The 288,358-nt window shown below is 46.1% G+C and overlaps 1 protein-coding gene and 1 pseudogene across 1 annotated transcript; one reads left to right on the top strand and one right to left on the bottom strand.

The window, feature by feature from the left end:
- Positions 1 to 57,349: 57,349 nt before the first annotated feature.
- On the bottom strand, positions 57,350 to 58,351 carry LOC115325319 (annotated as a pseudogene).
- Positions 58,352 to 117,333: 58,982 nt separating this feature from the next.
- LOC8029573 (phosphatidylinositol phosphatase PTPRQ) lies at positions 117,334 to 245,792 on the top strand. The gene is made up of 17 exons (XM_040217032.3): positions 117,334 to 117,340; positions 117,415 to 117,536; positions 180,272 to 180,455; positions 189,448 to 189,518; positions 195,709 to 195,934; positions 196,511 to 196,816; positions 222,387 to 222,683; positions 227,236 to 227,486; positions 228,314 to 228,386; positions 229,668 to 229,774; positions 231,260 to 231,464; positions 238,061 to 238,157; positions 238,781 to 239,030; positions 241,306 to 241,345; positions 241,421 to 241,529; positions 241,599 to 241,666; positions 245,567 to 245,792. The coding sequence occupies exons 1-17, from the start codon at positions 117,334 to 117,336 to the stop codon at positions 245,752 to 245,754; spliced, it is 2,601 nt and encodes an 866-aa protein (XP_040072966.1). The 3' UTR covers positions 245,755 to 245,792.
- Positions 245,793 to 288,358: the final 42,566 nt, after the last annotated feature.

Below are 288,358 nucleotides of genomic sequence, written 5' to 3'. Positions count from 1 at the left end.
TCAATCCCCAGCCCTGCCCGAAGAACACACTTCCAATGAAGTGAGTTCGGGGAGCACACTACGCTCGCTCCTGTAAACCGAGTGTGTAATCTCGATAGCAGTGTTCAAGGAGTAAAAATAATAGAAGAAATTAACGCTGCGTAAAATTAGTATTATTTTGATAGGAGTAATATTAGATGCGCACTTGTTTTCTGTTGGCAGGAAAGTAGTGCATTGTAGAAAAACAAGCGGCTAATCTAGTTCCCAGCCTTGGCCCCTGCGCGACGGCCAGCGACGACCAAGAGGCACCTGCGAAACTCCACCAGGAATCTGAAGGTGGCAGGAGAGACGCGAAAGGCTTGATTGAAATGGAGCTCGCCCAAATGGGGCAAGGTGTCTTCGAACCACCGTTCGTTCCCCTGGAAAGTGCACCGTTCTCGACTGATCACGGGTAGGTTGTCGGTCAAGAGAGCGGCTACGGTGAAGGCATTGGCCTGCAGCTGCTGATCGATGTCACTTGACAGTCATTCTTGCCTGTGCGTCGGCATCCAGGTCCAGCTGCCTCTCATCTGAAAGGCGTTGGGCTCTCCCGGAAAAAAGTGAACCAACCACGCGCTTCCACTGTCCAACATCGCGGATATCGCCCTCCATCTCGTCCTCCACACACTCCATGATGTTTCGTTGTGGCGAGTGGCCGCCGTGCGAGTGGCCAAGTGGGCTCGCGCACACCAGGTCGGAGCACGCGGAGCGAAAGCTCGCGCTGCAAAACCCAGGAATCCTGGGTTCCATCCCTACTTCTGCTCGTTTCGATCTATACTCCGTTTCACCTTATGTTGTACCGCAGACAAGGCTAGAAGCGCGAGCTCATAGCGTTGGGAGCTACTCTTAACGCACGAGAGCTTGTGCCGCGGAGATGTGCCCTGAGCAAGGAGCTCGCGCTTGTAGCCTTTCCTGCGGTACATTATAAGGTGAAACAGAGTATAGATGAGCATTGTACCGGCGTGCGGACGTGTATCACTAGCTTGTAATGGCTGATCGTAATGATCAAGTTGGATTTAAATTTGGATTAAAGCTCGTGACTTTGCGCAACAATGTGTGGTAACGTGTTTCTAATAAGACGACGAAGTTATTTATGAGAAAATGCGTATGCACTGTAATATTTTGCGTGCCCATTACTTACCCATCGTCATTGCCATCATTTTGGAGTGACACTAAGTTTTCCCGTGTAGCACCAACACACTTGAAGTGTGTTTCGGCGGGCTGAAGTGCACTCGCTTGTAGTGACACTAAACTAGCCCGTCTCACAGGGGTATTAGTGGCTCTAGCGCACACCAGCTCGGAGCACGTGGAGCGAAAGCTCGCGCTGCACAACCCAGGGGTCGTGGGTTCAATCCCCGCTCCTGCCCGTTTCGATCATGCTGGATGAGCATCGTACCGGCGTGCGGTCGTGTACTGCGTGATGAACGTTAAAGACCCCGGGCTAGCAGTCGTACTGTACTGGCTAAATTGCTTATCTACAGTGGGTAACAACGTCTCTATGTTCAGGCAGACTAACCTCCTGCTGCATATATAACTAACGACAAATTTTACTTTTTGACTATGTTTGACTGCGTTAGTGCAACTTCTCTCGTGCTGCACGAGAAAGAACAAAATGTTCCTTCGGGGGTTAAGTTTTCGGTGAGTAGGAAGCAAAAAAGAAGAAAAGAGAATATTTCACTCAAGTTGGGTACGTAGTAGAAGAGGGGGAAGAAGAAAATCAGTTGTTAGTCCCACGGTGTGTATGGTCTTTTCTTTATGTGTACGTTTATTCTAGTTCAGCTGGCCTGACCTGAAGTAGTTGCTTTAAAATAAAGCATATATATCTCTCTCTCTACCTGAAGTATGAACGAACTAGCTCAACTTAAGCCTGTTACCGTTGCTTGCTTGGCTCTTCGCTCAGCCAAATCGCTTATATGGGGTGCACTCAAATGAAAACACAATCGTGTTAATTCGTGTAAGAGTATTTAGAATATTTATCGATCACGCCGCTGAACTTGCATCGCTCGAAGAACTTCCTTTTTGTGAGCGCCTTCTCTGCTTGAGTTTGTTGGAAACACAGCCACTTCAATCCGAGGCAATCGATGATAGCGTTGGTGACATCACCAAGTACGTGACTCACAGAGTACTGGAGAACACCAATGTTTTCGTCGCTCCCAACGGTTCCCTAGAAGCCGCCAGCGGCGTAAAAGCGTAGAGCTGCGAGGACTTGTTGTTCGACCGTCAGCACACGGGGCCCTTCAAGGCAACGCTGGAGCTTTCCGCGAAGTTGTCACACAACCAGCGAGTCACCCCTTTGGTCAGTTGGTATTTGCCCACAAACCTCGCATCGCTCGTCTCGAAAGCATCCCGGTGATCTCTAAAACTCGATCCTCGATCGAACTGACAGTAGAGATGCATATGTTAGGGTCGCCATCTTTTGCGATGCAGATTGATCTCTGGCTTCGCCTGGACCACTCAGTTAACTGCAACGTCAAAGTGCATCGTGACGACATTTTGACGTCACCGCTAACTGCATCATTTTACGAGCATAGCTCGAACTGCATAGGGAAAAACTACATTTCACCGTCATGTCACGTGACCCGAGAGAAAAGCCAATCAGTGCCCGATGCAGTTTTCTACATCATGTAGTTGGCGTTCCAGCATAGACAGACTGAAGGCCAAATGAACGCAATTCAAGCGTTTTTTCTCAAATGCAGAAGTGCCCCCCGCCCCATCTTCCCTTTAATAAGGTTACAAGTAGAATATTTTTTGTCATTATTATTTATGGAAAAAACAAAATTTCTCGAGATTCAATGCTTATTTTATCGAAAAAGAAATGTTGGTTCTCTTTCTTTGTCTTTGTCTAACGTTCAAGCTGAGCTCCCTGTGATGTCAATGAGAATTCACATCGCAACACCAATTTCCGCGAAATCTGTTCGGCTCGGACATATTGCCGCTTCGCTGCACTACAGTTCAACAAATAAGGGGTGTTCCCAAATAACTTCGCAATTATAAGAACGGGTATTATTCTTTGTGAGATAAAAAAGAAGGACGTTTTGCGCAATTTTTAAGAGCAGCGCGGAAGTAGTTCTTACAAGATTTAATTGTCGAAAGAAGTAATTATTTGGGCTTTTGAAAGGCGCACGCTTGATAAAATAGCGTGAAGCCAATCTAAGATACTGCATCTTAATGAAACTTAGGAAGGGGAAAATAATTAACGTTCCGCGAGGAGCCGAACTTTTTTACAACGTTTTTTGGGGCGACTAGAGTATGGAATAATAGTGCTGAAAGTTTGTAGCCACGAGTGTTGGCCCTTTTACACCCTGAAGAGTGTAAACGAATTTAGTGTTGGCTGCCACGAATGAATGAAGGAAAATTAAACAGTTCGGCACTTCAGCAGACAGCCGCAATTTATTTACGGTCATGCACTTTCGCAACATCATAAACATAAATAATATACGTCGTGCTGTCAGTTATTTTATGTCTCCGTGCATCAGGGTGGAGATTATGATACCTCCCAGATGTGACGACAACCTAGCGCAGCTCAGAGCACGGTGCACATTCTGTGACTCTCGTCTTTATTGGATTAAAGTTTGGTTTGCACATTAGCGTTTCACTCTGACCGAGTGCGTTCTGATCTCTTGTAACCGCTTGGCACATTGGCACCGTTGTCAGTTAGACCTAAAACACTTCTGACCTGAGCATATATTCATATAATTTTGTACGCATCATTCTTTTACCTTGAACTAAATTCGACAATGTTATAGCTACCATTTCTCATAGATAGTGCGAAGAGTTGATTTGCAAATACGGAGGACATTCTGCCTAGTTATACACATGTTGGTAGTGTCCCAGTTCTTCCCGATAGATGGTGCCAATGTGTTAAGCGGTTATATGAGATCACAACGCAATAGATCACAGTCGAACCGTACAGATGTACTTTTTTTTTTCTTTGCAGGGTACATTGCAAAGAATCCTGTCGGACATCCAACTTTGATATTTTCGGGACCAATGAATATGATTTGGTAATTACTACACGCTTTTTATTTTTATGTTTGTATCTTTTGTATAACAGCGTCTGGTTGTTCCGTGTGTTTACTGTCTTGACCGTGTTAAGAAGAAAAAAACATACCAGAGAGCCATTTCTTATGTACAAAGTCAATAATTAGTTTAACCAATCTTTGATATAAAGTAAAATCTACACAACACTCTTTCTTGTTATGTTTTTTTTTTTAATTACTAAGAGGCTTCTGGCAATACCACCTAAAAAACAAGGCATGCGCGTTTCCTCCTCTAAACGTCATCACTAATGGATCCACCCAGCGCCCCTTAGGTAGCCCGGACGAGCGCCATCATCTGCTACATCGTCTGCTACTGTGGTTGTTGGAGCAGACAATGAACCAGACGCTCACGCCGAGTGTGTATGCTGTAGCAGACGATGAAGTTAGACGTTCACGTGGAGCGACGAATGCATAAGTGAAAATGCCTAGCCTGCTGTGCGAAGGGCTGCATAGCAAATGTGTTGTGTACGAACATAGCCTCCTCTATACAAACAAAGCCTGGCAGTTCGACGACGGAGCCATGGAGTGCCCGGTCGCAGATTTGGAGCGTGAGCATCTGGTAGCACAGAGCATTTCTCGGGGAACCTGGGCGTCAGCGCACAGCTTTTGCAGCGGCGAGGACCCGAAACATGGTTTTCAAACTCGACGAGAGAAGAAGCGGTAACGCGAGGAACGCGACGAGCACGAGCGGACGTTCCATCGCTCGGGAGAAGTGTGTTTCAGCGTCTCGCCGCTGCGGGGCGCCCGTCACGTGGCCCTCCTCTCATCCGTTGTCTGCCGATCTACCTTTTCAATTCCGGCGGTCGCTTCTCGTGGCGATCTGCCAGGCTTTGTCAGTATAGACGCTTTCAGGCAGCTGTGCATGGGCGCCGCCATAACCGACCTTCAATTTTTGTTTCCCCTTATTCCGTTCGCTCTGTATCATCATTACCTCAGCAGGACAGTTTATTGCCATTTTAAGTGTTACTGGGTCCTTCTCCCCAGCATAGGCCCTTCTGGAGACTCGTCAACGCCCGCTTCAGTGGCTCGGCATCTCGGTAAGACAAGAGAAGGTCGGCCTAGGCGGCTCAATCTGGCGCGCACTGAAAGCGTCTATAGACCTTTCCAGCGGCAGGCTTGGACAAAGCGATTTACAGCGCGCGTCCCTGGTTTTGAGAGGGTACGTCAGTTTTGTCCGACTGCGCTGGGCTGTGGGTTTTCTAGTCAGTGGGCTGTGGCAGCCTGCGTAGGCGCACTTCCGGACGTTGGTGGAGGCGAAATTGCTGCATTCTTTTTTATTTTGCGTTATATGGCGAATATAATTTCTCGGGGTTTTTAAGAATGCAGTGTATTATTTTTTGGGAACAAAAACAAAGGAATGAAAGCTGTTTTGGTGAGTCCGGGCGGGACAGAACAAATGCAACTATAATGTTTGTTTCAGATTACGTTGATCTTTTTCGCGGTACCATACACTCGGCCGAGTCAATCTACAAAGGTCTTAACCGTCGCAAATATTTGACCACACAGGATATCCGAAATGCATGGATATTCTCCGCCCACAACATGAAATTGAACGAGTCTCATCAATCGAACAACATATATTGTACGTACCCCACGGTGCCGCGTTATCGAACAGGTTTTGAGAAAGGTGTCAAATAACTCAGCATATCCGATATACAGTGTCGACGACAGTCATTTCACGACGGAGGTGCTCTATGTAGGGTGATTCCACGAGAGATCGAACCAGCAGGTCCACTCAACATTTTTATTCTTTCTGTTTTTTTATATGTGATGTGAACACAGATAAACCACACGAAACGGAACTTTTTGTCTCGAAACCGCGTTTTCACTACGAGAAAAAAAAAAGTTTCAATGTTGCGCGACGGCCCCGCTTCCACCACGGACTGCATTAGGTGCCAACTTTGCGGTCCTGTGGAAGGCAGGCGAAGAGCGATACTCCAATAATGTTTCTTGTTTCGTGTAAAATACCAAAGTTTAAGTCAACTGCATGCAAATATTGTGTGCTTTATAAATTAAAAAAAAATATATTAAAAAGTCTTAACTTTCTACCAGGTGCAACAAACGCACTAACTTTCAGGCCATCTACCTCAATCTGTATGGCATTAATGAGTTCGAAAGCTTCACATAATACAGGCCAGGGCATCTAAATTATTCGTGAAAAATATGAGCTTCCGATAAAAATATGAACATAACAAAACATTATTTTGAAAAAACACATTTTCAAAAAAATTAAAGCCGTTTACAGCTCCCCGTAACGCCGAATTAGAGCGCAGCTCTCGAGGAGGAGGAGGGAAGGGTACTGAGGTTGACGTGTTGTCGGGGGGGGGGGGGGGGGGGGCGGGGGTGGTCACGTAACCTGGGGTGCGGTCACGTGACCTTGGTGGGGTCACATGACCCCCTCCCAAGGTCACGTGACCTGGGGGTGTCACGTGACCTCGGGGGGTCACATGACCCCCCGGAGAAATTTTTCCGCTACATTTAGCGGGGAAAGTTTTTTCGCTAGATTTAGTGGGGAAACATTTTCCGCTAGATTTAGCGGGGACATTTTCCGCTAGATTTAGCGGGGAAATTTTTCCGCTAGCGTTGAAATTTTTCCGCTAGATTTAACGGGGAAATTTTCCCAATAGATTTAGCGGGGGAATTTTTCCGCTAAATTTAGCGGGGACATTTTCCCGCTAGATTTAGTGGGGGAATTTTTTCGCTAAATTTAGTGGGGAAGATTTTCCGCAAGATTTAGCGGAGAAAATTTTTCCGCTAGATGTAGTGGGGAAATTGTTTCGCTAGATTTAGCGGGGAAATTTTTCCGCTAGATATAATGGGGAAATTTTTCCGCTAGATTTAGCGTGGAAATTTACCCATAATGCACCGCGCGGTTACGCCGATAGCGACACCGACGCCGCTCAAGCCGGAAACGGGCGCCTAAGAGCTGCGCTGTAAAAATACCCATATTGAAAAAACAAAATAAAAAAAAAACCGGTCTCGATTTTATTAAAACTCTGGGATACAACGTACTCTCCTTAGGCCAGGCAAAATGAAAGTGCAAAAACATGTTGCATCATTTGCTTTGTACAAAAATTGTAACCGGTCAAAGTGGCGGTTGCAAAGCGTCTTGACTCCGGCGTTTTTCGTTTCTCCCCGCTGCTAACGTCACGTGACCTGGGGGGGTCACGTGACGATGCCGATGACGTCATCAGTGACGATGACGATACGAACTCCGATGTCGTCATCAGCGATGATGACGATGCGGATGTCGTTGACGTCATCAGTGACGTCTCTGATGACCTCACCGGCATCCGCATCGTCATCATCACTGATAACGTCATCAGTGACGTCACTGATGGCGTCACCGGCATCCGCATCGTCATCATCACGGATGACGTCATCAGTGACGTCACTGATGACGTCAACGACATCCGTATCGTCATCGTCATCATCGCTGATGACGACATCGGAGTTCGCATCGTCATCATCGCTGATGACGACATCGGAGTTCGCATCGTCATCGTCACTAATGACGTCATCAGTGACGTCATTGATGACATCATCGGCATCGTCACGTGACCCCCCACAGGTCACTTCACCCCCCCCCCCCCCCAGTACCCTTACCTCCTCCTCCACAAGAGCTGCACTCTAATTCGGTGTTACAGGGAGTCGTAAACGGCTTTCACTTTTTTTATGACGTTGCTATTAATTATTGTGATTACGATTCTTAGCTAATGTAAATTTGAATATTTTGTGTATAATTGCTTTTCTATGATCACACTGGTCCTGCACACCCTTGACTGCTGTAAGAAGGGGCTGATGGCCTCGTCAGAAGACTTTTTAAACCAAAAAAATAATTCGCCCCATTATGCCATATTCGGGAGTCATCGGCGGCGTGACCGAGCTATGTACCAAAAATGGCCGACGGCGCACAAAGCAAAATACGTAAAAAATTTTCTGACTGAGGTCAAATTTCTCAGGGAGGTTCCTGCAAACAAAAAAAATTGCGGTGGCTTAGCTCGGCTATGCCAGGATGTACGTAGCGTGAGCTTATGCGCACAAAATGAGAGGCGCTATGAAGCGGCTCCGGTGCAGCGTCAAACTTGGCTACTGCGCAACGGAGGCGCACAGCTGGGCACGCGGCGGCGCCAGTGCATCTGCCGCGGCTATGACGTCACTCCTCTGGAATGCGCAGACCGGCGAGGCGCGCTTTGCGGCTGCGGTGGAGCGCGCGGCGGCGGCGGCGGCTCCGGCGCGCCAGCTGTGCGCCGTATGACGTCACTGCTCCTCGCGCGTGCGCAGCACGGCTCTTTGGGAGCCACGCGAAACTGCCCAACCTCGGCCCATTGTAGCTCACGCTACAATAAATCAATGGCTTAAGTAACAAGGTGTAGAACTGCGCGAGTCGGTAAAGGTTTGACATGGTAGGTGTAACAGCCTGAAAAAACAAAGACGATAAAAGGAATATACACGACAGGACAACAGCTGTTGTCCTGTCGTGCCATGGTAAAGCCCCTTCATATTTCAAAATTAGCGCAAGGTGCACCGATGCACGGGGCACGTGCAACGTGCAGCCCTTGGGAAGATCACGGCAACACAGCGCAGCACTGAGCTAGATTTACGACGCCATGTTCTTCTCAGAAGTGGCGCGCGGCACGTGTCTCGAGCATTTTGACAAAAATAAATAGCGCCACTTTTCCCAGGATAGAGGGGCTTTAGGGCATGGTATACGGTCGCACACCCACGCGGCTAAAGAAGACCCATTGCTCCTAGACGAGAGTGAAAGCCATAGGGAAAACCGCTCTCTAGCCCCGTCATGGCAGGGCAGCCGTGAGCATCTCGCTTGATTTTATATCGCAACACTGGTTACGGGGACTCCCAAAAACGAAAGGGAAGCGCGAGGAAACTTCACGAGTCGTGATCCTGGACCGGCTTGCAAGAACAGCGTTTCAGCTGACACCGAGGGAAAGAGAGCACTGCAAAGGGTGAGGCACGCGTGTGTCTTGAGACGCGGCTTGAGTCCCGCTCAGCTCGTGCGCTGGCCTTGTGGGGTGCTTTCTTTACCCCAGTCTCAGCTGAGACGCTGTTTCTAGCAAGTCGGCCCTGGCTGCTTATCATTAGTTGCAAAGGGCTATACTTCGTTTCAGCTTCGGTCCGAGCGCGGCCGATGTTATGAGCCGAAGGGCCAATCAGACAGCGCAAAAAGCGCAGCGTCGTGGTGTGCTCTCTGCGCTTGATAGGACTAGCCGGCGGAGGGGCGCGCACAGAGAAACGGCGAATACCAGCTGGTCCTATCAACTGCAGAGAGCACGCAATGACGTTGTGCCTCTTTCGCTGTTTGATTGGCCCTTCGGCTCAAAACATCGGCCGCGCTCGGACCGAAGCTGAAACGAAGTATAGAGATCATAGTTGGTGTAAAGGCGCACAGTGGAAGCTTGAAGTCGTTTCATTATTAAACCAACACCATGAAAGTTGATCGTCTGACATTATTCTTATTTCAATAAATTAAATAAAAAGTAATTCAAAGAAAGACGACCTAGGGAGGGTTTCGCCATGTGCAACGCTTTTGATAGCGCATTTCATGGGGAAAGGGGTTTATTTGACCCTTTTCCTGAGCCTCAGATTTGAGCCACGATGACTATCTTTTTGTTGCCTTAACGTGAGGCCCAGTCACTACGGTTTAGACATAACACTCTCAGTAAGTTGTCTACGAGTAGAGTAACGTTAAACTGAAAATCTCAAACTCCTGCATAATGGCGAACAAAACAGAACCAGTACCGGCGCGGTTGGAAAACTGGATGCTTCAAAAAATGAATGTTCGTTTATGTTATAATGCCGAAAGGCGATGCAGGTCGCTATGTAAATAAATAAAGAAATAAAAAAAAAGTGATGGAAAAAAATTCTCCTACATTGTCGCTATCATATGTAGTTCAATATTTGCACCTTTCGTGGTGTGGGAACATGGCGGGCAGCAATGAATAGCTTACTTATAGGCAGTAGATGCCTTCGGGAACTTGCACGTGACCCTTGTGACGCGCTTCTCGTTTTTTTTCTTGCAAGATTAAATGTGAATAACTGCAAGAACGAGGAAGAAGCGCGAGGAAATATTTGAGACGAGAATCCTTTGCGTCAGGAACAGAATCAACGCCACTTTTCCTGAACTCTTTAACCTCGAATTTCGGCCACCTTTCAAAAGGTGGCGCAAGTGCGCGCCGTCTGCTACAACATAAGTCCTTTTCATTATTTAAGACAATTAGTATGCTTAAAAAAAATTACAATCATAGAAAGGGATTTTAATTAGAAAGTGAAAAGTTATAATTAAAGAAACGTTGCTTAAACAGCTGTCCCCTTTTTTGAAACCGGTTTTTTGCGCAGAGTCCAGCTTGAAAATTGTCCCACGATTTAAATTTTTTTTTAAACAAATCTGAGTATAAATACAACAAAACCAGCCTTACAGAGAACCAACCCAATTCCTCTAGCAAACAATAAAAAAAAAAAAATAGATCAGATGCCAGAACGCTATCTGAGAAAACCAATAACGCGTTAAGGAAATTCTTTGAAATTTTATCACATTCAAGGGGTGTTTACAGAAAAAAAAAAAAAACTACTGAAGTTGCACTTCTAATATTTTTTTGCTGAGTTCCTATGTTTAGCAGGAGCATTCCCTTAAGTGCTGTGGCTGCTTTATGACGTAACACTGAGTTACGACACTTCATAATAGCATAAAAAAAGGCTATTTTTTTAAGAAAAAATATTAAAGTGTGAGTGTGCTAATTAGGAAAAACACGCATTCACGAAACTAGACGAATCCTTTCTCTATTCAATAAAAAAATAGGAACTCGTTTTCTTGCACTTTTTGTTTTTCTATTGTACGTTAAGTTTTTAAAAATGCATATCCCATTTTACACTAAAAGAGTAATGATGAATTGTAAATTTATTTGCAGAAAGACCTAAATACGTGGCACACGCAGAGACGCGACATTTGCACCGCAAACAGCTAGAGCGTTAACACTGCTGCCACCGGTATTATGGCTGGGGCCGTGGGACCGTCGGGCACTAATGGCGCGTTCACACTGGAAGCGGATCCGCAAACGCGAAGCGGATCCGCACGTTCTCAACCGCAAAGCGGCTAGGATCGAGCGGTTGGAGCGCGTTTTCGCCAACCGCTTCGGGACCGATTTCTCCCAACCGCTTTCACGAACCGCAAAGCGCCAACCAATCACAACGCGACGCTGACGTGACGTCAATGACTTTCGAAACAAGATGGTACCTGTCGCTGGTGAGGCGTCCAAGGCGCTGTAGTCTTAGCTTTCGACAAATCAACGGAGAAACTTGATGTTCACGTCCGTCACTTGAATCCGGCGCGAAAAGAATTTACTCGTAATTTTCACGGGCTTCGCACCAGTGATTTGGTTCGGGTAAGAGTTTAAGTAAGGGTAAGAGGTGCCACAGCCCGAAGCTCGCCGACTTCTTAGTCTCTGCCCGTAGAACGTCAGAGCCCGCCCCTGATCGACCGAAACGTCAGCTTTCCTACCCACGATAGTCGCGTGAACTATTGAAAGCTTTTGACACCGTGAATGACCAAAACGAAGGCCAATAGAGACGTAGTGAGCCTGATTGTGTAGCCGACGCAGTACCACGGAGCAGGCAGGATACCTGGGCTAGCTCGACCTGTAACGTTTACTACTAACAAAAGAAATAAGGGGAATCTACTCAAGGAATAAAGTGTACGTACCAGACAATGCAGCGGTAATCCATACGGCGTTTATTTGAGCTTAATGTCAAACAAACAGTAGACTCGATCGACGAGCGAGTGAGGAGAGTCCGCCACCAACGAAGCCACGACATTCCCCCGCACCACGGTCCACCCCACCGCTCACAACTTCCAAAATGATAAGAGCGAACAACAACGAGGGGGGAAAACTGGCCCTCTATCCCGAAAACAAGGTCAGCTATTCATGCGGGAAGGGTCCAGTACGAAGAAAAGGTCGGGAGCATCCTGTTCTGAGTCAGCAAGGCGCGCCGAGCTGGGCTTTGCTTGTGGGCGAAGTCGAGGGAATCACAGGCGAGTTTGGCGGGTCCATGCTTCTTTTTTCGCTGCCTGAACTCGTGATGCGTGCGAACATCCCGGAGAAACATATTCCGAGTGCCAAAATATCAGATGTTTGGCTTCGGATCTTGAATTAAGATGGATTTTGGATTGCAAAACAGAAGAAATCATCGAAAAAATCGTAAGGGTGCAGGCGAGCTGGTGAATATTAACCATGTTGAAATAACCTGAGACTGGGGTAGAGAAGAAGCATCAAAGCGTAGAAGGGACAGAAAATAGACAGGACGACGTCTCAAACTCAGCTAACTTCATTTATTTTGTCCATCTCCTTATATAGTCCCAAACTGGAGATGACCTTGAGTTTGGGACTATATAAGGAGGTGGACAAAATAAATGAAGTTAGCTGAGTTTGAGACGTCGTCCTGTCTATTTTCTGTCCCTTCTACGCTTTGATGCTTCTTCTCTACCCCAGTCTCAGGTTAGTTCAACATGGTTAATATGCAAAACAGGGTTGTCAAACGCAAGTCTCAAAAGATCACGCGTGATCGCCATGAAACCGCCAACCGCCTCTCGGTGTGTCTGTACGGGGTCGTTCGCGAACCGCATCCACGACCGCTTCGCGAACGCGGATCCGCTTCCAGTGTGAATGCGCCATAAGTGTGGTTATACTGAATCCCGGACAAAAGCTCACCGGACAAAAGCTCACCGGACCGAAGCTCACCGGACAAAAGCTCACCCATTTTTTCACAGACCCGGACAAAAGCTCACCAGGAGAAAATTTCATGTTGGTCTTAACACGTGTGCAGACAACTTAGGTGCATGCGTACGACACTAAAATACAACGATAAATTAAATTAATCCCATGCATTCGTAATGAAGAGCCATTGTGCCCAATCTTTATGTGCGCGTTTAGGGTGACAAGCGCAATGAAAAAGCGAGGTCAAGAAAGGGTGACTTCGTTTCTCCGGTCACTCTTCGGGTTCAAAAACTTCGGTTCACGAAGTTTCTTGGGCGTGGCACACGGGTGCTCCGACATACCTTGAGGCAAGCAGATCTTATCAGCTCCATTCCGTTTCAGTGACCTAAATGTTGGTCCCAAATCGTTGCTTCTCTGCCTGTAATGGCTTATCTGTTGACACCTTTGCATAGGATGGGATGCCAGTTCTCATAAAAATGGTGGAATGTCCATCGCGTACATACTTTATCCCAGTCCGCGTTTCACCCGGGGTAGCAAAAAAAAAAATGAGGTGAGCTTTTGTCCGGGTCAGTGAAAAAACGGGTGAGCTTTTGTCCGGTGAGCTTTTGTCTGGTGAGCTTCTGTCCGGTGAGCTTTTGTCCGGTGAGCTTTTGTCCGGTTGCCGGTTATACCAGAGACGTACTGGACGCGATGACACAATGAAGCTGCTGCACGCAGGAAACAGGAATTGTGGCCATGAAGATGACAGCCTGTAGTCACCGGTGGTAGCAAGCCATCGACAAAAAAAATTGAAAAGCCGGTAAACAGCTGTGCTGCCTGCCAGGAGTCCAGACCGGTGCTCAAGAAGGCTCCCCTTCCAACGTGGGATTCTCCATTCAAGACCAGGGGCCCTACGTTGCGCTTTTTGGACTCCCATGGCGACTAGGGAGAAGGAAGTGACGTCAACAACGTATGCAGATTGGATGTTGATTGGTGAGAGTCGCCGTGGGAGTCCAAAAAGTCCAACATAGGGCCCCTGGGACATGATTCATCTGAACTTCGCGGGTCCCTTGGAAGGGCAGATGTACCTTGTCGTCGTAGACGCCTATACCAAGTGGATGGAATTGCGCTATATGACAACGGCCATGACCGCAGAAGTTACCAGAGAGCTGAGGGCTCTGTTTGCGACTTTCGAACTACCCCGAAAGATCGTGCCCGACAACGGAACAGTTTTTATTTCAAAGGAAATGATGGATTTTTATCACAACAATCAAATACATGCAGTAACCAGCGCACCATATCAGCCTGCGTCGATTGGCCAAGCCGAGCGGATGGGTATGAACTCAAGCAAGGGCTAGCGAAGGACAAGAAGGGACTTTTGTTGTTGCAAATAGCGAGGCTACTCTACGAACAACACTCGACAGTTTCTAACTCGACCGGGAAGACGCCCGCTTCCATGATGTTTGGCCGAGAACACTCTACCGACATCAGCCGACAGACGCCTTCACCAGAGAGTGAAAAGAAACAATTTAATGAAAAGATGCCTGCATCCAGAATCTTCAAGGAGAGACAACATGTGGTTGCCTTTAATATCAAAGGGTCTCCCAAGTGAATACACAACAGGTTGATAAAAAAAAAATGGCCGTCGCTCTTGGCTTGTTTAAACAGCTGGGGGAACCATCCGGCAACATCTAAACTACATACATAAGAAGGTGCTCGTCTTCATTGACTCCGACAGCACCATGATCAGTTGGTGGTCACGACTGCACACCGGTTCGTCCTACAGAAAAAGAACATACCGCCCCAAGGAGGCCACGACGAATGGAAATTCTGGCAATGGGGCTGTAGCACCTCGCATTGCCTACCCGCCGAGAACCAGACGTCCACCCGATCGTTACGGCGACTGGGTCTAAGGAGGGTGCCTCAATGTCCTTCTGTTTAGGGAGATGCCACCCTTTGTAGTACCCGATGCCGACAGCACGCACTCACGGGTAAAATACAAAGAAATCGACGAAAACAAAATGTCACCATAGCACAGTGAGCGTCACACACGCGTGCAGAGACACGCTCTTTCACGCGCTTTTGAACCAAAAAGAAGCATAAAAGTGTGGGACAAAATGGCCAGATGTCTCCACCCTAAGCAAAGCACACATGAAGGCACCCTAGGTCTAAGGAGGGAGGGATGTTGTGTACGAAGTGACCGGCGCATCGGCACGAGCAATGTGCGCGCGCCAGCCCCGAGTCAGAGCGTTCGAACACTGCTATCTTGGAGACATCCCAGTGAACCCACTGGCGCACAGGCTTCGTTTTTGTATCTATTAAATGAAGTATGTAACAAAGTGATAACAGGTCTTATAGCGCAATACCCGTTTTAGCCTTCCCGATGGATGAACCCCGAAGGCAGCAGTGGTTGCAAGCCGTTCCGACGGAGAGTGTTGTGTCCCAACACTCAAAGGTGCGCGTGAACATCGTGATGGTTATACGCATATTCCGCCGTAGTTTCGATAACTGCATCGCCCTGCGTTACGACCGCTTTCGTCGAGGTACAATAGCGACGGGTTACCGGGGCAATCGTGCTTCATGTGCCGCGTAGGGACCATGTCATGTAGTCGAGATACAACCGCGCATTACCATGACATCCGCGTTTCGAAGCGTTACAACCAGTTAGAGAAGTAGCTTGGCACGCGCAATAAGATTACAAAAACAGGTCTCAACATTCTTTTTAATTTTTTTAGACTTCTTATTGACTTTCCGCGATCCTACTGAATTCCATTATAAACGCACTTTGTTTTGATTGTCAAAAAACTTCCAAAAGAAAAAAAAAGGTATTGCATTTTTTTTGTAGACTTAATTTTTAAAAAAATTAAAAAGAAGTTGTAAACACGTTTTTCTGTAGGTTATTTTCTAAAGAAATTCAAAAGGAAAACCAATAGATTTTGTTTTGTAGACTGATTTATAAAAAAAAATTAAAAAGAAGTTGTAACGACGTTTTTGTAGGTTATTTTCTAAAAAATGAAAATAAAACTTATTGACACTATTTCTTTATATTATTTTATATAAAAGATAATTTTTTTTTTATTTTATTTGGTCTGCGGTCGTGTGCGGGGTCCGGCATGACGGACGTTTTTTTTTTTTATTGAAAATGTGTTGACTTCTTGTTCACTCTGATTACTTTCTTTTGACTGACTTTCTGTTGACATGGCCAACAGAAAGTTGGTTGATTTTGTGTTGAAACTTTTTTAATGATTTTTTTCTGCCAGAGTCAAAAGAAAAGCTATTGACTTTCTATTAACTCTACGTTGGATCTTTTTCTGTTGACTTCCTGTTGAAAGTGTTATCAGAAATACTGCAGACTTTCTGTTTACTTGGTGTTTAAATTATTCAGTTGACTCTCTGTAGCCAGTGTCAATAGTGAAGCTACAGACTTTCTGTTGACTTTTTATTGAGCATAATACATCTTGACTAAATGTCAAAAGTCGCGAAGTTTCTCAACAGTCTCTGACAAGTTGAGAACCGTAGGCAGGAGCTTCCGTTCTCCTGCCTCCAGCGCGAGCCTTCTATCCTTGACAACTCTTCACCGTCTCGCGCCCCTCGAGCTCGACCGCGCAGTCAAAGCACGACGGAAGGCATGGGGCGCGTGCTGGAGGCCAGGCGTTCGAAAAACACGCCCTGCCGTTCTCACTTTGTAAATGACTATCGTGGGATTATTGACCGTATTCGACTAGTAAAGAAGAGCAAAATAACTATTTTAAAGTGGAGCAACCGCCTTGACTGCCTTCGTCCTGAGTGGTGCTATGCAAAGAAGCGATACCATTTGTCCTATGAGCCGTTTTTGTGGACGTTGTTTTAGCGACTACACGGAATTATTATTAGTTGTACCAATGCTTTTTAGTAAGAGATAGAGTCCACGAACTTCGAAACACTGTCTTCCCTTTGACAGACTTTCGAGAAGGAGATCGGAGACTTGGAAACCTAGTAAGTGCTGAGGGGGTCACCGGCCAAATGATTACCTTCAATATGTAGGCTACATAGGGCTTTGGTGCTGTCAACATGACTGTGATTCTGGTGTTGAGTCCTTCATGGTCTTTGTGTTTGTTTACAATGCTTATTTGTGGGATGTGTATGTACCAAAAAGGACACTATTTCCTAACAAAATTCAAAAATATATTAAAAAATTGAGCGTTTTCTTAAACGTTAATCTACGGTTCCGTCAAAAGGAATTCAACAAAATTTATTTAAGAAGGAATTAAAAAAAATGTATGTAAGAAGGAATTAAAAAAATTGAAGTGGTCAATTTGAACTAGGAGTTAAATAAGTTGTCAAAACAAAGTCTAAAAACGTCAGAAAAGTTTAAAAAGAAATTCAAATACGATTTCAGAAAATTTTCAACAAAAATTCAAAAGAATTTAACTACAAATTTTTTCAAGGGGAAGCACAGATGTGCCGTCACAAGCGTAAAAGGACAGTGATGTGTGAACGGGCATAGTTCCTCGCCGGCGTATTTTTACGGAACATATTTAAACGCGACTGAGAAAATAGTCATCCCCACTATTCACTCTGGAGCATATGCGAGGCCTTTGCCTAGAGCCTTGTTGAAGATTTTACATTTGAACTTCAAAGCGAATAAAGAAAAACACCCGCCAGTGAATCGACACAGTTAACCGAACTCTTTTTTTTTTTCTTATTCAACACAGCTGGCAGAACACTCTGCAACTAAACGTGCAACGGGATTGAGGATTTCATTGTTGTTTTTAAAGAATCGAAGTGCAGTCGCCTCTGTCTCGTTTTGAGCGTCATTATTTTTTTTAACTTTCAGTTCTGAAAAAAGCCATTCGTACGAGATCTTAGCTTTGACCGGCGCTTGAGTCGCACAATATTTCTTTACATTGCATTTATAAGCAATGCAATCGAGACGTGCAGAAACGTGAAAAGCTTTGCAACATGAGTATTCAGGATATGTGAGTAGCACTTATTCGATTTTTGTTTAGCACATATCCTTCTTAAATCTACCTCCCCTGAACAGAACTATAGTCGGTTACAAGTCAAGAAGGTAGGAGAAGCTCCTCCCACAAGTGTGATGCGCCCGTTTCAAATCTCTCCGCAGTCGAAAGAAGAGTTCACTGGAAACGCTCCTTGTTCCGCTTCAATGGATTCCCACTTGTCTCCGATCCCACTTTTTAAGAAAGCGACCTTTGTATTCATCGGAGTTGGAACCGGGCCCCTGAAAGCAGCCTTTGTATCCATCGGGGGGGAAATTGGGTTGTGTGTGTGTTTATACAGCCTAGAACTTGGTCTGCCTCACAGGGGCGACGAGTCTCCCAGCTGTAGATGAGAAATTTAGCCAGTGCGGTACAACCGCTAGCCTGGGGTCTTTAACGTGCATCACGCAGTAGTGATACACGACCGCACGCCGGTACGATGCTCATCCAGATCGAAACGGGCAGGGGTGGGGCTCGAACCCAGGATCCCTGGGTTCTGCAGCGCGAGCTTTCGCTCCACGTGCTCCGAGCTGGTGTGCGCTAGACCACTCGGCCACCGATCCCCCCTCGGGGGGGAAGCTAATCCCCGAAAGTCGTATTTGTTTCCGTCGGTGGGGGAGAACTCTAATCTCCCTCTCGTGGCTTCCACAATGCTAAGTCAAAGTCGAAAGATAAAGCAAATATGTACAGAAAGGCAGGACCCTCCTCGCGCGCTGGCCGCGACGTCACGGAAACGGTGGGACGCTATTGGATGCGGAGGTGGCGGAGGGATATCCGATTCCCTTTGAGGAGCATTTGCCGCTACCTTCTTGACCTGTAACTGACTATAGCAGTGTAATGTCTGACTAGTAACGGCTCATTTGGCTTTGCCCAATATGATTAGATCAAATATATTTTTTAAAAGTTACCCAGGTAACTAAAGTAGCAATCACATGAAACAGTCAATCCGCTTTCCTTATTAGGTGTGTGAAGAGCAGTTTGAAGAGATATTCGTTGTCACATCAACAGAGTACACTGACAACAGAACGGGAACAGTCCTCCAGGCACCTCTTGGCAGACCAAGACTTTTGAAGCATGTTGTTCCAGCAGTTTTTGCTTGCAGCACCACCGGTCTTTCTTTGTTCAAAAAACTCTCGTAGTGCCTCTTGGGCATCATTGCGGGGCACAGTGCATTATAATATAAATCAGCATTCTCGCGGCACACCACTTCCGCTGGGAACCAGTAGAGCCACTCTGTATGGTGGCTCTAGGAACCACCACTGGCAGAACCACTGAAAAAGACGTTCAGAAAAGCCACCGATAAAGAGAAGCTGTTATACCAAGAACCCACAAACCAAACACGAGACACCAACATCTTTAAGTTCTGGAACCGTATTCAGAACAACAAATGTATGACATTCGTGAACATCGATCAAGTCCCCGACAGTGCACCGCAGCTGAAGTCCTTGATTAGTGTGACGCCCGACCTGACTCTGTCAGTGTATTGCTACAGAATAAAGGTAACAAAACTTCAGACGACTTTTTGAAACCGAGCACTGTGGAGAACGTGAAGATGGTGGTTGACCTGCTAAAAACTAGGGATGCCGCGAACTTTTTTCGAATCGAAGTTTCGACGATCGAATCAAGCGGTTCGAAAGGTTCGAAAGATTTCGATTTTTCGAATTGTCTATATCGTAAAATTCGACGGAGGTCGAATTTTCGAACTTGTTAAGCTAAGAAGTTCGACCCTTTTCGAACCGTCGAACTTATTACGCTAAAAAATTCGATCTTTTTCGAACTTTCGAACTTATTGCGCTGCAAGGTTCGATGCTTGTCGAACTTTCGAACTTGGCTGACCAAAAAATTCGATTAATTTCGAACTTTCGAACTTATTTATCAATCAAATTCAAAAAGTTTCGATCTTTCGAATTCTGAAAAGTCAGAAGTTCGACGAACTTCGAACTTTTAGGGTAAAAGTTCGACGTTCGTCGAACTTCGAAAGACCGGCGGACGGTTTCATTTGATTTCAAGTAGTGGGGTACATTCGTAATTTTTTTTTCTCGAACTTTTACACGCGGTGCTGCGTTTCTTACAAAAGACAATGTCATTTATTTCAATGTTCTGGCATGCTTAGGTTTAAAGAAAGAAATCCCCGAAGGGGCGAGGACGGACGACGGGTTTTTGACGATTATCGTTTGTGCCAGATTTGAAGCACGCTGCAGCCGGAGCTATTTATGGTAGATATGTTATAATTTTTTTAAGAATGATCTATGTATAGCCTAGGTAAGTGCCGTCTTAAGATGTGATTATTGTTATTCAACGTGAGTTTCGAAGAAATGTCAAAACATGTATCTGCATGCAATTATGACCTAAACTTGATATTTATTTTCGTCTAAGTTGTTTGAGGTATCGCATTTAAATTAACACCACAGACAGTACATATCATTGCCATCTGCAGAATACAAAATAATATATTTATTGTTTTTTCACGTTAAGGAATAAATAAACTCATTGCAGAAGATTTCTAGTAGTGTTCAAGTTCAGCACGTCATTAAAAGAAAACGTTTTTTTTTTTTTTTTTTCGCTTCACGTTCCTGGGACGTGTTTCTTTTAGCCTGTACACATTTTAATAAAAGAAACTTGTTTCGAAGTTCTGAACCTCTGAATATGCAAAAAAAAAAAAAAAAAAAACACTCCCGACGAATTCTTGGTAGTTTTTTTTTTCTCCTGCTTTTTATTCCCGCATTTATTCTTTTTTTTTTTTTTTTGTTACTATCGGCACAGGTGTTTAGGTCGAAAAGACATAGCTTTGAACTTCCGAACCACTAAGCATGTGACGAGCAGTGCCTTCTGACAACGAGTTTCTAACAGTGACCATCTATGCAACCTTTTATGCAGTGAAGAGCGACAGTAGCTATACATACGCATAAATAATTTCAGATTAAAATAAGCTCGACCACGCCCTCTTTCCCCGTATTGTTTTCTTTAACAGTCCGAAATACCTGCAAGGGGAAAAAAGAGGCTGAAGCCCCCCCCCCCCCCGCTACCCTCTTTCCCCCCGTTTTTCCTCTTCCGACGCCACTTGTATGGTAGAACGCTCCTCGACCTCGAGTTGTGTCGGCTTTTGTGCTTTTTGCGAGGCGATTCCTCCGTCCCAGAAAATAAACCTCCAGGACAATTATAAACTTCACCGGATCGGATTACTACCAGCGTGCAAGGGGTGGCGAGGTAGTTTGCCAGGTCGCTTCAAGGTTTTTCTGAGCCTCAACCTCCTGCTCGCCCCTGGCCGTTTCGAACTGGATGAGTCTCGTAAAACAGTGTGTTCGTGCAATCACTACTGCGTGATGCAGGTTAAAGACCCCCCCCCCGGGGCTGGCGGTCACAATTCTGCACTGGCAAATGTTCTAGCACGTCCGGGACACTCGTGTCTCATTTAATTGCCTGACCAACTTCGCAGAATCTAGATATCACATCCTAACTTTTCTAAACTTGATTTGGTGAAAACCAGTGAGTCGTGAAAACGTTATTTGAAACTGAAACTGTAGAAAAACTTGAAAATCGGACTTCAAACTTTGAAAACTTGGATTAGAAAAAAATTCAAAATCTTCGAAGTTTTTTTTTTTTTTTTTTGAATTTAGCGTTAAAAGAGAATCGAAACTTTCGAACTTTTCGAACTTTATGCCAAAAGAAATTCGAAATCTTCGAATCGTTCGAACTTTATGTCTATAAAAATTCGAAGCGTTCGAAGTTTTCGAATTTTTTTACAAAGAATTTCGAAATCTTCGAATTTATCGAACCTGAAGTAAAAAAATATTCGAAATATTCGAATTCGAAACTTTAGAAACCGTGAAAGCTTCGAAATTTTCGAATTCGAAACTCCGCTGTGGACAAAAGTTGCGAATTTTTCGAAATCGAACCTCGGTCGGTACGAAAATATCGAAATTTTTCGAAATCGAACCTCAGTTCGCTTCGCAAATATCGAAACCTTTCGAAATCGAACCTAGGGTGGTTCGCGACATCCCTACTAAAAACATCAGACATTTTACACATCACACACACACCCTCAGGCAGCGCCACTAAGGATACAGTTTTTGCTCTCATCATGGCCTTACTAGACGACCTAAGGAAAGGTAATGAGGTTCAGGACAACGCAGAGGCGCTGTCATTTTTATGGCAACAAGTGGATGTGCTGCTCAGAAAGAAACCAAAGTACACAACATATTATATAATGTTTGCAACGCATACACTTTCACCACATTCATACAAGTTTATAAGTACCTCACGCATCATGCTTCCACATCCTTCTACAATCAGAAGGCTGTGTTCCAACAAGAGCAAGACGATGAACAACTGCTTGCCTACATAAAAAAAAAAGAAGACACAAATAGAATTTTCAAGATTATGAAAAAAATGTCACTCTGATGTTGGATGGGGTACACTTGAAACTGTACTTGGTCAATACTTCAGCTTGGGCGAGTTGGTTAATCATACTAATACTTCGCAGCGCACAACAGACAACACACCATCAAAACAGATCCACACAAAGAAAAAACACAGGAGTCAAAGAAAGAATAAAAACACTTAGGGACAAGGACAGACAGCACAGTTCTTTCAAGTAGCAACACACATTTACTGGTGTCTTCTTCAATAGTGCTATCTCCTTCCTAACGTTTGAGACTAAAGAGGAAGATGCGGAAATTAATATATATACACCGAAAAAAAAAACACAAATTCACACCCAATACACTAGAAGATAAAGAATTCAGAAAGAAAAAAAAAAGAAAAACACTATTGACAAATTGAGATAGAGCGCCCTTTGGCTAATCCAGCTCTGATTTCAGGTAGTTGATCTAATTTCTGGACAAGGCGAGAGAAGGGGCAGCGATGTTGTGATCGTCATAGGCTATCTTGTATGCCTCAATGATCTCTCGGCCGAGCTTGTTCTCATGTCTGCCAATTGTGCGGGTATCCTGGAACCGGGCTTCACAGTTCGTACAGAGGCGTTGATGAACCACTATTGGGTGAAAAGTGTCGTCCGAAGAAAAAACACTCACGCAGCGCTGACCTCGGATATATTAAACATCATCTTCGTTATCTTTTACTCTTACGCACTAAAAAGAAGAAAATAAAATTCGGCCACGGAAGAACAGTGAAAGAAAAGGAAAAGGAGAGAAGATAAGGAAGAAAAAGGAGTCAAGAAATAAGATACAAAATAAAAAGAAAAAGAAAGAAATGCCATAGAATAAGATCAAGTCCTACTGCAGTAAAAGTTACTAAGGAGGTTTTGCTAAATAATCTAACTCTTTTTTTATTTTTATTTCGTATTTTATTTTCTTGACTCCTTTTTCTTCCTTATCTTCTCTCCTTTTCCTTTTTTTCCTTTTCTTTCTCTGTTCTTCCTTGGTTAACTTTTATTTTCTTCTTTTTAGAGCGTAAGAGTAAAAGATAACGAAGAGGATGTTTAATATATGCGAGAGTTGACAGTCAGCGCTGCGTGAGTGTTGTTTCTTTGTGTGGATCTGTTTTGATGGTGTGTTGTCTGTTGTGCGCTGTGAAGTATTAGCTTGAAACTGTGCATTGACTGCAAGGGAGGAAACATCCAAGGAGGCTCTGCCAACGCCTGCAAAGCGCCACCAGAGAGAGAGAATAAACTTTATTCAAATCGGCCCAGCAGTTTTGCTTTAGGGCGAGATGGGGGAGAATGGGATTACCCCCTGTCCCACCCTCCGTCGACGATGATGGAGGTGGTGGTGCCTCAGGTGACGGCTCGGAGTCCTTGGACCCGGGCGGCATCTTCGGCTTGCCGGACGGCCCAAAGCTGGTCGGCCAGGTCGTCGCTGGTGAGCGCCTCCTCCCAGCGGCGGCGACGCCGCCGGAGGGGACCCGCGTCGGCGGCGACGATTGAGCTCGAATTTTCTCCCTGGCTAACGTCCGCCGCAACGTGAGCAGTGGCCGTGATACTCTCTTTTCCGGCGCGAAGAGTTTTTTTTTTATTATTCAGAGCTTGCTCACATCGAACAAAGATGTAGTTCACAACCTGTTTTCAAGATGGACGCAAAGCAGCGGCACTGTTTCCTGAAGAAACTTATACTCAGACTAACAGGCTTAAGGTTTAGAATAATCGTCGTTATAACAGACAACAATACCGTCAAACGAAAAATGATGTGGCAGTTTGCTGACCCCGCTGAGCTCCAGAACGTTTATGGTCACTCAGCTGGCAAAGCCCGACCGCCCTTTTTCATTGTGGATCCCGTGCACCTGTTAAAATTCATCCGAAACAACTTGCTGAACCAAAATAATTTTGGAAATTGTTTCGCATTTTCAATCTTAAAAAGCGTGGCACCAGGAGCTGCTGTCGCACCACTGCAAGTACATAGCTTCGTTGAACGCCATGCGAAAACCACAGCTTCACAAGATTAGCCAACTGGCGAGGTTTGGATACGGACTAAGTTCCAAGGCATTACATCCGTTAAATCGTGAACGCCAAAACGTTAAATTGATTCTGAAAGTCTTCGATGACTAGGTTCAAGCCCTAAGAACACTCGGTGTGCATCTCGACACTCAGCACAGCCTGGAGACTGCAGACTTTGGCGAGCTGATTGCAAGGTGGTGGGATATAGACGATGGTCAAGACTCTGATGAAAAGAAGGAGACTGCGAGACCCAATGCAAGAGCCTATCACATCTAGAACAGACGCTAAACTGAAGTTCAATGACAACATATGGCTGACTGGCTTGATGCGTGGAAAGCACTTAGCACCGACACTGTGCGACTGAGCAACGAGACACATTCTGCGCTCAGGCTGACATGCTATGCTCTCATAAGGCATCCAAATACTGCTTCAGATAATTTTGCTTTAGTTAGGTTCTCCTTTGCAAGTCCCACATAAACTCAATGGAAGAAAGATTGGGGAAGTATAGCAGACTTGCTTGTAGCCAGCACAATATTTCCATCCCCCAAATATATGAGTCGGAAGCATAGCTGCGACATCAGAAAATGATATCATTAGTGTCTGCATGCGAGGTACTTGTCAGTTCACAGAAAGAAGTTGCAAAGGAAGAAAACAGTCCTGTTCAACATCACAATCTCTGCAAGCGACATCACGGCTAAACAATACCAGATGCCTACAATAATCAATTGCAGGATGCTGTGCTCACGTAGTGCTGAAAAAGTTTACCTGCAAAGCTTGCGGAAAAAAAAAATTTTTTTGGAAGACAGGGACATTAAACTAGAGGATACTAGGTTCATCGAGGGAATCTCCCGGGGAAGGCTGAAGTTCCCCCAAGCCCTAGTTGTGAACTCTGTGCTGTACACGACTCTAGTGTTGAATAAATTAACAGAAAAAGAAAACGTGATTCAGTTCTTGAAAGTCCGTAACCAGAAGGAATTGTCCTCCTGCCCGTCAAAGAAAAGATGTTGACCAAATACGACGATTTCTATATCTGTGACCACGGCCACAATCCTAAGCTGGGGATGGCGCACATTTAAGGTGTGTCAGCAAACACGTTTCTAGCTAACTACTGCCGGAATCAGAATGAATTAATTTATGAAGCAGGATTGTTCAAACGGAATGTGCGAAAACTGTAAACCCTAAACCATAGAAAGTAGAGCTACGAACAAGGATTCTATTGACATATTGCCAATTAGCAGTACGTGTTGTCTCTTTAGTGGTGGCATATTGCGAAAAAGAAAGGTATTTACGACAAAGAAATGTTAAAGAGTCAAGCACAAAAAGAACAAACTTATCACACATTGCGCGATTCCATTTCGCCCATCACCCTCGAGATTGTCGGTGCGCGCACGCAGGGATCTTTTGCGCACTGGCATTCTCGGCGGTCAAAATTCCCAACCTTGCTGAGCTGCAGCGGATCTGGCGATTAGTTTGTGAAACTAAAGCCTGAAACACATGTAATGTAATGTAATGTAATGTAATGTAATCTCTTTATTCGGTTCTGGAGAGCCGCGCCACTGCGGAAAGGCAACAGCCCGTACCATGGAGGCTCGCGCGGTGCCGCGTCTAATGAACATGATAATGCGATAAGTATACACATCCCAGACGCCGACGAGATGAATTGTTGCTATTTCGGAGGATGTCAGTCCAATTTGAAGATGTCCACATTTCGTTGAGGCGGGTCAGCAGCGGGTCAAGAAATCTGCAGCCTGCCATTCGATCGGTGCACGGTTGGACAAAGGAGCCCCAGGAGCATGATGGGGCTGTCGCTCGCTGGGGTCGAAGCATCAGACTCCAAGAGGGTAGCCCAGTCAAAGCAGAAAGCTGCCGCCTCCGAGGTACTGAGGCCCAGGGCTTAGACTGAGGCACCGCCGGCGCCCGGTGTGGCATCCTCTCAACATTGTCGACGTCGTCCACTGGGTCCGGACATTTCATCGAACGCCGTTTCATCGAATGCCGTTCCATCGAAGCCGTTTCATCGAACAACTTTTCATCGAACGCCGTTTCCTCGAAGGCTGTTTTATAGAAGCCGTTTCATCGAAAGCCTTTTCATCGAACAACGTTACAGTCTGTAATATTTTGGAATTTACTTTAATTTTGATACACAACTTCATCTAATTCTCTCCGTTTTTTTTGTGTTTTTTTTTGTTTCTGTTTTTATATCACTGGGTGCAGTGACGAGATAAGTTCCACCGTGAACATATCCTGCTTCGAGAAGAAAGCCTCCATGAAACAATGACCCCTCTCCATGTCACATGAAACAATTAAAAATGAGACAAAAACAGAAAGCACAGACACTTAAAAGTGTTTTAAGTGTCTGTCCCTTATTTGCAGTGTTGTGGTTTCAGTCATGTACATGAGTAAAGCTTTTCAGTAAGTCGCACACCCAATTTATTTTATTTATTTTTATGCCAATTGTTTTTATTTCTTTTTATGCCACTTGTTTTTATTTTTAGTAATTTGACACCACCTTCAAAACAATATCACAAGTGACTACCTTAGCCTTAACAAATGCAAAGTGGAACATCTATAAAGCACTGTTATGCCCCAAAACTCGGTACAGAGCCATAACAGAGAAATTCGATGAAACGGCCCTTAGCGATTCGATGAAACGGCGTTCGATGAAATGTCCGTTCATTCGATGAAACGGCGTTCGATGAAACGGCGTTCGACGAAATGTCCGCTATCCGTCGTCCACAAATGTGAGCAAAACACGCGTTGCATCGCACCGCTAGCAGCGTAACCATAGCAACCGTCGCTGACGGTATCAAGGGACGGTGGCGTTAGCGGTGCCTATGGTTACACCGCTTGGCGACGTGGCGCGACGCGATTCTTGCTCACATGTGTTTCACGCTTGACGCCTGGTTCAGACATTTGCGACGTTGCGTTCGCAGCAACTGGAACGACAGCAACCACGTAATAACCAGGAGAACAGTCTGTCGTACACAACGTGGCAAGCAATGCAAGTAGTATCTTCGACAAGCAATCGTACGCCACAGTTGTACCGGTGAATTTGTCGTCGTGGCCGTTTTGGTTGCTGTGGACGCAACCGACGTAAATGTCTGAACCAGGCATAACAATGCAAGCTGTAGCTTAGGGCGCTACGCTCGTACTTCAAACATTTTGACTGCAGGCGCCCACAAGCTGCATAAAACAGAACAATTATTGGTAAACGACGCCCAATTAGCGACAAGCAAAAACTCCATCAACTGCTGCGAAGTACTTGCCGGTCATGTTTCAGTACATTTCAGAACATGTCATGTCGCGTTCCTAGATTTCACTGGATGTACAGTACCTAGTCCTAGTATGCTATTTTAAGGATGGCATACTTCCAAATCATATCGGCTCAAAAAAAAAAAAACGGTACATACCGTGTTGTTGAACTGGTCACGGCGTGTCCGTCGGCCGCACTAACACGGGTGCGGCAAGCTTCTAATAGAATCGGTTGCTTCCAGAACATGTCATAGACATGATCAAGATCCCAGTCAGCCATTTTCCTACTAAATGTGCAGCCCATAATACATACCGCAGCAACTGTGGAGCGCAGAGAAAAACCAAGCGCAAAACGAAGAACAAACCAAGCCTGCCAGTTTCGTTTCTATCGCTGTGACGTACTTGTGACGTCGCTCTTGTCAAGCTTCGGGGTGCTTGTCGCTTGGGGCGGGTCGTGGATCCACTAATGATGACGTCATGCGCAGACCTTCTAGGTGATATTGCTTCTGGCTGCTGCCCTCGCACCTGCTGGTGCGTTTGGCGCGTGCGTTGCTCGTGTGCCAAAGCGAAGAACTTACTCGGTCCTGACGGGTTGCGAGTGAGTACGCACGCTGGGCTGTGACTCGGAGTCGAAATATCAAACCTGAAACGAAAGAATCATAATGTGTGGGTGTGTGTGGCATATTTTAATCCTTGCTGACCGTTAAATGAACAAACACCAGTGCAGCACGAAAACGCTGACGAAAAGAAGTCGCAAAGATGCCTCCTGAAAAACTTCAGAGAGGTAGCCGACGTTTCGATATAAAACGTATCTTGCGAAAGCTAACGGATTCTCTCTAGCTGGGACCATCACGGTGAGCGCTTGGAGGAGGTAGAGTAACTGTATATGCTCCGCGTGCGGAGCAGAGCATCGCAATGACGCTTCCAGGGCGGCCATGTTGGATCCAAGGCAGCACTGCAGGAAACGACCGTCGCTTCTGCAGGAAACCTGGAGGCGGGCATGGCGTGGCTGTGAGGTGGTGTGCTGCGGCGTGCGGAGCAGAGAGGGTGTAGTGCTGCGCCGTGCTGCGCGTGCGCCGTCTTCCTGTCATTTATCTCCTGTTTCTCTGTATGGTTTCGGAAGAACGTAGTATCCGACGAAAACGTCATCTTTTCGCAAGCCGTAGCAGCGGGTTGTTGTGTGGTGAGAGGTGCCCGATTGTGCCGATCGCGTATCACTCCGCGAGCGCAGCAGACGCGAGCAATCAATGCGATCGTCCCCCGTAACGAAATTAGTCAGTGCGCATGGCGAGCTGGTGGAAGTTTACCATGATGCTTTTTAACCCGAGACTGGAGCGGAAAGAGTAAAACAATTTTACTGTGCAAGCAAAAAGTAACATGAATAGACAACGTCTCTAACGCAGATGATAATTATATTCAACCACACTCCTTACATACAGAACTACAACCACCACAAAATCACCGACCACCCTTTTTTTCAAGGTCGCGACGCACGGCCCTTACTCATAATACAAAACACCCAAAACACCTTTCGGTTTAGACAAAACCTTCCATACTCCGTTCACCCCAAGGCTGAGACTGGAGTGGAAGCTACGTCCTCGCTGGACCAGTCATACGCCGCTTTCGCGACGTCATCACGCTCCCGGCCATACCCACGCGCAGAGAGCCGGGTCAGGTGATAAGCTAGGGAGCTGGCTGATTGATCCGGCGAGCACGTAGCTTTTACCGTAGTCTCAGCTTAAAGGGACGGTGACAGGATATTTATGCTCGCTAAGGATTTTATTTGTACATGACATATGAAGGCCCAAATACTCTGAAAAAGATTCGCAGCTCGAAAATAGTTTTCTTTCCGTCCGAAAACAGCCAATAGAGAACTGGCCAGTTTGAGTCACGCTCACTCTCTTCTCCGTGGTCACGTACCCTTTTCTATAGTTTCGACACACTACCAAATATAATCAAAGTAGTGGGTCATCGACGGCGCATACACAATATTAAAAATAGTAAAGTAATATGATACCCATTTTTGGGTGCCTCTAAAAAGCTGCAAATACGTTGACTGAAAAAAAAAAAAAAAAAGTTGCACAGCCATGTGATTGTCGCAGACTCTCCTACTCTATATTTTTTCTTCCTCCCCACTCCAGTTTCGGTTTCGGTTTCGAGCGGTCTTGTTTTCTGACTTTATTAAAACTGTATGTGACGCAGAAGCAAAATATTGATTGGCCAGTCTTCTTACACCATAATAAATCGCCTGGCAAACAAAAAAAAAATAAGTGGGGAGTGTTAGTGCTTCTCAGACTTTGAAAAGCCCTTTTAAATCATCGTTCACGTTATAAAACAACGCGCCTATATCGTACCCAGTGGCTGCACACAATGTTGAATGCTTAAAGGGATTGTCCGGTAAATTTTTGTATTCGAGAAAACAATGGAATATCATTGCTATTGCCTCGAGACTCATCGTACGTGCAATATCTGAATTTTATATGCCTTTCTGCATGAGTAATTGAATGAATACTTCTCCAATCGGACTCTAGCGTAAACGCTGTTTTCGGTGGCAACATTGGAGCTCTGACGTCACACAACACAAAGCGAGCATTTCTGTCTCGTCGTTTACCTGGAAGTGAACGGCTCAGTGTACTTCGTTTTTGTTGTTGTTGTGCTCGACTTGTTTCGTGGTTGGGTGAGATTTTTGTTGCGAGGTTGAGTGCAACAACCACCGGGCAGCGCATGCGAGCTCCCAAGACATGACGTTCCACACTTTTCCGCGAGACGTGCAGTGACGAGCAAAGTGGATCGTCGCCGTGCGTATGGACTGGGTTCCCGCCAAGATCGAGATCCCGCTTATGCAGCAATCATCTCACAGAAGGGAGCTACGAGCTGAGCTCTAAGCGGACAGTAGGCTCGTAAGCTGAGGTGTGATGCTGTGCCAACGATATTAAACTACGTCTATCCACTCCTCGCCCAAATCGGATCAATCAATTTGATTATGCAAAGAAAACCGAAACCAACAGCTATCGTCAGGCCTTCGACGCTATCGTCAAGACGCTATCGTCAGGCCTTCGTCTTTGAGGTGACCGGTATACCGACCGCGCGCTGCCGCCAGTGACTCCCGACGCAGAATCATCCTGATGCCGCGAACCTGTCTTCGAAATGCAAAGATTCCCTTTGAGGGGCATTTGCCGCTGCCTTCTTGACTTGTAACCGACTATAGTTCAGAACTTTCTGGCCGAACCGAACAGACCTTGATTATGCAGCAAAACCGAAACCAACAGTTAGGCCATCTCGAAATTATACCAGAAGTTGTATTTAGCACGCGTGCAGCCAAATTCTGTTTGTCTCGCATGTGAAAATAGAGCGTCGCTGCGATTCACCAAGCTCGTCCAAGTCAAGTGACGACGTGCATTTGAACGATTCGCCGTTTGCCTTCGACCCGCGGACAGCGCCTCTGAGGGAAGGGCCCGCAGCCTCATCACCGATCCAGTGGATCCGCCGAAATGTGTACCCAGATGCCGCTTCGTGTACCTAGTTGCAGCCTCAGAGGCGAAATCTTCATCCTTTGCTTTGCAAGTGCTCTATAGTTCGATCGGTGGCTGTCGCAGTTGTGTTTGCGCGAAACGGCACACGTTTGCTCGAAGCTTATAGCTGTTTTCGAGTAATATCCTGCTAAAGGCGTGACTTTTTTTTTTTTTTTGCACACGCTTGGGAGCTGCATTAAAAAAATCGTATTTCAGTAGCGTACAGCCTAGGAGACTATATATTTCGAAATAAAATACAAGACATCCATCGACCAACACTTAATATCCCGACTATCCGACAAACCTTTGCGTTTTGTGACGTCACGCAGCAGCTACGGATGTCAGCCATTGACACTGGCGAAATTTGGGGTGCAGTTTCGTACATACGCTCATGAAAGGTTTACTTAATAACGGGAGATCATACATCAAAATAAAAATGACGTTTGTCTACATGAAGGCTCCCTCGATGTAACGAGCGCAAAAACTTACGTACTTCCGGTTTCGACCGGACCTTGAAGGAACCCTCCTCCAATTTGTTCGATTTTAGTTGTTGCGACAGGCCTTGGTCAAGGCCACTCCCTTCCTGCACTTTACCCTTCTTTGTTCCCCGGCGAGGTTGAGCTGTTAAAGACCGACCCTCGAAAACTTTTTCCAGCGAGAAGAGAAATCCTCGCCACCCTTCCAATTTCCCCCTCTCCCACTCTGTTATCTCGACGACGGGGGACTTCTTTTGTTGCTGCATCTTAGGGTGGGAGAAGCCGGGATAAGCTCATTATCCGGGGTTCACAAGGGCAGCGGTAGCGGCGGCGGCGGGGTGGTTTGAGGAGGGGGTGGGGGGCGATTTTGTTTCTTCGTGGCCTCAAATAACGCGGGCGAATCTTTCCTTTTGTCGCATTTCCACTTCTCCGCTTCCGCAAATTATGAATGTGGTAGGGTGGTCGAGTGGCTTAGAGCTCGTTTAGGGGTTAAAGGGCAACTCCGGTCCATACTTTCGATTTTGGGATTATGGCTGTTTCTAATGCAGTTAGCGCCCCTGAATTGCAAGGTGTAATTTTTTTCTCGTTACTGTGCGTAGTTTTAAAGATATCGACGTCTCAAAGTTTTGTTTGGGGCGCGGCCGACAAAACCGAAACTAGCCGCTTGAGGTTCCGGCAACACTGGAAATCAGCAGCTATGTGGACGTGATGTCAAGATCGTTCTCGTTCAACGACTACGCAGGCCGATCAGCAGTATACCTTTGTTGCGCTAGCCGTCTAAAGATAAGAGGTAAGCTTATTTTGTTTTAATTCTGTATACGTGGTAGTTATCCAGCATATGTAGCAAGAGTTAGTACGTATACCCAAAAGCTAGCGACTGGAAAACCCGTCAACTCGTTCCGTGCCCTACACGGCGGCCGCCGCCGCGCGTGCGCTATGCCGTGCCGTACTCGTTGCTTGTATACCCAAAAGCTAGCGACTGGAAAACGAGTGAACTCGTTCGGTGCCGTACTCGGCAGCTGTCGGCGTGCGTGCGGTCTCCCGCACTCGTCGCTAGGCCTAAATTGTCATCGGGGCTCCGTGGATGAAGCGGCGTTGCTCTACGCCGCGCTGCCAGTAACGTACAGTACTGGGGGCCCTCTCGCTTTCGCGCTGCGGGTCAGTTCCAGACACGAAGCTTTGAGGCTCCCCGGCGCGGGCCGCGACGCCCGAACAGACGTGTGCTAAGCTGTAGACGTCTGTTTTTTCGTTATTTTTTCCTCAGGCGCGTAAAAGCCGAATTTGTAAGCTACGACACTGATTCACCACATAAGTTCGTCCAGGTAGTGAATCTTTGTACAAATAAAAAGAACAAAAAAACTTGCCGTACTAAAAAAAAAAAAAAGAAAAGTTTTTTGGGCAGTCATTTTCTTCTCAAGGCTAGCAAAGGTTTTTGTGGGTGATAAAGGAAAACAGAGAACGTTAGCAAGGTGAGAACACTTTCTTTCCCTTCCGCATTCCCACCCCCACCCACAACAATTTTTTTTTTATTGGAATACATAGAATTTTAAGTTTTCCATCGTAACTTTTTGACTAAGGCAGGTTTTTTTTTTATTTTTTTGCATTTTTAAATATTATATTTACCTCCAGCCGAACTCGGGTAAATTAGAGAGTTGTAACTTACAAATCCGAACTTTCGCGATTTCTTTAAAGTCCCTTGTGGTATTCACAAGCGCAATGTTAATTAATACTGCTGCGTTACGGGTTCGAACGATTGGGAGGCGAATGTTTATATCGCATGAGCTTCACGCGCCGGCTGTTTGCTAGTAGTCGTTACGGACCTGAATACTACGCACGAGATTGCGTAGTAAACAAGCAGTAACGCAAAGCAGAACATTGTTTTCCTTTTCATTACAAACTTCAGTGTTTGGAGCTAGTTAGTGGTTGTACTCTACATGCCCACCATTCTCCATTCAACAGACATTCAATGGAGCGTGAATGCTCAATCTTCAACACTGCACTTGACAATGACTGTTTTATTTATTGATCAGGATACTTTTATCATGTTTACCTTTTCTGTACTATCGGGGAAAAATGAAATGCGAACAGAGGAGCGCGTGGCTCGCGGTACAGGCTGCGCCGCCTGGAAGTGAGCCTAGGAGCGAGGGTGGCGAGGGTGCGTGGCCTACCTCGACGTGTTCACGCCTCTCCCTCTGCGCTCTCCAAGCTTCGGCAGTGCGCCTCTTAGTGCGCTGAAAGCTATCACCGCTATCTTTGCTGGCTCAGCGCGTGCGGTGCAAAGAAGCTCGCCGCACTCGCCGAGCAGGCAAAGATAGCGGTGACAGCTTTCAGCGCACTAAGAGGCGCACTGCCGAAGCTGGGGGAGCGCCAATCGAGGGGCGTGAACACATCGGAGTAGGCCACGCACCCTCGCCCCTATGTTCACTGCCAGGCGGCGCAGCATGTACCGCGAGCCACGCACTCCTCTGTTCGCATTTCATTTTTCCCCGATAGTGCATGTACGATGGGCAAAGAGTGACGGCACGGCATCCTTTTTGAGCTTCGACCCCTTCGCTGACAAGCCACAAGCAACCAACACCTGTAGGTTTCGTTCGTAACTCTCCGGCGAAAAATGATCGGAGCAGAGCTTCGATCTGGGGGTCGGCGTCCAAGGCTTTCCAAAGTCCACTCGTCGAACAGCGTTCACCCACACCTTCTCCAATTTCCGATCCGTTGGAAACTTGTGAAAAAGCACCTCCGGGTTGCGCAGCGGGTTGTTTGAGCAGCCCACAGCGCTTTAAGTTGTACTCGGCATCTTTCGAGGAACAGCTGGGCAGTCTTGGGCGCACCGAGTTGCTCGCTAAAACGAGTCTTGGAGTCCTCGCAAGCAAATAAACAAAAGGCTATACCGAAGCTACATGGGCTACAGGTAAAAGAAACGGCTAAACACGCAATCACAAGCCGAAATAGCGGCACAAAGAAGCGCGCGCGACGGCTGCGCCGTGCGCCCGTCCGGAACGGAGAAAAAAAAAGAGAACGATGTTGACATCACGGCCCAATGTTGCTTTAGCGATCGGCAACCCGCTGGCCGCCCGCTAAGGAGCAGCGGCTCGCGGTGGGTCGCATTTTTATTATCGGCATTAGTTGAGAATGCGGCGTCCCACGGACGTGAAATTTTGGCTGGGGTCGTATTTTGTGTCACTAAAGCGATACCAGTAATTTAATTAATTTTGAGTTTCGGCCGGAGTTGCCCTTTAAAAGCACTAAGAACGATGGACGAGTAGGAGAGACACACACCACAGAGCGCTCTGTGGTGTGTGTCTCTCCTACTCGTCCGTCGTTTTTAGTGTTTTTAACCCCTAAACATGTTCAACCAACTAGCTCAAATCCAAACCCTTCTGCTTAGAGCTCACTTTTCGAAAGAAACCGAAAAAAAAAAGGAGACCAGTACAAGCTGAACTATACAAGATGCTTGAAGAGAGCCTGTCCTAATGAAAATAAACTGCTCTAATGTGGTAAGTCGGGCCAGTCGGTTCATAATTTATAAGCCCCCTTTGAAAGCCTCCGAAAGAACAAAGAAACCAGGACAAACTGAGTGATGCAAGGCACCTCGTATTGTTCAGGTTTTCCCGTTTTTTTTTTTGTACTTCCGGCGCTCCTCAAAACGCACAGTGTTCGGTTTCTAAACGCTATTTTTATTTTTGCACAGAGATAAGACAAAAATACGTAATAATTTTCCACATCAGTGCAATGCAATAGAGACTTCTATTTCCAGCAAGCTGCTTTCCGCCATGCTTCCATGTCATCCTCCAGGCCGCGAACGTTTGTGCACAGTGATTAAACTATTTACATCTAAATTGACATGCACTATAAATCTCGTACTCTCTCTTTGAAGCAGCATGTTAGCACGCATGAATTCCCCTAGCGTCTTGCCTTCCATCGCGTAGAAGGAAAATGGAAATATCCCGGACATGATTTGTGCAGAAGGCTAGATTCAACGGTCGCCTATTATTTCTAGAAACTCCCTGTCAGATTCACTCATCTCTGTTACGTCACGGCGCGGTGGTGGCGCGTCGGTCGCACTTCCGGTCTGGGGCTGTGGGCGGAAGCCGCCATGGGGCACGTGCATTCCTGTGTTACTTCGGAAGAAACCGGACAAAACCTGCCTTCTCATAAAAACGCGGCGACTGGGGCTTTACCAAAAGAGTCGTGAAAGGTTTGACGGTCAGTTTTCACTCGTTTTCTGCCTGCTCGGTTCTTTCAAAAACGTAAACAAAAACCGTAAAAAAAAAAAAAAAAAAGAAACAGACGCCGTTGGATTACGATTGCTTGGGCGGAAAGCACTTTGGATTGAATTCACGGATATTTGTGGTCGTCAGATCTATTTGTTTTATTCCAACATGAACGCCGGAAAACCGTCAAGTTGCTCTGGCCACCTGCGGACTACGTTCAGTGCGTCATGACGTTCATACGGCTGCCTCATCGTTCGAGCTGTCGTCTGCTCTCTCAAACGTTTCTGCTTATATATCGTCTGCTCGTTCAAACGACAGCGGCCCGTAGACCAAACGTTGACTCGGTAATTGCGATAAGAAGTCCAGACCTCAAAAGACGTTTAAGTTTGAAGGTTGCTTCAAGTAAGTAGGCTCGGTGTAAACAGTAGATATAAGGAGATGTTTATAATTGTTACCAGTTGCCGTCACCGACTTGTTATGGCTGACTCACTCGGTCCGATTCTGCTTGCGATTTTCAGTATCGACATCGACATCTCAGCTACGGTTCAGGCTTTTGCACCCCGAGCGACGTCATGACTGAAAATACAGAGCAAAACCTCACCATGTGAATCATGCTTCAGCGCCAAGTTTTCCGGCGTAACGAGCCTCGTTAATTTCGCTGAGGCCGCTCAAGTAGTCAGGCATTACCAGGAAGATGTAGAGTCAACAATTCGAACGCGAAAAAGAGCGTGGGGACTTACACCGACGACGACAACATCCCATTCCAATGGTTTGTTCATGGGCGTCAGCGAGCTTCTTGTCTCCAATTCTCCACCGACCGAGCGGCCTCGGACCTGCAGCTCATGGAAAAAAGCGTTCGGTCGCGCTGAGTCTCGGGGATTGAGCGCGCCCGCGTCAACGAGGGAAGACACCTGGAAGTCTCAAGGTCGTTGTGGCGCTCGCAGCTAGCCGCTCATTTTGCTCATTTTGAGGATTATCCCTACAGGAAAAGCCGACACAAAAGAAGCCCCTGCCGTCACGTGACTTTTAGCAGAGGGTGAAAAGAGGAGGGGCGCTGAGCCAACACCACCTAGAGGAGAAGGCCAGCACACGCCTTAGCCCCGAGAGCGAACACAAGCGTCGCTGCGGTCGCCGCGCCCTGATTGGGTGAGGTGTACCGTGACGTCAGGGGGAGTACTCCGCTCCGCGATCTCGCATCGGCTCGCTTCCCAGCACCGGTTTCCTGGTTTGGCGTTGTGTGCCGCAAGCTCTTCGAGGAGCTGGACTTCGTTTATCCGGTGTACAAGACGTTGAGTTAGGCCGATATTGACGTGCTTCCGTACATTTTATAAGCCTGCTCGTCCCTTTTGCTTTTAAAATTGGATTACAAATCCCGAAAGCTATCGGAGGAGGCAATTCCGCCGATGAACCTTCCCGCCCGTCCACACGACACAAGGCAATCTTGCGAGGGGTCGGTGAAGCGGTGGCGCAAGTGTTTCAGACGCTGGAATTCTGTTCCTTGCCTGTTCATGATTTAGGACGATATTACATCCCGCTTTCAAGGCATTTGGAGTGGCGTTTATATCAAGGGCCTTTGGGTGGTCGGCAAATCAGCTCGCGACCCCGACCCTGCGCTTCCACTCTGCACGCGCTGGTTCGCAGATGTTTTAAAGACCCTGCATCTGATGATCTTGGAAGTACTCGTGGAACAGGGCTGTTTTACGTAAATGTAGCTTCTTCGTGAATTAATTATACTGTTTATACACGTAGTAGTTTATAGTTTATACACGTATGCAGGCATATTTCTTAGAAGAGGCACAATTACTGAAAATTAGTTTGTATGGCAGCAGCAAAAACGGCCGAATTGCCCCCAGTTGCCTGTATGATATGTATTGAACTGCCCAAAATATGCACAGCAATAGTGCTGTAATTTGGAATCTTTATACTTTTTCCTGACATTCTTTATTCCAGCCTTGGGTATTAAAAAATACACGGTTTAGTCTGAATTGTCATTTCCAATTAAAAGAGACTGCTACAGGTCCCCAAAAGCTTCCTCAGCCTTCAAACTCCCTGCAGCTGGACTCTCTGACAACAGAGCAAAACAGGAGTAAAAGCACGCATTCGAACGTCTGTCCAGCGGTAGATGCAGCACTAGTAGCAGAAAATGTGGAACCCGTGAAGGGCGACAGTCTGCGTGAGAAATGCTTCTGGTATTTTAGCTTCAGGACACTTCGATTTAAGTAAAATCTCAATTTTAGGGCTTAAGCGACTGATAACGAGCTAGACACCTTCGCTTACGTTTGTTATACATTACTTGAGGGTTGATATAAACAAGTCCACAAATATCACCCGTGTAGTCCTTTGAAATACTATTCGAATCCAGCAAAGGTTAAATGCGAGCAATATATATAATAAATGCTCCTTTGTTTTTTTTTTACTTTGCTCCTGCACTTGGGCTGTCTTACTTTTTCTCCCCATGGCCCAGAGTGTATTTAGCATGTTGCTCGAGGAGCATGCAGCTTTTCTCCTTCGGCGATCTTGTTTAAAACAGATACAAAAGAAAAATAGTATACATAGCCGGCCAATTTATTCAGACCATCGACAGCATTTATTGTGCGAGATGTAAATCTATAATGATGCTCCTGCAATTGTGGCCATATTTCTTTATTTTCATATACCAGCTGCGATTCATGCGTTGCCTGCCCTGTCAAGCATGCTTAAAATGTTGGTTGAAGTTTCGCCTGTAGCTACAGGCCATACCTAAATAAAGGCTCATATAAAAATTTACACTTCCTACGGAAAACACGCCTAAAAAAAAATGAAATAGAAACGAGCGCGCCGACAGCTAGCGTCGTCACAGCCTCCACAGGGCGAGCGGAGCGAGTCGGGGAAAAATTCTCTCCTCGCCGTGACGTCACCCCGGTTCGCCGTAAGGGGGCGCCACGCGAACTTCTCGGGGCTAATAGAGCTGAGCTGAAGGCTTCGCGCGTAGCTTTTACGTTGTAGAAACGCGGGTTTTCGCACTATTTATTTTTTTATGAGCTAACGTGAGAACTGTGAACGCCGAGTGATATAAAGAACCAATTTTAGAACGCAGGAAAATTCTTATAACCTACAATTATTGTAGTGAAATACAAGAAAGTGATATCTTGAGACAGATGTGTTATTTTTTTAAGCGATAAACTGGGTGGTGTAATTATCTCTGAACGACATGGGACGTGTAATAAAAAATAATCCCTATGAAATGACAATAATCGAAGTAGTAGGGCCAGATAAAACGAACTGAAGTAACAATTGGATAAATGATGCCGAGGCATTCATTTCATTTAATTTCATTCACCTCAAAGGCATCCAAAGACGCATTACATCAGGGGGAATTAAAAAAAAAGACAAAATAGTAATTCAACATAAAAGAGACACCAACAAAAAGAAAATGTCACACACACACACACATAAAACCGCTTATTAACATGTTATTGTTATGATGCAGTTCTACAAATCAAAGTTCAGTTACACAAATTGATGCACTTTTTCAATGAAATGGGATATCTCTCAGTTACAATATGGTCAGGTAGTTTGTTCTAGTCAGTGTTGCAAAGTACTAAGGAAGAAAAAAGGAAAGTGTAAGTATGGCACTGAAATGGTTCAATCATGGAGGAATTATCCAATATGGATGATATGAAATTGGCAGCCCAGCACTAAGTAAATTGAAAATTGGAATCTGAGTAATATACATCTTGAAAAAAAAACAACCCACAATCGGACTATTTTTCGTCTTCTTTCTTGATTAGGAAGATTTATGCTAGCTTTTAAAGCGGAGACACTAGTTTCGGATGAATAATCACTACATATAAATCTGTCTGCTTTGTACTGAAGATTCGAGCCTCTAGATTATAGGTAGGGCTCCGTGTTTTCGGACTTTATTTTTCGTCAAAATCGGACGGTGTTTTTCGGAGTTTATTTTTTGCCGAAGATTCGGAGTTTATCGGAGTTTACATTTGTTCGATTGCCAATCCTCCGAAATTCGGAGTTTAATTTCTCATTGTTTCCTATTGAAAATATATATGTAAATATTAACGGGATGTAAACGTATGCCAAATAAAAAATAAAACGCGCTTGTATCAATTAAATTGTCTCCAGTTGAATTTGACGTTCGTGTCATTGCCATTGGAACTATTAATTTGTGCCACGACAAAAGTCGCACACAAGTGTGCCTTCAATACACGTCGATGCCTTAAAATCGATAAACTTCCAGAGGTAGCCGCAAGGAAGCTCCTAGTCATCCCATCAATCTATCCCGCGGCCGCGCGAGGTGGAGTGGTTAAAGAGGGACCTGCAGAAATATTCTTCCGCCTGGCGGAAATTCCTCCTCGCCCTCTTTCTTTCTTGTATTGTAGCACCGAGAGGCGAGGGGAAAGGTTTCCTTTTGCGCCGGCGTCTTCTGAGAGGATAAGCCGAGAAAATCCCTTTTCTGAGCGACGGGCGATGGGTGCGGCAGCAGCGACCTCGTGACTTACAGGTATCTTCAGCTCCTATCGCGTAATCTGCCCTATTTTTTTGGCTCTCGCCAAGCCTAGCCCCCGGGGGTAGGTTTTACGGAGCTGCAAGGCTGCGCCCTCGTAGTCACCGAATTTGAGCTGTCGAAGTTCTTCGGTTTAGCCCGTGGCGAAGTAAACGCATACTTGGGAGCTGCGATGCATCCCCGCACACAATGAAGGAACGTTTCATAGATATTCTCGGTTGATCAAAGAGCTCAAAAGACATGCGCGAATTGTGGTGACTTGAATATGTAAGGATGACTTACATCTTCACAAAACATTCCATCTTTAAAAAAACGGCTGATTACGCTCAATCCTGCCTCAAATTGGGACTGATGGAAAAGAAAACGATGTACCAGGCGCGGGCATCTTGTCGAAGGTCTGTTTTCTAGCAGCGAGCACAAATTATTGTGTGCGTAACTCACACTATATGATGGCCAATGAATGTAGATGACATTTATATTTACGCATCCCAACAACCACATGAGGTGAGAAGGCAGCAATGTTGTGTGTTGATACTAAAAAGTTTTAGTGGATCGCTTTTAGCTCTTGAATAACCGTACCCTACAACAATATATAAGCTATAACTTTTCTGTGAGCATTCTTTATCGAGTGCGGCTATCGAAGCGTGTCCTGTTATAGTTCAACGTTGCTTAAATCGGTGCTATAGCACGTTAAAGTATTTTTAAAGCATTAAAAAAAAATCAAATGTAGCCGATTTTTTTAATATGAAACGCGTTTGTAATTTGTCATTGCAAACACATTTTAGGTATACTGCCACACAGTTAGCACAGACAAACTATTGCCGGTCTTTCTCATTTTCTTTTCTCACAAGTTAATAATGTTTAGAAAACTGTTATGCAACTATCCAACCTAAGTGGCAGAGCTCAGTGCTAGACAGTACATGTTGCTGGCAGAAATAGTAAAAAGCGCCGATGTCGCGTTCGGGCTAACAGTGCCACGTAATGCACGTATATCGTTAAAAAATCATCGCAATTATGCATAATATGGCAATGGATTTTTTACACAATTTGTTTTAATAGGTGAAAGGTTTCAAGAAATCGTCGCAGCGCCTTGATTATCACAGTTGACAACGAGTCACACTTATTAACGGCTTTGGCTTGCTTTATCAAGTCGTCAAAAGCAGTCATCTCCGTGGTTTCAGAAAAAGAGAGATTGAGGCTTGGTCGGAGATTGCTACGGTTACACTCGTACGCTTTTTCAGTTCTATCTCGCATATACACGCTTCTTGCTAAAAAAACAGGGGCATCTGACTTTTCGTTTGTCTTGGCCTTTAGCTTCAATCTCGTCTTGGAGATTGAAGCTAATGCAAGCACGCTGGGATTCCATTTCCCATGTATTATGTCAATAAAGGCAACGTGGGCGTTATTTTGTTTACATGCCACTACTAGAAGCTCGTTACATGGCGCGTAAACAGCACGTCGGTCAGGATCGTGGCCCGGGGGGGGGGGGGGGGGGGGGGCGCTCTACCTCCCCCGGATCTCGCCAGGGGGGGCACGAGCCCCGATGCCTTCCGTAGTCTACGCCTATAGCGTAGGGTACCTAAAAGTTTTTCACAATGTTAAATACAATTCTGTGTCACGTTAAAAAAAAGTGTCTGCTTTTGCTTTAGTTTCTTTGAGGCACCACAAATACTTCGAAGTGGCGGCCCGTGCTATGGTACCAATAAAAGCAACGTTGAACCATAACACGACACGCTAGACTCGCCAAAAAGGGGTTTAATATTGTCTTTTCCGCTCCATAGCCGTACTCGATAAAGAATGTAAACAGCGAGTCTAGCTTACATTTCGTTGCGGGGTAAGACCGTACGGTTATCGAAGTGGCTAAAAGCGACCCACTAAAACTTTCTAATATTGAATCCACCCTTGATGCCCTCTTACCTCAGGTGGTTCTTGGGAATCTGTAAATATGAATTTCATACATTTTGCTGGCCATTATGTTCTGCGAGTAAGGCACACAGCAGGGCATTTTAGTAAATCGTTTTCAAAGGCCGGCTGCCACTTCAGGCGCGCGCATTCAGAAAATGCATCGAAGTCGCAGCTCGAGCTCCCGCTAAATATAGCGTGGCCTGAAAACATAGTCTGCTAAAGTTCTTCAATGATTTGTGCTCGCTGCTAGAAAACAGAGACCTTCTACAAGATGCCCGCGCCTGGTACATCGTTTTCTTTTCCATCCAACCCAATATGAGGTAGGTTTGAACGCGATAAGTCGTTCTTTTTTTTTTTTTTTTTTGAAGATGGAATGTTTTGTGAACAGGTAAGTAATTCTTACATATTCAAGTTACCCCATCTCGCGCATGTCTTTTGAGCTCTTTGATCAACCGAGAATATCTATGAAACGTTCCTTCATTGTGTGCGGGGATGCATCGCAGCTCCCAAGTATGTGTTTACTTTGCCACGGGCTAAACCGAAAAACTTCGACAGCTCAAATTCGGTGACTGCGAGGGCGCAGCCTTGCAGCTCCCTAAAACCTACCCCCGGGGGGCTAGGGTTGGCGAGAGCCAAAAAAAAAAAAAAAATAGGGCAGAGTACGCGATACGAGCTGAAGATACCTGTAAGTCAGGAGGTCGCTGCTGCTTCCGCACCCATCGCCCGTCGCTCAGAAAGGGGATTTTCTCGGCTTATCCTCTCAGAAGAAGCCGGCGCAAAAGGGGACCTTTCCCCTCGCCTCCCGGTGCTACAATACAATACAAGAAAGAGGGCGAGGAGGACTTTCCGCCAGGCGGAAGAATATTTCTGCAGGTCCCTCTTTAAGGATGTAATAGATAGTTTCAACTGCCCCTCTTTTCTATTTTCTACAATCTCTATGGTCCACAGCTTTCATGTTACCCCCAAAAACATACCCTCTCCTTTCTCTAAATCATATGGCCCAAACTGGAAACCGAAAGAGTGGCTTTTGTCGTGACCCGAACGTACAATGACCTGTTGCCCTGAATGAACCTCGACAAGACAAGCGGCAAACCCCTCCTGACAACGGTCTGAGATTTGAAAGATAATTATGGTGCCATTTTCCCGGGACCATTCACTCCGTGCTAAACTAATTGTAGAAAAAAAATGTTCTTACTTTTTTTTCTTTTTTTGTTTGGTGTGGGGGGGGGGGGGGGGTGGCATTGGCACATAAACATTCGGAGTTCATCGGATAAATCTGAATTGACCAAAATTTCACCGGCGGGTGTTTTTCACCGGCGGGTATTTTTCGGTGTTTGCTCTTTAAAAAAAAACCCCAGTCTCAGGGTAAACGACGAAATGGTTGACTCCCAGCTAGCCTGTACTTTGACTCTTTTCTTGTTTTTCGGAGTTTTTCGGATTTATCCGAAAACACGGAGCCCTAAATATAGGTAACTTAGGTGTGGATTCCAAATTATGCTGGCATATTCTAATGGTGAGAGGATAAATGTTTTGTATGCCAGTAGTTTTTCTTTAATAAGAGCTAGATCCCTACTGAAAAATCTCATTTGTATGAGAAACTTCTGTGTCCAATAAACACGTATGAATCATACAAGATATATAAGGACATAAAAGAGTTCTATAAGAACTAGATTAGAATAATATAAGAAATTTGTAAGAAGTTTCTTATATATCTTATATAGTTCTTATATGGTTATTATATATCTCGCATGATTTCTGCATTTATTGAACACAATAATTTTCTCGTACAAATGACTTTTTCACAAATTAAGTGTTTTTAGTGCGCTATTTGTTATTTGCTCAATCCATGATAATGAGTCTGTGAAATACGCGCCCAAATACTTGTACGACAGTGAGTGTTCTAGTGGTTTGGAAAGTAACGAGTACTGGGTTAGTGTTTTAGTGGAGGACTTAATTATGGACATTTCTTTGCATTTATATGTGTTAATGTTCATCTGCCATAGGGAACACCATGATGATATAGAAGATGATATGATAGAAGATGAAGATGATAAATCGTCTTGTGATTAATATAGGTGTATTAATTTTCCGGTAAATAACTCATGCATTAGCAAACAGTCTAATTGTCGATTTAATTGATAATGGTAGGTCATTGATATATATATATATATTAGAAACAATAGAGGCCCGAGTACACTACCCTTAGGGACATCTGATGCAACAGCAACGGGGCCCAATTCGCCAGACAAGTATAAAAGTAATAACATTCTAAAATTGTGATGTGCTGGTTTGAAAAATGTATTGCACATAGTTTGAAAAATGTATTCCACATATTTCGACAAACTTTTCTTGGACCTGTGATCAACCTGCATAGGTTCAGCAATTCAAAGCACTCAGCCTTTTCAAATATAGTACTTGTTTTGCAGCAAGCAACCTATCTGGTTACTACATCAAAAAACACCTGTGACCTATTTCTTGGCAATGCCATAATGTGAAAACTTTATATTTGCAAAAAAAAGTGCCGTAATACCCGAGCGTTGCCCCATATGCAGATGTACTTCGACAGTACCGAGTCTGTGAAACGACACAGTTAGGGCAGCTAAAAACAAGTTTTGTACACGAACAGAAGTGGGCATGGGAGCTTCATATTCAAAGTTGCTTGCATTTACAATGCAGAAGAGTCATAAAGAAGAAATTGGTCACCTTTGAACACTGCGAAACGAGCCTCCTGGTATCCATAAGTTCTGAAAATATCCGTCTTGAAAAACATTTATACACATGCATCTTAGATGCTGTAGATTATGTGACACCGAGACACACAATATCTGTGCAGCATGTTGGCATTTACGTTGTAGCACCACAAGATACCCAGCAGACTGCTACAAGGACACCACTTATCTGCACACACACACGTACACACACAGATCGACCGACTTCAGGGAGCAGTTGCCTTTGCATGAGGATGAAGCGCAAGCATGTTGCTGGCCGGACACGAACTAATTTGTTTAGCCTTGACCTCTTAGCGTATCTTGCAACAAAGGTTTCTCAGTTGAAAGTTTTCACTGCAGTCCAACACATGCTTCAGCTCGAACTCACGATGGGTTCATCATCACAGGCGTCAGACATACTCTTCCTTGGTCCGAGTTCGCTTCTTGACATCCGTGACGGTTGGCAGCGTCTTTGATCGAGTTTCAGCTTTTCATTTCTTCTGTTTGGCATTCTTGGCATTAATGCAAACATTCATTTCGCTACAGCTTTTACACCAGCTCTGTCTTCCTGTGCGAGCAAACTGTAGCCAACTTGTTTCGTGCTGTCGATTCGGCCTGGCATTTTTCGCCCCTTAGGTTTTTCAAGGTGGTGTAGACCGCACAGCTGGCCACATAGACCAAGGCCGGGAGGCTGTGCCTTATTTTTTTGACAGCCCAGGGCCACATTGCAGGTATACCACGTTGCAGGTAGGGCGTCAAGTATCCGCTCGCTTGGGAAGATCTTTCTAGTTTCCATTGTTAGCGTTGACATTGTGCTCCACAGCAGTATTCTGTTTTCATCTTCGCAAATGTGCCTTGTAGACACGTGATATTAGAAGCAAGCCAGTTGCCTATGCATTCCGAAGTACTCTTCTAAGGTGTCAGTTTTCAGCTTGTCCCATGGAGGCCGTACAGTAGCCAGAGTTCGTCAAAGCAGTATCCGGGATGTGTGACCGCTTCTGCAGGAAATAGAACGAAAAAGGAGGAAATCATATTAACCTAAAGAAAGGTAATGCAATCAAAAATGGTTATAAAAAGAAAAAAAAAAGATGAAAGAATGCTCTTCTTTAAAGGGGTCATGAAACGCTTTTCCAACTTTTTCCTGTTTCGCTTTCCTCCTCAACTCATAAATCGCGCATTCCACCAAACAGTTCAAGAAGACGAAAAGAAGGGAGGCCCCTCTCGCTCGGAACCTGGTTTGTGTAATCCCCGGACACATCCATTCTCCCCCTAGAAGATTAGCCCGTCGCTCAAAACTCAGACAAAAGTTTCTTTCCCTAGCCCGTTCACCCCTAAGCTGACAGTGCTGTGGAAGCTACGTGCTCCTTGGGCTAACCACACTTTTGCCACGTAAGCGTGGCAAATGTGGCTGCAGAGAATGAAGTCAGGTGATGAAACGGAGGTGGCTGATTGGTCCGGCAAGCGCGTAGCTTCCACCACAATGTCAGCTTAGGGGTGAAGGTACTAAATGAGGTCCGGTTTTGTGTGACGTCAGTTTGGACCCGATGACACGCTTTTGGGACCGCGGATGTATCCCCGTGAAAAGGCAGAGCGGTTACGAAGGGGAGAAGGAACGAAATAGTCCGCTGTGTTTTCAAATTTTCGCACTGAATGTCAGGCTTTTGACTTTTTACCTTTTTTCTTTTGGCCCACTGAACGATGTTCTATTAGTAAAATCCCAATCTAAAATGATTTATCCCAACCCCAAAAATCGTTTCATGGGCCCTTTAAGCTGAAGTGGTTCCGCATTTGACAGAAAGCACTGGCAGTGTTTCGATCTGGTATTTTGGATCACAAACATCAAAATTATTCTTGAATTTGATGCGCCGAATGCGCTATAATAATAATAATAATAACAATGCTTATTGCACGAGCACATTGAACCAGGTAGAGAAAATAATAATAATTAATAGAGCTTCCTGGTGTGTGGTGCGATTCCTTGGGGAGCCTGAAGCGGCTCCAGCTAAATCGTTAGTATATGGCTCTGGTGTATGGATAAGTAAACTGATCAATGAATCATATTCCGGCTTGCGTGCACTCCAAACTACAGCTCAGAGACCCGCTGAAATATAGGTCTTACTAGTTAGCTGTAGCGGATCATTTCTGCGCTCCGATAAGGATACGCAGAAACGACACAATGTCCTTCTGTTGTTGTTGTTGTTTTTTAATTGATGTGCTGGTTGCAACCGCGATAACCTATCACTTGTGTAGCTTGCGAAAACATTCCAACCTGAACTCATAAATCCAGTCATTTTTATTTAATTCTGCACCTGCAAGTAGCGCCAGCATTTGAATATGTTGCTTCCAGGCCACAGCCAAATCACTCTCAAGAATGCATTCAGCGAAAAGTAAAAACAAAAAAAACGAAACCACGATCATAAAAATTAAAAAGTTCTCACCCTGCCATGCCGTCAAGGAGCGAGATCTTCCAATCGATTCGCTGCATAATCCACGCTTTCGTAGTCATCCTTGCAGAAACTCAAATATGGACACTTTTACATCCAGTTTTCCGTCAAAGCGCGGATAAACAACTTCTGTACCGAATGACAGCACCGGCAACCGAGAAGCAGCTTTCACGTCCACACACGAGCAACACCACCTAGAGGAGAAGGCCAGCACACGCCTCCTGTAACGTCACGGCAGCAGGCTGACGAGCGCCGCGCTATAGAGCTGAGCTGAAGGCTTCGCGCGTAGCTTTTACGTCGTAGAAACGCAGGTTTTCGCTGTATTTATTTTTTATGAACTAACATGAGAGCTGTGAACGCCGACTGATTTAAAGAACCAGTTTTAGAACGCAGGAAAATTATTATAACCTACAATTATTGTAGTGAAATACAAGAAAGTGATATCTTGAGACAGATGTGTTATTTTTTTAAGCGATAAACTGGGTGGTGTAATTATCTCTGAACGACATGGGACGTGTAATAAAAAATAATCCCTATGAAATGACAATAATCGAAGTAGTAGGACCAGATAAAATGACTTAAAGTAACAATTGGATAAATGATGCAGAGGCATTCATTTCATTTCATTTTATTCACCTCAGAGGCATCCAAAGACGCATTACATCAGGGGGGATTCAAAAATAAAAGACAAAAAGTAATTAAACGTAAAAAATAGACAGCAACAAAAAGAAAGTCACACACAAAAAAAAACGCTTATTAGCATATTATTGTTATGATGCAGTTTTACAAATCAAGGTTCAGTTACACACATTGGTACACTTCTTTTTAAACCAAATGGGATATCTCTCAGTTACAATATGGTCAGGTAGTTGGTTCTAGTCAGTGTTGCAAAGTACTAAGGAAGAAAAGAGGAAAGTGTAAGTATGGCACTGAAATGGTTCAATCTTGCAGGAATCATCTAATATGGATAATATGAAATTGGCAGCCCAGCACTAAGTAAATTGAAAATTGGAATCTGAGTAATATACATCTTGAAAAAAAAGCAAAAAAAAAAAAAAACACACACACAATTGGGCTATTTTTTGTCTTCTTTGTAGATTAGGAACATTTATGATAGCTTTTAAAGCGGGGACACTAGTTTCGGATGAATAACCACTGCATATAAATCTGGCTGCTTTGTTCTGAAGATTCGAGCCTCGAGATTAGGTAACTTATGTGTGGATTCCAAATTATGCTTGCATATTCTAATGTTGCGAGGATAAATGTTTTGTATGCGAGTAGTTTCGTCTTAATGTCTTAATCCTTACTGAAAAATCTCATTTGTATGAGAAATTTCTGTGTCCAATAAACACATGAATCATACAAGATATATAAAAACATACAAGAGCCCTATAAGAACCACATAAGAACTAGATTACAACTATATAAGAAGCTTGTAAGAAGTTTCTTATATATCTGATATAGTTCTCATATAGTTCGTATATGGTTATTATATATCTTGTACCATCCCTGTGTTCATTGAACACGAACATTTTCTCATACTAGTATGGCTTTTTCACAAATTGTTTTTAGTGCGCTATTTGTTATTTGCTCAATCCATGATAATGAGCGTGTAAAATGCATGCCCAAATACTTGTACGACAATGAGTGTTCAAGTGGTTGGGAAAGTAACGAGTACTGGGTTAGTGTTTTAGTGGAGGACTTAATTACGGACATCCCTTTGCATTTACATGTGTTAATGTTCATCTGCCATAGGGAACACCATTATGATATTGCATCTAAATCGTCTTGGACAATATTGTGATCACTATAGGTGAATTAATTTTCCGGTAAATAACTCAAGCATCAGTGAAAGTCTAATTGTCGATTTAATTGATGATGCTAGGCCATTGATATATATTAGAAACAATAAAGGCACGAGTACACTACCCTTAGGGACACCTGATGCAACAGCAACGAGACGCGAATCGCCAGACAAGTATAAAAGTAATAACATTTTAAAATTGTGATGTACTGGTTTGAAAAATGTATTGCACATAGTTTGAAAAATGTATTCCACATATTTCGACAAACTTTTCTTAGACCTGTGATCAACCTGCATAGGTTCAGCAATTCAAAGCACTCAGCCTGTTCAAATATAGTACTTGTTTTGCAGCAAGCAACCTATCTGCATGGTTACTACATCAAAAAACACCTGTGACCTATTTCTTGGCAATGTCATAATGTGAAAACTTTATATTTGCAAAAAAAAGTGCCGTAATACCCGAGCGTTGCCCCATATGCAGATGTACTTCGACAGTACCGAGTCTGTGAAACGACACAGTTAGGGCAGCTAAAAACAAGTTTTGTACACGAACAGAAGTGGGCATGGGAGCTTCATATTCAAAGTTGCTTGCATTTACAATGCAGAAGAGTCATAAAGAAGAAATTGGTCACCTTTGAACACTGCGAAACGAGCCTCCTGGTATCCATAAGTTCTGAAAATATCCGTCTTCAAAAACATTTATACACATGCATCTTAGATGCTGTAGATTATGTGACACCGAGACACACAATATCTGTGCAGCATGTTGGCATTTACGTTGTAGCACCACAAGATACCCAACAGACTGCTACAAGGACACCACTTATCTGCACACACACACATACACACACAGATCGACCGACTTCAGGGAGCAGTTGCCTTTGCATGAGGATGAAGCGCAACCATGTTGCTGGCCGGACAGGAACTAATTTGTTCAGCCTTGACCCCTTAGCTTTTTTTTTAGATGCTGCACTGGCACTTATAATATTGTTGTCATCTTGCAACAAAGGTTTCTCAGTTGAATGTTTTCACTGCAGTCCAACGCATGCTTCAGCTCGAACTCACGATGGGATCCCAGGCGTCAGACATACTCTTCCTTGGCCTGAGTTCGCTTCTTGACATCCGTGACGGTTGGCAGCGAGTGTCTTTGATTGCGGAGTTTCAGCTTTTCATTTATTTTGTTTGGCATTCTTGGTATTAATGCGAACATTCATTTTGCTGCAAACATGCGCAAGAAAATTCTTGTGCATTTTCTTGCGACAACAACACGTGTTTTAAAATGAGCTCACTCGTATGTTAATTTTCACAGTCGGAAGTCTTTTTTTTTGGCGAGTAGTTCCATTATGAGATATGTAACAAGTCGGCACTGGCTGGGCATCACCAATTGGTGAACAACATAGTTGTGTTCTACAGCATTTACACCAGCTCAGTCTTCCTGTGCAAGCAAACTGTAGCCAACTTGTTTCGTGCTGTCGATGCGGCCTTACATTTTTCGCCCCTTAGGCTTTTCAAGGTGGTGTAGACTGCACGGCTGGCCACATAGCCCAAGGCCGGGAGGCTGTGTCTTATTTTTTACAGCCCGGGGCCACATTGCAGGTATACCACGTTGCAGGTAGGGCGTAAAGTATCCGCTCCCTTGGGAAGATCTTTCTAGTTTCCATCCTTGCTAGCTGTAGTGACGGTTGACATTGTGCTCCACAGCAGTGTTTTGTTTTCATCTTCGTAAATATGTCTTGTAGACACGTGATATTAGAAGCGAGCCAGTTGCCTATACATTCCAAAGCACTCTTCTAATGTGTCAGTTTTCAGCTTGTCCCATGGAGGCCGTAAAGTAGCCCGAGTTCATCAAAGCATTATCCGGGATGTGTATTTGACCGCTTCTTTAGGAAATAGAACGAAAAAGGAGGAAATCATGTCAATCCAAAGAAAGGTAATGTAATAAAAATTTATTATAAAAAGAAAAAAAAATGCTTTTCTTTAAGCTGAAGTGGTTCCGTATTTGAGAAAAAAACACTGGCAGTGTTTCGATCTGGTATTTTGGATCACAACCATCAAAATTATTCTTGAATTTGATGTTCCGAATGCGCTATAATAATAATAATATTATTAACAATAATAATAATAATAATAATGCTTATTGCACGAGCACATAAAACCAGGTACAGAAAATCATAAATAATAATAATAACAATAATATGCTCCATAGAGCTTCCTGGTGTGTGGTGGGATTCCTTGGGGAGCCTGTAGGGGCTCCAGCTAAATTGTTTAGTATATGGCTCTGGTGTATGGATAAGTAAACTGATCAATGAACCATATTCCGGCTTGCGTGCACTCCAAACTACAGCTAAGAGACCCGCTAAAGTATAGATCGTACTAGTTAGTTGTAGGGGGATCATTTCTGCGCTCCGATAAGGATACGCAGAAACGAAACAGCGTACTTCTGTTTTTCTTTTTTTTAATTGATGTGTTGGTTGCAACCGCGATAACCTATCACTTGCATACCTTGCGAAAACATTCCAACGTGAACTCATAAATCAGGTCATTTCTATTTAGTTCTGCACCTACAAGTAGCGCCAGCATTTGAATATGTTGCTTCCAGGCCGCAACCAAATCACTCCCAAGCATGCATTCAGCGAAAAGTAAAAACAAGAAACGAAACCACGATCATAAAAATCAAAGGTTCTCACCCTGCCATGCCGTCATGGATCGAGATCTACCCATCGAATCGCTGTATAGTTTACGCTTTCGTAGTCATCGTTGCAGAAACTCAAATATGGACACTTTCACATCCAGCTTTTCGTCAAAGCGCGGATAACATCTGTACGGGACGACAGCTACGACAATAGAAAAGTTCACGTTCACCATGACGTACACACACGCGGCCGCGGTTGTGTTGTATTCCAAAATGTGCTCGATCTTACTCGAGAGTTGACCTTTCGACCCTCGGCGTCCAAAAACCTACTCGCTTCTAGAGTTGTTCTAGTTCATTCCTCCAGCCTTATTATCACGTGATCCAACTCGCAGGAGTAGCTAAAGAAGCCGTCGAAGAAAGGAACGCGACGAACAACCGTTAGAAAAAAAAAAAAAAACGCGACATTGTGGCGCCCTTTTGTTTGTTTGCGCCGCGTCAAGCGTAGAGAAAAAGGGAAAGTAAAGGAGAACGTGCATTGCAAAGAAGCCAACTGTCAGGGGGAGCCTTGTGGAGAGGCGCACTACCAGTTCAGCCTACTCACGTTGACTCACGCCGACACTCCTAGAAGGGAGAGAGGGAAGCGCTGCGGCTGCAAGAACGAAGGGCGAGGGTAAGAATGGCCGGGGAGGAGGAAGCAGACGGAACGCTAAAAAGAAAAGGAGGTTTTCCCCTTTCTTCTCCAGCGTTCCGTCTGCTCCCTCCTCCCCGGCCACGTCTTACCCTCGCCCTTCGTTCTTAGGTTGCTGGTGTTGGCTCAGCCGGACCCTTCTTTCTACGAAAAAATAGTCAGAGTGCAGGCGAGCTGGTGTAAGTTGAACATGATTTCAAACCTGAGACTGGGGCAGGAAGAGAACACAACAGAAGGTAGTAAAAGAGGAGGCAACGTCTCAAACTCAGCTGCAAAGTTTATTTCGAACACGCTTTATATACTGTAAAACCCTTAATGTTCGCGAGCCCTCAATTTTCGCGAATTGCTCAGGGGAGGAGTGGAGGCGGGGCCTGAACATGATTTGTTGGCAGCTCGGCCACCATTGGCTGCCAGCCGCGAGAGTACCGAAGAGCGACCCTATAAAAGGGGCAAACATGATTGTCGCATCTGTGCTCTCGGACGTTGTAAATACTTTGTACATATGTATTAAACAAAGTTTCGTTGCGAGAGACCCTCCCGTCTCGTCATATTCCTGGACGGGAGTCTGCCCGCTGCTCCTTTCCTGGCCTGGCCCTGCGTGACGCTACCCGGAGAACCCCCTCGGTCCCAACAGCGGCCGTTGAAATACGTGCAATCAAAATAGTCCAGCAGGTAGCGATGTCACCGGTAGACTTTTCCCTGGTGGTTAGTTCTTGTGGAACAAGCTGTGGTGGAAGGAGCCCGAGCCTATCTAAAATCCCGCACAATTTTTTAAATTGGTCATCTGTCTTGTACTTTTCCAAAAGGCCGAACTCCCGTTCTTTCGAAGTACTTAAAAAAAATCGCAACTCAATGGTGGATGAGGTACAAGTTCTCCTAAAAATGGTCCACTGTCCATTGCGTCCGCACTTTATTTCAGCCCGTGTTTCGCCCGGGTAGGAAAAAAAAACGAAATCGAGGTGAGCTTTTGCCCGGGTCTGTCAAAAAACGGGTGAGCTTTTGTCCGGGTCAGTCAAAACACGGGTGAGCTTTTGTCCGGTGAGCTTCTGTCCGGTGAGCTTTTGTCCGGTGAGCTTTTGTCCGGTTACCAGATTCACGGTCGTTAAAATTACTCCGAACAGATAAATCGGGGAGGTTTGGTATCCTCCCGATGAAAGAATTTCAAAACAAAGCTGAAAATGCCATGAGTGTATTGTTCAAGGACTGGAACGGAAAGTTGGCAAAGATGAGAAGGGACATATGCAGAGTGTTAAAGGGAGAAGATAAAGAGCAAGTTGTCAAAAGCTTATAATTATAATGCAATTAAATGCAAAGGTGCAAGCGAGCTGGACAAGAATGACGAAAGTAATCCCTGGAGAAGGGGAACAAGAGGGACAAAGGACAAACATAAATCTCCAAACACCGCTCACCAGTCACCTAGCTGTGTTTGGAGATTTATGTTTGTCCTTTGTCCCTCTTGTTCCCCTTCTCCAGGGATTACTTTCGTCAAAAGCTTAATGAGTCAATCCAAAATGTACCTATGTTTAAAATTTTTCCTAAAGGACCATAAAGTGGAGATGCCTCTCAGAGTGGTGGTAAACGAAAACGGAACGTGGCAAAAAGTTGAGTCTAAGTTTCTGCAGCATGGGTTAGGTCAGGTCAGTTTAGACAAATCCTTATCGCTGAGAAACACAGAAGAACTCATTCAGATCTTAGAACACAACCATGGGAGGAGGTGTTCGGTATTCTCCATGGATATAAAAGATTTGTATTATTCTCTGGAAAAGAAGAGGCTGATGAATGCCGTGAAGGAGGTGCTAGAGTTGAATCTGGTAAAGTTTCAATCAGGATCGGGCGTAACAGTGGAAAGCTTCCTTACCGTGTTAGATCTCTATTTAAAGTCAACAGTCCTCGAATATAATAATCGAAAATACATACAGAAAGAAGGTGTATGCATAGGCTCGTCGGTCGCTCCGTTGTTAGCTGAGATATACCTCAACAGTTTGGATAGAGTATTGTTTTACAGGATGAATGAGTTGTCACCTAACGTGGGCTTCATCAGAAGATATGTAGAAGATATTTTTGTCTGCAAATTTTGAAGAAGGAAAATCGGAGTATCTTGAAAAGCTCATTAGGTCAACGGCCCCGGAGTTGCATTTCACAGTAGAAAAACCAGAGGAGAACATGTTGCAGTTTTTTGACTTGCGCATTCAGGTAAAAAATGGTTTATGTTGGGAATATGGTAAGAAGATGGCTAAGCGGGTGCTCCCGAGACAAAGTTGTCACTCTAAAATTATTAAGGCGGGAGTTGCGAAATCATTAATTGGTAATGCGCTAAAAAGGTCATGTACCCATTTCATGAGTCAAGCTTTAAAAAGACAATGGGGTAGACTGGAGGACGCGGGGTATGATGAAACTTTTCTAAAACGGCAACTTTCTATTCAAATCAGAGACAAGCGGATTGAACCAACTGTTAGGAACCGACGAGTTGCTATACCGTATTTTCACGATATTTCCCATAACATAAAAGCGTCGGCGAAAAGGTTTGGCGTACAAACAGTGTTCACATCCGATTTTAAGTTATGCAAACTTACACCTTTTGAATCGAAACAGGAAGTTTGCCAGAAGGCACATCGCGAGAAGTCGGTACCGTGTGAGAATTCGGTGGTTTATGAGATTCCTTTGGAGTGTGGATTTAAATACGTAGGTCAGACGTCGAGATGTCTAAATGATAGACTGACGGAACACAAACGGAATGTGATAAACAACGCGTCCAATCCGAGTTGGCGAGGCACCTTTTAGAGTGTAATAATTGTAAAGCCAACTGGTCCGAAACGGAAGTAATTCACAAAGAACGCAATGATATGAAACGTGTAGTCCAAGAAATGATTCGTATAAAAACGTCTGGCAACTGTTTAAGTCAGGCGTCATTGCAGTTTGGGAACGAATGTAAACAATTTCTACGCTTGTAAAGCTTTGTTTTTTTTTGTTTTTTTTTGTAGCACTAGTGTTGTTTATATGTGTATCCTTGGACTTGTTCCAGAAAGTCGCTGTGTTATCCATTTGTGGTTCGTGGTAGGAGGGCAATGTCGTTCGCATTTTGGAGATGGCCCCAGTTCCGGCTGGTAGCAGTGTATAGTATTGTTTCTTTGGACTGAGTGATTTGTTAGAGGGAACGCACCTTTGAAGGTCAAACCCTTTCTTTGTTTTCAGTAGTGTTTTCACCTAAGTTCGCCGGGTAGCGGTGGTTATGCTAGAATGTGTCCCTCTGTGCGAGTGTCCCACAGCCAAGGTCAAGGGAGATAAGAGAAGGTTTACCGAAGTGTCATTGTCCTCTTGTCATGTTTTCTTTTTTTTTTTTTTGAAGACGGCGTTGGAGATGGGGTACTGTAAAACCCTTTATTTTCGCGGCCCCTATTTTTCCCGAATCGGTCACAGATGACATAATCGCGACCACTAAATTTCGCGAATTCCAGACGCCTGCATTGAAAATCTTAAGGACCGAAATTTTCGCGCGCCCTTAAATTTCGCGAATTCTTCAATTCGTGAAATTCGCGAAAATTGAGGGCTCGCGAACATGAAGGGTTATACAGTATATAAAGCGCGTTCGAAATAAACTTTGCAGCTGAGTTTGAGACGTTGCCTCCTCTTTTACTACCTTTTGTTGTGTTCTCTTCCTGCCCCAGTCTCAGGTTTGCAATCATGTTCCCTTCTTCCTGTCTGCGATTACGCTGGCCCGAAACGGGGTCAGGATAATCACTATCTCGGTCATCACCTCACGGGCTGACAGTGAACCCTTTGTTGTCGCCTCCTCGTCGCGGCTTTCGATGGCGAGAGTGTTTTTGCGCCGGAATGTAAAGTCCCGCCGCCACTGCAGTCTGTGCGGGTGTGCGTGCTCGGGGGGTGAGTGGAGGAGGGGCCTGGACATGACGTTTGTTGGCAGTTCGGCCACCATTGGCTGCCAACCGCTGGGGGTACCAACAGCGACCCTATAAAAGGAGTAAACAAGAGGTCGCAAGTGTGCTCTCGGACGATGTAGATGTTTGTCGTAAAAGACCCTCCCGTCTCGTGATGTTCCTGCCTGGAGTCGATTGGTCTGCGGTTCCTGTCCTGGCGTGGCCCTGTTTGAGGCTTTCTGGGGAACTCCTTGGTCCCAACATAGTGTACGGTGTATATTTCGCAAACGCAAAGCGAGGAACAATGCCCCGCTTAAAACTTGGGGACTGCAAGGTCGCTTTCTCGCATGATGGTTGGATCCAGATCGGCACACGTGACCGCTTCTCCGCCAATACGGCGTTGGCGGCGAAAGGAATACGAACGCGATACTCTGGCTCTGTGAACAGAACCTATACAATTACCCTATTAAAATAAAACAACTTTACGCCACTAGTTGCGTGCAGTACAGGCGAAGGCAACGCCAGGCGAGGGGTGAAGCGGCAAGCACCAGTAAGTGAGTGAAACATGTCTTTAATATGCAAAGGAGGATCGCCTGCCTTGGCCCAGAAGGTCTTAAGCAGGAGGGGTAGGGTTATTTGGGATGGGGGGAGGGGGGGGTTATGAAGATGAATACGGTGAGGTTATATGAGGTTATGTGTCCCCGAGTTTCTGAAGTAATCCATCAGGGAGTCGAGGAGCGCCTTGCGGTGTTGTGGCGAGCCTCTGGGTCTGGCCCACTCGTCTCCTCGGTCGGTCTTCCTCATGGAGGACTTCGAGGGCTTTTTGTCTGTGTCTATCTAGCTAGACCTTTGCAGTTCCAAAGAAGGTGTTGGAGTGTCGCCATGTTGTTCCCCGTGCAGGTCTTGCACTTTGCTTCTTCTGGTTCCAGCAAGCCAAAGCTCGCCAGTTTCGCTGGAGTGCACGCCGTCTTGGTTCTGATACGAAGGACCCGGACGGCAGCCCATAGGCTGTAGCCTGCTGGTATCTCGTCTTCCTGTGTCGGTAGGAGACCCCTGAGGTAGGCCTTCCTCGCCTGCCTGTCGAGTTCGGCCTGCTCCTCCGGATCTACCGTCTCGTGCCTGCCGGATGGAGAGGTCGGGCCAAGCGTGGAGCTATAATGTGCTGCCTCCACTGCGGCCCTGTGTGCCCTCTCGTTCCCGGCTATTCCGCTGTGTCCAGGAAGCCACGTTTTGTACAACTCGGTGCCCCTTTCTCGAAGCTCCGTCGCCATCTTTTTTTATCTTTTTAGTCGTGCGGGCTTTGGCCCTGCTGCATCTGGTCGCGATGATCCCCTCCTGAGAATCCGTAAAAATTCTGGGTTTACTGGGCGTTACTGAGATGCTCAGGATGTCTTCGATCGCCGCAAGAATCGCCCTGAGTTCGGCTTCTTTGACGGATGTGCCCTCCGGTAGCGCTTCGGCCCACCCCTTGTTCCTTCTTGGGTCGTGCCATGCTGCTGCTGAGGCTCCCTCGGTCCTTGCTGCGTCGGTATAGCGTATCTCGTCGCCCCCTCCATATTCCTCGCACCAAGCTGCATGTAGTCTAGCAGCCCTTGCCCTCTTCCCTCCGTTTAGGCCTTTAGGGAGTGGTCGATGGTCTGTGACTGGCTAATCTTGCCACGGTGGAGGGGCTTTTCAAGTGGGGACTTGTTCCTTATGTGCTACCCCAAATCCTCTAAAAGTCGACGACCTTGCCTGGTCAGCTCCAGTCGTTGAAATTGAGCGATGATCTGCCCTTCGGCTCTGTCCTCAATACGGCTCATCTTAGCTTCTTGCCTCAGCTCTTCGAGTGGCGTGAAGTTGGAAAGGCCTGTGATCACCCTCATGGATCGGTGATTCAATCTTTCTAGCTTTTTCCACTGCCCACGGGTGAGATTTAGCCAGTTGCAGCTATATAGAGCTCTCGACGTGAGCAGGGCTTCCGCCAGGATACGAAGAGCATTCTCGTCGGCGCCCCATGGCTTGTTGGTTGTTTCTCTAATGAGCTTGAAGCCCTGAACCCAGTTTTTCTCCATCTCTGGGAGCCATTTCGTACTTCTCGCCCTTTCCTCGGAGGTGACTCCGAGGATTTTGATCTGCTGTTTACTGTCAATCTCTTGCCGGTTTATCTCAAGTCGTATCGAGTTGGCGATTCCTTTCCGACGGTCTCGGGGCCTGGCTACTACCATGTATTGCGTCTTTACAGGGGACGTACGCTTCCATTCCGAACTCATTGAGATACTCCAGGACTTGTTCTATGCCGCGTTGCATCGTCCATTCCTGCTCACCTAAGGATCCGCCGCGGGTCCAGAGCGTCACGTCGTCAGCGTAGACGGTGAAACCTAGTCCTTCCATCGTACGAAGTCGGGTAGGAAGACCCGCCATCACCATGTTGAAGAAAACCGGCGATATCACCGCCCCCTGCGGTACTGCTCTGCAGTTCGGCGTCTGGGGACCTTTGGTGTCTCCAATTTTCACCTGGAGGTTTCTATTGCGTAGGAAGTCCTCTATGAAGTTCAGTGCCTTGCCTCGAATGCCGCATGCCTTGGCTCCTCTAGCGACAGCCCAATGAGGGACAGCGTCAAAAGGCTTTCGGATGTCGAGAGCAACGACAAGTCGCAGATCTTGCTTATTCTTTTCGGCCATAACCTCTTCATAGAAATGTTTGAGGCTGTCATGGGAACCCATTGCCTCTCGGAAGCCCGTCTGTCTGGGATCTAGGCACTCGTGCTTCTCCAAGTACCACTGAATCCTCCTGAGTACAATCTTCTTCATCGTCTTTCCGACGTTAGATGTCAGGGAAACCGGTCGCAGATTTTCAATTCGATCGAGTGGCTTGCCGGGCTTGGGTATTGTCATAATCGAACCAGACGCCATGCAAGTCCCAGTGCAGATGCGTGCAGCCCGCTCCGCAGCACGTCTACTTCTTCCTTCACAACAGGTATCGGAGTCACACAGGACAGCTTCCAATTCTCCGGCAGCCTCCCCAATTCCCAGACCTGATTGTATTTGTCCAGAACTCTTTTCTTGGCTTCTTCCGGAAGATTTCTGAGTGCTTGATGGGTGACCCCGTCTGGGCCGGGGACGCTGTTGGTCTTTGTTCTGAAGAGCGCGTCTATGAGTTCTCCCATGCCAAGCTGACCTTCCATCCCAGCTTCTAGTGGCATGTCCAAGTCCTTGGTCGTTGCTCTGGGGGTCGTCGGTCCTCCGTCCTGGGGAAAACAAAACTCACCGCCCTTGATTGCCAACTCCTCCTCGCTTATGTTTAGCTTAAGGGCGAGGTTCTGTGCCGCATTTCTTGTCCTGTGCTTCCTTCCGTCGAGGCCCCGGTAAGTTCGCCATGCCTTTCCAAGCCCGGTGCGCTGGTTGAAAGACTCGCAGTGAGTTCTCCATCTTGTGCGTCCCAGTTCCTTCGTGTACCTCTTGGCCTTCGCCGTCGCATGATTTAGCTTGATTTTGTTCCGTAGTGTTTTCTTTTTACCGTATCTCTGGAGCGCTTGTAGCCGGCTAGCCCAGAGATTGAGTATGTGGTTGTCAGGGGTGGGGCATCGGGCTTCACCAATATCTCCGTCTTGGCTTCTCGGAGTGCCTTGCGTATGCTCATCTCGACGTCTTGATCGTCTTCCGCTTCAAGAAGCTCTCTGAAACGGTCCCACTTTACTACCGGTCTGTCCCTTGGCCATGTCTGAGCTTCATTTCCAGGGGGAAGTGATCGCTGCCGAGGCTATCTCTCCATGGCGTCCATTCAAGGTCGAGACATCTCGAGGCCCAAGAGAGGTCCGGGGTAGAATCCTTTGCCTCCGCTGCTTGGCTAACTTAGTTGTGACGCCGGGTGCGTTGAGCAGCTCGAGGCCCACGGTATTCATGGCTTCAAGGATATCTTTGCCCCTCCTCGTGTGTGTCGTATATCCCCAATACCTGTGTGGTGAATTGAAATCTCATGCTACAATAATGGGATCCCTTCGGCTAGTTTGATGAGCCCTTTGATTCACTGCATCATCTCCCCGTCTACCGCTTTGGTTCCTGGTCTAAGATAGCCAGAGGCCACGGTGATTTTGGTTCGTCCACGCCTGATTCTCGCGGCGACAACTTCTCTGTCAGTTGAGCAGAGGGCTGTCGTATCCAGTTGGGCTTGCGGTATATGTCGTTGGATACCAACGGCTGCCTAGCCCCTCTTAGTTACAGGGCTCTTCTTCCGATACCTAGGGGCCGTCTCGATGGTAGGGTTCGTGTAGAAGTTGTAACACGGTAGTGTCATGATCGGGGTCCTTGTTTCTTGGAGTAGCGGCACATCGGGCGGGGGCTGCGTCTCAAATCGTAATTTGAGTTCTGCACTTCTGGCCATAAACGTACAACAATTCCATTAAATGATCTGAGTCAGTTCCGTGGCGATCCGCCTCGCGTTGGTTGCGGAGTTACTTGCCATGCTTCAGCTCGGCAATCTCCCTCCTGAGCTCCCCGATGACCTCGAAAAGTGCCTTGAAACCCATCTTCATTTTGGCTTGAAGCTTGTCGACCTCCCTCTCGGCGTTAAAAGTAGATGTTTGTGGCGTTTGTGGTGGTGTAGCATTGGCCCATTCCGGCATCCAGACAGGCAGGCTTGTCCTGCTTATCTCTCCAGCTGGTTTGGGTTCCTTTGTGCTCGCCAAGGCAGCTGCTGCGTAGCTGTCCCTGGGTTGCGCCTCCGGAGGCTTCAACGCGGGTTTTCTTTTTTCCGGAATTTTGCGCTTTGGGCAGACTATGCTGGTAGCAACGTGCTTTCCTTCACAGTTGTGGCATCTGGGTTCTCGGTGACAGTTCTCCATTTCCTCATCGTGCAGCTGGCCGCAGTGGCCGCACCTTTGCTCCTTCCGAGTGCAAACATCGGTCTTATGGCCAAGCCCATTGCATTTAAAGCACACGATGGGGCGTGGGAGGTACTCTTTCACGCCTAGAATTGTGATGGAAAAGGTTACTGTCTTACGGAGTTTGTTACTCTCAAACGTCACTAGTTACCACGTTTTTGCTTTTCCCGATCAGTCGTGCGCTGACTATGCGGGACGTCTTACATTTCATGTCTTGCATCAGCGTCTCTGGAGTCTCGTCGCGGTTGTCTCCTGGGAGGTAAATGATGCCTCTAATCTGATCTCTCCCGATGGCCTTGTACGGCCGAATCGCGTACTGACCGCCGCCTTTTTGCACCTCTGTAAGCTGAGGAAGCTTCTCTGCGGTCTTTTCATCTTTCGTAGTAAGTGCAATGGTGTTTGCCCTTGCTTGATACTGGATCAATCATTGTATTTTGTAACACCCGCCTTCTCAGCGGCGCTCACAATGTCTCGAGCCCTAAATGCCATAGCTTCTTGCTTGCACACAGGTTTGTGAACAATGGTCTGTGTCGTCTTCCTAATATCTCGTGCGTTTTCTTTTGGAGCAGCTGTGGCTTTGTTTACTTCTTTTTCGACCGATGTCAGCAATCGTTTACGCCGGCGTTTCGTCACCGTGCACCATCCGTTGTCTTCGGAATTTGTTGACGGAGGGTTGGTACCTGGAGGCGTGGCAATTCGTTCGCTCGAAAGAGAGCTCGACGAAATTTATGGCGGGGTCAGCGTTGGAAATTCCTGAGAAAATTTCGAGCTCACTACTTCGGTAGCGTTGTTCAGTCTGACTTTTTGCTGGCGTTCTTCTGCGAGCTGAGCCAAGAAGCACATGAAGAGCTTCTTAATTTCATCTCCTGGGATCCCAAGCAGGTCCAGTAGTCCAAGGTCAATCGGTAGGTTGACGGCCGGGTGGCCCGTCGATGAAACATTCATAGACACATTTCCGGACTTGGCACTCTGTGGCCCAGTAGTTAGGCCTAGCGACGTATATCCATCTCATCGGGTTCCGAAGACGTCGGTCGGAGGAGTGCGGAGGGTTCGCGGTACTTCATTGAACCTTCTTCGATAGTAAGAGACTGGTTCGGGAGCACGAGTACCCCCTGAACCTTGGAAAATACCTTAGAACTGGCAAATATTTGAGAGCTACGAAGAAACTGCAACTGGGTTCCAAGCACCAGGAAAGCTCGGGAGGAGGAAAGAAATTTCCTCTCTTTAATGTCCTAGTGCTCTCCCTCTTTCCCCTCTCGTCCTTCGCCCTCCATCGCCCTCCATCACCGTCCACCTTTTCTCTCTTCACATAGCGTTGCCTTCGCCTGCACTGCCCCTTAGCAAAAAGAGGCTGCACTCAAAACATAGCTTAAATATATTGAATATGCATATTCATTTTGTATTTAATCTGTATTAATTTATCCTCGTTCGGAATATGCGCGTAAGATTTTCAAAATATACCGTAAATATTATTCTTGAAAATATTTTAAATATAGCAAAAATATAATTCCTTCACCATCAAGATGCCATCTCTATATTAAAAAACCGGCTACACAATTTTTTACAAAATTTTTTTATTTAGGATTTTGTTAGTAAATGGTGTCCCTGTGGTATCTGAGGGTACTACTCATAACCCACAACTACACATTAGAAACGAACACAAACACAAACGGCATGAAGCACTGAACAACTGAACCACAGTCCCATTAACTGCTCCAGAGCCTTATATAGCCTACATATAGACCGACAGGCTGTTTACAAACAAGCCCGCGTTTGCCCACACCAGGTGTGGGCACTGCGCGTGCGCAGAAACCAGATTCGCGTGAGGCGAAGCAACTGCGCATGCGCTATGCCGACAGCAGCGCCACCGCAGAGGCGTGACGTCAGAGCCGCGTGTTGGTCTATAATCATTTGGTAATCATTTGGCCGGTGACCACCTCTGCACTTATTAAGGTTCCAAGTATTCGATCTTCTCGTCGGGAGTCTGTCGAAGGAAAAACAGTGCTTTGAAGTTCGTGGACGATATCTCTTACTAAAAAGCATTGGTACAACCAATAATAATTCGGCGCAGTCGCTAAGACAACATCCACAAAAACGGCTCCTAGAAAAATGTTATCGCTTCTCTGCATAGCACCACTCAGGACGAAGCGAGTCAAGGCAGTTTCTCCATATTAAAATAATTATTTTGCTTTTCTTTACTAGTTGACTGTTTAATATAGTCTTTAAAGTCACGAAGTCATTAAAGTCACTACTTACATCACGTGCAATGGTGAGTAGACACATTGAGTGAACTAATATTGTGCTAACACAACCACGCCAAACATATGTGCACACAGCACTTGCTGAAGATTTGCAGCATCAGCAAGTGTTGTGGTTTTAGTTCCCGAATCCCGTTTTTGATTGGTGTGCAAGAAACTCATCAGGTGCGTTCTTGATAGAAAAAAGAAAACAATAAGATAAACTGGGCTGATTTATCAGTGCGATGCTGCACAACTCAATTGACAAACTAGTCAAATGTTGTATTTAGGCACTTCATCGTACTCCACATCTGATTGAGGTGTACTTCTGATAGGCGAGCTTTCAATACTTTGGTAGTTTAAGTAACGTGATTTTGCGTGCGTGTAATTGCAGTCAAAAGATACTTAGAGTATAACATAACAGTATTGGCGATTTTAAGCATGTTTTAAGTCTATTCTGTACATATTTTTAATCGCTGCATTTTCATTAGGGTTGGATTAGATTTTCCATGAAATAAATTAATATTTGAAGAAATCTAAGTGAAAGGTATTTTTGGCCTACTAATTTAGTATTAACGTATTTCAGAATGCATAACGATTACTTCAAGTGTAACTTAAATAAAAGTAATTTGAAAAGATTTTCAGAAATATATTTGAGTACTAAGTAAAAAAATAGTATATTTTCGGTATATTTTTTGTGTGCTTATAAATATGAACTGTACTTGAAATACATTCATTATAGAATATGGTATATTTCAAATGTCTTAGTTTTCGCTAAGGGGTGACACGCAACTTAATCACGCGGAGTATAGGAGGAGGTATTCCGCTCATTGAGAGGACCCAGGGCCTGGCTGATTATCTTCGCGTATCTTGCTTCGTTCTACGTCATTCTTATCGGCTAATGCCGCTGGCCGCAGTCTCGATGGCTGCAGGAGGAAAGAATCGGCACTTGCCAATCCTACGTGCAGTCCGTGGGCACGCTCACCATCGGTGAATGAAACTATACACCAACAGGCGGCGCTGCTATCGTCAGGGTGCATGCGCAGACGGTCCCCTTTTTCTGCGCAAGCGCAGTGCCCACACCTCGTCAGGGCTCGTTAGGAAACAGCGCGTTGGCCTATAACTAGGGTTCGGAGTTTTCGGTTTAAACCGATAAAAACCGATAAAAGTACGCCGAATCCATTTTTGGAAATTCGGTTTTAACCGAAAAAGGTCGGTTTTCAGGTTCTGAATTTTCGGTTTAAACCGATAAAAACCGATAAAAGTACGTCGAATTAATTTCTAAAATTCAGTTTTAACCGGAAAAGGTCAATTTGACCTTCCAGACGTACCGCAGAGCCGTGGCAAAAAAAGTGGAACGACAGTGTCTATCGAAACGTGTCCGAATGTATGGGATACACGGATGCCATCACGACGTTTCGGTTTAATGGGCGCATCATCGATCGGAACGAGAAGTCCGAAATGCGTAATGACTTCGCCATGTACGAGCGTGTTTTCGAACTCATTGTAAGGAAGACTGACTTCGTGGAAGCTCTGCATATTGTGTTGCGCTTCAAAACGTCGCAGCGTGTCTCTTTTGGCGGTCACAATTGGTTGATTGACCGATTTTGGCTCAGGCAGTGCTTCATCTCATCAGCCTGCCAGTGTCCAGTGTTAGCGTTGAGTGGGCATTCTCAAAGCTCAGGGTCATACTAACAGAAAACAAGAGTCCGGATCAACGAGGAGAACCCGGAAAAGCTAAAGTACACGTGTGTGCAATATAATAAGATCACATAATCCTGATGCACAGAAGGTGAAGTTCCATGTTTGTTTTGACATAGGCTTTGTATCTGACTTGTTTGTACTTCTGAGTTGTTTTTTTTTTTTTTCTTGTTTCTTTTACAGTTGCACACATTTGCCAAATAAGGTGTGCATTTATTTTTCAGTGTATCGGTTCCGTTATTTTTTGAGTGATCACAAATATCAGAGCTAGAAGAACCATCTGATCCAGTGTCGGTTGGTGTTCCTTTTATATTCACCGAAAAAAGCCGATAACCTTTTGTGGGCATAAATATACGCCGAAAAAAACCGAAAATTCATTTTTAAAATAAACACCGAAAAAAGTACGCCGAATTTTGAAAAAATAGAAACCGAAAACGCGGAACCCTACCTATAACAGGAGCTGTCCGTGTTGTGATGGTCTTTGACGAGGAAGGCTTTTTATTTGTTTAAACCTCGGAAGAAAAAAGGTATTACTAGATTCCCTCCCGTGCTTCGCCTTGATCTGGATGAGTGTCGTACCGGTGTGCGGTCGTGTAATCTAAACTGCTAGAAGCAAGAGATGCAGGTCAAATTGCCCTTATACATCAAACTCGACTCAAGTTAACTTCGTGGTCTCTAAACTGCATCAAATTTGGCCTCATGTAGTCAAATGTCAGCACTCAGTCTGAGGCTGCATGACTTACTGTGAACCGTGTGCCCTCTCGCAGAGCTCCTCCGTGTGCAAGAGCGCCCTGCACGACTTCCGCATATCATCCTGGAACTCGTCTGCGCGGACGGTCGACGTCGTCTTCAGGTCTTTTGGGAAGACCCACTTTTCGGCGTCACTGCGGAATGGCATCCACTCCAAAAGGTGGGTTGATCTTGTTGTTCCGGGCGCATGCTCAGATAACACCTCCCAAATGGCAAGGCCGTAGTGCTGAATTTGCGGCGTCAACAACAAGAGGCGCACTCTAAAAAAAAGGGTGTCATGGGGTACACCCATAGGGGGTGGAAGTGCTTGTCTCATATACTACACCTTTTGGGGGAATATTTGTACACTCCAAATATAGGAGTTTGTGTACACCCGTTGGTGTGGTGCACATGTACACCTTTTCTACAGAAATCTCACTCGAACGGAACAAAGGTGCTTCAATGGTGTACGGCCACACCGCTTTCTACACCCAAGGAATTGAAAGGTAACACAGATCAGGCACGTAGCCAGGATTTTGTTTCGGGGGGGGGGGGGGCGCCTATTACAATATGCTATATGAGGGGGAGGGGGGAGAGGAGGCCCCAGCAAAATGGAAGATTTCGAGGGCGCCCAGGCCCCATGCCCCCCCCCCCCCCCCCCCTGGCTACGTGCCTGACACAGATGCACCCTATTCGAAGGTGTACCATTGCACCGCTTCATAAACCCGCCCGACTCAAAGGGAACACAGATGCACCCCGCCTCAATAGTTTACCATTACTCCCCTTTCTACACTATACTGCTCTCAAAGGAAACACAGGAGCACCCCGTTGAATAGTGTACTGTTACACCTCTTTCTACACCCACTGAATTCGAAGAGAACACAGATGCACCCGATTCAAAGGTGCATGGTCCCACAATTTTATGCACCCGCTTCATAACTAACTTCATAAACCTATTTAAGACATCACCCTACTAAAAAAAAAAAAAAAACATTTGGCACTTATATGAAAGAAACGGCTTCATACCGGTAACAGTTTGTCAAAAGGGTCGCTCGTATGGCTCAAAGGGGTCCCCATGAGCCATAACGGTCAGCTATTTGGGCAAACAGGTCACTCATTTGGCAAACGGGTCACTCGTCTGGGCAAATGGGCCACTCGTTTGGGCAAAGTTGTTGCACGTTTGCTCAAACCGGTGAACATGTTGCACAAGCGGGTGACCGGTGACCGTCAAACTGTACCGGTTTAATCAAACGGCTCTCCGGAGCCCGTTTGATACTGAACGTACAGAGTGGCGGCATAGGCACGCCTGTTTCAGCCGTGGCATCCTATGTTTCCAGAAGGCCGGGAGCGCCGGTTCATCGATTTCAAATCGTCCGCGTAATGCCAGTAATTACATTTATATTTTAATTGCGCTGATGTTCGCTTTAACCTCAACTGCAATAAACAATTTTTTTGGGCGATCCGATATTTTGGACAGAACTTCAAAACTTCGGCGTTTGTGTTGGCTCAATTTACTTATCCAGCTTGAATCTCTCGCAGAAGCCGCAACCGCGTGAAAGAATATATTTCTAGACTCCGTTTCGCCTCAATTCAAGACGCAGCGAAGGTAGCGCGCGAACACGTGGCTGCAAGAACATCGAGCATTGCGAGCACGCTCGCCATTGCAGCGGTGAAACTATAGACGATTGCAAGAAGGGTTATTGGCCGCCGCCATGACTCCGCCCGTGCGGAAAAGCCCGTGCAATTGAAAGCTTGCCAAAGCTATGTTCACGCGCAAGCTGCGCGTGCTTGCACGCGTGGGGCACCAGTCGGGCGCCATGCTTGCAAATGTCTATACGAGCTCGCGCTGAGTGCTCTCTTCGCTCGGGCGCGACCCGAGCGGCCGGCGCGATTTCCTGCGTTCGAGCGTGCTGAAATGCGCACGATTCGCTGCTTTCTGAGGCTCTGGGGAGAGGGTACGGGGCTGTCCCGGTGTCCTGCGCCTTCACCCGCGCCCCCCCCCCCCCCCCCCCCCCTCTCCTCTCTTGTCACCTCTGTCACGTGACCCACAGCAGCGCGCTAGCTACACGCTGATAAGCATCGAGATCCGGAAGGGTGCGCCTTGCAGCGGCTGTAGGACTATTCGTCGAAAGACAATTCGTAGCAGGGCAACTCGTAGCAGGGCAATTCGTCGCATAGGGCCATTCGTCATAGGGCAATTCGTCCACATGACAATTCGTCACTCTATTAAAAGCTTCTTATGGGTTTAATTTTCACAGTTTATCAAGTATATCGGTTAAAAATTATTAATTACGAACGAAGGTTTTTCCCCATTTGTCTTTTGATTTTTAGCATAATGTTTAAGTTTTGGGCTTAAATGCTATACTGTCGCAGTAGACACTGTCTACTTCTGTGGGTATACGCCACAGCCGAGTTAGAAATATGTTTCAGTAATTTTGATAGGACAACCACACAGGTGTCAGCTCACGTAAAGAGTTTTATTTGCATGGAGGTCTGGGGTAGAAGAGAGGCCCGGCGTACAGAAAGGATCGTGAACTATCCTAACAGGATACGACACAGCATGCATGTTTAGAAGAAAAGCTTCCGAGCTTTCCGAAACTCCAAAAGAACCCGGACAACGAGGCGGTGTCCAAACTCTTTTCTTGGAAGGCTTTTGGACTTTATATTTTATAAATACACGTTCCATCCCCCCCCTTTTTTTTTCTCAAATTCCTGTAAACTTAATTTATATATATATATATATATATATATATATATATATATATATATATATATATATATATATATATAAACTAGAAAAAGAAAACCCAGTTTTCGACTGGATGTCCTAGCGACGAATAGCCCTATGACGAATTGCCCTACGCGACCAATCGCCCTGCTACGAATTGCCCTCTTACGAATTGTCTTTCGACGAACGGCCCGTAGCCCCCTTGCAGCAGCTTTTTTCTTTGTCTGCTTGTTGTCAGTTTCACTTTGAACTTCGCTCGAGTCGTCCTATCTGTCGCCTAACCCTGCGGTCTTATTAAAATGTCTCTCGACATCGTATTCGATGTGCACCAAAGCTATCAGTGTTCGAAAAGTCCTACACGTAAATCGGCAACAAGCGATTCTTCAAAGAAGTCAGGAATTCTTACGGTTTGGTTTAGTTCGGCAAATGACAGCTTGAGGCCGCATCGTGTTGAAACTTAAAGGAGCCTTCCTTCTCGTATTGGTGTTTGTGTGGTTGTCCTGCTTTGACCGTGTCGACATATATATCGGACTACATCTTTCAAGTCTGCTATTATTATAATAAGTGCACTGCAACCTACTTGTTTACAACGATTGACCATTCTTCTACGCCTACTTTTCCAGATTATCTATAGAATTATGCAGCGTCGATTCTCGCGGCAGTCCGGAGAATAATTTTGCCGAAAGTCTACCATTATAGTCTATCCACCATTATAGTCTAGAATTACCTCGGTTCTTGTTTGCTTTGCAATCTTTTCAGTTGTATAAAAGCTTAGAGTGCCTCTTCACATTTCACAGACCGCTTGCACGTTCTACTTGTTTACGAAATAGGTTGTAATAAACTTCTAGGAGAATCGAAAAAAATATTTTGTGTCTGTTTTCCTGCCCATTTTCAAGCACCTTCGGAAGCACATTTTTTTCTGCGTGTTTCCTGCACGTTATAAATAGGTTTATGAGTTTCGGGACGTCTTAAATAAGTTTAAGGTAACCAACCTTCCAGACGATACCCATTTAGGGCCTATTCGAATGGCGCGTTGAAATGTGGGGTCACGTTCCAGGTCGACCGGTCTCCCGTATCAAACGAGCACCCGTATCAAATGGGCACCCGTATCAAATGGGTACTGTATCACACGGGTACCGTATCAAACGGGTACCCGTATCCCATTATCACGTTTGATCCGAACGGATCGATCAGTTTGCCACCCGTTTGATTCAAGCGGGTCGACCTGTTTGCCACCCCTTCGAATCTCAAATGTTTTTTGTTTTTTTTCAGTAGGGCAAGGAAACCCTTAAAAAATGTATACGCCCCGGTGATTGGAAAAAGGCAGGTAAACGGACACACGGAATTGTTTTCAAATCTCATAGAAGTTTATTAGACAGCCTATTCCGTAAACAAGTACAAACTTGCAAGCGAGCATGTGAAGAGGTACGAAGAAGCAGTTACACAACTGAGTAGATTACTAAGCAAACAAGAACTGGGGTGAGTCTTAGGTAGTGTCTATTCTCCCAGCCGCCGGCAGAATTATTGTCACCAAATTCCACCGGCAGTCGCGATTCATTCATCGAACGACGTTTCATCGACAGCTCGGATTAGCTTTCCTATATTAGCTTCTCTTTTTTTCTTGTAATGAGCCTCCCCAGAATGTATCCGCGAAGTGACATGTGCGGGTGGGACAGGTAGAATAATATTTTTCTAATAAGTCGCCGCAGACTGTCGCCACGAAGCTGCGTGAACGGGTGGACTGGGTCAGTGAGCACGCGCCTCAGAGATACACGCGCGACAAAATGTCCCTAAAGCGTGCATTTCGCGTAACGAGTGTCGATGAAACGTTAGTGTCAATCAAACGTGTCTACAAAACGTGTATCAAAGAAAACGTGTTTTTACAAAACGCCGGGAGAATAAGAAAGTCAGTATTCTACCTGCAGTTGTCACATGATTGTAGACAGCTAATGGCAGCCGACTGCCGATAAAATTTCGGGGAAATTATTCTCCCGGTTGCTAGAAAATAGACACTGCCTAATTCTAGAGGTAATCAAGAACGGAACGGTCAGTTGTTGCAAAGAAGTAGGTTGCAGTGCACTTACGTAGAAAATCATCGGACTTTAGATATGTAACCCGAGATATATGTCGACACACCGGCACTGCAGAACCACATAAACACAAAAATGAAAAGAAATGGGTCCGTGAAGATTCAACACGATGTGGCAGAAGCCGTAATTTGCCGACCTCATCACCACCATGGAGGAAGCTAAAGAAAGGGGCTGGCCGACGGCCACAGTCTTCCTAGACGTGAGTACTTCGATGCGCTCCCCCATGACACTATCTTCACGGCTCTCCAGAACCTCCGAATCACCGGCCCTATTGAAAATCGCTCTGAGGGGACTTCAGGAATTCTTTAAAGGGTGTGAAGGGGACTTCAGGAATTCTTGTGATGTTTGAGAGGTGTACCGATATTTCCTGGTGGGTTCGTTGGCCCCGTCAGAGGCTCTCCTGAAATGTCTGAAGTCCCCTTTACAATGCCTTGAAATGTCTGAGAGCCTGTCAAGGAGTTTTCTAATGGGGTCGGGAAAACTTTCAGGCTTCTTGAGATGTCTGTGGGGACACGGCCTAGGTGGAGAAAATACATGTCGCAGAATTAGAACATAGCTACGTATTGTTCACAAAGGGAAAGGAAATAATTATCTGGAGAATGTCGATCGTATGTGTGTACGGTCAGTTTTTTATTACTGCTCTTCTATCAAACACAACTGGACTCCTCGACCCGTCAGTCACTGGCCGGGTGTTCGGTCGCCAAGGGGGCTACGGGTTCGATCGCCCCATGTGGAGAATTGACAAGGCGCGGGCCGAGTGTTGTTGGCCAAGCGGCGTTTTGAGGCGAACAAGCTTTACTTGTTGCACTAATAATAATAAAAAAGGGCAAGCCGAGAGCAGCGCGTTTCCCGAATTCAGGGACGCTGCGCTGGGACCTCCCCAGCGCAGCGTCGCTGCCGCTTCGTCCGAGGGCGAAGCGGCAGCGACTCGTGCCGGGAACCGGTTTCCCCGCGGGGGACAGTCCCCAAAAAGGAAAAAAAAAAAAATAAATAAACAAAACTATTTTGCTTTCCACCAGAGTCGGAAGTCCTCTTTTTTTCGCCGTCGCCAAAAACACGAACAGGCAACTCAAATCCCCCCCCCCCCCCCCTTTTACAATGCCTACACACACACACTGCGCTTCTCCAATGGTCGGGAGAGGGTGCAATACCGCCAGTTCCGGACAGCACGCTTCTCCAATGGTCGGCGGGAGAGAGTGGTGTGAGGAAGCCGAAGAATTCAGGAGGCCGCTATAGCCATTTTCTTTCCGCTCGTGGGCGGTTTGTTCCTCACCGCCATGGAGATCTGGAACGCACCGTTTCCGACATCCAGAAAGGTAAGCGCTGCTTTGAGGGCTCGCCCCTTGGTCTGTTTTAATCCGTGCCGTTTCTTCCTTGGTTCCGCAGGTGAACCCCAGTTCGGCGTTGGCCGCCTTCAGCACCGCTCGAGCACCATCGTGTTCAGCGCATTCAAGGACATGGTGGCCGGTGTCGGCCTACTCGCAGCAAGCCTGGCAGTCGGGATCAGCGTCCCACCGCATGTAGTGCCTGCGCACCGGGATCATAGCACTGTGGGTCCTGGGACGATGGATGACGGCCGCTGTCCCGCCTTGTTCCTTGCGCATCTTCGTCCGACCGGCCTCAGGAAAATCCAGCGAGCGAAAAATACGCCGAAGACGCCGCCCCGACGACATCGTGGACGAAACCGTGACTGTGCTCGGAATTTCTCAACGGTGGGGATCTGCTAGCGAGTTCGTGGTTTTCGCTAAACGTGCTTACTGAGACTGTGTATGTGTACGTGAGGTGCGCCTGCTCCGTTTTATTAGCTGAACTACCGTAAATCAGGAATTTACCCAACGGCATTGTGAGTACTTTGAAATATATTTTTCGTTGTGATAAAGAAGTTAGTTGTTCCTATTTGATATGATCTCTTTCGTCGACAGCTGCTTGCGCCCAGGTTTGAACAAGCGTTGGTCTTTATCGTCTTATTGAGTTTTAATACACATGTACAACTCAATGTCCGCAATAAATTTTCAATAACGTTTTTAACTGAATTTTTGTCTATGGGTCACAGTCATTTGGGCGTCTAAAGGGTTGACGGGCTAAGGGGTTTGGGTTAAAGGGCTGTGGGGCTGGAGGGTTTTTTCTGAGGGGTATACCTGAAGGGTATTTTTGAAGGGTTTTGAAGGCCTGTGCGGTCCCATAATCCTTCAAGGCTGATGGGCCCTTTAGAATTATTTTCAATAGGGGGGCACCCCCTGTCATACTACATACGTGCATTTCTGACGGAGAGAACACTGCGTGTACGTGTCGGCAGCACCTACAGCACACCACGCGGGATAACAGCCGGTGTGCCTCAGGGAAGCGTGCTGAGCCCGCTGCTTTTCTCCATCGCGATCGCATCTCTCCCTTCGGCTGCCGGAGTAGGAGCTCGACCACAGTTTCTCGTGAACATGGCGGTATACGCAGACGACGTGGCACTTAGGGCCACCAGCCCACCAAAGCGCAGACAGGAAATGGTGAAAGAGTTGCAACGGGCACTGACCAACACGGAGCACAGACTACACGAACTGGGCCTCGGCATCTCGGCTGAGAAGACCACGGCTCTGTTCCAGGCTCCAATTCTGCGAAAATTTCGTCCAGTACTACACATCGAGGGAGCACCGATAAAATCAGAAAAGACCGCAACTTATCTAGGTTTGATGCTCGACACGCGCGTGTCCAGGAAGCCCGCTGTAGATGCAGTGCTCCAGAAAATGCGCACAAGAACAAATACCGTATACGGGCACTTGGAGGCACAACGTGGGGCACCTCGCAGGCCATGATGCTGGCAATGTACAAGGGCCTGGTCGTGTCCTGCCCGACCTACGCGCTGCCATTGGTGACGCTAAATAGCACACAAGAAAACCTAAAGAGGGCGCAGAGGGTGGCACTGAGAATTTGCCTTGGCACGCCCCGAAGTGCTTCATCACACAAGACACTCGTCGAGGCCGGCGTAGCCGCGATTTGTGCCACACTACAGAAGCGGGCTCTTGGGCACCTTATCCGAATGGAGAATGGGCGGTCGACGGGAAGCCTAATCATGAAGATTGCGCAGAGAACAGAGTCAAGACTTGGACGCGCGCTCTGTCAACTTGGAGACAGCGCGGGAACCGCTGCGGCCCTGGCCGACCTCCCACCACTGCAAGAACGTCCACAACGCATGGACGTTGATCTACACATATCCGGGTTCAGATCAAAGAGGACGGCAACAACAGTGACCCTCCGAACCCTTGCGCTGTCCCACATCGAGGACCAGTACCACGGCTGGGCTCAAGCGTTCACGGACGGCTCAGTACGTCCCACAGACGGGTCGTCAACAGCCGCGGCGGCCTTCGAGGCGACTGGCGTTGGGCTAAGCGCGCGACTTGCACACCATGCAACCAGCACCACCACAGAGCTGGCAGCGATCCTGCTCGCCCTCGAAGCCGTTTAGGAAGGTAGCACCAGGGGCGGCAAGTGGGTAATCTTGTGCGACTCACAAGCCGCGCTCTCCATGCTAGATAACTTGGAGAGGGCACCAACACTGGCGCGAAGCATCGCAGCAGAAGCGATGGCATTGGAGCAACTCGGACACCAGTTCAGGTTTCAGTGGCTGCCAAGCCACTGTGGCATCAAGGGAAACGAGATCGCCGACCAGATGGCCAACTTCGCCCACGAGGCCTCTACGCCCATATCCAAGGTGCCCCCGTCCGCGGACGCCAAGGTCCTTGTGGCGAGGGAGATCGCAAGTCAGCACCCAGACGCAAGGATGGCACAAGGCGACCACCCGGCCCGGCTCCCAGCACGCATAAACAGGGCAACGGCGGCTGTTTTTCACTGATTTCGGACGGGCAGCGCCCTCACCCCGCATGAATCAACAGGATGAGACTCTCTATGAGTCCAGACTGCAATACCTGTGGGACTCGCGCAGATGACGTCCACCTCATCCTACAATGCACCCTCTACGACACTGAGAGGAGGGCACTCCAGGAAGAGTACAGAAAACTCAACCTGCCGTACAGCTCTCTGGAGGATATCACCAGACCTCGAGGCACAAACTGCACCAAAACGAAGGCGCTGAAGGGACTGGAGAACTACCTGGACGAGACAGGATTAATCTCCCTCCTCTGACGAAAAAGGCAACAAAGAGAGAAATGGTGACAACAGCCTTTCCGACAGGCTGACTCATCAATACTACTCCCTGTGGTCGAACTAAATTAGGAAACTACCCTCTTTCGCCTACATCGGACTTCCCCAATCACCATCTAGGCGACTGGAACCTATTCAAACTAGCCTTGCCGATGGCTATGACCATCACAGACTCCCTGCCTGCAAATTAGACTTCGACGGTTAGAGAAAGACGAGAAAAACTCCACCCTTCCCCCACCTCTCTTACTCCCCCTTTTCTCCTCTTTATTTCCCAAGAACCCTTCCCCTCCGACTGTGACATGGGCGGCTAAGTACGCCCCAACAACAGTCGACTTCCCGACCCCCCTCCCCAAAACGCATACTAGTACTACTACTACTAGTACTTTTCTGAAGAAATCGCTTTTTGCCGATATACGCGTAGGACTTTCAAACACTGGAAACCTTGGTACACTCGAATACGTTGTCGCGGACGAAATCTACGGCAGCCCCGCTGGTTGCAGCACAGCACACACACTCTAAGAAAAAAGTTGGCCTCCAGGGACTAACGGCAGCATTTGGTCCTCTGAACCTCCACTTGCCCCCCGTAAGGACCATCTGGTTCAAGCTAGGTACCGCGCGCAAAAGCTGGGGACTAACAGCGCTCGACTGGGACTAACCAATAGGCTTGCGCGAGCAAAAGCAGCCATTAGTCCCCCTCAGTCAGGGGGCATCTGTAGGATTTAGTCCCCGAAGGCAAACGCAATGTTCGCCGGGAGGCCGGATGATATTTCGCTCGTCTTGGGGATCGGCGAGACTCTGCCCAGCACGGCTGAAAGTGTTGACAAAATTTGGACGAAATTGGCGAATTTGTTTAATGTGCCACGAACGTTCAGACATTACATGGTAGAGCTTCACGCGTTGTTCGAATGCGAGTTAACGAAAATGTTGACTCTACTTCACCGTACTATCTCGTCAAAAATGATCTGTTGACATTTCACAAGTCCCATTCACGTAATTTGCCTTCGCGCAAAAAAAAAAAAAAAGAGCATTAATCCAAACGCAACACCTCCGAATACTAACACTTTTTTTTTTTTTCTTAAATGAAAATTAAGAGTCTGCAGAAGACGCGCTTTCAACACCGGAGGCTCGCAGTCAGAATAAATGGCCACTTCACTCGCTAAAACTGAGTTACTGAGAACAGGTCGAGCCTCGTCTGTGCGTCTCCCCGTAACCAACCTTTTTGGTAGTCCAATGTCGAACTCAAAATCCGCACTGACACACTTGATGCACGGCACGTTCCACTCAAAAAGCACATTCAGGGGCAGTATCCAGACGCCTTCATGCCATCGTCGTCGATGGTTCTGATAACATTCCAGATGAACAGCGGAGAACGAACCGCGCCCGGACGTCATTCATGGCAACACCCTGCTAATACAAAACAAATGCGAAAAAAAAAAAAAAAAAGTCCCCCGAGAAAATTGAAGAGAGAGAGAGAAAGAAAAACAAAAGCGTGCTTGCTCGTAGGTCACTTGACCGACATGTTGAAAATGGCGACCTTCGACGTTCTCCCGTGTCCGTGTGTAGTGGGAGAGGGAAATTCGGGGAAAAGAGATTTCCCTTTCCCCTCCCACCAACTCTTTACCCCGCATTCCTCGCTCTCGTGGGGGGTTGGCAGATGGAGGGCAGAGAGGGCCGTCGGGAAAATGGGAAGGGGTCTTTGTTTGAAAAGAACCTGTTTTTAGAATAGCCTTCGTCAGGACTTAGAAGCTGGTCGTCTCCGATCATTGCGGGATCCGGTTTGGAATCGCGGTGCTGCAACACTGCACTTGATCTGTTCTGAATTCACAAGACAAGGGAACTCGATTAAGGTATGTCAAAGTACTTCAGTTTATGGTATATTCATTAACTGCGGCGTCAGAAAGTGTTTTATTTTGAGCGCGTTCTCTAGCTTCCAAAGCACGCGCCATGCTCTATTCTTTTTGGCACCATGGTTGCTTATTTTGTTACGCAGCACAGAGACCTGATATTCAATCGTATTGAGCAAAACGCCAGTTCTACCAATACCACCTAGAAGACAAGGCCTGCGCATGACGTTTCGTTAGTAGATCCCCGACCCGCCCCAAGCGGCAAACACGCCGAAGCTTGACGAGAGTAGGGGCCGCGTCGCAACTACGTCGCATTCACTTGCGGCCGCAGCTGTGTGCGTGACTGCTGAGCGCGAGCTGTTAGCGAGCTTCCAGTGCATTTGCGACGTGCACGCGAACGCTCCCTCGGCCAGGAGCGCGAGCTAGCACGCGCACCTGGCTTTGAGACGCGCATTTCTAGCGCGCGCGCTCGTTCTGCGGTAGAACGCTTCGAAGCAGCTACCCGAGCCCTCGAAAATGGCGTCCAGTGTCAGCGTCCAGCGTCCAACGAAGGGCTTTTCAGCCCTTCGCGCAGCAGTAAGGCAATTTCGCTCATGCATTTGACGCTCCACGTGAACGTCTAACTTCATCGTATGCTATTTGCAAGAGACACTCGGCGTGAGCATCTGTTTCATTATCTGTTACACAAACCACTGAAACAGGCGATGGAGCAGACGATGTAGCAGACGATGTTGCTCATCCGGGCTAGCTAGGGGGCGCTGAGGGGATCTACTAGTGATGACGTTTAGAGAAGGAAACGCGCAGGCCTTGTGTTCTAGGTGGTATTGGTTCTACCCATCGCTTATTTTTTGTGCTTTGCAGACCTTGGCAGGATCGCTTTACCATAAAGGCCTCTTTACACATGCAGCTGAGAGCTACAAGCATAGCGCTGACCTAGCGCTAAACGCGTGCTGACGGGAGCTTTCACCAGCTGTGTATCGCACCGTCAAAACTGTTGCTCATGGCAGACGAAAAGCAGCTCAAGACACGTGAGCAGCGCTACTTCAGCGCTGCGCTGCGTGTGAGAACCGGCTTTAATGGAGACATTTATTCGATTGTACAGACTTTTGCGTTGATGGCGGGAGCTCGTTCCGTCACTTTGAAGCATAGTTTGAGCACGCACACGCTGGGTCTGTAATTCGCAGCGAACGGTCTACTAAAAATATAATATTGCGCTGGTCTGCTGTCAACAGATCACATGTTAGATGTGAACCATTGTAGCACCTTTGTAGACTATTTGTTATTTCAATATGTGTGTGTTATATCTCATACTTTTGCTGAGCGATCGGGTATTTCACGCTGCCCCTGTTGCTAATAATCCAAATTCCTCGCAAACAGGCAAGAAGCTGCAGGTGCCCCAATAAACGGTGCTTGGACCACGACCGGTTTGGACAGCCGTCCGAGTGTTCAAGCCATCGTCGACGCAAGTGCACCTCTTCGGAATCTGGCCTTATCGTGGAGTCTACCGCTCAGGAACTTTGACTTCAGTCATCCTTGAATGCGATGTGTATTTACGAGGCAATAAAGCTACGTTTAACCTGAACTGCACGATTTCGTTTTGGAAATTTGTGGCTCGGGACCAAATGCAAAGGATAAACCTTTAGTCCCAAGGGTCTAAATCCAACGGCGCAACGTTTAGACCCAGGGGTTCAAGTGCAAGGGCCTAACAGTTGGTCCTTAGGGTTCATTTGAAACGGTGTAACAGTTAGTCCTTGGGGTCCAAGTGCAAGGGCCTAACAGTTCGTCCTCGGGGTTCAATTGAAACGGTGTAACAGTTGGTCCCAGGAGACCAAGTGTAAGGGCCTAACAGTTGGTCCTCGAGGTGCAATTGAAACGGTGTAACAGTTAGTCCTAACGGTGCTAGTGCGAGAGACTAATGGAGGGGCGCAACTGTTACTCCCCTTCCCGTTAGTCCCCGAGGGGACTAATGGTTGTGGCAACGCACTTGCTCCCTTCGGGGACTAAGTCGCGCTCCCCTTTTTTTTAGAGTGCAAGAAACTAGGCCGGGAAGCAGACATTCCGAGCTCATAAAAAGCTATTACGTCATCTGTGAAACCTTTACCACATGATCACGCTCCTGCCGTTACCCGCACCCAGACAGCGGAGTCAAGGGATAAAAAAGCCTCGGATTCATTGGTCTGGCGACTGCGCACCTTCTTCCACGCTTTCAGCTTAGGGAGAGAAAGAAAAAAATGAAAGCCGTTTACAATTCCCTATAACGCCGGATTAGAGCGCAGCTCCTGAGGAGGAGGATGGAAGCATACTGAGGGATAGGTGACTCCTTGAGGTAACGTGACCTCACGGGGGGGGGGGAGGTCGTGTGACGTCAGGAGGGTCACGTGACCTTAGGGGGGTCACCGTTGAAACGTGACCCCTAAGGTCACATGACCTTAAGGGGGTCACGTGACCTCTAGAGGGGGTCACGTGACCTCGCGGTTACGCCAACGGCGACACCGCTCAAGCCGGAAACGGGCCCCTAAGAGCTGCGCTCTAAAAAGAGTGGAGTAGGAAAATAGCAGCTTCTTCAAGACCAAAAGGGGGCGCCCTCGCAAAGGCTTATCTTCAAGGGCAACCCAACAATGAACACAACGAGAGGATTTGTCATTTATATCCTCTTGAAAGTTCGACCCAAAGTTAAGAGGGCGCGGTACCTCTATTTATTCGTCCGTTTCAGCCACCAGATGGCGCGCGGCTCGTGACGTGGTTGAACGCGCAACTTCTAGATGGCACCAGTATCGAAGTGTGAAAAGGCCCGCGTTATCCGTTGTGTGAAGTAGATCCCCGAAATGTGCCGTGTTCTCCCGGCGGAGGAAGTTTCTCCCTCCCTCGCCCGCGCTTGATATGTCTGTGGTCAGTCAGCTCAGGCCTCATTCACACAGCCGTCGTTTCTCCCATCCCGTCACCGTCGCGAGGGGCGTTCCCGTCAGGGGAGAGGATTTTCGGCCCGGTTTTCACCGGAAAGCCTTGCCCCGTCGGGTGCCGGGTGACGTAGGCCTCATTCACACAGCCGGCGTTTCGCCCCGTCCCGGCGAAAGCGTCGTGGGCGCCGTGCCGAAAACGGGACGGTGCGGGGACGGAGGAGTGTTTGAACCAGCGCCGACGGAGCTCCCGGCGGTGGCTATAGCAATAAATGGATGCTGGCGTCTGTGTCCCCTTATATTGGCCGGTAGCTTGCGCCACCGAGCTTCTACACCTTTCAAATTTTGCGTCGAACGTATGTATGCCGCGAAACAGTATAGCAGGTATAACCTAATATTTCGTGGGCAATTTCACACTTCCCTCAATCTCTACTACCAATCTTGTAATCCCGTATCTGTGGCTGCTTTGTGGCGGCGTCGACCACCAAATGTAGCGGACTATCGGCGTTGGTGGGCGCAGCCGCAACTGGGTCATTCCATGCCAAAGGAGACGGCAATTTTCGTCATATTTTGGATATGCTTGAAAAAATTAATATGAATAAAGACACATTTGAAGGTAAGGATGGCTAAGTTTGAGGGCTGAATTATGTTTATTTTTGCTGACGTCATGCTGCAAAGCGCAGGGAATTAAGGAAAACCTCCTGTATTTCAAAAAATTGCTGAAAAAAAGCTATTCTTACCACATAATTTTACGTTTGCATGCAATCAAGCATAAATATATTCTATCTTACCTTGAAAGGAAAACACCTTACGCCGCCATTTTGGGTCCAGACAGGCACTCCAAACCGAAGCAAATTTTTAAGATTTCTTGATTTTTTTAGACAACTTGAAATTGAAATTTGACTAAGAAACTTTTTCTACTTATTTTTATAAACCTTATACTCGACTAGGTTGCATTAGAACAGTAAAAAATTATTCGGACAGTTTTTAATTAAATGGTGAATATGACACTTTCTTCAAAAACTGGCCTATAGAAAAAAAAAAAAACATGTGGGCAACGGTACTCGCATTTTCTGAAATAGCCGAAAGGTTAACCAACCCCCACTGTTCAACATATCAAAAAATTAGAAAAGTACTTTTTGATATTTTGGAGAAATTATTTCTTTAATATGAGGCAGAACAACATCGCCTCCAGGTGTCCACCTCGTCGGCAACGCACGGCGTCGTCTGGTACGGTCGAGCGAAACACTGCACGGGGAACTTAATTTCGTTAACTATACTTGTATAGCTAACGCTAAGAATCTTGACATTATGACATGTCTATTTATAGTGACTTACATATTTCTTTTTTCTCTAAACTATATGTCCGGGTGCGCTTGCAAGTTGAATAGCGACAACTCGAAATATTGTTTGGGATACTTTTTATCAAAGCCGAAACAAAGCACATTTGCAGCTCACCGACGTTTTTGTTTCTTATGTAGATGGATATTTAATATAGTCAAGAAATACTATATCACATTTAGAATATCAGTGTTTCATTAGCTTTCAGTTCATGTCATAGGCTAGAACACTGCGCACGTCTGGAACGTCCCGGGTGCGAACCGACTGCTGCGATGTCTTAAATTCGCATGGAAACCTCTTTCTGCACGATGGACATGGGTGTTATTTTAGCCACCACGTAATAATATTCTTTTGGCACGCTAATTTGAAGGCTTTAATTGCACTTCACATGTGCTCAGGTGACTGGAGACAAAGCCGTCGCCTACTAACCGAGTTTGTGAACGCAGACGGTTCATCAAAATTGGTCAGCAGACGGCGTGTCTTCACTTTTTGGTCATACTGCGTTTGCTTGTAAAAAATGAAATAGTGAACGCTGGAGATCGTCAACGATGCCGAGCGATAACGGTGATTTTCCTCCTTTTCAATGAAAAGGTATTGGGGTGCAAATACATAGTGCAACTGAAATACAGAGAGTGAAACATTAAAAGAAGCAGAACATTAAGAGTGGATATTCAGGCCAACGGCCATTCGAAAGTTATAACACAACAAAAATATGTTGCGTGTTTACCACTTGTAAAATATATGTCTCCCCTATATGAAAAAAACGTTCTGTGTTGTGCTCCTATCGAAAACCCCTAAATATGAGTATTCGCCTGCCCTTTCTGGTATATTGATATCATATCTGAGTGACATCTGTACATAGTATTTCTGGACTATATATTACATTCATGTACATCAGAAAAAAAGAAATGTCGATGAGCTACAAATGTGCTTTGTTTCGGCTTTGATAAAAAGTATCCCAAACAGTATTCGAGTTGTCGCTATTCAACTTGCAAGCGCACCCAAACATATTGTTTAGACCCCCCAAAAAATATCCCCTTTCTAGTCATTATAAATAGACATGTCATAATGTCAAGATTCTTAGCGTTAGCTATACAAATATAGTTAACGAAATTAAGTTCCCCGTACAGTGTTTTGCTCGACCGTACCAGACGACGGCGTGCGTCGCCGACGAGGTGGACACCTGGAGGCGATGTTGTTCTGCCTCATATTTAAAAAATAATTTCTCCAAAATATCAAAAAGTACTTTTCTAATTTTTCTATATGTTGAAAAAAGGGGGTTGGTTAACATTTCGGCTATTTCAAAAAATGCGAGCACCGTTGCCCACATGGCTTTTTTTTTATCCTCTATACACTCCGTGCGACGCGACTGGCGTGCCGCCGCGCGGCCGGTACCGAAGGTAGGCAGTGAGAACCCCAGAGAAAACGAAACCGAAACACGCCGCGTAGGTTGGTACGCATTGAAGTCGGAGTGGTGCGGTTGCGCTGGGTTCACAGCATGGAGTGCTGCCTGTGCTGCGTCATTAAGGGCTTCAATAGTTATGCGTCGTATCTCGTGGCGACAAAGTTTCAGAGTTTTTCACCTCGCCAATGTTCTGTGGGACAGTGACAACGATGGAGCCGTGCCGTACGACGCGAGAAATTTGGTCTCCAGATCATGTCTGCCACTATGTCGGCAGGGCTGACATATTCTACACTGCCGCTTTGCGCTCTGCGTTTGTTTTCGTACCAGTAACGCCTACATGTGTCAGCGCCAATGGGACGAACTGAAATGCCATCCCACACTCGCGGGTATGCAGTGCCAATTTCGTTGGAGGAATGCCCTCCAAAGAAGTTTCGTCCCCATCGTACGTGTCGATGATATTTCCGGACAAGTATGGCACGCAATCTGTACTTCATGAAGAAAGATTCGAACGGTAAAAAAAGTGACAAATATAAATCTAGAAGAAAACAACAATAAAATTTGGAATCACTGGAGAATCGACGTTTGAGTATGGAAGTTTATGTGGTGTGCTTTCTTTCTTGATCAGCCTCCTTTTGGATGGGGAAACGCTGACACCCCGAGTTCTGTAGACAACAATTTTTTTTCTCGGCTTTAGAACCACCTATCGCAAAGTGGTTTGAACTGGAAGTACCGTCCCACTGGTCCCTTCCTGCCTGTAAAGTGTGCACCTCCCACGATGAGTGGTATTCTCTGACAGCCTTTGACGGTCAAAGCCAGTTCCCAGTTAGTTACGCCGCCCAAAATAAATTTCGACCTGGTTTCGCTATGCCAACTCTTTTTGTTATAATAAGTGTTGCGCAAAGTGACGGTCATGTCAAAGCACCTGTGCGCCGAAAATCGGCACCTCGCACAACAGGTTATTACATAACAGCTGACCGGAAAATTCCTTGGCGGCCAAACCGTGTGTTGGCCGGAAACTTTGTTTTCTCGGCTTTGGAATAACCTTTCGTAAAGTTGTTTCAATTGGAAGTACAGTCCACTAGTCCCTTCCTACCTCTAAAGTCTCCACCTCCCCCGACCAGTGGTATTCTCTTGACAGCCTTTCATAGTCCAAACCGGTTCCCATCGAGTTACGCCGCCCAAACCAAATTTTCACCCGGTTTCCCTATGCCACTTTTTTTTTTGTATATTAAGTACTGTGTCGTGTTACTGTCAAGTCCAAGCACCTGTGTGCCCAAATCTGCACTTTGCACAGCATTTTGGGTCCAATATTGGATATCCCGTACAGCTTTATTTCTTTATTCGTTAGAAACATAACTTTCACACCTGCTGTCTTAAAGAAACTTGGCACTCTTCGTGCACAAACTTATGGTGAATTCCACTCGTAGATCTGGAGCGCTTTCCAAAATCCACGAGGGAGGCAAAATTCCGCTCCGTGGGACCCGCTCCGTATCGACGAGGGGAAGATAAACTTGCATTTTTGGAGCGACCTCCCCCACACCCCTCCCCACCCCTTCTCCTTCCGCCGTTCAAAATGGCCGCTGCTCGAACTTGACCAGCCCACCAACGCCTCAGCCGGCTGATCTTTCCAACGAGCAGTGACGACTGTCACTGCTTAGCTGCAGAAGTAACACGCGACACAGGCCGGGCGGAATTATACGTACCACGGTGCCCATGTCACAAATAGCGAAGACGTCCGCGTTCGGCACCGTCACATACCTTTCGGCCGCCTCGAAGCGGCGGGGCACGGACAGCGATTGCCAGCGGTGGAGTTCAGATTGCTAGTACGACTTTAATAAACACAGAGGTAGCAAACCATCACTTGCGCGGTCGTTGCCTAACCACTTCTTGCTTTATTTCACGGGAAAACGCCGATGGAATGCAGTGTAAAAAGGTAAACAATCACTGGCTGCAGAATGAATAGGCCTAACCTTGCGTCTGCCTCCGGCTTTTCTGTCGTTCTTCCTCGGTGATCACAGATGTCAGCGCTTACGATTTGCCACGCTCCACATTCCCGGCTTTTTATCCCTGATCTACGCGAGGTAGAAGCGTTCGAGCCGTCACAGTCCAGAGTAAACAACCGACGCACCCGAACAGATCCAACTCCACGACCCGACCGTGCGGCGTGGCCCGACCGGCCCGCCGATCTCTCCAACCTCGCCGCGCATGCGCACCGCCGATTTAGACGGAAATCACGTGGGCCGCTCTGTCAATTTCCGGAGAGATCTGTGAAATCCCGCAGAGCAAGTTCGGCGGAGTTTGGGGCGCTCCGTGGAGCGGGCGCTGCCAGAGATCTACGAGCGGAAGATGACCAACTTGAGCCAGATCTGCGAGCGGAATATGCGCGCTCCAAATGGAGCGCTTTTGGAGCGCTCGAGATCTGCGAGCGGAATTCACCATTAGTGAACATCTCACTCGCCTCCAAATATCATCGTTCCAGCAGTCCTAGGTTTACAGCGACGAGCGAAATAAATTTCCCACTCAGAGCAATTATGGTGGCGGCCGTCTTGTTTTTCGGAAAATTGCTCCAACTCCTTTTTCGGCCGCAACTAGAGAAATTACCCCTAATAACGACTCAAACTCAATATATAAGAAGTGGAGAACAGCTAAATGCCCTTCTGCCCCAGCACTCATGCAACGTCACCCTCAACTTATCGGCTCAAAAAGCAAAAGTTTCGTCCGTGCGCGCTTCCGCCGCCACAGCTTGGCATGCGAAAAGGCGCCGCAGGCTGCTGAACGCGCCTCACAGTCGAACGCCAGCTCCTCCGCTAGCGGCGCAGCGCGCGTTTTTCGAAGCGCCCCCTATAGTTCCCGCACGGAGTGTACAGGGCAGTTTTTGAAGAAACTGTCATATTCACCATTTAATTGAAAACTGTCCGAATAATTTTTTACTGTTGTAATGCAACCTAGTCGAGTATAAGGTTTATAAAAATAAGTAGAAAAAGTTTCTTATAGTCAAATTTCAATTTCAAGTTGTCTAAAAAAAATCAAGAAATCTTAAAAATTTGCTTCGGTTCGGAGTGCCTGTCTGGACCCAAGATGGCGGCGTAAGGTGTTTTCCTTTCAAGGTAAGATAGAATATATTTATGCTTGATTGCATGCAAACGTAAAATTATGTGGTAAGAATAGCTTTTTTTCAGCAATCTTTTTGAATACAGGAGGTTTTCTGAAATTCCCTGCACTTTGGAGCATGACGTCAGCAAAAATAAACATAATTCAGCCCTCAAACTTAGCCATCCTTACTTTCAAATGTGTCTTTATTCATATTAATTTTTTCAAGCATATCCAAAATATGACGAAAATTGCCGTCTCCTTTGGCATGGAATGACCCAACTGTTTTGTTCCTTGCGTTTGGGTCGACGATAACGATCTTGCATGTTTCAAAACATTGATTTTATTTGTCTCCACGTTTCGAAACAAAAGCGACAAGACCCACCGCGAGCACGTGAGCACGTTTCACATCAATCACTCCTTACGCCGTGTTTCGTCTCCGATGATCGACGACCGCATTTTCTTTCTTCGGCTGTTCTTCCTTAAAATCGCATTTACGTCTATCGCAAAGGGACCGATGTAGTCTCACCATTTCGAGGAGCTCAGCGGTAAATCCAAATCTATGTATGCCCGTTGTTCAAAAGCCGTAAACATCACACAATGCGCCCGTCGTCTCGCTGGCCTCCCTCCTTCCCGAAACGAGCTTTGTTGACTTCCTCGACTCGTTAGGGCGGCTAGGGCACAGTACGGTCAATTCCCCCTGCCGCGGCCGTGCCCATGGTCACCCAACTTTTGAGAATCCGCCAGATTCAGCGAAAGTTTTTGATTTTGTGATTCGCGGTCCCTCGATGGTGCGGGGCGCCGGCGTTTCCGGTCTCCCGCCGGTGCCGGGCACGTTGAACATCCTCGTTCGGCCCATTTCGGGTCCGGCGGCCCAATCTCGGACGGAAACCGGTCCCAACACCCTCTCCCCCGGCGAAAAGGACGGCCGGCGTTTTCGCCGGGCCGGGCGAAAAAACGGCTGTGTGAATGAGGCAGTAAGGAGCTGCTCTACGGCACCATCGTTCCGGCGGATGACGGAGTCCCGCCGCCATCGAAAACCGACCAATCGCAAAATAGAAAAGTTTCGCTAAGTTTGTAAGTTTGGAAGATTTTTCGTCTTTCGGTTGCCAACAGTGGGCAAACGCTTGTTGTGTTGTTTTCCTTGTTCCTTTTCGGCCGGAATTGCTAATAGCAGACGCAAATCCTTAATTTACAAAAAAGAAAAAAGAAACGTGCGCACTAATGTTCAGGCAGAACTATCTCTTGATTTTGTTAGTTAAGTTGAATAAATAACCAGTCCGATCCAATCCAAGCCTGCCGTCGCGGCCTTCGTCGCTTTGCTTGCGCGGCCTGTTCGGACACCCTGCCGTCGCGTCCCCGCCCCGGCGTGCTCCCGTGACGGTGCAGGGATGGGACAGGCGCCGGCTGTGTGAATCAGTGAATGAGGCCTCAGTGTGCATTGCATCGGATGTCAGTGATAATACACGCGGTGGCCGAGTCCGGCCTCCGCGCTGTGGGATGCAGTGGGTGGCGCTCGTTTCTGTTCGGAGGTAGGAATAAAAATGTCGGTCCCCTTTTTTACGACACTCGTTTATATAGCTTGCTTGTTTTTTTGTTTTTTTTTTATCTCAAGTGACGTACAGTACCGCCTCTTCGAAATCATTCTTTGCGGCGAGCGATTGAGTCAGGTTAGCATTTTATTTTGGTCAGCACTACACGTTTAATGAAGACCTCGGGCAGCGATGTAAATATGCATTGCTCCCCAAAGTGTGTCCAAGGTGCGCAATGACAATTGGAAATGGTATTGAAGGCGCGCGACCGTTGGTTGGTAAAATACGTGCGTTAGATTCACTTATTCAGTCTACTCATTTTTGCCAACGTCTTTTATATGTTTCGACAAATGACATGGTCAAGTCTATTGATAACCTTAGTTAGATTGGACGTACGGAGTGTCCGGGCTTTAAATAAATTTGCTTCGTTTATGTGAATGAATAACTGTTTTCTCTTTTCCGTGCTCGGTGCTATGCAAAAATCGCTTAGGTGATATGGTAGCATAATGTGGCGGCGTTTTGCACGCTGACTCGCTATTGCATTCGCTGTGCACAATATGTGTTCAGATGGAATGTGTCAAATCGTATTTCCGATCGATATGATAGATTTGCTTTGCTACAGTGTTAATTATATTTTCCTGATTATAACTGGTTCGTCCCTGATCTGAGCCTAGGTTCAAATTCGAAGGTGCAGACAGACTTAGCGTCGTAACAGCCGTAATGCGCAGAAAGAAATTAGTACCATCAAAGAAAAACAAAGGATACGAGGTGGCTCGGTGTTATAGAAGTAATGAGTGTGCAAAACTGGGACCGGACATTTCATCGAACGCCATTTCATCGAACGCCGTTTCATCGAAGCCGTTTCATCGAATTCCGTTTCATCGAACGCCGTTTCATCGAACACCGTTTCATCGAAGCCGTTTCATCGAACGCCGTTTTACAGAGCGCCGTCTTATCGAGCGTCAGGGTGGCATTCCCGCCTCCTGAAGCTAGTCGGAGGTGCCCATCCCGGGTTCGGGAAGTTTTTGACTTGCATCGTCGCAGTACATTAACTGACGGAAAGACAAGCTGGGGCCCTAAACTCGTCAAAGACGAAGTTGGAGCCGAAAGTTCGCAGAGCGCGCTGATTGGATGTTGGCGAAAAAAGCGCAAAGTCATCGTCGTGATAGACCAATCGGTGCGCTCCGTCAACTTCGGCCCCAACTTTCTGTTTGACGAGTTTAGGGGCCCTGGAGGCGATGCTGAGTTCCCAAGAGCCTCCTCGCCAGAAGAAGGCCATAGCGGCAAGAAATGAGAAGGCCCGCCTTTTTTATGAGAACCGACGGAGTATGGCTGTGGGGGACTTTTTGAGAGCAATTGCTTATCATTTGAAACGGTGAATGACTGTCGCACGAACACACGAACCCCCGAAAGTTTTTAAAGAAAATTTGAAGTGACATACTTTTGATTTCATTGAGTCTTAGAAATAAAAAAATAAAAAAAAATGTTTCGTTGTAGTTTCATAAATAGCACCTCAGCTTTAGCTACTGCAAGCTTCGGGCAGTAAAAAAGTATCAATAGCAAGACATGAGAGGCTAGGAGGCTCACATGGCTAAAGTTGTTGCGCCTGAGCAAAACCTAAGTCGCCTTTTGGCCTCCATGAGTTGGAGTGCGCTCTTACCGGGAGGCGTATAAGCAAACCATATCCCGTACAGTGCCTGGCCACGCCCCCTTCGGCGCGACGCAAAAGCGGCCATTTCATTGGTTTTCAAAATGTCACGTGACATGACGTCACTTCCGCGCCGTTTGAACGCATTTGAGCGCGTTTTCGTCTCGTCAAGATGGCGTCCGCCGCTACGCTGGTGGGTGAGACGCGCGTTACGCTGCGCCGCTGCAAACACTTCGTTTCACGCGCGTGCCTAGATGACTCGAATGCTTTCAACTTAGCGATGTGAACTCGTTTTTCGGTAAGATGAACGCCGAGGACAGCACGCCGAGATGATGCCACAGCATATGCGCCGCTGCCGAAGTCGCCCCTACGAGTACGACCACTACGATCGTCGAAGTTCGCCGCTGCACCGTAGCACCAAATGCTAGCAGGAGGACGGCTTCGACGCGGACGCAATGCTTTTCATACGTGAATATGTTCTCGTTACGCGAATTCGCGCCTAATCGTGACACGGGCGCGCTGTGCGCCTGATGTCTACGCGTGTTCCAGTGCGAATTTGGAAAGCGATGGAGGTGTCGTTCTATCACCATCAAAGTACTCGGGCCCCTCAGAATGACTGACACCTTCAGTAAATGTACCGCAGTAGGTTGGAGTTGCGCATCTCACGACATAATGCTACAGCGTATGCAGTAGCATTATGTCGGCATGCAGTCCTGGGCGTTCATCTTACCGAAAAACTAGTTCACATCGCCGAGGTGAAAGCATTAGTTGCTAGCATTTGGTGCTACGGTGCAGCGGCGAACTTCGACGATCGTAGTGGTCGTACTCGTAGGGGCGACTTCGGCAGCGGCGTGTATGCGGTGGCATCATCTCGGCGTGCAGTCCTGGGCGTTCATCTTACCGAAAAACGAGTTCACATCGCTAAGTTGAAAGCAATCGAGTCATATAGGCACGCGCGTGAAACGAAGTGTTTACAGCGGCGCAGCGTAACGCGCGTCTCACCCACCAGCGTAGCGGCGGACGCCATCTTGGCGAGACAAAAACGCGCTCAAATGCGTTCAAACGGCGCGGAAGTGACGTCGTGTCACGTGACATTTTGAAAACCACTGAAATGGCCGCTTTTGCGTCGCGCCGAAGGGGGCGTGGCCAGGCACTGTACGGGATATGGTTTGCTAATACGCTACCAGGAGGGCGACTTTTTATTTATTTGTTACAATACCCTCAAGGCCCATCAAGTAATACAGAGAGGATTAACAGATAAGCAAAATATGCAAAACAAACATAAAAATCGGTACAAATATCCTCATGGGTTACTTGCATCAAAATAAATTGTAACGGCTACAAGTTTGGACATTAAAAAACCTGATGATGAAATGGTATGACACGAAAATGCACTCGATCCGTGCATAAAAGAGCATCTTTCACACTTTTTATATAAAAGACATTCGATGAAACGGCCGTCAGCGGTTCGATGAAACGGCGTTCGACGAAACGGCGTTCGATGAAATGTCCGGGAACCGTGCAAACGATGCCATCGTACGTTCTTCTTTTTCTTTTTTTTTTAAATCTCCACATTATTGGGAACCGCTCAAGGCACCAGCAAAGACAGCGAGCTGGCATGAAATTTCCATCGAGCGGAAAACGAGTGTCACTTTCATTTCATCATGCGTTTTCATTTTGATATGGCTCGAAATGCGCGCGAAATAGTAACAGGTAAGGCAACAAAATTTAGGTTTTAGGCCTGGAACACCGCCATACTCAGCCATGTTGGGGGCATCTTTTGCGAGTCAATACGTCAAAGGTATTGCGCGTCGAACTGTACGTGTGAGTTATCCATTTCAGCGAAACCTTGATTTCGCAAAAAACTATTGTGCGATAGAGATATGCATCGTGTTAATCAGCTATGACTATACCCTATCTCATTAGTTGCGCGCAGTACTTAGAAGCCACGAGCGAGAAATAAATGACAGTTGATTTTGTAGGACAATCGCGACGTGGAAACCCATAAAAGAGAGTCCCGCTAAGACGAGAGCTTCCCCTTCTCTTCAAGTGCGTGGGTTACGCTCTCAATCCTGCACCTGTGGTAACACTGCAGGCTCCTAAAATCGTCTTCCCCGAAGAACACAGTAGCTTTTAGAATTGAGGGGTGCTACACAAAAGCGAGCGACATGTCACGGGAACGAAGGCGAGGTGCTCCGAGCTTTGAAAACGCTCCTAAACGCATCAACAACTTTTTTTTTTTTTTTTTGAGGCACAATTTTTTTTTTTTTTTTTCTTTTCGTCTATTTTGGTACCCCATCAGCGCAAAAACTACCATAAACTAAACAAAACAAAAAAATAGTGGGCATACAACGACAACGCACCCACTGGGACCCGAGTCAAGGCAAGAACCACTAACTACTAAAAGGGGAAAAAATTATGTTCGCATACACAGACAGAACGCCTCCATCGAAAGAAATGAATCATGCGCTTGTTCTGCCAGTCTCGTTGTGCGTCTGTCAAAAGCCACAATGAAGGAAGACAATAAGCGCCTACACCCCCTCCCCCCCCCCCCCCCCCCTCCCCCTAAAAAGAAGAAAAGAAAGGTTTCTTGGGCGCCCGCGGTCGCCCAAGCGATGACCTTGGAAGGGTATGCGATTGTAGCACGCTTGTCCCCCGGTTGTGCCCCTGTCTCACCCTGGCGAACAGGTGAACAAAGTCAAAACGATTACGAGACGGAATGTCCAACGAGCCTGAATGTCCAACGAGACGGAAGATCCAATGATGGATATTCAGGCACGTTGGACATTCCGTCTCGGTTGGACCTTCCGTCTCGTTGGACATTCAGGCTCGTTGTACATTCCGTCTCGATTGGATCTTTCGTCTCGTTGGACATTCAGGCACGTTGGACATTCCGTCTCGCCTGTGACGTGCTAGTATAATTTGTCTTGTTAAATATACAAACTTGTGCGTATATTTAATCCGCGTTCTTGTAAGTATTGCCGTATTTTCGTCATACTAAAATGTCGTGCGACTGAAGCCGACGTTGACAGACCGACAGAGAAACACAGAGCAGACAGAAATATTCTGATTTCATCTATAGGAAGGCATGATGGTTAGTTAGCTGAGTGCCGATGCGCAGCTACGTACCCATCAATTAAAGGTGTTGACTGTACGACGCCAAATGCTAATTATTTATTTATTATTGTTTATTGGGTCCGGACATTTCGTCGAACGCCGTTTCATCGAACACCGTTTCATCGAACGCCGTTTCATCGAACGCCGTTTCATCGAAGCCGTTTCATCGAACGCCTTTTCATCGAACGCTGTTACAACCTGCAATATTTTTGCAATTTATTTTGATTTTTATACGCAACGTCATCTAATTCTCCTTCTTTTTTTAAATCACAGTATGCAGTGACGAGATAAGTTCCATTGTGAACATGTCCTGCTTCGAGAAGAAAGCCTCCATGAAACAATGACCCCTCTCCATGTCACTTGAAACAATTAAAAATGAGACAAAAAAAAAACAAAAACAGAAAGCATGATGTGCTTTCTGGGAAGCGGGTAGTGTTTTATTGTTTGACAGCGTGTACCTGTAACCTTGGGTTATGTGAGGATCCGAAAGGGGTTCTGTCTTCTTGGGTGAGAGAGTACACCCTGGGCTTCACTATTGTCTGGTGCGGGTTGGAAAGCGTCCTGAAGATAATTCATAGGCAAAAGGGTCGGTAATAAAGTTGACAGTGAAGGGGAGGTGGTTCCAGTCCAGGTGTAGCCCGAAACCATGTTGGCTGACACTTTGTGCAGCTTTTGACTCTGTAAAGCTTAAAAATTAAAAAAAAAAAATAAAGCAGAAACGTTCAATCTGAGCATAAAGCTGATAATCAGAGTATCATTATATTTTATTTCGTGCGCTCTCCTGGCAGAGTATCGTTTTATTATAAGGGTGCTGCCCTGGCAGTTAAATGCTTTTCGTGAATAAACCTTCAACTAAGCGTAAGTGTGCAAGCGAGCTGGTGTGAATGGCACATTACCCAACCCCCCGGGCAGCCGGTAAAAAAAACGACACAGACATTCAAAAGTGTTTTAAGTGTCGGTCCGTTACCTCCAGCGTCATGTTTTCTGACAGGTACATGAGTAAAACTTTTCAGTAAGTCGCATACCCATTTGTTTTTATACCAATGTTTTTTTTATTTCTAGTAATTTGGCTCCACCCTAAAGACAGTTTCACAAGTGACTACCTTAGTCTTAACAAATGTAAGGTAAAACATCTACAAAGCACATTTATGCCCAAAAACTCGATACTGAGAAATTCGATGAAACGGCCCTTAGCGATTCGATGAAACGGCGTTCGATGAAATGGCGTTCGATAAAACGACCATTCATTCGATGAAACGGCGTTCGATGAAGTGTCCGCTACCCCAGCCTTTTTTTATGAGACCCGATGGACCATGGCTGTGGTGGACTTTTTGAGAGCAATTCCACATCATTTGAAACGGTGAATGGCTGTCGCACGAACACATGAACCCCCGAAAGTTTTCAAATAAAATTTGAAGTGGCGTACTTACTTTTGACTTCATTGAGTCTTAAAACTAAAAAAAAAACAATGTTTCGCTGTAGTTTCCTCAATAGCACCTCAGCTTTAGCTACTGCAAGCTTCGGGCAGTAAAAAAGTATCAATAGAAGGACATGAGAGGCTAGGAGGCTCACATGGCTAAAGTTGTAGCGCCTGCGGAAAACCTAAGTCGATGAGTTGGAGTCCGCTCTCACCGGGAGTGCAACTTTTTATTTATTTGTTACAATGCCCTCAAGGCCCATCGGGTAATACAGAGGGGGTGAACAGATAAGCACAATGTGCGAAACAAACATAAAGTTCGGGACAAATATCTTCATGGGTTACTTGCATCAAAATAAATTGTAACAGCTACAAGTTTGGACATTAAAAAACCAGACAATGAAATGGGTGAATGACACGAAAATGCACTCGATCCGTGCAGAAAAGAGCATCTTTCACACTTTTTATTTAAAAGACATTCGATGAAACGGCCGTCAGCGATTCGATGAAACGGCGTTCGATGAAACGTCCATTTTTTCGATGAAACCTGCCCTGTGTACCTTTCTTGGTGGTGTTCAAAAACGCACGCCGCGCTATGGATGAGTTTCACTCTCTCATCAAGCCAGAATATGAAGTCTACGTCCGCCACCATTATGTTTTATTTGTAAAATATCTGCTTGAGATAAGGTGCGTCCTGCTGGGGTCAGTACAGGAAGGAGAAGAAAGGAAGACTATTTCCATTTTTGAAGTGACTCGCAAAAAGCTGACTCACAAAAAGGGTGACTGACATGCAGATAACCTCGCTGGAATTCACAAAGAAAGTGGGCCAACCGTAGAAGTTGGACTACAAAAAGGAAGTAGCTTCCAAAACAGAGTCAAATAAGGCGAAAGAAACAGAAAAAATGCATCCTGTTTTCTAAGAGAAGATGATAAGTGTGCGGCAACGAACGAGCATGCAGCTTGTGGCAATAACACCTTCACATATTATCACATCTCTTTTAGTGGATTTTAGGGCTGACGAAGGGTTGTCTCGTGTTGTGACGTTATGAAAATGGTCGTAGTCACTATAACCGAGAAGGACATTGCTAATTCTTGTCTGTGCACTTACCGCCTCGAGCTTCTCGATGAGGCATGCAATCACTTGGTGTCCTCTCCCCGCCTTCGATCGCAAACAAAAACGAAGGGACTAAAAAAGCGGATATACCTTGACCCCTCCTTCCCCCCTTTTTTTTCTTTTAGTAGAAATGTTTATTTGAATTTTTTGGCATTGTTGTTAGGGTCTAGAAAAATAAATTTAAAGGCTTGGTGTTGCAAAAAAAAAAAAAAGTCTGCGGAACTGAGCAGTGCTAATCCTCCCTGTGCGCTGGTCAATTCGCGTGACAGTGCCACTGCGCTTGACATTGAATCCCGGAGAAAAGCTCACCGGAGAAAAACTCACCGCAGAAAAGCTCACCGGAGGTAAGCTCACGGGAGAAAAACTCACCGCAAAACCGGCGGATGCGGAGAAAAGCTCACCGGTCATTGAGCGTATGCGGAGAAAAGCTCACCAATTTTTTTCTTCTTTTTATATAGAGGCTGTTGGATCATGCGTAACCTATATCAATTTATTAACATTAAAATTCGTCAGCTTTGTAAAAAAGAAAACACCCTTTTTGTAATATTTGTTAAGTTCATTGGGTATATTGCTCCCAAATTAATAATTGCGGGTGAGTGTTTTCTGTTGCTTCACTCTCTACGCAACGAAGCCTAAGTGAAAACTTTATGCTCTTGAGGAACAGGAAAGAGTTCGAAAACTTAATAATGTCTGCCTAAAACCTAAAACTCAAAACTGTAAATGCCGAAAATCCGAAAGTGCATGCGCAACAACGCGGTGGCTGACATTCTCTTTGAAGCCTTTGTTCACCTTTGAAAACAGGATAAAGCAGTCAGTAGGATATCGAGGCTTCTATCTTCCACGGACATGCACGTTTTCCAGCCGTTCGTCCTTGTGTTTCCACTCGTTGCCTTTGTGTGATAGTGCCCTTCTACTGCGAACCATCCGTGACCTTGAGAGCTGCACACTCTAAGCGATGTAACTCGTGACCTATATTATAAGTAGTATTGCGTAATGTAGCGAATAGGGCAAGTTGGTAAACGTTATACATGATGAAAACCGCTCAGACGACGACGCCGGAGTGAAGACAACAAACAGGACAGGACGAGGCTGTTCTTGCAACTAAAGCTTTGTAAGTGAAATTAACAGCGTAGCCGACACTGATTACATCAACAAACACCTACTTATCTATTAGGCACTACAAAATATTTGGAGCTGAGGCGGTTCACACACCGCTATTCATATTAGCTCGCAAAGAACAAACCTCTTTATCTGGCAGAGCTACCGAAGGCGCACTGTCAGCTGTCAATAAAGCGTTGTCTTTTTTTTTTTTTTTAACAGTGCACGATGTTCTTATTTTATACTTGCGGCTTAATTAATATACAGAATGGGTGATTACTAATTTCTGAGGAATTAGTAAATATGCCCAATGAACTTCAAGATTATTACAAAAAAAGAGGACATATTAGTAATGAAGTGACAAATGCGAATTGTGTTAAATTGCCACGTTTGACGCAGAATCCGCTAAGTTAAAAAAACATCGGTGAGCTTTTCTCCGCATCTGCTCAAAGGCCGGTGAGCTTTTCTCCGCATCTGCCGGTTTTGCGGTGAGCTTTTCTCCGGTGAGCTTATCTCCGGTGAGCTTTTCTCCGCCGCCCCTTGACATTACCCCCGCCCCCCCCCCCCCCCCCCCAAAAAAAAGAAACAAAAAAACATTTTTTTATGTTTCTTGGTTGTGAAAAAAAAAATGTACGGATTACAAGGAATCCGTTACGTAAAAAATGTAAGGTAAATATGTAATTAATCTGTTACTAAATTACTGATAAATGTAAGAGATTACAAGTAATTTCGTTACTTGTAACGGATTACGTACAAGTCTGCCTCGAACTAGACGCGGTAACCGAAGTCGCATTTTTCCCTCACTTCATGGCAGCCTTCCAAATACATCACGGCTGGAGAACTGCGGTGGGTTGCTAATTCCACAAAACAAATATATTTACTATATAAAAACAGAAATCTCGGGACGCATTGCAATATCCTGAGTCATTACCCACCTCGCCAAGCGTTCGACGCATGCGCGAGGCACCACAACTTTAGTTCACAGGAGGCAATCGTCAGTGCACGAGACTGTTCGTGCCCTGCACGCGCAGAGCTCTAACGAGGCTGTCGCACGCGCAAAAAGACTAAAGTTCCCTCGATGCATTGCGGCAGCGGTGGCGTAGTCAAACTGGCTGGTGAGATCGGTCTATTTCTGGGTTTCTGCTTTCAGCTAACGTTCAAAATCGAGAGTGAAGTTGCACCTGTCGCCATTACAACCATAATGAGCAGAAAGAAATATGAACGAGGAAAGGATAAAATGCAAGGTACCATGGTGTTGTGAAAGTAACGAATGTAAAAATTTTATTACGGAATATTTTTGTGTTGCCGCAAGAGAGCGATCCCTTGTGCTTCGCTGGGGTCATTTGACGAGCTCGGCGGTCCTACGAGGCCATATATATAGACCATTCCATTTAGAGCTCTCAGGGCGGCGCCATTTTGTTCGACCGCAGCGTCCTCTTCACACATCCGGGAAGTTCAGCAGGTTCGGCGGGGTAAAACGAGAGAGAGGGCACGCGCCCGACTCTGCTAGCAGACGACAAACCCGGAGGTCGCCGTTCTCCATCTTTGGGCTGTACCGGCGGGGTGTACCGAACATCGAACTCTAGCTAGTGGCTGCCGTTATGAAGTGGTTCGCGTTCTCAGAATATGTCTGGCTGCTCTAAAATCAGCCTTTAGCGCTCTGTTGTTTTATTTTAGTAAATGATCAAATAGCGTATCTTTGTTCCGTTACTTTATATTTGGAGCCCCCCCCCCCCCCCCCCCCCCCGGCCCCTCCCTTTTTTTTTTTCTCCCTAAAGACAAACCGGCAAAACATAAAGAAGGTCCAGACTCCTCGGAATGCAATACAACGACGCCTACCCCAGTCACAAACCAGTGGACCCCCTCTAATTAACTTTGAGAGTAGCGTTACACGTAAGGACAAAACGAGTGGACGGACAACCGTCCTTTCTCGTTTTCTTCCTCAAGTTTAATTAACGTTATCGCCAGCGCAAAGAGAGAGCCGGCCCGAAACAAGCTAGAAACCAAAACTCAGCTAATATTTGCTGAAATTTGGACTATATCTGTTGGTGCATTGATCTCATGTTTTTAAACTGGAATTGGTCATATTATGCGAGGAAAGCACTGCGGAGATGACCGCGGTACATGGCTCATAGCAGGGCCGTACCCAGAAAAAAATTTCGGGGGGGGAGGGGGGTTTCGGGGACAACGGCGGCCATTTTGAAAGTGTCTATCGTCTTATTTTCGCCTATGAATCATGTGCATCGGTGGCATATAATGGAGAGTTATAGCAAACCGGAGAACCGGTCCCGGTTTGGTACCCGGTAGCCGACCGGCGCCACTGCGCGTGTGCAGAAGTGGAGATTAAAATCGGCTGGCTGCCAGTGCACCGACCAGGGCCGTACCCAGAAAAAAATTTCGGGGGGAGTCAGAACTCAGAACCCCCTCACCCCCCCCCCCCCCCCCCCCCCCCCTGGTTACGGCCCTGGCTCATAGCTTTACTGATACTCAAACATTCCACTTTATTTCAGTTTCTCTTAACATAAAATTGGCTCACTTCGAAAAAAAAAAAGTTCTTTGCTTATGATCTCGTAAAAAAGGCAATCACATGACCCAAAAAGCGCCCAGCGCCCCTTGACTCTGTTACTTGGTGCAACAGCATTTACTTACTTGAGTGATTTGCGGAGGCAGTGTCTCGTCCGGGTGAACAAAACGAAACAACAACAAATGCGGTGTTCGGTAAAAGGTGCTGGGGCCTTAGTGGCAATTCAGTTTTGTGAAGTGATTAATCGGAACACGTAATTATGACAGTCAGTTAGAACCTTTTTTTAACATAGCTTTCTGACAATAGAATTACGCTTTGATCAGTGCGTATATAAGACGCAACCCTATCTAAACTTATGGTAATTGATTCTTTGCCATTTAGGCAGTACAACATATAGTTCTGCTTCCGTTCAATTTAGAAATCGCCCACCTATTTAGAAATCAGGGTGACCGTTGAAATAAAACAAAATCCGGTGCTCTGGAAAAAAAAAAAAAAAGCTGGGACTCTAATGATTGTTGATTGCACCACGAAATGGTTAATTTCGTTTCTTTTTTTTTTTTTTCTCACAAGGAGATTAGACACTTTTTAGAGTGACTAGTTTTACTTTTCAAAGCACTGCTTCGCTGGAATGAGAAGTAGGCTCTTAGGGGCCGCTATATAGGAGGCAACGCCATTCCGACTTGTGGAACATTATTTCGCAACATTTCAATTAATTACACAACACCACGAAAGAAATATATGGCATATTTCGCTTTTGTACTGAAGATATCAACAATCTACGTGCTATTTGGAAATCGTATCGTGCGATAAATCTCGGAACACGGAATACCCGAAAAACTGAGCCAGATATTTTTCCGATGTAAAACTGGGCAGCGAAATGAGGCATTCTCTAACCGCGTTTTATTTATTTTTTTCTAACCCGGTAAGAATGGGACAAAGGGCCTCCTTCGCGATAAGCTTGGAGACCCCATCCCTTAGAGGGATACTTCAACGAAATTTGAAATATTCCCGTCGTGTTCAAAAATAGATTGAATATGATCCACAATATCCGTAAAAGACAATCGCACGTTTGTAATATGATCCACAATATCCGTAAAAGACAATCGCACGTTCGTATTATGAGCCTGGTGGCTGTATTTTTCGTTATAAACGGCCCACTCTGGCAAGTGCTCGGAGAAGGCCCAGCGGAGACCACGTGACATCCAACGCAATCATGACGTAGGTCGTCTCGGGACGAGCAAAGCTATGGTGAGGCTGACGTCGAGAGGATGGCCTAGTCGTTCCAGCCACCGAAGCGGCTGCTTTTGTATGAATTTTTAGTGACGGGTTAATGTTCTATAATCTTGTAGGTGGACAATAGCGACTTCTGCGACACACAAAAGGCATTCTCGGGAAGAGGGGAGTTCCTCCTTCCCCTCTTCTTTCGTCGTGGCCGGAGGCGAGACAACCTCCGTCACTAGCTGTCAAGGTTCCTATAGTCTTTGTTTTTTTTCTTTATTCGGTTCCTATAGTCTGTTGCAACCTAAGAACAAAGGGCGAGGGTATGGCGGGCCGAAGAGGAGGAAGTAGACGGAACGCTGGAGAAGAGAGGGGGAAACCTCGATCTCTCTTTAGTGTTTCGTCTGCTTCCTCCTCCCCGTCCCGTCTTACCCTCGCCCTTCGTTCTTAGGTTGTAACAGACTATAGACCTTTTCCGCTTACTCTCGCCCCCGACCGCCAAGTAGGCATATCCTGTATGGGCGACGAAAAAATATCAGAACGTTTCAACCTGCAAATAGTAAAAAAATAGAGGGGAGGCAATACAAGAATGTGTGACGGTTACGTTTATGTCCTAAATGATTTCAATTAGCGTGGTGACAGCAAAACAATGTTTTCGCCCATACTGGAAGTGACGACAATTCAAGATGGCGGCGCCCTTGTGAAAAAGGTCTATAGACGAGCATTACAAACGAGGCGTTAGCGACATCCACCAGGTGCTCTTTACTAATCGTTTATTTTCGTTTTAAAGGGGTCATGAAACGCTTTTCCAACTTTTTCCTGTATAGCTTTCCTCCTCAACTCATAAATCGCGCATTCCACCAAACAGTTAAAGAAGCCGAAAAGAAGGGAGGCCCCCTCTCGCTCGGAATCTGGTTTGTGTAACCGGACAGAGCCATTGTCCCCCTAGAAGATTAGCCCGTCGCTCAAAATTCAGACAAAAGTTGCTTACCCCACCCCGTTCATCCCGAAGCTGACAGTGCTGTTGAAGCTACGTGCTCTTTGGGCCAGCCACACTTGCTACGTGAGCGTGGCAAATGTGGCTGCAGAGAATGATGTAAGGTGATGAAAGGGAGGCGGCTGATTGGTCCGGCAAGCGCGTAGCTTCCAGCACAATGTCAGCTAAGGGGTGAAGGGAATAAGTGAGGTCCGGTTGCGTGTGACGTCAGTTTGGACCCGATGACGCGCTTTTGGGACCGCGGATATATCACAGTGAAAAGGCAGAGAGGTTGCGAAGGGGAAGAGGTACGAAATAGTCCGCTCTGTTTTCAAATTTTCGCACTGAAAGTCAGGCTTTTGATTTTCCACCTTTTTTCTTTTGGTCCACTGAACGATGTGCTATTAGTAAAATCCGAATCTAAAATGATTTATCCCAACCCAAAAATCGTTTCATGGGCCCTTTAAAATTGCTTTTCGAGACTTTTTTAACAAGATATTGGTATGTTCGATGTGATACTGCTCCTTTGAACACATATAGACCAAAAAATGAGCGCCGAAATTTCGTTGTCCTTTAAGGTCCGTTCACACTCTTGCAGCCGAATACGGCTAAGAGAGACCAGACCGGTTTTTAAGCCTCTTGCGACTTCTTAGGACCATATGCGGTGCAGCCGAGCTGGTCCTAAGAGATCGCGAGAGGCTTAAAAACCGGTCTGGTCTCTCTCGGTCGTACTCGGCTGCAAGAGTGTGAACGAACCTTCACTGCTATCCTCTTTCCAAAGTGCAGAAAAAAAACAAAAACATTCTCGCAGCTTGCAAGGCGGAGTTACAGGATGGGTGGGTTAAGTGTGTGTGTGTGTGTGTGGGGGGGGGGGGGGCTTTCAGGGTCAAGCCGTCCGCTGATAACCGCAGCAAAAAGAAAATCTTTTTCTTTATTGTTGTTTGGGAATAGCACTAGATCCCGTAAGGAGGTGAGTGGAAAGGCTTCCTCCCCAGTGCCATCTGGATTCCGGAAATGCTCCTACCGGAAATGAAATTCTATTGCGATATCCTCTTTAAAACCTCGAGGTGTATCAGTGCACCTCCACGCTAGCCACGAGCCCCGATCAGCTTGTGCTTGGATTCCCCCTTGGAGGTCACTTTTTGGGTTGGGCAGTTTCTTAGGAAGTATGAAGCTATTCTGTTCACTCGATATTGACAGTAGAGTGGACGCTATGCTTGTTTTAGGCCAATCGGGTCTCCGGGTAGGATCACGTGACTACAGTCTCCAAGCCAGAGATAAGACAGAGCACGGCACCTGCCTGAAGGCCAAGGCTACGGATAGCATCCACTGCACTATTAAGAGGGGGCGGACCTCAGAGCCCCATAGAGAATACATGAGGTTTTTCACCAACTTAGAAAAATTCTCACATAATAACGGCTGCGCGGATGTTCTTGACAATTTCGGCTTTAAAGACATTGAGCCATTATCGAGACATTAAGTGGAACAAATGTTTTATTATAAATTTAATTATATTCTTAAAATAATCATGAAAATGGTCAAAATCGGCTAATTCGGCACTCTTGCGTTCGGAGTGAATTTGCAAAATTATCTAAATGCAAACAGAAAAAGTGTTTCACTTAATGTCTTCTCAATTTATTACGGAATCGAATAATATTCAAATTATTCATGTAAGTCGATCTGTTCCGTAACTACAGCGAATATAAAGAACCAAGGTGTCGGTGCTTCTTTTCGTTGATTTTAAGGTACCTCTCTCTCCCGTGAGGTGGCGCTCGCTGTCCACGAAATGCGAAATCGTCCGTTCGGCGATCGGCAGAATCGGCACAGTGCAAGGTGTTCTTCCGCGGCCGTATTCCGCGCCCGTATCCTGTTTCATTCTGCACGCCGAGGCGTCAGTGTGCGTGTCTTGCTTTCCTGGTTCTCGGTGGGTAGGTCTCCGTGTTTTCGCATGTGGCAAATTCACCTTGGAGCTATCGGTCGAAGACAACCGTCCTGTGGCAAGCGGATTGCGAGGTGTTCCACAACCTCGCGGTCCGTCAATCCGTTGTGTTTGTTTGTACTTTTTTTTCTTTTAAAAACGGGCTTTTTTTACGCAAAGTTTTATTTTATCGTTATCTTTCACACAAACGTCCTTCGGCCTTAGGGTCGTGGAAATCGGGGATGAAACGTGCACAGAGTAGATCGTTCTTTTCCACCTTTTTTATTTTTCGCGGACGTCCTGTGACCTTCGTACGGTTCGTGGTCACCGCAATCTAACGCGGGTAAAAACGGGTAGCCTGCTCTGTAGTCAGAGTATTCCTAGGGGAGGGTGATAACTCGCTGTTCTTCTGGAAATTCACATATTGTCCAAAAAGGTGACATGGGTAATGATTAGGGTATGTTTTTTCCGGTGTTTATTTTTGAGCAAAAATCGGTGCATGTCTTTCGGTACTTATTTTTTTTAACACCAGTGTATTATGGTTGAACGTCTCGTGATGACGCTTAAAGGCCGGCCCGCAGGCAGAGAGAAGGAACCCGACCCTCACTTTCCTTCTCGCCACTGTGAAAGGAGGAAATAGCCTCTCGTTTCCTCCTCGCCATTTTCCGACTTTTTTTTTTTTGCCAGATGCCTGCTTTTTTTTTTTTTTTACAGGTTTGGGGTGGAGAAAATGAAAGCTCCAAGGATTTGAAAAGATTATCCAGAAGCCAGCCGGCACACCTGCGACAAGGAGCTGAACCAACCGAGTACCTATTTTGAGCGAGCTTGGCACTTGCTCTTCCCAACGAGTTGCATTGGCGCTTTTTTTAGCATTGGTTTGGAAGACAATTTTTTGCTGTTGTGAGAGCACAAATGCCTTGTTCTGCTCAAAGAAGTAGTCACTGAAGTATCAATTTTAATATAAATATCTGATTTGGCACCTTTTGTTGTTTAGGCGGTAATTCATGGCGACAACGGGAAGTACGGGCGACGTTTTCTGTATATCAGGGATGGCGCTCCATAGACCAGTGGTTCTGAATCATCATGGTTTGTAAACCGGCAGAGGTGACGGAGGATCCCATCCGTAGTGGGTCTAGTACTTTTCGGTGTAGAGCGTCTTGCTGTAGGGCATTTCGGTGCGGACTTTTTGGTGCACAGACATTTCAGTGTGCGGACTTTTTGCTGCAAAGACTTTTCGGTGTGGGACTTTTCGGTGCGCGGATATTTCGGTGCACAGACATTTTGGTGCATGGACATTCGACGCTATGGTTTGCCTCGCCGGTATCTCTTTTCCAACGTACGCAGACACGCTTCACATCGTGTTTGTGCGTTGAGTTGATAGAGATAGTCTCCTCCATAAGGTTTTGGCTTTATTATTGGTCCTGCGTGTAGGAAACGACCCAAACAGCAAGACGTTTGAAGTTGTTTGTGTATTCAGAACAATTTTGAATATCTTCAAATGCGCCTCCTCCGCGTAATCGCATAGCTCCGATTGTTAATAATAAATTGTGATAACCTGGCACGACAAAAAAAAACAAAAAAAACAATGTAATTATCACTTGTAACTCATGAGGGAATAAAGTAGGCGTGTGCGGGTACAAAATAAGTGTAATCAAATCAAATATCGATTTGAATCAAGTAAGCAAGCCGAATTTGGTGAAACTAAATCTATTTTATTTGTTATCAAATGTTTGCTCATTCTCGTACAAAAAAAAACAACAAAAAAACAGTGACCACAGATCATACACAGAGTATGATCTGTGGTCAACGTCTCCTTCCATGCCGTAATGATGTCGCCGGACGTAAAGAACTGCCTTACAATCGTGCTTATACAGGGCGATCTTCTTTTTAACGACTAGACATTTTTCTAAAAAAGACGTCAGAGTTACGCAATTGCGGTTTGTTCCTTATCTGTAGTCATCAAAAACACCAAATCATTCATTTTTAAACAGATGTAGTGGACGTGAGGTGGCTCACGGCGTCCTAAAAAGCCTAATTTGGACGCGAATCGTGTTACCGCAATCTTTTCGGCCACCGCACTCCTACTCGCCCCTTCTACAGTGGCGTTGTCACAGCGATGCGTATGATTTGTCGCTTTGACTTCATGGCATTAGGCTGTGCCACGCGGAGATGGAGCCCACATAAAAGCAGAACTATATTTTCGCGCCCAAATTAGGAGGACGCCGTATAATAGTGTACGCGCGTTACATCTTTTTAAGACAACATAACCAGGCATAATCTACAGATATTGCAGAATTCATTTTAATTGGCGTACAGCGCGAAAGACAAGTATGGACATAAAGAACACAATAGAGCTCTGCACTTCTACCGCATTTTTTTCCGTACTTGTGGACAGTTAGTCCGCATGACCATATTAAAAAACTGCCAAATCGTTTAAACCTACCCCTTTTTATAGTTTTTTTCGTAGATGAATTGTGGCGAATCCCGGCTGGGTTCGGGTAAAGATCTCGCACGTGTTCAAGGACACATTTCGGCATGATTTTCCGCTTGGTGACGACGTTGAGCTGACCGCTGTTCCGCTTCTTTTCTAAGTAGGCGGGGAACGCCAGATGCCTACATTAGCCAAGCAGCCCCAAAACTTGCGGTAGCACACCTTCCGAACTCCTGGGTTTTTTTGGAGATGGCCTTCGCCCACCCTGACAAAGCCCCAAACAATTATATAAGGGCTGCAGAGGCTATCTGGGCATTCCATTTCTTCATCAGCGAACAAATGCGAACAGAAGAGAATGAAAACTTCGTAATACCTGCTGTCTTTTAATAAATGGCATAATATGCTACTATTGCTAGTTGCACTATTTTACGCGAAGAAAATTGTGATTTTTCGGTTCAATCTCCGTGTTTCCCGTTCTCTTTGCTGATACGCAAGATATTTGTCGGGTGTCAAGTTTTCAGTTACATTTGTTGACAGAAACTAAATGCACGTTTGGCCAAGAAGAAATTTTTTTCAAAGGCTGAAGATAGATGTAAAATACCATAAACCGTTTCAGTTTTTATGGAAGTTTGTTTTTACACTTCTTAGTACCTTCAACGAGGCGGCCGTCACTCTAGAAAACACCTATAGTACGAACCTATATATTATGCCCCAAAAATGGTCAGACTGTGTCCCTCTGACTGCAATATCTTTGACTTGTAATTACTCATGATTATTAGTTTGTACAAAAAAAAAAAAAAAAAGGACACAATAGTGATAAAATCACTCTTCAGTGTGCCGTTGTTAGAACGAGAAATTTTCAACTCTCTGGGTAGAGCTCAAAGTTCGGATAAAGATACCCATCTTTTTTCCTTCTGCTGTGATGTTAAAGTTCCGTTCACTCAAGATAAATATGCGGTATTGTAGCGTGTGTGGCCGCATGCGGAAGTATTTGAATGTAAAAGAACTTGTTGTTGGGCTAGTTGGTGTTGACTATCTGAGTGTTTTTTTTAAAACTGCAGAAAAAGAGCAAAAAAAAGAAAAAAAAGAAAAGCGAGCCAGCCCGAACCCTTCCGAGCTCATATCCAGGCTGCCTAACTAATCCCTGGTGTTTGGGATTGAAGCAGAGAACCTTGAAGGGTTACAGAGATTTTGTCGGGGGGCCGGTAAGCCCATTAGCACTCGTGCGAGAAGGCCGTAAAAAGCGAGGAGGAAAGGGGAGGAGGAAAGGGGAGGAGGAAAAAAAGAAAAGAGGGGGAATCTTCTGCCACGCTGAAGAAAATTTTGAGCGCCCGCCTTTAAAAAGCGTTGATAACCAAAGAAAAATGCGATTGGACAAGAACATTTCAAATTTCCAGTTCTATTCGCATATCTCATACGCTCTTCTCGTGGGAGCATCTATCCCGACGAAAAATGCCCAAGTCATTGAGCTGTGAACGCATACGCAGTGTACAATCTTTCGGCCTAGAGAGCTATGCGGAGGGCAAGTTCGTCTGCTCTTTGCGCAGGGGGTAGCGGTGACGTCACAACGCCGAGCCCTGATTGGCTGATCGCGACCCCCTATCTGAGCGTCGTCTGCTCCTTTGCTACGTCATCTGCTCGCAACGTCGTCTGCGTCTGCCTTACCTTTCCTGCGACTTTCGGAAGTGCAGAGGCCAGATTCACGAAACGATCTTACGCCAAAATTGTGCGTAAGACAAAACTTAAGAACAAATTCGTAAGACGAAATTTTCGTAAGTTTTGCGCAGGTTACGACGAAATCCTACGACAGCTCCGAAGCTGTCTTACGCACTTACGATCAAATCAGCATGGCCGACAGCGTCGCGGTCGCGACGACCCACGGACGTTTATTTTTCTACGTGCGATTCTCACGCGTCCCGACTTCAAGGAGCAAGAAAAAGTAAAAAGTACTTGAAACAGACCACGACGAACAAGAACGCTGGATCCACAAACACCCGGGAAAAGCTCCAGCGGCCACGATTCCACCGAACGCGACCAAGCGAGCACGGCAGTTAGGCCTAGCAGGCACTCCGCGACTCGGCGACCGTCTGCCCACGACCGGCTGGCGTGCTGAATGGAATATGCCCCCGCGACCCTTGTGAACCCTTCCCGAATCCCGTATTATACTTTGATCGCTGACCTCAATTTTAGATTAAGAGGTCAATTTCTTCCTCTTGTTATCTCCTTGTTTCCCGAGGCAACGGTGACTCTCGCCGGTGAAAAAGCGGTAAATCTCCGACAGACGCAGGAAAGGTAAAGCAGCCATCGCTTTGACTAGCAGACGTAAAGCAGACGGCGTTAACTGCGCCAACCTGCCGAGGCCGTTAAAGAGTGAGGAGTCTCGCCGCACACGAAAGAAGGGAAAAAGTATTTGGGAGGGAACTTGCGGACGCTCACTCTCGGGTCTTAGCAAACAAACCTCGGCGCCTCGGGACACCTCGCCGGTGAGTCCTTTGTTTTCTCTCCTTGATGCGCGCCTGCTAGTTGTTAGACAAAAACAACGAACCGCTCGAGTTATTTCGTCTGCTCTCTTTGAAAGACGAAGTCGAGCTCGCTCGTAAAGACCTGCACTTTCGAAAGTCGCAGGAAAGTTAAGACAGACGCAGGCGACGTTGCGAGCAGACGACGTCGCAAAGGAGCAGACGACGCTGAGATAGGGGGTCGCGATCAGCCAATCAGGGCTCGGCGTTCTGACGTCACCGCTACTTCCTTTCTCATGCGCAGAAGTAAAAAATGAGCCCCTTTGCGAGGCGTATTGCGCACGCTCGAACGCGCTTCACAGCCCAGTAGACGAAGTTGGTGACACCCAGAAGGCGAGTTTTTTAATGGTCTGTAGTAGGCAAAAGAAACAAATAACAATCAACGCATGTCAGTTCTCCAAGCGAAGAGGCGCATTTCTAAGGTCAATGGTTCCGGACGGCACTAATGTTGTTGGCGTTGTCTTCCAAGAACCACACCGACCTCTGAGTAGGCACTTGAAGGATGGAGGATCGACGAGATAAAATGTTTCACAAACTTCTACAGTGGAGGTGTTTCGAGGAAACTAGCCGTCGCTAGGGCGGGAACAGTCACCGACTGTAGTGTTTTGGTTTTACCCAGGCCGTATTTTTCCAACCACCGGAGTTTTTCGATTGTAACCAATTTAGTATTTTCGTCACCGGCGGATGTTTATCAACTCAGAATAATAAAGTTTGTCCTGAAAATTATGGCTTTTTTTTTTTTTCTTGGTGAATAGAGGTGACTTTTTGAGTTCAAAACTTCGCAGTATCAAAATAAGAAACATCGAAATGCTGAACACCGGATAATGAAGTTGCTAAAAGGCCAAAGCGCCCGAAGGCAACCCTGAACTGCAACAATATTTACTTACTTCGACTTCGAAACGTATTTCTGTAAGGGAAACTGGATTAGGGCAATAAAGAAGGGAGAATGAAAGCGCCGAGAAGGGAAAGGTAGTTCGGAAGAATAGAGTGAGGAGAATAGGGAGTTTCAGCAGAACGTTTCCGCGTCATCCGCCCTGAGACCTTGAACTACGCAGAAAAGACTGGAGGTGTGCATGCTCAGTTGCGGCATCTTCTTTGGGGATACCGATACGGAGGAGAAAAACGGCCTGTTAAATCTCGGTGTCTCCAAAGCTGACTGGTACCGTCACGCAGAGGAAACGGCGGCCAAACGTTCCGGGCGTAGAAAATCAACCCCCTTTCGAGATACGCTCATGAAGGTGGTGCTTATGTTATGTTTGCAGCGACGCATAGCAAACGCCTCAGCGATCGCGATTCCTTTAAACCCTGACCCACGCAAATGATAATCTACAACGCGGTCAAAAGCGATGTCTTAGGCACCCCGATAAGTCGTTTTTGTTCGCACTGCGAATTATCGGTTTCCCGAAGTTAGGACAAAGAATTTCAAAGTGAGGAGTTTCTGTGTGCCTAAAAGAAAACGAAGCACACTAAACATTCCATAGCTTCGCTTAGTGAAGTGGCCTACTAATCCTTGGGGTCTCGTGCCTGTTCTGAAAACGGGCAAAAAAAAAAAAAAGTAACTCTTGAACGGTTTTGCTTAGACCTGAGTGACACACCCAACCTTTTTCGTAACAAGAGTCGTTACGAATTTCTACCTCGTTTCACTAGGAAGAGCGAAGAGAAAAAAAAAAAATGCCCTCTCCCTCTCACCCTGGACGTCGTCTGCTCCGCCAAGTGGGCTGTACCTAGCATCCGGCTGGCGTTCAAACTCGGTTTAAAATCGCGTCATTTTGGAAATTTCAAGCGCAAATACGCGGATTTTGATGTGTAATGTGTAATGCTATGCTCGATAAAAAGACTAACCGACTCTAATTGCAATGCTACTTGCGTGCGAATAAAAAAAAAGAAGAAAAAACTGTGTCAGAGTGGCCAGTCGCTCCGGTGAAAAGTAAATCCGATTGCTGTAGCTATTTCACTATACGAAGTTCGTACTGGTGTAGGCCTTTAGCGACAATGTGGAAGTCTGAAATAATAAATAAAAACGTGCTCTCCTGGCGCAATAGAAGCAGTGGTTGAGTTGCTGGGAAGGGAAAGGTAGTTCGGAAGAATAGAGTTAAAAACATACGAACTAACGTATGTTTTTCCCCCATTTAATATAAGTAAACATTTTAAATGCCTCTCTTCAGAATATTTGAAATCGCCAGATCCAATCCCATCTCCTACTTCGAACAGAAAGAAGTGGTAAGACAGTATCAATCCATTGACGCTCGGTAGCTTTTGTTATGTTAACCCGCAGTTGCTAACTTGAGCCCTCACGCAAGAACCGCTTGAAGCGTGAAATCTTTCACCCCCATTTTCGTGACCGAAAACGCCAACGAAGAACAAAACATCCTCCCTACGACGCGCTTGGCCGATTGACGACTTACGACTAGGGTTCCGTGTTTTCGAATAAATCTGGAAAAATCCGAAAAACGGTTACAGCGACAAAATAAACGGCAAAAAAGACGGAGTTCTACAATTAAACTTTATAAGAGCAGAAGGTCAGTGGTCCTGAGGATATTTCACTTCAGTTTCCTTAGAAATCCAGAACTCCCGAAAAGAGGGGTTTGCCTTTTAGCACGTCGAGGTTCCTTCGGGACAACGGGTGATGGCACCCGGACCTTATTTATTTTTAATTCGAATCCTTTACATTTTACACAGTAAAATGAACTCCGAATTTCAAAGAATTTTGAATCTAACAAAAATAAACTCCGAAAAACACCCGCCGATTTTCACGAAAGAAAAAAAAAAAAAAAAAAAACAAAACAAAAACACGGAATCCCCCACGCGTGCTAACCGCGAATTATCTTCGTCACCGAACAAAAAAGGAAAACAAAAAAAGAAAAGAAAAAGAAAAAAATTTTTACTCGCATTTTTGAGACCCCAACACACCAAGAAAGAACGGAACAACCTCGCAAACGACGCGCTCGGGTGATATGACTAATCACACTCGCGCTACACGCAAACGCGCCAAAAAAAAAAAAAAAAAAAAAAAAACTTTTATTTTTGGGAGATTTTTTTTTTCAAAATTGACTTCTTCAAAACCGGCGGGCCCCATTGCGGCGAAATATCACGCAGTGCACTCTGGGAATTAGTTGGCCACTCAGTTTCGGTTTCGAGTGAGCAGAACCTGCTCACTCGAAACTCATGCTATCACGCCGCGACCGAAAGCGCTGATTGAGTTTTCGATTATCTGACTTTTTACGAATGTACAATACACTCATTCTCGAGCGATAGAAAACGAAGACCGGGGCACTTTCCATGGTTCCCGAAACACCGGATATTGTGCGTGCGTATGCAAACTTAGTAAGACGTGGCTTAGTCACCTCACCCCACGAGTGCATCTTTGAGCTCAATGTCAGTAATTCCGTCTAGTACCAGTGAACTAAAACTGAAATTTGGTCACCTTGAGCCCTACACGTATTTTGTTCGCCAAACGTCCGCTTCTTGTTACTTCATTGGGCGAAACGCCAGCCGTATCTTCACAGGATTATCAAAGTTGAGCCCAGCGTTGGCGCATGAACTTTTAAGGAAACGCAATCAATTCGACCTCACTACTGCACAGTTACTATGATGTCTTTCTCGTGTCATCACATATCTCACACTCAAATTTTATGCTGATAGCAGATTAAGTTTTCGCAAACACTGAGGTCGGCTTGCTACGACGGAGGCCCTAACAAGCGTCCCCTACTCCTCGGTAAGCCTTTTTGGACGAGCTTTCCCTGTCGCCCAAGATCTCTGCCTGAACGGTGTGTCTGAAATTATCTCGGCATACTCAGTCAGGAAGAAAGCAAACACATAACAAATATTATATCCATTAGCAACCGTCAAATGCGCTTTGAATAATTTCGTTCGTTTGGCGCACCGTATAGGGTTCATGCCCGTCCGGCGCACTTCCGGCGAACGGTGCGACATTCTACACACAAGTGCTCGACTTTTGCTTTCTTAAAAAGGTTTGTATGTGCGAATGTGCCTATATGATTGGAGGATAACTTATGCGCATACGCGGTGTGTAATATTAGTGGAATGCAAGCGGGTGGAAACTTCATTTGTGCAGTGCTCCGGGGCAGTACAGATAAGAGATGAGAAGTGTGTTCAAACGGAGCTTTTCAATGGCGTCTCCGAGTTTTACCTCGCGTACTCAGGCGTATTAAGAAAAACAGTAATCGCAAAAAGTTATCTTTCGTCTATGGACGCACGAAACAAACTTCCTGATCAACAATACTAATGTAAAGGCTCGAGCTAGATTTATGCATACTTATTGGTTGCTGCAGCTTGCTGATTCGCACACAAGCAAGATCCCCGAGCTTCGCGGCGCCGAAATTCCCAGCACTGGCTCGTCCACATACCTCGAAACGCTAACAAAAAGGCTCAAGTACGAAAATACAACAAGCATGCATTAAGACAAGCTATACGTCTCGGGCTTGTGCTAAAGCTTCGAGGTCTGGCCATTTAGGTTAGTTTAGAGACCACAAATGACGCTCTCGGGACCAGAAAACATGAGATAACGGCCGTTGATAGTCCACGCTCTGTGTGTGACCTCTAGTCGACATGTCGATCGAAACCGAAACCATGCCACTCTCCTCCCTTGCCAACTAGTTCCCAGAGTGCAACGCGGGCCGTGTTGCATGCAGGGCTTTATGGAAGTAGTGAACGGACAGACCTTGAAGATGCAAGTAGTCCGGTGCGCAATAACACATTGCGCAATTTCAAGAGGCAGTATTCGCGACACGCTCATAGATGGCGCCAGCTGACAGCTGGATTTCTGGCATTTTGATGGGCCACAAACTTAGTTAAATTTTATCACAATGATAATCTCTGGAAAAAATATTTTGTAAGAGATATATTCAAGAAGTCTTGGTCTTCAATATTGTGGCCCCTGACTTTGTATTTAGGCCCTGGTTTATTTTTAAATGTTCATGAAGAAAGGAACGAAAAAAGGGCTTTTTCCAGCAGCTTTAAGCTCCCGTAAAAAATTTTAAACTTAAAAATCGGAAAATGTAACGCCACATGTTACTCAGGTTTTTTATTATCTTTCTAATAAAACCATTCCCAAGCCAATTCGTTCGGTGGTTTCTGAGAAAAAGTACTAAAAAGTTACCATTGGAATCGCATAGGGCTCGGGAGCTGCGATATTCACTTAAGGGAGAAGAGGATGCTCATTGTCGGTGTACAAGCTCACTGGCTGGGTAACATAGGGTGCAACTTTCAGGAAAAGGGTGCATGTGCGTCTGATGCACCCGACTACACCCTTTTTTTCTTAGAGTCCGGGGCACAGACTGGGCGCTGCCTCAGTGTTTGGTAGAGTCCTCACTGACTAAATACGCGAAGGCGAACGTTGACACAGTGCTCAATCAGTGCCCCGCCCCCTCCCTAGTATGTGACGCTCTAAATTTAACACCTTTACTCTCTATCCGGAAGTTCCAGCGAATATAGGGGCCGCGCTGATCGCGCCATCTTGGCGGTAAGGAGGGTGATCATTTCTCAGTGCCTGTAGGCCAGTAACGAGTAAAGGGAAATAAATGTGTAGTTCTCCGCTTGTTATCGTGTACGAAGCGATCACCGCCTCAAGAAAGACCTATTGTGATGCTACTGGGGAAGGCTCGAGCCGATCGTGCGCAAGAAATGTCGACTCACACAATTAGAAAAGAAACAGAGGTCACGTGACCTCTATTTAGCTTACTGGCGACGCTAACTATTCGTCTCGTCAGTGCTAATAATTGGTTTATATCCTCATTAGCACCGCCTTCCTCTTTTACGACCGTATACACAGCGAAATCAATCACTCAAGCGGCGTTTCGAAGGCTGGCCATCAGGGCGGCGGCTGCGTAGCTAACTAGCGGATAGGCGGCGTTGGTTCCGAGTGCACAACGTTTTTTAGGGACACGCTCTCAATCTGAGCCTTCGGCAAATATTTGTAGATGTCAACAGAAATTAATTGGTAGGCTGTTAATTGGGTAAAAATTTACTACTGGTTCCGCGAACAAACCAGAAGGTCAGTGGCGACTCTGGTTCTCACGGATGTGTCTACTCCTGCAGGGAATATTTCGCGACGCCATTTCTCACGTCTTTATTCAAGGAGTAAGCTTTATATGTGAAGTCTGGAATAACCTTGCTGGCTGCTGTTGGCGTTGGTCACACCGGGTCGTGAGAGAGTTTTAGCAACGGAGCACAGCTCTATTTTTTTATGTCACAGCACGGCCGATCAAAGGCGTTCGGCTGTGCATAGTGAAGGGGGGAGGGGGGGGGGGGGGGGAGGGGGTGAGCGGTAAGTTGAAGGGGCACTAAAGTGCTTTTTAGGATCCTCGTTTTATGCTCATAACTTATTCTATGAGCTCTAAGCATCCTAAAAACCCGGAAATCGCATTCATGCGCGGCCGATTCGCATATTAGAAAAGTGATCGAAGTTCCCCACTCCTACCGTTGGCGCAGAACGAGAGATGGCGCTACCGAACCTCGCTGAATATGGTCGAACGACGGACGGCGCTGGTCAGTCAGGCTCCCGCGTGGATGAGCGGGACTGGTCGGCCGCTCGTCCACACGGGAACCCGTCGCTCGCCAATGACTGACAAGTGCCGTCCGTCGTTCGACCATATTCAGCGAGGTTCTGTAGCGCCATCACTCGTTCTGCGCCAACGGTAAGTGTTGGGATCTTTGATCACCTTTTTAATACGCAAGAATGCAATTCTGTTTTTTTTTTTAGGATGCTTAGCGCACGTAGATGGAATTATTACAATAAAACGGGGATATCAAGAAGCACCTTCTCCCCCGTGTGTCCCCCCACGCTCCCCGCCTCACCTCTCGCTGCTTAGCGGGGTAGGACACCAAAGTATCCGGTGTGTCTTTGAGCATCTGACGCTATGAATGACGCATAGCTTCTATACGCCGAGAAGCTGAGAGAGAGGGGGAGGCCAGAGCGCGCGGGGACGTCAGAACGCCGAGCTCTGATTGGAAGGATGAGTGGGTAGACCCAAAGCTATACTCCGTGTCACTAGTTGTGTGCAGTGCAGGCGAAGGCAACGCCAGGCGAAGGGAGAAAGAGCAAGCACTACGAAGGCTAGGGAGGGGAGGAGAGAAACCTCCTCTCTTCTCTAATGTTCCAAGTGCTATCCCTTTCTCCCCTCTGCCTCCTCTTTGCCTGGCGTTGCCTTCACCTGCGCTGCACACAACTAGTGACACGGAGTATAGCTTTAGGTCTACCCAGAGTTCCTGTATAGGCTCCCTACGGGAGCCAGAGTTGCGCGTTCATCCCCATAGCGCCGTCTTTCCTGCATGGCATGTTGATCCAGCTCGTCACGTGACTGAATTCGGCAAATAGCAGCGCCGCGCGTTCGAGGCGCGCGGCGCTCTCAAAAGCAGGGGAACGTTCGGCGGGGCGCGCGCAACGTCTACTTTCCTGCACGGCACTTGATCCGGCTTATCACGTGATCGGATCTCGGCGAATAGAGGCGCGGCGGCACGTGGAAAACGGACGCGCAACTCTGGCTCCCGCAGGGAGCCTATACAGGAACTCTAGGTCTACCCACTAATCCTTCCAATCAGAGCTCGACGTTCTGACTCCCCGTCCCCGCGCTCTGCTCTCCCTCTCTCCCTCATCTTCTCGGCGTATACGACTGGAACTACTAATTGCACACATTTTCTTGGTTGTTCGAAAATTAAGGCCGAAGTAGTTTTGGTTCATTTGTCCGCTTTGATTGCATCCCGTTCAGTGCAGTTCCTGTTTTCTTCCCGTTGGATGAAAGTGTATGGTGTGGTGAAACGGCTGTCTGCGTTCCCATAGAAAACATTTCTAATGTTAGTTTCATTTTCCAGCACAGCGTCCGGATTTTACTTTTCCTTTTCTTCACCTCGTCTAGAAGGTGAGTTACCCAATTTTTAAGCCTCTCAGGTTTTATAATTTACTGAAACCCACAGCGAATGTTTTCTTTCATTTTTTTTTTTCACCTGCGTTTAGATGACTTCTTGCCTAGGCCGCAAGGTGCTGCGTCTTTTGGTGCGATCACTATATAAGCACTGCCAGTTTAAGGAACGTAGGACATATTATCTTGACACTTCCGGCTTCCCGATTCCTTCTTTGGAGCTCTCATAAGCTAATGCCGCATTCTCATTACCTGCGAAGGGCTAATATAAGCTTCGGTACTCGCCACGTCTTGCGTTTCCTAAGCTGTCCGTGCTACGCACCAGCTAATTTTTTTGACGCACACTTGTTGCATAGTGTTTACTAAGTGTTTTCTTTTAATTTCACAAACTTCAGTTAATACTAACAGGCTGTTTCCGGGTCGATGTGTCATTGGGCATATAGCCAACAACCGACAGGGCAAATGCTGGAGTTGCTCGCATTGTAGCAAGGCCATAGAAGAGAGTGTGAACAACGGAGCACAGCTATTGGCTTGACGTAACAGAGCGCGCGATGAATGCTGTTGTGGAGGGATACGCGGTTTGCTAAAACTCCCTTCTCTCCCCCTCCGCAGCGTAGGAACGGGACCTGAGTAGCGGGGTTGGAACTGCGCTTTAGTGTTATCGTACCTTTACTGCATTCGACGGAATGCCTAAGCCAGGCAATTTTTTGCCTGGCTTAGGCACTTGTTCGAAAAAAATTTCCAACGGGCGCCGGTGGCGATGATTTAATTAATTTCTGGCACTGCAGAGACCCGCTCGTCCACCTGTCAGCATCCTAAATATATATAGAGATTTATGCATCGCTAAATATGTATTCAAAACTAACACAAGTATTTCTTTAAGTTACAGTTTACGTTTTAATTGCTCTTACAATCTAAAAGTAAAACTGGGCACAACAATTGGGCTAGGAAACAGATTGTTTATGACATCGGCAAACTATTAGGCCGTATCATTATAGATATAAACTAGAAAAGCAAGTTATGCGTATCAGCACAACTTGACAAAGCAGAAAACATTCAGTCAGTTATTGCTTGGGGGAATGAGTGTTTTATACGGAATTATTTCCACAAAATGGCGAGATACGCAGCCAGTGAACAGATGACAAGAAAATACCAAAGTAACAATCATGAGACAGGATAAGAATAGCAACTCCGCCTACAGCTCTTGGCGCCTTCGCCCGGGGCGTGGGGAAGGGGGAGGGGGGGAGTTGCCCCGTGTGCTTGCGCTCCGCACTCGCACTGCAGAACCTGCCGGGTTTATTACCCACCCCTGCCCGTTTCGTTTTGAATGAGCATCGTACCGGCGCGCGGTCGTGTATCACTACTGCGTGGTGCACTTTAAAGACCCCAGGCCAGAAGTGGTACTGCACTGGCTAAATTTCTCATATACAGCGTAAACCAGTCACCGCACCTCAAAGGCAAGCCGACTTTAGGCTGTATAAACATGAACGAGGAATTTGTTTTGCGTTCCGCCGGGTTTTGTCTGCACGTGCAACGATGGGTTATCAACGGCAGAAAGCTCACGCCCGCGGTAGAGCATCCAATTTATTTATTAATTGATTGAACCTCAAATGCCTCAAATAAGGGGTAATACATGGCGTTGTAACATGTCAGCGACTACAGTCACTGATTTTGTTGTTGGCGAGAGCTTTTTTTGGCACTTAGCCAAATAGGGGATTGGTCAAGAATCCTAGTGGTTAGATCACGTGTTATTTTTTGTTAATTCTGAATAGCCAAGTTGTAGGTAATCTGTGAGTTCGAAAAGGCTTAACAAAGTAATTGTATTAATGCGGTAAGAAATTATGCACAGCGTTACGTAGTCAACTTTCAGCACAGCTCAGTGTAAGACACTCTTTCCGAAAGTCAGTCTATCCAACCTGTGCAGAGCCAAATCCGACGCTCTAATGGCGGCGCTACACAGCTTCTCCACACCAGAAAAAAGCGAACGTCTTCGAAAGCATAGAGCAGAAAGTGGAAAAAAATGTTGGTCCATTTACGTCCCCTTCGATTCACGAAATCGATGATTTAGCCGAGCATGATCTTCTATCATCGCCGCTGGAGTGACAATATTGGAGCTTTTGGGACTGCCATAAGGTGACTCTGACTTTTGCAAAGGGTCTATTGCCCAAAAAGAAAGTTAAGGAAGAGTTACAATGACGTATTTTGTTAGCATATAGGTTCAGGGGATATAGGTATTTGGCACATATAGGTATTTGACACCTCAGCCGTGCCACTGACACCTCGCACTGTCGGAAATCGCAGCCATTAGTGAGCCTAGAAAATTTAAGATGTTGAAGATCAGGCAATTTAGTAAGCCGGAAAAATCTTATATGTATCAGCAAATTTTCTCTCCAATGAACAGATAAGATCATATACGAGCATATAAGAGCCTTATAAGAGCCTTATAAGAACGATATAAGGTTATGTAAAAAGTTATAAGAAACTTTTTATCAGTTTCTTATAAATCCTTATATACTCGTATGGTTTTTATATGTTCTTAAATGATTTTATTTGATCCTATGCGTTTATTGAACCAAGAAATTTCTCGTACAGATAAGATTTTTCACTAGGATTGTCACGCATGACGCAGTTATCACGATATCTGTGACGGCCTCTGACTACCCCAAATGTAGTGCCCTACGACTACCCTTTTGTTGAGAGTGTAGTATCCAGCGGCACGACATCCACATGCAAGGTAACTGTAACGAAAAGGCAAACAAAGCACCATACCATTTGACTAATATTTTTTCTCCCAATCCTTGTTTGAAGACTATACCCTGCTGAAAACACGGCCCAGCATCACAGACGTGAGAGAGACATCAGCCATTGTGAGTTGGGACACTACGCAAGACGTCGACAGCTACGCGGCTAACTACTGGATTCAGTACCGGGTAATTACTCTCTTGCCCTTTGTCAAACCGACTCGCGCACTACATTCTATGTTCAGTATATAAATAATACCGGCGTCGTTGAAAATCGAGATGGAACCTCACTAGAAAGCCCACCATCGGAAGAGCATAAATAGCGATTTGATTTAATTTCCTAGAATTATATTAGTTAATTTCGGATGAGCTAGGTCCGGTAAGGAATGCCAAAAAAGAGAGCGACTAACCGACACTAAGAAGAAGCGATTTGACTAACATAATTATAGACAATGACAAACCTGCAAAAACAGCAATAAAAAACAACAACAAGGGTGGCGTTTTTTGTTTTGGGTGCTTCTCTGCAGAGCACGAGACGTCAATGAAGGGATGCTAGGGTCATGTTTCGTCTTGGCGGTGTTGGAAGGGCATGGCTTTCTTCCTCTCTACTCTCCACTTGGGAGGAAAGGGGATGGCGAAGTAAATTAAAAATTTAGTATTTTGTTGCAACATTTGGCTATGACATTTTCGATTTCTGATAGAGTATACGTTCATTCCCCACTTCTGCCCGTTTAGATCCGGTCGGGCATCGCACTGGCATGCCGTAGTGTAATAACTACTGTGTGATGCATGCTATATAAAGACCTCAGGCTATAGGCTCCTTGCACAGGACGTCATTTCCGTTGCCCTCCAAAGAAGAGGGGAAGAAGGAGCTCCCCTCTTATCAGGATCCTCCTTTGTGCCTCCCGGATTTGTACAGGAGTCGCTATTCTCCCCCCAGAAGATTATAGAAGATTAACCCGTCACTCAAAATTCTTACAAAAGCAGCTTCCCTCTCCTCCTCTTACTTGGTGTTCAAAAGTGTGCGATGTGACGTCAGTGCCAGAAGCCTATACGTGGCTTGCACGTGACGTCACTTCCTATGCCCTCCAGAGACAAGGGGAAGAAGGAGCTCCCCTCTTATCAGGACCCTCTTTTGTGCCTCCCGGATTTGCACAGGCGTCGCTATTCTCCTCCCAGAAGATTATAGAAGATTAACCTGTCACTCAAATTTTTTACAAAAGCAGCTTCTCTCTCCTTCTCTTACATGGTGTTCAAAAGTATGCGATGTGACGTCAGTGCAAGGAGCCTATAGCATTGGTACTGCACTGGCTAAAGTTTTCATCTACACCGGAGACACCAGACGCCCATTGGCGCTGACTACCTCCCCGCTGTCTAAGCATGCATGCAACAACACAATCCTCGATGACACGATCGGAACTAAAACCTTTAAGTCCTGTTTACACATGCAGCGGAGCTCTACAAGCATAGCGCTGACCTCGCGCTAAGCGCGTGCTGACGGGAGCGTTCACAAGCTTTGTATCGCACCGTCAAAACTGTTGCTCATGGCAAACGATCAGTAGCTAACGACACGCGAGCAGCGCTACATGAGCGCTTTGCTGCATGTGAGAACCGGCCTTTAGAACCTCCTCGGCATGACTAGCCACCTTACCTCAACCGGAAAAAAACTAGTGGGAAACTAGAGGCGCAAATATGATTTCCTAAAAATCTGATTGTATGTCGACATGGCATGTACGCGTAGTGATAGGGAGAAATACTTATACAGTATAGCGAAATGCAGAGGTGAAGCGGATACCGCCGAAGTGGCACGCAATGTCTCTTGTTTTCTTTAATGTTTTACCAGTTTATGAAGAAAGTGATTAAGCGCTACGTCACAAGAGATTTTTACGGCGATAGACGTTGTTGGCGAGGTTTCGCGGCGGATCCCATGTGCATTTCGTGTACGTCGAGGCCCGCTAAATTTAGCAGGAACATTTCTGAGCTAGCGGGACTTAGAGTGTCGGGACATTATGGCAACGTTGTGAGATTAGCTCACCCTTAGTGAAAAGTCGTTTAAAATCAGTATACTGAATGTATACTAATAGTGAACTTAGGGTATGTATTGAAATCGTACCAGTTTCACTTTTATGAAACAAAATAGTATACCTTTAGTACACCTCAAGTACATATGTAGTATACCATAAGTGCACCTCGAGTGTACATCTAGCCTAATATAAGTGTACATTTAGTACACCACATGTATGCTTTTAGTGCACTAAATGTACACTATTAGTACATATATGCGGGGTGTCCCAGATAACTTGCACCAAACTTTAAAAAAAAACCGGGGCGTTCTGCGGGAGTGAAACCAACTGTACGCTGTTAGCAAGTCTCTTGCGAAACTGCACGAAATTGTTTCAGTGCGCCTAGTTATTTAATTAAGACTAACAAGCTAACTTTTGAAATCTTAGTTTAAAGGACGAGGTGTGAATTGGAAAGTTGTAGAGCGGATTAAGAAACACCCAATTAAACTGTCTTCAACGAGGTGCACTTTGCAAGCTCTTTTTTCCTAGCCTTCAAAAAACGCCCGCGAATTACGAAAAATACCAGATGACAACTGGCTTCCCAATCACGGCGCGCGGGCATAGAGTAATATACACAAGGTAAAGAGCGGACACTGCCATAGGCCCCAGCGGCCCAGATAGATCAGTGACAGGTAGCGCTCCTAGCGGGCGGTATTAGGCATAATCTGATTTCGTTTCCGGTCAAGTTAGTTTCGGTTTCGGTTTGGGCGTTTCTGCTCCGGTTCTCCGGTACCCCTCTCTCTTTCCTCCCCGCCTCGCTCGGCTCTCGGGACTCCCGAAGCAGGGTTGGGCAGTATCGCGATACAAATGTATCGCGATAGTATTTCAGAAATACATTTCGTATCTGTATTTCTGTATCGCGATACATTTTTTTCACTAGTATCTGTATTCCTGTATCGAAATACATTTGGAATGTTTCATTGTATCGCGATACAATCCGGATGAAATGTATTTCGTTACATTTCTTGAGAAATACTCCCCCCCCCCCCCCCCCCCCGAAAAAAAAAAAAAAAAGCAAGTCCGAACGCATTTTTTTTTTACTTCTGAGGGCATCAGAGTCAAGGAGGTGCTGGGGCATTGTTACTATGCTGACCAAGGTTCCTTTTGATTCTGCAAACTATTTTTCTATGCGTCCTCTTCTCTCTTCTGAGAAGTGTTGCGTAGGCGGGGACTCGAACCAGGTGGCGTGCCAGGAGTGGAGTCAGAGCATCTTCTGCCGCAAATCCTTAGATAGGGATTTCTTGAGTCATTGTTTGCTGGCATCGAATGCCCGCTGCTAACCGTCTCTCTCGCCTTAGCGTACAGAATACACCAAGCCGGCACAGCTGAGTCACATTCCGTTGCAGCACGAGCCTGGCGGTGGTTGACTTGAAATAGTAGGAAGGCTCACTCACGCTGTGAAGTTCAACACATATTCGAATTCATCTGCGGCTGCGCCCGTAACATTGCACGGCTCAAGGGTACGTCATCAGCGAACGTGAACGTGACCCGCTGCTCTGGTGACCCGAAACCCAGGAGGCCAGAAGTGGCCTCGCTGTGCCATCCCAGACTACGTACTCCCGCGACTCGTCTCGAGGCCACTGTTGCTCGGAGGGCTCGCACCTGTGCCGGCAATATCAGCTCGCAATCCACGAGGTTTCTGTTTGGATAATGCTAGGCAAAACTTGGGGACTGCAATCCGCGCGTCAGTGGCGGAGGGTCGGTAGTAAGGACCTTCAGAACAGGGATGCTACCGTATCGTTTTTTCAATCGTAACAGAAGATAAGACATGTATTCGAAGATGCTTCAGGTGGTCCACTATTCTCGAAAATTCCAAATGACACTGTATGCACGATCTTTAGCTAGGTAACCTACAACGAAAGTACGTATTGTCTTTTCATACAGCAGCGTGGTAAAGTTGTATGTTCAAGGCCACACCTACAGATAAAGAATATTATTTCATTCCACCGTGACATCATGTGATCAATGTTGACAGGGTTCCCTCGTCAGACAGACAGGATATCATGGAAGGGACCGCGGTCAGCCCTTGATGGGACGCTTTTTTTGAGCCCATGGAAGATTCCTTGTCGTCCGAAACAATTATCTTCAAGGCAAAGTGCCAAGCCTACAGGAAAGTAATTTCGGGATCGAAAACATCCACTTCAAACTTCAAGCCTCATCTCAGTTGGCGTCTAAAAAAATTTGGAAAATGTATTCCGCTATCAGTATTCCTGTATTTGTATTTCTGCTCTCCCTAAAATGTATTCCTGTATTTGTATTTCCAAATACTTTTTGCCTCTTTTTAAGATGTATTTCCGATACGTATCGCGATACATTTTTACAGATGTATCTTAGTATCAGTATTTTAGCTACTATTTTAATGTATCCCAGTATTTGTATTTCCAAATACATTTTTGAGTATTTCTGCCCAACCCTGTCCCGAAGCCGCTGTTTTTTTGTTTTTTTTTTTAATACTGGCCAACGAGGTAGAGGGCCTTAGAGTGATAAACTAGTATACCGTTCATCAGGCAAAAGTGACCCTCGATTGGCCGCCGCCATGTTGTACAATTTTGACCACTAGACACGTGACCAGGCCAAATCTATGACGTAACCAGACCAAATCTCTGGCGTCAACGATAAGATGGCAGCGCCCAGTGCGTGTCGGAAGCGTTGTGGGCGTTGATCGGAGTGTGTGGATTTCGTGTGCGGAATTCGGTTTTTCTGGGATTTGTGTGCTCTCCCGCGTAGGAATAACGTGAAGTACGAGGGAATGAAGCTTTTCTTTTTTATTTAATTCAGAGTAAGCCAGATTCGGTCCCGTGCTTCTCGTACGGGTTCGGATCACTACCTCGGACATCGCTCGGTCGTTCGAGCTTAATTAAAATATCCGCAATCGTTAACCACGGGAGCTCCTCCATAATCGCCGAGTCGAAGGATACGTCGAACCGATCCGGAGCGCGGAGTCTAAAGGTATGTAGGACGTAATCAGAACGCGGAGTTCTAACGGTACGGCGGACGTGCCCGGGCAATTTTCTTAGCTCGACCGTCAAGATTCGCATTTGAAGCAGCGAGAGAAGTGTTGAAATCTCCGAACTGCTCGGTGCTGAGCTAACTACGGACCACTTCACTGTGTGATCCGTAGTGACGTGAAAAAGACCGACGGCGGTCACTCCGGGCGGACGGCGGCTCCCGGCCGCCTGCCGGGTGCCTTCTGTGAAGGGGTGACAGTCGTGTAAGCAGTACTGTACCAGCTTCTCTTATAGTTATGTTGTTCTCGAGCAGCTTCCCGATCACTAAACCCCGCAAACGCGTGCCGAAATTTCAAAAGGTGTCTGCCAACCTGGAAAGCCTTGAACTCCCGGGGAATTTCGGATCATCTGGGAAAGTCAGGGAATCATTCAAAAAGTGGGCTAAATAAGGGAAGACGACTAGTGAAAGCGGCATGGCGGTTGCTCGTCGGCACGGCCATGCTGAATGACATTGCCGAAATGTCATCCTTCGACTCAAAAACTCAAGGAATTTGATCAAAATAGTCAGGGAAAAACTTGGAAAAGTCGGGGAATTTGAAATCAGTAGTTTGTTAGACACAATGTTCGATTTTCTTGGCACTCCACGCGTTTTTACACACGAAAGGCACACGCCCGTGTATCACACGGCAGCCAGGCCAAGCGGCTGCCAGCCACTTATGCAAGGTCGATAAGACGCAAGCGTGGAACGGTTTCGGACTGCTGTAAATACACCAGCGGGAGCGTCCGGCCGCAGTCCGACTGCCCACGCTAGGACACCCGACACAGACTCCGCGTCCTGGGTACGTCTGACGTATCTTTAGATTTTGCATCCTAGGTACGTCAGACCTATCTTTAGACACAGCGCCTGATAATAGTAGTGAATAGGGTCACGTTCAATGCGCAAGTCACTTTATTACACTCGGTGAGCGGAATTCCATTCCTTTGCGCAGGTAGTTCCCGAGCTAGGCATGCACTTGAAGACTATGTTTCACTCTTCCATAAAGCAAGCTTTGCGGGACCCCTCCGCCCTTGTGCACCCATTCGCAGGTCGTGTCGCCTTTCCTCACGTAACTCCCGCAGGTTCAATGAGTTGCCGAGCCACTGCAGCCCCGGCGTCAATCGGTACATACAAGAGGCGGCTCACGTCGGTCGTCCAGCAGCACACCGGAGGGACGCAAAGCTAGCAGCCTCCTTGGTGCACGCAAGACGAGGCTGAGCAGAGCTCCAAGCTCTTCTGACGCACATGTGCACTCCAATGAGACCGGTGTCGCACCCTGATTCCTAGAGATGTGGTCGCACTGGCAGTCTTGTTGGTCCTTGGGGGCCGTCGAGGAGTGCCAGAAAGCAAAATTCCATCCTTCTTGCGCAAGTAGTTCCCCAGCTAGTCACTTCCTTGACGACGTCGCACCCTCTCTGGAAGCAAGCTTCGGGATGCTCTTGTGCACCCATTTGCAGGTCGTGTCGCCTTTGCTCACGTAACTCCCGCAGGTCCAGCGAGTTGCCGAGCCGCTGTAGCCCCGGCGTCGCTGGTCGTGCATCCTGGTCCTGGTCGTGCATCAACCACCGCTGCCCATTTCCGCAGAGTGCTTGGGTGTGTTAGCTTGACGTGCTTTCGCAGAAAGCTGTATGCCTTTGCCAAGTAAAAATGGAGCGTGAGGGCAAACTTGCGCACATCCTCTGTACATGCGTTTTTGTTGCGCCTGACTCTTTTTAAGACGAGGTTGCGCATTGTGTTGGTGAATGCATTGTCAAGTATGTCAACTGCTGGCTTAGGAAGTCGTGTCCTCAGTTCACGGAGCAGCGTGTTCAGCTTCCTAATCCTGGCCGTCTTCCGATTGATCTTCTTCTTTGCCTGTTTCAACAGTTTCCTCGCCTTCTGCAGCTTGTGCCTACTCGTGGCCAGGAAGGACCCTGTGCAGTCGTGGTGACACAGCTGCGTACGAGTGGTCACCGAAGGAAGTGTTGCGTCGCATGAACACGGCTTCAGGGGAGTCTCTGACGTCGTAGCCTGAGAGGGGGAAGTAACCAGCTCCAGTCTTCAGGTACTTCGGGCGACTAGTTGCACAATTTGCAAAGGTGTGTCTCTTGTATCTGAAAGTGGTGGTCAACGAATCACTAGAAAAGTGGCATCTTTGGGATGAAGTTGATAGTTTCGAGTAAAACATTCAGGTTCTTTGCAACACATTCAACCACCACCATTATAATAATTCCATGGCATGCTGTATGCTTTTTACAATCATTCAATCATAAGTGGGTTACGTGTTTTCAGTATATACTGATATACATAAAAATATGACCTCCAAACAATTTTTCTTGAAATCTGCAAAAACCGAAAGAACTCGAATTGAGCTTGCTTTGAAGAGAAATTGCACTTTCCACGGCAGAGAACCTTGATAAACGTCTGTACTTTTGTTGAACCACAACACCGACCGCACTGAACTGTCTGCGAGGCTGCTCTTTTTCTTTGGAAGTTGTTTTTATGTGCTCCATTTAGCAATGAATAGTGCATATCATGTTGTGTCTCCTAGAAACGCCACAGATATGCATTTGCTTTTACCACATAAGTACCGTGACACTCCGAGTTTTAGTCGATATCAAAAATAGACACCGAAAAACTCAAAATTCGAGAGAACAAATAAGCACCAAAAAATCACCCCCATTTAAAAAGAAAAAAAATAAATAAAACTACGAGAGCACCTCAGCTTTCTTTCATGATGTGAGAATGCGTGAGCATTACCTTTGGCCGAGTTATATTGACGTCAATGAGCAAGGTTGAAGCAACGAATAGCACACTAGTTTTGCAATCATGAGAGCCTAGGTTCGAAACCGGGCAGGGGATAATTTATTTCTAGGTTTATTTTTTGTTCGATCACGTGATTAATAATTAAGTCACGTGATGAAAATTATAACGTGAGCACAGCTGTTTGTTTTTCTTTTATTTTCTTTTCCCTTGGATTGCGTCGCATTGGTCACGGCATTTGGACACGACTTTTGGTTACGGCTTTTGGCTGCACCCTTTGATCACGGCTCTTTTTTCGCTCACTGAGCCAGGTAATACTCACAAATTAAAAAACATCCAAAACATGGAACCCTATTCATAAGCCAGAACTCCCAGCACCCCCTTTTTGTGGGTCAGTGCCATTTCTGGCCAACGCATAAAAGGTGTGGTCACATATCACACTGCACAGTATAACCTGCCAAGAATGCACGCCCTGGCACACAGTCTTGTGGAATACAGGCAGTCTCGAATGTCACCGCTCGTTGTTCTGCTGACAGGTCTCACCCTCCAGAGAGGCAGCCTGGATCGACGACTGATCAGCCAACCCCAGGAGAGGTCCAAGCTGCTGCTGGTTCTGGAAGCAGTATAAAGCTGGTTACTTCCCCCTCTCAGGCTACGACGTCAGAGACTCCCCTGAAGCCGTGTTCATGCGACGCAACACTTCCTTCGGTGACCACTCGTACGCAGCTGTGTCACCACGACTGCACAGGGTCCTGGCCACGAGTAGGCACAAGCTGCAGAAGGCGAGGAAACTGTTGAAACAGGCAAAGAAGAAGATCAATCGGAAGACGGCCAGGATTAGGAAGCTGAACACGCTGCTCCGTGAACTGAGGACACGACTTCCTAAGCCAGCAGTTGACATACTTGACAATGCATTCACCAACACAATGCGCAACCTCGTCTTAAAAAGAGTCAGGCGCAACAAAAACGCATGTACAGAGGATGTGCGCAAGTTTGCCCTCACGCTCCATTTTTACTTGGCAAAGGCATACAGCTTTCTGCGAAAGCACGTCAAGCTACCACACCCAAGCACTCTGCGGAAATGGGCAGCGGTGGTTGATGCACGACCAGGACCAGGATGCACGACCAGCGACGCCGGGGCTACAGCGGCTCGGCAACTCGCTGGACCTGCGGGAGTTACGTGAGCAAAGGCGACACGACCTGCAAATGGGTGCACAAGAGCATCCCGAAGCTTGCTTCCAGAGAGGGTGCGACGTCGTCAAGGAAGTGACTAGCTGGGGAACTACCTGCGCAAGAAGGATGGAATTTTGCTTTCTGGCACTCCTCGACGGCCCCCAAGGACCAACAAGACTGCCAGTGCGACCACATCTCTAGGAATCGGGGTGCGACACCGGTCTCATTGGAGTGCACATGTGCGTCAGAAGAGCTTGGAGCTCTGCTCAGCCTCGTCTTGCGTGCACCAAGGAGGCTGCTAGCTTTGCGTCCCTCCGGTGTGCTGCTGGACGACCGACGTGAGCCGCCTCTTGTATGTACCGAGCGACGCCGGGGCTGCAGTGGCTCGGCAACTCACTGAACCTGCGGGAGTTACGTGAGGAAAGGCGACACGACCTGCGAATGGGTGCACAAGGGCGGAGGGGTCCCGCAAAGCTTGCTTTATGGAAGAGTGAAACATAGTCTTCAAGTGCATGCCTAGCTCGGGAACTACCTGCGCAAAGGAATGGAATTCCGCTCACCGAGTGTAATAAAGTGACTTGCGCACTGAACGTGACCCTATTCACTACTATTATCAGGCGCTGTGTCTAAAGATAGGTCTGACGTACCTAGGATGCAAAATCTAAAGATACGTCAGACGTACCCAGGACGCGGAGTCTGTGTCGGGTGTCCTAGCGTGGGCAGTCGGACTGCGGCCGGACGCTCCCGCTGGTGTATTTACAGCAGTCCGAAACCGTTCCACGCTTGCGTCTTATCGACCTTGCATAAGTGGCTGGCAGCCGCTTGGCCTGGCTGCCGTGTGATACACGGGCGTGTGCCTTTCGTGTGTAAAAACGCGTGGAGTGCCAAGAAAATCGAACATTGTGTCTAACAAACTACTGATTTCAAATTCCCCGACTTTTCCAAGTTTTTCCCTGACTATTTTGATCAAATTCCTTGAGTTTTTGAGTCGAAGGATGACATTTCGGCAATGTCATGCAGCATGGCCGTGCCGACGAGCAACCGCCATGCCGCTTTCACTAGTCGTCTTCCCTTATTTAGCCCACTTTTTGAATGATTCCCTGACTTTCCCAGATGATCCGAAATTCCCCGGGAGTTCAAGGCTTTCCAGGTTGGCAGACACCTTTTGAAATTTCGGCACGCGTTTGCGGGGTTTAGTGATCGGGAAGCTGCTCGAGAACAACATAACTATAAGAGAAGCTGGTACAGTACTGCTTACACGACTGTCGCCCCTTCACAGAAGGCACCCGGCAGGCGGCCGGGAGCCGCCGTCCGCCCGGAGTGACCGCCGTCGGTCTTTTTCACGTCACTACGGATCACACAGTGAAGTGGTCCGTAGTTAGCTCAGCACCGAGCAGTTCGAAGATTTCAACATTTCTCTCGCTGCTTCAAATGCGAATCTTGACGGTCGCGCTAAGAAAATTGCCCGGGCACGTCCGCCGTACCGTTAGAACTCCGCGTTCTGGTTACGTCCTACATACCTTTAGACTCCGCGCTCCGGATCGGTTCGACGTATCCTTCGACTCGGCGATTATGGAGGAGCTCCCGTGGTTAACGATTGCGGATATTTTAATTAAACTCGAACGACCGAGCGATGTCCGAGGTAGTGATCCGAACCCGTACGAGAAGCACGGGACCGAATCTGGCTTACTCTGAATTAAATAAAAAAGAAAAGCTTCATTCCCTCGTACTTCACGTTATTCCTACGCGGGAGAGCACACAAAACCCAGAAAAACCGAATTCCGCACACGAAATCCACACACTCCGATCAACGCCCACAACGCTTCCGACACGCACTGGGCGCTGCCATCTTATCGTTGACGCCAGAGATTTGGTCTGGTTACGTCATAGATTTGGCCTGGTCACGTGTCTAGTGGTCAAAATTGTACAACATGGCGGCGGTCAATTGGGGGTCACTTTCAGGTGCCAGTTTATCACTCTAAGGCCCTATACCTCGTTGATACTGGCGCACTTTTGCTTTATTTTTTACGATAGAGTCCGTGCAAAATGTGTCAAACAATATTTCTAGTTACTTCACAAAGCAGAAGTATACATATTTCTTGTTCTTTTTCTATTGTAAAGCATTGAAGTTACACAATCGCCGCATTGACTCCTGACTGGTGGAGCATTTTGGGGTCAACAACAGTAAGTGGTTCGAACACATTTTATTGGACCACATTCATGTATACATGATTTACTTGAGAAGCTCTGTATGTTTTATACGAAAGAGATCGATACTCACAAAAATAAATGACTATGAAGGACGTCAGCATATCGTACACTTCGTAATAAATTCTTAGCGGAACCAAGTTAAAAACCCTTTCCACGGAGAACATGCTGTATGATACATTCACTTTCACGCCGACTCGGGTACGGGAAGTAAGTGCAAAAATAAATAAGACATCGCTATCATTACCAGTCATAAAAGTATAATAACAGTGCGAAGCACACGCCGGATAGTACAAATTCCGCGATTTCCGGCAAATATAAAAAAACACCAAATTGCATAGCCTCAAACTCACTGCGGGCGAGCCATTAACAAACAATGAGAACTCTATTCGAAATCTGACAAGATTCAACGTCCCTAAACATTCCCCGAAATTGTTCAGAAAAGAAATATGGCTTCAGAAAAAAGCGGCTAAAAAACTAATGACAGTAGATACAAAAGTGGATACATTTTCTTTCAAATATTTTTAGCCTCTATACACAATTTTCTGTCGAAATTTTGTAGAAAGTGGACAAATATTTTTGTTAGGGAGCCGTGATACACATTCGCTGGAAAAATGGGAAACAAATGTTTGGAGAGCAAGCTGCACCGCCCACTTAATAAACACTTTTTCTTTTTGGTTTGGCAACCGCCTCTGTTAATACACTATTAACAGTTAAACCTGTCTCGTTGCTTACTAGCCACTGAAGAGTGCAACCGAACTTTGTCCAAAGTCCGGTTAAGAAATCAAACATGTCAACACAAGCGTATTCTGCAAAACAATTTTAAAAACCTTTTGTGGTACTCCTTTGGGCAAAGGCTAAAACCACCCAGACCTCAAAGTGTGCTATACAAGGCGGCACACACTCCTCGAGAATGTGCCACACTCTCTATTATGGAAAGAAAGTGATTTTCCAGTTGCTGAATGAAATGAAAGGCAGCCTGTGGTGGTACTACTAAGTTCCCGAAGAATTTTCCAGGCACGTGGTATGCTTTAGCAACAAGACAGTATTGGTGAGGCCTGGTCAAGTTATTAGACTCATCCGATAGCAGCTGAGAACAGCCATAGCTGTAAGTTGTCTGTTCAAGCAAAAGCTTGATCAAATAGCCCCAAACGTAATAAAAAAGCGGACGAGTCATCAATGATGTTAGACCTGATGTCTGATGCCAGCTCAGAAATATCCTCCAGTGGTGGGAAGTCATCAATTGGAAGACATTCCACTATGTCTGAAATTAAACTTTCATGGTGCGAAGATATTTGCAACTCTTTAGGGGGTCAGCCTTGTCATCCTCTACGTTTTCATTGTCCGACAGTTTGAACAGTTTTTTTATCGAGAGGTGTTTTAGTCCTGAGGTGAACTGATGCACATTTGGGTTTGTGTTGCAGCTCAGCATTTGTCGTATATAGCTCCAAAAACGTTCTCAATGTGTCTTGCTGCATGCGTCGTGTAAGTAAGTCATGGCTGCTTGAAAGCAGTAGTGTAAGTCATGGCTGCTTGAAAGCTCATCCCAGAGCACGAGGACACTTTTTATAGTAACTTGCCACCCCATGATGGCTTATGGCTGCCTCCTACTTTGGAACTGCCATGCTGAAATCCATCCGAGTTACTGGTGGAGAAAATCAAGTATTTCAGATTCTTCCTTCAAAATGGCATGACGCAACTTCTGCCCTGTCTACTTGAATTTTTTAGCTATTTAGAGAATCAAAAAGTATGCACATCCTATCACAGAAATAGGCTGTAGCCATGGCTGCCTCAGGAAGTTCATTGGCCTAAAAAAGGGATATGATTTCAAGAAAGAGTGAGGCACTCAGTACCTGTGGGGCACAATTTTCTTCCATGTTACAGAAAGGTTCTGGAAAAATGTGTCTCTCAGTAAGTTTCGGAGCCAATCGCAAGCTCATCTCCTGAATAGAACAATAAAGTTCAACAATAGAGGATCACTCAATGACCTCATTTCCATTGCAAAGTTTGTGGGCTTGGAGATTGCTCTTGGTTTTTTTTTGGGAAGGTGCGGAACATCAAAGACAAAGTAAACGTGTTCGTTGTCAACTTCAAAAAATGGCTTATCAACACACACACCAAGCTTACGTTTGAAGCCCCCTGACCACAGACCACAGCCTTTACTGTGAGGCCAACAGTCTTAAGGCCTGTTCCCACATGCAGCGGAGCGCTACAAGCATAGCGCTTACCTCGCGCTAAGCGCGTGCTGATGAGAGCGTTCACCAGCTTCGTATCGCACCGTCAAAACTGTTGCTCATGGCAGACGATAAGTAGCTGACGGCACGTGAGGAGCGCTACATCAGCGCTTCGCTGCATGTGAGAACCGGCCTTTAAGGCTGCGGTCCCACGGCAGCCATCTTGAACAAGGCGTTAGTTCAACCAATAGATGGCGACACGCACCCGTGGGGTGGCCGAAACATTGGTTCACAGTGGGATGGCTCGAGCACCATCACGTTCCCCTCGTGGCCTTGCTCGCGCCGCTGCCAGCTGTGCTCAGCTAGCTCAAGTAGCGTGGCCCAGCAAACGGATGTGTGCGAGAATGTCAGGCTGGGTAAAAATGATGCGGTTTCGCGGTTGTAACGGGCTTTCGCAATAAATCTTGCCAAGAAGGAATCAAATGTTGATTGACGTGTCAATATTCTATCAATAAATATTTCTTCTGCAGGAATGCACGCTCAGTAGACTCAATCTTCCAAGACACAAGTGGAAGCGGACGTCAAGTAAAGTGCTTCGCGCTTTACGGTAGTTACCTCACCATTTTATTGACGACTAAAATAACGTCACGAAATATTGTGTTTCACGCGGTCCGGAAGATGTTCAAAGGTTGTTACATTGTAGTTCCCAGAAAACAAACGCCGTTGCAATATTTTCGGAAGTACCGACACACATAATGTTGTAAGTACAGCTTAGGAGGAATATGATGAAAACCATCAGAAGAAATAGAAAGACGTTTATTTGCAATGAAGACGCTATGAATGAACGGCGTTTAGCGACGGCAAGTTATGAGCGTTCGGGAATTTATAAGTTCACGTGATTGCTAACTATGGACATGCGGACAATGAAGACCAGTTCTGTCGGGAGATGGTGTTGCGGTGATGACCTGATATCGGACGACTCATGGCAGACAAACAAGCAAGTTTCTTCACAGCGAATGGTAACTGTCCACTGTCAAGCGCAACACGTGGCTACCGACGTTGTCGACGTTTCGAACACTTACCGCTTTCGACAAAAGTCCTGGCACCTGGGCTAACTTTCTGGAAAAACTCGAAGACTTCCTTGAGCCCAACGCCATCATGAACAGTAACTGAAAACGATTCACTATTCAGTCGGTGGGTAGCGAAACGTATCCATATCTGCGGAGTCAAGCGGGTTTCACATGCAGCGATTTTGGCCCTAAAGCGGCGCGATTTCTGCCGTCGCGGCTCTCGTGCCGCTCAACCGCTGGTGCTGGCCAGAGCGCCGCAACGGCAGAAATCGCGCCGCTTTAGGGCCAAAACCGCTGCATGTGAACCAGGCTTCATGGTCGATGCGTACTCTAAGCGGCTGGAAGTTTGCACGATGCCTGCAACGACGTCCAAACACGTCATTGACGTTCTACGGTCCCTTTTACCTACTTTTGCCTTACCAAAAATACTTTTCTCTGAAAACGCGCCAGATCTTGCTTCAAATAAAATAAACAAGTTTCTGAAGAAAAAAAAAAAAAAAAAACCGGTATCAGGCATCACAATAGTGCACCTGCAACTAACGGGCAAGCAGAACGGATGGTGTGCGACACGAAAAAAGGCCCTTTTAAAGCTTACGGAAGGAGCAGTTCAGTGAAGAATCGCCAGATTCTTGTTCCAGCCGCACGCCGACGGTCTCATCTTACACAGTAAAAACACCCGCCGAAGCAATATTCGGCGGACGAAGTGCCACGCCACTCGATCTCATGATACTATGGCCCACGAACGAAGATCGAGAGATTCCCAGATCGGGAGTAATGGCAGTTTATTCGGTCGGACAACTCGTCTACGTGAGGAATTTCAGCGGAAGTCGGGCCTTCCATGTAAAACTTGAGGAGAAAAGGCTTTATGTTGATTGACCAGAAGGTATCATCCCTCTGAATACGTTGGATATCAATGCCTTTGAGTGTAAATATAACTAAATCACAAAACTCTCTTTGTGTATTGTGTAACTGCCCTTGTATTTGATAGTAGAAGCTATGGTGGTGATTTGGACCTTTCACACCAGGCTCCTTTTTCTTATTTTTCGCCTCATACCCCCTTTGCGGTTTCAGTATGCTTCAAAAATCTTTTGGAACGGGGACACTTTACGTCAACGAGGCCATTTGTTCCAAGTAGTCAATCAGGGAATGCTGCTAGAAATCCGTCCTTCCTATTAACGAATAAGCCGCACTTATGCACAATGCAGTTTTCCTGTTCCACGTACAGTTATAAAGCAGTGTCCTCATTGATTCTACCATATTCGGTTGCGGGGGAAGAAAGTCTTTGGGTACACGATACTTGAAACAAGTCTGGCACTGTACGTTGTGGTTCGACACCCAGTAATGTCGTCGTCCTTATAGAGCCTCATCATTAATCATTACCTCGTCACCTCATATTGCTCTTCATCAACAGTAAGTACAATAGGCTACCGCCATATTACAATCCAAGAATTGAAAAATTGAGTCGTTCAGTCCTTCAACAAGTTTATTATCTATATAATGTTATTACGTTACATAACCTCGAGACGAACGACGTCCATCGTCGATCTTCAAATACTTATACCTCTATATAGACGCTTTACATACGCGCCAAATTACAGCCGCCATTGCTGACCTTCTCTTGTAATACCGAGATGCCGAGCAACTGAAACGGTAGTTGACGATCCTCTACAAAGGCCGATGCTTTAGAAAAGGACACAGTTGAGTCTAATGTGGCAATAACCTGGCCTGCTCTGGTAATGATGAAGTGAAATAAACTAAATAACAGGAAACAAAAACTGAAGGTCAGTTATGGCGGCGTCCATGCACAGCTGCTGCAAAGCCTCTATAAATTAGGCGCACAACGCGGGGGGGGGGGGGGGGGGGGGGGGTCGGTGGCCGAGTGCATGGTTTAGCGCACACCAGCTTGGAGCACGTGGAGCGAAAGTTCGCGCTGCAGAACCCACCCCGCCCCTGCCCGTTTCGATCTGCAAGAGCATCGTACCGGCGTGCGGTCGTGTATCACTACCGCGTGGTGCACGTTAAAGACCCCAGGTTTGCGGTTGTACCGCACTGGCTAAATTGCTCATCTACAGCTGAGACACCAGACGACCACCAAGGCAGACTAACTTCCGGCTGTATAAGCATGGACACAACAATTTGCAATTAGACGCATAATAGCAAAGAACACAGCGTGCCGCCTCTTTTCTTTGGATGCCTTTTTTTTAAACCAGCGCAAGCTCGCGCGTTTTCTCTTTTGAGACGGTTAGAACGGTCGCACATAAAACCCGCGTTTCTCCTACCCGGCCGCTTCCTCCTTTCATTATGTGTAGTTGGTTGTAACTAAATAGGCTATAATAATGGTGCATTATTCATATTTACTTTCAGTTTCAGTCAGGGAAAAGGAGTTTCGCGGGAACTAGAGCGTATAAATGAGCTGCGCTTAGAGTATCGGCATTCTCTTCCCCGAGAGTTTGGTGCTTGTGCAGAGCAGGCGCAACTGCCGATCGTCATGTTTCAAAAGTGCGGCATCCTCAGCCTTAGATTCGGTGTTAGGAAGCTCATGTAATGTTGCTTTGCTTTGTGAAAACTGTTTAAAGTGGAGGACGGAAAAGCGTTTCTTGTGATTTCAGATAAAGCTTCAAATAACTGGCAACCATGATTTTAAGCCACAATATGGCCAAGTGTCGCTACTCTGAAGCGTAGCTTATTTAATGACTCTATTCATGTTCTTGTTCAAGAGGCTTGTAATACCTGTAGGGGCCATGAGGTAAGCCCCGTGGGTTCCACAAGCCACTACCTTTTGACACCTGCCTCTTCCTCATTGTTCCCGCTTGTGCCAGTAAATTAGCTACGGTTCAGAGTAACGACACTTGGCCATATTGTGGTTAAAAATCATGGTTGCCAGTTATCTGAAGCATTATCTTAAATCACAGGAAACGCTTTTCCGTCCCCCACAAATCTTTAAACAGCCCGCGACAGAGCATTGCAATAGTGCATCAGCTTCCTAGCACCGCATCTAATGCTGAGGAAGTCGTACTTCTGGATCATGACAATCGCTAGTTGCGTTTACTCTGAACAAGACCCAAAATGGCGGCGCCCAAAACAATTTTGGGGAACGGAGTGCCGATACTTTAAAGCTCATTTATTGACTTTAGGCATGAAGTGAACTCGGATGTATTCTCTTCCTCTTCGTCTTTATTGTTTATTGATTTCAACCATATCGAATAATGAACACATTATATCACGCTACGCCTGTGTATTTATTTATTTTAGATATAATAACCTGACCCAGTACTTAACCCATTCAATTATCGATAGTAAATCTTTCAATATATTTTTTAAATGTGAAGGTAAAAAGACACGAAGATTGATGATGATGCAGACGCCAACGCCGCCCTCGGAATTTTTTCGAACATTAGAAATCAGCAGTTTGTCTGCCATCCGCCAGGTAGCGCAACAAAACACCCAAACCGTTATTAATTGTTTTTAAAATTAGCTAAGCTCTACACCTATTAAGAAACCAAAGCAAGATCATTGTGAAAATGTAATACATCGCAATGTATATCTATTCCAACCAATAAATGTTATTAGATGCCAGTAAATCTGTTTGATGTCCAGAAAAGATATGCGCCAAAACCGATAAGTTTGAAGGGCTCCTGGAGCGTTATGACTTCGAAAATGAAAAAAAGCCATCGTCCACCTCTTGGGCAACTATTGTAGCTCTAAATGTTATAAAAGATTTTATAATAGCTTAATTATTTCCTCAGTGGCATTTGAAGTACCATGACTCGAAGCACAAAAAAGTGCTGCGTTTGATATAAAATATCTAAACAAAAAAATTTTACGCAACATTAAATTTTTTCTTGCATATTACCAATTATAAGCACTACACCTGTAGCTAATTTCATTACCCTAGCGCTGGTCATTAAAAACATATTTGAGCTGCAAAATGTCCATTTTAGGGCACTATTTGGAGGGATGAAAAAAACAAAGTAGTGCAAATACCAAAAAAGTGTATCGTTAGATTCTGCTCCAACATCATCTTAACAAAACTGCTATATTGGAACCGTGTTACCTTTGATGGATCGTTCATAAAACATGAACTAGCGGAGCAAGTGAGGGTCCGCGCCATCATATTCCCAACGCTACAAATGCGCATGTACAGTAAAAACCAACACATACATAATACCAGATGAAAGAGGATTGCATTGCCTTTCGAATGACATCAATCCCACAAAACAGTACTTAAAAGGAGATGAGTAATGACCTGCCAAAAAGTACCTAAACTGCCAGATGCAGTGGGACCGTGGCCTTAAGCTCCCGAATGAGAGAAATGAGGAGACTGCGTTAAACAGAAGACGTTTTTGGAGTGTGCACAACAGTGTATGCAAGGGGCTAAACGCACCTCCTGGAAATTTCAGACAGCATAACAACCAAGGCTTTATCTGCAATGTTAGAGGTTCGTTCAACACCGTCATCTGTAAACCCATGGACAATGTCCTGTGCAGGGTCGTTAGTTAAATTCTTTTTTTTTTTAACAATCTCATCGAAAATCAACATGCACACACGTTCAAGTGCAGCCAGACAGCCCGGTAGAAACAACAGCGCGAGAAGCTCGAACCGATCGGCTCCACGAATTCACGCCGAGCATGCGAGCACGCGGGCGATCATGCATCACCTTGATTGATGCAAAGTCGACCGAACATGATGCAGCAGAAAGCACATATGGACGGCACGCACGGCACAGACGAACGACGCAGGGACGAGCAGAGGCCATGCAGAATGATGCAGAGGCGACGGCGTGCAGGCAGGCAGGCCATGGCAGGCGCCATTCATCACGTGGTTTTTGTGACGTATTTGATTTAAACTATTTAGTTGTTTTAAGTACTTTAAATAATTTTAAAGCATTTCCATTTAAAAAATAAACACTTTACACAGAAAGAGTTTTAAGTAAGTTTAACCAAATTGCAGAAAAGCGCCACCTAGCGGAGGGTATGAAACGCACTATCTGGGCCGCGAATCGGCTCCTGTGTCCTCTCTTTACGTTTACTATATTACTCTATGGCGCGGGCGCGCTGCGAATGTGCGTTCTTTGAAGGCCGGAAAAAAGCACAAAAACGTATTATGTTGCAAACACTTTAAGTGGATGTTTCTCAATGCGCCCTGCAACTTTAGAATTGACATCTTGGCCCTCAAAAGAATATTTGAAAGGTTAGCTGATCAATCTTAGTTATTTAGATAACCAGGCGCATTAAAAACATCTGTGCACTTTCGCAAGACGCTTGCTAACGACAGTTGATTTCACTCCAACAGAGCGCTCCAGAGTTTTTAAGTATGGTGCAAGTTATCTGGGACGCCGTGTATGTCGGGCGTTCTGAATGAAAAGAACGGTCTAAAATTGGCCAGAAAAATCGGCGTCTGCATTTAAAAAGCTGACCTTTCAAAGGTTTCTTTGAACGGCTGGATTCCAACTTGTGAAATTTCATGACATATAGCTCAATTCTCGTGAAATGTTAAGAAACGCCGTTGACAACATAATTGATGATAATGCAGAGGCGCCATTATCGGGAGATGCACTCCTAAAAATGTGTCGGGAAATTTACGAGGAAAGTCCTTGGTAGCTCTACTTCCAAACATTTCTCGTCAAAATAACGTACAATCATGTTATGAAATTACGTGGGAAAAGTTGTAAAAAAAGAGGCCTTCCATTTTTAAGTGGCGAGCATAGATCTGAAAATGTGAAATGAATCATTTCCATATCTTCCCTCGTGAAAATAATGTACTACCGTTTTCCAACATTGACTAGGAGAGTCGTCATTTTGATTTGCGGTTATGTACGTGAAACTTACGAGGAAATCTTTGGCAGCTCTATTTCCAAACATTCCTCGTGAAAATGACGTACCAGCGCCTTCTGCATTTTTGCATTGCATTTTTCAACTGAAAATATGTATGTGTAGCATACAAACATTATGATCAGTGTTCCTTCACGTAATGGATAAGACAGAAATTGAAATCCTACTTATCACTTTATTCAAGTTTCCGAGCCTGCCTCACTGTACACTCTCCTTTGTGATGATGGTGTGCAATTACATCCTGCGTAAAAAGAGAAAAGAAAATTATTCTATGCCACCCTATGATATAACATCACATAACTCGCTCAAAGGACCACAATGTGAGGAACGCAAGATAGTAACAACTTCATCCTGACACGTGAGGAAAATCGGACAATAGCCTTTCTGAAAGCCTGATATGTCAGATATTGGTGGTGTGCCTTCTTTGCATGCCCAGGGCTATTCTACAGGTAATAGTGTTCATTGCAAGGCACAACATTTATTAGCTCAAATCTTAGGCACCATAAAGAAAATGTGTGACAAACAATAGCCTTTTCCAGATTAAAGGTTGCAGCTGCTACATTTTAAGCACATATATATTGATGAAGGCCACAACGAAAACATCCGAGAATGGCCGTTTTCAGGGCTGTGCTATTAAAATTTTATTTTAGAAGTTTAGTATAATACGGTATTCGATATTGGTTTCAAGAATAATTGTACTACTGTAAACGACTTAATTTTTGCGAAGGTTTTTGCGTTTTTTGAAATTGCTTAAAATTGGTCATGCAAAAGGGTAACCCCATGGATACGAAAGTATTGAACATTACTCCTGATTGCGATATTTTGTACCTGCAAAGTATTCTCAACACTAACACTTCATAAAATGAATGAAATATCGAGCTTGCGCAAACAAAGTTGTTTATGCCATTCAAACCTTTCAAAGCGCTCGCAGAATCACCATTGCGATAGATTTGCTTTGTTCAGTGCGCTTCTCCGCATGTGCCAGTGCGCTGCAGAAATTAGTTCTGGATGAAATCCCAATAAGGCATTTGAACGTGGGACATACACACTTTTTGATAAAATAGAATCTAAAAATTTTCACATCAAATGGCTTCCCAGGAGACTTTTCGGGTGCGCATGCACTGTTACTCCGCAACAAGCAGGCTCTCTTGGGTTGACAAGAAAAAACCCAGCGCCCTGAACGCTGTTCGAACCAGCACTCCGGAGAGTTGAAAAGCCTGTCAAGCGCTCGCTATCGGGGCATGCTGCTTACTTCCGGTGGCTTCATACATGTCTGCTCGATGCACCATCCAGCCACCCATAACAGAGATCAGTGGGCGGACGTCACTTTTACTCCTTTAATGCAGTTAGTTCCCTGCAGGTTCCCATAGGTTGCAACCTGCTAGCCAAACTGAGTCAGGCCTGAAGTCCTGCGGGAAATGTCAATTCCACTCTTTTAGACGTAGACACCCACATTTTGCGAGTACCTGAAAGAAGCTCTAACACTGAGGAAACAAAATGATTGGCACTTTTTGAATGCATACTTTTCTTTTGCTGAGACCACACATACAAGTCACATGCTATTACACATTCAGTGGTGCGGCTTAATTTATGATGAGCACTTTTTTTATATAACTCCGAGCTTTTAGACAAAATTCAATATAATGGGTCGGACATAAATGGTTGCTATGAACTATCCTACACATTTGCACAATTCTTGATATTATAAAAGCACTAGAGCAGGGTAGGGCTCTACTGCATCAATCACAAATTTGTAGTCAATTAAAAGTTGGCAGTTATTTATTACTATTGGTTATTATTATTTGACAAAGAATAATTGGGCGAGTTGGTACGTTGGTAGTCTTTCAACTCCATCGAATATTCAGGTCCTTTCTTATTTTTTCATGCTTTTGCTTGTTCTAACTGCTCTGCTTTTTGTAGCGGCTTTCACCACCACTAAAAAACGTGAAATCCAAACTCTTTATTTACATCACACAATCGTAAACTTGGAAAGCGTGCCGCTTCGGCATAGGGAGTATTCACTGGCGGCCATATCTGTGTGCACGACTGCTGATCGCGTGCTGATGGCGAGCTTCCACAGTTCTTTTGCAACGTGCATTCCGCACCATCAAGAGTGCCGGTCTTAGCAGCCTATTGATGTGAGCTCAATCTGAGCATGCGCTCTAAACAGCACCCACAAATATGGCGTCCAGTGAATACTCCCTATACGCAAAGAGACCGCGCGTCTCTACGGCACAGGCATCAGCACAGGCAAGAAATCATACTGCTCGCTCTTGTAACGTTTTTCTCGCTCCCGCTTTATGAAACAAATCGTTGGCGAGAGGCTGTTGGGATCACACGTCAGAACTAGCATGACCTGTGATTGCTTGAACTGCTGTCAGACTGCACTTGAACACTCCGCAAAAACTTCGTCGGGCGAGCGTCGTAGGACGGCGGCCAGAACAGACCCTCGGCTGGCCCTCGGTTCCGCCGCACGCGAATCTTTCTGACTCTGCTGACAGAGCCATAAATTTTGAAGATACGCTCTTTTAAAATAACGAAATAACACTGGGTAGAGCATATTTAGAATCAAGCATAGCTTAGCAAGCACACGGTACACGACAAAGTTTGAAACAGAGGCGCACTTGCGGCAGAAACAAATCTTCCCAAACGGCGCTTGCAACAGTTGGCCATGACTCTCCGCCACTTGCGTCGGTAAGAAGCAGCGTCTCACAGCTCTCAGTAATCGCTTGCTATCCTTGATCACCATGGAGAATAGAAGGGTAGGAGAGGGCATGACGTCGGCCGCGTAGCCTCCACAAGCCATGCTCCCTTGACGCCTCGCCTCTTTCTCATTTTCCTCCTTACTCTCCTCACTTACCATGCCAACGTGACCACATCACGTGACCGTAGCTATAGCCTTCGTCTCGCTATGGGGTACTAGAATACACCACAGTCTAGCCTTCACTCTGATAAAACCTACCGGACGGAGCGCGCGCAAGCCTGCAAGGAGCCCTTCTACAATCAACCATCCATCTCACACGTGACATGTCACGCGCACCAATCGCCAGAGAGATCTGCGGTCACGCTGGGCACAAAATCGTTTAAACTTTTTATGACTAGGCTTCACCAATATTGCAACGTGCCCCCTCCTAGTACTTCTAACCTCCTTGTTGAACACGATATTCGTTAGTAGGATATCTAAAATATCCGCTAAAACGGCTAAAACGTAGAAAGGAAGCGATGCCTGATGCCTCCGGAACTCCAACGGCGGCCGACCGGAAGCTGATTGCAATAGCGATGGTCTTGCGCAGTTTTCAAAAGTCTCTTTTTTTCTTTTATACAAAACTAAGCGAATCAATATATATTATTAATAATAATGTCACTATATTAATTTTGTAAAAGTTAACAAAAATTTAGTCAATCTAAGATTTTATCTAAAGTTTAGGTTGTTTTTTTCAGTGTAAAACCGAAACTATCTCAAGCAATCTGTCCTTCGTCGCCACGGCTATACTGATTCATCTGCGCATGCTTGCACTCCGCGGATTTCGGCTTTTCTGGAAGGCTCGGCTCTCGCGGCAAATAAATAATGAGGGAAACCCAACGAGCTTGAGTTCGGAGTGAGTGAGAATACGTTCATTTCAGAAAGGGGACGCCGGATACCTTGACGAAAGTCATCTAATCCGGTGGGGGATGTAGAGGGTAGGGGTTGGGATGTTGGGAAAAAGGGAAGTGGTTATATATATTGGACTAGGCCCGCCTTTTTGACGAAGTGTTGAGGATTAGCTTCCTGTCTGGAGGACCTCTGTTGGGGGTAACCCAGTCTTCGTAGTTTTGTGGTGTGAGTTCGGAGGCAAGTCTTGAGATCGCTTCCTGTCGTTTTCTTGCTTTCGCTTGACAGTCCCAGATAAGGTGTCTGCAGGTAGCCGGTACATGGCATTCTGTGCAGTTAGGGTCAGGGCCCGGGTCGTCTTCTGATGTTGGTTTGTAAAAACGCTTTCGTAGAACTGGTGTAATGGTCGTGTTGGAAGCGAGGCGCCGGAGCCACACCCGCTCCCACCGTGAGTTTTTTTGATGGAAGCGGGTGTTCCTCCGTTGGCAGTAGAGCAGTCAACCTCGCTTTCCGCTCTTGTCTTGCGAGTGGCTTTATTTCATCGGGATCGGGGTCCTCGGTGGGTATTGTGGCGGAGGAGTCCAGGAGGCCTTGTGCGGAGCAGGTTGCTTGTAGCGTGCTGCGCGCGGTTTAATGGGCTTCTTCGTTTCCCGGGATATCTTGGTGTCCCGGAATCTATGAAATTTTGAGGGTGATTCCTTTAGTTCGGAGATAGCGCGCTGCGGCTTTGATGTCATTCACAGTCTTGTTACGGCTGCTGGCTTTCCTGCATTCTCTAACAGCCTCTTGGGAGTCAGTGTAGATGAAGATTTCTGTGGGGTGCTGATCCTCTTGGGCATTTTCTAATGTCCAAAAGATTGCTTGGAGTTCAGCGGTTTTGGCACTGGGGGTATAAGGGAGGATTTTAGCGCTTGTTTCGCCGGAGCGGAAGGAGTGCCAAGCCATGGCTGTCCTGCCGTCCTCGTTTCGCGACGCGTCTGTGTAAATGACTTTATTGGTCTTACATTGAAGGAGATGTTCTATCTCTTTTATGTGTCTTTTAGCAACATTTTTTTTTCTATTACAGTGCTCTTTGCTCTGATTTTGGGGTATAGGCTTGATCTCTGTTATGCATTCGTCTTCCCATGGAGGAGGAGAAGTGGCTATAGGGAGTATACACTGGCGGCCATATCCGTGTGCGCTGCTGCTGAGCGCGTGCTGACGGCGAGCTTCCGCAGTCCTTTTGGAGCGTGCATTTAACACCATCAAGGTTGCCGGTCTTAGCAGGCTATTAATGTGAGCTCGGTCTGAGCATGCGCTTTAAACAGCCCCCACAAATACGGCACCCAGTGAATACTCCTTATAGCTGGAATTTCAAAGTCCGTTACTCCGAGGTGCTTAAGGATGATTCTTCCCGGTTCGGTTCTTTTGAGGCGGTCTCTCTGACTGTTTTGTGCTGCTTTTGCTAGTTCTTTGATTGTGTTTATTTGAGCCGCTTTGTGTAGGCCGGGAATGCGGGTTATCTTGGGCAAACCCGTGATAACTCTCATAGCTGCCTTGTTAAAGGGGCCATGAAACGAATTTTGGGTTGGGATGAATGATTTTAAATTGGGACTTTACTAATCGCATATCGTTTAGTTGGCCAAAAGAAAGAGGCTAGAAAGTCAAAAGCCAGCTTTTCAGTACGAACATTTGAAAATATAGCGAACTATTTTGTACCTTCTTTCCTTCGAAAGCTCTCCGCCTTTTCACTACAATACATCCGCGGTTCCAAAAGCGCGTCACCGGCGCCAAACTGACGTCAGCAGAGCCCAGCTCACGCATTGGACACGAGAACTGCGTCACTCGGACGTATGCGCTCGTCAACAATCAATCCGTCGACGAATATTCGGATTCGCGTTCGTGGCCAATGAGTGCCCTGACGGAACTTATTATCACTGGGGAATGACAAGTTCTGTGGTGTGCATAAAAAGCACGGTGGAACCGAGGAGTCATCGCGCCGGTGCCGAAGGAATGTCACGACCACGTGATTTCACAATTCGCATTTGAGTTGAGGATTAAAGTTAAGGAGGAAGAAGTAGGAAAATCGTTTCATGACCCCTTTAAGGGTTTCAACTTGATCTTGCCGGGTCTTGGTAAGACGAAGGTAGTTATAACCGTAAATGGCTTTGGAGACGAGCAGTGATCGTACCAATAGTTTTAAAGGTTTTTCTTCTGCCCCCCAAGCTTTGGTTATTGTTCTCTTGATAAGGTTAAGGCCGCGTCTCCATTGTATCTTAATCTGGTTCAGCCAGCTCCGTGCTCCCCCATCCTCGTCGATTGAGAGACTGAGAATCTTTACACTTGGTTGTCTTTGAATTTTGGCGCCATCAACGTACAAATTAATTGTGTCTCCGATGTTTTTCTTTCTAGCCCTCTTTGAGGCGACGACTGTGTAGGTGGTCTTTTCGGCTGAGATTATCATATTTGTTTCATGCATAAAGTTCATGGTAACATCCAGGGCTTCTTGAAGTCGCCTTTTTTGAATGTTGGGTGTGCCTTTGTTGATCCATAAGGTGACGTCGTCAGCGTATATAGTGTAACGTACGTCTCGAATTGCCTCCAGGTGGAATGCTAGGTCAGCCATGGCCATGTTAAATAGTACTGGGGAGATGACCGCTCCTTGGGGAACTCCTACCGTGTTTCTTCTGAGGGGGCTCGTGGTGCCTCCAATGTGAACTTGAAATTTGCGTCGATGAAGGAAGGATTTGATGAAGTTTAGAATTCGTCCACGTAGGCCTCCATTTTTTGCTCCTCGAATGACTGTTTCATGTGGGATGGAGTCGAAAGCTTTTTTGATGTCGATCGCCACTATTGTACGAGGCTGTACTGTAGGTTGAAATTTCGGAATGGGAATTACGGAATGGGAATTACGGCGGATATCTTCCAGTCATCGGGAAGTTGACCGGATTCCCATATCTCGTTGTATTTGTCTAGGAGCTCACGCATTTCTTCATCTGGAAGGTTTCGGAGTGCTGTGATGGTAATGTGGTCCGGGCCTGGAGCTGTGTTGCTTTTTTCTTTTGCTAGAGCGTCCAAGAGCTCACCCATGGTGAAGGGGGAGTCTGCTGGCATTAATGCGTTTATGGGTTCCGGCGCATAGGAAGTATCCGGTAGTTCCTTGGCTGGTTGAGGGAAGAAACTCTCTCTCGCTGCTTTTGCTAGCTCTTCTTCTGTTACGTTTAGCCGTAATGCGAGGTTGGAACCGGTGTTTTTGCTTTTGGTTTTGCAGTTCATTCCTCGATATGTGTTCCATACCTTCTTTAGTCCAGTCTTTTCACCGAAGGAGCTGCAGTGTGCCCACCATCTGTTTCGTCTAAGTTCGAGAGTGTATCTTTTGGCCCTCGCCGTGGCTAAGTTAAGTTTGGTCCGAAGTGCTCGATTTTGTTTATTTTTTCGGTATCTCTGGAGCGCTTGGAGGCGACTAGCCCAGAGATGGAGGAGATGAAGGTCGGGTATAGGAGAATCTTCTTTAATCTGGTATATTGTCTTTGCGACCTTAAGGGCCCGCTGAATACGGGTGGCAAGGTGTCCTTCCTTGCTTGCGGCTATGGCGGTGCGGAAGACATCCCATTTAATTAATTTCGCCTGATGTTTGGCTGGAGTGGTTGTTTTAAGTCGCATTACTATGGGCAGATGTTCGCTGCCCATCGGATCTGGCAACGTATGCCAGGAGGCTTTGAAGTTCTTCGTGGCCCAGGTGAGGTCCAGGGTTGTGTCGTTGTGCCTGGTGCTTGTTGCGATCCTTGTAGGGGTGTCGGGCTCGTTAAGAAGGACCAGCCTCAGTTGCTTGCATTTGCTGGTTATATTCCGTCCTCGTTTGTTAGCTTTTTCGTACCCCCACTGTGGGTATTGGGCGTTTATATCCCCAACGATGAGTGTGGGTTCGATGCCTGGCACTGTGGCATCGAACCAGTCTGCGTCGTCTCCTTCTTTCTGTCCCGGTCTAATGTAGAAGTTGTAGATGTCGAATTGTTGATTGCCTATGCGTAACTTAACTCCCACAACTTCTCTGGTTCCGTTACATATTTGCGAGGTATCTATTTGTGATTGTGTTGTACCGTTCAAGACGAGGGTGGTTGCTTGGCCATAGGTTGTACCAGTGGATTGTTGGCTTTGGTAGTTGCGGGATCGTCGGACGATGGTGGGATGAATATATGTAGTGTACCCTCGAATATTGAGGTTTTCGACGTTTGCTTCCTGTAGGAGGATGACGTGTGGTTTGTTTTCCCTCATTTTCTCTAATCTTTCTTTAAGTTCCGCTGCCTTGTTATTAAATCCCCTGCAGTTCCACTGTAGAACCCAAGGAAATATTGCCTTACGTTTTGGTTTGTTTTCTTTGTTGTGTATGGGCAAGTTAATCATTTAGTCGTTTGAGGATATCTCGTAGGGTTTGCGAGATGTTCTCGAGGGATTTTTAGACTCTGTCCATGCGTTGTTCCATTGCCGTTAGACGTTGCTCGCAGCTGGTGTGATTATGTTGTTGTTGGCAGTTTGAGTTTCCGCAATTTGTGGCTGGAGAAATTTGCAGGTTTTGCACGGTTGATGTGGTGCCATCTGAAACTTTTCCGAATACCATGGGTGGAACGTATGGATTGACATTGCAAGGTGTTGCCCATGCTCCTTGTGGGGGTGGGTTAGTCCATGATTGTGAAGAGTTTGATCCGGCGGGTGCTAGGTCCATTTTTGTCATATTGAAAAGGGGCATTTTTCCCTGGAGTGTCTGAGCCGGGAGTCTTTTTGGAGGAATTTTCCGCTTGGGGCAGTCGTTACTTGTGGCGATGTGGGGACCAGCGCAGTTTATGCATTTAGGCTGTAGTTCACATCCGGACTCGCTATCATGAGTGTGTCCGCATCGGTCACAGCGATTGATGCCGCTAGGCAGACGTCCGATTTGTGGCCTATTTCATGGCATAAGTAACAGACGAGAGGTCTTGGTCGATAGTCGGTTACTCTGAATATTTCGCAGAGGAAACGAACGTGCTTTGGAATAGATTTCCCATCGAAAGTGATCAAGATGGTCCTGCCCGACCGCCCAATGGGACGAGCTGCGACGATCGTGTGTGTTCTGCAGTCAAGACTTTCCATGAGGGTTTCTGGAGTTTCTTGCACGTCGTGTCCAGAAAGGTAGATAATTCCGCGGATTGGATCATTTGAAACCGCCATGTAGGGTTTTATCTCGTAGCTTTGTTCGCCCTTGACGATTTGGTTGATGTTGAGTAGTTTATTCGTAAGGAGGGGGTTCTTTGTTGTGATCGCAATAGTGTTAGATTTCTGGTTGCGGTGGACGGAGAAGTCATCTTTGCTTTGAATTCCTGCCTTTTCCATTGACCCAACAATGTCTCTGCCGGTGAAGTTGTCTACGCGCTCTTTGCACGTTGGTTTCAGAACGACCGTGTGCCTGGGTGTTTTCTGTGTTGCTTGCGTGACTTTCTGCTGATGGTAAGTAAAGTTGGCGCGTTGTCTTTCTTGTCTTTTTTGTGAACCTTGAAATTGAAATCCATCATCTTCCATATTCTCGACTTCTCGCAATGAATTCTCATTCGAGTTGGTTGATGTGGAAGGCATGTTATGCCTTGCCATCATGCTGGACCGAGTCAGCGATTCTTTCTCACCCGTTTCGCCGTGTTGGGGTGGTGTCTGGGAATTTCGCTGAGCTCGGAAAGTCTTGAATTCGTTCTTGTGCGCGAAGTACTCTTGAAAAGCGACACCATTCGTGATCATTTCTTCGTAGGCTCTACTGTTGGAGCGGAGCGACTCAATAAGTTCTTTATTCCTTATGTAGAACTCGATAGATACTCGATTCTGCATAAATTCTTCGATCGCTTGGCGTTCTTGGGTACATGCCACTAAAAACTGGCTGTCCTGTGGTGAGAGTGTTGAAAAATCCAACTGACCTTGTTGGGTAGGGTGTCCTGTGGTGTTGCTTGGAGCCGGGTAGGGGCTCGCGTTCGTCTGCTCCATGGAGAGGGCCTTCGTGCCAGAGCGTCTTTTGCCAGCTGGCGTCGTCAAAACGGTCACCGAAAAGACTGATGGTTTGGCGTCCGGGCCCGCGGGCAGTGCGGGTTGGCTTTCTGGTGTCTTCTCCAGGTTGTCAAGTCTTGGAAGGGCCCCTCGGGGCAAGGAGTGCCGGTAAAACTGACCTGTAAGGCCGAATTGTTAGGCTTATCAGAGCGCTGAGAAAACACGTCCTTTATGGACGATCTTCGTCGTCGCCTCTCAGCTTGAGTTGGGGAAACCTCGTATTTTGAAACAATGAGCGTGCCCGTGCTTTTTCGCGAGGGAAAGACACGTGAAATTTACGTAGATTTTTTACAGTGTAAAACTCTCGATCGACTGTGTTGGCGTGTTCGTTGTTGTAATTGTCTAGCACTTTTCACGTGAACTGAGATGTCTTAGAGTTTTGCAAGATAAATCTACACCATGAAACACTTTCGGTGAAAGCTTGAGGTTGTTACAGGAAGGCGTCAATTTCTCCAGCCAATTTCAGAGCGAGCTTCCAATCATAACACCACTTCGCTTATGCAGTTCAGAAGTTGATTTGAGCTGCATGTGTCTATGCAAGGTGGAGCGTCTTATGTCCCTATTATGTATCCCTATCCATATATTGCGCTGAGACCTGCATTACAAAAACACTGGATTATCATGCAAACATAGTTTGTCTACTAGCCTATGAAGCCGCACGCAAGTGGCGGTGCACTTTGAAAACAAAGACATGTGCATGCTTTTGCATCAGCAGCATCAAGCACTTGTCGCAATTGCCCTCGATCGGCTTCCGAATAGTGCTAACAGTTTTTTACAGTAAGCTTTTATTCTTCAATAAAGGTAACAAATACAGTTCAGAAAAAATAAAAGCTATCTTTGCAATAAAGGTACAGTTTTCAATTGATAAATATAGTAGAAATGAAGAGCTAAAATAATTACTGACAAGTTAGATAACGCTACTTTCCGTGGCGTACAATATGTAGCTAATTTTTCTATTTGTGCTTTTTTTTTTTAGGCGTATAGTCCATGTTGCATTTGCGACGTAAGTATGCTCTGACAGTGCCGGTCGTTTCTCCGGGGAACTTTTGGACCACGTGGTCTGCAGTGAAATGAGAAATGAAGCATCCCTTTGTCACGTTATGTCAGCTATACCCGGTGATATTTTTTAATCAAGAGGTTTTTAGAAAAAGGAGCTCACTGCCATGTTGTTGCAGTCTTCAGTGTGCCGTGCAACTCGGCGGATATTACATGGGTGCATATCCGTGGCAACATTTTTATTAATTAAAATCCGTAACTCACCTTTTTTGATATTGCTGTTTTAGAAGCAGTCATTAGTAGAGCCTAATACCACTGTTACATGGGCACACTTAACCGCGGTTAACTCAGCTTAACTGCTGTTACGCGGCACCACTGATACCGCACTATAGTTTCGGATAGCTATTTCACAAGAAGTGAAGAGCGCGCGTGCACTGCTTCGAAAGATGATCAAGATGCTCAAGCGCACGTTCGCCCATAGCTTTGACTGCATAGCCGAAGAATGTTGTCGGCAAATATTGTGCGCTAAGGCTCAGCGTAACTGCAGTTAAGTGTGCCCGTGTAACAAGGGTATAACCAAATCAAAACTATTCACGAAACAGCAAGGGCTTTGAGACATTTATTTATCAAGTTTTGCACTTTCTTCCCCCGATCCAAGAACCACGCGCGGCAGGGGCGGGCAAAGTGGAGAGTGACTTAGATGTTTTGACATGGCATGTCGGTGATGGCATGTTTGTGTTAGCGAGAACTTCTCATATTGGAGTTCCATGAATTATTTAATTTTCTAGTGAAGTTACAACCCTCATAAAGTACTGTCGCATTCAGAATGAACAAAGTTGCACACTTTTTAGAGCGTGCCTTTGATGGATGCTCCAGCATCATACTTCCAACGGTCCGTCCGAAATGACTACGCAAGCATAACATCCTGCGCTCTGTCCAGTGCGCTGTTTTTTAATCAGGCGACGAAAGGCAGACGTTTAGCTATGAATAACGCAAACCTCGTCAACTTTTCGTAAATTGTTTCAGTTGGGCTAGCTTTTATTCATAGCCCCTTTAAAACTGAAAATTCGACATGGTCAATTACACTGTCAATTAAAAAAGTTATTTAGACAACGTATTGTGACGTTTATTTACTCATCTAATGTCCGCCGAGCCCCACAAATAATCTGTGAAAACGGCATCGGCCTGTCTATCGCGTTTTTAATATGTTGATGTTAAAAATCGCGCTATATATATCAGTGTGTCGAACCGAAAAAAATATGGGTTCGGTTACGGTTCAGGTAAATTTATTTTGTTCCGGTTCAGTTGCGGTTCGAATAATTCGATCCGCGAACCGGTTCGCGAACCGGTTCGGGGCGCTGAACCGGTTCGCGAACCGGTTCGGAAATTATAAATGACAAATTGCAACATCAAAATAAATTACAAATAAAACATCTGAAATCAGCACATACGAGACGGGATACATCGCAGTGTAAGGCTCAGGAATTTCTACCAGGAATGGTTTCTTTATGTGCACTCAAAGGTTACCTCACCGACGTTTACGCATTCGGACTTCATCTAATTGGGTCCGACGCAATAGCTGTAAAATCCGCGACCTCCTTACAAACCCACTTACAAGTAGAACTCGCTAACTATCCCGCCACCTCGGCGTGTAAGCAATTGAAGGAGCAGTGGGGAGAAAATACAGCTTTCTTTATTTGAACTAGCCATCGGTAACTCTAATTAGACCCTTAAAGAAGTTTTCATTAAACAAGATACGGAATATGAAGAACACTTCACCGAACGCAACGCCAGAAGGACGTAATATAGGAAAAATATTAAAATAGAAGAGTTCGCTGTCTCACACATATGTTAGCTTCTAAGTGCCTATACGAAACCGGATGCATTATTATCAAATTCCACAGCCTTTTCTTTTCTCATTCCGATGGAAGCAAGCTTCGAGAACTCGCGCGTTCTAGAAACGTGTTATGAAATGAGCACACAGCAGCATTTAGGATTTACGAGATTGTAAAAAAATAAAATCCCGTGACGCGATTTTTTTTTTTTCTGCACAGCCTTCTAATTCTCTTCCGTGCAAGCCGCGACCAGCGCAATACTGGTTCCTATGTCAAGATTCATGGATGCAGCGTTTGTCAAGATTCATGGATGCAGCGTTTATATTCCTAAGACTGAGTGGAGAAGAAAAATATGTAAGCGAGGTGTGTGTCAGTTGACGGCACTTAAAAAACAAATGGCATTGATAGCACATTCATTGTCAACAGCACGTGGCCGAACCGTTTTGACATAAGCCGGAAACCGTTATTTTTTTTTTTTCGGTTCAGTTCCGGTTCGGGTTCATCGCGATAACAATATAAAGGTTCGGGTTCGGGTTCAGTTCCGGAAAAAATACCGGTTCGGTTCCGGTTTTCGCTTCGGTTCGGTTCCGGTTCGACACGCTGATATATGTATATATATATATATGGGTGATTTCATCTCAAATCGGGCAGGCTAAAAGGGTCTAATTTTTAATTTTCACGAAAAAAATATATGTTTTGGGGGTATTTCTCAAATGAAGGAGGGCGCAAACCGCATGTTCTCCCGATTTTTTGTTCTCGAGTTACAAGCCGTAGAAGCCGCAGTGGCAGAAACTAGTGTTTTTGCCTGCCGTCGCAGGTCGCGTGTTTGACACCCTCTGCTGACGTTATTGTATTTTCTACACCCTTCTAACTTTTCCCCATCATTTAATAGGTATTATAAAAATACCTTGATGTATTTAAATATTTTTAGGAATTTGATTGTTTTCTAAAACACAGGTCAAACTCGTCACTCCGGTCGCTTTTTGGTTAAATTTAACAGGTCATTACTTTGTCTGTACTTAAGGTAAATTTTCTTTCTTTGGCTCTACAGAAAGCCCAAAGCAAGACCATTATATATATAATAATATCATTATGATCTGTCGAATAGCCGCTCCGCTACCTTCACGTAAACGTTGTAAGAAATAACAAATGTTTAAAGTTTGAGGTCGATTTTCTCAAAAACCCCATTTTTGTAAATTTTTATTTTTTTAATTCTTTGAGACATATTAGTCGACTACAAAAAAAAACAGTCTAGAAATGTAATATTTTGGTTGTATGTCCTCTGTTTGAGCCGCAGTCGCGTGAAATGTGTGAACATTTGTTATTTTTCACGACGTTTACGTGAAAGTAGCGGAGCGGCTACTTGGCAGATAATAATGATATTATTATATCTATAATGGGCTTGCTTTGGGCTTTCTGTAGAGCCAATTAAAGATAATTTACCTTAAGTACAGACAAAGTAATGACCTGTCAAATTTGACCGAAAAGCGACCGGAGTGACGAGTTTGACATGTTTTTTAGAAAACAATCAAATTCCTAAAACTATTTGAATACATCAAGGTATCTTTATAATACCTATTAAATGTGGGGGGAAAGTTAAAAAGGTGTAGAGAAAACAATGGCGCCAGCAGAGGGTGTCAAACACGCGACCTCCGACGGCAGGCAAAAACTCTAGTTTCTGCCACTGCGGTTTCTACGCTTCGTAACTGAAGAACAAGAAATCCGGAGAACATGCGGTTTGCGCCCTCATTTATTTGATAAATACCCCCAAAACATATATTTTTTCATGAAAATTAAAATTCATACTTTTTTATTCTGCCCGATTTGAGATGAAATTTCCCATATCGGGCAGGCTGAAAGGGTCCAGCTTTTAATTTTCACGAAAAAAATATATGTTTTAGGGGCATTTCTAAAATGAATGAGAGCGCAAACCGCAAGTTCCCCACATTTTTTGTTCTCGAGTTACGAAGCGTAGAAGCCGCAGTGGCAGAAACTAGAGTTTTGCCTGCCGTCGCAGGTCGCGCGTTTGACACCCTCTGCTGGCGCTATTGTTTTCTCTACACCCTTTTAACTTTTCCCCCTTATTTAATAGGTATTATAAAGATACCTTGATGTATCCAAATAGTTTTAGGAATTTGATTGTTTTCTAAAAAACATGTCAAACTCGTCACTCCGGTCGCTTTTCGGTCAAATTTGACAGGTCATTACTTTGTCTGTACTTAAGGTAAATTTTCTTTATTTGGCTCTACAGAAAGCCCAAAGCAAGCGCATTATAGATATAATAAGATCATTATTATCTGCCGAGTAGCCGCTCCGCTACCTTCACGTAAACGTTGTAAAAAATAACAAATGTTCACACATTTCACGCGATTGCGGCTCAAACAGAGGACATACAACCAAAATATTACAATTCTAGACTGTTTTTCCTTGTAGTCGACTAATATGTCTAAAAGAATTTAAAAAATAAAAATTTACAAAAATGGGGTTTTTGAGAAAATCGACCTCAAACTTTAAACATTTGTTATTTCTTACAACGTTTACGTGAAGGTAGCGGAGCGGCTAGTCGACAGATCAGAATGATAATATTATATCTATAATGGGCTTGCTTTGGGCTTTCTGTAGAGCCAAAGAAAGAAAATTTACCTTAAGTACAGACAAAGTAATGACCTGTCAAATTTGACCAAAAAGTGACGGAGTGACGAGTTTGACATGTGTTTTAGAAAACAATCAAATTTCTAAAAATATTTGAATACATCAAGGTACCTTTATAATACCTACTAAATTAGGGGGAAAATTTAAAAGGGTGTAGAGAAAACAATAGCGTCAGCAGAGGGTGTCAAACACGCGACCTGTGACGGCAGGCAAAAACACTAGTTTGTGCCACTGCGGCTTCTACGGCTCGTAACTCGAGGACGAAAAATCGGGAGAACATGCGGTTTGCGCCCTCCTTCATTTGAGAAATACCCCCAAAACATATATTTTTTTCGTGAAAATTAAAAATTAGACACTTTTAGCCTGCCCGATTTGAGATGAAATCACCCATATGTATATATATATATATATATATATATATATATATATATATATATATATCAGGGTGTCGAACCGGAACCAAACCGAACCGAAAACCGGAACCGAACCGGTATTTTTTCCGAAACTGAACCCGAACCCGAACCGTTATATTGTTATCGCGATGAGCCCGAACCGGAACTGAACCGGAAAAAGAATAACGGTTACCGGCTTATGTCAAAAGGGTTCGGCCACGCGCTGTTGACAATGAATGTGCTATCAATGCCATTTGTTTTTTAAGTGCCGTCAACTGACACACACCTCGCTTACATATTTTTCTTCTCCACTCAGTCTTAGGAATATAAACGCTGCATCCATGAATCTTGACAAACGCTGCATCCATGAATCTTGACATAGGAACCAGTATTGCGCTGGTCGCGGCTTGCACGGAAAAAAGAAAATTGGAAGACTGTGCAAAAAAAAAAAAAAATCGCGTCACGGGATTTTATTTTCTTACAATCTCGTAAATCCTAAATGCTGCTGTGTGCTCATTTCATAACACGTTTCTAGAACGCGCGAGTTCTTGAAGCTTGCTTCCGTCGGAATGAGAAAAGAAAAGGCTGTGGAGTTTGATAATAATGCATCCGGTTTCGTATAGGCACTTAGAAGTTAAGATATTTGTGAGACAGCGAACTCTTCTATTTTAATATTTATCCTATTACGTCCTTCTGGCGTTGCGTTTGGTGAAGTGTTTTTCATATTCCGTATCTTGTTTAATGAAAACTTCTTTAAGGGTTTAATTTGAGTTACCGAAGGCTAGTTCAAAAAAAGAAAGCTGTATTTTCTCCCCACTGTTCCTTCAATTGCTTACACGCCGAGGTGGCGGGATAGTTAGTGAGTTCTACTTGTAAGTGGGTTTGTAAGGAGGTCGCGGATTTTACAGCTACTGCGTCGGACCCAATTAGATGAAGTCCGAATACCTAAACGTCGGTGAGGTAACCTTTGAGTGCACATAAAGAAACCATTCCTGGTTGAAATCCCTGAGCCTTACACTACGATGTATCCCGTTTCGTATGTGCTGATTTCAGATGTTTTATTTGTAATTTATTTTGATGTTGCAATTTGTCATTTATAATTTTCGAACCGGTTCGCGAACCGGTTCAGCGCCCCAAACCGGTTCGCGGATCGAATTAATCGAACCGGAACTGAACCGGAACAAAATAAATTTACCTGAACCTGAACCGTAAGCGAACCCGTATCTTTCCGGTTCGACACCCTGATATATATATATATATATATATATATATATATATATATATATATATATTGTGAGGACTGGTAGGCAGATAAAGAATGTAAAAAGGTTTAATTAAGAGAGAACTGGGTTAGATGGCGGCATAACGCTCCGAGGCGACCAAGAACAACTGCACGCGCCAGTTCTTGAGCGCGTGGGCACGATGATTGCCAGACCGAATTGCGGGTTTTGCCGTATGGCTCACATCCCACCCCTCTTTTAACCAATCCTGGTTCTCTTGAACTGTTCATTCCTCATGGTCATCAATCCATCTAGGCTGCTGAATGTGGCCCCGCAGACTACTAAAAGTTGACGGTGGCTCTTCTTCGCCTGATGGAATGTGTGGGGTAGGGCTCACAACAGTTTCAGCGAAGGCTGTTCTGTCACTCGTTCCACCAGGTTGCGAAGTAACGGGGACGGATCTTTCAAGGGGGAAGAGCGCAGGGTCCATGTATGGCGGACGGAACAGCTTAAGATGGCTCGAGTGCACAACCTCCTCATCCCTGGATGAAGTGCTGGTCGCATGGGCAGCAACGCGGCGGACCGCATAAGTGACCAGGGTCCTTTGTTCCGTGATTCGATAGAGACCCTTGAATGGTGGGGCCATTTTCGTCGTCCCATTGGTGATGGGCTCTTGGCGCTGAAGCCACACATACTGGCCTACTTGAAAGGTGCCATCACGGTGAGTTTTATTGTAGCGATGTTTCCGCTGCTGTCTGGCTTGAGCAGAGTTTTGCTGCGCTTCGCTTCGACGTCCCGCGAGGTGTAGAAGCCCTGTTTCAAGAGTGGTAGCTTCTGGGCGCCGAAACGTCTCCAATGGAAGTTTGGAGACATATCCGTGTAGTAGCTCAAAAGGCAAAACCTGCAGGCTGGTGTTCATGGTCGTGTTTACAGCGAAGGCGGCAGTACTGAGTTTGTCTTCCCAAAGGAATGGCTCTCCGATGGAATCCTCGTCTTTGTCGTCAGACCTGCTGCCTTCTGTTTCCGTGCCCGGGCTAAGAAGCTGCATCTGCGACGGCGTGTCGGAAGTTCGGGTTTGAGCCGAAACACTTCGAAACTTGCCGCCGTCTTTGCTATCAGCTGGCGACAAAATGTCATTCTTGGCTAGTGTCTGCTGTCTGGGACAAACGAGCTTGTCCCCAACGTCGGTGGCAAAATCATCTGAAAGCTGGGTGAACGCGTCTGCTTTCGCCGGGCTGAGGCCTTCAGCCACTTGGCCTGTCTTTAAGTCAGCCTCTAAAGATTGATTCGAGACCGCAGTCTCCTCTTCTGAAGTCGGTATCGGTGGTTCTTTAGCAGCAGATATACCCTTTGAGGACTCTCCCTCTTTGACTTTGGAGACCTGTCGCTCGATGGCAAAGGCTTTAGAGCAGTCGAAAGCGCTTTCCTGCTTTTTGTCGGGACTGGCTTCCTCCCGTGTTATGATGAAGTTGGAGCCCACAATTTCGGCCTTGTAGCGCACTCTTCTTTCCGGCCAGCGCTGCTCTTTAAGCGGCGAGTCGCGCTTAGACGTCGCCATGACCAGGTGGCCTTTGTCTCAGGACGTATTTTCTGCTAGGCCCTGCTTTCCGGCCACGTTGAAATCCTTAAGCACGGTAGAGCTGTAGACTCGCGGTTATTCCTAAAGGGCGGTGCCCTCGTGAATGTCTTATTGCTGCTGCTAGCGTTACTGTACGTGGAGCTCGCGGAACGTTCTGGCTTCACGGTCGTTGTCATTCGAGGCGGTTTCTTCGGCTTGGCTCCCAACAAGTCTGATTCGGGAACCTCCTGAGACCTGTGGATCATTATGCCAGTCGGCTTGGCCTTGGTCTGCGCGGTTTCTCGCTTGGGCTGCAGAAGCGGCAGGCAGTCGTCCGGGGTCCTGTATTACCTCACGGAGAACGGAAACGCGGTATCCTTGGGTCTGCACTGGAAGAAGCCCGATCTCGGCGGCGGGCCCAGTAGGTTCGGCGTCGTCGAAGCCGGCGACTGGCTCTTGGTCAAAGACCCGGACGTCGTTGGCTTGTCAGCCGCCGCTGCCGCGTACCGATAGGGTTGACGACTGTAAGGAACGGCGTCTGGAATAAGGTCAATGACATGCTCGGTTCCTTCGTACAGGCCCAGGTCGTTATCATTGGTGGCGAAAAGGGGAATGTGTTGTTGCAGGACATGTTGAACTGTGGCGGACTCTTCTGGCTGTAGCTGTGTTCCAATCTGGGCATGGGTGTATCTCGAAACAACCCATTCTTATTTGAACCCTTCTCATTTGAACCCATTCGCAAAACGCCCTTCTCGTTTTAACCTTTCGTGTTTCGACCCTTTCTTATTTATACCCGTCTCATTTGAACCCATTCTCATTTGAACCCTTCTCGTCTGAACCCATTCGCAAAACGCCCTTCGCGTTTTAACCTTTCGCGTTTCGACCCTTTCTCATTTGAACCCGTTGTCATTTGAACACCGTAGTGAGGTATAGAAAGAAGGAAAACAGTTGAGGGGATGACGGTTGAAGATGAAGCGAAACGGCAGCATCTCTTGCATAGCACATGAAACAATTTTCCTTATGCCTGCGTGCCACCCCGAGTCTGTTGACGTAGCTACGTGGTTACATGGTGACGTGGTTTCAAAAGTGCTAGCACACATTCGGTACTTCATTCCTCTTCTGTCGCTGTATGTCGTTAACATGTCGTTGTGTGGAGCGAATGGATCATTGTGCTAGTCGTGTGTTTTTGCTTGTAATGGCTCATTCGAGTGGTCATTTTCCCTGAAAAAAGTTTCCCATACCTCCGGCAAGGGCGTTCGCGTGGTCAAAGGCTGGTGGGTGCAAGCTTTTCGGGTTGCGCTTCTCAGGCGTGTACCGGCAATTTACCAGCAGAAGTTTTCCCGAGCTCCAAGAGGTCGGGCAGCTCGTCTGCCAGACTGTATCCGGTATCGCCACATCAGAATCGGGATAAGGAACCAAACGAAACAATGCTCGCTGAGGCGGCAAATAGCGGGTTCGAGTGGCAAACGAAGCCATCGAGACAGGCACCCTTTTGTGCTCTGAGACAAGATAGCAAAAACAACGAAGAGAAAGATAATTTATGTTTCAAAGAAAGTCAACATTTTTGGAAGAATTTATCCAGCCTGAGCAAGGTATGTTGGCTCTGAGACACGGGCTGGATCATATATCACTTTATTTTACAACTCTGTAATAACAAGTTATTACACCGCTGAAAAAAAAGTATGCATAGTGATGCAGTTTGAAACTTGAGCACGCATTACAATTTCAAGGAGGGTGGGTGCAATGAGAAGACTGAGGATTCCAAAAAAGGTACTAGAGAGTTTTAGTAGATCGTTCCAATACCCCCGATAACGATACTATGCATGCGCAAGGGAGGCGGTGGCGGAGTGTCGAATATCGTTATCAGAGTCATGGGAACGATCTACTAAAACTCTCTACTAACAGTAAACAGAATATGGAAAGCGACGCTGGCAAGCCTCCGTGGCAACAGTTAATCGAAAATCCAAACGAAGTTTATTGAAATTTGACGCGCGTGCGGGCAGCACCACACTGATTTATACATCTGCCCTTTCATTGATTTTATATTTTAATATTCTGTCAGCTGTACGGACTGTGGTAATGCCAATATTTTGCAAAGTTTTGTGAGGCCGCTTCTGTTTACACACATCTCAAAGAGTCGTAATTTATGTTGTTGGCGTATGCAGCGTGCTCATGGTTCCATAGAATGATCGAAGAAGTTAACAGAGCTCACTCGCGACCCAGTCAAATAAAAACGCCAGTTCATTGTGCTTTGCATTCGGGTAGAGAAGGTCACGTGATGCGCCGCTGGCGCGTTTTTGGTCGCCGGTGCCACAGGCAAGGACTCGAAGGCAATTATTTACCCGAATTCGCCATAAATACCGCAGAAAGATTGCAAGATCATGATGTTGGATTAATTTGGGTTCGAAATGAGACAGGTTAAAATGAGAAAAGTCTCTCTGACAATGGTCAAAACCAGAAAGTATGTTTTGACAAAATTCGAAATGAGAAAGGTTAAAATGAGAAAAGTCGTTTTGAGAAGGGTCAAAACCCGAAAGTTTGTTTTGAGAACGGTTTAAATGAGAAAGGGAGAAACGCGATAGTTGTTTTGCGCTGGGTTGAAATGAGAAGGTAAAAACGAGAAGGTAGAAATGCGAACGGGTTCAAATGAGAACCACCCCTGGGCATCACACATAATCGAACTCGTCTTGTTGGTCTGAAGATTACCTGTGTCAGACGTCTTTTGATGGTCACTTCCTTGCTGAAGCAATCTTTCATAACATGCCAAAGCTAACCACGGTGGCTGGTTGGCATCTGGAAGAGGTTCAAGCTGGAGACCTCCTGTCACTGGGACTGTCGGTGTAGCTGATGGTAGTGTTGTGGTGCAGAGGAGAACAGCATTGGACATCTTCGGCAACACCTTCTCTTGGCATATCAAGGCAACACCTGTGCTGGGATGACGAATCTCAGTCGGGTTAGGTGGTCTCACCAGAAGTTCTGCGTGCGCTGCTTCAAACCAGTCCTCGCCGAGGATCAATGGCAGGGGATTGCGTGCAAGAACCATCACCTCAACGACTGCAGAGATGGGTCCTACAGAAATGCGGGTGCACAGTGTACCCGATGGGACGACCGTGCCACCACCAACGACGGTAATGGGTGGCTTTGTCCACGGTAGCAAGCTTGAGGATTTGACATCGTGCGACAGTATGGTCAGCTTGGACCCACTGTCCGGGAAAGCGTCAATCTTCCCGATGGCAGGAATGTCGGCTTGGACCACTGCGCACTTGATCAATGAGCCCTCAAGCGAATTAGGGTCTTGAAGGCACGACATGGAAGGGATATTGGCCTTGGAGTTAGCTGACTGACGGTTACCTGAAGTCCTTGCTGCATTACACTTGGCAGAGAGATGACCCTTCTGTCGGCAGTTGTAGCATACGGCGTTGCTCAAGTCTTGGCCGGGATGGTAGGCGGGGGCTCCATGTCTTGAAGTGATCGTAAGGTAGCGAGCATCCTGTTCATCTGGTGGGAGAGATGAAATGCGTCACGGCGATGCGGGCATATGGTCAGCTCTATCTGAAATGCTTGCTTCGAGTGAACTCTGCGTAGATGCCGGATACGGCTTGGCAACTGGAAGCTTGGCGTTTGAGTTCTCTGCGCGGCTCGGTCGAAGAATGGAGTGGCTTAATGTCCTGTCAAGTTCTGTGACAATGTCCATGTACGTAGCGACTGTTGGTGGGCGTTGCGCTGCAATGGATGTCGCTAAGTGTCCGTCCTGAACCCCTTGAATAGCATACTCAATACGTTGGACGTCGGTCAGAATGACCGGGCACTTGGAGATGAGCTTTAATTTTGCTAGAGAGTAGTCCACCACGTAACTGTACTCGAGAGGTAACCTTGTGCTGCCGCTGCAAGAGGGATAACCTGTCGTCTAACTGCGCTTTGAACGCGATCTTGAAACTATCCCATGTTGGGCACTGACGGCCATTGACGACTTTCCAGTCGGCTGCCGGGCCACGAAGCTGTCCGAGGGCGACTGCGAGCAGCGTCGAAGGTTCCCAGGACGCCAGTCCTCGTGTTCGTTCCAATTCCTCAATCCAGTGTCGGGCTGAGATGCCTCCGTCGCCGCTAAAAGTCGGCAGCGATGCGGACAAATCTGGGAGAGTCGTTACTTGAACGGGGGCCTTTGGGCGTTGAGACATGTTGAGTAATTGTTGCAGCAAGCTTTTAAGCAGCTGCGTGCTTTGCGCTGGGTCAGGAGTCTGAAGAGTCAATGACTCTTGCGAGCAATGCGCGGAAGTCGCAGGGTCGGGAAGGAGCAATGCCGGTGGCGTTGGCGGTCTGTTTTGGGCGATGTCAGCGAGGAGGCGGTGGATGATGTCCTCCTTGGCTCCGGTAACTTCGAGGTTCCGACGAAGTAACTCGTTTCGGAGAAAATCCACCGTAAATCCGGCGAGGTCGTCGGCCACAGCTTCGGCCCAATTTATAAGTGGCATGGTGGCTGGCGGGCACTAGGCGGGCTTGCGTTTGCGGGCGGGTGAAGTACGAAGGGCAGGCAGGGCGGGTTGCGTACTTCACTGTAAATTCAGGCAAGGCGAGCAGGCGGTGCGGTCGGGCGAGTGGCGGTCGGGGTCCCTGGAATCGTTGGCTGTCGACTGCGCCAAATGTGAGGAGTGGTAGGCAGATAAAGAATGTAAAAAGAAAAGAAAGAATGTAGAACTGGGTTAGATGGCGGCATAACGCGCCGAGGCGACCAAGAACAACTGCACGCGCCAGTTCTTCAGCGCGTGGGCACGATGATTGCCAGACCGAAATGCGGGTTTTGCCGTATGGCTCACAATATATATATATATATATATCAGGGTGTCGAACCGGAACCGAACCGAACCGAAAACCGGAACCGAACCGGTATTTTTTCCGGAACTGAACCCGAACCCGAACCGTTATATTGTTATCGCGATGAACCCGAACCGGAACTGAACCGGAAAAAAATAACGGTTACCGGCTCATGTCAAAACGGTTCGGCCACGCGCTGTTGTTGACAATGAATGTGCTATCAATGCCATTTGTTTTTTAAGTGCCGTCAACTGACACACACCTCGCTTACATATTTTTCTTCTCCACTCAGTCTTAGGAATATAAACGCTGCATCCATGAATCTTGACAAACGCTGCATCCATGAATCTTGACATAGGAAGCAGTATTGCGCTGGTCGCGGCTTGCACGGAAAAAAGAGAATTGAAAAGCTGTGCAAAAAAAAAAAAAAATCGCGTCACGGGATTTTATTTTCCTACAATCTCGTAAATCCTAAATGCTGCTGTGTGCTCATTTCATAACACGTTTCTAGAACGCGCGAGTTCTTGAAGCTTGCTTCCATCGGAATGAGAAAAGAAAAGCCTGTGGAGTTTGATAATAATGCATCCGGTTTCGTATAGGCACTTAGAAGCTAACATATTTGTGAGACAGCGAACTCTTCTATCTTAATATGTATCCTATTACGTCCTTCTGGCGTTGCGTTCGGTGAAGTGTTTTTCATATTCCGTATCTTGTTTAATGAAAACTTTTTTAAGGGTCTAATTTGAGTTACCGAAGGCTAGTTCAAATAAAGAAAGCTGTATTTTCTCTCCACTGTTCCTTCAATTGCTTACACGCCGAGGTGGCGGGATAGTTAGCGAGTTCTACTTGTAAGTGGGTTTGTAAGGAGGTCGCGGATTTTACAGCTACTGCGTCGGACCCAATTAGATGAAGTCCGAATGCGTAAACGTCGGTGAGGTAACCTTTGAGTGCACATAAAGAAACCATTCCTGCTAGAAATCCCTGAGCCTTACACTACGATGTATCCCGTTTCGTATGTGCTGATTTCAGATGTTTTATTTGTAATTTACTTCGATGTTGCAATTTGTCATTTATAATTTCCGAACCGGCTCGCGAACCGGTTCAGCGCCCCGAACCGGTTCGCGAACCGGTTCGCGGATCGAATTAATCGAACCGCAACTGAACCGGAACAAAATAAATTTACCTGAACCTGAACCGTAACCGAACCCGTATTTTTTTCGGTTCGACACACTGATATATATATATATATACAACACGGGCACTTCACACCATCGTACGTGGTCTCCGAGGAGGATATAAACGAATATGTGCAGACGAATGAATCGTACTTAATCCAATGAATCAAAGAATCAAAGTGCCCGTGTTGTATATTCAATAACGTGGCTCTTGATTCTCGCAGTTGATGATGATACCGTGTCTCTAAAGCTCATAAACAAAGAAGACTGCATGTACACGAGGCGAGACAAACAGTGGGAGGATTTCTGAAGCACAAACGAGCACGTACCACGTGACACTAAGCGTCGTACCGCGTTCCGCGCGGCGGCGTCTGTTTCCAGAACACTTGCGATTGGATACATTTCGTTTCTTGTGCATTAATAAGACAGGTAGGAAACGCCAGAAAGCCAAGGTGGAGTGGTGTAGAGGTTAGCACACCCGACCGGACATTGGGAGGCCCAGAGTTCATATCCTGGCTCCGCCGTTTTTTGGCTTTCGGCGGGCTCCTGAAAACTTTGATTCTTTGATTCATTGGATTAAGTACGGTTCATTCATCTGCACATATTCGTTTATATATATATATATATATAAGTCGGGACGGTGCGGACTCCGCCCGCACCGTCCCAACTTCCCAGTCTTTTACCTGCTTTAGAGCAGTTTGTACCTGCTAGTAGGTATACTAGGGGCAGTGCCAGAGCAATGAGCCAAAGTTCGGAAAGCTTGCTTGCCCTCCCCAATTTCTGAACTTTCAAGTGATTGTACCGTAAGATATGCACAACGCCTCTTCCCAAATTAAAAAAGCACTATGTTCTTTGCGTAAAAAATGGTCTCAGTTCATGTATCTGGGGACAGGTAGGAACTCTTGCCCAAATTTATTCGCACCGCACGATGAGCGCAACACGTCGCCGTGCAAACGCAGTCCAACACGAAGTATAAAAACGGCAGATTTAGGACAACAATTCGGAGTTCATTGTTTGATTAAAACGACCTAATTTTGTTGAAAACGCCCGCAGCTTTTTACTCACAGTATGCGTCGGGAATCTTCCACATTTCGAAACGAAAAGAAGGAAGATTTACTTTTAAAAACGCTCGCTGCGTCCTCCCGGAGCAGTTTGACTGGATCAGCTGACGACGACGGGACTGAACCCGTTTAACCTAAAACCCACAACAGCCAATTTGCGCTCCGTTTTGGGTGTTACACTTCCAAGCACTGCACCACACACACCACGAATGTTTCAGTTCTTTGTCGCATCACCGTGTTGCACCAAACAGAACGAGATCGCCGAAGTCAACGCAGCGCTGTCGTGAACGTTGGCATGTGGTTGCACACTCGTGGACCCTGCTGTGACTCCCTTCGCTTTCAAAGCACACACGACGATTACGAATGATAATTTGCGTCTTCCGGGAACATCGCAGGGGCACTTCTCCGATCATGTCTTCGCTATGTGCTCGCAAACCCCGCAGCTTTTTGTGTACCGTCAAACCAAAACAATACCGGCGCCATGTTTAGCCTGCGTTGTTGCCAGATCTTACCGGAAGTCGAGACTCTGCGTCGTTCAACTCAACAACCAAGTCAACAACAAAAAAAAAGAGCAAATCCAAGAGTGAGGGGCGGGGCGTAGTTCTCCTCCGGGGGGTCGAAAGAGCGGGAGTTTCAAATGTGGAGATATTCTGACTCCGACTAAATTACGCCCTGTGACGTAAATATTGCTAAAAAAAAAAATAGTTTTTTCGCGGAACATTTGTTTTGGAACATGCTTGTCCCAATTAGGCTGTTTAAAAAAAAAACACTTTTTTTTCTTTGCAGTTAACCTTTATGGACCGCGCTAGTTCCGAATTGCGGCACTGACGTGGAACGTCATCTCAGCTTTGCAAATGTCGGAAAGGGCCCGTCTTCCAGGATATCTAGGGAACCACTCCTCCCCATAGGGATAGGCTGCACCGTATATATAATGGGATCGAGTGAAGATTGACAAGTGCAGCCGTAGTAATATTGTGAGCGAGGAGGGGAGAAAGTGATAATTGAATTTATTGCATTAAAATTAGGGAAAGGGAAAGAGAGCTGGCGAAAAATTGGGCCGGGAGCGGGGATTAAGGCGTCGCCTGTCCGGGCGACGCCTTAACCGATTAGACCATCGCGGCCACCTGGTTTCGGCAGACTTAATTTCTGACCAGCTCTCTGTGTACTATTAGTTTCGAATTCGCTTAACTGGGTAGACGACAACCGTTGCTGATTTAAGGCCCGCGCTAGCTCCGAATTGCGGCAGTGACGTGGAACGTCATCTCAGCTTTGCAAATGTCGGAAAGGGCCCGTCTTCCAAGATATCTAGGCGTCGCCCTGGATAGGCGAAGGTTGCGGGTTCAATCCCCGCTCCTGGCCCAATTTTTCGCCAGCTCTCTTTCCCTTTCATTAACTTTAATGCAATAAATTCAATTATCACCTTCTCCCCTCCTCGCTCACAATATTACTACGGCTGCACTTGTCAATCTTCACTCATTCCCATTATATATATACATATATATATATATATATATATGTCCGTTACCGTAATTTGAGTAAGGCGACTACATGCACTGAAAGTAGACCTTTAGTATACTTAAATGCACTTCCTGTATACTGATTTTGAACGACTTTTTTGACCGCGGGCTCTACGATTCTACTAAATGTACTATAGACCCATCAGAGAAAAACGCGCCACCTGTCGTACGCAACAGCAACTAGTGGCAGCCGCCATGCTGCAGGATAGTGCACGCCGCTCCATACGCTGCGTTGGCCGTAGACGCTAGTCAATTCCTGCCCACGATGCCAACGTACTGCTGCGCACCCCTCTGTAAGCAGATTGGGTATCTGGAGAAGTCTGGCATTAAGTTGCGTATTCGTAAATGTACTCGTTATCGGTTGACGGCGGCGTAGCCGCGCAAACGTTTCTCTGCTGAAGTGCAAAAACGGAACACGAACCGTTACCACGCTACGCTTCTTGGGTGTTTGAGTCAAGTGTTTTGAATCTCACTTTGTTGCGTTTGGAGGTAGAGTTTTCAAGTTTCAGCTAGTTTGAAGAAATTAAAGCGTCAAATACAAATATAATGTTGCTCGTGGTATCGCTTGTGGACGTGACAGCTTCGCGAGCACCTAGCTTCAGGTATGCACGCGAGCTCGCGGTGCTTCAAACTTGCGCGTGTAAATTATATGTTAGGTACGCATGAAGCCATACGACCTGACGCTTTAACCTGCCTGTAGCGCAGACATTTGTGCAGCGCGCGCTTTATGCAAGCAACATGCGCGCGCTTGCAACTTCTGCTTCACTGCAAAATTTGCTGCTCTACATTTCAACTCTAAAATCCCCCTCAAGAAAAAGGGACTCGACGTATCAAGTAGGAACTTGCGTCGAATACGTCCTTTACTGGTTAATTTGCGCATTGAAATTTTAAGTCTTAATTCCAAGTAAAAAACGCGATTTTACGAGCGACGAGTCGAGCGACGGCACAAGCGACGAAAGTCAGCTACGAGCGACGAAAATGTTTCACTGTCGCTTGTCATGTCGCTTGGTTTGGGATTTCTAGAAAACGACGCTCATCGCCTTGGTCGCTCGCTCGTCGCTTTTATGCGGTGTACTTCATCGCGCGATTGTCCGAGCGACAGCGAAGCGCTGCGCCTGTTTCGTCGCACATCCGGAGAGTACTGGCGACTTCTAACTACAGCCCGTAAATTATAATCGGCTCCTATCGTTTTCTGATGCATACTAACACATGTTTGATGTCGTAACTACAAAGATCTTAGTAATTACATTTTTCTTGCGTAGTTGGCCTTTATAGATACGGCGACCACGAACCCCTCAACGAGGAAGTTGTAACTTCTGTCGAATTGTTGTTCCGAGTCCGATCGGCTCTTGAAGAAGCGATATACCTCATCATCTTTAACGGCTGGGAGCTGGGAAAGGTCGTTCACCCAACCCGTGATCGGGAAAACGCTACCTGCAGCCATACAGAAGCGAAGGGATCGACGAAACAAGAACGCTACAGTCAAAACAACTATGCCGGCCGCAACGGAGTCCTTCCCAATGGCGCCGGCGGCCCAATGTTGTTGGACTCGTTCAGCGGATTTTCGCTGTTGCCAGATTTTTTGAAAGGGGCCTATACTCTCTTTCATACTTACAGTACAACACTGTCAAAGCTACTTGCGCGAGCATGGGGCTTGATCTCATTGATCATTTGCATGCGTTCTCGCGCAAACAAAACCATAGATGAAGCCATGCGCTCGCGCCAGTAGCTTTGACAGCGTTGCACACTAAGTATGAAACACAGCATAGTTTTGCACGGACGAGTATACTTTCAGTCGACCACCATTTTTACTGGATGTATACTTTAAGTACACTTAAATATACATTTAGTACGAAAACCACACCGAAAGTACACTTTTAGCGTACTTCAGTGCACACTTAGTATACTGATTTTGAACGACTTTTCACCAAAGGGGTTACTGAACTGCTCCTAGACGCTGCGTGCACGAGCATATCCCTCCTTTTCCCTCACGGCTCACCTTACGTCGTTCGATGCGCCGGATGGCTGCTATGGTAACTGTAGTGTATTGAATGGAATATGTACGTTTTGAAGCGCAGCGTCTCGGTGGCGTTTCAATGTACTCTACGGGAGAGCCATATGCTCTATGCAGCACACAGTTTTGAAACAAAAATCCGGATGGCACTTTAAACGACGGGAGGCGTACTGAAGTAAGTGAGGGGGGGGCGGGGGAGGCCCTCGGTGAAAAGTAGTTCAATATCAGTATATGAATGTGTACTAATAGTGCACGTAGAGTGCGTATTCAAATCGCACTAGTTTCACACTCTTATAAAACAAAACAGTATAGTATTAGTACATCACTAGTGCACATGTAGTACGCTATAGGTGTACCTCGAGCGTACTCTAGCGTACTTTAAGTGTACATTTAGTACACTACATGTACACTTTTAGTGTACTAAATGTACACTACCAGTACATATATGCAGGGTGTCCCAGATAGCTTGCACGACACTTTAAAAAGAACCGGGGCGTTCTGCGGAAGTGAAACCAACTGAACGCTTTTAGCAAGTCGCTTCCGAAACTGCACGGATTTTTTTTTAGTACGCCTTGTTATTTAATTAAGACTAACAAGCTAACTTTTGAAATCTTAGTTTAAAGGACGAGGTGTGAATTGGAAAGTTGTAGAGCGTATTAAGAAACACCCAATTAAACTATTTTCAACAAGGTGCACTTTGCAAGCTCCTTTTTCCTAGCCTTCAAAAAACGCCCTCGAAATACAAAAAAATATCGCGTGACAACTCGCTTCCCAAATCACGGTGTGCGGGCGCGCCGCGCACCGTGATTTCTCCGTTCTTTGAAGAGCGGAGAAAAGCATGAAAACGTATCATGTTGCAAACACTTTAATTTGGTGTTTCTCAGTGCACCTTGCAACTTTCCAATTGACATCTCGGCCCTTAAAAGAATATTTAAAAGGTTAGCTAATGAATTTTAGTTATTTAGATAATCAGGTGCATTAAAAAAAAAGTCTTTGCACTTTCGCAAGACGCTTGCTAACCACAGACAGTTGATTTCGCTCCTGCTGAGCGCTCCAGTGTTTTTTTTAATTATGGTGCAAGTTATCTGGGATGCCGTGTATGTCGGGCGTTCTGAATGGAAAGAACGGTCTAAAATTGGCCTGAACAATCGGCGCCCTAATTTGAAAAGCTGACTTTTCAAAGGTGAACGGCTGGATTCCAACTTGTGAAATTTCATAACATATAGCTTCATTCCTGCATTTAAAAAGCTGACTTTTCAAAGGTGAACGGCTGGTTTACAACCTGTGAAATTTCATGACATATAGCTCCATTCTTGTGAAATGTTAAGAAACGCTGTTGACAACTTAATTGATGATAATGCAGAGGCGCCACCATCGGGAGATGGAGCTCTCGATCGACTGTGTTCGAGTGTTCGTTGTTGCAATTGTCAAGCTCTTTTCACGTGAATTCAGATGTCTTAGAGTTTTGGCAGGATAAATCTACACCATGAAAACACTTTCGGTGAAAGCTTGAGGTTGTTACATGAAGGCGCCGATTTCTCCGGCCAATTTCAGAGCAAGCTTCTATTGAGAACACCACTTCGCTTGTGCGGCTCAGAAGTTGATTTGCGCTGCATGTGACTATGCAAGGTGGAGCGTCTTATATCCCCATTATTAGTCATGGTTTCCTCGTCCTCCTGTCTTGTGCTTGCTGTGGATGCAGAAGTGCAGATATCTAAAACAGTTCATATTGCGCTGAGACCTGCATCATTAAAACACTGGATTATCATGCAAACCTAATTTGTCTACTAGCCTATGAGGCAGCATGCAAGTGGCGGTGCACTTTGAAAACAAAAATGCATGTGCATGTTTTTGCATCAGCAGCATCAAACACTTGGTGCAATTGCCCTCGATCCTCTAGCTTCCGAATAGTGCTTTGCAGGTTTTTACAATAAACTTTTATTCTTCAATAAAGGTAACAAATACAGTTCAGGGAAAATAAAAGGTATCTTTGCAATAAAAGTAGACTTTTCAATTGATAAATATAGTAAAACTGACTAGCTAAAATAATTAATAACAAGTTAGATAATGCTACTTTCCGTGGCATACAATGTAGATAATTTTTCTATTTGTGCTTTTTTGAGGCGTTTTTCATGTTGTTGCATTTGCGACGTCAGTATACTCTGACTGTGCCGGTTGTTTCCCCGGAGTACTTTTGGACCACGTGGTCTGAAATGAGAAATGAAGCATCATTTTGTCACATTATGTCAAGTGTACTGGGTGGTATTTTTTAATCAACAGGATTTTAGAAAAAAAGGGCTCACTGCCACGTCGATGCAGTCGTCAGTGTGTCGTGTGACTTGGCGGACATTACATATTTGGATAACCGTGGCAACATTTTTATTAAATAACTAAAACCCCTAAATTACCTTTTTAACTATTGCTGTTTTAGATTCAGTCATCATTGGAGCCTAACCCAATCAAAACTATTCGCGAAACAGCAAGAGGCTTTGAGATATTTATTTTTCAAGTTTTGCGCTTTCTTCGCCCGATTCAAGAACCACGCGTGGCAGGAGCGGGGAAAGTGGAGAGTGACTTAGCGGTTTTCGGCTATCGTCGGTATCTTAGAGGTGCGATATCGGCCCATCCACGAAGAAAATACTGTCGGGAGGTCTCGTCACCTATTTTGTGCACTCATAAGTACATACCTTCCGGCACCCTTACCCACATGGGTCTGGAATCGGACGAAGAAAACACAAAACTTGACCGATTAATATCTCAAAGCTCCTTGCTGGTTCGCCAATGTTTTCAGTTGGTTAGGCACTAATGATCGCTGTCTTTAGAGCTGCAATTCCAACATGGCCCGCAAAACCCCTTTGGGTTCAGCCAGCTTCGCATTCAGTCAACTTAAAACCTGCTTCGTAGGTATCTCTTGCATGCCATATGATCTAACTAGCATAATCTGCAGCAACTATACACGAATGGTAGAAATTACTACTGACTTCATCTCAATGTAAAAAGAATCAATAAAATATAAAAGTTAACACATTTTGGTTAATTACTCAAAATATTGCTGCGGTTATCCTCCCATTTAATGTTCGCCGAGGCGCAGAAACAAAGTGAAGACGGCATCCATGTAAGAGGGAGCCCATTTTTTCTCAAAGTCTATTTCAAACAAATAATATCGCCCCCTATAATAATGTATAGCACACCAACATGAGTCTAGATTCGCAGAGGTGTACTGGCTTCTAACCAACTGAGAGTTGACCATGAAAATTGACTTGGCGTTTTTCCTCGACCATTTAAGCGACAACATAATTTTCCTGATTTTGCCCTCTTGACAATGCAGACGATATCTGACATGCATCTTTCCTGGCTACAGTGTCTTTGCAATTAAATAAAATTAATGAAAGCTTTGAATTAATACTTTACGATAAAGCAATGGTTTGCGATTCCATATGCTTTGGGAGAAATTTCTTTCTCTTACAGTGTCGAGCGATTTGTACCTTATTCGTTCGTGGGAGCGTTTTTACGGAACGGCGTAATATACTGCCCCTGCGTTATATCCTTCTAAAAAGTGTTGATTTAGTGGTTTCCAATGACGCTGAGCAAGTTTCTAATGGGAACCTTATGACTATTTTCATTAATTAGAAGGTTAATTAGCGACTTTTAATTAATTAGCAGACTAATCGTTACGATTAGCCCCCCATACTCTGTCCCCCTGGCCGTATGACTCACCTGCTCAAACCGCATAAGTCTAACGTTCCCGGCTTTTTTTAAACAGATCTGTTAAGTTAAAGAAAACACCCTATATATATATATATATATATATATATATATATATATATATATATATATATATATATATATATATATATATATATATATATATATATATACCTGTTAATTATAACTTCACTTTAAAAAAAGCCCGTGCGTCTGCTTTCCCGCACAACATTCGGAGAGCCAATCACCGCAACTTACGAAGGCGGATCAGCGAATGACGATGCCGAAGCATATGTTTAGTAGACCAAAAAACGCAGTCTGAGTTGTGACATTAAGCAATGCAAGCGTGACGTTTTGCATTGCTTAATAACACAACTCAGACTGCGTTTTTTGGTCTGAACATATGTTTCGGCATCGTCATTCGCTGAGCTGCCTCCGTAAGTTGCGCTGATTGGCTCACCGAGTGTTGTGCGGGAAAGCAGACGCACGGGCATTTTTTAGAGTGTTGAGTACGCCGACTGAAAGCACTGGAAGTAGACTTTCAGTATACTTAAGCATATATATACTATATATATATATATATATATATATGCTTCCAGTGTACTGATTTTGAACTACTTCTTACCATGGGCAGTACGAGTCTAGTGCATGTACTAGTTTTGTACGGACAAGTATACTGTCAGTACAACATCATTTTCACTGGAGGAATACTTTAAATACACTTAAAGTATTCATTGAATACGGAGACCACACAGAAAGTATACTTTTAGTATACTTAAGTGCACTTGCAGCATACTGATTTTGAACTACTCTTTACCACGGGGGGTTACCCCCTTTCACAGTTCCACAACTGAAGTAGAAGGTTGCATTGTGGTCACAGTGCTATGACGTCGTGTCACACGACGTCACAACTTGCAGGCTAAATTTAGCGAATAAATTTCTTCGTTACATTTGCGGGGGAAAATTTATCCGCTAAATTTCGCGGAAAGAATGTTTTGGCAAACGTTCTGCGCTAAATTTAACGGGAAACTTTCTTTTATAAATTTAGCGTAAATTTAGTGTCACGTGACGTCAAAGTGTCAGCTCTTTGATACTTTAGCCCCATGTTCCCCCCCCCCCCCCAAAAAAAAAAAAAAAAAAAAAAAAAGCCGCGGGATGGTTAGAAAACATGCTTTTTGTGTAAATTAAGCTTGGTTCACACAGACCTTTTACTTACGTATAATTCATCGAAACATTCGTGCCTCGAATGTCGCGTGCCAGGCTATCTCCTTGAACTGGTAGTTAAGCTTAGCATGAATCACAGATGTTCCGGTGGTTTGTATGTAATCTTTCGTAACGTAACTTAACGTAAGAAAACGGGGCTGTGTGAACCACACGGCCAGATGAAAGCTACACTCCAAAAAGCGCGTGCGTCTGCTTTCCCCCCCAACACTCGGAGTGCCGATCACCGTAACTTACGGAGGCAGCTCAGCGAATGGCGATGCCGAAACATATGTTTAGACCAAAAAACGCAGTCTGAGTTATTAGGCAATGCAAAACGTCACGCTTGCATTGCTTAAGTGAGCTGTGCGACGATATTCAGTTGGAATGTTTTTCACTATACACGAGCTTACTGGCACTAGTGGGAGTCAAGGATACTCGCACGCAACTCCGCTGGCCAAGAAACTCCTTTGTTGCGGTGTAATTTCAAGGACAAAAGCGATCATTTTCATTCAATCTCTCCTTTGCAAAATTTCATGACGTAACGTGGGTATCGCAGTACACCCATATGACGATATTTGAATGCTGTTCATAGATTGAATCCGAGCATTGGGTGGGCACTCGATTTGGGCTCGTGATAATTACTAGCTCGAGAAGTATTCGGGTAGTGGCCCGTGTCTAATCGCTGCAACGACGACAATAGCCGAGCCATAACAATATCGGGAACTCAGCGCGTGCCCTGTGCTTTGCCAACCCCAGCGCGTGGCTATGATCTACATTGGCGGCATATAATCGGCTCCAGATCACGTGGCCGCTTGTTCTGGCTGCGAGTTGAGGGAGTGAACGCTGCTCGTTTTTCTTTAATTTTTTTCTGGGACTTCTATTGCGTGGGGTGAAAAACGAACGCGTATTTCATAGGTCATTAATGTCAGGGATCCGTTCTAAGCGGTTTTTGTGCAAAGTACAAAAATTGTTGTATAGCCCCTTTAATGTCACAACTCAGATTGCCTTTCTTTTCTTTTTTTTTTTTTTTGTCTAAACATATGGCTCGGCATCGTCATTCGCTGAGCTGCCTCCGTAACTTTCAATGTTTGGCTCTCCGAGTGCTGTGCAGGAGAGTAGACGCACACTTTTTTTTACGGTGATACATGTAAGGCAGAGCCGTATATACACCAACTCATGTTTACAAACAAACCGGAGCGCCCCTAACGGACGCCACCGGCGCCGCGCATGCGCGTTGGACGGTGGGCAAGAAGCCCGCCGTCGCCCATAAATAAACCATTGAATTGCGTTGTTGTCGGCGTCGGTAGGAGTCCCCGTGCTCTTTTTCGCGTTGGAATTGTTGATTTTACGTCCTCCTAACAATGTCTGACTACCTGAGCGGCTTCAGCAAAATTAACGAGGCAAAACTTTGCGTGAATAATGTGACGTGCGCCGATTCATTTCACGTGGACGCCGCAAAATGGGCACTAAAGCCTGACTCCCACGATGAGATTCTGCTCGCTGTTTTCAGACGCGACGTTGCTCGGACTGCAAAAGCGTGGACCGTAGCTGAAATGGTGGACGTCGATACTGAAAACTGCAAGTAGAATCGGGCATTACAAGTCGGTGATGGCCACTGGTAACAATAATGATAAACATCTTCTTGTATCTGTTTACACTTAGCCTACTTACCCCAACCAACCTTCAAAAGTGTTTTGAGGCCTGCACTTAGTTCTTATCGCAATTACCGGGTCAACGTTTGGTTTCCAGGCCGCTGTCGTTTGGACGAGCTGACGACAAAAATCAGCCAAGTTTGAAAGAGCAGACGACAGTTCGAACGCATGCGTAATGGGGTACGGGCAAGAAGCACCGCGTCCCGCGTCAACAAACCACTCGGATGTCACGTTGTCGGCGTCTGTGTGAGTCTGCCTACTCTTTTTCGCGTTGGAATTGTCGATTCTACGTCCTCATCGCAATGTCTTACCACTTTAATCGCTTAAGCGAAATTATCAAGGCTCGTTACGCCGCCAAACGTTCCGTAAATAATTTGACGTGCGGCGATTCATTCGCATGAAAGCCGCAGAATGGACGCCAAAAACAAGATGAGATTCTTCCAGCTATTTTCGGTAGCGACGTCGCTCGTGTTGCAAAAGTGTAGAAGGTAGCGGTGATGATCGACGTCGATACTGAAAATCGGAAGTGGGAACAGACCAAGCGTAGCAAGTCGGTGATGACCACCGGTACCAATGATCAACATCTTGTATCTACTTTTTACACCGAGCCTACTTAAGTCTTTTGAGGTCTGCAATTATTTCTTATTGCAATCACCGGGTCAAGGTTTGGTCTACGGGCCGCTTTTGTTTGAACGAGCAGACGACAAAAAGCAGACGTTTGAAAGAGCAGACGAAAGTTCAAACGATCAGGCGGCCGTGTGAATTTGAAGACGCACTGAACCCGTGGGTGGTTCGAACAACTTGGCGGTTTTTTCTTGTTTATGTTGGAACAAAGCAAATACATCTGCCGACCACAAAGTGTTGCCCGCGCACGCAATTGTAGTTCGACAGCGTCTGGTTTGCCCTTTTCACGGCTACTATCCACGTTCTCGGACGAACGGAGGGGGCAAAAACACATGAAAACTGATCTCCAAACCTTTCCAGACTCTCTTAATACAACCCCCGTCGCAGCATTTTGACGAGAAAGCAGGTTTTTTGTCTCGTTTCTTCCAAGGGAACACAGGAATGCATGTCTGGCACGGCGACTTCTGCCCACCGCCACAGACCGGAAGTGCGTCCGGCGCGCCACCACCGCGGCGTGACGTAGGAGAGTTGAGTTGGTGTATAGAGGGAGTTTGGTCAATGGGAGGAGCGGGCAGAGCCAGGGCGTGTAGCAGACGCAGATAGGTGGCTTAATGTGCTGTCTTGACCAACCAGAAGCCGAAAATATCCCTTAGTGGTGGTTGCGAGAAACAATTTTAATAAGTGCATAGCAGTTAAATGGAGTACTAACTCTTCATGGTTGAAAATATAGAGCACGTAATGTTTGGAGTATGATCATGCAAAAAGTTGTAAGAATCGAATGTGCCGCTCGAACTCTCTTTTGCTCAATCGGAGTCTGGTCGCTCGGACGGCATTTTCCCGGCTCACGGCGCCTAGCGTACGGATCACATCAATCGTTCTCCTAGAATTTGATTTTGCATGACCGATTGAAAAATCACGTGCGCTATATTTTCAGTCACCGAGAGTTACTCTGACCGACTTACTAATTTTGTTCCTCGCTACCACCACCAGGGCATTATTTGCGGCTTCTGAATATCCGTTGTCCCCTTTGTTCCCTTTCTCCAGGGAATATTATTGTCATACTTGTCCAGCTCTCTTGCACCTTTGCATTAACTGCATTATAAATCTCGCTAGCTGCATTCGGATCTGTGAAAACGCCCTGGAACACGCCCAGTCCGCTCTCGGCCAATGGCGCCCCTCCTCATTTGCCTCCTATACTTCCCAATGAATGGCCAGACTCTCTCAATATGCGGCTCTGATGTAAGGTATCGACAAGTCCTCCTCCCCCGTCCTTCTCCCCTTGCTCCTGTCGTCTGCTAGCGCGTTGTACGCGATGTTCTTCCTAATTGGCCCACCATGGCTGTGTGCGAAATCTTCCGAGTTATTCTGGCGGGTCATGTCACGTGACTATTCAGAAAGAACAGCGCTGGACACGGGTAGGTTTTCGCAGAGCCGTATATGTAGAGAGTTTGACCATTCGTTGGGAAGTGTAGGAAGCGAATGAGGAGGCGCCATTCGCAGAAAGCGGGCTGGGCGTGTTCCAGGGCGTCTTCCCAAATTCGATAGTGGCCAACCAGAAGCCGGAAATAATACTCTGGCGGTGGTCGCGAGAAACAAACTTTATAAGTGCGTCGGAGTAACTCTCGCTGACTGAAAATATGGTGCACGTGATGTTTCAATCACGGTCATCTGAAATCATGGTGGAAGAGTGCGACTAGCCGAATGATCGACATAATCCATACGCCAAGCGCCGAGGGCCGGGTCTCTGCCGTCCGAGCAGTCACACTCTGTCCGAGCAAAAAAGAGTTCGAGCGGCACATTCGCTTCTTACATCTTTCTGCATGATCATAATTGAAACATCACGTGCACCATATTTCCAACCATGAAGGGTTACTGCATTTCACTCTTACGCGATAATTCAAGCCATATACCAACATATGCTACCGCTAGGGGATACTTTTAGAGAGCATGTCAAGCCCACTTTCTGCGTCTCGTGCACGCCCTGGCTCTGCCCGCGGCGCTGGGTTTTCGAACGCCAAGGCGCCATGCAATTACACCGTTACTCCAAAGTGAGGTCGAGTCAAATCTGTCATGTTCTTCCTAACCGGAAATGGAACGCGGGCACGGAACAATGGAAGAGCGCGTGTGCACATCAATCGCTTTTGCTGCTTAGCAAAGGGACTTTAGTGTGAACCAGCCTTGGGTTGTTCAAAATATTATGCGCTGGATAAATTCAGCCATCTGCGTTAAGTTATTTTGATTTCCTTTTGTTCATCAATTGCCAATTGAAAAGTACGGCGAAAGAGTACGCACCTGATCTCGCCACACCACCGTCTCCTTCAGCACGTTAATGTTCATCTGCTCAGATCACCGAGTGTAAATAGACGCACACGCGACACCGTCTATACAGCCGCGCCATCTTCCAAATGCCGACTGCTACCAACACGGCAAAGTTATGCGGAGCGGAAGTTCGTCCTCTCCTTGCTCAGGGGTTGCGGTGACGTCAGAAAGACGCCGAGTTCTGATTGGCTCTGACTGGAAGGATAGAGGGTAGACCTCAATGCTAGCTGCCTTGCCGTCTACCCACTATCCTTTAATCGGAGCCAGTCAGAGCTCGTTGCTCTGACTTCACCGCAACCGCTGCTAAAGAAGCAGACGAACTTGCGCTCCGCATAGGTTCGGCTCCAAGCTATGCTTTCAAACAGACCCCGCTACGCCAATACCATGCTCATAAAACAGGCCTGTGCCTTTTCCCCTCAATCGTCATCACTACCCTATTGAATAAAAAAAAAAACAGCTTAAGCTGAGCCCGTTTGCTCAAAGCTCTAACCGCGGCTATAAAGAAGGAAAAAATGCATGCTGAGCGACGAAATTCAGCGTGCGCGCGCAGTAAACAGTAAAACAGCAGCAGGCAGCGAATCGCTGGACCCAAGATGGTGGTGTTGAAAAAATGCGATGATGATGATAGCGACTCACGTGACTGCCGCTGTCCAATGATGCCGCAGCGAACCAGAATATTGTTGAATAGGGAGACTGTATTGTCGGCAAAATGAAAAAGAAAAGGAATGCGGTACTCTGAAAGCGTAGCTTATTTAGTGACTCTAGCCAGCACGTGCAACGCGTGTAAATACACTCGTAGCATGCACCCCGGTGCTTAGCAAATTTAGAAAAAGGTCTATTGGGACGCTGTCTGCGTTTGCGTGCTATCAATACCAGGCCGATTGCCATGCCGACAATTATCGCGTTCATTTAGGCTTAGGAATGGCCAGAATCGAAAGACTATCTAAAAAATGCTGTGAGGTTATTGCTCTTGCTTTGCGATTTAAGTGAGGCAAGGCAAAGCGAAACTCACCTGCACCATTCGTTGCTGACTAACGCGCCCGATATTGTAGTTACAACGACATATTATTTCCAAGGCGAGCGACGCTCACTCACCGGTGCACCGCCATGTTTCCCCGCATCCCTACCAAGCCAGTCACGTGATTTTAAAATCCCTCTCCTAGGCACTGCGGCTAGCTTTAGCCGCGGTTAGCGCTTCAAGCAAACGGGCCCTGCTCCCAGCTTCAAGCTGGGTTATTGCCCCAACATGCTCAGTTTGGCATGCTGGTCATGCTGATCGATCTAGTCATACTGGTCATGCTGGTTGATCTGGTTATACTCGTCATGCTGGTTGATCTTGTTCCAGCTCCAAGCTGGGTTATTGCGCCAGCATGCCCAGTTTGGGAAACTGGTCATGCTGGTTGATCTGGTCCCAGCTTCAAGCTGGGTTATTGCCCCACCATGCCCAGTTCAGCATGCTGGTTAAACTGGTCATACTGATGGACTTGCCGACCAGTTTAACCTGTTTAAATTAATACACAGGATAAACAAGCCAAGCTCTTTGGAAAAGCCAACTCGGCATCCAATTTATTATTTTTGTACTTGCGGCCTGCTCAGATGAGCTCAGATGCTACATATCCTTGGCGGTGACAAAGTACAACGGACGCACAGACAGTGGTTCTCGGTGCAAAACAAACAATGTTATTAAAACTAAATTGCTTATCTCTCAACTAAAAAAAATATACTGGAAACGCGAAAAACAGAAGAAAATACTCCACGGATGAGAGAAGCGAACCCGGTTCCCGCCAGTAATGGGGACGAAGCGGCCTCTCGCGTAGTTAACAGAGGCGAGGACATCCGTGTGGCTTGGATGGCATTGGCAAAAATCCTCGGCACCACCGTCATTCAGGAGCACACACACGTTCAAAGACACGAAGCGACGCCTCAGTCGGGGCATCCGACTTCTTCCCAGGCTAAACGGACTGCCGCGCTCGCTGTCTCCTCAAATCCCGCTTCAGTTGCACCGTCGTTCAAGTAGTCTCCAAACAACGCGCACACAGCCGTCCCTTCGAAAATCTGCCCAAGATAGCCAAACGTGTCTCATATTCTCCGTTCCTACCTCCCTCTCTCTCTTTTCTCGCACACAAAGGCAGCTGGCAGCGCGCAAGCGCCCGGTCGTCTACCAAAAACGAGAGGACAAAGAACAGGACGTGGCCTCGTCCCAGCGTAAGCCGACCTTGACGCTCCCTCCCAGCAATGCCAGTTCGACCATCTCTAACCGAGCTTCGCGTGCGCTCTCCCAGCAAGACCAGCTTGACCACCACGATTATGAGTTCGACCAGTTTAACAGCTTGTCTCCCAGCTTGACCAGCTTGTCTCCCAGCTTGACCACATGGCTCCATGGAAAACCAGATTGACTATTTCGACCAGTTAGGACCATACTAGCTCCCAGCTACACCAGATTGAGTCTAAAACAATATTCTAGTTAGTCCATGCTGGTTTTTACTTAGAAGGGTACTCCGGCGATTTTTTCATGGTCGCTGATTGGCCCCAAAATTGGCTCAACACACCCATAGACATGGCTCTACCAGTTCCCCAAGTATTGTGTGGAAAGAAAAAAAAATTCGCGTAAGTTCTTGAATTTTCAAATTTCGTTTTCATCGTGTTTCTCAAACCGGGAGCACCTACTGGCAACAATGAAGTGTGACGACAGGAATGGTACAAAGTGGGTAGTAAGCCATGTTCCCAACTGATTACAAGACGTTTGATGGTGAGAAAAGAATGTTTGGTAACTGATTCACTGAGAAGCACGCAAAAAACACTCGACATACTCTGTTTGAGACTACATGTACGACCTGAAAGTCTGTACCATTTGTGACGTCACACCACTGGACAGCGCGAAAATTTGAATGTTGGTTTCGGCATCGTCTTCATTTACAGTTTTCTCAATTGCTATTTAGAATTTCGAGAAAATAAATAGCATACCGTGACGACTAAAGTCCGGTTAGTCAGAAAATGCTATTTGTTTGGGTAACTCAAAAAACGGCCGGAGTACCCCTCTAAACCAGACTGACCAGCTCAAATTCTAGCTTTGCCCAGCTTAAACCAGCTTGATTGTCAGTTAAACCAGTTTGACTACCACATTGACCAGTTTGACCAGCTTAGTTACCAGCTTGCCCAGTTAGATTTTCATGCTGGTTTTTCCAATAGGGTAGTGGCTCTAGGTGGCGCCGCCTAGCTTGCCTCAGCATCGCCGCCAGCGCGTCTTACAGCGTCTCAGAATGAGCGCGACGTTAGCATACGGCGACGCCAAGATGGACTCTCGTCGAGCGTGTTTGCCGCTTGGGGCGGATCGGGGATCCACTGACGATGACGTAATGCTCAGGCCTTGTCTTCTAGTGGGTCTTGACTATGCGCGGTATCCCCTCGCTTCGCTCGGGAAAAATTTATTATCGTTCACTTTAGCAGAGGGCATTCCAAAGACTGCGTCTGACATAGGGAATATTCACTGGCGGCCATAGATGTTGTGCAACTGCTGAGCACGTGCTGACGGCGAGCTTCCGCGGTTATTTTGAAACGTGGATTCCACACCATCAAGACTGGCGGTCTTAGCAACCTATGCGGAGAGCAAGTCGTTTGTTTCTTGCGCAGGGGTTGCGGTGACGTTAGAACGACGCCGAGTTCCGATTGGCTTTGATTGGAAGGATGGTGGAAATCAGTGCTAGATGCCTTGAGGTCCACCCAGTATTTTTTTCAATCAGCCAATAAGAGCTCGGCGTTCTGACATCATGCAAGAAGCAGACGAACTTGCGCTCCGCACTAACGTGAGCTATGCGGACCGTAGGCGGCGATCGAGGGAAGATAGGGTGGCTGCATCCGAAAGCGCCGACGCACGGAAGAGCAGACGGACGGACTCTCCGAAGACAACAGTATGCGGACCGTTGCGAGGTTGGAATTCCCACCCTTCGCCAAGTCGGAACTCCCGCGCTAAGTGCTTACGCATTTCGTCGAGAATTGGCGTAGCGACAGCAGCGACTTCGGCATCATTTTTTTTTAATATTTTGACGAGCCTTACACGAAAAGTATGTTTTTATATAGCTCTCAATATGAACCAAGTTTTCTCTACTGCAACATGGGGTTAAACTTGCAAAAGTGTCACGGGACGTCAAAGTGTCAGATGGACGCTATCCGCTAAATTTAACGGGACATAATCGCGCAAACGCTAAACGGCGCAGAGCAACTGTGTCCAGAAGTGTGCAGCGCCTCGGCTATCGCCGCAGTTCATTTGCAGGTCACGGCAGGGAACCGGGAATTTTTCTCTCTCTTACAGAAGTTGAAACAGTCCTGGGACAAAGTGGTCGTGGTGGCCGTGCCCAAGGCTCCCAAGTACTCAAGAACGCTGACTGGTTTACGCATCGGTGGCGCTTACGAAGTCCGGGTGCTGGTCATTGACTCCGACGGAAAGTTTCAGGAAACAGGCTCGCTGACCACAAAATTTCGAACTGTTTGCGGAAGTAAGGGCCTTTTCTTTCTTTTTCTTTAACAAGAAAGTCGATGAGTTGCTATCGTTATAAACGTGAAACAGCATCGCCGCCTCTTTTCAAAAGCACTAGCATTACGAGTCTGGGCTTCGGCATGCACGAGGTCCTACAGCACAGACGCTATTTCTGTGCTGTAGAACCTTAGGACGTAAAATCATATTCAAATATACAATGCATTTTTTTAAATTTTTCTCTATATTTTTCTACGTCCTGGTGAATTGAGCGAACGAGTTTTCACCGCTGTATTTCTTGTTCGCTCCGATGCCAGGTGCAGGGAGAATAAAATCATCGTCATCGGGGAAGCTGAATGCAGGGGCAAAAAAAGGAACTTGCCCTTCCTTCTTTGTCTGTTTTTGCCTCTATCTCCTTTTTTATCTCTCTCCCTTTCTTTCTTTCTCTCTCTCACACACACATACTCTCTCTCACTCTCTTTCTTCTCTTTCTTTCTACTTTATTCATGCTTCTCTTCTAGATTTGAGGTGTCGAGAAATAAATAAATAAGCAATTGGGTATGTCCAAGAATAGCTGGGGATTGCAGCATGGGCACTGTAGCAGTGCCCACGAGTAGCCTTTTTTTTCTAGTAAAGCATCTGCACATGCGCCGTTCCACAGGCAGCGCCACCGTCTCGGCGTCATGTCACAAACATGAGGGCGATGAATATGCAGGGAACCGCGGTTGAAGAGCGCGCTTTCTCACTCAACGCTGTAGGCTGACGTATTGGAACTCGTGGAACGAAACTAAGAAAAAGGATGCTCCGAATTATCTCCTAGAAGGACCTATTTTAGGCTTTGGCAAACAAGCTCGTGCTGAAGATTCCAGGGAGCCTGAGTTCAATGACCCCAGGCTAGCAGTGGTATCCTGCCCGTTCCGATCTGGTTCAGCATCTTACCGGCATGCGGTCGTGTATCACCGGTGTGCGGTGCACGTTGAAGACCCCAGGCTATACTCCGTTTCACCTTATTTTGCACCGCAGACAAGACTAGAAGCGCGAGCTCATAGCGTTGGGAGCTACTCTTAACTTACGAGAGCTTGTGCCGCCGAGATGTGCCCTAGAGCAAGGAGCTCGCGCTTGTAGCCTTTCCTGCGGTACATGATAAGGTGAAACAAAGTATAGCAGTGGTACACTGCATTGGCTAAATTTCTTGTCTAGAACGGACAGACCAAACGCCCATGGGGCTGACTATACTTCGTCTCACCTTATTATGGGCTAACTGCGAAGGCTGTGCAAGCGCGAGAGGCTAGACCTGACTGCCTTGACTGGAGCACTTGCTGCACGAGCGCTCGTGCAGTCGCCGAGGCTTCATCCAAAGCAAGTTGCTTGCGCTTTTAGCATGCGCGGCTAACAATAGTCTATGCTAAGGTGAGACGAAGTATAGACACTTTAAACACGCGCCAGACTGAGCCGCCCTTGTTGACCTTCTATCTTACTGAGATGCCGAGCCACTGAAGCGGGAATTGACTAGCCTCCGCAAAGGCCTAAGGTGGGGAGATGGACGCAGTAGCACCTAAAGTGGCAATGATGAAGTGAACCGAACAAAATAAGAGGAAACAAAAATTGAAGGGCTGTTATGGCGGCGCCCATGCACAGCTGTCTCAAAACATGTATAGGACCATAGCCTCCTCTATACTCACAAAGCCTGGCAGTTCGATGAAGGAGCCATAGAGTGCCTGGTCGCAGATTTGGAGCGCGTGAATCTGGTAGCACGGAGCATTTCTCGCAAAACCTGGTGTTCAGCGCACAGCTTCTGCAGCCGTGAGGACCCGAAACATTGTTTTCAAACCCAACGGGAAACGAAGCGGTAGCCCGAGGAACATGAGAAGCACGAGCGGACATTCCATCGCTCGGGACGAGTGTGTTTCGGCGTGTCGCCGCAGCGGGGCGCCCGTTACATGACTATAGTCATGTAACGGGCTCAAAAAAATGTGCAAAAAAATACGAGCCAAATATGTGGACCTAACTCGGGACCTAGCGATCACAGCCACAATAAAGAAGGACGGGCTGCATTACAATAAAGAAGGTACCCACGTGGTGACGGGCCGTTTAGCAGAAGTCGCGGAAACTTTTTTAGGCGAACGGAGGAAGAGGAGAAGCAACACAGGAGGTCATTGGTATCCCAAGCAGTTGGACGGAAAAAGCCTGACACAAAATACAGAAGAAGTAGTACACCACCAGGTACTTCGCCGAGGCCTGGAAGGAAGTCAGGTGCACGACAGCAGACCGGAAGCTCCGTCGCCGTCCAGAGAGACCTGGATGGGATACCCCCCCCCGGCCGAGATTCAAGTCGGACACCAGGGGTCAAGTGGTGCGGCCAATCATGGAATGCGCCACAATGCAGGGGAGCGCGCTCCCAGAAAAGAAGTCTCTCATGCGGGAATTAGCACCATCCAGAGAAAGAACCCCAGCGGTCCCGGTACCGACGTGCCTCCATCTCAGACAAATGCCACCATCAACTTGGATGGACCCACCATGGGTGGCGATGCCGAACCCACGGCAAATGAATATGGGACTATACCCGTTTGTGCCCAACTCGAGTATACCAGGGTGCTATCCACTGGACCCACCCCCATGGATACAGGCCATGGTGGCACAGACTGTTCGGAGGCAGCTGGAGACCACCGGACAGGAGTAAGACAACCCAGACGCTGTAATGACGGTGATCTAGTGAAGGGCCGAGTTGTGAGGAGAAGACGGCGGAAACACCAAAACACGGTGACGGAAAGAGTTGGGTTTCTCAACCTCAAGGGAGCAAGACGGGAGCAGAAATGGCAGGAGCTCTATCAAGTAATGGACACTGAGAGCATCGTGCTTTTTGGGGTTGCAGAGACACACCTTCGTGACCTTGAGGAACCGCCTATTCACCCGGACTGGCAGTGGACCGGGTGCAACCGGCAGGAAGGTCAGCGAAAAGGAGGGGGAGTAGGAATCCTATGCCGCAGCTCGGCATCCTGGCAGAGGGAAAACAAGACCTGCCAAGGCCACATCTGGGTGACAGGAGAACTGTTACAGTATCCAGTGGCAGTGTGCGTGGTTTATCTTGCTGTGGGAAGTGCGCGGGAGGATGAGAACTAAGCGAGTGTGACATGTATTGCCAGTGATGCGAAGGCCCTCGGCGTCGGTAAGAATATTTTGATCATGGGAGATTTCAACGGCCATCTTGGTGAGTTGGACGGGTGGGAGGACAGTAATGGGCGGCGGCTCCTATGGCTAGCGGAAGAGCTGCAACTTGAGGTACTCAACCTGCGGTCAACATGTGAGGGACAGTTCACATGGTGCGCTCGAGGAAGCAAAACCTGTATTGATTATCCTTTAGCGTCTCACCGTCTCGGGAAAAGCATTGCTCGAGTTTTGATAGACGAGGGCGGCGAGCACAGCCTTGGCAGTGATCATAATCGCCTCAGGTTGGACTTCAGTAAGGCCACTTGGAAAAAGACACAGGAACGATATCAACGCCCACGGCGAACTTATTTGAGCAAGCGGACAGTGGCGACTATCATGGAGACATTTGAGAACAGTAAAAGCAGGAAACAGGCGACTGGATATCAAGCCTACATCACAGTGCTTAAAGACCTGATTAAGCGACACGACCAAAAAGGCTCGCTGGACGCAGACGACGTAAGAGATGGTGGGATGGTGAGGTCAAGGCAGCCATCCATGCCCGGCAGGATGCTAACCTGCATCACCGAATGGCGCTCCGTACAGGAGAGACACACGAGATTGACAAAAAATGGCACAGTTATCAAGTACTGAAAAACAGTGCTAAACAGTTGGTTCAACCGAAGATAAGGACTGCGGATCTGGCCACTGTCCGGGACATTAGATGCAGCGGCAGGGACGCACCGAGGAAGTTCTGGGCCTACCTCGGAACGTTGGATGGTAGAGACCAGGAAGCAGCCATTATTGACGAAAGCACAGGGGAGGAACCTAGCAACCTTGGCACCCACCTCTCGGATTACCTGAGGGAGAACTTTACCACCGAAGAGGATACATCCTCTCAACCGACGCTACACACAGCAGAACACTCGCAGGAGGAGGTCATCAGGTGGGTGACAGTCTTACGGGCCTTCGCGCATTTGAAGACGTCTACGTCTCCGGGCCTGGACGGGATTCCGGCTTCGATTCTTAAATCGATGGGAACGAAGACAAGGCAGCAGATGGTAGAGATCTTCAGTGCAATCTTCAGTGGCTCAGAACCCGTGCCCCAAGACTGGAGGCTTGGTCGGGTTGTCTTGGTCCCTAAGAAGGGAGGCAACCGACAACATCTTCAGGACTATCGGCCACTTACAGTGACTTCCACCATCTACAGAGCCTTCGCACATATAGTGAAAGATTACATGGCAGCATGGGCAGAGGAGAATGGGGTGTTAACGGAGCTGCAGGGAGGCTTCCGTCGGGGTCGCCGACTGGAGGACAACATTTTTACTATCACCCAGTGTATTGAGGTCGCCCGCAAGGAAGGAAGAAAACTCCTGTGCTGCTTCCTTGACATTGCGAAAGCTTACGACAGTGTACCTCACGAGTTATTGCTCCAGCACCTAGAACAGTTAGACATGCCACGGCAGTGGTTGGCCCTCGTCCGATGTCTGTATTCGGGCAACGCGGTGACAACAGAGATGAATGGTGCCAAATCGGAGCAAGTGACTGTAACAAGAGGTCTACGACAAGGCTGTCCGCTTTCTCCTCTCTTATACATCCTCTATGTGTCGGGGCTAGACAGGCGCTTGCTCCAGTCGGGGTAGGATTCTCTTTCACCCATTTAGAAAAAGGAGAGCCAGTGAACTGGACGCTACCAAGTCTCACCTTTGCGGATGACATCGTACTTACAGCGGAAAGTGTAGTCACTACAGCAGCTTTTAGTCATTTGTGTAGAAGAGGCGGATGCGCGCTGCCTTCGCTTCAACAGCAAAAAGTCGGCAGTCGTGCAACTAGCCGGACCTGAAGAGCCGCGTCTTGGTCACTGCGTGCTGAAGGGCGAACGAATCCCCCTGCAAGGCACCTATAAGTACCTGGGTATTCTACTCACAAATAAGCCAGAATACCTAGCGGAACACCATCTCCACGTCAGAAAGACGGCCGTGCGAAACACCAGTGTCCTTCGCAAGCACAACCTACGGAGCTGCAATCGATTTCTGGTTACAAGGGAACCCTGGAAAGCAGCCATGGTCCCTGGCCTAACGTTTGCTAATGCTGTTGTGTGCATTCCTGGAGACGTGAGGGACATTCTGGAGCGCCGGCAGCGCGAAGTTGGGAGGCAGGCCCTAGGCTGCCATGGCATGGTGGCGAACGAAGCTGTCCAAGGAGATCTTGGATGGTCATCGTTTGAAGCCAGAGAAGCAGCTAGCAAGATCGACTACGACGGGCGTCTGCGACTCATGGACCGAGGACGGTGGGCCAAACGACTATTTGTGTACATACACCTGACAGGGATGCAGACAAAGTGGAGAAAGCGACTGTACCAGCTGGAAAAGAAATATGGCTTCTTTACTGTGCCCTTGGCTGCCACTACAGAGCAAAAGTGGGAACTGGAGGTGCGGAAGAGAGTGCGCGAGGAAGAGGCTGTGCAGTGGTCGGAGGCGGCCCGCTCAAAGTCAACCCTGCAAGTGTACAACCGCTGGAAAAATGAAATATCGACAGAGACAACCCTGTATGATAATAGCCTGGGCAGCCGCCTGCTTTTTGAAGCACGTGCGGGAGGGCTAAGAACGCTAGTGTACAGGCAGCGTTTTGACCAACAGGTACAATCAACATCATGCCGGGCATGTGGCGAAACCGAGGAAACTATCAAGCATATTGTGCTCTCCTGCCCAAGTCTCGTACCAAGACACCCGGCGGATTGGGGCCAGGCGCCAGACAACGGGCTGCATCTAGACGAGGCACATTCACACGAACAATTTCTGGCAGAAGCCCTTGGCTTCCGAGTTGGGGACACAGGCAGGGATGCTGTGTGCTGGCCCAGTGCGGACTTAAATGGCGCTGCAGTGGCACTGCAGCCCGGCTGGAGGTGCAGCGACGCAGTCGAGAGGACTAAAAGGAGGCTGGAGGACTGGTGGCGAAGAATGCTACAGTAGTGCAATTTTTTTTCTCTCCGTTTTTATTCGGCTAGGTCTGGTTTCTATCCAAACCGCCCGCTTCAAAGGGAACAGCCATAAAATCATCATCATCATCATCATAGTCTGCCGCTCTACCTTTTCACTTTCGGCGGCCGCGTCACGTGACAATCTGCCAGGCTTTGTCAGTATAGAGGAGGCTATGATAGGACGCATTATTTGAGGGCGCTATTTAGAGGGCATGCTCAGAACGAGCTCACATTAATAGGCTACTATAGACAGCCAATTTTGATGATGTGAAATATGCACGTTGCAAAAGAACTGTGGAATATTTTCACAAAATGCGCCGCAAGACAAGGACAGAGTAAGTGAGACAACACGAAGCGCTTCGTGTTGTCTCACTTACTCTGTCCTTGTCTTGCGGCGCATTTTGTGAAAATAAGTCATGTTCCAACTGGCACATCTGTCACTATTGAACAGTGGAAGCTCGCCATCAGCACGGTCTAGCAGTTGCGCACACAGCGACGGCCACCAGTGAACGTCCGGCTGAATGAGCAAACCCAAAACAAAATAGACCGATGTCACCAAGCGAACTGCGCAGGCGCGCGCATTCCGGAAGTTGTGCCGCCGCCATGCTACTTGTTGTCCCCCATTTCGAGCTTCCCGGCTACAAAGGGCTGCGCGTACGTCATCGTAGATTATCGCTTGGACGCCTCGGTATCAGCTTGGATTCTCCTGCATGTCTGTACCTCATAAGATGTTTTGTTTGTGATGCCTTAGTTTGTCAACAAGCGCAGAAAAGTAGTTCCAGTCGTCTTATCGCTTTATAATCGCTTTGTCGTCTGCGTCGTCGTCGTCCGGGGGGATCGGTTGCCGAGGCGGTTAGCGCACACCAGCTCGGAGCACGTGGAGCGAAAGCTCGCGCTGCAGTACCCAGAATCCTGGAACACTGTAATCCTGGGTTGAATCCCCACCCCTGCCCGTTTCGATCTGGATGAGCATCGTACCGGCGTGCGGTCGTGTACCATTACTGCGTGGTGCACGTTATAGAGCCCAGGCTAGCGGTTGTACTGCACTGGATAAATTGCTCATCTACAGCAGGGAGGAAGACTCGTCGCCTGTTGAGGCAGACCAAGTTTTAGGCTGTATAAACATATACACAACCCAGTGTTTTCGCCGTCGTCTGCTTCTTCGTCTTCGTGAACGCGTGAGCTCACTGCGGTTCACGCGGTGGTCCCACTGCGGCCGCGGGGAAAAGACAACGACGCCACTACTGGAGCATTCCGCCTGCTCGGAGGTCTCAATTAACTCGGAAACAAGTGAACATCGAGTGCAATGCAAAGAACAAGAAAATTCGAGGGACCATCGAGCTGATTGTCCCCCGACCATCGGCTCATGGTGTAGCACCGTGGAACTGCATCAAATGTGCATGTTGGTGAAAACCTGAGCTTGGTAGTGCTCAGTCTTGTGCATAACGTTTAATCAACATTAAAGCAAGAGGAGCTAAGTAGACTTTCTTGGTGAGCGACAGTTTTCTAGAAGTTATTTCATTATGGTTGACAGCCTGTGCGACAGGGTACAGATGAACTGCGGGGAGAAGCCTGCACACAAAGAAGAAATGATCCACATCTGAACACGGCGTGTTAGGCCATGCCTAACGCGCCGTAAAAATTGGCATCTGTGAAAAAGAAGCAACCATACCAGATACCTGAAAACTTGGGGTGTAGATGGTCTTTCGTGAACAGTTTCTATTCAGTTTTATTTCTTTTGCGGAAGCTCCGAACGCTAACAGTCGCCCTACGGTGGAAGCTTTTACGGCGGTCTCGATTGGCGTTAATGCAGAACGGATCAGTAACGTCAGCCTAATAGACCACCGCAAAATAGATAAGGTTCGTTTTTTGCATTTTTGGCAGTAAGTGTTGAGCTTATAAATTTCAATATGTGGTATTTTCCCGTTTTGTATAAAAAAAAAATGAAGACTGCTTCCCAAAAAGTTGTTTTATTTCAAGTGATGCATATCGGGAATCGCTGCTGTTTTTTTTTTTAGGAATTGTTCTGATTTTTTGAAGCACGGGTGTGCTTGAAAAATGTCGTCGCAATAACAGTTATAACCACCAAAATAAATCAAGCAAAAAGTGTATCAAAAACGGCCTCCGCAAAGCAGTGTGGAGGTCCCATTCGAGACAGACCAGAGGATAATCCGCTACGGAGCGAGTGCTCAGAGATATTCCAACGTACGGAACACTTTAGGAACGCTCTATGTCTCGTGCCCTGTAACCTTACACATTTTAGCTGACGTGCAATAGGGTGGATATAAATTATGAATCAAATCGCAAAGCAATTTGAAAAACGCTATTTTTCCTGCCGCTCTGTCCGGCTCTGTTTACCCTTCTATGCCATGCTGCTTTCTTTTGGGAAGACATAATATCCCAGGCCTTTTTGCCTCGTTCTGTACCTATAGCACCGTAGCATAGAACAGGTGAAGCCATCCATTGAAAACCATGAGTAAACACCCGGCTAAAAGTCTCGTGCTAACCCGAAAATTTCAAAACGCCGGGCGTACATTGTGCATTGGCGCGGCCGGAAAACTGAGGAAAACTACAGGTACCAGAATGCACCGCGGCAGCGATGGCGTCGCGCAACTCCTGGTGAGCTCGGTCTATTACTACCCTAGCTTTGTAAGCATAATAATTTTGCTCAAACTTACAGCGCGACTGAAGATATTCATCTACAAGCAGAAAAAAAAAAATGGTCCGCCCTTTGTTCTTCCCCTCTTTCCAGTTTCAGTTATTTGTACGTCGCGCGTGTATTTCTGTATCTCAGCGTTTTTTGTTAAAATTTAAAGGGTGCAAAGCGTCCGAGCTTTAATTCTTTCTTTGTGCGTCACCATTTATTGTAAATGAGGTGCTCCGATTGCAGGGCCCACATCTCCTCCAAATAGCGTCAAGATTGACAACTCCAGCGCTGACAGCGTACTAATAACGTGGGAGGTGAGTTCCTAGTTCTGTATACTGTGTCACACGCGGACAACTCTTAAGTTTACCACAGAAGGAGGTGACTGATGGAACATATGGCGCGTAAAGCCCCCCCCCCCCCCCCCCATGCGCGTTTATTTCATTCCTACATTCCAAACGTGCACTGTAAAAAGAATGGCCGTCAGTTAATTTTTTGGAAGAACGGGGAAGCAGCCAATAACAACGACCAAAAGAAGGATCCCAGCAAATGACGAAGCTCAAAATGAGCTCATATCTGAAAAAAGCGATGCGAATCACGATGAAGGCTCGTTCGCTCAGTTGCTTTCCAGTGCGTGTGCAACCACTTGCGCCTCGTTAAGACTGCTTGCGTCGAGATGTTGCCATGGCGACCCTTACGACGATCCAATGGGGAGGCGCTGTGCTGTACGACGCAACGCAGCGCAACGCAGTCGACGAAACTGTGTGAACGAGTCTTGATGCTTCAGTTGCTCACTGCCCATGCTCACATAGGATTTTTCAAATCTAATCGTATTTAGAGTTTCGTCGTTTGTTCAAGTTCTTGTATTTTAAGCCGTTATTGGCTCTCTTCATGTTTTGCTGAAAAATAAACTCACGAACATTTTTTTTTTCTAGAGTTTAGGGTACACAGTTGGCTGAGTGCGGCAATAACGCCACCATTACGCATTCCCCAGCCACTGAGATGGCGGCATTTGTTGATAAGAAAGCCGGAGGACAAATGACGAAGCAAGGAGTGCGAACATAGTAGGCCACGCCCTGCGTTTCTTGAGCCTGCAGTAGCTGGAGACTATCTGCATGCTCAACATATTGCCCAACTCTCTCATGTCGCAGTAGAAACGGCTCTCGCCTCTAAGAAATCTGGAGGCAGCCTTGTCATTCGCCAAGCTCCCGCCGTAGATTGTGGTGATTGACTCTCTCAACTGCTTTGCGGTGAGGTAGACGCTCCAGCTGTTTTAGAGTGTACACTATTTGTGATCATTATAATATTGTGTTTCCAGTGTGTACTGACAAAACAAAAAAGAGAAAAGAACATCTAAGATGCAACACCCGAGTTTGCTTTATGAATCTGGAGGGAACCAAAAAATCCCGAGTTTAAGCTGTCCTCGATCAAGACCTACTCAAGCTTCACGTGGAGAAATGTTACCTACAATATTGTATTCACCTAGATTACGGTCATTGCCTAAAATAATCGAAGGGATATCAGTGTTATCAGACGCATTGAGTGGTCGCACTCTCGACAACAGGGCTCAGTACGCGCTGACGAGAGTAGAAAAGTGGAGGCGCACATGAAACGACGATAAGCTATTACTGCTGCAGCGCTGTTAGATTCGCAAGACGACGAACTGCTTCCGGCTAAAAGAAAGATGCTTCTTGAATGGTTGGATGCAACGCAAAGGACGTGTCGAAAAACAGTTGTATGAAGAGCGCTTGAGGACGACATTCGCAACTTTTACAGCCTATAGGGGCCGCTCTAGTTCCTATGAAAATGGCTCTGATCTGGATGATTATATCGTAGAACTGCTGAACGAGGTTCAGTCTGTGAAGCTGATGTAATTCTAATTTTGGGAAATACGAGTGATATGAGAGCCTTACGGTCATACTTCCGCGTCAGGAGGTGTAACCAAGCACATTTAATTTGAAGCCAATCATCCAGGAGCTGGGGAGCTCGTTTCTCACACCGTGGTACCACCATCGCTGAAAGTTGCCAATTGATGAATATCGAAGATTCTTTCGGTTGCCTCGGCCGACACGCGCAAGCAGCGCAAGTCACAACAATTTAGGCGATCCCGATGTTACTGCCAGTATACCGCTGAGCAAAATCTGTAAGTTTGCCAGACACGCGAACCAAATACCGCCAATAGACCCTTTCCGAAATTCAGTCTGGCCACTTTGATCACTATCATCATCTGAAAAATGGCATTTGTGCCGTACTAATGGCGGCCTTCTGTTTACTGATGAAGGAAGAAGTTGAAGATGCTCCTCCGCAGATAATTCGAGGCTTATACATTCGCGACGTTAGTACGATATGAAGCAGGAACTGAAAGCACGATCTGCGTAAGTGTTCATTTCAAGCTCGGGCCCAATCAATTTGTTGGTAGCATCAAGGTGCTCCAAGGCCATTGATTTGTATAACTTTATCAAGCCGTGTACGTGGGTTGACGTTTCGTTCTGACTAGTTGCATCTTCGTTTCTATTGTCACTAAAAGATGTCGAGAAGGAAATGTATAGTGAAGCGCACACTGTCATTTGCTATTGACTTGCTAAAGTGACGGCGCCCCATAAAATATGGCAGACTACATTTTCATTGCCGCCATTAGTACGGCAAATGTTAAACTGCCATTATAGCCACCAGATGGCACTGAATTTCGGGAAGGGTCTATTGCAAAAACATTGATCGCATCTTCGCGTGGTGAATGATGTTGATTGGGGCGAAGCTCTGGTGGTGCTTGTCTGCGTAGACGGCGAGCCGCAGAATGCCGAGCCTTTCGTTCGTTTTCATCCATGTCAGAAAGAGAATGTGTGGTATGGAACGTGGTTATATACGCATTTGAGCATTTGACCGCAGCGCCCTCTCATCTATAAACGTTGAGCCAATGCATGCAAAGTTTAACGCGATTATATTCGCATTTGAACGCAGCGCCCTCTCCTGTATAGACGCTGAGCGGCTACATGCAACGTTTCATCCATGACATCCCCAGCTCTTGAGTTACTACCACATCTCAGAGCCCCCTACTCGTCCCGCAGTCGTGGCCGAGTGTTTAAGGCGATGGACTAGAAATCTATTGGGGCCTCCCCGCACAGGTTTGAATCCTTTCGACTGCGTTAACATTTTTTTTCATCATTTTATTTTTATTTTTTGCCCTACACGAGCACGTGAGTACGTGAGCTCAGGAGCACGAGCACGAGCACGAGCACCAGCCAGATCGATGTGAGCACGGACGCCGGACGGACAAGGCTAGACCCTAAGGAGCTTCGCCTCTAATAGATCCCACGACAAGGCGGGGGCGTGTTTGTGGAGCCCGAGCAAAAGCTCCCCTATCCTCCATTGACGTCCAGCGCGGCTCCGCGCAAAAGCGTAACGTTGTTGCCGCGTGATGCGCATCCCTGGAATCAAAAATAAGGATTTCTCCCCCGTGTGATTACCCTTGAAAGTCGGCACTTGAATGTCCATCTCGTTCCTCCCTTCGTCCCTGTTATCCTGCTGTCCATTTCTTTCCATGCATTTAATGTAAATCTTTTTTTGCATGTGTTTTTTTAGACAGATCTTCACCTTGATTCTTTTTGTAAGCTTTGTTCAGGCCAGAAGCCGTAATACTTGAAAATTGGTTCACCGCCTTAAGAAATACCGGAGGAGACTGAAGGCTGGTTCAAACTAAATCAGATTGTGGGTTGCTGACTGCGGGACACAGAAACCGCGAAGCACTCGCAACTTCCACTACCCGTTGCGAGAGGCAGTGAGGAGTTTTCGTAAATCGTTTTCCCTGCTCCGCAACGCTCTCGGCAACGAAGACGCCGCTAGTCGTAGCGAGTTGCGGAGAGCGTTGAGAGACGTAAGAAACAATATAATAGAGAGTTTTCGTAGATCGTTTCTATTGTCCCGCAACATTTTCCCGCAACCCGCTATGATATCCGGGACTCTGCTGGCAAGGCTAACGCCGCTCATGCGCAGTAGTGGAGTCTTCGTCCCGGAGAGCGTAGTGGAGGTGGGAAAATAGCCTACGAAAACTCGTTAATTTTGCGGTTCACTTTGGAAGGTTTGGAGAGCTAGCCGAGCTGGTCACACAAAAAGGCGACCACGTTTTTTTTTGTTTTTTTTTTTTGCGTTTGCGACACGACACAAAAGTAGAGTGGAACTCCCGAATACTTATGGTTTGATTTTGAAAGCGTTGGCGGGGCAACAGAGAGGCGAAAAAAAAAACTGCCCTGCCTCTGCGACTCCGGAAACCGCAAAACATCAATGGTGACGTCACACAGCCCGCAACAATGTTACGGCTTCTGCAGAAAAAAAAAATCTGGACGTAAAAGAAAAAAAACTTTGGGGTTCTTCGGCTTATCCATAATTTGGATACTACAACGAAACTTCGGCGCTTATTTTTTGGTCTATATGTGTTCCAAGGAGCAGTGTCGTATCGGACAAACCAATATCTTGTTACAAAAGACACGAAAAAGAATTTTAAAACGAATAAAACGATTAGCAAAAAGCACCTGGGCCGGTTTCCTCGAAGCGATGGCAAACCCATTTTGGTAAACCACGGTGCCTAGGAAGGAAAAAGTACCTAGGTACTGTAATAAACGGCTGGATATAGAACAACAATAATTATTTTTGATTGGGCAGTAAGATGCGCCATCTATCGGTGAAACAAGCCAGTCATTTTGTTTATCCTCTTTTTCCGCTGGTTGTTATTGATCTAGTATGGAATTTTAAGTCAAAATATAGCAATGTTGTACTTGAAGACCAATTTATTTGCTTCAGATGGTACGAAGAAATGTTAGCTACTATGGTAGATTTTGTCGACGAATATTAAAAAATGTAAGAAACATTTCCTTCAATATGTTTCGCCATAAACAACGCATAACTTTCCCGTGTGCCTTCCAGTCTGGCAACGCCGGTGCTGTAGTCTCGTTTTTGTTCCTTGCGATGCAGGTTTTTGGCGATTCCTGCAGATCTCATTTGTTTGCCCTCCGTTTGCCCAACCGATCCACCGGTGACGAGAATCTAAGCTTCTCGTCACCGTTGAATTGCTGGCCACCGGGGATATCTAGAAACCTCGATGCTGTCGGCATTCTGTCGGCGCACTGCGAACAAAAAAACAGTACAATGTCCCAGCTGTTCACTCGGAACGAAGACTTTATCGAGGATAACCCCCTTTCTTCGCAAAGTAATCGCTGCTCACGAGTTGGCGTGCGTAGTGTAACAAATTAAACGTGTTAGTTTAAATATATACCAACACTCGTTCGCAAAACATTTTTTTACTCACCATAAAAACACTTGCAAGGCTTATGTACCGTCATATGTCTTTGATCCCGGACCGCTGAAGAGTGATGCGTTCGCGGAATGCTGCCGTCGTTTAGTTTAGTAGTCCCTCTGAACTACTGCTTTGCTTGACGTGATCATAGGTTGATGGTGCGTCATTAATATAACAGCCAGATCGAAATTAATGTTCAGCAGAACCGAGCAGAACTATTAGCCCTCATTAAGCGACGTCGCGGCCATTTTGCTTGTAGGTACTGCTCCTCCCTCGGCGCCCCTGCTCTCCCAGTAACGTGACCTAGAATTCCCCCTTCTAGGGACAATAGTTAACTTCAACCCACAGTTCGGGTTCGAGAAAACGGGCCCTGGTGGATGCCGCTAACGCCTCACTTGTAATGCCCGTCTAGGAACCTTGACAGCTAGTTACGGTAACTGTCTCACCTCCAGCCACGACGAGAGAAGAGAAGAAGGAGGAACTCCCCTCTCCCCCGAGAATCTCTTTTGCGTGTAACAGAAGTCGCTATTGTCCCCCTACAAGATTATAGAAGATTAACCCGTCACTCAAAATTCGTACAAAAGCAGCCACTTCGGTGGCTGGAATGACTGCGACATCCTCTCGACGTCAGCCTCGCCGCAGCTCTGCTCGTCCCGAGACGAACTACGTCACGATTGCAGCCGATGTCACGTGCTCTCAGCTGGCTGTTCTCCGAGCGCTTGCCAGAGTGGGCCGTTTATAACGAAAAATACAGCCACCCAGGCTCAAAATACAAACGTGCGATTGTCATTTACCGATATTGTGGATCATATTCGACCTATTTTTTAACACCACGGGTATATTTCAGATTTCGTTGAAGTATCCCCTTCAGCACCCCCTAAAAGTCTTCTTCGTGAAAAACCTGTAAGGTGTGCTTTTAAGCTCCTTTTTTGATGGGAAAGAGTTCTTCATCGCCCACTTGCCTTTCTAGTGCACCAGGAGGCGATAGTGCGTGAGAGTAAACCGTTCTTAACAAACTAAAAGATTTCTTAAAGCGTCAAAAAACCTTTGACAAACGGATTTTTTTTTTTTTTTTTTTAGTGCGGAATTTGCAATTTGCATTTTATATTTGTTTAGTTCGTGCTGGTACACTTCGCTCGCTCGGTTGTGCAATTTTCGAGGTTAATTTACTGGACAACAGCACTCCAAAGCTTGTCGCACTTGGCGTCGCACGTGTGCAGAACCCACCTCGAGAGTCGTGGTTTTGCTGGAGCGCCAACGTCACCCTGGAAGTGAACGGGACCACGGAGTCCCTCAACCTGACCGAACCCGGTGTGAATGCCACCGACCGATTCGTCGTGCCCACGCGTCCCTTCACGGAGCTGACCGTTCGGCTCCGTCTGGACACGCCCGACGGTACATCGAGTCAGTGGACGAGTCTGTGGACAGTCAGGTCCGCTGAGGACGGTACGTTCACTAGTATCTATATGGCATGCAAGTTCGTCTGCTGTTCGCGCACCTCCTGCGTTTGTTTCCCCACGACTTGAACCAATGTTGGCGCGAGCTTCGCTGCCTTGTCATTGCGCCTTATCTACACGTTCTCTCTATTGCCGTTTGATTCCCGTGTCCCTCTTGGCGTCCCAATGCGCCAGAGACGCATATTAGAATACTTGCTTGCCGTATAGAAGTTCAGCGGGGCTTCCCACGCAGGGACGATAAGCGTCGAACACTAGATGTTGAACCGCAGAGTTGGCGGCATAATATGACGTTCCAGCAGCTTTCGGCCACTTCCTTAGTTTTTTAAGTGACATCATTCCCTGAGTTCCTGAAAGCTGCCTCCTGGAAAAAATAAACACAGAATATTAGGCGCTTTACAGTCGCTCGACAATCTGCGAGATTGGGACGGTTGTGAGACACAGGCAAAAGCTACCCGCCCTTGCTTAAAGCAGTCCAGTGCAAGTGAAACAGAGTATAATGAAAGGGCCAACGAACAAACAAGAATTACCAGAGGGTTACTTCTGCGGTATTTCTTTTTCCATGCAGCGCCCAGCGAAGTTCGGCAACTTCAGATGACAAGAAGCTTCGCACGGCAGGCGAGCTTCACCTGGTTAGCACCGGCCACGCCCAATGGTCGCATTCGTGATTACGGAGTCGTCTACAGACCACTGCGCCCGGTCATCCCGTGCCGTGTGATCGAACAAGCCGAGACCAAACTAATTGTGCCCATGTCGTCGCAGCGCGTCAACCTCGAAAAGCTACGTCCATACACCGTCTACATCATCTCTGTACATGCTGTGACCGTCAAACCCGGTCCAGAGTTCTCGACAAACTTCACGACTGAACAAGACGGTAAGTGGTCGTTTCCTGAAATCGCGCCTTCTGGAAGCCAGCTTATTCGCTTCTATCCAAACGCGCCTCTTCTGAGCCTTCATTCGATAGCTAATCAATGTAGCGATGCATGCGATTTGGTTCGTGATAACAGACTCGTAGCAGCGCGCAATAAAATACAAAGGGAGAAATGGACAAAACGAGCGCCGAACTTCAACTGAAAGTCTAATGAGACCATGAAATGATTTTAAAATCGAATTTCATCCGCCGCACGTCGTAAAAGGTGTGAGAAGAAACACAAAAACACAAAAATAGGGAGACAAAAAAACTTATTTGCTATAGAACTTTTAAAAGAAAACTGAACTCTTTTGCGCCTTCTTTCCTTCGAAAGCTCTCTGCCTTTTCACTGCGATGCATCCGCGGAAATGCAGCACGTCAGCCGAATCCACGTCGCCTATTGGGTAAGAGCCTCCCTCACCAGCACCGCGATCGTAAACAATAAATAGCCGGCGAATGTTTCCGAAAGTTTTGTTAAATAATATTCAGATCCACATTTTGTAGCATAATTACAGATGCAGCATAATTAGAGATGAAATAAACACACTTCGCGGAAAGCTCGTGTTACGCTTTTATAAAGAAGTCACGCGCAAGTGCGACCACTTCTCTTTTTTTCATTAAACGTTTTACACACACACATTTGCTGCTCCTCTCGTCCCGTACAAGAGACGTAGCGTCCTCGTCAAGCCTTATTGGGCTCGATTTGCTCGATTCGGAGCCGCCATATTGTGATGCAAGCGACGGAGGAACTTTGCTCCCCTGCTTCAGGGACGAAAGTTGCTCCCTTTCTAAAGGAACATAGGTTACAAGACCATTCCTTCCTTAAGGGAGGACTATCCTATCCTTTTTTCTAAGAGTGTAGAGCTCAAATAAACGCCGTATGGATTACCTTCGTAACACGGTATGTACTATCGCGGACAATATGAGCTGAAACAGCGCTCCGGCCTGTGCACGGTACTACCTGCGCCGCCTGTCGCATCGCTCCCTAAACACGGCGCACCCTGAGGCCGAGATAAATTATCACTTGCGCTCACTGCGCCGCTGCGCTCTTCCGGCCGTCTGCTAGCGAAAATATCGGCCGACGGAACCACCATCACCATTCCTGTGCCGTGTAGCCTAATGGTCACGTTTTCAGCTAACATGCATTTCAGTGCATTTCAAGAAAGCGCCAAAGTGGAAAATGCGTTGTCACGCTCGTATCTCCTCGAGGAGAGCTGCCTGACGAAGCTGCCTTTGCCCCCAAAAGGAGCCGATCTGAATATCATCGAAAACATTTGGAGGCGCATCAAGGTAGCCATGTCACGGCGTCCCCCTCTACCACGCCACTGCCCACAAATTGTGGAAAGCAATGAAGTGAATGGGAGTGGCTTCGGGGCTGAGTCAGATCTCGTGGACGCGCTCTATGATTTCTTGCCCGACAGGATGGAAGCCGTGGTTGCGGGTCAGGGGAGAATGGCGCGGTATTAAATTATTTTGTAAGCTTTACTGCGCCTCAGGACCCACTGAAGCGGACTTCTGCCGGTTGGAACAAAGCTTGATACTACGGTTGCGACACACTGTTTGACGCCGTTAACCAAGCATACTTTTGTGTAATGTTTCCTTGATCCCGAACTTCCTGTATAGTGCAGTTGAAATTCCACGCCGACTATTAATCTTTTCTGTCTGACATTGTCCTCTGTAAAAATTCTTTCGATTAAGTTTCAATCTCCTTCTCCTGGCAGATACATGACTGTTTGTTCCACTTTATTAATACTAGGAATTTGTAAAAAAAAAAAAAAAAGAACTGGTGTTTTGTCAGCAACTTGTTTTGTTTGAAACAAACACGTGGGCCCAGTAATAAAGAAATAAAACTTTCTGACCCTTTTCATACCAATCAAGCTTACAAAGCTTCTCAATAACATGTATACGCTTCCCGTTTTTTTTTTTTTTTTTTTTTTAATTTTAAACATTTGTGATTAATGAAAAATAAAAAAAAAGTAAATACTTCGGAGCCGGATTAAATCCGGCATACAGATTTTGGCCAATATTTTGCGATGTCCTACTTTGTGCATGCACCTATAATCAAACAAAAACAACCTGCAACGTTTTTGATGTGAGTTTCAAAAACGATAATCGCAGCTGAAATTTAAGACATTTCAATATTTTTTCTTCACCAGTTAGCGCTTTTTTTACTGGATTCTGCGCGATAAAGTAAATCAATTCCAAACGAGAGACGACAAGTGTAATATTTTGTTCCCCCCGCCGCCCGACCACACACATGCCCGCTGTCGCACCCGCCGTCTCGCTTGCAGACGGCCGGAAGAGCGCAGTGGCGCAGCGAGCGCAAGTGAGAATTTATCTCGTACTCAGGGTGCGCCATGTGTGCGGAGCAAGGCGACAGGCGGCGCAGGTAGTACCGTGCGGCGGCCGGAGCGCTGTTTCAGCTCATATTGTCCGCGATAGTACACTTTGTTATTAGTATGCCATTTTTATTCTGACAGACTGCACGTCACTGTCGAGCTATAGCATTTCGAGGGAGCTACGTGCAATGCCGGTCCAACCTTCCTTTGCCGAGTGTCGCGTCAGTATCGAGTTGCAATCTTAAAAGATCGGTCCCGAAGCGCTTACCAGCAGCGCGAATACAGCACTTCCATCAAACGCGCGCGTCCGCTACGAGTGTGAACAGGTATTTACGTGGCTCTTGCTGACACTCTCGTAGTTCAAACGTATCTTTTTTAACGTCGGCTCTCTCCTGCATCGCCGAGGCCGCGAAAAACGCCGCGGCCATTTATCTCGCTAATACTTCGCAGCGCACAACAGACAACACACCATCAAAACAGATACACACAAAGAAACAACACTCACGCAGCGCTGACTGTCAACTCTCGGATATATTAATCTTCGTTCTTATCTTTCACCCTTACGCACTAAAAAGAAATAAATGTTAACCAAGGAAGAACAGCGAAAGAAAAATAAAAAATAAAAAGAAAAGGGAAAGATTAATATAGGAAAGAAAGATGGAAAGAAATGGAAGAAAATAAGATCTAGTCCTACTACAGTAAAATTACTGAGGAGGTTTTCCTAAATAATATAACTCTTTTCTTGATAAGCTAATCGACGGGGTACTAACGCATACACCGTCTAGCAGGTCTATGCTCGCGGCTTCGATGATTTCTCGAGTTAGTTTGTTGTTGCTTCGTCCCAGTACTGTGCAGTTGCCCAGAAGGGGGGAACATCCACTACAGTACTGGGACGAAGCAACAACAAACTAACTCGAGAAATCATCGAAGCCGCGAGCATAGACCTGCTAGACGGTGTATGCGTTAGTACCCCGTCGATTAGCTTATCAAGAAAAGAGTTATATTATTTAGGAAAACCTCCTCAGTAATTTTACTGTAGTAGGACTAGATCTTATTTTCTTCCATTTCTTTCCATCTTTCTTTCCTATATTAATCTTTCCCTTTTCTTTTTATTTTTTATTTTTCTTTCGCTGTTCTTCCTTGGTTAACATTTATTTCTTTTTAGTGCGTAAGGGTGAAAGATAAGAACGAAGATTAATATATCCGAGAGTTGACAGTCAGCGCTGCGTGAGTGTTGTTTCTTTGTGTGTATCTGTTTTGATGGTGTGTTGTCTGTTGTGCGCTGCGAAGTATTAGCATGTTTAACCAACTCGCCCAAGCTGAAGTATTGACCATTTATCTCGATCTACGTCGCTTTGCAAGCGACTGACACGGGCCGCCTTTTACCAACAATGACAGTTGGGTTGACTTCTGGAGCCTTCACCGGAAGACTCGCCGCACTTCCCAACAGGCATACCGGCGTATGGGACTAGTCCCATGCTGTCGCTGTAGCGCAACATATCTCATTGAATCTCGCTCAGCTGCGATGTGTCCATGGCTATCGCGCCGATGGCGCCGATTCAGAAAATACATCGGTGACATCTGCGCCATCAGCGCAGTAAAACCTACCGGCACACCGCCAACTCGCCGCCGCTAACTGCCACTAACGCTCCCATTCTTCTACTGCCGAGAGAACTTCCCGTTTCGGAAACAGCGTAGGTCACTGTACGTCACGACCGTCAAAATTACGCCGCAGCTTGTTTTGCGGTTAGTTGGAGAGAAAGAAAAAGTCGATACTTCATTACTTTTTTGTGTAGAAGTTATTAAACCGAGACGAAAACGGATGCCTCTTCGACATTCAGTGAACATTGCTGGTTTAATGTAAAAGTTCTGTGGCAAAAGTAAAAAGATAATTTCATGGTCCCTTTCATGAAAAGAAACCATCGAGGTAACCAACCACACAGTCAGAGCGTCAACACGTGCTCCAAAAAGTTATCTTTCCTGTGTAAATGCACCGATGTTTGACTGACACAATTATAACCCTCCATTCCTATCTCGTATGCTTCCAGCTATTCGCTTGCAGCTTTGTCAGCCCCCTTGCACAAAATCGTGTTGTATAATTTCAGCTGACACATGCATGTGAGAGTGTAAGAAAAGGTGCGCCTCAGTGGTAAGACCGCAGCGAAAGTGCATGCTCGCGTACGCGATCATTGACACAACAGCCAGTCTGGCGGGTGTATTCTCGTCAACAGCTTAACGGAATGCGATAGACCACCCCGACTGCGCAATTTATAGATACGATAGACCACCCCGACTCCTGTAATTTATCGCACATTTGTTGCCACTCCCACCTCTCTCAGCCACTCTGGGGCATAACTGCGACATCTTACGTGGGGTCGAAAAGGCAATAGGCACATCGAAGCGCCCCGCTATATTTTTCTTATTATGAGAGATCTTGTGAATATAAGGAATTACTTCTGGTTTCCTATTTGGTTCTCTATGTAGTTGTGGTCCCGTTTTTAACTTCCTTAGTAGCTTTTTCGCCACCGCCAACAAAACGGAAGCTGGGAAGCCCGCGGGTTAAGTCGTTCAACCTGCCTCCCAAAGCTCTCCTGTAAATTATAATGGCAAGATATCTTTAAGGCAGCCAACAGACACGAAGACACGATGCCCCTTTTAACTAGCTTTGAGTGAGAAGAATCAAAAGGGTCCCTTCTTATTGCGAGGGTGATAGAGCCGACACACATATGGCGCTCCGTGAACTTCAATTTTAGGTCAGGAAATTGCAAGAACATGCCGTCTTGGCGTTCGTGTGTTAATTCTAGTCACCCAGTGTGTTGCGTAAAAACATCGAACACTGAATTGACAACGCTATCATGCGAAGCACCCTCAGGCATTTTGGCTACCACAAGGTAGTCGTCAACAAATCTAAATACCTTACTGACACTGCTCGCTTGACGACAACCTAATGCTAAACAAAACTGCAAAACTGCTGGAAGCCTACAAGACAGGAAAGGAGGGTGATAATAGTGTCAATCAAACATCGGTGTATTTACAGAAGAAAGGAATAAGTTTCTTTGAACACGTGTCGACGCTATGACGGTGTAATTTACCTCGGAATTTTGGTTTCATTAAACGTTTAATTGAAGTTCGGCGCTCGTCCTGTCCATTTCCCCTTTCCCTGCGTATTTTTTCGCGATGCTACCAATTTGTATTTGATAGTTAGATGCTTTATCCATGATACTTTTAACGGGCACTGACACCCCAAAGGCGTATTTCTCGTTGTTGTCTAAAACGATGCAAGTTGTTGTCGTTGACACAAATAAAAATTAAAAAAAACCACAACGAAAAAAAAAAAAATTTTGCGCGCGCGCTTTTTTTTTTTTATTTTTGGCGCTTTTCCTCCACTTTGTTAATCTCCTCGCTTGTTTTTATTTGTGACGTCAAACATTTTGAAATTTATACGCTTTGTAAGCGACATTTCTTTAATATTGAAAAACGGAATTCGTAAAACGTGTCTTTTAACGTAACTGCGAACGCACTACGACTTGAAATGCCCAAAATCGGAGTCGGGAGTGATGTAGCCTCGTGGCTTTTTATCCTCCGTCAGAAAATATGGCGGCGCTCGGCACATGTAGCACTGAAAATGATCGGTGAGTCGGGAAGTTGGACGAAGTTCTCTTTTTTAAATGCCCCATGGCCTTTCAAACATCGAAAAGGAAGTCATAAAACGGTCGAAACAACTGAGTTTGGTGTCTGTGTATCGTAGTTCAGGTTGTGACTCCGCCGGGGCAGCCTTTCACGCAGAACCGTCATTCGGCGTTGGGAAAAAAATTACAGCTAATTTATACATTTTTTGTTGGTCGGATTTTTTCGTGTCCGTCGACGCAACAGTAGTCGACGCAACAGTATTCGACAGAACAGTCGACAGAAAACCATCGCTCTCGCCTTATCACCGTTCGCGCGCACCTTATCTCTTGCCATGTGGTTTTGACACTTCTTTCAATAAGAAAACCACAAAACAGGTGTCAAAACCACGTGATAGATGATAACCACATAGTGCTCTCCGCATGCGTTTCTCCGTAAAGACTGCGGTTGCATAAGCTGCTGCGGCAACGGCAGAGTACGAAGTGTGGAGTGACGTCACCAGCCCCGCTAACAATGCAATGCACGTAGCGCTTCCGCATGCGTTTCTCGGTTAGAAGTTTGGTTTCATAAGCTGCCGCAGCAACGGCAGCGTACGAAGTCTTTCATGTATACGCCTCGCAAGTGGGCTCATTATCGTCTTCTGTGCATAAGAAAGGAAGTAGCGGTGACGTCAGAACGCCGAGCCCTGATTGGCTGATCGCGACCCCCTATCTTAGGGTCGTCTGCGCCTTTGCAACGTCGTCTGCTCGCAACGTCGTCTGCGTCTGTCTTACCTTTCCTGCGACTTTCGGAGCGAACTCGACTTCGCCTTTAAGAGAGGGCAGACGAAATAACTGGAGCGGTACGTTGTTTTTGTCTAACAAATAGCAGACGCGCATCAAGGAGGGAAGTCAATGGACTCACTGGCGAGGTGTCCCGGGGCGCCGAGGTTTTTTTGCTTAGAACCGAGAGTGAGCGTGTTAGTCTCCGCAAGTTCCCTCCCAAATACCTTTTCCCTCCTTTCGTGTGCGGCGAGACCCCTCATTCTTTAACGGCGTCGGCGTGTTGGCGCAGTTGACGTCGTCTGCTTTACGTCTGCTCGTCAAAGCGGTCAAAGCGATGGCTGCTTTACCTTTGCTGCGTCTGTCGGAGATTCACCGCTTTTTCACCGGCGAGAGTCACCGTTGCCTCGGGAAACAAGGAGATAACAAGAGGAAGAAATTGACCTCTTAATCTAAAATTGAGGTCAGCGATCAAAGTATAATACGGGAAGGGTTCACAAAGGTCGCGCAGGCATATTCCACTCAGCACGCCAGCCGGTCGTGGGCAGACGGTCGCCGAGTCGCGGAGTGCCTGCTAGGCCTAACTGCCCAGCTCGTTTGGTCGCGTTCGGTGAAATCGTGGCCGTGGGAGCTTTTCCCGGGTGTTTGTGGATCCAGCGTTCTTGTTCGTCGTTGTCTGTTTCAAGTACTTTTTACTTTTTTCTTGCTGCTTGAAGTCGGGACGCGTCAGAACCGCACGTAAAAAAATAAACGTCCGTTGGTCGTCGCGACCGCGACGCTGTCGGCCATGCTCATTTGATCGTGAGAAGTGCGCGAGACAGCTTCGGAGCCGTCGTAGGATTTCGTCGTAACCTGCGCAAAACTTACGACAATTTCGTTTCGTGAATACGAATTTGTTCTTAAGTTTTGTCTTACGGACATTTTTGGCGTAAGATCGTTCCTTGGCCTCTGCACTTTCGAAAGTCGCAGGAAAGGTAAGACAGACGCAGACGACGTTGCGAGCAGACGACGTTGCAGAGGAGCAGACGACGCTCAGATAGGGGGTCGCGATCAGCCAATCAGGGCTCGGCGTTCTGACGTCACCGCTACCCCCTGCGCGAGAAGCAGACGAACTTGCCCTCCGCATATATATATAAAGAAAAGCTTTGGTGGAGTGCATTTACTTTTTGTTTCGTTAGTATAGACCCTTTTGTTTTTTACAAACATGAACTTCCGCTTGCTTCCCAAGCGACTTCCAATCGCACCGTCTTTGCAGGCCTGTTGAGCTTGCTTATGTCACCAGTGCTAGAAAGCATTTATGTTACACGGACAACAAAGTTGGAAATTTAACGAGGGCCTTCGGCTGTGCAATATTACATCTTGGAGGAGGCAAGTTGGTTTACAAGAATACTCGAAACATTTTAATAGATCTCGTACTCATTCGTTCTTTTGGCGTTCACCTGGAGAATCGGTGGTTAAACGTGTCATGTACATTTTCAAGCCGCGGTGTTAAGGTGGCCTTAGTTAATCTTTTTTATAAACCAAAAGTTCTCGGGGACGTCCAAGTCTGGAGCACCAACTTGTGGCGCTTGACCTAAAAAGGGTCTATAGTGCTGTGGGTGATCGTTGCAGGTTATACCACAGATTTCCTGTCCCACCACTTTCATAGCGTGGATTGGAGCGTTTGTTGTTTAATTCACAAATACTGAGATTCTAAGTTCCGAAGTTTAGGGTGATGCCCAGGCATTGTTTTCAATCGTTTCGGATAATAAAAAGTGTCCCTCTAAACTTTTACCAAATAGCGCAGAATGAACAAAAAGCCCAAAGCGAAGCGCCCCACACTTCAAACGGTTGGCATTGTATGCTGCTGTAAGGCCCTCACATTGAGGAAACACGGCGGCGACAGCAACACAAAATATTAATCAACGGTTGGTCAAATTTGTTTTCGGTCGCCGTATTGCCCGACAAAGATGTCACATCGCGAGGCGATAGCAACAATGTTGCCTTGATGTGACAGCTTTCGGCCACAAAAACAGCAGCAACATCTGTTGGACTGCGCGTGTTGCCCATATCGGTGGATAAGCGAATATGTGCCGTCACCACGATAAGCTGACAACACAGGCAACTTCGATTGAAAATGTTCTTATCAATAACGTGTTTATTTAAGAGTTCACTCAAATAATGGTCTGCAAACCTTCCGAAAAAATAAATAAAATTTAAATTCAGATGGGTGGCAAACCAGCCAATCCATTTGAATCAAACGGGTGGCAAACTTGTCGACCCATTTGAATCAAACGTGATTATGGGATGCTGGTAGCCGTTTGAAATGCAGTGTTGGAGGTAACGCGTTACTAGTAACGACGTTACTGGTAACGCGTTACTTTTTTCGCTAACGCAGTAACGTACTCGTTAGTATTCTTAATTACTAACGAGTAAAGTATTTCCGTTACTTTTTTACGGTATCGGCTGTCAAATTTCGTTACTCGTTACGTTTGACCAGAACTGGTGAAATCCTGCACGAGCTTATCTCAAAATCCTGCCCCAGATTATTGCTGCACGGAACCAGCATCCTCCACCCAGCAAAGCTAAAAAAAAAAAAAAAATAAAACTCACTTCTCGAAGGCGAAACGAACCTTCGGCTACCAGCTAATTCCGTTCATCCTCCTTTTTCTTTTTTCATCGTGTCACCACCCACAAGGCTTGAACAAACGACTGCGTTACAGCCTCCTCCCCTTTCTTCTTTCCCCCCCCCCCCCCCCTGCTTTGTGCAGCAGAAGTGGACAGCGGAGGGGAGGGGGGGGGGGGGGGGAGAGACATCCGTTTACAACAGTGGACAACTAGCGGCGAAGCGATCTGCTTTCATTTCATTTCATTTATTTACTCTCAAGGCCGAAGCATTACAGAGAGGAGTGGTGAAGCAAAAAAAAAAAAATAATAATAATACAACATGAACATAAACACAGCAGGGAGATTACAAAAAATGGTTGCAAATGGCGCTTTTGAAACGGTCGCTGTCGGTGATTGAAGCGATGGAGGCGGGGAGGTGGTTCCAGTCTGTGCAGGTTTTGGGAATGAACGAGTGGAAGTGCAAATTGGTGCGGCTGCTTGGGACGCCAACCTTGAACTGATGGTCGCTGCGGGAAGAAATGTACGATGGTGGCAGAAAGAGAGAGTCACTGAGTAGAGAATTGAAATGATAAACCTTGTGAAAGAGACAAAGACGAGATAGTTTACGACGCAATGAAAGATCGGGTAAGTTAAGATTAGATTTCATGGAAGTGACACTGGCAGTTCGAAAGTAATTTGAGAAGATTTCTCTAGTTTCTCTAGTTTCTAGAAGATTTCTCTAGTTTCAAAAAAAAAAAGAATGAAACACCCTTTGTGCAATATTTCTACCCTCGCTCTCCCCCTCGCTGCCTGAAAGTTCCTGGCCCACTTTTGTACACAGAAGAATCTTTCGCTTGGTTAGTCCTTACTTCCCTAAGGTCATAAAAAAAAAAAAAAAAATTTAAACCTGGAAAGAAAACTTACGAACACGAAACCTTTTTTTTTTTTTTTTTTCACAGAAAAACTAAGAGCTACTGCTGGCAAGAGGCAGCAAGTGATTATAGCTATTAGCCAGTGCGTTGGTAACCGGTGTCCTGTTCCAGATAGTGAAGTAAGTCAGTCTCTGGTAATAGTATGAACCGGACTGTTACTAAAACCGGCGTACAGATGAGGGCTGTTGGTTGGCTGGTTGTGTTCCAGCAATCCTCGTTTGTAGTTTATAAAAGCCGATTGACTAACATCTCCGACTCATTCTGCGCGTGAGATGGGCATGAATAACGAAAGTCCGTCGACATGGCCAGCAGGTCTGAATGAAATGTATCAACTAAATTAGACAGAATTAGGTAATTTGCAGTTTCAATGCCTAATCTGCATGCCGAAAATTAAGCTGCTGCGCGCATCAAAACACTATGAAACCACTCTGTAAATTTGTATCGTTATCCAAGCTTGTTAAGGAGGCTTATCATACATCTCTGCCAAACATACGTACTCGAACAGAAAAGTAGCGTAAAAATAACGTTCGTTATTTTTGGAAAGTAACGGTAATGGTATATCGTTACGTTTGTAAAAGAGTAACGTAGCTCGATAACGCGTTACTTTTTACCAAACTAACGAGTAACGCTATCTCGTTACTTTTTTTCGGTAACGGGCACAAGGCCCTCACATTGAGGAAACACGGCGGCGACAGCAACACAAAATATTAATCAACGGTTGGTCAAATTTGTTTTCGGTCGCCGTATTGCCCGACAAAGATGTCACATCGCGAGGCGATAGCAACAATGTTGCCTTGATGTGACAGCTTTCGGCCACAAAAACAGCAGCAACATCTGTTGGACTGCGCGTGTTGCCCATATCGGTGGATAAGCGAATATGTGCCGTCACCACGATAAGCTGACAACACAGGCAACTTCGATTGAAAATGTTCTTATCAATAACGTGTTTATTTAAGAGTTCACTCAAATAATGGTCTGCAAACCTTCCGAAAAAATAAATAAAATTTAAATTCAGATGGGTGGCAAACCAGCCAATCCATTTGAATCAAACGGGTGGCAAACTTGTCGACCCATTTGAATCAAACGTGATTATGGGATGCTGGTAGCCGTTTGAAATGGTACCCGTTTGATACGGGCGCGCGTTCTACCTGGCACGTGCCAGACATTTGAATGTGCTTTTGAATATTCAGGCCAAATTATTTGTTGGCCCTCAGTGGGTACCGCTGGAAGGTTGGATATCTCAAACTTATTGAAGACGTGCCGAACTGGATGAACCCATTTAAAACATGGAGGAAACCCGTGAAAAAAATGTACTCGCACAGGCGTTTGCAAACAGGCAGGAAAGCAGACACAAGATATTGTTTTTGTATCTCCTAGAAATTTATTACACAAAGCCTGTTCTGTACTCAAGTACAAACGTGCAAGCGTTCTGCGAAATATGAAGAGGTACCACTAAGGGTTTATACAGCTCAGAAGATTGCCAAGCAAACAAGAACCTGTGCAATTCTAGGCTATACCTAGTGTCTATTCTCCCGGCATCTGGAAATATAATGTTCCCGAAATTCTACCGGCCGACGCGTCTTATTTGCGGTGGCAATCAGTTCATTAACGAGGTTACATCGACAGATCGTTTTAATGGCACGCTGTTTCATCGAGAGATCGTTTTACAAACACCGATGATTAGCCTCTTTTTTTTTTCCTTTTTTTTTGGTAACAAGTTGCATTAATGTCAGTGTTGACGGAACGTGTCCATAAAATGTGTACCAACGAAATGCCAGGAGAACAAGAAAGTCAGTATTCAACCGGCAGTTGTCGCATGATTTCAGACAGATAATGTGGGAGGCGACTGCCAGTGAAATTTCGGAGAAATTATTCTCCCGGCTGCCGGGAGGATGGACACTGCCTAATTCAATAGAAAATCTTAAAGGGTACTTGTAGAATAACGGTCACTCGTTGCCAACAAGTACGTTGCAGTGCAATTACCATAAAAATAGCGGACTTGAAAGATGTAATCCGAGATATATGTCGATACGTCGACGTCGATATATCGATACGTCAATATATGTCGATATATATCGATGTATATCGTCGATACGTCGATATATGTCGACGAACCCTGATAGCTCTGGTACACTTCGAAAACGTTGTCACGTTGCCACTGAAATCCACGGCAGTCCCACAGGCCGCAGCTGGGAGTTCAGGGCGAGGGAAAGGAAGGCTGCGGAGGAGGATGCAGATAGACTGCTGGAGAGCACAGGAAGAAACATCCCCCTCACTCCAGCATTTCGCCTGCCTCCTCCTCCCCAGCTCCCAGAGCATGTGCTCCTTCAAGGTTGGCAGGGGGGTGCGCCCACAAAAGGCTTATCTTCAAGGGGCATCCCAACAATGAACACAGCAAGGGATTTGTCCCTTCGATACTTTTGTGAGTTCGTCCGAAAGTTGATAGTGCAGTGCACCACTCTAAAAAAAGCCCGTGAGTCTGCTTTCCCGCACAACAGTCGTAGAGCCAATCACCGCAACTTACGGAGGCAGCTCAGCGAATGACAATGCCGAAACATATGTTTAGACCAAAAAAACGCAGTCTGAGTTGTGACATTATGCAATGCAAGCGTGACGTTTTGCATTGCTTAATGTCACAACTCAGACTACGTTTTTTTTGTCTAAACATATGTTTCGACAATGTCATTTGCTGAGCGGCTTCCGTAAGTTGCGGTGATTGGCTCTCCGAGCTTTGTGCGTGAAAGTAGACGCACAAACTTTTTTTAGGGTGTGGATGCTATGTGAGTGGTCTGCCAAGCAGGTGCCGCGCTCTGCCTTATCACCCGCTTGGAGACTATCGTCCCGTCATCGTAATCGCAGACACGATTGCCCCAAAATACGCATAGCGTCTGCTCTGCTGTCAATACCGAGCGAACAGGATTGCTGCACGAAGGCTCGTTGTTGTAGTTCCAAAGGAACTTCCCAGCCCAAATGTTAACCAAAATCGGGAAGTATGAATATCTTATGTTTTACGCCGAAAAACCCACTTACTAAACTAAAACGCAGAATTAACCCTGTCTTCTTTTTGCGCACCATGTACACAAATAAGCTCAACTTACAAAATAAAAAAAAATAAAATATTTCCCAGAAATAAGCTGCGCCGTAGATTTAGCAGCACGCTATTAAGATTTTTTTTTTCGCGAAGGTTGTGTATATGTAACAAATCGGTACTATTACCAGACAATTATAAATGCCACAAAGATTCAACGATTCCCTAAAATAAAGTTAAAAAACGCGAATCTAAGCATGATGACAGCACATGGTGGGGTTGTGGGCTCTAAGTAGCTAACGACTTTAATATCTCTTTAATATCTCCGAATAATAATAATAATAAAAATAAATATCTGCGACATGGCTTGCTTATTTGAGGAATTCGCAGAACAGTGAGATTATAGCACGTCCCTAAGGTGGCGCGGAACTCACGATTAATTATACATTTTACTGCGAAAGGAATAACTATCAGATGGAGCGGAGCTAGCGGCGTCTGTAACCACGAAAAAACGCGAAAGAAATGCCCATTCTCCCAATGGCTGAGCGAAACGGCTTCTACACTCTAAAAAATGCCCTTGCGTCTGCTTTCCCGCACAACAGTCTGAGAGCCAATCAGCGCAACTTACAGAGGCATATCAGCGAATGACGATGCCGAAACATATGTTTAGGCCAAAAAACGCAGTCTGAGTTGTGCCATTAAGCAATGCAAAACGTCACGCTTGCATTGCTTAATGTCACAACTCAGACTGCGTTTTTTGGCCTAAACATATGTTTCGGCATCGTCATTTGCTGATATGCCTCCGTAAGTTGCGCTGATTGGCTCTCCGAGTGGTGTGCGGGAAAGCAGAAGAACGGGCTTTTTTTAGATTGTAGATAGCCATTGGCGGCCGTTTCACGAAAGGGCGCGCTTGGCCGCCGCTCTCGTGTCAGGCGTTGCCGGAGGGGGGGGGGGGGGGGGGGGTCTGCGGCCGCTTAACGAGTACGCGCTCGGACTCCGCTCTCGTGTCAGGAGTTGCCGGGGGGAGGACTGCGGCCGCTTCACGAGAGCGCGCATCGGCCGCCGTTCTCGTGTCAGGCGTTGCCGGAGGGGGGGGGGGGGGGGGGGTCTGCGGCCGCTTCTGCTAAAGCCCCTTTTTGTTTTAAAAGTGGTGCGACGATGCAAGAAGGAAGTGCGACGTGCAGCCCTTGGAAAGATCATGGCGTAACAGCGCAGCACTGTGCTAGATTTCATACGCCATGTTTCTTTCCAGAAGTGGCGCGCGGCACGTGTCTCGAGCATTTCCACAACAATGAATAGCGCCACTTGTTAGGTCCCAGGACCTTCGGGAAACTGTGTTCTGTGTATGTATTCTTGTATGTTTTTTGTTTTTTGTGACGGGCTCAAAAGAAAACAGGGGCCCGCAATGTTTACGAGTCCCGGACGCGACGGCAGTTAGCGAATTCCGAAGTAACCCGAATCTGGAGCACCGGGGTTGGAAATGTGGGGAGTCGGCGAAAAGCACCGCCGGGTCAGAACGACACGGCGGGGGGTGCGAAGCGACCCGGCGAAGTGACAAGCGATGCTGACCAGACGCCCGGGAAAGTGGGGAGGATTCCTGGGATTTTGGGGACGCGCGGGAAAGAGGAAGGCAGTTTACGCTGAGCATCGGAGGGGGCAAGACGCCACCAGGACTCCGAGAGGTCTCGCGTAGCTCCTAAGATCTGTAACCCAGTCCGTAACTATATATGTAAATAAATCATATATCTATTCGTATCCTTCACCTGGGTGTCCCTCTGCCACTACATCTCCGTTGGCCAAGGCGGAATTGGGGTTGCCATCATCACATCGGCGGCAACCCAACGAAGATCCTCAGCCTCTCTCAACGACACCAGCAAGAGAGAGAAGAGAGAAAATTAACTGGCGCAGTCGGCAAGGATTCCGCCACCGCCCTTCGGATGAGAAAGCTGTCTTCATCATAAGAGACACCGAGAGCTTTGCAGGTGAACATGACGAATGACTGGGAGTCGTCACCGTTGGAGTGACGAAGTGAAGCTGCGACCCTAGAAAGGACGTTGATTGTTTGGCTGTCGCCGAAGGTGTGACAGTGGGCCGCAGGAGCTCCTTGGGAGCAGACATCTCAACGTCCGACTGTCACCGTGAGTGCGGCGTGGGGTCAAGAACACCAGACGACGTGGAGTGCCCGGCAGTCACCGGAGGTGTGATCAGGAGCCGCAGGAGCTCGCTGGACACAAGACGTCAGGCCGTCACCAGGGTTGCGAAGAAGGCCAACAAGATCGTCGGAGAGTGCTGAGTGTCCGTCTGTCGCCGATGGTGTGACAGAGAGCTGGAAGAGCTTGACGGACACGGAAACAAGGCATCCAATCGTCGTGGAACTGCGACACAAGGTCGAGGAGACCATCGGAGAGCGTCGACCGTCCGGCTGTCGCCGCAGGTGCGACGTGGAGCCGTGGAAGCTCGCCGGAAAAGAGACGTTCGACCGTCGCCGCAGGTATGACGGGAAAGCAGCTGGTGATTGCTGCAGACGCTGCTCCTCAAGACATCTGATCTGCACAGTGCCTCAAGTCGGCAGCGGCCAAGCCTGGTGCAGCTATCCGGGACTAACAGCGGCCCGTGATCGTGGCGGACACGAGAACAAGGTGGGAGGTCCCTTTGTTGTTCTCCTCTGGGCGTCATGTTGGGTACGCGAGCAAACACCAAGAAAGGCCAGTCGTCTGAAAGCAGTAGTGAATTGGGGGCAGAAGGGGAGTCCGATATGGACAGTAACGCTTTGCAGCTCCGAAAGGAACTAATGGAGATGGAGATAGAAAAGCTTAAACTAGAGCTGGAAGTGGCTAGACTTGCCAGGGCGCAGGACACCACGTCGGGAGCCAGCGCTGCCCGAACAGAGGGGGACGAGGTACTTAGGTACTCGCGGATTGTAAGGGGCGCATTGTCCAACATGCCAGAGTCCGAACCGTTGGTGCCTTCGTGGTTCTCCGGGGTGGAGAGTATGTTCAACAGCCTTCACGTGCCGGAAAGCATCAGGGGGGCAATGATCCTCCCCTTCTTCACGGAGAGAATGAGGTCGGTTCGCAAACCAAATCGCTGCTGACGCGATGCCGTCGTACGACGACTTAAAAGGAGCGATGCTTGAGGAGCTTCAGCTTGCTCCAGCCGAGTATCGGGAACTGTTTTACAAAACTAGAAAGGACGAAAAAGAGTCCTGGGGACAGTTCGCATCTCGGCTGGGTGATTTTCTTGGATATTATTTGAAAAATAGCGAGGTGACATCTCTGGAGATGCTGAGGCAGCTGCTGATAGCTGATCAGCTAAAGCGCACGATGCACCGAGACACGAGAGCACATGTCGACCTGAGCGAAAAAGGAAAATGGTTACCGCCCGCAGAAGTGGCCAAACTTGCGGTAAACTATGAACGAACGAAGAAGGAATCAAGGGCTAAACAGGGGCAACCTTTCCCAAATCGCGAGAGGAACACTCTAAAAAAGGGGGGTGTAGGCGTTACACCCCTTGTCACATATACGACACCCCAAAACTTCAGTTGGATGTACAGCGCGCTGACGTCGAACAGACGGCCCCAACTTTTGCAGGAAGGTCGATGACGGTGCGATGTGACATATTAAACAGCTAAAGTACGTATCAAAGTCTACAGGAAAAAAAACGCACAAGTTTGGCAGCTGAGCCTAGAAAACCCCGATAACTTTTTTTGCTGTCAGTCACACTTACATTAACTATTTTAATGACTTGTACAACTCGGCTATCAAGCCGCTTGTAAAATTTGGTAGCGTCGGTATTACTTCAGTGTGCTGTACATCCAACTGAAGTTTTGGGGTGTCGTATATGTGACAAGGGGTGTAACGTCTACACCCTCTTTTTTTAGAGTGAATAAACCGAGTCTGAACGATAAAGGCGTGGCTTCTGGTACAGAGAAAAGAAGCTGCTTCGGATGTGGGAAGTTCGGGCACATTTGGGCCAACTGCCCGAAGCCTAAGTATCAGGTTCCTAAAGGCGGTACCGTTGCTGGTGTAGGGCGCGATCGCAAGGAACAGCTACGGAGGGTGGTGGCAAACGAGAGGGACATCGCGACAAACACTATTATTGGGTCACGAGTCCAATTGGTCCCGTTGGTATCCGAGCATAACAAATTCCAGGGTAGGTTGGATTCGGGGGCGGATATCACGGTGATCAGGCGGAGTGTGATCCAAAGTGGGAGCCTTGAAACTTCGGGACCCATTGTTCTCCGCGGAGCCTTCGGTCAGTCAATAACAGCTGACTTGATGTACGTGCCGCTGCGGGCCGACTGTGACGAGTACGACACCGGACTACAGGTTATAACCCTGTGCGCGGTAACAAAGGAGCTGGCTGAGGGAATTGACGCGCTCATAACACCCGACGTGTACGATGAACTCCTCAGGGCGAAGACCGAGTTTGAAGCTGAAGCCGGTGATCTGGGCCCGACCTGCCCGAGGGGCTCGGGGGTGAGCCAGTAGACTTTGAGGAGAACGAAATTCAGGCCGAGGTGCAGTTCGTGGCGAGTCCAGCTGATGCAGGAGAGGGTACAAGCGTAACAGAATTCCGCAGAGAGCAGCTCAATGACGCATCACTCAGGGATGCCTGGAAAGAGGCTGAGAACGGGACACACGGCATGGTTGTGCGCGAGGGGTTCCTGTATCACAAAGATGACGTTGATGGCCGACCTTGTGAGCAGGTTGTGTTGCCGGCGTCCAGGCGCGAAAAGGTGCTCGAGCTGGCGCATGACTTCCCGTGGGGAGGGCACTTTTCGCAGAAGAAGACCAAGAAGAGAATAAAGGGTGTGTTCTTTTGGCCAACGATGGCTCAAGATGTCAAGAAACACTGCCAGTCGTGTCATGCGTGCCAAGTACAGTCGAGGGCAAACGTACTGGATAGAGTGCCGATCACACCGCTCTCGCGGCCTGAGCAACCATTTCAAACAATCTTCATAGATTGTATCGGGCCGCTTGACCCTCCATCGGCAAGGGGTCACCGGTACGCGCTTTGCATAGTCGACCTGTGTACGAGGTGGGCCGAGGTAGTCTGTCTGAAATCACTGACGGCGCAAGCAACATGTGACGCATTGGTGGGTGTGTTCGCCAGATTCGGAACGCCACAACTAATCTGCTCGGATCAGGGCACAAACTTCGTGGCGAAACTGACGCGACTGCTAACAGAGCGGCTGGGGGTGGAGATGCGGTTCTCGACTCCAGATCACCTCCAGAGCAACGGTCTAGCTGAGAGGTGGAATGGGACTTTCAAGGCCATGCTGCGTCATGTAATTCAGGATCACAGAGGGCAATGGGACAAGTATACGTTCCATGTCTATTGTGGGCGTATCATGAGGTACCCAATGAAACGACAGGCGTGTCACCGTTCGAAATGATGTTCGGCAGAAGTCCAAGTGGTCCACTCACTCTACTGAGTAAGCACTGGACCGAAGAATGGGCGGCTCCGGTGGGGCTTAACTCGTCCACTGAGTCGTACCTCATGCAGCTTAGAAAAAAAAATGAAAGATTCCGCTGATCTGGCGCAGGATAATACCGTGGTAAACCAGCAGGCTTACGCGGCACGGTACAACTTGAGAGCCAGGGACAAGTCCTTTGCGGTAGGAGACCTAGCGCTGATCCTAGAGAAGGACTCTAGCGGTAACTTAAAAGGAAAGTGGATCGGTCCGGTAAGGATCAAACAGCGGGTCAGAGAGCACAGTTATGTTGTGAAGCTGCCGGATGAAAGGGAACGGCTTGTACACGCAAACAAACTAAGGCGGTACTACGTTAGGATGAATGCAGTGGGCGTTGTCTTTGACGCTGACGATGCGTTCGGCGCACTGGAGCACGTCCCTGCGCGAGAGTCCGGGGGGGCCAATGATGAGCCTCAAATTAATCGTGCGGCACGCCTGACTGAGAAGCAACACAAAGACCTAACCAGCTTGCGGGCTGAATTTAGTGGCGTGTTTTCTGATAAGCCAGGACAGTGTAAGGTGGGTTCGCACAATATCGGGATCGTTGCGGGGACAGAGCCCAGGTGGACGTATCCGTACAAGATTCCGATGAAGCTCAGAGCAGAGGTGGATCGACAAATAGACCAGCTGCTGGACTGGGGTCTCATCTATCCAGTCGAGAGTATGTTCAGTCACCCGGTGGTGTGCGTCGTGAAGAAAGACGTTACGGTAAGAATGTGCGTTGATTACTGGTGCCTGAACTCAATGACCGAACCTGATGCATTTCCCATGCGAGCGCCGACGGAACTGCTGTGGCAGGCAGCCAAGGCGAACTTCATTTCGGTCCTGGATATGACTCGGGGATACTGGCAGATCCCTGTAGAGCCCGAATCCCAGGCATGCACTGCCTTTGCGACATCTCGGGGTCTGTATGCCTGGCGAGTGATGCCCTTTGGGCTGCGTAACTCCTCTGCCACTTTCCAGCGAGTGATGAATCAGCTGCTTGCGGCCCACTCCGCGTACGCATGTGCGTATGTTGATGATGTGGCAGTCTTCTCTTAGACCTGGGAGGAGCATATGACTCATCTAGCTGGAGTACTGAGAACTATCGGAGAGGCAGGGCTCACCGTCAACCTGGAAAAATGTCAGTTCGGCAAAGATCAGGTAAAGTACCTGGGTCATGTAATTGGAGGTGGATCCCATTCTCCGGACCCCGAACGCACTCGTGCCATGCGGGACCTAGAGCGACCGACTACAAAGAAGGAGTTGAGAAGTTTTCTGGGCCTTTTCAACTACTATCGTGACTATGTACCGCATTTTGCGGAACTGGTGCTCCCACTGACAAAACTAACAAGTAAGAGGGTAGCAAACCAGATTCCGTGGTCCGCAGATGCGGAAGCAGCCTTTAACGCCGCTAAGGGGAAGTTGGCCGAGGCACCCCAACTGGCCGCGCCAGACCTGGTGAGAGAGTTTGTCTTGACGACGGACGCGTCCGAGTTTGCTGTTGGCGCCTGTCTCTCGCAGGAGAATGGGGAGGGGAGGGAACAACCCATAGCTTTCCTGAGCAAAAAACTAACCTTGACGGAGACTCGCTGGGCAACAATCGAACGAGAGGCGTTCGCGATCGTGTAGGCGCTATCGAAACTCGAAACCTGGCTTTTCGGGGCTAAAATTAAGGTGGTCATGGATCACAATCCACTGAAGTACCTCACCCTCACATCCCCAAGCAGCGCGCGTCTCACGCGATGGTCCCTTGCGCTCCAGCGCTACGAGATAACTATATCGCATATTAAGGGGTAAATGAACCAGTGTGCGGACGCGTTGTCTAGGCTTAGAGTTGCGACCTAGAGACGGCGGGCCTTGAGGTATGGCTCCGGGCTGACATGACGTTCAGTCGAATGATCTCTGGGGCCTCCCATATGAGTTGTGCTAACCATATAATATTATGTGCTAGTACTAATGCATGTTTGTTTTTGTGTGTGTTTGTGTTCGTGTTTGCTTTACTACGAATGTACCGGAAGGGTAGAGCTTCATTCTGTAATACGGGAAGGTTAGAGCTAATCGATGTTCCAGGCTGCACGGTGAACACTTCGCGTCTAGGTCCTGAGACTTTATGTGTTGTTGTTTTGGTGTGTTGCTCGTTCTTGCAGCCCGAGCAACACAGTTGGGGGGGAGATGTTAGGTCCCAGGACCTTCGGGGAAACTGTGTTCTGTATATGTATTCTTGTATGTTTTTTGTTTTTTAGGGGACTCGTAAACATTGCACCCCGCAATGTTTACGAGTCCTGGACGCGATGGCAGTTATCGAATTCCGAAGTAACCCGAATCTCGAGCACCGGGGTTGGAAATGTGGGGAGTCGGCGAAATGCACCGCCGGGTCGGAACGACACGGCGGGCGGTGCGGAGCGACCCGGCGAAGTGACAAGCGATGCTGACCAGACGCCCGGGAAAGTGGGGACGATTCCTGGGATTTTGGGGACGCGCGGGAAAGAGGAAGGCAGTTTACGCTGAGCATCGGAGGGGGCAAGACGCCACCAGGACTCCAAGAGGTCTCGCGTAGCTCCTAAGATCTGTAACCCAGTCCGTAACTATATATGTAAATAAATCATATATATATATTCGTAACCTTCACCTGGGTGTCCCTCTGCCACTACATCTCCGTTGGCCAAGGCGGAATCGGGGTTGCCATCATCACATCGGCGGCAACCCAACAAAGAACTTCAGCCTCTCTCAACGACACCAGCAAGAGAGAGGAGGAGAGAAATTAACTCCTCTTTTCCCAGGATAGAGGGGCTGTAGCTTCTGCTCCTCTCGACGCCGATGAACATGGCGGCGCCTGAGGCATCTCTATCGTCGGCGGGCGGAACCTCGGCAGTAGCGGACCGTGGCCGTCCACGCCAGTACACCGCAGAGGAACTAAGGGAGCTGAAGAACGACATTCATGCTTTCGCATTCACAACTCATAAGTGCTTAGGTGTCGTCCGAATGTTTCGGGTGTTAACAAGTGTTTTTAATGTATATTGCGTCGTTCTCGACGCGGGCATCGACGGACATAGCGCCGCTTATTACGCCCCTGTCGATGTGAGTACTACTGTTGACACGTTGTAGATCCACTATATCGCGCTATAGAATCGTTTATTTGACCCGCATGCTGTGTCGAGAGAGCAGCTGTTTTGAGTGTCAGTGCTAGACAGAGCAACGACGTAGCAATGGCGACTCGAGAGCCGACTGCGCCTCGATCTGGCGGACCGCGCTCGCTCTGCTAAAATATGGGTCTGGAAATTTCGAGCACCGTTAGCTTGCTTATGTTGCAAGAGGCTGCTTTGTCGTTGAGAATACTTTGCCTTGCAAACGCCTGCGGAGCCGTTCCAGTGCTCGTCGAACCTCCCGCGCAGCATCGCAACCTTTCTGGGGCGTATTGGCAGTGTGCGAGCGCCGGCGGTTCATCGTCGCGCTTGAATGCGAGTATTTTATGAGCCCCCGTGAACATGAACACCCTCTACGATGAACCGGTAGGGCTCACAGACGGAGGGTTGCGATACAGCGCGAACGGTTGTTGAAAGGCGCAGCTTAGGGTACGAGGAGCGCTGGAACGACTTCGCAGGCGTTCGATGGCCAAAGTATTTGCGACGACAAAGCAGTGTCTTGCCATCTTCGGCAAGCTAACAGTGCTCGAGAATCCCACGCTCATATTTCAGCAGAGCGAGCGCGGTCGGCCAAATCGAGGCGGAGTCGGCGCTTGTGTCGAGATCGCTACGTCGTAGCTTAGCCTACACTGATGACATGTGCTCTAACATTCAAAACAGCTCTTTCGAGAGTGCAGGCGGGTCAAACAGGCGTGTCCGTGCCGCCGCTCTGTACTTCAGTATCAAACGGGCTCACCGGCTAACGGGGGAGGAGTTTGATTAAACCGGTGCCGTTTGACTGTCACCATGGTGACAGTCAAACTTTGTTCAAGCGGGCAAACATTTTGCACAAGCGGGTGACTGCAGTCACCCGCTTATGCAAAATGTTTGCCCTTTTGAACAAAATAGGCGACCCGCTTGCTCAAATGATTGACTCGTTTGGCCAAACAAGTGATTTATTTTGCCAAACGAGTGACCGTTTGCCTGGACAAGTGACCCCTTCGCTTAAATGGTTGACCGGTATGGCTCAAACGGGGGAGCAGTACGGCTCAAACGGGTGACTCGTTTGACAAGCGTGTAATCGGTATGGCTAAACTGTTACCGGTATGAAGTCGTTTACTTTTCTATAGGAGCCAAATGTTTTTTTTTTTTTTTTTTTTTTTTTCAGCAGGGAATCTCTATTTAACAATAATTAGGGCTGTCGTGCAGCTAAAATAAATTTAGGAATGTTTTTACCGCGTAATTACTTAAAGCGATTGTCGAAATGGTAACACTACGGTCGTAAACGTTTAGACGGTTGTTGAAATTAGAACTGCTGAGAGAGCAGCTCACCATTACTGCTAGTGGAAGAAAATGGCATGCCGACTCACCCGTTGATAAAATTTCATACACGAAAGCTAGCGATTAAAAAATCGAAGCATGAAGACGAGCTCTTTGATCATCATTGTTGATGTTTGGAACTTGAAACCAATCCCTGCTAGACACTTGAAATATTTCAAAAATACCCAGGACGTTTTGGGGAATGAAGCGATCCCATAGCAGGTGGTGAAGTAAAAAAGCGTTGAAACACATTTATTCCACCGATCGTTATGAAGATCAATCGTGCCGGTGTCGCACTTTTAAAAACACTGTCAGTGCAGCTCAACACCACGCAACAATAGAAACTTTGGAGTAATGCCGGTTCTGACTCAATTTTACGCTAGGAATAGGAATTACATGAAAGACAGAACTGGACAAAAACATTTCATTCGATGCCGTAAATCACGAACAACGCAGCGATCTCATCTTCCTCGGTTAGGGCTAGATGCTTCATCAGCGAATGAAGAACATTCTGATAAAATAAAGAGTGGAAAATACTCCCCCTGTCAAGTTTTCTAATATAGTGACTAGTTGATGCCGGTCCGTGGTGATTCCCGGCCCTTCGAATGCAGTGGCACTTTATACGAGAGTCCCATTTCTTGTGGCGCAGCCCCGCTACGAGCGAAGGTAAAAATTCAAGATGGCGGAGTGTTCCTAGTGTTGGCGCGCCGTCAACACGGTGTGACCGGGTGTTGTCCGACTGTCGGAAAACAAATCGGCGAAGACGGTTGTCGGGCAGCGAAAGCATGTTTCCCGGCAGTTGCTGTTGCCTCAATGTGACACGGTTGCCGAAAACATGTTTCCCTCGTGTTGATGGACAGGGTTGTCCAACTGATTCCTCAATGTGACAGCGCCTTTAGAGTTGCGTATCAGGCTGTTGGCTTCACCAAAAGTGGATTGTGGTGTTGAGACTATGCGAGTTCGTGCTCTTGGCATCGAGCGTGCACCTGCTTCATGGCGAACGCTTGTTCAGTCAAGGGTTCTGCTCAACCTGGAATCTAGAGGCAGAGTGTTCTTAAAAAGCAGCACGCTCTAATCGCTAAACGCCGAGGAGGCTAATTTTTGGGCCTCTTTATTAGCTGGATGTACTACCCCGAATAGATTGCATAGTGACTGGTTCCTCACTTGTTGTCGACAGACGGTCAGATATTTCTTTTCTGTATGTAACAGCAGGGTGGGAAAACAAAACATTTATCAGAGTTATTTGATTTGAATAAGATTTTATTCTATTTAAATCAGATTACACTTGATTTAAATCTATGTATCTTTAAGAACAGTGATTCTTCACCACTAAATATATTTTTCAACATGATTGATTGATTGCTCAATTCATCCGATCACACTGTAAAAAAAGCCCGTGCGTCTACTTTCCCGCACAACACTCGGAGAGCCGATCACCTCAACTTACGGAGGCAGCTCAGCGAATGACGATGCCGAAATATATGTTTAGACCAAAAAACGCAGCCTGAGTTTTGACATTAAGTAATACAAACGTCACGCTTGCATTGTTTAATGTCACAACTCATACTGCGTTTTTGGTCTAAACATGTGTTTCGGAATAGTCATTCGCTGAGCTGCCTCCGTAAGTTGTGCTGATTGGCTCTCTGAGTGTTGTGCGGGAAAGTAGACGGACGGGCCTTTTTTAGAGTGCACTGACAACAATGAGGAAGAAATTATTTCTCTAAATCTAAAGTACGCTTCAATTAACAACGTTTTATTGCTGTAATATCCACCATACAAGATCAAAAACAGCTTGACTTATTTGAGTTAGTAAAGAAAAATATATTTTATTTTTCTGCCGAGTAATGACTGGAATGCAATAGGACATTAATTTTCTAGTTTTCGTTTATGCCTTTTGCGTTCAGATTCTCTTGAAATAGGACGTTATGTAGCTAGCGAACGAAGTCAAACGTACAAATCAAGTTCTGCGCTCCAATTTGCTCAGAAGACGAGCACTTATTTTTGGCTCGATTTCTGCCTTATATAAAGTTTTTTCGCATAATGATTATTTGATTTAAATACAAGAGACAAGACATGCGCATAGAAAGCATGAAGTGATAGACAAGCAGTAAATAAGAAATATATTTCGGAAATAATTTTGCTTGAAAATTTTCATTTAATTCATCATAGTATAAAGCTGGTCTCGTAGAAATCACAATTTAAATCACATTGGTATTTATTGTCAACCCTGCGCGAGAACTATGCGGCAAATGTGTCTAATATCTGAAATGGTGCTAACTTGAGTCGACATGTCTCATAGTACTCAGCATGCTAAATACTGAAGAGAACGACCGGTAACCTAGGTCTGATGTTTGTCTACAGTTCCCGAGGGAACCCCGACGGCCCTGAACTACTCGAAAAAGACTGTTGACAAGTACGAGATCTTCTGGGGGCCCGTTCCGTGTGAACTTGCCAACGGCGTCGTGCGCCACTACTACTTGGAACTGGACAGCGCCGACCCGTGGGAGAGCAGGCTGGTGAACCACACCACGGGGGACATGAGACTCGTCTTCTGGAACCTGCTGCCCTACACACGCTACCGGGCCGAGGTGTTCGCAGAGAACGACGCGGGTCGCTCTCAAGTCGCTGCCGAGCTCAACTTCACCACGTCACCTGCCGGTGAGACATTTCCCACTAAATCACTGACAGCACGAATCAACGATACAGATGTCGTTTGTGCAAATATGTTCAAAGTGGCATCTGTAAGCAAAAAAAACACAAAAACAATAACAACAACAAAAACACGGATGTAACGAAAAATGCTTGAACGTGACAAGTCGTTGGCAACTTCATTAAAACCAACGTATGTTGAATTCTGGTGGAATTATTTCATTTTCGCATACTTCATGATTGGGCTCATTAAGGCGTAAGCATTAGTACCGACATAACAGGGAAAAGCTGACGGCGTCCGCGTGTCGACGAAACAGTGGAAAGGGAAGCGGGCCGCGTAGAGAGGAGGAGAGTAGGGAAGGACAAAGGCGAGAGGGAGGCGACGTCATGGGGCGGAAGCCAATGCGCGCGCGCATGATGGGGCGGGTCTGAACTTGCAGGTGTGTGGAGTGTGTATGCTTTGCTTTGTGCTACAAAATGGCGTGTGAACCAAGTACTAGCGCTGGTCCAAGTAGGCGGCAAAAAGGCGAAATATGAACAAAGGACACGGGCTGCCGAAACCGGTGAAAAAGGAGAACAGCAAAAGCAGCGTCAGGCAGCGGATGCCGCTGCTAAGCGTGCAAGGCAGGTGAACGAGACAGAAAAGCGGAAGGAGCGCCTAGCTCGGCTGGCCGATTGAACGCAATTTAAACTGAGCGCATAAATTGGTTTCTTAACTTATCGCGCTTGAATTCACTACAGAGGTGCTCGACGCTGGTGAATTTATTAATTGAGAACATGAATACAAGAAAAATTCGGAGTCAAAAGAAAGAAAATAAAAACTGCTTTTTCTTCTATGGAAAAATTATCGCTAAGCTTTTTATCTCAAAATATTCAGAAAATCGTTGTGGGATATTCTGGCGTTCACTACGATTGAAAAACAAATTGTGAAATGGAAATAAAATAAAATTGGTTTACGTATCCTTCGCTTTATTTGGCCCGAATAAGCGCCGCAGTAACACATACATGTATATTTAGTGTACATGCAAAGTATAGAGAAAACATATTTTTAAATTTTACTTGATTTGCTCAGGTGAGCCAATCTTTTCACAATTTTAGCGAAAACATCCACCAACCTCAGGCACCTGTTTAGTAAATCCTAGCGCGATATGTTAAGAACCTGATTTATGCCGTCCCTTCAAACTGCCGTCGATCCCTTTGACCGGTAGACACCGGGCCTCTCGGAGCTCAAAAGGAGACTGCGATAGTCCGCTACCACAGCTACCGTGAGGCCGACGCCATAAACTTCAAGAGGAAGTATTTACTTTCTTCTACCCGTTCAATCACAAAGTAGACATTGTAGACGGCCACAAAAAATTTAATAAAGCTCCATTGGTGGATTAATGCGTTAGCATGACATTTGAAAAAACCCCACACACGTCACCCTTCGGGAAACTAACGCTGACCCCGTAAGAAAAGCAAAAAGAAAAAAAAAATCAAGCAAAACAGCAAGCCAAAAGAGAAAGCCAAAACAGAAAAGTGATAGGGTCAGTTTCAGCGCTCCCAATCGATCTTCCTTTATTTATTTTTATATATTTCTTCTTTTTTTTGGGGGGGGGGGGGGGAGGGGGGGCTATTTGAATGTTTGTTTTTCTTGTGGGTTGCGGAATGATGAGATGATCTGTCTTAAAAGTACCTTATCATTCGTGAGGTACGACATGGAATATTATATTTCAATGCTTCACTCGCGACGACGTTGGACGTTTCTTAGCACATATTTATTTTGACGTCGCGTGTTGCCCTATGTAAGGGAAACGGAGGCCTGCTTGATGGCGCAGTACGAGTTCCAGCCACTGCCTGTTTGACACGTACTGCCACATTAATGACTTAATTCGATGCTCGCGGGATATAAACGCTCTGTAACTGAATCAAACCTTCACAAACCATTGTACTATACAATGAAACGCGTTGGACACAAGTGGGTTCCGCCCGCGATTTTCGCTACGACGGTAAAGGCACGGATGTGCCTGAAAATCGTTTTTTTGTTACCGTCTCTCCGTCTTCTATTGCAAGTTCTTCCAAGCGCTGTAAGAAACAATACGGGATAGCGCTCAGGGTTTCGAGAGTTAGCATATTGCGCGAGGACATCCGATTAGTACAGTTTCTGAAGACATGCACTAAAGTGTGTATCCTAGGCTTACTCAAAGTGTAAGGTTTTGCAAGCGAAGCGTGAGATATGGAATTGGTATGGGTAATTTGAGTTTAATATAAAATGGAAATAAAGCAACACTATGAATATCCGAGGTCAAAGAAACAGGGCCGTTGACGATTTTTCATTTATACGCTTCGCTCACGAGGAAACTTCAAGCCGATTGTAGAAACTCTTCGAACTTAGTCGTTTTAAAGTTTATGATGTAGCAGAAAAGACAGATCGTAGCAGAAACCACGCCTCCAAAGCGCGCTCTGCTTTCTACCACGGGCAGGGGCTGTGAGACAGCACAGAGGATGCTACTCATCCGATTTATAAATAAACTGTTGATCTAACGCCCCGTGTCACCTGCCACCTGTCATGGGTCACGTGGCACAACGCGGAGGTCGGATTGGTTGAGGCATACCACATAACGTTTGCTGTAAGAAGCGAAAGTTGGCAGGCGAGCTGGTTAGGAAACTTCATAATCCAAATCCAGGGTCACGTAGAAATAAAATCGTCCGTTATTTTATTTCTTCGGGTTTCAGGGTTTGGATGATGAACTTTTACTGTGCCGACTTACGTGGGTAGGGCTAAGCGTTTCTTGGCGCGATGCTGTCTAGCGGCGTCCTATTACCCCATCTTGCACGATGCACAGGCGTAAACTAGCGTCTCTCAGCGTCCCTCGGCGTCTGTTCACGGCCATCCGCGGAGCGTTTCAAAGAACGCAACTCGACACGCAACGGAAACGCCACCTAAAAATATTCGATTTTGCTCGCCATAGGCGCGGCTTGAAAGTTGAGAGCTACAGGTCAATTGGTCGGAGGCAAGCAGGCGTTCGGCTCGCATCAAGTTTGCCTAGTTCTCATCATTTCGCCCCGAGAGGCAAGTTGCTCTCAAATATTGCAGTGCCCCTGCCATACCAAAGCGAATAATTTTACGCCGCGTGTTAAGTGTTCTTCATGACGTTCACCCACCCATGCTCGCGAATGCCGTCCAAAAAAAAAAAAAAGAAAAACATATCAAGTGTAGTAAAGCTGGAAGGACTGCACATACATTTTGTTGATTTTTTTAGTCCTCTCCGGTCTCTTTTTACCACAAATCTACAGCCGGTGAGAGACGCTTGTATTGGACGGTGGCTCGCGCATGGTTGAACGCTAGAACGCCGCTTGCATGATCGCGTCGTCTGAGCGTTGCAGACGTTTTTAGACGGGTGCGGAATAGCAGACAGACGGAGGCGAAAACGGACGCCGACGCGCAACTTTCGTGTTCGCGTCTAACGGGCATTGCAGACGACGATAGACGGCGACCGAACACGCTAAAAAGCGAAACACGCTTTTTAGCGTGTTCGGTCGAGCAGCCAAGCCAATCCAGTAGTAGAGGGCGGGGCTTAGGGAGGGTCATGACCTCCACCTAAATTGCGTCTAATGGCGTAAATATTGCAGAAAAACTTTTTTTTTTTTCATGAAAACTTAAAAAAAAAAAATACTTGTCCCAATCTATGCCCCTAAAATATAATTCCTTGCCAAGACCCTTTAAGCTGTCAGTTAAAGCTGCCACGACAGCAAACAGGGAAGAGCTGTCCTCTCAATGACCTGTGAGGTGCGTGTTATTCGATAGCTCACATCCACTCCAGAACGGTTTCCCAGCCACTGCTCCCATATTTCTCTTTGTGGTTGGAGTTGCGCAATCGGGACCATTGGTACTGTTACTTTCTTCGCGTTTTGGTAAACCCGATAACCCCTCCTGCAGTTTCTTCTGTTTGGGGCCACCATTGTGATAGCCCGATATCTGTATATTTCGTGGACACGGCAAATACTGTGAACGACTTTATCCTCGCGGGCTCCATATTTCGAGAATTCGGCGAATTGTGGTTTTCAGGAATATTTAGCGGGTACAAAATTTCGCGAATTTGGGTGCATGCTATGCATTTGTTACCATAGGAAAACATATTCGCGGGACCAATTTCTCGCGATAATGTACAATTCGCGAAATCCGCGAAAATGAGGTCCTCGCAAAATAAAATCGTTTACAGTATCTCCACACTGGCCACATGTACTGAGAGTAATTACCCAGGCAAGGTTGTCCGAACAAATTGCCTGGAGTGATCAAGATGTTACGATAAAGGTTGTTTATGTAGGTGCTTCTAGGCACGATATACACGTCTATATTTCTGTCACCGAGTGCCCAATAGACAGCCATCGATTAGAGCCTCTAGGGTGATAATAATTGTGCGAGGAAACATTTGATTTTTGTGGGTGGTTTTTAGCGCGACCGGAATACGTTTATCTGCCTTGCCGTCTTAGGAATGTCTTCAAGAAATACTGGAACAGACAGGCAGACTCTGCAGCGTGCGCCAGTCTTTGGAAGCGGGCTTCGTCGTTTCCATTGCAGCTCCTCCACCTCCCAGCAACCTGACGGCCGATCAGCTGTCTCGAACGAACCTCTCTCTGTCGTGGCGCCCCCCGTACCCGCCACAAGGTGTACTGGAGCGTTACCAAATCAAGTTCCGGACGAACGCCCTTCGCAGCAACTCTACCCTTCTCAACGTCGACCAGTACCAGTGCTCCTCCGAGAACAGCGACCTGGAAAGACACTGTTTCACTGTGTCCAACTTGCTGCCTGTCACTATCTACCGTTTCTCGGTGAGCGGAGTGTCTGTCGAGTTCTGCGTTTCGCTTCTGAAATGCTGTTCTTGCTAGCGGGAGTTATTGCCCTTGCAGTAGATAACGCAGCTGAAATAACAAACATAATAACAAATAGCTTGCTGGCCCCAACAAGACAGCTTCGTTGGGACAATCCCAAAGATAATGCCGTGTTGAGTTGATGTGATTTCATTATACTAGCCACCTCATTCATTAAAATAAAAGTTGTCAAGGCCTTGATTCCAAGAAATTGTACAATTAATAAAGCCACATTTTTACCTACCTGTATGGCACGACGATAATAAGTCGTTATGATTCATGCACGTGACGAGTATAGTATTAACAGAGTTATACTCTAAAGGTGAAGTTTGAAAAATGAGCAGGACCGCATCTTTTTTACCTCAACTTTTTTCTGAGGCTCATCATTTACGACTCGTTTGTCTGATGACTATACGGTCAATACTTTAGTATTGGATATTTTCAGTTGGGCGATAAGCGAACGTTTGTAAAATAGTGTTGGTTACTGAAGATTAGCTAAGAACAAGAAAAATATTAACAAAACTTGAATATAATGTGTTTCAGGCGGCAATTCTGACAACCCTTTCGTTATATGAAATGTATTTTTAAAGAACTGTTGCAATATATTAGATTAACAACCTAATGTGCCTTGGAGTCGCCCAGTAAGAAACGAGCTGGCAATTTAGATTAAAAAAAACCCCACAAATATCAGTCCTTCATGCTGTTTTCCTCGTGCTGAGATTTAGATCTCTGGCTTTCATTTCACCTGCTGCTTCCCTTTAAGCTATCTTGAATTTATGTCCATCCAGGTGAGGGCGTTCAATCGCGGCACAACACACGGTCCTTACTCGGACGAGCTGGAGATAGAGACAGGAGAGACGGGTGAGACTCGCTGCTCTCGTTAAGCTGTTGAAAAATATCTCACTCTTCGTACCCTTACTGATGTAAAGACTAAGATTTAGATAATCCTATTACGCCTCCGTTGGTGAAAATTGCTTATTCGACGGCTAATGATGGTAATCACTGGTGGCCATCTTGCTCAGAGCAGAGACTTCCTTATCGTCTTCCAAGAACTGTTGTCTCGATGCCGGGGTAAAGCTTTGGGGAAGCTCCTGTTCCGCCGCGGTCAGCAACAACGGACACATCTATGGCAGCCACATAATTAGATGCCACAAAATACCAATAATCATAATTTATAATTAGCTGGCGCGTATACTCTAAGAAATTCCTGCGGGTCTAGTCACCCGCAAAACAATCAAAGAGCCAATCTCTGCAATCTACGGAATCCGCTCAGTGGAACGTCCGTTTAGACCTCAAAATGAAGTCTGCGCTGTGGTATTACGCTATGCAAAGCGTCATGCTTTCATTGCTTAATGCCACGGCGGAGACTTAATATTGAAGTTTATACAGATGTTCCGCCTCATCAATCGCTAATCCGATTTCGTAGATCGCAGAGATTGGTTGTTCGAGTGTTTTGCGGGTAAGTAGACGCACAGACATTTCTTAGAATGTATGGTCTGCAAACGCCCCACGCTCTCGGGTTTGATGCAGTCAATTTTAGCTAGTTTTCGCTCAGGCGTATATTAAGACACTATAAGAAAGTGCTTCGTAAACTATTACTCAACTACCGCTGTGATTTCGTATATAGTAGAATGGTCATTATTTGAGCTGCTTATATTCTGGTACCACTAGTGCGACAGATGCAGATTTGTATCTAATGGCAAAACAAGTTTTTTTGTTTTTTTAGGCAACCCCAGCACTTTCCCACAGTATCACTTATACAAAGACCCACCGTTTAGTGGCAAGCTGGGGACGTTGTGTCTACGAGCGGTGAATGTGTTTTTTTTTTTTTTTCTTGTAGGAACTAGAGTAAAATATATTTTCCCAGTATTTCGGACAACGAACTAGTAACTCAAGCTTCTGACAACTTGAATAGGGCTTGGTCACTATAAACCCAAGAAACAAGATGATCTGTAAGGTTCCTGGTTGTCTTAATTAGCTGTAATAGCATCAAAGCCTTCGTTTTCAATGCCTTCATTATGGGTGTAATTAGGGCGGTGTACGATGTTCAACCATAACGTCCAGTTAAACTGCCATGCGGAGAGTTCTGGACCGAACCACCTGTGCCTTTCATTAACATCGCCTCTCACGCAACGCGCGCAGTTCCAGATGCACCCGGCAGCGTCCGCTGCGTGAGGAGAGAGGAAAACAGCCTCAAGATTCAGTGGGACGAGCCTCACCGAACGAATGGAATCTTAAAGCACTACCGGGTATGTTCTCTGTTCACAATGAGCCGTATCGTGCTTGTTTGCGTGTCTATCTACTGACACAACTTAGTTAATTAGTTAACTAGAAAAACGGGCAAAGTCCTCTGTAGTCCCACCCTAGTACTGCACTTTGCCTGTTAAACCAGCATAATTAACTAATTACGTAGCACTGTTACATCTCAGCGTCAGTCAAACACATTTTATTGGCCATGTGACACGTATACTTACGGCAGTTTGCACTATATAGATATCTTGGGAAGTGCAGAAAATAATTATGTTTGTATAATATTATTGGTCACCTTATTCCTGATAAACGACAAAACCCGGGTCGGAAGCGGAAAGAAATTCAGTTCTCTTTGATTCCAGTTTTCTTGTGGCCCTTCAGTTCTTTGTCACGCCTTGTTCGCACTATGAGGCCAATATAAGGTCGTCCTTGATACATATAAAATCGACGTATGGCTAAATAATTCTACATTCTGTAGCAATTTTCAAGCGCATTACCTCGTTACCTAGAAGCCACACTGTAAGAAATGCCTGCGCGTCTACTTACCCGCAAAACATTCAAAGAGCCAATCTCTGTAATCTACGAAATGAGCTCAGAGAATTACGAGGCGGAACATCTGTTTAGACCTAAAAATGAAGTCTGCGCTGTGGCATTATGCAATGCAAAGCGTCATCTTTGCATTGTGTAATGCCACAGCATTGCATAATGCAAAGCGTCATCTTTGCATTGCGTAATGCTACATTGCAGACTTCATTTTTAGGTCTAAACACACTCTAAAAAAGGTTTGTGCGTCTACTTTCACGCAGAAAGCTCGGAGAGCCAATCACCGCAACCTACGGAGGCAGCTCAGCGAATGACATTGTCGAAACATATGTTTAGACCAAAAAACGCAGTCTGAGTTGTGACATTAAGCAATGCAAAACGTCACGCTTGCATTGCTTAATGTCACAACTCAGTCTGCGTTTTTTGGTCTAACCATATGTTTCGGCATTGTCATTCGCTGAGCTGCCTCCGTAAGTTACGGTGATTGGCTCTACGAGTGTTGTGTGGGAAAGCAGATGCACGGGCTTTTTTTAGAGTGCAGATGTTCCGCCTCGTCGTTCGCAGAGCTAATTTTGTAGATCGCAGAGATTGGCTCTTTGAATGTTTTGCGGGTAAGTAGACGCGCAGGCATTTCTTAGCGTGAAGCTCGTTCGCCCACATTAGGATAGCTGTAGACGTTGCACCCTTGGTACCCGTTCTCGAAACAAAGATGCATCTGTGTAATCGTCGTCCCACAACCAGCGCCTGAGCGCCTGACTTGGCGTCGGAGACATGACACATCAGAAGCATCAAAGAATGAGTTCGCGTTTTCAGAAATGCAGATCTGATCCCAGACAGGTATGATGTATTCATAATTTTGGCATAGAAAAGAGACTATTAGACACGTTGGTTTTTTCGAGGTGTGTTGAATAACCTTTTTCATTTTCCTTTTCTCGGTTCAGGTGAACGTATCTCTGACACATTCGTTCAGCAGTTCGGTGAATGCCAGCACCCGTCCCAGGGCGGTGGTTCTCGAAGATCTCACCACGAGAGAGTACAACCTGAGTGATCTCTATCCGGGAACCACCTACAGAGTGTGCGTGCAGGCCAGCACAAGCGCCGGCTTCGGTGACGCCGTATGCGACCTTTTCTCCACTAGAGCTGCAGGTAAAACTTGCGACTCAGAAAGGCTATTGTCTGTATTCTCCCTCACTCTACCCTGTTTTCGGTTGCTTGGTAAGTTTTCGTTTATCGCTTCAACTTCTGCGAATGCTTTTAAATTAGAATTGTTGGAAAGAAGAACGCTGCAGATAAACTTTTTAGATAATAATGTTGTTTTAACGATGTTGAAAAAATAAGAGATTAGACTCGATAAATCAAACGATACTGCCATTATGAACAATGCACAAGTTGGCTCTCTTCCTGTCATGGAACGATCTGGGTACTTCATTCCAACTGAGGTCGATTCGTATCTGCAACATGAACCGAAGAATTCCTTTAAATGTTTTCACCTAAACACATACTCAGCAAAAAATAAGACCGATGACCTAGCCTTTTTTTCCAAGTTGAACTTCAGCTTTGACGTGATAATGTTCTCTTACACCTGGTATACCGACAACGCTGATGGCTTTACGCTGTGGACGTATATAGTAACTATACTGTCTTTATCGCAGCGCACGTCGGGGAGGGTGTGTGTGTATGGTTATAAAATATAATATAGACTGTGAGATAGTATCAAGGTTTACGCGCGAAACCCTCGATTACGAAGTGCTAACTCTTCGTGCAAAAACCACTATTTTTTATGTTATTTACCGACCGCCCAGTGGGAAATACAGTGTATTATTGGATTTTCTGGAGGTTTCTAGTTTATGTGAATGATAGTAAATACAACGTGATATGTGGAGTGGATTTTAATATAAATATGTTAGGTGATACCAACAGGGCAAGAGAAATAGATGTAGTTATAAAAACCAAAGGATGCCTCAATGTAATAACTGAACCCGGACGTATTACCGCATCTACCCAGACATTGATTGATCTCTTTTTTAATATTTCAAATCTGAAAACATTAAATCCAGAATTATAAATTCCAATATAAGCGACCACTATCCGGTATTTCATTCTGTAGCAGGTAAGCACAATATCAAAGACAATTGCAAACGAAACCGTTTTTTCCGAGACATTTCCACACAACGTTTAGACGCATTTAGGCGAGAACTATCCGTCATAAGTTGGGATTTTTATTTAATTTAAAAGATTCTAATGAAGCGTACGATGCCTTTTTGAGGGAATTTAAACGTTGATACGCCCATCACTTTTCCTTATAAGACTTTGAGATTATTCAAAAAATACGTAAGCCATGGATAACCCCAGAAATTGTAAAAGAAATTCGTATAAAAAGCGCCCTATATTAAAAATTTCTAACATCTCGGGACATAAATGATTATAAAAGAGCTGTGCAACGGTTTTAACGTTGAAAGAATTGGCATTTTCTACTTTTGACATTGTTCACATTGTCACAAAGGACAGAAAACACACCTCCTTGCTTCGAAATGTTGCGATTCCGCCGCGTAATCGCGAGGCGAAAATTAGGAAAATCCTTGACTTGCAGCCGCGAGCGGCGGCCACGAGAAACACGCGGCATGACGTCAATGGGGCCTTGTAGAAAGATAGCAAGTTGTGCGAACGCCTGCTCGATAAAAGGTAGCTTTTCTATAAATCTTGTCGTTCCAACATAAATATAAGTGCGTCGAAAACCTACCATCATCGACAAAAATGTTATTATACGAAGTTTTAGCGGCGCCATCTATCCTAGGTCCACAAAACCGTCAGCTCTATCTGCTACCGCGAACAGCGGAACAGCCGCCAGAAGCCGTAGGCCTAGGGGGACAGGGCCGGACGGGTATGGCCGGACCCAGGTGAGACTTTCCTCCTTTCACCATATTGTTCGCGCTGCACTCGCCAGCACGTGGTTACGCGGTGGCGAGCAGATGAGTTCTAGCTGCTGACTGATGGCTCTAGAGAGAGAGTGTTAAGTAACGAAGGATTTTGTTAGAAAGAAGCACGATTTTTTTTTAGAAAAGTACCTCTCTACAGTTGCGGCGGCATTGTTTTTTTTGTTTTTTTTAATCTGGCTATGTTCGTGTCTGCATTTTTGGGCGTCTTCCGCCCCCGCGCCCGGGGGGTTTCGAGCAGCCGCGGGGCTCGGTGGGGAAGAGTCGGACCCCGGTCGTTAAGAAACGTCTCGGTTTTCAAGAGGCGGTGCGGAGAGAACACGTGCTTGCAATGGAGCTGCTTGCGGCTTTTAACCGAGTGTGCCTGTATATAGAGGGTTTCGCCGCGTAGTGTAAAATTGTCGCTTTTGCGCGATGTAATAATTTAGCTGTTGGCGCCAGCCTGACTGAGAAAATTGCAGAGACCGACACTACAAGGAATTTGGATTTGGCGGTTGGAGCGTCAGGCTGACAGCTCGCCGACCATTGGGCGACAGTGTACCACGTGGGAGTGGTGAAATTTGAAGTGATTGATCCGTCTCTGGAGGAAAAGGAGGCCCCTACGAGTCTAGAAGAGGGCTGCCGAGAGGATTCTCGGGGATTCGGCTTTTGAGATCAGGCAGACTTGGCTCTTGAGACGGGGGGACTAAAGTATGAGTTTTAATTTTGGGAGTTTTGTCATGTAAATTACCGTTGACGTGTTGTCGTTTTGTTTTGAAATAAACGTGGCATCGTAAACCAACCAACGTCCTAATGTGTCCAGCGGGATCGAACAACTTTTAGTTTTTTTTTTCTTATTTGACTTCCCGGGGGACTTCCATCGGGGGAACATCATCATCGGTCGTCACCATCCTAAATGACCGGGCCCCTTCTCCCTCCGAAAGTTGACTGAGAGCTTCACCGGAACCCCGCGCCACCCCCATTGACGTCACAGCGCACGTGACTCGGGAGATGGTGAAGGAGTTGAGAGGAGCAGAAAACCTCAATCTTTGTACATTTTTTAAATAAAAACTAGTACATGCAGACAAAAGGTCTTTTTTTTTTGTTCTTTACCTCAGAAAGGTCGAGACACCAATTCCCAAATTATTTAAGCAAAACACTGAAACTGTTGCACAGTTCCTTCAAGGTTTTCAAGTCTTTTCGCAACAAATTATCAAAAAGCTTGCGCTCTGCAAAAGCAGCGTATCTCGAAAGTTCATTTCTTTCCACTTCGGGTAACAATAAAATAACTTGGAAAAAAATTAATTCAGTAATAAATCGAAATACATTTCCAAAACCAATTGAAACGCTTATAAAGGGTGATCGGCAGCTTAGTGGCTCAGAAATAGCCAATGAATTCAATGACTTCTTCGTACATATTTCTGATAACATAGTTTCCAGCACGTGTGGAGAAGCTTCTTTGCCTTCCAAGCTCATAAACAGTAACTCAGTTTCCCTTAGCCCTACGGACGAAGCTGAGGTAATCTCAAAGCAGGGATGGGCAGTATATCAAATACAAGTATTTAAAATACGTATTTCAAATACTTTGTGTGTTTTGCATTTGTATTTAATTACAAATTGGGTAATGTATTTGACGTGCGTATTTAAATACTAAAACTTGGGTATTTCAAATACAATTGTAATTAAATACAATTTTGTGGGCGAAAATACATCTCTCAAATTTATTGTCACTGTCCAGAGCAGGAAGAAAAGTACGTTCTGCACCGAATGCAGTGTGTCCCAATCAAGCACAAGCGTTTAGTGACTTTTTGATTACGGAGCTAGTCTAAGGCAAGAATAGTGACGAAATCGACGTTCACAGGCAGCCGGGCTAAATAAGTGCCTGTGACAGCTTGTGATGCTTTCCAGCCTGATTTCCATCCATATTTTTGCCTGCAACATTCTAAATGCGCGGGTCGTCCAGATTTTCGTAACTGGTCCGAGTTGCAACAATAAAAAATTCCCTAGCTAGTGCTGCGCGTTTTGGTCGTCTCAGTTCTTTGTTGGTCTATACCAAAATGTAACCGACAAAAAAAAGCTGCTTGAAGCTCTGTACTTTTTTAACCTATTACGTCCAAGCTGATTACATTTTTTGTGATTATATTTCTATTACGTTACTAGAGCCTCGCACACTAACTCCCGAGTGTGCGATGCAAAATTAAAATGAGATACCCAGAAACCTGTTGCAGGTTCCCTCAAGTCGCTGACAAAAATTTTGAGGAATGTATTTGGAAAAGTATTTGAAGGAGACCAAATACATTTGGTTGTATTTGTTTCTTGTACTTAAATGCTTTTTTGGAAATGTAATTAGATCTGTAATTAAATACGTTTTTGACGAAGAATGTTGTATTTGTATTTCGATACATATTTGCATGTATTTTGCCCATCCCTGTCTCAAAGTACAGGCAATTAAAAAATAGCTGCAGTGCGGACTGTGATAACATTCAGGTTCGCCCTATCAAACACGTAATAGATCTGATAGTTCCTTGTTAGTCGCATATCTTCAACAGGATTGTTCCCAAAACGTATGCAAGTCGATAGAGTGTCTGTTATACACAATAAAGGCAACAAATATGATCTTGGTGACTATAGGCCTATTTCTATTCTGTCTTTTCAAAAGGATTGGATAAGCTATTGCATGGTCGTTTGATAGCATTTCTTAATAAACATGATGTGCTCATTCCCAGTCAATTCAGCTTCCGTAAAAATCATTCTACTGAATGATTAGCTACTCAAAAATAAGTAATTTTACAGAGCTTTGAAGAGAGGAAAATTGTACTCGGGGTCTTCATTGATAACACAAAGGCTTTTGATCTTCTTACCCACAAAATACTACTTCATAAACTTGAGCGCCTACGGTGTGCGAGGACACGCCCTTTCTCTGCTCAGTTCTTATTAACAGTACAGACATCAATCTGCTAACATTAATGGACGCTGCTCAGAAGTAAAGCCTAATCTCTTGGGTGTTCCGTGGGGAAGTATACTCGGCCCCTTTCTTTTTAATGTTTATATTAATTATATAACCAGCATTAATTCGAACGCAAAGTTTGTTACATACGCAGATGATACAGCCTGTTTTGACCTGGTAAACAACCCGATGATGTTATAACAAATAGCAAATTATACTTTGTTAAAACTGCGCGAATGGGCGTCGACAAACTTCTTGAAGATAAATACTGCAAAAATCAAGGCACTCCTTTTTCGCCCGAAAAATAAAGTAATATATATTTCAAAACAGGTTCGATACAACTCATGCATTATTGAATTAACAAACTCGTTTAAAACCCCTGGAGTGTTGTTTACGAAGGACATCACTTGGGGGGAATAAGCAGATAGATTCTGTTACGTCTAGATTAGCGCAGCCAGTCCGTCTAGTACGACAGCACAGCTCCATACTTCCTACAAAAGATAAATGATTACTGTACAACTCTCTGTTTTACTCGCATATTAGTTATTGCTATCTTGTGTGGGGCACAGACACGATTACCAACCAAGAAAGAATTCACGTATTGCCGAAGAAAATGTTGCGCTCCATTTGTAATACCTCTTAGGATTGCCATGCTCGCCATTGTTTAAGAGACTTTCAATTATAAAAATTTTTTATTTGTATTCTTTAAGGTGAAGTCATATCTTTCGATCAGAATTAAAAAGTACGTAATACGCAAAATCTAGAATCAATGGCTTCATTAACTAGAAATGATCCCGTTTACTCAACCCGTCATAGCGAATACTGGAGGGTGGATACATGCAGAACTAATCACGGGACCCAAACGCTGAAATTCTCCCTTCCTAAAACTCTGAACAATCATATTGATAACAAAATAGATTTGATCAATACTACATTATACAACCTAAGGTCAATGAGTTTGTAGTTTTATAGTGTTCTGCTTGCTAAGATGGTGTTTACATCTTTCAACATGAAAGAGATATTTTGTGTATCTCAAGGAGGTGATTATTCTTGTTTTTGTTTACTTGCTTTTTTGGTGCTTGATGTAGCATGTTTGCGGTCGAAATTGCTCTATAATACATGCTTTTTGAAACTTTTTAGATTCTGATATTCTTTGACAAAGATGCGTTTGGAGTGTTTTCGTTCTGTTTCTGATATTGTTTGTTTACCACGTAAAGCAATTAAGTGCATGTTTTAGAAATCTCTAGATATTTTATTTTGTGACATGCTTTCTCTGAGATGGTTTTATTATTTTCATTGCTGCCACTATAAGGGGCCGAGGGCTCGTCAAGCTGCCTGTGGGTAGCTTTTTCCCTCGGTCTCCGCCATCAAGTGAACGGAAATAAAAGAATATATATAAACGGTTTGCAAGCGGAATGCTGCAAAAGGTCATTTACTTTGCTTTACTGATCGGCGCTTGATCTTCTGTCAATTATATGCGGCAAACTTCGACTCCAGTTGCGTGTTCATAACGGAGAGAAATACTAAAGGAACAGAAGACAACAAAACTAAAAGCGTCTGACACAGTTTGCTTAAGCATTTATTATTTATTTCAGTACGGATAAATGTGTATTGTACCATTTTTTTCTTATCTTTGTAACAAACACACGTTCTTGAAAGGGATCATTGTAATCTCTGAGCGTTTCAAGATACTATAACTTCATCAATGGGTATATCTCGGTGATTTTTGATGCGTCATATTAATTGTTTGTTTCATGTTCTTATAATACGAAACAGAAGTTTCAATAAGCGACTTATATGTCACGTATAGTTTATTTGTCTGTTCTAATTTATGGGACCTGGCATAATTGCTTAGCAATGAACGTTCACCAAACTCTCCGCAGATCCTGTGGTACCAATGGAACCAAGGGTGAATGGCATTGTGAACAGCACCATCAACATAACCTTGAATTCGGTCGACTTCGTGAAGGGCCCCATAACGTAAGCTTACCGATCTTTCCTTAGGATGCGCTCGTTGTTCGTGTGCAGCAGGCGCTGGAATGTAACTTTGGTAGCCTTGCAATTGCACGTGATTTTCCGCTCGTGCAGAGATTTAGTAATCTGCGGCGGCCAGATACGTTCTTTACTGTAGCCTGTTCCTGTGTAGATGCCTGTTCCTGTTAACAGGAGCTAAAAGGCAACACAAGAAAAGCCACCTGCATTCGCTTCGCTCAAAGATACTTCCGTCATTTTTCAACGGTGTCAAATAAACACGAGGCCCATGGCACTATTTCTACTGTCGACAATCAAACAACAAGATATCACGCCAAATCGTTAGCAGTCATTGTCGCAAGGTATGAGCACAGATGCTTCGCTGTTCTGAATATTTTTTTTCGCCTGTGCAAGAAAATATAAAAAGATCAGTACTGCGCACGTGCAGTACGCACCTCTTCTGTAGGCCATGATTATGATGTACTTGTAAAGAAGGGACTGCTGAGAAGTCTTATATGTCTAATATGTGTTTCGTACGACGAATAAAAAACTGTGAATAAACAGAGACACCTGTCCACAGTACTGAACTGCGGCTCTCGGGCTAAGAATGTTCTCTGTTTCTTTTTTTACAGAGCATATTATGTTTTTGTAGTACGAGGATCTCAGGACGTTAAAGGACCGGTTGTTCCTGTCAACTTCAGCGACGCCCAAGAGATGCAACTGGGTTACTACACGGCGGCGAAGTTCAGTCACAAGGAGGTCCGGGAGCTGTCCGACTTTGTCCTGGGTGCAGGAAACGTCGTCGGCGGCTTCGAGAACCCGCCTCTCAATGACGCGACGCCTTATCGGATCGGTCTCCTCGTAGCGAGCAACTTTTCTGGTGTAAGGCACCCCCCACCCACACACGCATAAGCTCTGCAGGGGCATTATGTCAAACGTAGTTTAAAGGTATTAATCAACCACGGTCCTCCGTTTCATTCTCCATGAAAAAATTCCAGCTCACGTAAATTAAAAAAAAAAAAGATTTCTTTTTTATTAGAAGATGAATATAATCTTTCATTATTGTTAAGGGTTCTTTACATGTTATGAACATTAATTGAAGTTGTTGCTCAATATTTTCTCCAAGTTATAAATTTAGGAACTCGGAAGATTGAAGAAAAAAAAAAGCCTTGGTTTCCTGACCTCATAAAAAACTAACAAAATGATATAAAATAAACCGTTCATTCAATATCAGTTCTATTTAGAAATTATAATAAAAAAATTGGTAATACTCCACCTTGAAATTTTCATCTTGCCACTATTTAACATGAAATATTAAAAAGACCACCTAACATTTAGCTTAATTTAGATAAACACTGCTCAAGGTACCGTGTAGGTTGCAGGTTATATATAGGCACAAACCTATAACCTACAAAACGGACATCAGTATATTTTTTTTCTTCTTCATGCACTAGCGATTGCAGGAGCTATAGACAATGTCACCAAGCGTTTCACGTATGCGTGACGCCGTCATAATTTTAGTTTATAGGAGGCAGGCGGCAGCGCACAAGACGTCTTGAGCCCTTTCGTGCTTTGCACGCGCAGAGCTCCAGCAAGGTCGTCGCACGTCCAGATAGACTAAAGTTCCCAGCATGAATGGCGGCAGCAGTGGCGTAGCCCAACTGGCTGGTACAGAGGCTGGTGAGATCGGTCTACTGGATAAAGAAGAAGAGCATTCATCCTCTCAGCTTTCAGCTGGAATAAGCGACCTCGTGGTGGGGCACCACATGGTCGCTTATTCTCGTTGAAGCGGATATTGTTGGAGTTTGGCGTTTCCCGTCACTGCAGCCATTGGACACGAACCTCAACTCGAGTCTTCTTGATTGCAATCGAGCTCAAGTCAATTTCTCAGGCAGTACTTGTGTAATTCAGACATAGTCAGTATGGGCTGATCCCCGTCACTACGTCAGCATCAGAATCTCCTGACTATAGGGTGTATTCCCTGGCGGCCATAGCAGAGTGCGAAGCTGCTCAGCGGGTGCTGACGGCGAGCTTCCACGGAGCATTTCCAACGTGCATTCCGCACCCTTAATTTGCCGGTCTTGGGAGCATATGAGTGTGAGCTAGTTTTGAGCATGCCCGGTGAAAGTGCTCTCAAGTATGGCGCCCAGTGATTGAATATCCACTATACTTTATTAGCACGTGTTTCAGTACGCTTGGGCAGAGTGCCTAACGTTGGAACACAATATCCCTTCATGGCCCTTCAGTATTGTCACTAATAATTTATATTTATTTACAATTGAGTTTCCCCGCGGCAAGAGGCACACTCCCTGCGTCGTACAACTAATGGCATTCCGCGTAGATCTAACTGGCATATAGATCGGGGATCACGGGATATGAACTCCATGTAATTGCTCAATTTTGCTGGGAGTCTACGAGGCAAAGGGTACTTCCTAACTCTGGTCATAAGGGCCCATTGATGTACTCAAATAATTTACGCAAGATATTTATGATTAGTTTTTTATAGCCACCATTTTTGTTACGATATGTTAAGTATTTCTCTAACGCCAAAAATGGTAAATCTCGCCATCTTGGACGTTTCTGTTTGTCTCGCAACCCTGCTTTCTCCTCTCGACCTTTGCCATTCCCGGAGCTAGAAGGAAGCGAGAAAGGCTACGCCAAGGCGCTCTTTGCTTGCAATGGGAGGCGAGAGGAAGAAAGGCACATGGGGCAACAGAGCGGGCGACTGCTCTCGTGCAGGCAACCTTTGGCACATATCCTTTCCCAATCCTCTCCGTCAGGTGTCGCCCTTTAATTGCAAACGCTCTCCAGGATTTGAGTTGCGCCCACCCTCACTAGAGTCTCCCAAGCTCACGCAGTCCTCGTGTCCAAACCATAAGCCGCGCTAGACTGTCCTCAGGGACGTGCTTTCGATCACACAATTACGTAACAAAGCTTCGCGAAGGCAAGACTGAAAAACATAGTTCTCACTTACCCTCGCAATTTCATCGCGACCAAGAAGCTTCTAAATCAGTGGTGGTCCGTGCGAGTATACTTGGGCCAGGCTAGGACAAGTGCACCTCTGTAAAGTCATGAACATTCCACCCCGAAAATTGTTTCACGACTCCTTCTCAGTGTCAGTTTCGATAAGATATTCATCCCTGGTATTCTCTTTCAGGAGGTTCGCTACGGATACCGATTGTCTGAACCTGTGGTGGGTGAGTTGCCGATAACGTTAAGTACGCGGCCCACTGCAAAGCGCTGTTTACGCGGTTCAATCCTTTACTTCGCAGTGGGAGAGACGGATGAAACTTCTGAGATCGGCATAGTTCTGGCGGCGGTGCTGGCGCTTCTTGTACTACTGGCGTTAATGTCCGCTGCCCTAACTTGCTTCTGCATCAGGTGAGTGCTAGATGGACGATATTTCCATACATAGGGCAGAGTAGCTGTACCCCATATCGTGCTTTGCAGGAGGCGTTCTGGGCCCGATTCACAAAGAAAAAAGAGCGCCCAGGATCCCCTTTCACGGCTGTCGAAACGTTCGTATTATATAATTTGACTATTTTTTTTTCTTTTTTTGTTTTTGTTTTTCGGGTAATGACCAGGGTTCCGTGTTTTTGGTTTTCAGTGGTTTCTTTTAAATTTGACCAAACTTGTAGGGACGGTTCAGATTTATTTTTAATTGTATGAATTGTAGTTTTATTTCCCGGTGAACAAAACTGTATTTCGGAACTTGAGCACACGCATGAAATGCGCAAAATAAAAAATCCGCGCGATGTTCGAGGACACAAATAATAAGAAAGCACCACTCTAGCCTAAGTATAAACAAATACGACCGCAGGAGTGTTTTCTGTCTTGAGGGTGCCGCCACAACATCGCCGCACGAGTAGATGGGTCTTCCCCTTCTAGGGCGTGCTTGGCTGTAATCTTGACACACGACGAAAATTCAGTCAAGGATAGCGCTCTACGCGCAGCGATGAGCTTCCACCACGCCGGCCACGTCGACGAACACCACCGACGCCATGTTTTTTAGCAAAGCAGGAGCCGCGACCGGCACCCCCCAGCCGCAGTCTGATCTTCCTCTCGCTTCATCCGTAATTATGCTCCAAAATGTGGATCAGAATATTATTTAACAAAACATTTAAGAAACATTCGCCAGCTATTTAGTGTTTATGATCGCGGTGCTGGTAAGGTAGGCTATTATCCAATAGGCGACGTGGATTTGGCTGACGTGCATCGGCACCGCGAATACATCGCCATGAAAAGGCAGAGAGCTTTCGAAGGAAAGAAGCTTTTCTTTTAAACGTTCTCTAGCAAATTATTTTTTTTGGGTCTCTATTTTAGAGCGCAGCCTTGGGGCGCCCGTTCCCGCTTGAACGGCGTCGTCGTCGCCGTCGCCGTCGGCGTAACCGCGCGGTGCATTATGGGACGCGTGACGCCACTGATGACGTCATCAGTGACGTCATTGTAATGACGTCATCACGATGAGGTCATCCTCATAGTCATCGTCATCATCACGATGACGACACCCTCATCGTCATCATCATGATGACGTCACTGATTACGCCATCAGTGACGTCATTGTGGTGACGTCATCAGTGACGTCGCCAGTGATGAGGTCATCGTCACGGTGACGTCACTGATGACGTCATCGTCATGTCTGACGTCATCACTGACGATGGCGATGACCTCATCACGATGACGTCACGTGATCCCCATGATGTCACGTGACTCCCGTGAGTTCGCGTGACTTCGGTGAGGCCACGTAACCACCGTGAAGTCACGTGACCCCGGCGACGTCACGTGAACCCCGTGAGCTCACGAGGGTCACGTGACCGCACGGTTACACCGACGGCGACGGCGACGCCGACACCGACGCCGCTCGGAGGGAGGAGGGGTATATGCTCCCTCCGGTACCCATCCCTACTCCTCCTCAAGAGCTGCGTTCTAATTAGGGATGTCGCGAACCACCCTAGGTTCGATTTCGAAAGGTTTCGATATTTGCGAAGCGAACTGAGGTTCGATTTCGAAAAATTTCGATATTTTCGTACCGACCGAGGTTCGAATTCGAAAAATTCGCAACTTTTGACCACAGCGGAGTTTCGAATTCGAAAATTTTGAAGCTTTCACGCTTTCTAAAATTTCGAATTCGAATATTTCGAATATTTTTTTACTTCAGGTTCGATAAATTCGAAGATTTCGATTTCTTTTGGAAAAAAAAATTCGAAAACTTCGAACGCTTCGAATTTTTATAGACATGAAGTTCGAACAATTCGAAGATTTCGAATTTCTTTCTGCATAAAGTTCGAAAAGTTCGAAAATTTCGATTCTCTTTTAACGCTAAACTAAAAAAAAAAAAAATAAAAGACTTGGAAGATTTTGAGTTTCTTTCTAATCCAAGTTTTCAAAGTTCGAAGTCCGATTTTCAAGTTTTTCCACAGTTTCAGTTTCAAATAACGTTTTCACGACTCACTGGTTTTCACAAAATTAAGTTTAGAAAAGTTAGGGTGTGATATCTAGATTCTGCGAAGTTGGTCAGGCAATTAAATGAGACGACGAGTGCCCCGGGCGTGCTAGAATATTTGCCAGTGCAGAATTGTGACCGCCAGCCCCGGGGGGGGGGGGGGGGGGGGTTTAACCTGCATTAAGCAGTAGTGATTTTATGAACACACTGTTTTACGAGACTCATCCAGTTCGAAACGGCCAGGGGCGAGCAGGAGGTTGAGGCTCAGAAGAACCTTGAAGCGACCTGGCAAACTAGCTCGCCACCCCTTGCACGCTGGTAGTAATCCGATCCGGTGAAGTTTATAATTGTCCTGGAGGTTTATTTTCTGGGACGGAGGAATCGCCTCGCAAAAAGCACAAAAGCAGACACAACTCGAGGTCGAGGAGCGTTCTACCATACAAGTGGCGTCGGAAGAGGAAAAACGGGGGGAAAGAGGATAGCGGTAGGGGGGGGGGGGGGGGGGGGGGGGGGGGGCTTCAGCTTTTTTCTTCCCCTTGCAGGTATTTCGGACTGTTAAAGAAAACAATACGGGGAAAGAGGGCGTGGTCGAGCTTATTTTAATCTGAAACTATTTATGCATATGTGTAGCTACTGTCGCTCTTCACTGCATAAAAGGTTGCGTAGATGGTCATAGTTAGAAACTCGTTGTCAGAAGGCACTACTCGTCACATGCTTAGTGGTTTGGAAGTTCAAAGCTGTCTTTTCGACCTAAATACCTGTGCCGATAATTAAAAAAAAAAAAAGTATAATTGCGGGAATAAAAAGCAGGAGAAAAAACAAACAAGAATTCGTCGGAAGTGTTCTATTCTTGCATCTTCAGAGGTTCAGAACTTCGAAACAAGTTTCTTTTACCAAAATGTGTACAGGCTAAAAGAAACACGTCCCAGGAACGTGAAGCGAAAAAAAAAAAGTTTTCTTTTAATGACGTGCTGAACTTAAACACTATTAGATATGTACTGTCTGTGGTGTTAATTTAAATGCGATACCTCAAACAACTTAGACGAAAATAAATATCAAGTTTAGGTCATAATTGCATGGAGATACATTCTTAAAAAAGTATACCATAAATAGCTCCGGCTGCAGCGTGCTTCAAATCTGGCACAAATGATAATCGTCAAAAACCCGTCGTCCTTCCTCGCCCCTTCGGGGATTTATTACTTTAAACCTAAGCATGCCAGAACATTGAAATAAACGACATTGTCTTTCGTAAGGAACGCAGCACCGCGTGTAAAAGTTCGAGAAAAAAAAATTACGAATGTACCCCACTACTTGAAATCAAATGAAACCGTCCGCCGGTCTTTTGAAGTTCGACGAACGTCGAACGTTTACCCTAAAAGTTCGAAGTTCGTCGAACTTCTGACATTTCAGAATTCGAAAGTTCGAAACTTATCGAATTTTCTTGATAAATAAGTTCGAAAATTCGATATTCATCGAATTTTTTGGTCAGTCAAGTTCGAAAGTTCAACAAGCATCGAACCTTGCAGCGCAATAAGTTCGAAAGTTCGAAAAAGATCGAATTTTTTAGCGTAATAAGTTCGACGGTTCGAAAAGCGTCGAAGTTCTTAGCTTAACAAGTTCGAAAATTCGACCTCCGTCGAATTTTACGATATAGACAATTCGAAAAATCGAAATCTTTCGAACCTTTCGAACCGCTTGATTCGATCATCGAAACTTCGATTCGAAAAAAGTTCGCGGCATCTCTAGTTCTAATTCGGTGTTACAGGGGGTTGTAAGCGACTTTAATTTTTCTGTTTGTGTTTTCTCTTCACACCTTTCACGACGTGCGATAGATGAAATTCGATTTCAAAATCGTTTGATGAACCCTTTAACATTTTTTTTCTTGCATTTTCATATTTTTCGCGGGAACGATTTAGCTCACGTTTTGATAAACACTCTGTCTAACACCTCGTTTCGTTGACGATTTTGCTTTCAGGGGATGACAGCTGCCTTTCGGATATGCGCATGACACTGAGCATGGACACCGGCGACTTCCTCAACATGACGAAAATCCCGAAGGAGGGACTACCCTCAAAACCAGCGCCTGCGACGGAGCTCCAAGAGTATGTCACCAATGGACAGGCACAAGACATGGACAAATACGCAAATTTCGAGATCGCCTAAAAATCTCCCGCAGCTTTTTAGAGTGCATCCCTTACACACCTTCGTGAGCAAAATAACAGTTTGCAGAGCCATATGCTAGCGTGCCTCGCGTTTGGTAGCCCATGCTGTTTTTTTGTTTTTGTTTTTGTTTTTTAACGCAACGCTTTACCCACCATTTTCTTTTTGTTCCACTGGGCACACCTGCAGAGCGAGATCCATCTTCCCATCATCAAGCTCGTCACTCTCGGCAGAAAATAAAATTTAGTGTTTATGTAGTTCATATGGCATTCGTCATCTCTGATGCCGTTGCAGAAACAGTGCTCGTTCTTCGACCTTGCACTGGCCTTTCTTGATGCACGTGACACCGACAAGAAATTCCAGCAGAGGCCAACATAGGCCTGACGTCATGCTCGCACATGCGATTCCATTTTACCAAGATGAATACAACAACCCCCTTCCCCCCTTCCCCAAATACAAAGTTTGAGTAAACGACCTATGTTTCCAGTTGCTCCTGATCTCTTACTGGCTAAAAAAAAAAAACACCTTGTTTCGGAAATTGCTGTTCATATTGTCGTTTAAATGCGAGATAATTTTGCACTGTCTTCTATTGCAATGCCGCGGGACAGATTCATTTCATTTCATTTATTTACTCTCAAGGCCGAAGCATTACAAAGAGGAGTGGTGAAGCAAAAAAAAAAAAAAAATACATGAACATAAACACAGCCGGGGGATTACAAAAAATGGTTGCAAACGGCACTTTTGAAACGGTCGGTGTCAGTAATTGAAGCGATGGAGGCGGGGAGGTGGTTCCAGTCTGTGCAGGTTTTGGGAACGAACGAGTGGAAGTGCGAATTGGCTGCTTGGGACGCCAACCTTGAACTGATGGTCGCTGCGGGAAGAAATGTACGATGGTGGCAGAAAGAGAGAGTCACTGAGTAGAGAATTGAAATGATAAACCTTATGAAAGAGACAAAGATGAGATAGTTTACGACGCAGTGAAAGATCGGGTAAGCTAAGATTAGATTTCATAGAAGTGACACTGGCAGTTCGAAAGTAATTTGAGATGAAACGCGCGAAACGGTTTTGAATGGCTTCTATTTGAAGAATAATGGAGTTAATATGAGAGTCCCAGATGATGATGCATATTCAAGCTTTGACCTCACTAAAGTTTTATAAAGTATGAGTTTCAAGTTAGTTGGGGCTAAAGAAAAATTACGCCGTATATAACCGAGTGCGCGATTAGCATTACTAGTGATGTAGTCGACGTGATCTTGCCATGAAAGGTTAGCAGAAAGGATAATGCCAAGATATTTGTAGGACGAAACTTGCGTTAGGCGAACACCGTAAAGTAAGTAGTCACACGGTAGGATGGGATTTGAATGACGTGCAATTCTCATTGACTTACACTTGGCAGTTTTTAAGTTTCATTAGTCAGGTGTCACACCAAAATGAAATGTTATCGAGGTCAAACTGAAGAGCATGATGATCAGCAGGTTCCAGAATTTTGCGATAAACAACGCAGTCGTCAGCGAAAAGTTTTATAGATGAAGAAATGCAGCTAGGTAAGTCGTTAATATAAATAAGAAAAAGCAAGGGCCCTAGCACTGACCCCTGCGGGACACCGGACGTTACAGGACAGTGAGGGGAGTTATGGTCATTGGCGGTTACATATTGCGTGCGATTCGACAAGAAGCATTCTATCCATTTAAAAATATTAGGGTCCATGTTAAGTTTACTTAATTTATAGAGGAGCAGACTATGACAGACACTATCGAATGCTTTAGAAAAGTCGATGAAAATGCAGTCAACAGTGATTAAGTGATCTGCAGCAGAGAATAAGTCGTTAGTAAAGGCGAGTAGTTGAGTTTCACATGAGTAATTTTTTCTGAAGCCGTGTTGATGCATACTAAAAAAAGAATTAGTTTCGAGGAAGGATACCATATGACAGTATATGACATGTTCCATGAGTTTGCACGGTATACTGGTTAATGAAATGGGTCTATAATTATTGAGACAATGAGTGTTACCTGATTTGTGCAGAGGAACCACCTTTCCCACCTTCCAGTCGTTTGGGAGCGTACAGGATTCTAATGATTGTGCAAAAATCTTCGACAATATTATATATGAATACACTTCGGTGTTCTTCAAAAATTTGGGGTTAATGCCATCATCACCTGGAGAAGAGGAAAGCTTTATATTTTGAATTAATTTCATCACGCCTGCCCAGTCAATAACTATTGGATCCATCGGAATAAAATCATAAACCGGAACATCGGGAAACACACATGGCGTGCTGTTAACAAACGACGATGAAAATGCAGAGTTCAAAACAACGCAGCAGTTTTCCCTAGGAACGACCGATTCGCTATCCGTAGCAAGTTCAATTGGTTTCCTTTCACTTCCGCTCACAACGTGCCAAAACTTAAGCAGATTAGTTTCCAGTAGCGATGGAAGAGTTTGATTAAAAAAAGTATGTTTGGCGAGAGACAGTGCATGTGCGTACTCATCCTCTGCACAATGATAAGCTGCCCATCACTCTGGGATCATTGATATCTTGGCACGTCGAAAAAGGCGCTTTTTTGTTTGACAACCGTTTTAATGTTGGTGTATACCAAGGTGGGGGGGGGGGGGGGGGGGGGACTGTGTATTTCTAATTTTACGAAGGGGTATGTAACGGCTAGTAAGCTCAGTTACTTTCGATTTAAACATACACCAATTATCTTCCAACGATTGCTCAGAAAATGTTTGAAGAAAGTCTGATAAAAATATCTCGAGTTCATTATTAATCCCGGTGTAGTCAGCCCTACTATAGTCTCTAAATACCTTTGAAGCTGCACATTTGCGAGGCGAACTGTTCGGAATATTAAAGTGAATGACGGAATGATCGCTTACACCTGGAAAAACTGAAAGTGACTGTACAAGATCTGGATGGGTAGTGAATACTAGGTCAAGGACAGTGGCACTTGTCGAGGTTGTACGGGTTGGACATTTCACGAGCTGAGTCAAGTTAAAGTCCGAGCATGTAGTAAGAAAAAAATTGCACTCAAGAGAGCCGAAGCTCGCTACGGGAATAGGTGCGTCCCAGGAAACGCCAGGGAAATTAAAATCACCAAGAACAAAAATGGGCGATGATGGATACCTTACGTGTAATGTATTCAAATCATATAGATCAGAAGAAAATCCAGAAGGTGAATTAGGCGGGCGATAACAAGCGCAAAAAATTACGTCCTTGTGGTTCAGACGAATGCGCACAGAAGTTAATTCTAGAGGCGAGGCAAGCGACACACCAAAAGAAACAAACTCGTCGCAAACCGCTATCAAAACGCCACCACCAGACCGAGTTCCCCTATCACATCTGTAGAACTGATACTTCTTTTGGCAATTTAAAATCTCACTATTATCTACTTTTGCGGATAGCCAAGTTTCCGTCAAGACCACTACATCAGCAAGACATGCGTCAATTAAAGAAGACAAGGCGTCCCGCTTGTTGATAACGCTTCTGACGTTACAAAGCAAAAAAGAAAAATCACGTACTAAGGAGGCACTGGACATAGTAGGCGAGGGAAGATTACGATCACCACCCCTCGCCGACCGCTAAAGTGATGTGGGTGCACTGGGCGCACCCTCAGAGCTTGGTGATTGTTGCACCAAATTACGGGAGGGTCGTGGTCGAGAGAGCTCTGAGATCTGGGTCTAGCTCTTGGTCATAAAAATAACACTTATCATTTACATACAACTTGTTATAAGTAAGTTTAAAGGTGGAGCTCTGAGTCTTTCCAAATTTGATTAAGTTCCTTCGAGCCAAGCGTGTCGCAGGACAAAAACCTTCGCTAATGCTCATGCAGTTTAACTTTAGCTTGACTCTGAGCTGCATCACCTGGTCCTTCGTTTTACAAGACGAAAATTTGACAATGACTGGTCTACATTTGTTTGCAAAAAAACTGTCCCAATCTATGAGCACGCTCGACGTCAAATGACAGCGTGTTGGCAGTCAACTCAGCTGAACCCCTGTCGGAGCAGAGCGCTAACGCGTTTTTAACCTTTTCTTCCTCCTGTGACCACGTTTCAGACACACTGTCAGGAATTCCGTAGAAAAGTAGATTGTTTCGCCTGGAATGATCCTCCATTTCATTCAGTCGTGAGTGCAAGGCGGCATCAACATTCCTCTGATCTCTGTTTTCCCGTCGCAGTGCATCCAGTTCACTCTCCATTGTTCCCGCTTTATTCTCAACAGTCGTAAGTCTGTTACGACTGTTTGACCCGTCTCAAACTTTTGCGACCGAGAATTCAGTTCGTTCAACAGGTGAAGCATCTGCGTGAACTGGGCCAACTGCTCTGCACTCATAGCACCAGGATTTGGTTCAACGTCGCCACAACAAAGAAGTGACCGAAAAAAAGAAGCGGAAGTCGCAACACAAGACTGCAAGTGGCGTGGGCAGGTCAGCAGCAATAAAAAACGATTGTCCGAACGGAAAGAATAGCAATTGTCACTTTTAAAACGTACCTGAACGAAAAGAAGGAACAACTTATTAGGCATCTCGGCCGCGCTGCTGCCAACCTGCCCACTGAAGTAGTTGTCGAGTAGCACGCCTTTATACACTCGGACAGCAACGCTGATGTCCCACGTAGTCGCTTGGTGTCCCACGACACCTGGTAGTCGAAGATGTCCCTGGCCGTCGTCGAGTCACGGTAGGGTGAGGTGTACTGACTTGTCACCGCGCAACTTCCACGCGTGCAACCGCGGGTACCCTCGAAGCAAAGATTAGTTGCTGTCGTATCAGTGGATTTTCCATGAGGCAGCAGCGTGATCTGGACGAAAAGAAGGAACAACTTATTAGGCATCTCGGCCGCGCTGCTGCCAACCTGCCCACTGAAGTAGTTGTCGAGATGGCACGCCTTTATACACTCGGACAGCAACGCTGATGCCCCACGTAGTCGCTTGGTGTCCCACTTAGCTGATCTTAGCTGATCTTAGCTGAGCTGAGGCTCGTTTTTGCGCGTTGCCCGCAGCATGAACCCCTGAGGTAAGGCCGCTGAATCGGACCATGCAAAGTTCTGTAGGATCTATCCTCCATTCACCCTTAAGCTGAGAGGAGCTACGCTTTCGCCGGACCAATCAACAGCCTACCTTTCATCACCTGACCTAGCTCTCCCAGCTAACCGCTCGAAGATATGGACGAGAGCGTGATCACGTGACCAAGCATCGACGTATGATTGGTCCAACGCTCTCGTAGCTTCCACCGCAGTCTCAGCTTAGGGGTGAACGGAGAATACTGTTATGGGCTGACCAAGCCTTATTAAAGTTGTTACAAGCTCGAGTGGCAAGTAGTCGGAAACCCTGGCAAAATATATTTTACTACAGTTCCAACAAGAGCAACAAACAACATTCACCGCTCGCAGACAACACATTGCTCGCAGACACAATTTATCCCACACTGAAATGTCTGACCCTAAATAAAAAGAAAGGCGAAACAAAATATTATTTGAGAAAGAAAACGAAAGTCGAATCGTGTGTTTTTTTTTTTTTTTTTTTTTTTTACCAGGATCACGAATTAAAAATTATATTACACTTTAATGCGCCAAGTAGCCATATAGGGATCATTCCACGCCAAACGTCAAAGACGTTTCGCTCGACTATTTCCGATTTTTAAAAGAAAATTCGTGGCTTTTTGCCCCAAGGTCCTTAACATTTTCCTAAAATATTTCCGCCAATTTTTTTTTCTTTCATAACGTGAGCGTAGTTTTAATTTTTTTTAATGGCCGTAAAACTAGGCATCTAGCAATGATTGAGAACAAATCATACCTTTAAAAAAAATACTATTTTTGTTGTGAAATTACAACGGCTATTAGCTGACTATGTTGCGGTAATTATGCAATTTTTAATGTTAGAATATTTGTTAATGATTCAACAAAATGCACAAATATCAGCAAATTTCGCAATTTGTTTTTTGTTTCATTATCCCTTTGCGCCCAGCAACTATAACATTTTCTATTGCAAGCGCTGTAGATGTATTAAAAAAAAAAAAAATAAAAGGTTTGAAACCTTACAACAAGATACTTAACAGAAACAAAATGATAAATTTGTGAAAAAGTCTGTTTTACTGCTTAAACAGCAGTTTAGTATACCCTGGGGTGGCCCAAGCAGAAATACGAAAAATAACGAATTCAGAAGAATAGTTTATTGACTTCCATTTGTGTAAGCTTATTTAAAGTTAATTGCTTTCTGAATCTAGAGAACAAATATTGAAGTTGAGCTCCCGTGTCTCAACCCGGCATTGTTTCTTTGTGCCTCTTCACCGCACAACACGTTGCCTGACACGAAAGCTGACACGAGAGCTGCGAAGCTTTGCGCACACGCAAGTCAATTGCTGGTCGGGAGTGTGATTTTCGCGGAAAGTTCTACACATGCGCATTTTTGACTCGCAATGGGCCTTTTGCGGAGTTTCCAACGGCACATGCGCAGCAGCAGCAGACAAGAGTCCGCCATTTTTGATGGCGAGGAGCGTCCGGCACGGCACTACAGGAGGCGGTGGTGGTCGCGCGTTTCCAAGTTCTCCGACATGGCCCAATTCTGTTCCCTTGTCGGCTTCAGCAGCCACAGCAAGCGTTGTCGCGGTTTAAGTTTCTTCAGCTTATCTTCTGTGAGCCTGCACCCGTCGTAGCGGTAGCTGTGGATTCAGGCGATCCGGGGAAACAATGCGGACGGCTCGTAACGGCAGTTGCCAATAACTATAATGCAATTAAAGGCAACGATGCAAGCGAGCTGGACAAGAATGACGAACATAATCCCTGGAGAAGGGGACAAGAGGGACAAAGGACAAACACAAATCACTAAACACAGCTAGGTGACTGGTGAGCGACCGAAAAAATCCGCCTGGTCCGGGTATCGAACCCGCGACCTCTTCATTGCAGCTAGAGCGCTCTACAAACTGAGCTAACTACGGGTTAGACGTCAGTAGAGCAAACGGGTTTTATCAGCTGCCACCATGCAGTCTAACACGAACAAGGGTGAAGCTTGCAATTTAAGGTTATAACTATAATGTAATTAAATGCAACGGTGCAAGCGAGCTGGACAAGAATGACGAAAATAATCCCTGGAGAAGGGGAACAAGAGGGACAAAGGACAAACATAAATCTCCAAATACAGCTAGGTGACTGGTGAGCGACCGTAAAAGTCCGCCTGTAAAGGAGAGGTCCCGGGTTTGACACCCGGGAAGAGCGCTCCACCTGTAATGGAGAGGTCCCGGGTTCGATACCCGGACCAGGCGGATTTTTTCGGTCGCTCACGAGTCACCTAGCTGTGTTTGGAGATTTATGTTTGTTTTTTGTTTCTCTTGTACCCCTTTTCCAGGGATTATTTTCGTCATTCTTGTCCAGCTCGCTTGCACCGTTGCATTTAATTGCATTACAATTATAACCTTAAATTTGCAAGCTTCACCCTTGTTGGTGTTAGACTGGTGGCAGCTGATAAAACCCGTTTGCTCTACTGACGTCTAACCCGTAGTTAGCTCAGTTGGTAGAGTGCTCCACCTGTAATGGAGAGAGGTGCCGGGTTCGATACGCGGACCAGGCGGATTTTTTCGGTCGCCCACCAGTCACCTAGCTGTGTTTGGAGATTTATGTTTGTCCTTTGTCCCTCTTGTTCCCCTTTTCCAGGGATTATTTTCGTCGTCGAGTTGCCACTTCGGGCTCATGCTTTCGTTTCCTTATTTTTATTGGTGTGCAAATCAAGACAGCTCCCGTGATTGCAGTTGCCACTTCGAGAAAATTTCCTGTTTTTCTCACTTTATTTTTTTTTTCGGTGTGTAAATACAAGTCAGCAGATTGGTTAGGTATGCTGTCATGTTGCTTATGTGCAGACGTTTACGTAGTTCAACTACTCTACTCGAGTTACTGTAGTTTAACTACTTTTCCGAGTAGTTTAATAACTTATAATTACATTTTTATTTTGCTAATTAGTAGTTAGTTTATTACTTTTTCCGAGTAACTTCTACTCAAATTACTAACTACTTTCGAATTTTAGTGGTAGGCACAAAAAAATTGGGGCTCCAATTCACGCGTTGAAGGTGGTTGTTCAGCGAAGCTGTGGTATCACTTGCAACGATTGCCTCCTGCACTATACGAAATGCCGCCGCCGGTCGCAGCACGCCGCCGCTGGTCGTATTGCCGTTTCTTTTTCCTTTGCTGCTCCCATAGTATTCACGCTGCTCCTCGGGAGTCCTAACTATGCGTGGCCTATTCATCGCGGTGCTGCAGCAACAATGAAATCAGTTGCTATTCTCCGTTTCATTTTACGCTTAAGCGCAGCGGATGTTTCGAGCCATCGGAGCCAATCGGAGGCCGCGTGAGTGTCACGTGACCTTAGAGAGAGAGCGACCCTCCAAAAGCGTATCACAGGCCACGTCCTCAGAACGGGATTGGTTAAGATAGCTCGTAGCATCCGCTGCGTCCGGGCGCAAGGTGCAACGGGATATAAGCGGGTTCTTCTTTTATATATGAAAGGCTAATGACGTTACTCTCCACGTCGCAAGCTTCCGTCGACGCGGCAGCTCTTTGCACTTCATACGAGGGCTTCGAATGACGTCAACCCCTTTCGAAGCGCTTATGGCCTGAATGTCCAACGAGACTGAATGTCCAACGAGCCTGAATGTCCAATCGGTCACGTGAGAGGCGAGACGGAATGTACAACGAGACGAAAGATCCAATCGAGACGGAATATCCATCGAGTCTGAATGTCCAACGAGACGAAAGGTCCAACCGAGACGGAATGTCCAACGAGCCTGAATGTCCAACGAGACGAAAGATCCAACCGAGACGGAATGTCCAACGAGCCTGAATGTCCAACGAGTCTGAATATCCAACGGATATACAATGAACGTTGCAAAGAATTTAGAAGACATTTCTTTGTTGAATTGTAGGATTACTGATAGTTACGGCGGTGAAAAATGCGTTCGATGAAATGGGGAACCGGAGATTTCGGTGCGGAGATATCGGTACGCGATCATTTCGGTACGTGGTCGCTTCGGCACCGGGCTTTTCAGTACCGGGATTTTTTATGCACGGCTATTTTGGTATGCCGCTGAGTTTGTCCCACTGACGTTGCCTCTGTGAAGTCCCCAAAATTAAATTAAAAATACGCTAGTGTATTTCGTATACTTCATAAAACCCCAAAAAACGATGCATTTATTGTTCGTTTTATATATCTAAATATAAAGATGATTTCTATAATTAAAAAAATGACGTTTAAAAGGTCACACATGCTACAAGATAAAAAACCGAACTCGTTGACTATTGACAATCTGTCACGCGTTTGATTTTAGAAGGTCGTACCTCTGGAGCGGAAACAAATGTGGGACCCACGAGAGTTCTTAGAATCGTTAATCGTGCTTATCATCAGCCACAGTTTTTCCGTATTGTACGAGTTGCTGTATTTTTCTTATTCGTGTCCCTAGACCTGCAAAGATGATGTCCCTCGCATGAGAGAAAAACGCCTGATTGAATTTTAGTATTATCATTATTGTTATGCGAAGTCGGAGTAGTATGTGTAATTACACTAAATGGTAGTTCTTGTTTTCTTTTTTACAAAACGAACGTGAAAGTTTTAGACATTTCCGATTGGATTTCTCGGTCCCCAGAAACAAAAATTCGATCCTCATATCAAAATCAGTGATAGAATACAACGTTCCTTTCATCAAGCCTTTGTGCAGGTAATGTCCTCAAGTGGTGAGCTTTTTCCGGTGATTGCCCGGAGGATTCGGCACATTGACGCTTATCGCGACGATTAGTTTCGCATGCTTCGGCCACCAAAGTGATTGCTGTCGCAGTGAACCATGTATTAAGCAACAAATAGGCAATAATATTAATTAATACAATACTTTTTTTAGGATTGGCTTCCGTCGTTTCTGCTTTTTCTGGTAACGTGGCATGCAGCCTTCGCACCGATACGCGCCCAGGTAGCATACCAAGGCTGTGATCGGATTTCAACTGGTTCTAACTCTGCCACAGAGCCGCTGCGACAGTGCGACCGTGATTTATTCATAGGCGCACATTACAACTGCACATATGACCACGGTATCAGGAAGTCAGCCCCTCGCTCGGTCTTCCCAAATTCCATAATGCTAGAGTTTCGAGTGACATATTCACGAAGAAACCGACTTTCATAATTTTGAATGACCCGGGTACGATTCAGTATCGGACCCTTGCCAATTCTGAGAGCTGCATTTGTCATCCTCTCTTTTTTTGGAAAGAAGGTCTTATTGTTGACCCCCACTGTCACCGGCAATCTACAGACCCAACCCAAATCAACTCTTTTCGACAGTTCGACAAACGGGCACTTTCGCCCCATTCTTCATTCTGCGAATCGGCCTAGGGCTAATTGCCCTATTCGACGAATTGTCCATCTTCCAGTTGTCCAGAGACCAATGGAATTTCGACGAAGTGACCGGATTCGTGGTGCAATACGCTTTTCCTACAAGAATAGAAAGCCACGTGGAACGATCTATTGTTATATTCACACATGATTTAGGCTATTAGTACATCCGGGTGTGAACCTTCTGCTGCACGCCGAGATAGATGCGTTCGCGTCCTTTATCAGCAGTCAAGCTCCCACCTACCAAGACGTCATGAACTGCCTCGACAGAATGGTGAGCTTTGGAGAGCTTCCAGAAGCCAGTTAAATTACATGGGCTTCGGAAAACCACTATGCATGTCACATGCAAAAAAAAAGAAAAAAGTTGCGTACTGCGTGATACTAGTATTATCGCTCTACTCACTGACATACAAGCCTATTGGCAGGGAATGCATGCGTATGTAAACTACTGACGACTGCAGTGTACAGTGAGTAGTTGTCTGTTCCAGAGATAAACGAACAAAAATAAAAATTTGTAAAATTCACACAATTGTTTTGCATTTACTCAGGAATTGTCGGGTCACACCCCCTACCGCCCCCATGCATTTATAGACGCATTAGATGTAGATTTTATTATTAAAAATATATATCTATATTTTTTTATCAGTGGGAAATTACGCTTGTGCAAACCCTTGATGCCTCGCACCCACAGCTCCCAAAGCTCCTTTTAGAAAATTAAATATTGACTCTGCGCATAGTCAGTGGCGCTGGCGGGCGGTCATGTGCTTAGAATGCGGGTCTCCGTATGTAGCTCATCTATATAAATCGAAATGGGCATGGATGAGGACTGAACTAGAAATTCCTGGGATCTGAAGCGCGGCTTTCATAGACGTCCCCCAATTCTGATGCACTAGAACACCCGGACATTGCATCCCTATTATATATTTCAAATTGGCTGACCTATGTCATCGGAACATTCCAAACATTTGAACTGTTAAAATCAAAAGAGCGCTTGGCGTCGTACAATCGACACCTTTAACCGATTGGTACATAGCTGCGCTTCGGCACTCAGCTAACTAACCATCAAGCCTTCCTATAGATGAAATTATTATATTTGTGTCTGCTCTGTTTCTTTGTCGGTCCGTCAACGTCGCCTTTTGTGGCACGACATTTTAGTATGATGAAACTACAGCAATGCCTGCAGGAACGCGGACTAAATATACACACAAGTTTGTACATTTAAGAAGGAAACTTATTCTAGCACGTGACAGGCGAGACGGAATGTCCAACGTGCCTGAATGTCCAACGAGACGAAAGATCCAACCGAGACGGAATATACAACGAGCCTGAATGTCCATTGAGACGAAAGATCCAACCGAGACGGAATGTCCAACGAGCCTGAATGTCCATCGAGACGAAAGATCCAACCGAGACGGAATGTCCAACGAGCCTGAATGTCCAACGTGCCTGAATATCCATCATTGGATCTTCCGTCTCGTTGGACATTCAGGCTCGTTGGACATTCCGTCTCGTAATCCTTTCGAAGCAGCTGCAAACCTAATCTTTACCGGAACGCGTAGGAGGGTGTTCCTATTGTTCACACGCGCCTTATCATCCATCATGTGGTTTTGATGCTTGTTTTGTGGTTTACTTTATTGAAACGGATACTGAACTGTATGCTGTATGCCTGATTTCAAAGGAGATATGCTGTTTTGCCTTCAGTTGTTCGCCGGGAGTTTTTTTGCTTACAACGACGAAACGAAAATTTCCTTGGCGGGTAGAGGTATACAGCTTCGCTTTAAGAGAAACAATATGTTGGAAGATCAGCTGATATTTGCATAGAGGGGTAAACATAAGACGTAGGCAGGAAAAAAGGGGGGGGGGAATTCGGAGGGTCTGACATCCCCTAAAATTTTCACGAGCCCCCCATTGCAACGACCCTGCTAATACGCGTCACGAGTGAGGCCAAGTAAATGCGGGATTAGCGCTGAAGACTGGTGTCTGTTTTCACGAAGCTCAAGAAGACTTGACGCATTTAAAAAAAGGGCTTGTCACCGCTTCCCCTCAACGGAGTAACTCTCGCCCACCAAAGTAGGTGTACACACTGCGTCATCACTCAAAGGAGGCCACAAAATGTAGCACCCGCTCTGAAGCTCTTCTGGTGCTTCCGCAGTTTGCGCTGTATTTGAAGAATCGCGTGCTAATGGGCAACGAAAATGTGGCCTCTTTGCTCTGCCTTTCCTCCCAAAACTCAGAATATGCAAGTCTTCCCAGATTTGAAGGTCGTTCGAGATACCTTAGTAATTCCCCCAACGTTTTTACATAAAAAAAAGAAAAAAAAAAAAACTTGAAGTACGGTTTTTGAGCATGAGCTTGTAAGTTGTACTTTACTAAAATATTTTTGCTGGTACTTTCCGATGAAAGTACAACCTCAAAATACATTCCCCAAATTTGAAAAAGAAAAAAATTGCGTATCGCCATGCGAAAACGCACTGTTGTCTGTCGAGACGTCCTCTTGTCATTTCTCTGGGTGAAGTAATGGCGGCTATTAGACCGATACAAGTAAGTGCCTCATAAGTTTATTCTGTTAAATGGACCGTCAGCTAGAGTAAAACAACTTATATGTGGCGACTTCACTTTATCCTATATTCGCTGCCATTTCCAAAAGCAAAAAAAAAAAGTGATGCACATTTGATTATTTCTAAAAAAAAATACTGTATAGGGGATGAACGGGCATCATCAAAGTTTCTGTTAAAAAGTACTTGTACTTTACTTTGAAAGTATGTGTACCTTGTATTTATAGTACTTTACTTCTGCAAGCACATTGCACCCGGTGTACATAGTACTTTACTTGAAGTACATAACCTCTCATTTAAAAAGTACTTGACTTCAAGTACTTTTTAGATGTACTTTAAGCAACATTGTAAACAAGGAAACACTATCTGCAAAATCAATCTCAGGAAGTGCTAAACCTCAAAGTAGAAATGTTACATCCGCCGTACATTATTGACCAAAAACCAAAGTACAAAACAATTAAGCACACAGAAGCAGAAACAGGTAATAAAGCATTTCTGTGAAAACACAAGCGGCATTATATTTGTCTAGCAGAATTACGCTAACCAATCAAAACCTATGCACTTTTTTATCATAAAATTTATAAAACTAACTTCAGAAGTAATTCGCTACTTTTTACGGTAGTTTGTAATTTACTCAATTTCCATTTGAGTAATTTCTACTCTACTCAAATTACTTTTATTGCCAATACCCTGTAACTTAACTTAGTTACTTTTTTTAGTAACTTGTACATGTCTGCTTATGTGCCACGCAGAGCAAACGCTTCGGAGTTCGCGTTTCTATGACGGTGCGTTTGACTGGCGCATTTTTTTGCTTTCTAAAGTGGCGATCTGGCGTTGCTACGCAAACCGGCTCTCTGCTTCTGGTTGTTGTAAACATTGGAATTGCCCACGGTTACCAAATAATTGAAAGCATTGAGGTAAAGCGGCTATGCTGCGTAGTTTGTTGCCATCTGCACACCCGGAAAGAATTGGGAGCGGCTGTTTCTCTCCATAGACCGCATCAGCTGCTCTCGTGGTTATAGAGAAGCTGAAACACTTCTTGAAAAAACGAGCTAAAGGTGAATTCTGGCGCATTGGTATCCCGTGAATCTTAATATCGCATTCGCTTTCCCCGAAGGTGTAACTAAACGTGAGAAAACGCGAAAAACCTCCGACCAGTCGTGACATCATATAGGATATTTGGGCCACCAAGCGCATGTCGCTCGTGTGGGCAGCGCGTGCAAAGGGTTAGCGGCGTTTGGCAACTTCCGGTTCCTTGAAAATTTGTGTTTCCCTGTTGAGAAACGACGACAATGAGCTGCAAGCCTGTGCAAGCATACTTTTGGAACCTCCAGGCTGTAGTTTTCAGAACCATGCCTAGACAGGCTTGCAGATCATCGTCGTCGTTTGTCAAGAGGTAAACAAAATTTGCTAACAAACCGAAAGTTGCTAAACCCCGCTCACCTATAGCAAGCTTGCCAGGTATATCTTTCCGCACTGACACCAGTCGTGACGTCTCTTTCTGACTTTTTTGAAAATAGCAAGAGTGCGCGTGCATAGCTTTGACTGGCGCTGAAGATGCGCGAGAGCAGAGATTCCAAAAACTCCGAGAGTGACGCCACGCTTCGGGAAAAAGGGGCTTCGGCTGTAGTTTAAAAATTAATTTCTGCAGCCTCCGTGCACCACAGTGAAAAATAATCTAAATATTCGTGATTCTGGGGGCCGAATGAAGGCCATTGAAGTGTTTTTTTTCTCAAATACAGAACCGCTTCAGTTTACCTAACTTGGTCTCAAACATTTCCTAAATTTACTACCGGTACTCCATATAACATAGAACCTAGTTTAATGTAACCCTTTATACTTGCTCATTGATCGAAGAGAGCTTCATTAGTGTCGTCGGACACGACGGGCGCCACGGCGAAGTCCATTGTTCATTCACGCGGCAAAAGAGACGAAGTCGTCCGTAGTCAGCCCATTCATTGAAAACAGATGTAAACTAGTCTATCGCACTGGAGAAAGGAAAAACACAGGCTAAATGCCTTTACCGACCGCGTTAAGACAGCCAACATAGCTTGGAGCGGGCACAACCGGAACCAAGTTAGGCCACCAAAAGCATTTTTTCTGCTTCCCGATAGATGGTGCCCACCATTTGTGGAAACATGTGGGACATAGTGGAGAGCCTCAACCTAGATGAAGGACTAACAGCAATATTAAGGAACATTTACAAAGATAATAAGGTGATTATAACACGGGAAGGAAAGGCAACGGAGAAAATAGAGACAATACGAGGCATTAGGCAGGGGTGCCCGTTATCGCCTTCGCTGTTTATGCTGTATCGGAGAGGATTGGAGGACAGACTAGAGAAAAGTGGGCTTGAATTCGACCTTTCGTACAGTAAGCTAGGCCAAGAAATTCAGCAATCCTTACAGGGATTGATGTATGCGGATGATATCGCACCAACGGCTAACAACAGGACAGAGCTGCAGCAATTAATGAGCATCTGTGGTAGGGAAGGAGAGGAATTAGGTTTAGAATTCAGTAATGAAAAATCAGCAGTCATGATTTTAACGATGATGAAGTTGAGAGGTTGAAGGTACAGAATATTACAGTTGAGAGAGCTAGTAAATACAAGTATCTAGGAGTATGGATATGTGATGGTGCAGAATATCTCAGTGAGCATGAAAAGTATATAATAGGTAAGGGTAACAGAAATGCCGCTGTAATGAAAAATAGAGCACTTTGGAATTACAACAGGTATGAGGTGGTGAGAGAGATTTGGAAAAGGGTCATGGTGCCGGGCTTGACTTTTGGAAACGCAGTGCTATGCATGAAATACGAAGTGCATGCAAGACTAGAAATAAAACAGCGCGGAGTAGGTAGGTTGGCTTTGGGGGCACATTGCAAAACGCCAAACCAGGGAGTACAAGGAGACATGGGATGGGCGTCATTTGAGAGCAGGGAAGCTGTGAACTAGATAGAACTTGAGGATCGGTTGAGGCAAATGGATGGGGAGCAATGGGCACGAAAGGTTTTCAGCTATTTATACATGAGGAGTATAGACACAAAGTGGAGACAGCGCACTAGGAAAGTAAGAGGAAAGTTTTTAGGCTATTGGGGAGGAGGAGCGACCATGACGCCCCAAGCGGTTAACTTTAGAACTACACGGATGGGGACAACAAATACAATGACTCAGCGCTCGGCCGACATAACCGAACGCAGCGTCAACGTTCGGCAGGAGTTCGTGTTCTCCGGTGAGGGGGATGAGGGGCTCTTTTCTTTCCACTCCGGCCTGCATGAAGAATGCTGCATGCACGGTCCCAGCTCAGCACAAAAGCCGAAGTGGGTCAAGCTCGCATTCTCTGAGGATAGATCCGGCACTTGACGTCGCTTCGTCGATTGTTAGTATTTTTTACATTAAACTGTGCCCCTCGCTCTATTGTAGAAGATGACATGGACATGCCCATAACGCGTGTGGGCATTTGCACAAGCGTGTTGTGTAACATCGAGGTGTGGGGAAACAAACGGGTCGAGCGCCCCCTATAGTTCGATTACCTGCCCAATAGTGGAGTTACGGAAGAGCAGGTGTCAGTTAAGAAGAAAGTTAAGGCCACAGAAAGAGATCGGTGGCTAGAGGGAATGCAGACAAAGACGGCTCTGGAAAGCTATAGATTAAACAAAACAGTTATTGCCAAAGAAAGCATTTATGACAATTCTAGGGGAAGCTCACTGTTGTTTGAGGCGAGGACGGGTGTTCTGCGAGCCAGACATACAGAGCGAAGTACCAGGAAATGGATACAGTGTGTTAAGGTGGCGATGCAAGCGAGTTGGTTCATGACTTAGGAAATTGGAAACAGCGCGCAAAAAGACGAAGACAACGAGAGAAGAGCACAGGACAAGCGCTGACTATCAACTGAAGTTTTATTAAAAACGGCTCAAACAAGAAAACACCACACAGCCAACCAACGCCGAAACAATCAATGGCGTGTCGCTTACCATGCATCTATAAATTCGGTCTCTTTTTTTGTGCAGATAAACCGAAGGCTGGCTGACACAGTGCCCCGCGCCAGCTTTTTCGATAGCATGCGCCTACAGCACCTGTCTTTGCACTTTTGTGCGCCCCCTGCCAATGATTAAGGTATTTTTGAAGACGGGGTGACACTGGCAGTCTCTGAAATGTACGTACAAGTGACCTCCTGTCATTGACCGCAGGGAATTCGCATGCTCACTCATTCTCTCGTTGATGCAGCGTCCCGATTGTCCTATATAAACCCGTCCGCATGACAATGGAATTTTGTAGATGACACCCACAACGCAATCCACGAACTTGTTGACATGCTTAACCGTACATGACATCCTGTCATGTACGGTTAAGCAACCCGCGAACCAAGAACGAAATCCTGCCATACGATTCCGCCCACTCTAAACTTGTGAAACGAAATATTGCACGTCATGCCTCCAAGCTTCACTGTACAGGTCCTGTCACCATGCCATGCTTGACAGCTATAAAGCTCAGGTCAAGCGACTTTTAGGAGCAGGATTTCCTCTTTCCGTTTTGCTTGATGTCTCTCAGACACTCTTGAAAAAAGTCAAGAGCGGTTCTCAGGAACCAAAAGTAAAGTCTAAACAAAGGCCTCAGGTTGTCCCATATGTACATAAGGTTTTACATAATTTAAAAAAAGTGGCTAACCGGTTCAATGTGCCAATGGTTTTTTCAGCGCCTCAAAAATTAGCACAACTTTGCCCGCGCGTAAACCAGGCAAGCAGTAACTAGGTGTCATGTACGGTTAAGCATGTCAACAAGTTTGTGGATTGCGTTGTGGGCGTCATCTACAAAATTCTATTGTCATACGGACGGGTTTATATAGGACAATCGGGACTCTGCGTCAACGAGAGAATGCGTGAGCATGCGAATTCCCTGCGGTCAATGACAAAAGGTCACTTATGCGTACATTGCAGAGACTACCAGTCTCACGTACCCCGTCTTCCAAAATACCTTAATCATTGGCAGGGGGCGCACAAAAGTGCAAATAGAGGTGCTGGAGGCTCATGCTATCGAAAAAGCTGGCACGGGGCACTGCGTCAGCCAGCCTTCGATTTATCTGCACAAAAAAAAAAAGATCGAATTTATAGATGCATGGTAAGCGACACGCCATTGGTTGTTTCAGCGTTGGTTGGCTGTGTGGTGTTTTCTTGTTCGAGCCGTTTTTAAAAAAACTTCAGTTGATAGTTAGCGCTTGTCCTGTGCTCTTCTCTCGTTGTCTTCGTCTTTTTGCGCGCTGTTTCCAATTTCCTAAGGATACAGTGTGCACTGCTTGTGGAGAGGAGGACGAGACGGCGGAGCACTTGATACTCTACTGTAGAGGGCTTCACCCTATGCCTACCGAAGACAACATAGATTTAATAAAGTCATTGTGTTTTAGAGACAGCGAAAAAAGAGTGGATTTCAAGACAGTAGAGATTACCAAGCAAAGATTAAGTGAATGGTGACCATGTCGCGTCCCACGGTGAAGGTCACTAATAACATGTAACGAAAATACTTGCCCCCCCCCCCCCCCCCCTCTCTTTTTAGACCTGTCAGAGTTATTCCCTCCTGTTATTAAGGGAGCTTTCGTAGATTACGCTGCCCCCTCCGCTAAGTGTTCCGCAACGTAGAAGTTGCTACTGCTCCTGCGCGCCGATTGCCTTGACTGTGAAGTTCTCGCTATCGTAGCGGGTTGCGGAGGGCCTTGCGGGACGGAGAAAATGATCTACGAAAACTGCCTAGTGTTTGCACACGTACGTTTGCGTAAAGGTTGTTTCCTTCTTTGTGTACTTTTAGAGCGCCGCTCTTAGGTGCCCGTTTCCGGGTTTCGCGGCGTCGCCGTCGCTGTCGGCGTAACCGTGGCGTTGGCGTAACAGCGCTAAATTTAGCAGGAAAAGTGACGTCACGTGACCTCGACACCAATTCAATTCGCCGCTAAAGTTAATTGGGAAAATGACGTCACATGATTTGGTGTCACGTCACCTATGAACGAATTCAGTTTCTCCGCTAGATACAGCGGGACAATTGACATCACGTGACCTCAATAGCAATTCAATGACTCGCTCAATTTAGCGGAAAAATTAACGCCACGTCACCACAACACCAATTCAATAGACCATATGCGAAATGTCGAGCGCCGTCTAGTAGCGCGCCGAGAACAATGTCCGTCATCTTGGTAGCGGTGAGAAAACGAAAACAGTGACCCGACCGGCAAAGATCCCATGTAAACACGCGACCGAGCTTCCTGCGAGAGGTGCGATGCCAACTCGTTGCTGCGTTCCACTACGGATTCAGCGATAAACCTTATAGATTCGTGCATGCCGCGAACGCAAACGTGGACAGGGCTCAAATTGTTTTTCTGATTTTTATTTGTTACTTGAGACGCAGCTTTTTACTAAAACAATCTGTGACAACGCGAAGAAACATGCGGACGTCATCGCGCGGCGCGAAGTCATTTACAACTATTGAACGTCTTTTCACGTAGTTGTACCAAATTTGTTTCTTGACTTTTTTTTTCTTTTTGCATGTTGTAGCGCCGACCTGCGTTTTTCTTGATGCGCAAGCAGCTCAATGTATGCGGACGAGACTAAGCGAGGCAAAAAGATGACAGTTTTTATAATCTACGCCACCACCATAATTGAAGATGCGTTTGGTTAATAGTGAACAACGAAAACTGAAACTAATACAGAGCCCTCATTATAACGTCATATATTAAAAAAAAAGGATTAATTACTTTGGAAAGCGAGAAAACAATCTCATTGCTTTGCAGTGATTTCTATCATACTTGATCTGGCGTCGGGAAACGAGGTTTGTAAAACATCTCTAAAACTAAACAGGAGAGTTTGTTGATATAATATTCTTGAATATTTACAGCGCGGTCATGTAGAATAGAAAACACAACAGACATTGACGACGTGTCTGTTTGCTCAACACTTACAGAGACGGGATTTCGCTGTCGTTTTTTGCCGAGCGCCACGTTAGATTAGACCGAACGTGGCGTTCAACTTAGGTTCATCGCAGTGGCTAAAACTTCGATGTCGGTGGTGGCGAAAACTTAAGTTGCGGACGTCGAATGGAGCAACACGGGCGGTGCCAACTTCATTTCACAATCTCTTTTCTTTTTCTTTTTTTTTTCTTTTTTGTTGCAGCCCAGTTAAAATATCATGGCCTTGGCGGTAACATATCATGTTACCGCCAAGGTTGTAGGCTGATCCGTTTGCAAAGTCTTCCCGGTAGCTTCCTTTACGTCGCGTAGACGGAGATGCTATACACCGGCTGTTGAAACAGGCACCGCGAAGCATGTTACAGGGTGGCGTGCCTCGATCGCTACGGCCCATGGGCATTTTTAGGTCGGTTGTACGAAAATATATTAGGAATTTTCCCTTCAAAACTACCGTCCACCTCTGTGCTGTCAATTTGTATTTTCCCGACTCCCCCATAGGATTTTTACGCTTTTTAATAATAATAAATTGTGAAGAACGGGTATGTGCCCGCCCCATTTATGGCAACCGCGTTAGCGTCAATTTGGCCATGTTTCTCGCTTTATAACTTAAAAGCAGCACAAGTATTGCATCGTATTTTGCAGACTCTGTTATTACATGTTACAAACGTTAATTTCAGAGACTTTAAAGAATATTAAAGATGGCCTTTTTTTTCTTAAATGATTTTCAAAAATAATGCATTTTTAGTTAAATGCCCCTGTGTGAGCAATTCTCGTAAATTTCTCATGTCAACCAGGACAACAATATTTTACGTAAAGATTAGCTATATACGGGGAAACACACTGGCAACGTTTGAAGATCTTAGCTTTATAGATACGGAGAAAACTATTCTTTAATTCAGAGCGTTATTGCGCACGTGTTTGCAATTTTTTTTTCTCAAACTAACTAGCCTAATACTCGGCGATTAATACGTTTTGTCAATCCTTCCTATGCCTAATTTGTCAGTTAATATTTCTAGACCCGTAGCCAGAACAGTTTCTGGGGGAAGCCGCCCGAAATGTCAACATCGCGCGATACGCAATACGCGAACGTGATTGAAAGTGTGCTTTCAAATTGTTTTCGCAAAGACAAATTTTTTTTTTTTTTGGAAAACAAGGATTGGTTTTGTTCTGTGCATAAAGCCAGCAAAATATATTTTTTCATCAAAATTAAAAATAGTCGCCGGACATGGTTGGTCGATCTTATCTGAAAACGCCCAGTAGCAAAAAGCATGCCAAACCGTTTGTGTCTTGTACTTCGGGTTTTGTATACATGGTACCCCTCTCTTGTGGCAAGGTATATATTGGACAAACCGGTAGATGCTTAAACAACAGGCTCAGGGAGCACGGCTATTCCCTGAGAGCTAGAGTTCCCGTATAGGCTCCCTATCTTGAGCCAGAGGCGCGCGTCTGTTTTCCACGTGCCGCCGCGCCGCTATTCGCCGAGATCCGATCACGTGAGGAGCAGACTCAAATGCCGTGAGGAAAGTAGACGTTGAACGCGCCCCGGCGTACGTTCCCCTGCTTTTAAGCGCGCCGCGCGCCTCGAAAGCGCGGCGACACTATTCGCCGAATTCAGTCACGTGAGGAGCAAGCTCCCAATGCCATGCAGGAAAGACGGCGCTATGGGGATGAACGCGCAACTCTGGATCGCGCAAAGAGCCTATACAGGAACTCTACTGACAGCTACGGTCGGCGGCCATCAATCGGTGCTCTGCGGGACTTGTAAGTACAAACCGCCCTTCATTGAGACCGGTATCTTAGGAAAGCACCGAGATAACGTGACAAGAGTAGTGGCAGAGGCCTTCCACACTGTTAATATCGGAGCGCAATGTGTCAGTAAGCCATCGCTGGCGCTATCGGAAAAAGAAATGCTTCTTTTTTTTTTTTTTTACTATGAAGGGGGGCTATCGATGCTCTGATCGATGAAGCCGTTTGTGACGAGGCAGTTTTGGTGACGCGTGCGTGGTTGAGTGTGCCTTTTATATTTTCCTGGTTTCTGTTTTAACTATTAACCATTTTGTTGCGGGTTAGCGCTCGTCCTGTGTTCTGTGTTCCTTCTCTTAGCCTTCGTTGTTACGCGCTGTTACACCTACCCCATGTTAAACTTCCACCACCTAGCCCAGCTCTCTACTTTTAGTCAGAATTTACTACTCACCGTCACCAGCGTCCGCGTTAACTGCAGAATGACTTGCCTGTACCGAGCGACCTGCCTCATCCATCGATATGGCACCGCGCTCCGACAAAAATGAACTTTCTTGGGCAGATTCCCGTTTGCAACTAGTCCTTGGTCGTTCGAAACAATACCCCTCGTTTTTCTGTTCTTATATACCGTCGGTCCTTTCAAAACGCCAGTAGGGATCTCGCTCGATCGTTATCGTCTTTCCTGAATAGAAGTCCTGGTCATGTGATGCCGACGCAGTTAGACATCAAATTTCGGAGTGAGGAGAACTGACATCGGGTACAAAGGGCGCAACGAACGTGATACGCAGTGCATGGCGGAACGTTCGATTATCACACCATATGCTGTTGTTCGCGTTCCAGCCGAAGAGAAGGACGTGTGGAAGCGTCCGGGGCAAACCCAAAGTCCCTTGATACTTCTTTTACAAGTAACGACAACCAATACAAATCACAAAGCACATTCCGCTGGAACAAAATGGCGGCATTCAGTTCAGACCTCTGCTATGCGCCGCCATTCGCTTCCTAAAAACTGAACCGTCACGCAGTCGGCGCTTCAAAGAATGTCGCTACTTGTAGGAAGCTCTTCTCTATGGACTTTAGGCAAAACGAGGCGAGTCTTTAGCTGTAAACACTGACTGTATACGCAAGGCGATGACGAGTCGAGGATGCGCATACGTAGAACCTTCCGCAAATCACTCCCGACTAGCAATCGCCTTGAGTGTGGACAAAGCTTCTCAGCTCTCGTGTCAGCTCTCGTGTCAGGTGGCGTGTCGTGCGGTGAAGAGGTGCTACGAAACAATGGCAGATTGCGACGCGGGAGCTCAACTTCAATATTTGTTTTCTCGCTTTTAGAAAGAAACAATTTTGATCAAACTTTCGGAAATGAAAGGAAATAAACTCTTCTAAAGTCGTTATGTTTCCTATTTTTTACTTGGAACACCTCAGGATAGAATAAATGGCTGTTTAGGCAGCAAAACGCACTTTTTCACAACGCTGTACTTTTTCTTCAGCGAAGTATTTTGTTGGACGGCTTCAAACATTTTTTTATTTGTAATACGTCTTCAGGGTTTCCAATGGAACAAAAAAAAAAGAATTGCTGGGCGTTAAAAATAATAATTTAAAAGTGCTAATTATGGGCAGTTTGTTGAATAAAAGAAAATATTTTAACAATAAACATTGCATAATTAAAACAACATAGCAAGCCTAAAGCCGTTTGTATTTCATAAAATAAATTGTAAAGTGTTTCAAACAAACTTTTATTTTTACTCAATTATTGATTGATGCCTAGTTTTACGCCCATTTTAAAAATTAAAACCACGCTCAAACCATAAAAGGAATTTTCAGCGAAAATATTTGAGTAGAAGGTTATACGACCTTAAGATAAAAAATAATGCATTTTCTTTAGAATCCCATTTGTGTTTTCAAAATAGACTGCAAAATTAATTTCCGGTGTGGTCAGTGCGAGAAGGAAATTAGAGTTTAAGCCTGACGTCATTTCCAGAACTCTATGCACCGTTTCGTAGGGAAACTCCGCTTCCTTTTCGGTTGAGAGAAAACAAAGCAGCTCTCTTTAGTATAATCTAGAGAGACCGCATGTCAAATATTATAATGCTTAAAACAAATTAAACGCTTAGCAAAGAGCATCTGATGTATGTCACTAACACCTCGTTTCTAATGCCCATGTAGGAACCTTGGCAGGTAGTGACGATAACTGTCTCGCCTCCGGCCATTACGAGAGAATGGGGGAAGGAAGAAAGAGAACCTCTGCCCGAGACTCTCTTTTGTGTGTCCCAGACCTGGCTACTGTTTCTCTACAAGATTATAGAAGATTAACCCGTCAATCAAAATTCGTACAAAAGGAGCTTTGGGGTTAGTTGCGGTGGCCCGATCGCTGGCGTGCTTCGGCCGCTTCGGTGGCTGGAACGGCTAGGACATTGGGGAATTGTAGTAGACCGTTTCCGCAGCCCGCTAAGCACTCGGATAGCGCTCCGTAATCCGCCACGCGAACTTGAACTATGCAGATAAGGCTGGCGCCGCGCATGCGCAGCTGCGGCGTTTTTTTCAGGGATAACGTAGCGGAGGAGAAAAACGGTCTACTACAATTCCCTATTCTCTCGACGTCAGCCTCGCCGCAGTTTCGCTCGTCCCGAGACAATCTACTTCACGATTGCGGCGGAGATCACGTGCTCTAAGCTGGCTCCTTTCCCAGCGTATGCCAGAGTGGGCCGTTTATAACGAAAAGTACAGCGATCAGGGTCAAAATACAAACGTGCGAGTGTAAATTACGGATATTGTGGATCATATTCAGCCAATTTCGGAACGCGACGGGTATATTTCAAATTTCGTCGAAGTATCTCTTTAAAGCGTCCCAAAACTCATAAAAAAAAAAAAAAAAACGCAGCTCGAAAAATTATTTTTTAATTAACAAAACAAAAATTTGTTGTTTAAAAAACTTAAAATTCCTTCAGCATAATCAAATAAATTTGGAGACTGTCACAAAAGAGTCCTGGTGCGTTATATTTAGAAATGAGAAAATAGCGAGAGGTCAAATATGCGATCCCCAACCGGTGGGAGGGAGAAAGGTGAGTTTTTGCATCGGCCACTTAGTGATCAATAACTTGAATACAAAAAATTGCCGAGCGTGCTGTTTGTGCTCTCTTTTATATCAGGAATTCTCCCAAAACACGTATTTGTTTTGTCAAAATAAAAATTTCGACCCCTAAACCATGCATGAATTGGTACGAAAATGGCCATATATACGTGTATATGGTTGTTCTGTAATAACCACTTATAATGTGTTTTCGACACTGTACCGTGTGGAATAGGGAATCTCAACCAAAGGTTCTCCTTGTTCAGGATTCCAACATGCATTTTCGTGAGACTCATGAACACCTGCTGGAAGTAGGAAACCGTTGTATACCAGGAAACACCCGAACAAAGTTCAAAGCCTCCTTGCAAGAATGATTCACACATTCTTAAACAAATATTTGCGTATTTAAATTCGGGGCACTTTTTTGTACTAGAAAAAATGTTTTGGACTGATCTTTTCTAACTTTTATGTTTTTTTCCTTCACAAACGTGCCGCTGTTTTGGCGCTGTTTCGTCAAGGTCTTCGTCAATCTGAAATTGTTCGATTACTCAAGGTTTCTCGGCAATCGGTTTCTGATGCTACTAAAGGGGTACTTAGACGAAATGACGTGGCCGCGAGCTCTCAACCTCTCGCTTCGAAATTGGCCAGAGAGAAGCTCAATGCGCATCGATCTCGTGACGTCAAGGGCACGGCCAAAGGTACTGTAGTTGCGAGCATTGCCGCTTGGTGGCGTCAACGCATGACAATCTCGCCTAAACTCCGCGACAACTTTTCTTGGCAATGCAGTGGAGGGTACGTCCCGCGTCCCCTCTCTCATTTTGAGTGTACGAAGGCTCTCCTCCTCTCCCCGGAAATGGGGGAGGAGGAGAGCCTTCGTACACTCAAAATGAGAGAGGGGACGCGGGACGTACCCTCCACTGCATTGCCAAGAAAAGTTGTCGCCGAGTATAGTAGTAATATATACGAGGTCTGTACGCCCTATGGCTCATCCATAGCTTGCCCGTAACGTCATTCCTGGACATGCCGGTATTTTATGTGATATGAACGTTCAATTCACCGTGTTAGTTTCACACCGAAGAAGTACGAGCTCGACGGAACCAGAAGGTGGAAATAACAGCCAGTACCCAGCGATGGTGAGACCTGCCCTGGGTGCCATATTTTAGCCCGTTATGTATACAGCCACGTGTCCACAGCGCATCTGTGAAGAGAGGGGGGAGGGGGAGGAGTGGTATGGTTGGCCTAGAAGAGGTCCCCGCATCCTCAGATCAAGCTCCTAGCTATTGTCTGCTAAGAACGGCGATCTTGATGGTGTGGAAAGCACTTTACGGAAGCACTGTGCGTTTCTTAGCCAAGCTACGAGATTCCGTTCAAGCCCGAGCTGTTTACACATTTGCGTTGCACTTCCGAGAGTGGAGCTGGGGCGGGCCTCATTCGACGTCATAACTACATGGGCCTCCCAACTGCTAGGTGGTATTGAGAAATCACTTTATTTATTTTAACATTAGTTTTCATGCGGTGACGAGGAGAAGACCGATGTTTCTAAGGTGCTCACACAACTTAGTTTCTGGCTAAACAACGAAATAAGAGCTAACATTTTCTTGCCGTAGCTCTTATATATTAGCGCCGAGATGTTTCGGTGGCGCCCTCTTATGGTTTCTCTCCGTGACGTCACGACTGGGATTTGCCTCGCTGTGACGTCACCAGTTGTTATCCTGGCTACTTACCATCAGGTGCGACGACGAGTTTGGTGGTGTGTTGAAAAAGCACAGTGGAAGCTAGGAGCCATCGCAATCCGAAACTAACACCGTCAAAGATTACAATCTGACAATGCTCACATGCCCATGGTTTGGCCACTCGTGGAAAGCTGACCGCAGCGACCGCTTTTGGTCCCGCATATCGCTAATACAACACTCTCAAAGCTACTGGCGCGAGCGCGTAACTTCATCTATGGTTTCGTTTGCGCGAGAATGCGTGCAAATTATCAACGAGATAAAGTCCATGCATGCTTGCGGCTGTACCTTTGACAGCGTTGTACACTAAGTCTGAAACAGAGTTTAGAAACATCGATGCTGTCGGCGCACTTTGAACACAAAACGGAGGAAAATGTACCTGACGCTGTGCACCCCAAACAAAGACCGTATCGATGGTAACCCTCTTTTGCCGCAAAGTAATCGCTGCTCATGGGTTGACGTGCATAGCACACACAATTAAGCGTATATTAGTATACATATATGCCAACACTTGTTCGCCAAACACTCTTGTACTCGCCATAAAAAAACAACACTTGGAACGCTCATGGACCATCGTATTACTTGCATCCCTGAGTGCTGGAGAGCGATGCGTCTGCGAAGTGTGCCGTCGATTTGTGTAGCAGTTCATTTGAACTGCGGCTTTGCTTCCAGTTCAGTTTTCAATTTCAAACACTCGGTATCCGTAGCAAACCCCTCTAAAGAGCTGCTCCGATCAAAAACAAAACCAAAATAAATTACTGGTATCGCTTTAGTGGCACGATGTATGGTCACAGCCTAAATATTGCGTCAAAGTGAAGCCGCGCACTGCACTAAACCCGATTTGAAAGATGCGACCAGCTGCTTTTTAGCGGGCGGCAAGCGGGTTAGCCTTTAGTCAAGGAACACTGGCGCAGACCCTACACTCTAAGCCTGGTCCCACTTAGTAAGAGGGACATTTCTTCGATTTTTTCCCACTTAATTTTAAGGGGGGCGACATACCTCTTAATATTACATGGGGATGCTCCCTCTTAATTAAGTGAGACACCACCCCTCTTAAAGTAAGCGATAAGGCGTCTCGCTTAAATTCGAGGTCAGTCCCACTTAGTAAGAGGGACATATTTTAGATATTTTCCCCCTTAAATTTGGAGGGACGGTGGCCCGCTTAAAATGCAGGGGTATATAGTCCCCCTTAACCGCTCATTCACACTGGAAGCGGATCCGCGTTTGCAAAGCGGTTGCGAACGCGGTTGTATGAAGGTCCAGTGCAATTGCACGCGCACACGATAACATCAAGTGCGCGTGCAATTGTATTGGATCTATATACAACCGCGTTCGCAACCGCTTTGCGAACGCGGATCCGCTTCCAGTGTGAATGAGCGGTAAGGCGGGATCGCATTGCTTTTACATCATACAAAATACCCTGCGCATACATGTTCCAAAACGAGTCACCCCGACATCCGTGCCTCGTACGCCACGAGGCAACCAATTCACGAGGTAGCTTTGTTAAATGACATTCGAAGCACGGATGTCGCGGTGACTCGTTTCGAAACATGTCTGCACAGGGTATTTTGTATGATGTATAAGCAGTGCGAGCCCGGCTTTCGGTTATCTCTTTTATTTTATCGCAGAATTCCTGCTCCTTCGTGTTTTGACTGTCAGCTGACATGCTGTATTGCAGTGATGCAATTCGCGCACTTTCGCTGATATTGTTTAGCTAAAGTTATTCTATGCTGCATAGCAGAAGTGAAAATTGATCGGTATATCATGTTTGATAAACGAAATCAATATGAAAAATAAAACAGTAACAATCTTTAAAAGTAAACATGTTTTATTTGACATGACACAATACAATAGATATAAAAATAGTAATTTTATAGCGATTTTCTGGTAGCTTATACAGATAAAAAAGACGTTAGAACGAAGCCAGGAATTGGCGTTTCTTAGGAATCATCACAAAAAATTTCGTGCTTTAAAGTGACTCTTTTTGGCTATCATAAGCAATAACAATGCGACCGTGCTGAAATTGCCTTTTTACAGTGGATATTGCAAAAAATAACACTTCATTTTTTAAAAAAAAAGCCCGTGCGTCTACTTTCCCGTACAACACTTGGAAAGCCTATCACCATAACGCACGGAGGCAGCGCAGTGAATGTCAATGCCGAAACGTATGATTATACAAAAAAAAAATGCAGTCTGAGTTGTGATACTAAGCAATGCAAGCGTGACTTTTTCTATTGCTTAATGTCACAACTCAGATTGCGTCTTTTGGTCTAATCAGATGTTTCGGTAACGTGATTCGCTGAGCTGCCTCCGTGAGTTACGGTTATTGGCTATCTAAATGTTGTTCGGGGAAGTAGATTAATGGTTTTTTTTAGAGTGTAGTTACATGCTTTCTAGCATTAAAATAAATTACGCGGCGTATCTTGCAATCAGCAGAAGCTCAGAATTTCTGTTGTTTTTGAACGGCCATAAGCAATTTTCTGAGCTTCTCCGACATGAATTGAATCGGCAACTCGTCATTTTCAACAAGCAGACACTGGAGGAGCCCAAGGGTTTGTCTATATGCCGCAGGGTAGGACAGTCACCTTATGTAATACACGCATAAGCACATGACTAGTGCATCCTCCAGAGTCGTGCTAGAGGAGAGTTTCACTGATTGATTCCCAGAAACGATCTGTTTTTCCGAACCGAAGAAAATCTTGGGTCCTGGAACTCTTTCGTCTGGGGTATGCTTGTCCTGCAAGCAGCAATTGTTCAAAAATTGTGGCAGCGTCAAAATTACATTTCTATTTTTGCATCCGCTTTTTCACTTACCGTGGTGATGAGAGAACTTCTGGCCAATCAAGAACGGAGGTGGTCTTCAATGTTCAAAAATGTTGTCGGGTCGTCTCCGCAGAAGGCCCTCTTTACCTCCTCCAGTTTTCCCAGCACGGTGACCATTGTGCTTTGGAACCGAAGCCCGGCTTCCACCTTCAACTGGAGGAGAAATAGTAGTGTTTTTTTGTTTTTTTTTAGACACAAAGAGAGGGAAATACAATGAAGGTAATGAAGCGCTTTTACCTGTTTTCAAAGAGGCGGTAGGAAACAAGTGCGAAAATAAAATGCGAACCGTTAAGAGATTTGAAACCCAATGTGTAGTGACTGAATAGATCATCTGAAAAAGTATAACTATTAAATATTGTAGGTAATAAAGCAAGGATGTATGATTTTACTGAACTTTATGGCACCAAAAACGTATGTTCGTTTTCATATATTAAATTTTCTAAATTAAAGTTTTAAAAAATTACATTAAGCCCAGGTCAAGATCAAACCTCGTAAAATTGTTTTTTGTGCGAGTACTGACTCGCACGAAAAACAATTTTACATGGTTTAATCTTGATCAGGCCTTAGTGTAATTTTGTAAAACTTTAATTAAAAAATATAATATATAAAACAAACATACGTTGTTGGTGCCATAAAGTTTGAAGTTTGCGGAGAACGAGGTTTGCTCAAAATTCTGCCTTGAAAAACATGGACTTTATTTGCGGCTTGAAGCTGCAGAAAAGATCTGATGCATTTTTTTGTTTTCGAGAAAGCAACATTCGTTTATTCTTTTTTTTTTTTTTTCATAAACAACGCTTATGCTAACAGAACGTGAATGGAGCCTACGTACATACCAGAATATAAAAAGTTCATACTCACCGAGTTCGCTGTGAGCAGTAGGCCGCAGTCAGCACACCACTCCGGGTGGTGCGTTCCACAGTGCACAGGGTCCCGGTAGAACTCTTTACACGAGCATTCCCAGCAGAACCCCCCACTTATTCCCCTCATGTCAACGTTCGTAGTCATTGCCTCACTCTGAAACAAGATTTGTAACAGTCACTCAACGGCCGTTGTCAACTTTTAGCACTGAAGCGCTCGGGAATACAAAAAAAAAAGAAACAGAAAAGCAATCTTTCGTCTATATTTTTCGCACGTTTGCGACACAGAAAAAAGAAATTCAACCAACCACAGAAAACAAAGCCGAAAACAAACAACATGCATAAAATCTCCAAAAAGAAAAGCTAGGTCAGCGCAGAAAAAAAAAAGAAAAAAAAAGAGACCGGTAGCTTTGTGGCCACGACCATCAAAATATAGCGAACAAAAGAAAAAAAAAACACTCCAGGGAAAAAAACAATAAACATGCGCTCCCGGGCCACCGCTGCCCCTTTCCCCCTTTCCGCAGACGGTCGCGTCGTTCTGGACTAGACGCTCATGGCAACGCAAAGCGAACGAGCGAAAGAACTTGTTTTTGTTTTCATTTGAATTAGATGGTTCCATCCTGCTCACACACACGCACACACACACACGCACGCACGCACGCACGCGCGCGCGCACGCACGCACGCACGCACGCACGCACGCGCGCACGCACGCACGCACGCACGCACGCAGGCACGCACACACACACACACACGCGCGCGCGCGCATACACACACACACACACACACACGCGCGCGCGCGCGCGCACGCACACTAAGGTTTTTTGCTCGCCTCCCACTTGAAGCAAAAGTTGATAACCTCTTCAACCGACTCCAGCAAAACGGACGCCACCAAGCGGGAAAACCGGGAACCAACCGGACCAGGTCGCTCCGCGCCCCTCCGCGTCTCCGGTGGCTTTCGCGGACACGTATTGTCGGCGCGGTGGCGAACAATGTAACTTGACGAAGGTCCGAAAGTTTGCATGAGTGTTCATCAGTGTGGTGAAGCCTCAGTAGATTCTTTCCTTCCATCACGTGTTTGAAAGCCCGTTTGCTCCACAGCACATGATCGCGTGCTTTCGATTTCCTGGAAGTAGAGGAATCACGGAAAAATGTTTCGATTTCTTGTCTGTCTCGATCCCCATTTAAAGTGACGACTACTCGGTAACTGATGAGTGGTTTCTTTATAAGGATGTAGAACAGTGGACCAAGGACGACAGACGAGGTGTTTCACTGGAGGGAAAGCCAATGTTGCAGTCAAGTGAATAGGAAAGTTCGATGGCTGCTTTTCTTGAGTTTGGTTGTGTTAGATTAGCTTCAAGTTTGAGCCACCCACGCCGGTCGGTGCGTTGGCTATTCATCTTGGCTGCTTTTCGCCGAAAAAGTCTCTGAACCACACTGAAGGAGTTGGGCTGATTTCGCAATTACTTGATTCAGGAAAACCTGCTCGCTGCACATGATTAATGAGGGAGATTATCTGTTTTCAACTGGTGGACGCGTCTCGCAGAGTTAGAAGCTGTCACGGCATTATGATCTATCGCGCCTCCAATATTTATATTATACACCCGTCGAAGCAATCAGCAATATACGTCTACATTGCTCAGGTTGACCGGCCACAGAAAATACTCATTTTCTCCGTTCAGGATTCGAAGTCAAGTTCAATGCAGAAAGGTTCTGCGTGAATCTCCGATGAAGACTCTCTTCAGTTTGTCCGCATTCGTCTCCGTGCTACCGGCTAGAACAATTTATTTGGCTAAGTTTAAGTAGTATCTCTCTGTCTGTCAAACATTATTCAGCAGTTCACCTAATAGCTAGTCAACTAAGCTCATATTTCAACCCGAGGAATATACTAATATTGCTTTAGTGGGACAAAGTACGTCAAAATGACTTCTCGATTGCTACTAAAACCTCAAGGGAAATACGAGTATCAGCTGCGTAGTGGGGCGCCAGCGGGTTAAAATGCTCCTTGGCTCAAGAAGCACTCGCTTAATTTTCGTAATTTTCCTGCAGTCTGTGTTGACCGCACAAAAGCTCGATTTCGCGGACAGATAAGTCGCATGGTCGAGGCATGCGAGTTAGCTGAAAATTTCTCTCGGTGGAGCAATTCTGTAGTCATCGCCGCTTTCTTTAGATGATCAAAACTGATTAAAGTCTATTACCGTCTCTCCGGAGCCCATAGTTTCGGTTTTGAACGAAATCTCCGAAACGAAAGTTTGATATGAAAAGAACAAAAAACACCGGAAAAACAAAACTATGCTTTGCAAGTTTATGCGCACCGGCTAGACTTAACCGTCTCAGTTCAGATACCTATAAAATTTGGCATTAAACAAAAGAAAATCTGTTAAATTGAATGCGCCACCCGTTCAGGCAGCCCGGCCGAGCCGACGCGACCTGGACTCAGCCGCCATGTTTGCTTGGTGGTGGTGTAGGACGCCGATCTCACTACCCCTCTGCTTCGACTACGGTAGTGGTTATGGCGTACGCCAAAATCAATACCGTAGTCATTTCGGCGTACGGCATAGTCAATACCGTAGTCTTTTTCGGATACCCCAAACACACTACCCTTACGCCAAATTCAATACCTTGAATAACGTCGGTTCAGCAGGGGTTGAGCCAGTTGAGCTCCGCATTTCGCTAAAACTGGCGGAAGTAACTTTCTACAGCAAAATACCCTGATTGTTTGTTGTTGTTTGTATGAGCAGCGGAACGCGCGCGGCAGGCGTTGTTAATTTTGATTAGCGTTGATACGGCTGACGGCACAAGCAAGGAAGCTTGGAGTGATTCTGTGTGAATGTGATTTGACATCGCTTCTTTCTGTTTCTTCGATCGTGGTGCAAATGCAGGTGCCCGACTCCCGAACGATTCGAAGGCAAGAGTGGTAGCCCACCTGTCCGCTGGTCTCAATCGCATGCACTGTCGTCATTTTGGGCACATCGGAAGAAAATAAGACGCTCACTATTTTAAATAGCGTGCGATCGGCCTGTCTAGGTTCTGGCGACACCGTTTCAGGCTGTATATGAGAAAATTTAGCCACTACAGTACGACTGCTAGCCTGGGGTATGTGCCTCACAACAGATCGAAACGCGGTGGGAGTGGGGATCCCTGGCAGCGGGACCTTTCGCTGTACGAGCTGCGGTGCGCTAACACACTCGACCTCCGATACCCCCTTGGGTCACAGCGCTTGCTGAAAGAAGTTTGGATCGTTTTACGCAGATTTTGCAGTGCGTACGAGACGCACAACTGCTACGTACTACGTCCTAGATGCCCAAACTGAGGCTCGCTACTTGTGCGCGGCTCTCGTAATCTGGAGAACAGTATGCTCGCCATGAAAATGTTGCAGTGAGAAGTACGGAAAAGTAATATTATAAAAGTAGAGTATTTAAAACTGGCTTGCATTGTCACTGAACATATGAAAATAAAACTGATTGGAATGCCGATCAGGTCGGGTGGGAATGTGATATAGATCTTTAAATAGGCTCGGGTTATGTGCGAAGTTGCGTCGGAACAGGTGGGCAGGGGTGTTATATTCTCCATCCCCCACATAATTCAAACTCGTTGCCCCCATCCCTGTTCCTATATTCTTCCAATGTGGCAGGTTCTTTTTTTTTTTTTTTCTTTGTGCCTATAGAGCTGCAGTTTTCTATGCTTCATCTCCCCTTAGCATGGACTGTTAGCCAGATTCTACAAGTGTGAGCTAATTGCTTTGGATCACACCATGGCGGTTGCACGAGTGCTCATTCACTGCAAGCGCTGTGAAGGCAGTCGAGGCATCTTGTGCTTGCGCAGCCTTTGCGGTTTGAGGTCCTTTGTTTTGGCCTGTTCTTTTGTGTCTGGGTTTCATGTCCTTTTTGTTTCTTGTTTCGTGTGCTGGGTATGGTTGGAAGTTATGTTACACCTAGTAGTAGGATCTTTTGTAGAAACATTGGTTTGAGAGTAAATGGTTCTATTACCTTCTTTCTTTTCCTTTGGCCGAGCAGAGAGGGAAAATGGTTTCTTCATGTCGACTTCGGGACAGAAAATAACCCACGATCGGGACACAGGCAAGTTTGGGGAAACCGTATCTAGGTCACAGCGGCTCAATGGGCAAATAGGATGTGGCTCACGTTTTGTGTGTCGAACAGGTTAGAGAGGCCTGGTGCGCGCGTTGTTTTCTAGCCATTTATTCTCGATCCCAGTCGCGTGTCTAGGTGGCAGCACGTATTCGCCAAAGGGTGGATTGTGAAGGAGGTATGGACGTGTATATAAGGCGGTGTTTGTTGAATAAACTTCAACCTGTGTCCGAGACTTCAATGTTCATTTCATTTTTTTTTGTTATTTTCCTAAGTCTCGGGTTTACTATGTTTGTCATTCACCAGCTCGCCTGTGTTTTCTCCCTTTCTTCACTGAATAATGTACTGGTCAAGAATTATCTGGTCTTACCCAAAGTCGAAGGGAGACCAATGGAGTTTGAGGTAGACAGTAGCTTACCACCTTGACCAGGGCAAGACCCTAGATGACGCGTTGCTGACACATGAGGAAGCTCTTGACCCAAGGAATAGCAGGCACTAAGAACCCTTGGTGAACCTGGATCTGAAAAAAGATGCAGCACTGCGCTTTTTGAAGGCTAGCCCTGTTCCGTTTGCAATGTGTACCGCAGTGGAGGCAGAACTCCGGATGCTCCAAAGCTAAGGCATATTCGAGCCAACACAACGCGGTTGAAAAACTGGCGGTAAATCTGATGCGGGCCGTAGCAGATTTTGTGGCGAGCGTGCTTGGAGGCACTATTTTTTCAACACTGGACCTCACTAATAATAATAATAATAATAATAATTTTTATTTGCACAAGAAAGTTTGCCCACTCAGCGGCATGCAATGCTAGACGGTAAGGTTAGTACCCTTACGCATGTGCGCCTGCTAGTCCGCCACTGAGTAGGTGTGGTGGTGGTGGTGGGGGTGGTGTTTGCCTGACGTGAGGTTTTTCTCACTGGCTGTGGAAAAGATAAAAAAACCCTCTCTTCAGGCAAACACCACCACCACAAACTGTAGTCGTAAGTACAAGATAACAGATACACGTATGGAAACAATGAATAATCATAACCCAGAGGGGAAGATAAGAAAACTTGCTGTGCCCCAACCCACCCCTACGCAGACCATGGTAGAGGCCCCAGCCACAAGGCATTCCACTATAGCTGTGTGTGACAGTGGAGACAGCAGATATGCTCACCATAAACACCATCAAAGGACGACAGAGTGGAAAGGATGCTCTTGAAAATTTCGGCTGCTGCGGCAATTTTCCAGCTCTGCAAGGAGACAGTCCTAGAAGGAAAACCTATCATGGAAATTTACCTGGGTAATCTTGTGACGATCTGGATCGGTTATCAAGATAAATGGGCACCGTGCTCAGGAAAGACATGTCAACGTCATCAGCTACCATGCCAAAACTACTTCTTTTATTTCGATCATGAGCGCTCGCACGAGCCGCTTCAGAGCGATGTCTCTTTTGCAGCTCGTCACGTGCCAAGGTTCTTAAGTGTTGACCTGATATCACGCTGCCATACACCAAACACTAAACAAACATTAAACAAATACTGCGTTGAGCAATATGCACATGAATAAATAATGATATACATACGACGTGATAAATCAGAAAAGACATAAATTTTACAAAGTTCAGTCCCCAGGTAGAGGCTGCACAAATTTGATGACCGGCTTCAGTTTCTCCATATGCACTACATCGCGGCCAGTACCATGCCCGAGTTCAAGCTAGTAGTTCACGGGAGAGAGCCGGCTCACAATTTGGCGAGGGCCAGTAAATCATAGTGTTGCCTTGACTCTGATGAGTGGGCTCTCCTACAACACGAGCTAGTCCTTCTCAAAAAGAACATACATGTGCCACTGTCAAAGTCGCTTTCTCGCTTTTCTTGAGCAAGCTTGATTTGTCTGGAGGTCAACTTCCGAGCTGCGTACCGCTGTCGAATGTAACACCAACGTTGGTGATGAGGGTTGACAACTTTCCAAGGTTCTGAGACAGAAGTCCCCTGGCAAAAAAAGGCTTGATCAACGGAAAATGGGCTCAGATTCCGCATTGCTAAGCTTAATTGTCTTGATGCCCACTGCAGCACCAGAGGTGATGTGACAAACTACTGATGACACCTTCCAGGCGGTAGGGGCATCAAGTTTTCACTTTTCTCCGTCAACAACGCAACAGACTCAAAGTGCCGTTGCCATTCCAGAAATTCTTGGGTCAGCTCTTGCCGGCATCACGTGACCAAAGTGGCCGCTTCTCTTACAAATGAGACGGAGCGGACGAACTTCAGGATATTGGGACGAAGAACATTGAAAGTCCCGCAAAGTTTTTGACATATGCTGAAGCGACACATGCTGCTTCTTTTGCTTCTCTGTTGCAGAAGGGTGCTGGTGACGATTGCTGTCGTCGGCGTTCCGATGAAGCGGTGGCCGGCCCTGCTTCGAGAGCAGGAGGGAGCGCGCTTTCTTTGTCCCTGCGCAGCTTGCACTCGCTCTGCAGCGAGAGCCAAAACCGGTGTCTTTGGTTGGCTGAAGACAACCTGGTCAAAGCAAAGGAAAGAGTCCAGCAACTCATTCAACGAAGCGAAGCGCCTGTCGAAGCATGCTTTCGTGCTTTGTGGAAGAGTGTGGCCAGGATAACCTTGCATTTCTCCGCCTTCGTCTCTGGGTAGCTGCACTCGTGGATGAGCTCCAGTAAACAGAAGGCGGAGTCGGTGCAGGATCGTATGTATGGCTCTGGGTGCAGGACCCTCCCAAGTGCTGACTTGTGCTGAACATCTTTTGTTTCGCCTCAGCTTCGTTGTCCAGGTTGTAACGACGACGGAAACCTTTCTTCGTTTGCTCTACATTGTTAGCTTGGCCGTCTTGAGGTGGTACCTAATCCACATGGAGTCCTAGCTTAGATGGTAGCTTGGATACAATCAATGGGATGGCCTCACCTGGTGCAACTTTAAACGTCTGGAACCTGAAATCTATCTGGTGAAACCAGGCGATGATGTCCGTGCGCAGCCGAGAAACCGAGCTGACAGTCACGTTGGTCAGCGACTGCAGTGTCTGCGGCTGACTCAGCTTGAGTAGGAACCCTCTTCCTAGGTGCCTTGGACCTTTTTTTCTTTGCGGACTCTTGGAGCAGTGTACGTCAGAGTCCACGCTGCACGAAAACTCCGAGGACGAGGTTTTCGGCATCATTGCCTCGAGTTGATCAAGACGATCCATGGTGCTGACAGGTGCCAGCAAGTTACTGATCAAATTCAGTGTTGCCTGTAGCTGTGCGTTGAAGAATCTGAACGCAGACATTTTGAGCAGACTGCCTTTTTTGCGGGCAAGGATGAGCCCAACCCTCCCACAGTTCTGCTCATGTTGCAAGCGTTGACAAGGGCGCTATAGTCTGTTGCAGGTCAAGAACAGCATGAGAGTGGAGAAGAGGAAACCACCTCTACTTGTCATGATAGGTGGTTTGCTTCTCTCCAGTGTTCACTCCGCCAATGTCGAAAGAGAGGGACAGAGAATTCTCCTGCTATTCTTGACCTGCAGGAGACTCTAATTATGTTCCAGAAGCTGGCAGAAAAGACCACATAGAATTTCAGCCTTTCTCACGTGTCCGAAGCAGTTCAGGGTAGAAATGTCAGAGGCCCCAGAGAGGATATTTTAGACCTATTCAAGAGTTTTGTTACGCTGCTGCTGCCGCTATTCATTCTGAGAACTGCAGTCCCCTGCATGCGCGATAACCCCGCTGCGGGCCTGTGCGTGCAGTACACGAAACAACACCACCTGTCTTGTGCACGGCTGTTTGTCCCCTGTGAGCAGTTGTGGCGTCACCAAGCATGTGCACAATAGCTGGTGAGATCAGTGTGTTGGTGACATGATGTTGTTTAATGCAGGAATCATGTGTTGTGATACCAATGGATCCACGGTCTGGGTCGCTGACTCTGGTGCACTCCACATACCGCAGAATCATCGCCATGAAAGCCTGTGCCAGAAGCTGTACATCTGATGGCCAGGAATTGGTGAAAATAGCATATATGGATGTAGGACAATATGGTCCCGAACAATATGGTCCCAGACAAAATGGTCCCGGACAATATCATCCCGGACAATATGATCCCGAACAATATGGTCCCAAGCGCAAACCTGGACAAAATGGTCCCAAGTAAAATTACCGACACATTTGACGCACTGTCTAAAATGTGGGTCCATATCACAAGAGCGAATGACATTTTAGCGAACAGCGACATTTGAGCGAATGGACGTTTTAGCGAATAACGGGGGCGCGCGTTAACCCATCCGTCGCGCTGCGCTTTACGCCGCTTCGCGGCGACAGTCTGCGGCAGCTCATTACAAAAATATGAACCCACTTGGCCCTCCCGAAAATGCCGCTTCGCGGCGTCCGACTATTCGCTAAAGTGTCGTTCGGTGAAACGTGGGCGTTCGCTAAAACGTCATTCGATCAAGTGAGTGCCTCCCCTAAAATGTCAGTGATATCTGCAGCGATTACTTTTAACGGTTCATTCGTCACATGTCAATTCGTCATAGGGGGAATAAAGGCAACCTACCGTGCAGATACCGCATGTTTTGATGCAATGTTAGAAAATAAGAATGGAAAATAATAAACATGCTTTTGAACACATGACACGTTTTATTACGTTCCCACAAAAGGTCTACCCTTCTTTGATGCTGTTGGGCTTCAGCAGCCCTTGTGCCATAAAAACCCAATCCAGTCCAAAAGGTCTACGATCCTGAAACGGCACTTGGCCCACGCCTTTCAGAGGGTCATTCATGATACGGCTCAATTATGTGCAGATTGTTTGAAGTTGCTGTTGCATTTCTCGGTAGCCTGGTTGAAACTCAAGTTGAACACACGAAAAGTAGAACAAATGGCGAAAATTATCCGTGAAAAATATAAACTCTAGATTGACGAACGGCTCGCAATATAAGTATTTTGCGAATCACATTTAATAACATAAACCTTTGAAGACCAAGCAATTAAAAAGTAACTCTAAAATAACCAATGGCTCATGTCACAAATGTTCACCAAAAATAAATACATGCAATCTACAAACCTGTGAAAAGAAAGAAAAAAAAAAAAGAAAAAATGCAGCGAAAACGACATGGGACCATTTTGTCCGGAACCATATTGTCCGGGACCATATTGTCTGGGATCATAATGTCCGGGACCATTATGTCTGGATCCCATACTTAATGCCAAACAACCAGAAACACAAGCAAAAAGCACTGACACAGTGAGAATGGCCAACATCCTGGAATGAAATTCACATAGGCTTTGCTGGTTCAGTGAGGAAAAGCATTTCAGGTTGTTATATACACCGAATGGCTCGAGGTGTGAGTGGATAGCAGCATGTCGTCGAGCGTAGTAATCAAGGATTTATGGTCTTTGTTAGAGTGTTAATGAAGGTTTGTTTGGGCAACGAAGCTGCTTTAAGTTACCATGATTTATTGCATGAATATCATCTGAGTCACCAGCGCACCTCATCACCGGCAACTCACAGGCTGAGCAGATGGTACAGAAGCTCAAGCAATTGCAGGGGCAACTACAGTAGATAAAAAAAAATTCAGGTTTATGATTGGTTAAACGTCATATAGGTACAACAGCGCAAAACAAAGAAGACCAAGGAAAGGAACGAACACCACAGGACGAGCGCTGCACTAGTCCTAGCTGTGGAGCTAGACCTCGTTGTTTTGCGCTGTTTTATGTTTAGCCTTCAATAAAGTGACCAGGGGCCCTAAACTCGTGAAACACGAAGTTGGGGCCGAAGTTGAGGGAGCGCACCGATTGGACAATCACGACGATGACTTGGCGCTTTTGTCGCCAACATCCAATCGGCGCGCTCCGCGAACTTTCGGCCCGAACTTTGTGTTTCACGAGTTTACGGCCCCAGACGTCTCCATTTAGGCGGGGCCAGATAACGCTTTTCCGGCCAAGGTCGCTGTCCCGCCAACAAGCTTGTGGGACAGCCTTTTTTTTTTTTTTTTTTTTTTTTTTTTTTTTTTTTTTTTTTTTAGGGGCGAAGCTTTTTTTGGCCATGTCCTTCCGATGTCCGGCGTCGGGTGCTCGTGCTCACGAGCACGTGAGCACGTGCTCCCGTGCTCGTGTAGGGCAAAAAACAACCGCATCCCACGTGGTGAATGATGTTTTTTTTTTTATTAGTGGTGAGAGGGAAGAGAGAAATCCCGGTACATGTTGGCCACACCTTCTGTGGGGGGCGAGTCAGTTCCGGGGTAGGGACGGGTTAGGGATAATGGATCAAAAGAAGGAAGAAGAAAAGAGAAAAAAGAGGAAGGAGAGATAGGGGGTGGAGGTAGTTTGGACTACCTATGAGAATGGACGGTTCACTGGCTCGGGGCGTATGGCACCATGCTTTAGAGCCGGTCTATATTAGATCTGCATCTTCTAAGAACGTTATGAGTAAGGCGAATGTTCTAGTGGCATCTCTTACTGAGCCTGGGGGAAAAAGAATGTCTTCAGTTGTCCCGTGGGCAACCCCTAGCTGCGAGCTGTAGTCCATCGAGGAAAGATTTCCTCGCGTCCGCTAGATTTGGACAGACCCAGATGAGGTGCTCTAGGTCCTCGGGAACGTCTCAGCTTGAGCAGTTTGGGCTGATTGTGGGGTCCAGACGATGAATGGCCTTTGCTGTAAAGGCACACCCAGTGCGAAGCCTATGCAGAATGGAGGCGCTGGCTCGTGAAAGCTTTGGCGGCACACGTGCGGGTGGTCTTCCTCCAGAGACTCGCGGGTCAGGATGTTGTCGCTCTATTTCTTTGTGTATAAGTTGTCTGGCCTCGTGGATTTTCTATACATAGAGTGTTGGCACATTAAGGTGGTGCGCTCCTGCTGCAAGACGATCGGCTGTCTCGTTGCCTGTGATATGCCAACATGTGAGGGCAGCTATTGAAATACTAATTGCCAGCCTTTTGTTTCCAAGTTTCTTGCTGTGTGGGCAACGTACCGTTGAATGATGTTGATGGGGCGAAGCTCTGGTGGTGCTTGTGTGTAGACGGTGAGCCGCAGCATGCCGAACCTTTCGTTCGTTTTCATCCATGTCAGAAAGAGAATGTGTGGTATAATGTGGTTATAAGCATTTGAGCATTTGACCGCAGCGTGACATGGATGACAACGAACGAAAGGCTCGGCATGCTGCGGCTCAGCGTCTACGCAAACAAGCACCACCAGAGCTTCGCCCCAATCAACATCATTCACCACGTGGAGATGCGGTTGTTTTCGCTTCGGCTGCCCCGAACATATAGATGAAAGAAACGATCGCACCAGTGAGAGGTTGCTTTCCCTGATGAAGGGACAAAATATGCTTGGCAAAGAAGATGCTGGTGCTGAAGGTTAATTTGCATATGACATCCCAGTTGAGAATTCCCATTAGATTCCACTTGGAATTTACATTTGGTACCAGTTGGGTTTTCAGACAACCAGTTTATCCCTGCCAAATGGCAGCCGAATTTGCTAAAGGGAAGCTCATCGCCATCTTCTCTAAACTGGGTTCTCAAGGGATTCGATAAACCGGGGTCAGTAAAACGGCGTTCGCTAAAACGAGCTTCTCTAAACCGGATGCCTCTGAATTATTAAATTCCAATTGGTGAGACCCATCGGCCAATGTGCTGATTGGAACCCACTAAACCAATCGATTCCGGTTAAAACCAGTTCAAATTCCAATTGGATCTAATGGGAATTTTAGCTGGGGATCTGCTATACTAAGAAATATTCTAACCAAATGTATTAGATGTGTATACCAAACAGTATGCAAATGGCAAGGAAATGTTTTCACGGTGTATACGGAATAATAGAAAGGAGTGATTTGTTACCAAAATTTAAACTTTTCAAGTCTCGCAACACAATAATTCCCCCTCCCCCCACCCCTCCCCCCTGCAACACTACGATTTACTCATGTATACACCATGGCACGTAGCCAGAAGAGAGACCCATGGCGCCCGGGCTCCCCCCCGAAATTTTCCATTTTGCTCGGACCTCCTCTCCCCCCTCCCCCTCATACAGCATTTTGTCATGGGCGGGCGCCCCCCGAAACAAAATTCTGGCTATGTGCCTGCACCGTGCAATGGCTTATATGTCGGCTAAATATTGCTTTGCGGCGCTTTGGAATATGTGCCTAATAACTAGTGCATGCCTACCCTAACCGATCTGTACCCGTGCACAATCATCTCCATACTACCTCACCCCCTTCCTCCTCATGCCTACCATATCTGCCAGTTGGAAGAGCTGGACCGCCCCACCCCGGGAAGCACAACTGACACTATGGCCCCAATTAGTGTCACACATTCTCAATGTCGCAGGGACCATGCTGCCGCCCTCACTACCAGCATCGTTTTGACCGCTGATGAGATGCAGATAATGCGGACGAAGCATCATTGCAAATAAAATTTGTCTCTCTCTCCCTCCTTGCTGTTAGCCAAACGGCTCCAATTACATAAAAGTAATTGGTTTTTCGGCTAAATGGATACAAGCTCAGCATG

The sequence above is a fragment of the Ixodes scapularis genome, unplaced genomic scaffold, assembly GCF_016920785.2.
Source record: "Ixodes scapularis isolate PalLabHiFi unplaced genomic scaffold, ASM1692078v2 PGA_scaffold9__187_contigs__length_104089568, whole genome shotgun sequence".
NCBI lineage: Eukaryota > Metazoa > Arthropoda > Arachnida > Ixodida > Ixodidae > Ixodes > Ixodes scapularis.
This window is presented reverse-complemented; position numbering and strand designations above follow the sequence as displayed.

Bases quoted from the DNA above. Each gene is read 5' to 3' on its own strand.
- LOC8029573 (XM_040217032.3), top strand. The intron at 117,537-180,271 runs GTAATTACTCTC...TCTCTCTTACAG, and splicing joins ACTACTGGATTCAGTACCGG to AAGTTGAAACAGTCCTGGGA. The intron at 189,519-195,708 runs GTGAGTTCCTAG...GCACGTGTGCAG, and splicing joins GCGTACTAATAACGTGGGAG to AACCCACCTCGAGAGTCGTG.